Source organism: Apodemus sylvaticus, chromosome 17 (assembly GCF_947179515.1).
Source record: "Apodemus sylvaticus chromosome 17, mApoSyl1.1, whole genome shotgun sequence".
NCBI lineage: Eukaryota > Metazoa > Chordata > Mammalia > Rodentia > Muridae > Apodemus > Apodemus sylvaticus.
Genome location: NC_067488.1, coordinates 56,124,135 through 56,412,492, shown reverse-complemented (window position 1 = coordinate 56,412,492; position 288,358 = coordinate 56,124,135). Strand labels below are relative to the sequence as shown.

The following is a 288,358-nucleotide window of genomic DNA, read 5'->3' as shown; positions in this document are numbered from 1 at the left end:
CTCCTCGCTAGCTGATGGGTGTATACCTGGGTTCCTGCACCAATTGGAGATGGCACGCTGTGGCTGAGGGTCCCTATTCAGAGGCAGAAACCAGAAGGCTCTTGCTGGAGGCCTCCAGACTGGATCCTCCAATCTGCAGGGCTGGTCTCACCTGTGTCTCAAATCCTATTTTTAATGGTGGTTCTTAAATACTTTAACTTTTCTTGTAGCCTACCACCAACCAGAGGTAGCGGAAAAGAAAGGTTATAAGATGGAGAAAGTGGACTTGTTTAGAAAGGTTCTTTGGAGCAATTTCCATCTGTGTTATCTGGAAATCAGCAATTCATTTCACAGGTCAGGAGGCAGTGGCAGCTCGATCCACTTGCAAACACTTCACGGATACAGCAGTAGTCTAGTTTGGTAGAGTCAGGTTAGCAACAGTGGTGATATGACCCAGCAGAGACAGCCAAGCCTCAGCCTCAACAAGAGTCAGTCCATAGGAGGGACCAACAGGAACAGCAGAAGTTCTCAGCTGTGCCTCTCTCAGGGAAGTGAAGATCAGTGAAGACTTGAGACCTACAGCATTGCACAGATAGCTGTACCAGCGAGCCAAGCTCTGTCTCCATCACTGTCTAGTCCTATCTATACCCTCCAAACTTCAGCGCCCTCCACGCGTCTTGTCTTAGCACATGTCTTGCCTCAGCATGTGCATCCAATCAACTCAGGTACTTGGAAGCAGCAACAAACTGCAGTACATCACCAGAAGTTTTTTGGTGCATTTCTCTCTATGGCGTCCCAACAAAAGCAACTCAACTGTGCAATGTAAGGTAGACCAATACATGCGTGTCATTGCCAAAGAATCCTTCATCACGTGTCCTTTCACGTGTTTGCTTTAGCCAACCATCATTTCTCCCGTGTCTGCTTCAGTGAAACGTTCCTTCATGAGTTTGCCTTTGCCTTTTATACCTACGTCCACTTTAACTCGAAACACCATCCAACCGACCTTCCAAAGAACCCTTACGTTTCCATTTCAACTTTTTATTCTCATGAGCACTTGACAACCTCAGAACTTTCTCACCATAGGCCCTAGAAAAGAAGCAACCTAGGATGACACGGCGGTTGTGTTCTTGCCTAACCCTTCAAGGCACATGTGAATGAAACTAGTGATTACAAACCAGACTTTTTTTTTAACAGTCTCCACCCCTCCCTGACAATACTTTTAACAAAACTATCTAACTGATCATTCCCGTCACTGGGGACATGGGCATTAGGATCTCATGAACCTTTGGGAACTGCAGATGGCATGATGAAGGCTCATTTCCACCAGGAGTTGCTTCCACTCACGTGAGTCCTCCTCAGAAGCAGGAAGGATCAAGGAGCGGTGTCAAACCCAAGAGAGCTCTGAGCCCCAGTCTTCACTCGGCCACAAGAGACTGTGAGAGGAGAAGATGGAGGGCTCAGATGGTCAAAGCTCTGATGGTGTCAAATGTCCCCAAAAGGTGGCTTCTTAGAGAACAGACACCTGTCTCTTGGGAGAGAGTCTACCTGAAGCAGACACTGGAGAAATGATGGTTGGCTAAAGCAAACACGTGAAAGGACACATGATGAAGGATTCTTTGCCAATGACACGCATGTATTGGTCTACCTTACATTGCACAGTTGAGTTGCTTTTGTTGGGACACCATAGAGAGAAATGCACCAAGGCCGAGAACATGATAGGAAAGGATAGAGGAAGCTAAGCAGATGTTTTAGGAGTGGCTGCACCATGAGATGATACGAGGCTGGGAGGCTCCCTGACCCTCTGCCTACCACACCAGGCATTGTCTCTGAAGCCCAGGATCATGGGCATCACTGAAAAGTAAGCAATAAAAAACATGGTTAGCAACTGTTGGAAACAGCCCTAGTGAAAGCAAACAGGCAAGGCTCAGGGATCCAGCTATGTGGGCATGCAATAGATACACTGGCCTGAACAGATGTGCCAGTGTGACCACAGGCTAGATCACAGCGGCTGAGCGAACACGAAGCGAGCCTTAAGGCCATTGGTGAGCTGAAGGAAGCCAGAGGGGTCTCAGACCCCTGAGAAGCAGAGGGTAGAAAAGCCAGGAAACGAGCCAGTGAGGCAGGGAGCAAGCAGCAGCAGAGAATGACTAACAGCTCGCAAGATAGTTTTCCGAGCACCGTTTAGAAATGACAGGCCAGCGAGAGAAAATGGACAGAGATCAATCAGATACGTGGGCGAAAAGAGAGAAAATGGAGACAATTTTAACAGAGAGTATAGAGAAATGGGTAGCCAGAGAGCTGAAGCAAAGAAGATGTAAGGTGGTTTGAGTGGGTCCCCTCCCCCCTCAGGGCAAAGGGGTGAAACACAACTCACAGTGCTTACAATGAAAGACGTGACCTGCAAGGAGGGGCTGGCATGCCCAGATCTGAGGCACAGAAGGAGCAGTATTGCATGCAGCTGTGGATTGTAAGGATAAGGTCTGCTGGGGCAATAAGGCTAAAGGGTCAAGTGTATCTGTCTGCAGGAACATCTGAGAAATGATAGAGGTTGTTTGCATGTGTCTCACTGTGTGGACCACATGCTAAACAGATGACAGACAGTGCACTCCTGAAAAATGACAACATGATCATCGCAGGGCTGATTATCAGCAAAACCTTGCATCAGAAGACAATGGAGCCTCAACAAAACAGAACACGAGCCCAGAGATTTGTAATCACATGTCTTGGACTATCAAGGCCACAGAAGAATAGTGCTAAACACATGTGATCACAAGCCTGTAATCACAGGTCCTTCTTGGGACCAGCACCGGGCAGGTCTGCTGAGATCAGCCAGGGACCCTGGGGAGAAACAAACACTAGTGTGTGCAAATGTGTCATGGATGTGCATATGCTGGTGTATATGTGTATGTGTGTGTATGTATGTTCATGTGTATGTGTATATGTGTATATGTGTATGTGTATGTGTATATGTATGTATGTATGTATGTATGTATATGTAGAGACTAGCGGTCCTTGTCAGTTTTGCTCTACCACTCTTTTTTATTTTTGAGGAGTTAAAACTTTGCTGAACTTGGAGCTTACCAATCGGCTGGTTTGGCCAGCAAATTATAAGAATCCATCTTCATCCACACTACTTCCCGATCAGCTCTGAGGTTGTAAGTAAGAGAATACGGATGCCGGCTGTCATCTGCTCAGCCCGGCTTTCTGCATAGATGCTGGAGATCAAACTCAGGTCCTCATGCTTGCAAAGCAAGCACCTCACCTACTAAGCCATTTCCCAGCCTGAATGTACTAGATTTAACTATAGAATCTTGCTGACAGGAGCCCGATATGGCTGTCTCCTGAGAGGCCCTACCAGAACCTTACAAATACAGAGGCAGATGTTTACAGCCAACAGTTGGACTGAGTGCAGGGTCCCCAATAGAGGAATTAGAGAAAGGACTAAAGGAGATGAAGGGGTTTGCAACCTCATAGGAAGAACATCAATATCAACCAACCAGAGCCCCCAGAGCTCCCAGGGACTAAGTTATCAACCAAGGGGTACACATGACTCCAGCTGCATGTGTAGCAGAGGATTACCTTGTCAGCCATCAATGGGATTACCTTGGTCCTATGAAGACTCAATAGATACCCCAGTGTAGGGGAATCAGGGCAGGGAGGTAGGAGTGGACACTCTCATAGAAGCAGGGGGAGGGAGGATGGATAGGGGCTTTCTGGGAGGGGAGAGAACTGGGAAAGGGGATAACATTTGAAAGGTAAATAAAGAATATATCCAATAAAAAGGAAGGAATCCTAAAACAAACAAACAAACCAAAAGAATCACACTATGTGGCAGGTTTGTAGTTGGCATCTATCAACGTGCTAAGGCAAAATAATGACAAGTAACTGGTTTTAGGCACAGTCAGACTACAGAGGAAGTGGGTGGCCACACAATGCTAGGGCAGGACTTGTTAAATGCTTGCAAAAGGGTAGAAAGAAAAAAGAGCTTGTCGTTGATTCTTTACGTGTTCGTTACAGAGTTTGAGACATAACTCTGAAGGCAATCCTGGCAGAATGAAGAAAAGTCTTCTCAGACACCAGACAGAAGTGATAAAAATCAAGATTTTTTTAAAAGGGGGGATTATAATAAAGGTATACATGGCAGTGAAGATGTATAGCCCATGCGTACTGCTATGAACTCTTCCACCCCCTCCTATGCAGCCAAGGTTAGCCAAGAGAAAATGAAAGTATCCTAGGCACATGAGGTGTGTCCGAGACAGGGAAAGTTGTATAAACCAAACCAGGGGCTGAGGGCCTAAGAGAACCTATGAAGAGGAGTCAAGGAACACCCGCACTGACCCACAGACACAAGATAATTCAACCCAAAACATTGGGCAAAACCAGAGGTCATGATAAGAGTATAGCATTATAGATATTAGTGTGTGAGAGCACATAAAATTGATAAAGAGAAGCTGTAACTCACACATAAGTGGCTTGAGCCTGCAACTTTGACTATGTAGTTATTATGGGTCAGAGAGAGAGGAGAGAGAGAGAGTCAAAACAAAATCATACTTCACAAATAACAAGGAAGAGAAACAGCTTTCTAGATGTTTGGACACAGTTGTGCTCTGAAGAAGGTGCACAGTAGTGTTTCATCAAATGAGTGAAAGACTTAGTTCGATAAGCAGCAACATAACCATCAAACACCTGTAGAAAAACAATAGTGTGCCATCAATAAAGAGAAAATAGTTGCAGACTGCAGTAAAAATGCAAAATGACTGTGTGACCCTCAGGTGTCACGGGATTGCCCTGGACCTCCTTGTTTAAAAGACATGTCCTTTCCCATTCTCTCCCCTGCAGCTCTCTGCATCCCGTCTTTCCCTGACACCTCATCTGATAAAGAATGTAGACCCTTCCTCTGTTGCTGCACCCTGGAAATCAGTAAAGAGATCTTGATGTTAATCACAGTTTTTAAAAAGGAAATAAAACCAATGAATCTATGAAGTAGGAGATAATAGAAGCAACACTTGCCAAAACAGAGGAAAATTCAATATTAAGAATGAGGACAGGGCTGGATGCTCAAGAGGGTAAAGGGCTTGCCTTGCAATCATGAAGACCCAGCTTCGGATCCCCAAGACACATGTTAAAAGCCAGGTGTGGAGTGTGTGTCTAACCCTAGAGCTGGTAATGCAGAGGCAGGAGGATGCCTAGACTGTACTGACCAGTTAGTCTAGCCATTTGGTGACTTCCAGATTCAGTGAGAAATACTATCTCAAAAAAAAAAATAAAGTAGCAAGTATCTAAGGAAGATACTTGATGTCAACTATAGCACTCCACACACATGTTGCACACATGTATATGCATGTGCAGATATACACACAGATAACAGAACAAGTTATTTCTATGAAAATAAAATTTAAGACTGAATTAAAATAGAAAATATGCAAGAAATTGCATTTACCAGTAATTAATTCAAGCCAAATGTTGGCAGTCTAGGAGGGCCAAATTTCTATTAGAAATAAAATGGAGTTCAATATTCTCAGGCATCAGCGAAAGGAATATTAAAACTCCTTTGAGATCCCATCTCATCAAAGGCAGAATGGCTCACATGAAGAAAGCTGAAGATAAAATGTGAGGAGGAGGATGTGGAGAAAGAGGAGGACCACTCACTGCTGGCGGGTTGTAGCTGGCATGGCCATTATGGAAATCAGTATATAAGCTTCTCAGAAAGCCACAAATAGTCCTGCAATATGACCCAGCTATACCATCTTCAGTGGGCACCTAAAGGAATTCAAGTCGTACTACAGAGATATTACCACAGTAATATTCATTACTGTGCTTATTTACAACAGTCAGGAAATGGAACCAGACTTGATGTTCACCAACAGATGAATGGGTGAAGAAACTGTGATTTACACACACACACTCACTCACACACACACACACACACACACACACACACAGAGAGAGAGAGAGAGGGGGGGAGAGGGGGAGAGGAGGGAGAGGCACTGTATCCCCTCTCAAATACTATTCAACTATAAAGAAAAATGAAATAATAAAATTTTCATGACATTGCATGATACTGGCAATAATTATCTTGAACAAAGTATCCCAGACTTGAGAAGATAAATACAATGTTTTCTGTCTATGTGAATCTTAGATTTTAATATTCATAGGGGGCCATAGATCATGAACTACAAAGGAACCATCAGAGGGGGAAAGTTGATCTTATGAATAGAAAGAAAGCAAAAATGAATTTAAAAGAAGACAACTATCCAAATTTCACTTCTGTTGCTGTGATAAAATGTTCTGACCAAAGGCAGAGAGGGAAGAAAGGCTTTATTTTAGCTCACGATTCCAGTTTATGATTCATCATAGAGCAGACAGCAAGATGATACTTGAAGCAGGTAGTCACAGGTACAGTTAAGAACAGGGAGAAAGGAATGGATGCATGAGCAGTTGTGCTCAGCCCATCCCCTGCCCCTAACCAGGATCCCCGGCATAGGGAATGATGCCACCCACAGTGGACTGGGTCTTCTCACATCAATTATGATGATAAAGACAATCCCCACAGATAAACCCACAGGTCTAACTGATCTAAGCAGTTCCTTACTGACATTCTCTTCCCTGGAGATTCTAAGCTGTGTCCTGTGTTGACAATTAAAGCTCACCAGGATAGTAACAGAATACTCATGAAAACAACTGGGGGTGTCTGAGATGGGAGGCAGCGATAGGGAGTGGGGAATGGGGAAAATCAGAGCAAGAAGATCAGCAAAAGCAAAGTATTATGAAAACTTTGTAAAGAAACTAGTGACTTTGTATATTTAAATTTTATAAAACTAACATGAAGGAAAGAACGAAAACTATAAAGATTTTTTTCCTGTAAAACAACCCCAAACGCTCACATGATATTAAGAGAGAATTTCACTAAATCTCTTCCTCTAAAAAAAAATCTCATTATTCATGTTTAATTAATTTCCAAACTCTCTTTCCACAGCAAGGTTATCTGATATTTTAATACTAATATTTGAAAATTATTCACAATAAAAAGGCAAATTAATGACAACTTGTGCATATTACTTCAAAATGTCAAATACAATATTTGAGAATGTGCAAACAATATGACAGATGGTTTGTAAGCAGCATCTGACTCACACAAAATTAACTATGACATGACAACTGGGGTTCATCCTGGGAGCACAGGTGTCAGTCAGCATTAAGAGGAACCTTCAGTGATTTATCATCATAATAAGTGACAGAGCAGAAAAAGTTCATATGGCCACCTCTACAAAATTCAAGAGATCCTGTGAAAGAATTCAACACTCATTCCCTTTTCTAGGTAATATTCAGTATCAAAACAAGTCGATATATTTTTTTAGGCTGTTACAGCCTAGCCAGCACAAAGCAGGGCATCCCAGTTTATCATAGGAACACCAGAAGCAGGTGCCTGAAGACATCAAGACAAGAACAGCCACACTTTCCACCACTGCCCATCACTATTGCACAAGTAACAATCAAAACAATTAGACAAAAGAATCCATCTTTAATATCAGTGGCTAAAAAGGAAAAAAATTGAGTGTTTTTTCAGTTCACAGAGGTTGTAACAACATGCTCAGAAACCAAGCTGGTTTTAAGATAACGATAGCTTTGTAGTATAACTTGAAATCTGGGATGGTGATATCTGCAGCGAGTTTTTGTAGTTCAGGATTGTTTTTAATATCCTGAGTATTTTTATTTGTCAATGAAATTTAAGATTGCCTTTTCAATTTCTGTGAAGAATCACAGACATGGGATTTTGATGGGCATTACATTGCTTTTGGTAGGATGGCCATTTTCACACTATTAATCCTACCCAATCATGAACATGGCGGTGGCGGAGGGGGCAGGGGGGGTGTCTTTCTATCTTTTGGTGTCTTCTACAATTTCCTTTGTAAGTGTCTTAAGGTTTGCATTGTACATATCTTTCACTTCCTTGGTTAGATTTTTTTTTTGAAGCGATTATGTATGGTACTGTTTCCATGGTTCCCTTCTCAGGATGTCTGTCATCTGTATACAGGAAGGCTACTGTCTGTCATGTGTTGAGTTTGTATCCTTCTTTTATGTTCATTGGCTGTAGTTTTTTGTGCAGTGTTTGGTTAGCATGTCACTGGCACATGAGGTTACTTTGACTTTTCCCCTTCTGGTCTGTACTCCCTGTTGCTCCTTCCCTTGTCCTGTTGCTCTAGCTAAGACTTCAGAGTTGGGGTGGGAGAGGGAGGAAGAGGTTTAGAAGGAGTTGAGGAGAGCTGATTACAATGATCAAATATATTATACAAAACTCTTCAAGAACTAATAAAAATGAGAGAGAAAGGAAAACACAGAAAAAGGAAATGACTGACAAACAAAACAGTGGGCTATAGGCAAGTATCAAGAGCCACCATGCCACTACATTCCAAGGCATAAAAGGACACAAGCAAGCCTCTCTGCACCTGGCATTTCTTTCACTAGCAAATCTCACTGTGGGAAGACCAGTAATAGGGACTTCTAAAATAGATGATGAGGATAGCACTCAATTTTCTGTGGCTATAACAAAGAAACTGATGCTAGGAGACTGTAAAGGAAAAAAAAGGCTATTTAATTCACAGTTCTGGGGGCCCTAAAGTATGCTACCAGCTCTGCTCATCTCTGAGGGCTCCAGGATGTACGTCATAGGAATATGAAAGCACATACGATAAAGAAGTCTTCTAGTATGACAAGGAATCAGTGAGGCATTCAGAGTTTAAGTTTGTTCTTTCATGGCAATTTGTGAACTAACCAAGAGAACCACAGCAATCCTTTTGTCTCCACCCATTAAAGGAGCCACTATCTTTTAGTAGTTTCAAGCTAGGCACTGAGCTTCCAGCACATAAATCTAGGGGCACAACTGTAGCACCCACAATGAGATGCTGCGTGCCAGTAGATGTAGCTGCATACTCTGGCACACAAGTAAAGTGAACAAGACGCACGTCTTGTAGCTCTGTCATGGTTCTCATTCATGCAAATGAAAATATTAACCAACATCCATGGTAGAACAGAACTTCCTCATCAGCGACCTCTCCACAGCTCCTGGTAACAATCAGCACTCATTCCTAGATCAATTCTGTCAACTGATCTTTAAATTACACATACAAGCTGGCTACAGGTCTAAGTATTTTGTCCAAACCCACAGAAATATTCTATGAGAATTGTCCCTGTGAACAGAAAAAGCAATATTGTACACTCTATTATCATCTAAAGAACTGTGTGACAACTATGGTATTAGATAGATGGATGGATGAATGAATGCATCAATGGATGGATAAAAGATAGATAATAGATACACAGGCAAATAGATGGGTAGATGACAGATGATATTAATAGATAAATGATAGATGATAGATAGATAGGTAGACAGACAGACCATAGATAGATAGGTAGATAGACCATAGATAAATAGAATATATATATATATATATATATATATATATATATATATATATATATATACACCATAGATAGATAGATAAATAGATAGATAGATAGATAGATAGATAGATAGATAGATAGATAGATGATAGATAGATAGATAGATATGATTGATAGGTACATAGATAGTAGATAGGTAGGTAGATAGATAGATAGGTAGATAGATAGATAGATAGATAGATAGATAGATAGATAGATAGATAGATAGATGATAAATAGGTAGATGATAGAAACGGATTCTGGATAGTAATAAAGTGGTGTGACAGGCGAATCTTGGTTTCTGCACATCATTATTCTTAAATAAGCCAGACTCTGAGTCATTCTAGTGATGATAATTTTTATGCAAGTGAGAAGACAGCACAAATATATGTTCCAATATGTTTGTGTTTCTTGAAAGAAGTAATGTCACCATAAACAGAAACAGAGAGGGGATTGATGAATGAGTTTCTATGTCCTAAGCTGTGACTCTAACACTGTTTAAGTGTTGTGTGGACTAACAACTAAATCAAAAGGAAAAATAGCCCTAAAGGCTGGGATGTAAGCTGAAAACTCTGAACCTAACTTTCTAACAAATAAACAAGCACAAGGTATCAGCTGGACTGAGTTCACAGGAGGAAAGCACAATGTTTTGAAAACAGGTCCTCACAGAGGCCAAGTGAAGAAGACAGGCAGAAATAACTTGATATAAAATGATACATTTGTCTGGCCAGTACTACAGCTGTGATTTGCAAATGTGCACACTGTGCAAAGGCCAAGTATGATCTGATGGAGCAGAAAGGATGTCAGGATGCTCATAGGACCTGGTGGGAATCAGGAGCACAAACTCAGGGAATTCCTCAGAATTGCAAGGGGCGATGGCATGTTTGTGCTGTCTTCTCATTTGCTTAAAAGTTAGCACCATGGATATATGACTCTGAGTCTAGTTTTATTACATATATAATAAAAAGCTCAAATTAAGATTCCATCATTGGCCCAGTTTCCTTTATTACTATGCAAAATATTGATCTGTTTGTCCATGTTAGTGTATAGGCATGTAGGCATACATGTATCTATTTATAATCTGTCTGTCTATCTGTTGGTCTGTCTGTCTGTCTTAGGATTTGTATTCCTGCACAAAACACCATGGTCAAGAAGCAAGTTGGGGGAGAAAGGATTTATTCAGCTTACACTTCCACATTGATGTTCATTACCAGAGGAAGTCAGGATAGGAACTCACAAAGGTCAGGAACTTGAAGGCAGGAGCTGATGCAGAGGCCATGGAGGGATGCTGCTTACTGGCTTGATTCCCCTGGCTTGCTCAGCTTGCTTTCTTATAGAACCCAGGACTACCAGGCCAGGGATGGCCCCACCCACAATAGGCCCTCCACCTTGAATAATTGCCTTACAACTGGATCTCATGGAGGCATTTTCTCAAGGAAGGTTCCTTTTTTTATGATAACTCCAGCATGTGTCAAGTTGACACACAAAACCAGTCAGTACACCAGCTATCTGTCCATCTGTCCGTCTATCTATCTATCTATCTATCTATCTATCTATCTATCTAGGCAGTGAGAGACACCCAGTACCCATCCATCCATCCCTGAAGTTTCTTCCTTCCCAAGGGCTTGGTGCTGTATGCAGAGACTGCACACTGTGGCAAAAGAAGGCAGAACTGGAACATTGGAAAACAGGAGGCTGTATTATACCAGTGTGACTATATCAACACACAGAGTCCCAAGACTCCTGCCTTGTCTGTTGTTTGTTTGTTTTGTGTTTTTTAGACATATACAGCCCGTGTACATAAAGTCTATGAGTTCCTGATGTGACTTAAAAATGGTGAGTCCACAGTCATCATTAGAAGCTGCGTGGGCAACCAACCGCCCATTCATATAAAATACCAGGAAAAGGAAGACTGCAAAGGCTTCTGGACACTTTCTTCACAGATTTGTATTCCAGACCCTGAATAGAGGAGATCATTCCAGCATTCCTAGACTCTCTCTAAAGCTCCAGTCCAGGTGACATGCATGACACACTCAAAGACCTACAGTCACCCAGTTGAAATGAGATGCCCTTCATTTCAACACACACCCTAGTGAGCAATACCACCAAACCAAAGGAACAAGTCTTCCACTTCCTGTCCAGTCCTAGAGAGCATCTAGGTGCTGAAAGACCTGTCACACTGGTCCATATACCTCCCCGTGCTCCGGGCCAGGATGGAGAGATGAGCTTACCATGTGGGAGCTCAAGCTAAGTAAGGCCCAGTCCCTCTATAAGGTGAGGTCTCAGCCTTCCTTCATATTGCTCCTATGACACCCCCTGAGCCCTTCTGTTGCCCTTCACCTCAGCCCCTTTCCAAACAAAAACACTGCAACATTCTCCCAACTCAGAGTAGAAAAACGATTCCTTGAATGCAGTAAGTGTTCAATAAATGCCTGTGGCTTGAATGAACTTGTAAGATGAGTCTAGACCTGCTTTTTCAGCTTGCTAAAGAGAGGCTGAGGCCCTTGGCAACCCTTCCAGCATGGATTCATCTACAGTTATCTGTGTTGAGTTCCACAGAGACGTCCCCAGCCATACCCAGAATTGACAATGGGCCTCTTATCATGTTCCTCTTTCCCTTTCCAGAATGTTCCCGTGGTGATCTATCCCTTTGGTCTCCAGCTTCTTTCAGGAAAGATCTCAGGAGGTCTTCTCCCACTAGGGACAGAGTACCCAGCCAGTGTGGCTGAAGCAGAGGTGGAAAGACACACCCTACTGAAGGTTAGGAAGTCATGGAGGCATCTCTAAACAGGCCAAAAAGCTGTGGCCAGAGGGGGAAGGGGAGCAACTGACCTGTGCGCTCATTCTTGGTTTCCTAGTGTGCAGACTCTCCCCTCCCGGGTGTTTCCGCATTCAAAGTCTCCCCTCTCAGATGTCCCAATGTGAAAAACCTTCCCTGCAAGGTGTTCCACTGTGCAGTCTCCTCTCCCAGGCTGTCCTAGTGTGTGAGTCTCCCCTCTCGGATGTCCCAGTGCACAGAGCTTCCCCTCCAGGCATCCCAGGGTCTGCACTTGCTTTGTACCAAGGCCATTGAGACCTCTCTGTCTGGCCTGATGTGCAAGCGTGAACCTCGCTTTTACACTTTTGTCAGCAGCAAGATTGTTCCCTGCTGGAGGCCAAGGTGGCAAGCACACAGGATGCTAATGGGCATTCTGAGTAGAAGATAATCTTTTAATGTTTTCCAAGAGGCCTCTGTGGGCATGATGCTTTGTGAGCACACCTGAGGAGCCAAATCCCAGCTTATCCCCTTGATTGGGCAGCTTTGTGGAGGCCACCAGGGGAAGCCCTGCAGGGCCAAATCCAACTCTTCATGGGAGAAGACAAGGTAGGCTGGACTTGGGAGCACATCTGCAGCTTAGAACGCTGCTGGGTCTCCAGCAGCTATGATGTGGCCCAGCTGCAGGGCAGGGAAGGAGTCCTTGATCCTGAGCAGGCCTCTGAACAAAGGAAGGGGCGGGCCTGTCTGAGGAATTGTGCCCCTGTATCCCAAGCAGAGTGGGTGAGACTGTGGGGGCCTCCAGAAAAGAGCAAAGTGGTGTCAGCATGCTCTGTTACTGCCAATAAGCTGCTGGTTGGGCCCTGTAACCTGGTGATATCCTGTTTGCCCAGCTCCCAAGGGTCACATAGAATGGAGATCTCAGCCTCCATGCTGAGCTGCAAGCAGGGGTGACTCTGAGATGTGCATATACCAGGAAGCCCCAGCTACCCAGAGAGTGGGGTGGATGGGGGCAGATGTCAGACTTATTCTTTCCTTTTTCTACGTCCATGTGTTTGTGTGGTGTACATGCATATTTGCATGCCTGCATATGTGTGTGCATGTCCGTGTGTGTCAGGGTGGGGTGGAGTGGGACCAAGGTTGATATCTCGAATCTCTATCAATTGCTCTTACATCTTATCCATAGAAGCAGAGTCACTCAATCAAACCCAGAGCTCAGTGATGTGGCTAGTCTTGTTTTGCCCTGGAGATGCCCTGGATCTGCCTTCCTGTGCTGAAACTATTGCTACAACATCAAACCCTCTGGGCATCTGCTTGGGATCTCAGGATCTGAACTTTAGCCCCCACATTTGAGTGACAAGTGCCTTAACCACAGGGTTCTCCCAGAGTTGCCCTTATCTTGTATCTCCCATAACAGAGAGCCCAGAGTCCCATTTAGTGGATGCCAGGTGTGGCTGGGGAGTCATCTGGTCTCACATACTCAGCTCAGAGTGTAGTGCTCCATCTACAATGAGGATAGCAGTGCCCATTTGTCCCAGGGGTGGCTCTGACTTTGTTCACATCTTCCCCAGAGTGTCTGGTGCAAAATTCCAGACTTTAGAAAGTCAGGCAGCAAACAGTGCTGAAGGAGGCACCAGTATGGAGCAGGTCGGTATCATTACCTGCCCATCAAACCCTGCTACCTTGCCTTGTTGTGGGATCTATTCCTTTCTCTCCTTCTAATCACAGGGAAGCTCTGTCCTACAATGTTCCAAGCCTCCCACAGGGTCAAAGTCTGTAGGCTCAGCAGGAGGCTGCCCTCCTCTGGGTTTTGTGCATTCTGCCCTGTCTTGACAAAGAATACAGCTCCTTCTGCCCTGCCCACGAAGCACATTGAGAACAGTGGGCTGGCCATCTATCTCCTAATGAGTTCATTTGTCACTCCAAGTGTCACTGTTGGCCTGGCCGGTTGAATGGACCAGCTCTGGCATAAACAAAAGCAAGCCAGACCAAGCTGATTGGAGGTCACCCACAGGCTGGCCAGGGGATTCCATGAGGCAGTGGTTGGGTCCAATATACTGTTCAGAGTCCTTGCTCGTTGTGTACTTTAACATTTCTGAAGTTGACCCAGGTAGAGATCAGAGCCCATTTGCCCCTAAACAATATGGTTCAATTACAGATCTGTTTCTTGCTCTCAGAAGAGGGTCATGTTCCATCTTCCCTGCTATGTCTATTTACATCTGCCCTGGCTCATGGACACTCATCAACTTGCCTAGACCAAAGGAGATAGCCGCCTCTGTGCCTAAACAAGAATGTGCCATAGACCAAGCTACATCCCAACCAAGGGCAGGGCAGGGCTCAAGAGAGTATTCTCAACTCCACCATACTACTTTATACTGAGCCATTTTGTAAATGTCACTACTTCTTTAGCTCTTAGGATGCAGGGCAGTGTCTGCCTCTCATGCCAATGGTGTCACATCAAGGCAAACTGTTAGCTGCTCATCTGGACACTGAGCTCTACAAGGCATGTCAAGTTGTGTCCTCTTATGAACTATGAGAAACCCCAGGTAAATGGCAGGGGCTCAAAGTGCAGACCCTGTAGATGGTTCCTGGGTATGATGCCAAGTGGAGGCTGTCCATTGCTGTTTGGTCATCTGCTGTTGGCACAGGAGACATGGAAGCATCATTGGTTTAGGATTCAGGCAGTCTCAGCTTCATATCGTGAAACCCTACAGAGGGTCTATACTCCAGACTCTGGGGCATATGAACTTTGTTGATTATAAAGTAGAGGTCACTGCCAGCCCCACCTCCACCAATCAAATTACAGATGCTAAGTCATCAACAGCCAGTCATAGGCTTCTTTCAAGGAAAGTCAATGACTGGATCCTAGATATCTATCAGTCTCCTGAGAAGCGGTGTGTGCTGTTGCTTCCTCTTATTGCAACGACAAGTTCAGTGACATTTTTCTAAACAAGATGATCAGGCAGGCCGAAAGGACAGCAGAGAGAGAGATGCTGGAGGGGAATTTGGCACTAAACATAGTTGACTGTGGGGTTGGGGACATTCAACCAGAGAAAGGATTGAAAGGACATGTCCACAATTGTGAGGAACATGGGTGAGAGGAGAGGAGGGACATGTCTACAGAATGGATACCAGGCATCTGAATACTGTAAATCCCACCCATATTTTAGGACATTTCACATGAAGGGATTCATCTCTACTGGGTCCCTACATGATACATGATACCTAGAACCATAAAGTTCTTTTGCTGTTACTTAACTATAATTTTACTACTGTTATAAACTATAATGTAAACATTTAATATGCAGAATATCATATGTATGGCCCACAAAGAGGTTGACACACAAAGGTTGAGGAGCTCTTGAGTGCCGAATGGGCCCTTTGGCCTGGATATATAAGGCCAGTTTTGTAAGAAACCTGGGAACCACACAGATTAGCCTAACAAGACCAACCCAGCCAATGTGTAAGGAAGTAAGAAATAGAGGAGTCCTGTTACACTCAGCTCAGCCCCAAGGTCCCTGGATCATTGTAGAACTCAGGTTCAAGGCTCTGGGTAAAGAATCATCTTCACCCAGGTCTTCTCTGTAGGAACGTGGTGAGTAACACCAGGTGGAATCTTCCCGGGGGGTGGGGGGGCGGGTGTAGACTCATGTCTGCAGAAATAGACAGTGGCAGGTCTTCCAGGGGTGCTGGGGTTGTCTGAATACTCCAGCCAGCTGGCCTAGCCTGGTGTAGACTCCATGATGGTTCCCTGTGGTCCCCATGAAGAGAGTGGGAAGAGCATGCCTAGTAGGACTAGATGCGCTGCTTTGGCTAATGATGCAATTGTGAACCCTGCAATGGGACTTTGGAGAAAGCTAGAAAGTGAGAAGAATCCTTGTCCCTGCAGCGATTTTGAGAGATCATGGCCTACTGCAATTGGCCGTGCCCAGATCATCATGTGAGCAGCTGAGGCTCCCAGAGCCACTGAAGGATCATTAGTCATGAGAGGACCATGGGACTCAGTCCTGGGTTTCCTAGAGAAAAAAATAAACATTTGCCCTACTTCATGAAACATGCACATGATGACAACATCTGATGAGCAGCTCCTCACCAGGAAGTACTTCGATGAGTCAATTCTATTCAATAGTCTCTTGTGGATATCAGAGGCAGAGCGTCCCTCACCCTGTGTCCCATTCACTCTCTGGGTGGCACCAGAGATGGACCAGAAACTCTGCTTCATTCCTGTTCTTGTCCTGCCTATGGGCCAGTCATCTCCTGCCCTTAGTGCCACTGGGTTTGGGTTTGTCCAAGATCATGTCTTCTTCCCCTTGCTCCTTTCCCAGTCCTCTATGAAGGTCAGGTCACCTCTGTGCCAACACCTCCCAATTCCTGCCCGGTCCCCATTTCCACCTTAAGGAAGAGAACGTGGTATCAGGGAAGCTGCAAGATGGGGGTTTATCACAGAACCTTGCCTGCCACCCCCAGGACTACAGAACCTACGGAACATCTGTCTGAGACTCCTGGTATCAAATGAATCCTGCTGAGAATCTCACTCTGATTTCCAGTGTCAGGAGTGGAATTGCCCCTGTCTCACTGTCCAGGTCTTACGATCCTCATCCACAGGACCTCCTTTGTGACTCCCCTTTTCCAAGCCCAGAAAGTCATCCAGTCTTAGGGGACTGCTACCTTAATAGCAAGATTCCCCAACACTCCTTGTGTAACTTTGCTTAGAAACAAAGCTGTGCAGATATCCTTCACTATCATGTTGGTTCAGGGTGGGTGGGACCCAGTCCCAAAGGGGCTAAAGGCAAAGGGTGGCGGGGTAGAGATTGGGCTCACACATACAAAGAAAACCCCATCAGCCAATTCTGAAGCAAAGGAGAACCTGAGCTACTCTTCCTCCCCAGACCTAAGCCAGTAACTTGCCTGGGACTTAGAACAATCCAGAGCTGCATGAAATTAAACTCCTGTGGTGACACCGTTCTTCTTAGGCACTTGTAGGAGAGCTGGGGAGATGACAAAGCCTTACTGCTCAGCTCAGACTGGCCTGGGAGCATATTATTTGACTATGTAGCTAAACTGGCCTTGAACTCGTGGTACCCCTCCTGCCTCAGCCTTCCAAGTGCTGGGATTACAGTCAGGTGCTGCCACCATGCCTTGTATTGTCTGTGGTGCTTCTTAAGGCAGACACAAGAAGCCAATCGGTAAAAATCTCTGCAGACAGCAGAAGGGCATCTGGTATGCTGCTCACATTGTTGTGGAGGGTGCTGTCCTCGAAAGGTCAAATCTCCCAGCAATGCGAAGCATCATAGTCCCTCTTCTTAAAGTACCAGCACTGGGTGCAGTTGGGTGTGCAGAGCCACAAAGGCCATAAAAAATAACTCCAGCCACCCATGCGACTTGTGTTACCCATTCATTCATTCATACATTCATTCATTCACTTCCCAAAAGCCTCTGGGCACCTGGACAAAGGAACAAATTCCAGGATGATGGTGAGTGCCCATTGAAGCAGAGAAGTAAAGAGGTAGGACAGATACAGATAGATGAAGATGGAGGAGAGTTTCAGATAGAAGATAGATGGAGAGAGAGTGGTGATAGATATGCAAAGAGATGGATGATAAAGATACATTGATGATAAATAAACAGATGATTGATGATAGATACACAAAAGTCAATAGAGAAATGAATAATATGTAATATAGATTATATACATATATACATATATACGATAGATAAATACCCAAATAGATGATAGATATTTAGATAATCAATAACAGACAAAATGGACAATAAGTAGAATTAAAGAGACAAAATAATCAAAATAGAGTATGCTAATAAAAACACTAATGTAGCTTTCTATTCCAGACTCTGTAAACTTCCTCAGGAGATCCAGCTGCCAGGAACCCTCAGAAATTTCCACCAGGAGTGTATCTCCTCCCTGCCACTCTTCCTGGAGTCTGAGCCTGAGTCTGGCATCCAGGCCAAGGGCCTGCATTGCTCAGAAGAGCTGCCATGACTCTGATGACACTGGGGACATGACAAAGCCCAGGTGCCTTTGTAAAGTGGAGAAGATGCAGGTGGAGGGGGAGCACTCCACTCCTCTGCTCTAGCCTCCTTTTGGGTGAAGACTCTTAAATATGCTGCTGCCCCCTCCTCCTGAGAGCAGTGCTCCCCAGACTGTGCTCCTGAAAGTGATCGTGGGGTGAAACTTCATGACCCATGAAAGATGCAGCAGAGTCACACTCCAGTGGCCTCAAAGGAACCTTGGTGTGGCCAGAGCATGTAGATTGCCTCAACAAAGACATCAAGGTTTCACATGTACACATACATGAAAACACACATACATGTGCATACACACACATGCATAAAATATATATACTCACATGTGCACACATACACATATGCACACATATATACATGCATGAAACACCACACACACACACACACACACACACACACACACACTAAGGAAGGTGTATGAAAGGGGAAGGGGAGGTAACTAAGAGAGATCTTAATGCCAGAGCTAGAATTATTTGAATTGTGAGATGAAGTTCATATAAAACTAACAGAAAGCATAAAATAAATACCCATGAGTCTGTGTTGCTATGAATAAATACTAGAATTAAAAAAAAGAATGGGGGGGTGAATAGAGAGATCTGTGCAGAGCAATTACCAGGTGATTTTTGTAACTATCCCACCCACCTCAGGTGAAATAGAATGCCATCTCAGCCCTAAAGCCTGTGCCACAGACTGCCACTCCATGACAAAGAATACGGAGCAGGGGGACCAGGCAATCTACTCCTAAGAGGTGAGGAGGGGCCACACCCCTGTAATGCTTCAAGTTGAATTTTTCTCCTGCGCATAATGTTATAGAAAGTCCTCTCTCAAATGCAGCAAAGTATACCAGGAAATGCCAAGTGAATCCCAGTCAGGGAAGGCCCACAACATAGCGTCCAACAACCCTCAGAACAGACCAGTGCAGATGAGAAACCTGAGCAGCTACAACAGTCAGACAGATCTAAAGATGCTATAACCATCAAATGTCTGCCCATCCCTGAACAGAGACACAGACCAAAGCAATAGAACAGCAGGCACTAGGGTGAGTGACATGTGGTTGTAGTCTTTCCCCATCAACCATAACCAGACAGGGAAATGGTGTGGGGCAGCAGAATTCTCAATGCCATCTTTTAGAGAGCTTTGCAACTCTAAAGCTGTTCAAATATTTTTTTAAACTACTTTTAAGAATCGAGGCAATGGCCCCACACAACAACAGTCTATCAAATCTTAAATTCATCCCTGGGATCTACAGGGTGACTTAGTCCGCCCTTCTGGTTTCTCAGTTCGAATGTTCCCGAACTTCCAATCTCCTGTTGTCAGGGTTGTCCAGGGAATGAGCCTCTCCTGCTGTGCCCAGTCTGGAATGTTAAGCAGAGGACAAGGATAGCAGCAGGTTCAGAGCTGGGCTGCCAAACCCTAAGGGCCAGATGACACCAGAAACCTTGCTCCCTGTCTTACTCACAGCCATACTTCTCTTAGGGGGCATCCAATTCCAGAGCCACCGCCCATCCAGAGGAAGAGTCCATCCACCCTTGGGTTTTTTTTCCTCTTCAAACCTGTGTCTGCCCTAGCCCAGGCTGTGTCCATACCTTTTGACTGGCTCCCTGCCTCCTTCCAGCTGGCTTCTCACGGCTCCCTGCTCAGTCAGTGTCTGAAGGTAATGAACAAGTCACCCTGGGTTGCTCCTTCATGGCACAGAGCAAGGAGCGTCATGACTGTCGGAATGAGTTCTCTAGCTCCTCCATCTCTGTCAGGGCTAGAAGGGCCTGTTGCTTCACCCAAGGCCTCCTGCAGGGCACCATCTTGCATAGCCACCAGTCACCAGACCCCAGGATTCCAGAAAGCTAGCAGCATCTTATCCCGGGAGTCAGGCTCCACAACAGAGTGGGGCTGGAGGCTGATTCTTCTCCCTTGGCTGGATCTTCAGGGTCAAGTTACTACTTCCAGGCTTATTGGTACCCACCCACCTTCATGATCTCCTGTTGCTTGTTTCAGTGTGCTAATCAGCCCTTCCATAAGGCATGTGAAGCTGTTAAGAACCGCTCATTTACATTATCTGTTAGTTGAACCAAGAGGTGGGGTGGCAAAAGAGGAATCCTCTTCGCGAGCCACACTCTGGGGCTAAGACCCCATGCCCTCCTGGCTACCAGGCTACTCTCCTAGAAATGGCTCACCTTCAGCTGCCTTCAGGAGGCAAGGCCTACCAACTTTCAATTATGGGAAATCCATATCTAGCGCTTTTGTTCAGGAAGACAGTATCTCCTATGTTTGTAAGGAATTAGCTAGACTAGCTCCTACCATAATTAGCCCAGGCTATGCTTCCCAGCCCTTAGCTGCAAATCTCCACCTTCTCTCTTGGGCAGAATTTTGGAGCTAGCAGCTCAACAAGGGCTGCCTCCTACTCTGGAGAGCAGCGCCCCTACCCACTGAGGAGGCTTCTGGCCTGGCTGGATCCCAACCTTGCCCTGCCATTGGTCCTGAAGGAGGGGCTGGGAACATCAGAAAGAAGCTGCCTTTCCCCACGGCTTTGTCCCTAGCACCATGGGTCTTCAGCCTTAGGAAAGGATGAAGAGCTCTCCTGCTTGCCTTCTGCTTTAGTCTTTGCTCATGATCTAGGAAAAGCAAACTAGGTGAGCAGAACCCACACCCCGTGAAGCCGTTCTTGCTCTTCATCACCAGAACAGTAGGAACGATGGATTCTGGACCAGATGGGAGTCAGCAGGAGGGGATGGGCCCTGAAGAAAGCTGAAGACTCACGTTCATAAGTTAGGGTGTGTCTTCAGCCATCCTGGAATGGCCAGTCCCATAATTCCAAAAAAATGCACAGATGCGCAGAGGACCCAAGTTCATTCCACCTGCGTCTCTCTCTGTTCCCCTACATGTACATGGGGTTCAGGCCTGCTCCGGGAGGCAAAGCATCTTTGTTTCCTGGCACAGATCAGGCTCGGCATTCAATCTACTTCCTACTACTATACGCACTGCTGTGACTGGGTGTCAAAAACCCTCACTTCCTAGGAGAAAAACAAGCAATATTTCCAAGGTTGCAAGGCGAACCGAGCCACCCAGCTGTAAGGATGCGTGTTCTAGTCCAGCTCATGGCAGCAGAGGCTTCACTGAGTGACACAGGCTGGAGTCATCACAGAAAAAGGCGCTTCAGATGAGGAAGTGCCTCCATGAGATCCAGCTGTAAGATATTTTCTCAATTGGTGATCAATGGGGGAAAACCCCTTGTGGGTGGTGCCATCCCTAGGCTGGTAGTCTTGGGTTCTATAAGAAAGCAAGCTGAGCAAGCCAGGGGAAGCAAGCCAGTAAGGAACATCCCTCCATGGCCTCTGCATCAGCTCCTGCTTCCTGACCTGCTTGAGTTCCAGTCCTGACTTCCTTTAGTGATAAACTGCAATGCAGAAGTGTAAGCTGAATAAACCCTTTCCTCCCCAACTTGCTTCTTGGTCTTGATGTTTGTGCAGGAATAGAAACCCTGACTAAGACACTGAGTGTCTTTGGGTTTTACTGCTATGAACAGACACCATGACCAAGGCAAGTATTATAAGAACATCTAATGCTGGCTTACAGGTTCAGAGATTCACTCTAGTTTCATTAAAGCAGGGACATGGCAGCATCCAGGCAGGCATGGTACAGAAGGAGCTGAGAGTTCTACATCTTCATCTGAAGACTACTAGCACAATACTGGCTTCCAGGCAGCTAGGATGAGGATCTTAAGGTCCACACCCACAGTGACACACCTACTCCAACAGGGCCATACCTCTTAATCATGCCACTTCCTGGACTGAGCATATATAACCCATGACACTGAGAGTGTACATACTTGATCTACCATGTGGACATGGAGGAGTGGGGCAACCTAGAGGCTTTCCAAGCACCAGGACCTGTAGAGAACTATGTAGGAATTGGGCAGCAGGGGGTGGAGGTAGGAGGCAGTGGGTCATCACTGCTTAATAGAAGATGGCCACCTCCATTGATAGATCATCCCAGAGGAAACCCTGAATGGACTCTTCTCTCTGTCTATAGCAGCACCTGATCTGGTGGTTGCTGAGAAACAGCCTCTCTGTTTCAGGCACACAGCTTGCTTCATTTGAGGACCCGCCTGATGTGCTGCTGCACTGGGGTGGCCAAGAGCGTCTCTGGGGATCCTCTGCTGGGCCATAAACTCTATTCTCAAACACTTGATGAGGCTTATAATCAGATACTTTTCATCACCAAGATGATTCTTTTTTTTAAAGTTTGAAATTAATAATCCAAGATTCCACTACATATTTTATGAAAAACCATATCTTCCATTTAATGAACTCTGAGACTGATCAGAAAATAAAGTATATAAAGTGGGGCACGGGCTTGTAGAATGAGGAGGGGAGGAGACAGCATGTGTTTGGCTGGAGCTAGCCTTGGAGATGGCTGAAGATGGGGGTCAGTGCAAGCCAGGCTATGAGGAAGGTGAGAAAGGAGCCTGTGACAGACCGTGACCAGCTGTGGTCAGAGGTGCAGGTCATCTCACTTTGGCTTGAACAGAGTTTCCGGTTGAAATGCAAATTTTCTAGAGTGAAGCCTTGTCAGGCCACCCTGCTGGGTTTTGAACCCTGTGTTCCTGAGAGAGATCCCAAGCCTGCCTGCAACACAGAGGGAGAGGGGCTGGTGGTAAGAGGCTACAGAGCAGTCAGTGATCTGAACCCTCTCTCTAAATTGGCCCCGGGCCCTGGGCTGGTTACCTCTGACTACAGCAGATTGCTTGGCTTTATGGTGTTATAAATGTTTGCGTGTACTTGTATAAGTGGCCAATAGATGCATGATAAGGCGTTCAAACTCAATAGTGATCAAAGGCGTGCGGGTTAGAGCCACAGAGAATCGGATAACTTTCCTGTTTTGTAAACTGGCAAAGATTAAGAAGAGTAATAATCCCCAATCCAGCATCAAGTGAAGAGTGGGTACCCTCCTGCCCGCTGTTTGGCTGGCGGGTGGGTCAGAGTGTCTCTCTTCCTGGAGGGCGATTTGACAGCACACAGCTGGTTTTAGAACACACAGGCTTTTTCATGCCTTTCTGCCCAGTGATGCCACTGCCAAAAGTTTTCCGTTACAAAATTATTAAGTGAGGGTAAAGGACTAAGATGCTGCCATGCTTGTCTCACAACAAACGAAGGAGCCATAAATACAAATGAGAAGGCGTGGCTCACGTGGGATGGGCCCTTTCCTCCATTTCAAAGAGTGAGATGACCTTCACTCATCGACACAGAACAACATTGCAATAACAGAAACGTATATGAAGATGGTGGAGTGCCAGCAGGGTACATGGTACATACACGGTCATCACAGAGATACTAATGGAGCATCTGTCATGTGCCAGAATATTCCAGGCTCACAGGAAACATTCAGGTTCTCTCCCACGAGATGCAAAAATACAATTTGTTTTTCCCCAAGGGACGCTGTCACAGCCTCCACTCCCCAGGAAAGCCAGACTGGCTTCTCACCAGCTGCACAGGGTGTTTAGAATTCATATAAATCATCATATAGAGGCTCAGATGCAGGCTTCTGACCATGGCTTCACTCCCCAGGTTTCAGTTAACTGCAGCCAACCTTTATCCCACAAGACAAATGGGGAGGCCGGAGAAATAAATAATTCACACTTTTAATTCTCTTTCATTACAAGATATTATCAGAGTTATTCTACCTCATTATTGGCAACTGTCACTATTTCCTGTGCCTGAACTCTGAACAAGTGTGCTCAGGAACAAACTGACCCAGAGTCCAGCACTGTCTGGAGACCTTCTTCATGGATAAGGCAGTAGTCATGATTGCAGTGTTTTAAACTAAAGTAATAAGAAGGAGGGGTAAGGGGTGCATCTCAGCCCCTCCTCACATCCAAGGAAGGGATAGATGACTGAGATGCTGGAAAGATGGCTCAGCAGCTAAGAGCAGCTACTCCTCTTGTAGAGGAGCCAGGCTGGGCTCCCAGTGACCACATGATGGCTCACAACAGCCAGTGACTTCAGTTCCAGGGGATCCAATGCTATTTTCTGGTCTCCATGGGTACCCATACACAAATATACATGAAGGCAAAACATCATACAGATAAAAAACATTTTTTAAAAAAAAAAGTGATTTTCCCTTCCTTTTTGTGAGACCAGGGCTCTCTATGTAGTTTAGTCTATGTTGTCCTGAAACTCCTGGCTGAAGTAATGCTCCTGCCTTAGCTTCCAGGTATCTAGACTGGAGGCATATGCCCCAGTGTCTGGCATTCATATTTCCTTCTTTTTCCTTCTCAAATCTCAGCTGGTCTCTGTAGCCCACTGGTCACCGATGACCATGTGAAGGTTTTCAGAGAGCTCTTAGTCCTTAGGATGGAGGTTTGAGATGCTCCTGTATAAGAAACACTCATCAAAGCAAGAAGACCTGTCCCCATGACACACTGCTTGTTGAAGGTTCACACTGCTGCAGACTTTCCCCCCTGCCTTGGCATCTTTGGCCTTGAGAGTAGCTTGCTTTCAAGGGTTGAAACAAAATACACTTTCAGGGCTGGGAAGAGGGATCAGTTGATAAAGGGCTTGCCTATCCACCTCACCCATCTGGAGATGCTGTGTACCTGTAATCCAAGTACTGGGAAGTTGAAGACAAGGGATGAATCAAGGGACTGTCAGTCAATCCAGGAAACTGGTAAATTTCAGCTTCAGTGAGTATGCTGCCAAATTTTATGTCAACTTGATATAACCTATAGTTGTCTGAGAAGGGGGAGCCTCAATTGGGAAAATGCCTTCATGAGATGGGTTGCAGGTAAGTCTGTAGAGCATTTTCTTATTTACTGATATGAGAGATCATGGACCACTGTGGGTGTTGCCACAGTTGACTGGTAGTCCTAGGTTGTATAAGAGAGCAGACTGAGCAAGTCAGTAAGGAGCATCCTTCCATGGCCTCTGCATAAAGTCCTGCCTCTAGATTCCTGCCCTGCTTGAGTTCCTGTTCTGATTTCCTTCAGTGATGACCAATGATATGGAAGTGAAAGCCAAATACAACTTTTTTCCTCCCTAAGTTGTTTTTAATATGGTGTTTCATCACAGCAATAGTAACCTTAATTAGGAGAGAGGGAGGGAAGAAGAAGAAGAAGAAGAAGAAGAAGAAGAAGAAGAAGAAGAAGAAGAAGAAGAAGAAGAAGAAGAAGAAGAAGAAGAGAGAGAGAGAGAGAGAGAGAGAGAGAGAGAGAGAGAGAGAGAGAGAGAGAGAGAGAGAGAGAGAGAGACCCTGTGTTAAGAATATAAGGTAGGGAGTGAATGAGAAAGACACCCGATGCCAATCTCTGACCTTCACACACAGGTACACAAATATGCCTAGGTGTCCACAAATATGTGTACATACATAAATGCATACAAACACAAAGTTTAACTTTACCTCACTACTGCCTTGCTGGACAAAGGTCTCCTCTGGCTTCTTAGGAGCAAGAGAGGAAGCTCGCAGGCAGGACTGCCCCAGTCCCTCCAGGCTTTACCCTGGCAGGATCCACAGCTGCATCTCAGGGGTGGGAAGAGCCAAGACCAAACCAGACTCTCGGGTCAGTGAAACCTGTCGAGCTGGGCACTTTGCTGATGCTCAGTTAAATTTCAAGCATGTTGCTCAGAGTTTTGCAATGTCCAAGGTTACAGGAAAATAAAGGCAAATGGTCCATTTTATAGTTTGACATCAGCTACCATCTACGGATAAGTGGGCATCTTAGCATGGAAATGGGTGGGTTAATCTCCCCCAGCATCCCCTGCTTTCCTTCTGCAGGGAGCAGAACCCACTGCTTCTCCTGGGCTCTTTTCTCTAGGACATAGGGCACACTGGTCACAAGAGCAAGAGACTCTTCTAGGGGACAGTCTCCCTGAGCATTTGACAAGTGCATCAGCACAGACAGCCCATGATTCTGCCCTGATTCTATTCAGGTTATCTAAAACTTGCCTTAGTTCTTCCACTAGTCAAAGCCAACCCCCTCCACTTAGCCAATGGGAGCTGTGACTCTTACTAAGAACATACCACTGCTCTGACAAGTCTCATGGTGAATGCCCCGCCTCTCAATGACAGACGGAGTTCTCAGTGACCCTCAGTCCTCCAGGGTTTCATATTCCATCACTACAACACCTCACCTACAGCTTCTACTTTACCCTTAACCTCCCTGAATATCCTAATGTCCCTGCTCTGCTAGGTCAGGAGAAACACACACACAAGCCCATCGCTTCCAGCCCACTTCCCTCCTCCCTCTGCTGAGGAGTGTCAGTTTCATGTTGCTACAGTGACAAGTGTTGTGCAACAAAAATTTTCCTGGGAAGATGCAACACACATGACTACTCAGCCCAGACAGGGAACCTAAAATAGACCAAAGTACAGATACCACAAAAGCCCAACTTGGTGAACCAGGACTTTTATTGGGATTATTGACAGGAATATGGGTAAGGTGTTACTTACAGGACCAGAAACAACTCAAAGGCAGCTATATCACCAAAGCCCATCCACGATGAGTGACAGGTAACAAAATTGGGGACCTGAAGCACACTTTACAGCCTGCACTGGTTGGAGACTGTCCTTCCCAAGTGACTCAGTTGGTCTAAACGTCTTCCAGGTAGCTCAGCTAGTTTCTGCTTCTTCCAGGCAGCTGGTCTTCTCTCAGAGTCTTCTTTGCAGTTTGGCTTTGCTCTTCTGAGAGGGAGACTCTCAGGTTTTCTTGTTTATTCTGGCAGGGAGGAGCCTAGGGAGTCTGGTTGGTTTCAGGGATTTGCTGAAGCCAATCATGGAGGAAACTGTTACATAACAACATGCCAGAAAGAAGGAAAGCAAAGAATGTCTGCTTAGGTCAGCTTCAGAAGCTGAAACTCAGGGTTGTCCACATCAGTTCTACTGTAAAAAATGAGAAACAACAGATCCACTGGAATCCTGGCTGTAGCAAATGTCACAACGTGAGTCATAAGGTGAGGAGTAGAAATAGCCTATCAATCCTTTTGAGGGCATACCCTATGACTCATGACAAAAGTACTTCCCACAAATACATGTCCCCAAAGCTTCACTGTGTTCCCAGAGCACCATGAAAGCCAGAGCAAGTTTAGGGACCATTCTCCCTAGTGCCTGAATTAGTCTCTGGGGAGTGAAGCCCCAGAAATTCCAACATGCATGAGTCAACACACCACCATCAATGATCAACACACCACCATTCATCATCAACATACTACCATCCATGGTCAACATACCACCACCCATGATCAATATACCACCAATCATGATCAATATACCACCATTCATGATCAACCCATTCTTCAGCACCCATTCTTCACCACCACCCACACCCCGGTGCCAAGAACCTTTACTTATTCTTTTACCCCTATAGTATCTTCTGCTTCTAACACACCGAGCAATGGTAGAACTCTGAGTGTTTACTTGATGACCTATCTTCCATACCCAGAACAACTGCCAAAAGAACACCATTTGTTCTCACCTGTAAACCCTGGGTTCCATGAGGCCTTAGAAGCAGAGACCACACCCCAAATGGGATTTGCAGTTTGATTTCACTCCATTTATCCCTGAGTGGCTATGTAAAGGAAAAGGAGGGTGAGGAAGTAGAAACCATAGCCTGCCACAAGATTGGGCACAAGTGGCATTCGATCTTCAATACAGTTACAAAATCAAAACACAGAGAGGGCACAATTAACAAGGCATGGTACCCTAGGCTCTCTCTGCAGGCTCAAGGAAGGTGAGGAACTTGATGTGTCTCCTCAAGAGGCATAGCATTCTGATTCTTTTCCTGTGGATAGTATGGGAGAACATGTTTCCATAGATTTCCTAAGACCATGCATATTGAAAGAGGAATGGATGAGACAGAAAGTCTGATACTTCAACAAGGACAGCTAGTCCTCAATTAGGGACCCAGAAGGGCTATGGAAGACTTTCAGACCTGGAAGTGCTGATAACAGGTATGAAGGCCAAGTGCAGGTAGAACTCAGACCATATACCAATGTGTACCTGCCCGGACACACACATACACACACACACACAGAGATGTGTATATATAGACACACGTATGCAAGCAGACACATAGGTGCATATATCTCTATCTCTATCTTTATCTCTATCTCTATATCTATATGCAGAGAGAGAGAGACAGACAGACACACAGGTACAGAGACACAGACATACAGAAAACACACACACACACATTCTTACACACGGTCTGACTCAGACAGGACTGTGAGTCAGAGAGAGAAGGTGAGACAGTAGCTAAGAATTAACTTTAGGCTCTTTTACTACCCTGTCTTTATGAACATCTGGACTGAAAGTATCTCTTCTCATCCAAACAAAAATAGAGATAACGAGAAAAAACCCAGAAATAATGTAGAAGAGGAAATTAACCATCTACCACAGAGATGTTTGACCTGAGATCAGATTGAAAAACATTAGGAGGAGACATCTCATCACATGAAAGTAAAAAGACTAGCTTTATTTTTAAGTTATAATGAGTTAGGAAATTGAGGCCTTAAAAAACAAAACACCAGAGGCCCTGAAAGCAGTAACAAAGGAGACAGAAATTAGCTGTGACAGGAGGGGAAAGGCACAACAGGCATGGCAGAGGAAGTCATCCTAGATGCATTCTATGGGTGCATGGGCACAGTACTGAACTGAACTGAAGCAGGTAAGAATCATATGATAGCTTCAAAAGAAAAAGACATTTTCTAAATGATTATATGTCTTTATATTTGTATGCAGGGATATATATATTCCCACATATGTTTGTAATTACATTTTATAGGCACAATTATATAACATGTAATATACAATTTAACTGTTAATCATAAAAGAAGTTATTAGAAGTGAGAGATAAATATTCTTGCAGGAATTCACTGCCCAAACATGTAGTCAATATAGAGGACAATATTGAGCTGTCTTTGGGATTTTCTGTAGGCTCTTTCAGTGTCAAAAGAGTGTGGAACTACATTCATAAAGGCTTCAGTGGAATAAAAATGGCACTCAATAATTTTATATCCAGCTAAGCTATCACCCAGGTAGATAGTGAAGCAATAGCTTGTCCATCAAACACAAAAGTACCCATAAGCTTTAAAGACAAAAATGAAAGAGGTTATCCAGATAAGAGCTCAATAAAGAATATGCAGCAAACAAATATATAGTGAGTTTGTTATGAAGTCTTATCAATCAGCATTAAGGTTCAAAGCATAGAACTATTGACAGGGGTGGGCTGGGCAGTTAGTATGCTGAGTGATAGTTCAGCAAAAACAGCAATGGGACACAGTGGGTGGCTAGAAGAACAAGTGAGGGTGGATGACAATGTCAGAGGCCCAATGCCACTGTCAGCTTAGGTCAGTAGACATTGCTTAAGGCTCATGAATCAAACAACAAAGGCAGGGCTCTATTATTTAGTGTTAACGTGAACAGGAAAATAAATAAAAATAACCATACCAGTAATGATGGAAGCCTTTTTACACGCCTTGCATTTTCTCCCAGCTTAAGGTGATTTTTTACCTAATAGAGACTCAGCAAGTGATATGAGAGAGAAGACATGGGATGGGCACAGACCTCTCCCCTCATTGAGTCCCTCTTTGAACTACTGGTCCTTTGGCTGAAGTCACTGCTACCCAGAATCCACCACATATACCTCCCAGTTTCCAGTGACCGCTTTCTGTAAAAACTTCTAGGCTTGGTTCCAATTCTTCCTAAATGAAACACAGAGGGATTTGCTTTTCAGAGGAAGCAAGAAATGAGGGAAAATAGAGCATTCAGACACAGGGAACAGAATCACCTACCATGAAGTTGCACATGCAACGCAAACCAATTCTAGCAAAGCCAGAAGTGTTTTTACAAAGTAGGCATAAGCCCAATATCGAAAGCATGCCTATTATGTAAGACAACAAACTTTGAAAGAAAAGAGAAGGATAGAACCCTGGAAATCCGTGAGAGAAATGAGCCATCCTTGTGGCATTAAATTAAAAACAAAATGAAAATTCCAGCAGGGAGGAAGTGGAAAACACAAACCCGCTGGAGGAAAGGTTGTATTTGTCTGGCGCATCTAAAAAAAGTACAAGCAACTTAAACATATAAAAAGGTTTGAAAACATTACAAACAGAATGTATAGGAATCCAGACCATACACCATCCGATGCTGATACTCTGTCAAAATCGCAGGCGCTTGTGTCTAAGTGTACGTGCGAGAGTCATGAAGGTCATCGATAAGAGCCCATCAGACCTCAGCACAGTGTGAAGCAAATGAAAAACTAAGGTGTGATAGAGAATATAGTCTGTGAGCACGACATCATTGCAAAACACAGAAAAGACCGAGACACAGTGCTGCAGCGTGAGCTGTGCTGTGTCTACACCATGGGCTGTCGTGACCGAGCTGTCTACACGGGGCTGAGCAGCGTGAGCACGTCATGTTTCATGCTTCCTCAAATTGCCCACACACAACTTTGAATGCATGATACAGTTCACAGAAGCACATTGAAGTTAAGATAATTCTACAAACAGATTTTTTCCCCACCTGGTAAATGTGAAAACTTAAACTTATTCCCAGAAAATGATAATCTCAAAGAAAAACATGACCTCAAAAGAAATAGCAAGCCTAGGTAGACCAATAATAGCCCTTAATTGAAAGGAACAATTTTGTTTATAAAACCATCTATGCCACATATTTATTTTTTACTTTATTTTTTAAAAAAGGCACGAGTGGTTTTACGGATGGCATCGAACAAGTAGTCAAAGAATAGATATTCAAATTCATAAAGGATTTTCCAGACAATAAAAATACGACTGAACTTACTTTATGACATGAATCAAATCTTGATCCTTAGCCAGGCAAGGGCATCTTAGAATGGAAATCACGGGTCAATATAATTAATGGGCATACACTTTTAAATACCATTCAAAATATTAACAATCCAAGTGCAGTAACCCATTGAGAAATGACTCATGAGCAAATTGGATTTTCTGAGGGGTAAAAGACTGTGCTAACCCCTCCTGTTATGGCTCCCCACATAAAACCTACACAGTTATTGCAATAGGTGCGTGGTGGCGCGTTTAAAACTCTGGTCCCACCTTTATTCAGAAGATACGACTGAGACATGCACAGGAGAGAGTGTCCCTCTCCTAATGCAGGCTCTCTGTGATCTTGGCCACCAGCACACTTCTTCCAGAGATTTTCTTTTTAACATTTGCAGCTAGTTAAGGACACTCCAATCCAGCAAAGTAAGACAAGAAAATTAGGCAAAGTATAACAGGATAATTACTTTACTGAACTGAAATTGTTCAAATTAATGAAACACTCCATAGATTCTCCGCATCTAAACAAAAGAAATAAAACCCTAAGGTGTAAGTCTATTGATGGGGGAAATCATAAATGTCCCTGAAGGATAAACAGATAGCTTAAATAATAACAAGGTACAGGAAATGTGATCAAATCAATAATATATATGAAACCCCAGGGAGCTAGAGAGATGGCCTAGCAGTTAAGAGCTTCTCTTAACTGTGTTCTCTTGAAGAAGACCTAAGTTCAGTTCCCAGAACTGACATTAGGCCATTCACCAGAGCCTGTGGCTCCAGCTTCAGGGGATCTACCACCTTCTTCTAGACTCTACAAGCAAGCACTTAATATACATGTATACAACACACACACACACACACACACACACACACACACACACACACACACACACACAATTCAAAACCTATTTTACCAAAAGAATAAAATTTAGGTCAGAAAACTACAATAAAGGAACCATAAGTGACTGGATGGAAAGAGATGACAGAAGAAATCCTCAAGACAAATAAAAATTAAGAAGATAAAACATGATTAAAAATAACATTTTTAAGTTAAAAGAGTAATCAGGACAGAACGGGATTTTAATCTTCAGAAACCACAATTCATAAATTTGGTGAAATAAATGAATTTATAGATGCAAGAACTCCAGAAAGGCCGGGCAGTGGTGGCGCATGCCTTTAATCCCAGCACTTGGGAGGCAGAAGCAGGCAGATTTTTGAGTTCGAGGCCAACCTGGTCTACAGAGTGACAGCCTGGGCTATACAGAGAAACCCTGTCTCGAAAACACCAAATCCACAAAACCAAAAAAAAAACCCCAAAAATTAAATAAATAAAAAAGAAAGAAAGAAAAAAGAAAAGAAAGAAAAAAGGAAAATAAAGAAAATAAAAGAACATGTAGGTGTCGTCATCCCAAATGAAATTTTGGGCGAGCGAAGCTGTTGAGGTTAACTAGAAACAAATGGCATGTCGGAGCAGGAGAGAGGAATTCAGTAGACACACCTTCCTTTTGAGAGGAGCAGAGTCTGGAAATATGTCCCAGCATCCTTAGAGTGCTTTGCGAGAGGAAGGGGAGAGAAACACAACAAGCAACAAACCCATCTAGATCTAACAATCCTTCAGGAACAAAGGCAAGGCATCCTCGTTTTCTGAAGAAGGAAAACAGGAGCATTTGTTGCCAGGAGACCTCCAGGAGAAAAGCAGCGAGGGGCTCAGGGGCCTCCTCTGGGCCATGAGGATCCTGCCGGATGAGAACTCAGAGTCCCCTGAAGCCAGCGAAGACCAATGGAACAGATGACTAGTTGGGTAAACAGAAGTAGCCTGTTCTCCTTTGAAATGAATATATCTAACGAGATAAAGCGAAGATGATTGCATTGTACTAGGGGCGTTTCAGCGTTGGAAGAAGTCCATGTAAGGATAGATTAAAATACCCCTCTGAAATGGGAGGGGCTTTTTAGATTTCCCGTGATGCACAGTGTCCACCCAGAGCCGACTGAGACATTGCATATGCACCCTGGCTCAGAGAACAGCAGCTAAAGTACAGGGCAGGGATGCAGGGATCCAAGCCGGAGGATAAAAATGTATGCTTCAAATAGTTATAGAAAGGAAAGAGCAGAGCAATGCAGAGGCAGGTACAAAGGCAAAGCAAGCAACGGCCAAGGATTCCAATGGCAGATCTAAAAACAGGCACGGAGCTGGGAGACAGACTGAGCTCGCAGCCCCTGTAGAGAACCCGAGTTCAAATCCCGCACCCACCTCTGGTCACTCATAACTGCCATTAACTCCAGTTCTAGGTGGTCTGGTGCTCTTTTCTCAGCTGATAAGGCACCTGCACACATGTGTGCACACACACATATATGAAGTAAGTATAAAACTAAATGTCAAAAAGGTCTAAACTTTATAGATGGAGAATATTAATAAAATAAAACCTTTCTACCAGCAATAAAGGGAACTTGGGGTATGTGGTACAGACACTGGGAAACTATAATAAGATACATCCCCGCAAACTTGGAAGTTTTCATGTCTGCTTGATGATTTATATCTCAACAGGGGATGAAGAAAAACATGAAGAATTTAAAAGAGCAATTTAATGTGTAGCTATTTATAAGCATTCAGGAAAACTATAGAAGGTGCATAGAAATGGTCATTGTCACACTCAGTACATTTAGACATCTTTGAGCAATTTATAGAGGAACTGGACAGAGGCTTCCTAAGGAGAGAACACCTTTAAACAGCCCTCAAGTCTTTCCTCAAAGTGTTACATACAAAGCACTACACCTCACACTACGATGTACACATTTGCCTAAATGTATTCCATATTTATCACATTTACTTATAGATTTTATTTTGTGTGGGGGTGTGTAGGTGGGGGGTTTGTGCCTTATACACAGGAAAGCACCCCTAATAGAAAAGACTCCACCAGTACCTTCTTTTGGACCGTTAGCCCCACAGAACAAGGAGGAACTGGTGCTTAACCTGCCCAGTCTGTGTGATGCCATTGAGACAGCTACAATAGACTGGGACAGGGAAGGTTCTAGGATGTGACTATATGTTAATTAACAGTCTTGTGTATTAAATATGAGCTGCTAACCATCTATTTGTTATACCCCAAAAGAGCCACATTTAAAAGCAGGGGTTGGTTTTACCACCCTTATGTATGTATCCATATATGTATCCATGTTCTGTTTGATCATTTGTACACGGTCTGTGCTTTTTTACTGTGCAGTTCTTCTACCTGTTTTTTCCCACTAGGAGCACTGCACTAGGCACACAGCACAGGGTGTGCTGCGTAATGCTTTTCAGATCCTGTTTCTTTGAGTTTTATTGTAGTCACGTGTCACAGTCACACATGCTAGTGAGGCATGTATACCCAGAACACGTGTATGCTGCCTGTAAAAATCAAGTCAGGGTACCTAGTATTCTCTTGTCTTCCAGAGGCCTCTTGTCTTCTCTTTGTTAAAGGCTTTGAGCTCCCGAGAAGACATAGAACAGGTGCCAGGAAACTGTATTCTACTGGAAGCTGCAATGTAGCTTTTGTCATTTGGTTTCTTTCCTAGTAAGCTTTCTGTTGCTGTGATAAACACCTTGACAAAAGTAGTTTGGGAAGGAAAGGATGTATTACAGATTATACTCTGTCCTTGAGGGAAGCCAGGATAGGAACCAAAACTGGTCAGGAAGTGAAGCAGAGGTCATGAAGGAACACAGCTGATTGACTTGTTCTCCATGGCTTGCTCAGTTTGCTGTTTAAGACAACCCAGGTTCATGCCCAGGGATAACACTGCCCAGTGGACTGGGACTTTTCACATCAATAAGGAGTCAAGAAATTTCTCCATAGACATACTGACAGGCCAATCTGAGGGAGGCAATTCCTTATTTGAGGTTCCTTCTTCCCAGGAAGGTCAAGTTGACCCCCAAGATTCGCTGTCACAATTCCCATAATCTAAACTCCCAGTGTCCCCTCCTTGACCCTTCCTGGCCTCTCCTATTTTCTGAACTCGCTTGTATCTGCCAACAGCATATTTGGGTTCCCCTTTCTCCATACACTTGACCTCCATTTCCTTTTCTCCTGGGGTCTTTTCGATACCGGCCGGCCGTTCAGCCTCAGGCTCTGATTTGCATTTCTCCACGACTAATAATTCTCAGTTTCTTTCCTATTTGTTTGTTCATTTTCCTTACTTTAAGAGATGTCTGTTCAGAAGCTCTTTAAGCATTCCTTACAGATTTTGCATATTAATTGATTATTGGATGAAATATTTGCAAACCTTTATATCCAAACTTTAACCTGTAACTCTAGTGCCAGCAGAGCCAACGCCCTCTTCTGGCCTCTTTGGGCACTGCGTGCATGTCCTACACAGGGATACATGTAGGCATAACCCCATGCATATAAAAATAAAACTAAATAAAACATAAAAATTAAAGAGGAAGTATTGTCTCCGATGCATGATTTGGGACTTTGGTAATGCAGTAGGTTCATGGGTTTAGTCCTTGGCTTTCCATTCAGTCCATTGATTTGCATGTCTCTTTGTGCCTGTACATTGCTGTTTACTCTGTAGTAAATCTTGATGTCTATAGCTTTATAGTTTTTTAGTACAATACTGTTATTGATTCTTTGAGACTTTCATACATACCTACCATGTATTTTGACTGTATTTACCCCCTGTAAATTTACCTTTACCTCCAATCCCTCCTAGATCCAAACCCTACCTCCCCAGACCCTCCAATTCCAAGTCCTTTTCTTCAAATAACTCACCGACATTTGTACTGCCCATGTACTCATGGGTGAGGGGCCATTTCCTGGCACTCTATTATTTTGCTCAAGATTGCCTTAGCTATTCAGAATCTTTTGTACTGCCATATGAATTTTAAGATTGCTTTTTACAGTTCTGTGAAGACTGTTATTGCTATTTCAATGGTAGTTTTAAAGACTCTCTAAGTCACTTTGAGTAGTCTGAGCATTTTAACAGGATTTTTTTCCCATCCATGAACAGGGCACATCTTTTTTTTTTTTTTTTTTTTTTTTTTTTTTTTTTTTTTTTTTGATGGGTCTTCCTTTTGGTTTCCTTTAATTGACGTTTGCTAGCTAGCATTGAAGAGAACATCTATTCCTTTAATTAAATGTATTCCTAGGTATTTTCTTTTTCTATTAAACTATTAAGGATTTGTTTCATATTTTTTTTTACCAGTAAGTTCATTACACATGTCACTGATATTTGAATGTTGAATCTGCAACTCCCAGCTTTCCTGAACTTATTTGCTAATTCTGTTGGCCATATTTAAATGGAGTCTTTAGGTTTGTTATATATGGAATCCTAGCATCTGCAAGCAAGGTCTAATTTGACTTCCTTCCTTCTATTTGCATGCCTTTGGCTTATCCACTTGCCCAGTTGCTCTGGATTAGACTTAGCACTCTGCTGGGTAAGTGCACTGCTGGTAGACTGCCTCATCATGGGTCCAGCTTTGGATGAATGCTCTCAGGTTCCGATATGATGTTGATGACCATTTGTTTGACACATCTAGCCTTCATCATTAAGACACAATACTTTAGTACCTATAATTTGTCCAGTTGCTTTTAAGTCATGAAGGGACACTGACTTTTGTCAAATGCTCTTTTTAAAGGCATTGAGATGATAATACGATTTGGATCATCCATTCTGTTGGTGTGATGAATCATATTCATTAGCTTGCACATGTTGAGCCATCCTTGCATCTCCAGGGTAAATCTAGTGGGATCATGGTGGATGATCTTTCTGGTGTGCTGTTCCACTTGTTCTGCTCATATTTACATGTATGGGTATCAGGGATGCTGTATATAGCTCTCCTTTTGTTGGGTGATTCTGCTTTCCATACTAAGGTAATGCTGACATTATAGAATGGGTTTCAACACATTCTGTTACTTCCACTTTTTCTTTCAGAAAAATCTTTAAAGATAACGGTGTATGTGTATGGTAGTTTGGTAAATTCTGGGCATCAAAGCAAGGAGGATTACTGTAAGTTAAGACCTGTTTGGGGTACACAGCTTATCCTAAATCTGAACTACAGAGTGAGAACCTATCTCAAACAACCAACAGATCCGTCAACCAACCCTCCCAACAAATGAGCAACAACAGATTAAAAAAAAGAGTTAGCAAAATTTGGCAATGAAGATTTCTAGCCTTTTTTTTTTTGAGAGAGAGAATTTGTTATTGTTTTGACTTTATTGCTTATTACTGTTCTGTTTAGTTTTTTTGAATCTTCATGGCTCAATTTTTTTGTAGGTTGCATGTGTACAGAATTCGATCCCATTCTTATATATTTTTAATTTATTGATGTGTAGGTTCCTAATACCTGGTGATACTTTGTATCTCTTTTAGTCCCCTTTTGCCACTGTGTCAAAATGTGTGTGAGACAAATGTGAAAGGTCTATTTTGTCTCAGGGTATCAGGGCTTTTATTCCATAATACCTATGACTGTGGGCTTGAAGTGGAGCAGGAAGTCATGGTGGTGGAAATATGTACAGCAGAAGGCTGCTCACCTCATGAGGGGGAGGGAGGAGATAGCAGAAAGAGGGAGAGAGCAAGGGGCCAGGGGCCAGACAAAACCTTCAGAGATGTGCCCACAGGGGTCTCTCCTCCCACAGGGCCCCATTTCTTACTATTCCATCTTCCACGAACCCACCCACAGGTGAAATAATCCACAGTTGAGGTTAATGCCCTGGTTTGTCATGAGAATTTTGGTTTCTTTAAAAATACAGCTATGTTATGTAAATATGCTTTGCTTTAATCCCAGATGTGGGATACAGGGCTGCTTCAGATTGCACACATCAGCTAGCTGTGATTTGCCTCGTGCTCTGGCAGGGGTGTGATCTTGCCAGCTGAAGAGAGTTTATGTTTGAAATTCTGGGGACTTTGGGGAGGGTATGAAGATGCCAGAGTTCTTAGAGAGGTGATAGCAGCTGCTGCTACCCCATGCTGCCCCTGCTGCTGCTGCCATTGCCCCTGCTGTGGCTGTTCCTGCTATTGCTAGATTTCATTTGTTTGGTTTGCTGTTTGATGATTGGAGATATCCTCACAACAAAGATTGGACTCAAGTTCAGGAAAACTCAAGCCCCTAACCAGCAGGAAGTTCTCTAATATAGTCCTTTTCCCCTCTAACCTTATTTCCCTCCTACCTAGTGTTCGGGGTTGAAAGGAATGGGGTGGAGAAGGGTGGGAAGCAAAAGAAGCCAATACAGTAGTCAAAAATGTAGTTACATTGTTTCACTTACCTTGCAACAGTGTCCTTGGCTAGGGGAGCCAGTCTTCAACATGAGACTGTGTAGAACACTTCCTATCCCAAGGATGATGGTTTTCCTTGGGCATCAATCAGTTAGCAATCTCCTGTTCTCATCTCTTCCCCTCCCCTCCCCTATCTTGTCAGGGAAGCACAAATTGTTACATTTCCAAAAAAAGAATCCCTCCAGTTATTTTGGGGGTAATTTTGCTTTCCGTTTATTTCTGCTCTGCTCTTCATCATTTCTTCCCCCTGACTAATTTAGAGTTCTGTTTATTCTAACTTGTCTAGGTCCTTGCAGTGAATGATGAGATTATTTGAAACCTTCCCGCGTTTAGAGGCAGGTGTTCATTGCTACCCTCTTCTGGGTTCTGATTTGATTGTATCCCATACATTTTGGAATGCTCTCTCCATTTTTCACATGTTTTGGGAGCTATTTAATTTCCCTTGGATTCAGCCCATGACCCAGAGGTCATTCAATGACTTTTGTATGCCTACCTCTGTGTAATTCCCAAACTGTCTCAAGTTGTTTGTTTTGTATTTATTCCAATGTTGTCAAAAATGATACAAGATATGATATTTATTTTCTTGAATTTTGAGGCTTGTTCTATGACTTAATATCTGGTTTATCATAGAAGGACTGTTTCACCTGCTCCTGAAAAGAGTGCACTCTGTGGTCATTGGCTGCAGAGTCTTGTACATGCACGATAGGTCCATTGATAGACAATCAATTCAGCTTTGATGGGTTTTGGTTAAACCATCCATCGATGAGAGTGGAGTACAGGAGATCCCATTGTTGCCATCTTAGAGCTGTTTGGTCCTTCTAGCTCTGACAAGATTGATGCTCCTGTCTTGGGTACCTTCACAGCTGTTAGATCTTCTCACTCAGTGGATCCCTTCATCATTGTGGGGTGACCGTTGTCCTGTTTTATAGTTTTTGCTTTGAAGTCTGCTTTTCTGATACAGGAATTGCCATCCCTAGCCACTTTCCATTTTCAATTTCGTGAAATCTCTTTTCTTCCTTTCTTTCATTTTCATGCATAGATTTTAACAAATTATGCTTTTTCACTTAAATGCAAATATTTTAATGCATTTACTATATAAAACATAAGCCTCTTTTTCCTCTTTAAAAAATTGTATGTAATTCGTTACAATACATTTTAAGACATTTTATTTTTTATACTTTGAAAGCTTCATACATTTATGTTAATATCTGTTGATCCTGTCTATCCACCATCATCCCCTCCACCTTCCCATGGTGTCTCCCCAGCTTCATGTCCTTTTTATTTTTTATCATAATACTATCCTTAGTTATAAATTATATGTCATTAATATGAGATAGCTATATGTTTATGGGTGTGTGGTCATCTACTAAGGCATGAGCAGCTTACTGGGGATTATATATCCCCAAAGCAGATTGACCCCCCCCTTCCCTCATCAACTAGCAGTCAACTGACATCAGTTCTCTATTGAGAGCCTCTCCCCTCTCCACACCACAACTGGCTTTATCCTGTGCAGGACTTTTGCAGGTAACTACAGCTGCTGTGAGTTCCTAAGTGCAGCATCCATGTCATTTCCCAAAGTCAACACTTTCTGCTCCTCTTCACATTCTTCACACACTTAGATTCTTTCTGCCCCTTCTTCTTCTACAAGGTCCCCTGTGCCTTGGGTAATAAGAGGTGGAGACAGCTAACCCATACACAGCTGGGCACTTAGAGTCATCTATCCTCAGCCCTGTGACCAGTTATAAATCTCCACTTTAGTCACTACCCATGGTAAAAAGATCTCCTCTGACCAAAGCAACACAAGTCTGAGGGTGCAAACATAAACGTTTAGAATGCACTCTGACAGCATGATGGTGTCTAATAGTGAACTAATAACAGCCTGTTCCCCTACAATTCCTTATGGCCTACGATCTCCACAGTCATAAGCTTTTGACCAGGCTTACATTCCCAAGCATGAAATCTCTCCTGTGGAGCAGGCTTTGTATTCAATCAGAAAGTGGTTGGTTATCCCTGTAGCCATCATGCCACTATTGCATGACTATGCACGTCCTGTTAGCAGGGCAGTACTATAGCATGCAAGGTGTAGTACCGGGTAAGACATTGATGTCTTTCCTCCATAGCAACCTGCAAAACACCTTCTGGAACTATGTGAGAGAGCCAGGAGGGAGAAAGTTTCCCAGCCTATAGAGATCAATTTTCTATGCCCTGCATCCAAACAAAGACAGTGGTGTCTGGAGTAATGGGGTCTTACTATCTAGTTGTGGTGGGCAACCATGAGTGATGGGAATAACCTGTGTTGTTTGTGGGGCCTCTGGGGTCTTTCTAATCAATGAGTCATAGGGATTTATCCTCTGCTGGACATTGATATTTTCATTTAATAACCTGTGGTTTCTGGGAGCAGCACTGCTCTCTCTCAATCCCCCTTTTCTTCCCAACATATGTATGTATATAATATTTTTAATTACCTTACACATTAGTAGACTTCCATAGAGCATCTCCATGTATTCTTAGTCATAAATAACCCACTTGCTACCCTTCCCTCACCCCAGTCCCCCCCAATTTCCACCCACACCTTTAATCTTGTGTCTATCCCTCACCTTTTATGCCTCTCCTGTATTAATGTCCCCTCTAATTAGATTTTTTTTCTCCTTAGGTGAAGAATGTAGGTCCCCACTTAGCTTTTTCAGGCTCCCTGTGTTTTTATATTGGATGTACGAGTTTATTAGTCACTTGGACATATGTGTCCATCCATTTCTTTCATACTGTACCAAGCCTTTCCTCTTGCCTTATTCTTTTCCGTCTTCCCCTATGGTCATAAAACATTTTAAGCATGTTACTTCAATTCCATTGTCAAACAAAATTAAGCGTGTTACTTCAATTCTGTTGTCAAACAAAACTTTTGGAATTATTTTCTGGTGCCACAGATCACAATATGTCACCCCAGTCTAAGCTTAAAATTAAGTTATTTTCTGAAAATCATAAAAGTTTAATACAATATGTTTATATTTTCATCACCTATGTATGTATGTATGTATGTATGTATGTATGTGTATAATTTCAAAACACTTTAAACCCAAGAATATAATAATGTGATTTTTACTTTAAATGGCCATGAATATTCTAAATAAATTATGAGATTATACACACACAGGCATGAATATTTAATATTTCAGCAACTCTTGCAGTAGGGACGGACCCTCTAGCCATGATTTTATCAGCTTTGTTTGCCTGGAAAAGCTTTGTTTCATCTCTATTTTTGAAGATTAATTTTTCTGGATATGCTTTTTGGCTGGCAGGTATTTTTCTCTGTCAACACCCTCACTAAGTCTTGGTGTCTCTGGCCTCCTGTACTTTGGATGTGGAACCATTAATCTCACCATTGCCCATCTATGAAACCTGTCATTTTTTTCCTTGCTATTTTCAAGAATTTATCTTCATCACCGTCTTCGAAGCTTATTTCTCCTACCTGGCTTGGTTTTCTGATTTTTCCCCCCTTCTTTGGGAGTGGCTCAGAATAGATAGATCTGTTTGTTACTCTCTTGCCTAAGGCTGAAGGATTTAAGCTGTAATTTCTTTAAATCGTTTTCCCCCCATACCACATTTTCTGGATCTCTGATTACAGGTTAGACTTCTTGGTGTGGGCCCAAAGGTCTCTGAAGCTTTCTATGTTTTCTTCAATCATTTTTCTATCAGTTTCTCAGATGAAGCCATTTTTATTGATCTGTCTTAGGTTCACTGGTCCCCTTTCTGTTCCCTTCAATCTGCTGTTGAGCCATCTGGTAATTATTTTCATTTCTTTTCTGATATTGTATTTTTCACCTCTAGAACAATGATCTCATTCATACACACACACACACACACACACACACACATATACTTCCCCCCTCTGTGAAATTCCACAAACTCACTCATCAACAATGCCTTCTCCTTTAACCAGTTGGACTTATTTATAATATCTATACATAGCAAAATCTATACTGTCACAACTCAGAAACCTTTGCCAAAGCCAACACAAGGGTATCTCTTGTTAGTTTCTATGCTTGCTTCCTTTCCTAATAGTCAGCCAGTTTCCTTTTCAATTTTAATGTGTGCCTACATGTTTTTGTAATTGCATACACATGTGTGCAAACAGAGGCCAGATGCTGATGTGGGGCATCTTCTCAGTTGAGTCCCACCGTCATTTTTGAGACAAGTTCCCTTACTGACTTGGCTAGAACGGTTGGCCAGAAAGTCAGGTATTCCCCTGCCTCTGCCTGCTCACCACTAGGATTACAGGCATGTGTTGCTTCACCTAGCTTTTGTACATGGGTACCAAGTCTAAACTTGGGTCCTCATGATGGTGTGGCAGGCTTGTTGCCATTTGAGCCATCTACCCAGCTCTCCAGTTTGCTGTGTCTTTGCATGCCTAATTGATGCTGGCAGGAAGCTCACCATTGTAAGTCACATGCCATGGGTGCTCTGACATATCTCTGACTTTACTGAGTGCATTTTGTCAGTGTTCATACTTAAATCTGAGGTTCACTCACCCTCCAGATGCTTGCTTCTGAGGTTGCCTTTTTAGCTGCTGCTTTCTTCTTCAGGATGGAAGCGTCCTCCTTCAACTTGAGGACTGCATAGGTGGGAGGGCAAGCTCGGCCAGGGACACAGGCCTCTGTGCAAGTATAACCAATCATATCCAGTGCTCTTTCTGCCTTCCTCTGCATGCATGCTATTAGAAATCAGCAAGGGATGTGGGCAGAGTGTCTCTTGGCTTGCACATCTCAGCCCATTTGTGCTCGGAGCTTACACATGCCCACCTTGCTTTTCCAGCTGTTCTGTTGCTCAGAGCTGTTGCCACATCTGCTGGCAGGGCTGTGGCTTTCAATGTAGGTGGGGTAGCAAGGAACTGCCCTCAGGCACTCAGCTGCAAAGCTGTGGTCCTCACCAGACGCAAAGGCTTCCCTTCAGAGCTGTTCTGCTCAATTTTTGCCTTTTTTTCCCTTTCAAGTATCTTTCATGCATAGCTGTGTTTGGATTCTCCATTGCCTGCAGGAATAATCTTCATCTTCCCTCTGTGTCTTCGTGGTCAGCTGATACTTCTTCATTCCCCAGGCTCCATAATTCTGGGGTCAAAGGATATCTTTGGATGCACCATCCTTTCGGGTTTCCTGAGGTGAGCATCTGGGGGTCGTACAGTTTCTTCATCTATAAATATCTCCAGTTCACAGTCATTTAAAGATGTATCTTTATCAGATATAGCGATACCAGTTGGGAAGTGTTGATTTTTCTCCTTATCAGAACTTTCAAGGTATGCCGCTGTTCTCTGGGCCTGGAATGTCGGTACCATTGGTACCACACACACAGAAGGCCCTGGGTCGGCACATTGAACATGGATGGACTTGGCTGGTATCTCATGACCTTGGTTGTCTGGATCTGGGGATTGGAGGCTTTTTCATCTGTTCCTTCCTTCTCTTGTAGCATTGTGCAGTTGGGCCCCCAGGGTTGTCCTTTGAAGGTATTATAGTGGGCAGACATTCACAGCCAGATGTTCTTACGTCACAGCAGCAGCAAACTCACAGCTGTCGACTCAGCCAGAAGTCTTGGGGTGAAACTCAGATGCAGTGTGGGTTGCAAAGGGAGGTGTGGACTGATGCACTTGGCTTTAACAATCCAACATGCCAGAGCCCCTTGCGGAGAGTGCATGAAATTGCGTCTGAGGGCCTGCCTTTTCTCCTAGTGGGCCTGATTAGTTGCATGCTACTAGTGTCCAGGATGGTGCTATACTGACACACAACTAATGCTTAGTTGCCTTATGATACATGCTCTGTGGAACCTTCCAAAAAACAGGCTGAACATAAACTAACCCACATTGCACATAGGAGAAGCCCTTCTTCACCCAGAGCCTCAAGGTGGACAGTTGAACCCTGTCCCTTGAAGCCCAAAACAAGGTTTTAGGGCACAAAACAGGATTCCCCATAATGTTTTGTACATACTTTTCTGGGGATCTCACACATCATCATCTATACATATACACATACACATACGCATATACACATATATATCTTTTTCTGCAGCAATTCTGTTTTCTAACACACACATAAACAGATGATTAGCAGCTCTAGACTGCTAATCTGTCTGCACAGTGAAGACAATTACTTTAAGTTCTTGTAGGAACCTTCTTTCTTGTTAAGGGAGAAAGATGAGGAGGGACCCAGGTTCTGCAGCTGTGGAGGAGAGAAAGAAAATAGGGAGTTTGGGGTACACCATCCTTCAAATGGCCAAGTATGAATTTAAATTTACAGAGTGAGTGGGATCTAGACCACAGCAGGGAGCACTGGGGTTGTGGCAGGCAGAAAGGGGTTCATGCGAGACAGTGACTGTCTGGGTGCAGTGGTGGGGACACCTATCCTGTGCGGGGGTTCTGTCCTGCTCTCTGCTCTGGGTGCCTCCCTTCCCTTGGGTTATGGTAGCTTCTCTGTGACTTGTAAGATGTTTTGTCCATACATGAGATCTACAGCAAAGGGTACTTAGTGTGACTACTAAAGTCTGACAAATCAACACACCCATTGCCACTGACAGCATCTACTGTGTGTGTATGTGTGTGTGAGGGCATTCACATGCATGTATGTGTATATATGTGAATGGTGTGTATGTGTGTCCACATGTATTTGTGTGTATGTGTGGTCGTGACAGCTGAGAACTGAGCTTTCATTCAGTGTTCAAGACCTCACAAAATACCACAAACCAGAGTCTGCTGCTGCTGCTTATACAAGGGTGACTCACGTAGGCTTTTGGCTTCTACTTGCCTACATTCAGTAGAAGGACCCTGGATCCTCAGCATTATGGGGGCCAAGGCCACCCAGACCTATACCATTCGATCTGCAACCCTGCCTATGACTTTGATTGGCCTGTGTCAGGGGACAAGGGACCTTCTCTTTGAGCCCTCTCCTGGCAAAACAACATTCGGCATGTGGAGTCAGGAAATGGGTGCAAGAACCTGGAGGTGTGGCTTTGAAATTTTCCTTCTATTCGGTCCAAACCACCCCTAGCTATCTCCACGAGTCTTTGATAAGGTGTTGCATAGCAAGGATGCACACCTCACATATAGAGCATGGGCCCATTTATCACATAGGAGTTGGGGTGGGGGGCAAGCCAACCATTGAATGATTCACTCTTGGGAAAATGATGCTAGACTTCTTGATGATAGGCCTGACTGTCCTTAGCCCACGCTTTTGAGGAGATCTCTGTAGAACAATGATGATGTACTGTCTTGTAGTGATGGTATATTGTCAAATAGATGATTTTAAAATTCTTAATGATGGTCCTATATGAATTTCTAAAATTATATTAGTAATTGTTAGGTTCTTTTATAATAGGACTGCTATTAAGTCCTTTCTGATGTCAAAACTGCAGTGAGAACTCTGCCAGCATTCAGGTGTCATGAGTTAATTGCTTCTGAGATAGTAAGTAAGCATCTACAACTTAGAGCACAGTCCAAAAGGTGGTAAAACAATTAACCAAACACCATAAAAAGGGAACTGAAGATTTACTATAGGTGCAAGGACAGAAGATAAAATATTGGGTTTATCTATATAAAACTTCAATGATAACTTAGTTATGATCTTTAACTCTCCATGAACCTATAAAGCTAGTGACAGATGATGAGTGGGTTAGCCAGATAATTACTCTTAATGGATATACATGTAAACATTCACTGCTGTAAACTTCTTATTCAATTTATGGTTTGAGTTTATGTGTAAACTTGTGATTAACATTTTACCATGTAATCATGTATTCTGAAAGATATATAAGAGCCTAGGACATATATGTAAAGATATATTTGAGCAGAGACTGGCTCTTTTCCCCTTTTTTCGTAGAGAACTTACATAGGAAACTTTTTAGAACTTAGAAATAAAGGCTAAAAGTCACTTTTCAAAGTGTCCCTTTTTCTTCCTGCCACTTCAACTAGCAGGCTGGGAGTTAGAGTCTTGTAGTTCCTGCAGAGACAGAACAAAGGCTATATTACTTAATCCCCTGAGTTTAGGCTACAGGTATTAATTCCCTAAGCCAATGGTTTTTAACTATCAGAATGAGCAAGAAACTTTTTAGGATGTTTTAGAATTTATCAACAAGCAGTCAGTATAGGTGGAGAGCTAGAACACCCAGAGGCTATCAGTCTTTAAAGCTACATCCTAGTCTGACTCTGTCTCCTTTCAACCCTGGCTGGGAGGCCCCCAGCACCCTCTCCTGCTGGATTCTTTTGAAGGTCACCAGTTTCTAGAGGCAGAAAGAGAAGAGGACATTTACACAGCATCTCCAACCAGTTCCAAGTTTTCCAAGTTAGCCTTGAAATAGTTATTTGGCAGTGAAGCAAGCGTCTGCCTATGCATGTGCCTGAGTTGTCAATCTATCCTTTAGCCACAGGCTGGAAGCTTTGGTAGCTCTTGCTTCCTGGAGCACTTCTTCCACACTGGGCCAATGAGTTTTATCCCCCAAACAGCACAGGCTGGAGCTGGTAGTGCCAGGGTGGCCTATGTCATCTTACTAGAGAGTCTGCCTGTTATGTTTTTGCCAACTTGACAAACTAGAGTCACATAGGCAGGCAGCTTCCCAGAGTGCCCTTCTCCATCTCTTTCCAAAGGACCTCTGTGCACTGTGAAACACAGATTGGTATCACTTAGGATCTCTGTGACTTCCTCATGTCACACGAATCCCCTAACTTCTCAGAACACTCTTCATTCCTCAGGATGGTGAATGTGGAACTGTTGGAAAATCTATGGCTATGTCCAAAGAAGACTCTTGACTAAGACCACACCTTGATCATGCTTTTCTTAGACTAGGGGCCTCCTCTTGTCTACGGTATGTCCATATCCTAGCATCCAGAGCCCTGTGCAACGGGGGACCCCACACGTCTCACCAAGTTTTGCACCCTGTGGCATGGGTATCCCCTGCCTTCCACAGATCTCTGCTATTCACATGCTGTTCATATGCTCTTTCCATGCCCCATGTCGTCTTCATTCTGCTTAGCCCCCAATTCTGCTTAGTGGCTGGAAGCCCGTGCCATCTGCTGTGAGTAAAATTTAGCTGAGATTCTCAACCCCTTGTCTCTGGTCTTGGCTCCTGGCACCAGGATCTTGAATAAACACTTCCTTTCTTGTCTTGATTAATGGGAATCCAAAAAAATATTTTCTTTAATACTCACTTCTGAAGCTCAGGGTCATTTTCCTCCTTACATTTTTTTTTTTGAAGCAGGACTGTGCCCAAAACAGAGATTGGATTGTCTGATTGCTTTTGTCCCAGAAGAGAGTCTCCTCAGAGAAAAGCTTAAGGAAGAGAGGCAGGAACTTCAGCTGAGCCACCAAAGGCTGCCCCAGCATCATGGGGGCCAGTGGCTACCACAGCCAGTGTCGGAGACAAATTCTCTCCCTGAAGCATTGGTGGAAGGAATACATGAATGATATTCTTAAAAGCAGAAAACAAATGTAGTTATTATTTCAGAGTAATTCTATGACCGCAGGCACAAACAAAGAAATGAAATATATTTAGGATGCAGCATGTCCCTAGAGGCGTTAACTTCTCGATGAAGGCATGTGGGGCCACACAGTGAGATCAGCTCTTACTGCATGGAGCCAGTACACAGGAGCCCTCAGGACACAAAACCATGATAGTTGCTCTAGGTTTGAGGGAGTACCAACACCAATGCTAAGTAGAGAGGAGTCCACTAGGTGGTTGAGGCTGGCATAATGCTTTGTCTCTATGGCAGGTACCTGGCCAAGAGTCACGAGGGACCGGATCCTATACCTCCTTCAATATTTGTGTTGCTGGGGAGTTGACTGCTATGCAGGCTGCTCTTGGTAAGAAAACAGGGACAGGAACTGAATCAAGAGATCTGAAATGGGGATGGCTGGATAGATATCAGGTACGATAGGCCACTGCCCTGAGATGGTGAGGTACTGGTACTGGTTTTCCTGTGGAGCACAGACACCCCTCTAATCTGGTCCTTCATCTCTGCAAGATGGTACATTACCACTCCACTTTAAGCCCAGTCTACTCTTCCCTACCTTCTCCCAGTTGCTGCTTACCCCATGGCTGACTCTGCTGGGGAATATACACCATCACCTCAGACAGGTAGGAGGGAAGAACCTATGGATGAGCCTGCCAAGAGAAGTACAGAAGCCTATCTCTTTCCATTGGGTGGAGTCCTAGGTCTCCAAGATCTGGGGTCTCTATGCTAGGGACAATTTTATGAGGATCAAAACCTGCATGCCTACCCACCTCTCAGGCTGAGGGGCAGCTCAGGACAAGGTCTCCATATGGTTTTCCTTTGGATGTGAGAGTGTCTAGCAAGAGGCAGGGAAGACTCAGACAATGTAGGGAAAGAGGGCCAAGGCTCTCTCTTGGTGACAGTGGTTGTCACTTTGGGATGGTTTATCTCTGCCATCCCCTACCTTCAATGAACATCTCTGTTCACAAGCTTCCCCTGTCATGAGATGTCATCCTTGCTGGGTAGGTTTTTGGTGATGCAATTGCCTTCTCGTTGACTATATATTAGTTGGTAACCCCTCACCCATCTTCTGTAATACCAATAAACTTATTGATACATAAAGCAGGACTCTAGTGGTATTACTTTGGTCTATTGCCAGTTCTCTATCTGGGGTGAATAGACATCTCCCTAGAAATCACGCCATACAGCATGTGATTAGAGGATGGGGGAGGGGCCCTGATCTTAGTTCCAATGTCCCACACTTGACAATGATGCTCTGACTGCCACACTCCAGGGCAACTTACCACAGTATACTTTCGTGAGGGAGCCTTAAGGTAGGGACTCTAGGCTGGCACTTCTCAGCATGGGTACCCAGACCCCACCCAAGAAGGGATGGGGAGGATTCTTGAGGCTAATGCAAGCGAGCTGCCTTGTGCTTCCTTCTCAGCCACAGTACAATCCTTAAAGACAGGCTGGTCTTGTCTACCTGCCGCTGTGGCTTTCAAGCTCAATGGAGTCTCTTTGGAACAAGGCACAAACTATCATTCACAGCTCGGCCAACAGCCACACCTACCTGTCTGTGGTTAGTAAAGAGGAGCTGGCAAATGGCCTTGAGTAGTGATTCTGGACCTCTTCTCCAAGGGCTGCTCTTTGGAGGTCTAGGATTTCTGTGAAAGGGAGAAAGGATCCTTTGGGAGTGCCTGGACCTTTGAGCTGGACTCTGTGTCCTGAACATTATAGCCCACAAGGACTGGGGAGACAGGCAAATCCATATGACAATCCATCTTCCCTTGGGCCACTTGGATGTCTCTGGCCCACAGGGGTGAAGTAAAGTAGATTATGTCTTTAATAAGCAGGGAGTCCTGCTCTTGCCTCTGGGGGATGGACAGGGACTCATGCCAGGGGTGCCGAGCATATAATGGGCAGGCCTATAATATAGTACAGAAACCCTGGGTACATACTACGGATGGCTTCAGAGCCTATTGGTGAAAGCCCATGAAATCCTTGGCACTCAACTCCGAGATGGTGCTGCAAGAAGGAGCTGGTGATGGTGTCAGCCTCAGGTGTTGTGACCAGGAAGGACCCAGTGCATGGTGCCCACTACTGTCCCCACCAGCCACACAAACTATTCCCCTCTCCCAGGACACCACGGCCAGGGAACAAAAGCCATAATTATCAAAGGACTTTTTTTCTTTATTTTCATAATTTAGCTGAATCAACACAAAATTGGATACTGTAAAACAAGGGGGAAATATGCTGTAACATCTGAAATCTCCTGGTCTCTGTCCTCGGAGGTCTTTATGCTAGCTTTCAAAAGAAACAGTCAAGGGGAGGTGGTGCGGATGCTGAGGTTCAGTGGTGAAATGAGACCTCCTGCCCTGTTGACCTCCTGCCCTGCTGACCTTCTGCCCTGCTGAACCCCTGCAACACAGGCCACTGGAGCTTGACACTTCGGGGACAGTGGCCTTGCTTGACCACCTCCTCTGACGAGAACCCCTCACACCAGCTTCATCTCCCTGCCCAGGATACTAATCCCTCTGCGTGAGTGAAGGGAGGACACATGGATACTGGAATGGGTCTCACAGAAATGGACTTTCTTTCCTATCTTTAGCCTATGGTTGCTGGAACGGCATCTATATACTGGAGTTAAATACATTTTTTAAATGTTTTTCTTTAGTAGTATATTACTAGCATGAAAGTCATGTTAATTGGACGTGTAGGTAGTATACTTTTAGCAGAACTCAGGAAAATGAATGGGGACTGTGTCTGTCCCTTATCTGATAGCGTCTGACCCCACAGTGTAGGGAAATCAAGGACAGTGACTCTGTTCCCCTGCTCCTCCACCCCCTCCATCCCTGCTGTCTCTGCCTCTCAATGTGGAGAACAAGGACCTTTGAGAACGAAGGGGGCTATTCATCTGGGAAGGGCAAGTTGGCCGTACATGGACTCAAGATCTATGGATGGAAAAGGGGGTTAAGAGAGGGACCAAAATCCATGACCAAAATATTGTATACGCAATGTTTACCAACACACAGACTCACAGGGGGATGTGAGCTATCAGACCAAACCAAAGCAAAGAGAGACAGAGCTTCCCAGAATGAGCAGGGTCCTCTGCACCTCCCCCACAGCTCTGCCCATCCATGTCTGCTCTGAGGTCCTCCATGACCACCCCAGAGACTCCAGGATCACAGGGGGTCTGGCCACAACTCTCAGGATAGTCAGACCTGCCGTCAAATGTTAAATAGGATTTTCTACAAATATACAACATATAAAAACTGTTAAATATATAACTTTAGGCTTTTGCAAAATACATTTAATGATTTCTTTCAAACAGGGTTACTTCAGTTTTCTTTAATTTGCTTTCTGGAGCTAAATGGTGTATCAGATGAGATAGCAGTCACAGGAGACCCAGCATGCTCTTGGCAAATGGTGGATTATCCAACTATCAAAAATGGAGCTGTGGAAGAGGCATGTCTAACTGGTTAAAACAGAAAGTGATTTTAGTACGACAGACTTGGTCTAAGCACGGGGGCAAAGGGTCTGTGTCCGGGGCCCTTGCTGTCCGCTGGGGCCCGTCGCCAGCCACGCCCCTGCTGGGTCCTGCAGGTGCACCACGGTGGTGTCCTTCTGGGCAAAGCCATCCTCCTAGGGCACGCTGCAGTGTTCGTGGGGCGGGGGTCTCAGCCTCGGATGCCCTCTCCATGCTGCCTGGGCCACCAGCATGTCTGCCACTGTGCCCTCCCCCGCCCCACAATCAAACCCGGGGAACTCTTGGCAGCAGGGATGTGTCCACGTTAAAATAGATTTGCTCTTTGGTCTATTGAGTATACTGAAAGTATAAGAAAATAAAAGCGATTCAGACAGTCTGGGACAGAGGAGGTGGTGGCTTCTGCACCTGACAGTCCCCGGACCTTGCACTTGCGTCGTCGTGGCACAGCTGGCTCGGCCGCAGTTTCCTTGTTCTGGTCCTCCAACTCCAGGGAGCAAGCGGCTAGTGAGGATGAATGCAGCCAGGCTCCACACAGGTATTGCTGATTCCCGGCACCACCCTTGACATGTGTGTCTGAGTCCCGGCCTCCTGGCTTCAGCTGGACAGACTTGAGCTCAGAGTTCCGAGGAATTGGGCTGTCTTTGTTAGGCCTCTGGGAAACAGTGGGTGGATGGGGGAGAATGGGCGGTGTCCACATAGGATGGAGGACAGTGGCTGAGGTGTAGAATCTCCAGGGAGCCACAGCCACACCCAGGGGGCACCGCAGGGGCTGCGATTGTCAGGAGACCTGAGGAGCAAAGACAGAGAGCTGTCAGCCTCATACTGAAGCCATCCAGAGTCACGTTCCTGACACACACACATTCTCTCTTGCCCATCAGGGGCAAGTTTAACATCTTCTGGACCAAGACTGTAGACCTGGATGGCTGGGAAGAAGGGCACTCTGCATAGATTAAGCCCCAGAAGCACCACTCTGCCTGTGTCCCAGGAGAGGCTGCCCTCTGCTGGGGACCCAGAGGAACCTCTGTATACTCTCTAGCCTATGGTGGCCAGAGCTGGTCTAGCTCCTTTTGGTTTCCTAAGGGTGCCTGGCACAAACTGGCATACTTAGCATGAGTCCCACCCTGGCATATGGGCCAGGCACTTCACACCTGACCCGCTAGTATATCTGGCAGGAGGGAAGATACCTCACTCCCACCCTTCAGCAATCAGACCCTAGAGAGTTAAAACATCTGCAGGAGTCCCAAGGGACAGAAGGGAAAAGTAGAATGATGGCACCAGGAGAAGCTTGTCTCCCAGGAAGAACACTCACCCAATTCTGACCACTTAGCATATCACCTTGCAGGAGAGACTTGAGCTGAGACAGTGATAGGTTAACAGTGGGAGGGACCATATATTGACCATGACAGTTTGGTTATACATATACCTCCTGCCCTCTACACCTAAACCTCATTCAGTATCCCACAGACGTAGGAATCACTAGACCCCTGATTCCACCTCCCAGCATATCCATGCTGAATGAATAAATCTGCTTTCTCCCGTTTTTTTTTTTTTAAACCATTGCTGGTTGCTGTTGTATTAGGATGGACGATGGGCCTTGTTTGTTGGGGCTGCCGGGTCTCAAGCTGTGACTCTAACATCACCAGTAACAACGCAGCTCTGCCACCCTGATGAGGTGCCCTGGGACTCAGACACCACAATTCCAGAACATGGAATACTTCCAACATGGACACCCCCTCCCCCAGGGTATGTACTCATAGATTAAGTTCCAGCTGCTGAGTGGCCTCTCTAAGCCACGTGCTGTGGTAGGGGCTTCAGGGAGACTGACCACAGGTTAACGGAGGCAGCTATATTCCACTGGCCTGGCAAACTCATAGGTGTGGTCAGTCCTTGTATCTTCATGTACTTACCAAACACATGGGGAAAATTGCACCTGAAAAGCTCAGGTTGTTCATATCAGTATCACTTGACAGCTTATGTAAGCCCAGCATTCACTTGTCGTCGTCGTCATCGGAGGCTAACACCGCCCCACCCTGCCTGCCTTCATGGCTTGGCAATCTTGGAGTGGGCTTCAGGGGTGCTCACCCCTCTCCCACTGCTGTTATACTGAGCTGGGATGGGATCTGTGGTCTGTGCCCGCAGCACATTTTGGAAGGTGATTGTTAGATACGATAGGATGATGGGGGCTGTCTGCAAACATGGGAAAACCAACAGCTGCAACCATACACATTTGTTATTCGGTGACATCTCCTTGGAAGAAAAACATATTGTTGAATTATCAAAAATCCACTCTTCCTAGATGTGTTCTGGGGGCTGCTCTCCCACCACCGTTCCATAGCAACAGCCTCTGCTCTTTCTAGAAAGGAACAATGAGGAAGGTCTTAACATTACTCCATCTGTGCTGTAGGACGGGATCCCCTCCCCCCACCCATCCCAGCTGGGCGTCTGTTCTCGTTCATCTTATTCCGTGATAAGCCCTTTCCATGCTCCCAGCACCAGGGAGATTCTTCACGGTGAGAGATCAAGCAGGCCATGCTTAGCACTGTGTGATCTCCCTTCCTGCATCCCCAACCTTCTGCCCGGTAGGGCATGGCTGGCTGTAGTAACCCTTTTCAGAAGCACAGACATTCTTGGTTGTTCCCTCTGGTCCCAGGTGCCAGAGTCACAGAACAGGATTCACCAGGCCAGGGCACTCACAGGTTAGTGGGGTTGTCCCTGAGCATAGCTCATGAGCTGTCTCACACCCACCCTGAGGGCTATCCCTGCTGGTTACTCCACACAACCGTTTTGTTTCTGTGCTCGCGTGGGTCTGTATGAGGGGCTGCATATGCTATGGGCATCATGGTTATACATGATGGTTATACATGAATAACTCAAATAACAGCAGCTCCACAGCTCATAGTCTTGGGGCTGGAGTTTGAGAGCAGCTGGGCAGGGTTGGCTCCAACTGCAGGGAATTGTACAGGTCTTCTTGAGGCTGGTTGTTACAGTCTGAGCCTCATGCTGGCAGGACCCTGTCTCTGCCTCTCCTTCACAGCTCAAGTTAAGGACAGTTGCCACTGGACATGCTAGACATGGAAGTACACTTTGCCTGGGTTCCATCACATATGCACAGATCTGTTGTCACAGGTTCTGAGTGGACATTCTCTTGGGATCCCTGGAGTCCTTTCTTCATTGGCTCCCTAGCCAGCCTGTGTTGTGCGATTTATTCTGAGTCAGCTGCTGATCTTGGCTGCTGACGGTGAGCTCAAGTCTCTTTAACTCCCACCCTCCCAGGCTCTGCTGTTCCCTGAATCCAGTACTCTGTAATGCCTCTTGCCCCTGGTCTTGTTGTGAGGCTCATAATGTGGGACAGCTCTACCTACTGCCAGGGAGCCACTGCTTTGGCCTACCACAGAATATCACATAACAGTGTGAGCAGTCATGGCCCCCACTTCCTGGTGCCCCAGCCATGGGTTTGATTATATATATATATGTGTATATATACACACACACACACACACACACACACACACACACACACATACACACACACACATACATGTATATGTGTGTGTGTGTGTGTGTGTGTGTGTGTGTGTGTGTGTGTTTGTTGAACACAGGTCCAGGTTTAGAAGGAATGTCTTCCTGCTATTTGAACCAGCCTGGCAGGGTTAAAGATATTTCAGAGATGTTGGCTGCTCTCACTTTGGCTGTCGTACTAGTCAAACACTGGTCACGGAGAATCCGGAATCCTCTCCCAACAATCTCATGCTGGGCAAAGAGAAAGTTTAAAGCCTGAGACAGAGAGAGGGAGCACTTCTTCACATCTGAGATTTACAACTTGTCAGGCCACCTTACAGAAGAGACGGTGATGGGTCAAGGTTGAGTGGGCCCGCACATTGACCAACACTGCTTAGCTATGTATAATGCTGCTCTCTACTTAGACCTTAACCTCACTTCAGGACCCTGAGGATGGATCTGAGGAGGTCATCACATCTCTTTTCTCAATGTAGTCACATTGAATAAATCAATCTTTTCTTTCCTCCTCTGCTCTTATTACAATTAATTAGACTGTTTAAATTGGCCTATTGAGTTTAGGTATCTGAGCCTGGCTTCCTGGGTACAGGCTGTGACCCTAAGTCTGGTGACCATTGTAGAGCAAGACAGGAGCATGTTTCATTGTGATCACAAGTTCTGTGATGGATATGGGGATGGAGCTTCTTTGGATCTACTGTGGTCTCCTTCCTGCATCCCAAATGTGACACCTGCTTTTTTGTTCCCTATCATTAGGGTAATAGCCACACACGCCCTGGTACCACAGGTTCCAACTCATAGGTCTGGTCTACACACAAGCCCATCCCACCCCAATGCACACTGCTATGATCAAAATCTTTAGTTTTATTCTTCCACATGTAAATATCCAGTTTTTTCCCAGTGCTCTTTGTTGGAAAAAGGTTGTCTTCTTTCTAATGTATACTTTTGGTACCTTTTGTTTAAAATCAGGTTGTGTAGCTGGGTGGGTTTATTCCTGGGCCCTCTATTCTATCCAAGTCTGTATCCTGTCTCATCTCTATGGTTCTGAAGTATAACTAAGGTCAGGTCTTGTGATATCCCCAGGGTGGTTCTTTCTGTTCAGGATGGCTTGAGCTGTCATGGATTGGGCCTCCATATGAACTGTAGACTTCTGTTTCTCCATTTTTTGGGACAATTGCCATTGGAATTTTAATGGATACTGCACTATATCTGTGGGTTGATTGTGGTCATATGGCCATTTACACAATAAACTAGAAAACAAACAAACATGGACCATTTATTTATCCATGATGGAGCTTGAGAAGACTCTCCATCTTCTAGTGTCTTAAATGTTCTTCAGCATTGTGATGTTACTATTGCAACACTCTTCCACATCCTTGATTAGTTTTATTATAGCACATTTTTGAAGCTATTGTGGAAGTGAATGCTTTCCTGATTTTTTTTTTTTTTATAGAAAGACCACTGAACTTTGTATGCTGGTTTTGTATCTTACTTGGCTGAAAAGTGTTATCAGAACTAAAAATTTCCTGGTTATCTGAACCTATCACACAAAGAGTCATGTTCTCTGCAAACAGGATTGATTTTGCTTCCTGTGTCCTGTTTTGCCTTGATGAAGCCTTCTCTTCTTTTGCTCTTAGTGCTGTTTAGGTTTTTTTGCAGTGTGACACAAGTTGGAATCATCTGGGAAGATGAAACTGGAATTGAGAAAATACTCCCATGCTACTGGTCTGTGGCGGGCATTTTCTTGATTAATGACTGATGTGGGGATGTCCAGTCTATTCTGGGTGGTCAGGCCTGGGCAGGTGGGTCCTGGGTTGTATAAGAAAGCAGGCTATGCAAAACATGGGAAGCAAGCAGTGTTTCTCCATGGCTTCTGCTTCTGTTTCTGCCCCTGACTTCCATCAGTGATGAACTGTGACCAGGGCTTGAACTGTAAGCAAGCCCTTTCCTCTTTTGATTTTAGTCAATGTTCAAACACAGCCATAGAAGGTAGTTGTTGGTGTTCGGTTCTAGTACTTCATTTTATTTTGGCTCCCAAAAAAGCCTCACTTCCAGACCTGACAGTCCCTGTCCCAAGCAGATTTCAACTGATAATAAAGAATTGCCATATAGCTAATGACTGGGCAGAAAGAGACAGGATTTTTAGATTGCAAGAGCAAGGGGGAGCGGGGAGAGGAGATAGAGAATTACTATGACTCAGAGAGAGAAGGATCAAGATGTAAGAGCTGCAGGAAAGAAGGCAACCAGCCACGTATGCATTCAGGATAATGGCCCCAGTGGCCACTTCCCTGATTGGGTCTTGGTAGCAGAGAGGAAATGTTGATTTAGCAAGTTGACTCAGGAAAGGTGGAGGGGAGAATGTACATTAGCCTCGGGGAGGATTAGAAATGCCCAATCATTGAGCTAGTCAAGGCATATCAGAATTGGCATACATGTGCCTTTCATTCGAGAATCCAGAGAACTCATGCAACCTACCAGGAGCCAACGTGTTTTAACAAATTCACTGTGACACTAGCTAATACACTGTTGTAGCCAAGGTGCCACGCACTACATTGAAAAGAGACCCTTGTCCCTTGCTCTCTGTTGTCCCACTTAATGTGATACTGCTGCATTCCTGCCATCTACTGCCTTTACTGTGCTGAGGTATGTGAAGTCCTTCTCTTGACTTCCCTCATCACTTTAATCACGACACTGTCAAAACCCCTTTCTGTGTCTACTGAGATGATCATATGCTTCTGTCCTTGAATCTATTTGTGTACTGGATTATACTTGTTGATTTGTGGTGACTGAACCATATCCACACCCATGGGATGCAATTAGTTTTGTCATGGTATTATGTTTCTTGAATTCAGTTTGCAAGTATTGTATTAAGAATGTTTGCTGTGGGTGGTGCACAACTTTAATCCCAGCACTCAGCCCTCAGAGGCAGGCAGATCTCTGAGTTTGATGCTAGCCTGGTCTACTGAGTAAATTCTAAGATAGCCAAGGCTACACAGAGAAACCCTGTCTCTCTGTTCTTCTATAGGACCTGGGTTCAATACCCAGCACAGCACCTACATGACAGCTCACAACTCTATGTAAGTCCAGCTCCAGGGGATCCAACACCCTCACACATATATCCACACAGGTAAAAGCGCCAATTCACATAAAATAAAAGTAAAGAAATCATTAAAATTATTTTAAAAGGAATAATGTTTGCATCTATGTTCATCAGGGATATTGGTCCATAATTTCCTTTTTTTTCTTTAATGCTATCTTCACTTGATTTTGTTATCAGGAAAATGATGGCTTCAGAGAATGAGTTTAGAAGTATCCCTTCCATTTTTTTGGGACCGTTTAATAAGTGTTGGTATTTTTTTCTTCATGGTTTGTAGAATTTGGCAGAATCCACCTGGTACTGGATCTTGATATATATGGAGATTTATTGTTGCTTTGATATCATTGCTTGTGATAGAACCTTATAAGTTGTTTATATCTTTCTGACTTAACTTTGTTAGGTCATCTTTGAAGATATTTATCCATTTCTTCTAGACTTTACAGGTTTATTGGAATATAATTTCAAAATTGTCCCATCATGGTCCTCTGAATTTCACTGGTCTCTACTTTTATTAATTTGGGTTCCATTTCAGTGTAGAAAGTCCTTTGTCAATCCCGTTTAACTTTTTAAAGAAACAACTTTAAAGAAACAACTTTTGTTGGGTTGATTTTGGGTTGTCCACTCAGTCTCTACTCCATGAACAGTTGGAACGAGGGAACTAGATCCATCTCTCTCACCTTGAACACAATCCATGAAGAACGGATCAGAGACCTCAGCTGACCTGAAACTTCCAAATGGCTAGAGGAAAACACAGAAAAACCCTTGATGATGTGGACACAGTGCCTTTCTGAAAGACTGGGATTCTGCAGTGAGTGAACAAGCTGGCTTAAAACCCTGCACAGCAAGGGAAATGGGCAGCAGGGTGAAGAGGCAGGATGCAGAAAGGAAAGAAAGTTTCACCAACCGTGCATCAGACAGATCAACATCTAGAACACATAAAAAACTGAAAAGAAAAAAAAAACCAAACAACAAACGAAGGGGCTAATGAGATAAGAAGACAGATTGAGTGTGCTGGATAGTTTTGTGTTAACGTGACGTGAGCTAAAGTCATCAGAGAGGAGGGAACCTCATTGAAGAAAACGCCCCCATAAGATCTAGCTATAGGCAAGTCTGTAGGGCATTTTAATTAGTGATTGATGGGGGAGGGCCCAGCCCATTGTAGGTGGTGCATTTGCTGGGCTGATGGTTCTGGGCCTATGAGACAGCAGGCCAGTAAGCACCATCTCTCCATGGCCTCTGCATCAGCTCTTGCCCCCAGGTTCTTGCCCTGTTTGAGTTCCTGTCCTGATTTCCTTTAATGATGAACACTGAATGGCAGTGTAAGCCAAACAAACCCTTCCCCACCACAACCTGCTTTGGTTACGGTGTGTCATCATTGAAATAGTAACCCTAAGCAAGACATGCAGTCTTCAAAGGAAGAGACAAAAGTGACCAATGTAGCCACCAGGGAAATGCAAATGAAAGCTAGTATGGGATCCCATCTCACCCCAGTCTGAACAGCTGCTCTTAAGGAGACAAAGAACCACAAGTGCTGGAGAGGGTGCTGGAGAGAAACACTTCAACACTGCAGGTGAGCGTGAAAAGTACTGCAGCCACTGTGGAAGTCAGGGTAGCGGTTCCATTAAAATATCAAGAACAGAATTGTCATATGACCAGAAATACTACTCTTGGGTATTTTCCCAATGGACTCCAAGTCAACACACCTCAGAGGTGCTTTGCTCCTGTCCACAGTTAAGGCAGCACTAGTCATAACTATTAGGAAATGGAACTATGACTATCAGAAGTTACGCACGCACGCGCACACACACACACACACACACACACACACACACACACACACCACACAAACCTCTCACAAAACTTTATTCATCCATAAAGAAAAATAAACCAATCAACCAAACAGAATACAGAGATGAATCTGTGTATGTTTTCAAACATAAATATAAACAAAACACACTGTATGAAATGCTTGAAGGACAAATAAAAAATGTACAAACATAAACTGCAGAGACGGCTGAGTGGTTAAGAGCACCCACATGGCAGCTCACAGCACTCTGAAAGTCAAGTTCCAGGGGACTGACGCCCTCTTCTGGCCTTCATGGACACGGCACACACATGGTGGTAGACAAATTTATCAACAGACACTCAGGAACATTAAGTAAATTTTAAAAATAAGAGAGAAATATATCAACCCAAGCAGCAGACAGAAAGACCTGGATGATGTATAAGATCAAACGCTCCTGCTTCCTGAGCCAGTGGGGGAGGGGACGAAGAGATCAGCATTAATAGTATAAAAGTGTTCTGTGCTCATTCAGTGTGCCTGGTATCCTGTGCTGATGCTTGGTTGTACAGAGCCATAGGAGCAAATACTCTGCTCTTGCTGCTCAACGTCCAGTGCTTTTATTAATTAAATGAAGTGAGGGTCCACATTTCATGACACAAGGCAGCATTTTGTCTGGATTCCTCCCCCAACCCTTCTTGGTGGTCGATGGTAATAATTTGCTGAAAATGTTTTCAGGTCACTAGGTGAGCTGATCTTTCATGGTTGTCTGCTACTCAACTACTGAATCTCCTTTTTCCTTACTGGATCTGTGTCTCCCCAGAACAGTTACTATAGGCCAATGGTCCAAGATCTTTTGCTTTTGTTTATATCACATTAGATAAAGGGAAGGCACTTTCTCTTCCTTCATTTGTTTCTCGAGACAGGGTACTGAGATCCACAGTCCAGGTTGTATCACCCAACCCAACTTCTGAGGGTTGAGTTCTGGAATTTATCCTGTGGGCTGCTGTGTCCTCTGAGATGTCTTCCTGTGCACTTCTTCCAGTAAGTATTTGCTCTGGAGACTGCTTTCAGCAGTAGCTTCTTCACCACTCAGCTCTGGAATCTTCTGTAATATCCAGTCACCAAAATCAGGCATTGTGGATCCCATCGCCCTTTCCAGGCCTAGAGGAGCCGCAGGTACAATAAGGGGAAGCCAATGACCTCTGGAGAGGGTGTGGGGCTGGCTTGTAAATTCTTTAGGGAGGTTACTGTCATTTTGACAAGGGTCCTCACATACATATTAGATATAGAGGGACACTGAATGCTCCTTCCCAGTGACCACTGGATGAAGCCAATTGTGCTTCATGGTTCATGGTGTCTCCAGCTTGGATATCATTGCTGCAGCTGCCCACAAATTACAGAGGCAGCATGACAAAGATTCAAGGTCCATTTCCACATTTGACCTAGTGTTATAGGATGGCCACAGTAGGGCCTGACCTCCAAGGCCAGGACCTTTGGAATGGGACTCTGCTTAGCTACCCCAAACCATTCTGGGACTGAATAGAAGGCAGGGGGGCTGGCAAGGTTCTGAGAGAGCACCATAGTCTGCACTACATCTGACTATAGGGACATCTGACAAAGAAGGACCTGCAAGGCTTTCTGGGCTCATGTAGTGGGGGCTATGATGAGTTTTCAATGACAGACTTTGATGTAAGAGGCCAGCCAGAGGGTCTAAGAGCCAAAGATTTATGGCTGGCTGAGACCCTGCTCCCATAGTTCCAAGTGTCTGTGACTCATATGTCACTGACTGTCACGGTTGTCATCTCAGTAATATGCCTTCTGTGTTCCACATGTATGCCCATTATATCTGACTTGTAACTAGGCATGCCCAGAACTGGTTATAAATCTCACCCTCTAGGGCCTTAGAATTTTAGCTATATCAGAACTCACTTTTCCACTCATCCTAACCTCATATCCCTCTTCCCAGTTATCCAGCTGAACACCGGCTCTTCCAGTGTTGGATGTCCCCAGGTACATGATGAGTACCTACAACCCCTGTCTATTGGGCTAGCACAGTCCAAGGTCTGACTTTTCAGTTGGACCTGAGACCAAATGTCCTGCATACACAGGGGCACAGAAACTTGCTGCAGAGCCAAAACTGTGTGGGGACAAGCAGGTGGCAGCCCAGCGCCCTTCTGCTTGGTATGGACAGAGCCACCAGGAGGCTGGCCTGTAGTCAACGCTGGATTGACAGTCTTCAGGCAACAATATAACCAATACTCTCATGAATGTCAGACACTTTATGAGGATTATGATGTCTCCAGAGGCTGCACTCAAGAGCAAAGTGAGGACAGGCCATAGAAAGAAGACAGGTATATGGCAAAGCTTAGTGTTTCCAAACAGTAACGTGTGGTCACCTGATGACCCAATTATAGTGACCAGTGACTGCTCACTAGTCCCCCTGGCCATTTCAGGTATAACCCAGGCCTTCAATGCTATAGCTCTAAGATACAACAAGGTCTAGAGAGGACTTGATAATGGCAGAGTCCACAGGGACTCAGAAGTGTCTGCAGTTTAAGGACCTTGTGACTGGGACAGTGTGACACATGGCTTCTTCCATGGCCAGGAAGAGTTCTGGCATTGTCTTGCTCATGGTTGCAGCATCAAAGTACCTTGTCCAAAAAGAGGTAAGTGGTGGGGTCACCTCCATACCCCAGCCCTGGGACAGTGCCATGTGGAGACACATTTCCACCTCCACACTTTCCTTGTTCTATCCCTTAGGAACTACCATGTCATGGTGTTCTAAGGATGGCCAGCCAGACCTCAGGGATATGCAGGAAGCCTTCCTGGCTCCACAGGGCATGCTTCTCCATTTACCTGAGCACAACATGCTGGGTTTGGGCCATGACAAATACTAACTTCTCACCCTGCTTACAGGGGACACGAGACCTTTTAGAGTCTCCAGGCTTATTGGGAACCTGCTGGATATCCCGTAAGGTTCAAGTTGACCTGCACCTGTCCTTTGAGTATCAGGCATGACTTGGGGCTGTCCATCTGCTCTTCATAGTCATCAATTTGGTTCTACCCTACCTGGCCCCACTGTCTGCTCTATCTTCAAGAAGGGTGCTAAAGAGGCCTTTTAACCCAGATATCTACGCCCGACAATTGCTGAAGCAGTCCCAACAAGGTCTTTAAGCGCAACTTGGGGCGGGGTGGGGGCGGTTGGTGGCGGCGAGGGTCCTGGCAAGCATGTCTGAGGACCTCAGTCTACCTTGACATCATAGGTACCTGCTCACTATGACTACAATGCCCTCTTTCTTGGAGGTCTGACCTGACACTATATCAGTGGTGGTGCTGAGTATCTCCCTGACCCTGTGGGAATACTCTAGACAGGGAGGTCATCTCCGTGCCCATAGCCTAAGCTCCACTATGTGCTGACTGCAGTTCACAGGAGGCTGTGGCTGTTGCCCTGTTGGGGTTGTCAGCTAGTGCCAGAAAGGAACTGAACTCAACTTAGAGGTAAAACATCCTGTGCTAGCTGACAAAAGCCCTGTCCTAATCTAATTTCTGTTGTTATCATAAAATATCAGGATGAAATACAATATCGGGGGGAGAGGCACTCTTTCAGATTACAATTCCAGGTCACAGTTCACCACTGTAGATAAGTCAAGATAGGAACTTAGGGCAGTGGGTCACGTCATATCCACAGTGAATAGCAAAGTGAAATGAGTACCCGATGCCCAATTACTTGTACTTTGCTCAATTTCCACTCTTAGAGAGTTCAGAACTCTGTGCCTAGGGAATAGTGCTGCCCACAGTAGACAGGGTCTTTCCACAGCAGCTACCTTTTTTAAAAATATAATCCCCTATAGACACAGCCATAAGCAAACCCAATATAGATGACCTTTCACTGAAACTCCTCAGATGATCCTAGGTTGTGTCAAGTTGACAAGACCAATAGGCACAAACCTAGACATTAGGCCTTCTTAATGAGGAGCACTATGGGACTCCTGTGACCGGCACTGCTGTCCTACACCATGTCACCAGATTTAGGCCACTCTCCTGGCATCATTTATAAGAGTCCCAGGTTCAAGATTCATGCCATTTCCCTCTATAACCAGCCTCAGCAGAATGGTGGTCCCATGTTCCCACCTGAGAACATTCTGGTTTAGAGATAAGCATCTCAAGGGTGTGGGCTGCTGCAGTCTTACTGGTGTGGAGCTGTTCTGGCTTTTTAGAACTGAATGCTGGCCATATGGCTTCAAGAACAATCCCAGTGAATTGTGAGGCTGTTGGTTTGGAATGCCATGCAGGATGGAGCGGGCAGCTCCATTCTGAGTGGTGATAACAGTATGGCGAGGTGTGGACATGGCTTATATCAAAGGACAAGACTTGGGCACTTCTATGGCCTCAGGGCTGGCGATGCTGCTGCTGCTGCTGCTGCTCATCCTCTCTAAGGCAGACAACAAGATTTGCTTTCCATCTGGATGCAGCAAAAGTACTAAGCAAAAGCAAGCTTTCTGCTCTGCCATGGGTGTGGCTTGTGCTATCCTCATTAAGAGTTTCATGTGAAGGAGTGGCCCCTGGTTCTGGAAAGGCTCAGTGCAGAAGTGTAGGGGAATACCAGAACAGGGAAGTGGGAAGGGGTAGATGGGGGAGCAGGGGGAGGGAAGAGGGCTTATGGGACTTTTGGGGAGAGGATATCCAGGAAAGGGGAAATCATTTGAAATGTAAATAAAGAATATATCGAATTAAAAAAAAAGAGCTTCACGTGACACTGGTGGTAAGGGTGTGTCAGTGTCATGGAGGAGCACATGGCTCTGAGAAGAAGACCCGCCCCCCACAGAAAGTTCCTATAAAATCGGGAAGGCACAAAGAATGGCATTCAACAGCAGCCTGTTTCCAGCAATCTTATTTCTTTTCTGGATTGTTCCATCTCCTGAAGGAAAACAGAACTCATAAGGAGCCAGGGTTTGATACCTGACAAGCCTCAGATCCACAGAGAACTGACAGAGTTTGTGGTTCAATTTCAAATCATAAAACATGGGCTGATTAGAAACAATGAATTCATGAAATTCTTAGGCAAATGGATGGAGCTAGAGAACATCATACTAAGTGAGGTAACCCAGACTCAAAAGGTGAAGCATGGTATGCACTCACTAATAAGTGGATATTAACCTAGAAAACTGGAATACCCAAAACATAATCCACACATCAAATGAGGTACAAGAAGAAGGGAGGAGTGGCCCCTGGTTCTGGAAAGACTCAGTGAAACAGTATTCGGCAAAACCAGAACAGGGAAGTGGGAAGGGGTGGGTGGGAGGACAGGGGGAGAGAAGGGGGCTTATGGGACTTTCGGGGAGTGGGGGGGCTAGAAAAGGGGAAATCATTTGAAATGTAAATAAATTATATCGAATAAAAAAATTAAAAAAAAAACATGGGCTGGGTGTGGTGGCACATGCTTTTAATCCCACTAATCATAAAACACCAGAAAGGTAGACCATGGTGGGTTTGTTCCAGACATCCAGTGAATGCTCTGGAGAGTGGGGTTCAGGGTGCACAGGACCCTGACCAGCTCAGGCCTTTGGTTTATGTCTGGGTGTTAGAAGCACATCTGGCCATGGCTGAGAGCAACAGAGAGCCTTCTCCATTGGTGTTGAGTTCTGCTGGTGTCCACCCATGCCTTGTCTAGCCTCAGCCCAACTCACAGTTTATTTGATTCTAAGGCGGCAATTCTCAACCTGTGGGTCTTGAACCCTTGGTGGTGGGGTCACATATCAGATAAGTACAATGAAAATATTTTTATGGTTGGAGGTCACCACAACATGACAGACTGTACTAAAGGGCTGCAGTATTAGGAAAGTTGAGAACCACAGGTCTAAGGCATCAAGGCCCAATACCATGATGACCACTAGGCTTCAGAGATGAGAACCAGCATCTCTGGTTCTTTTATGACCTTCCTAGTCTGTTCTGGGTTCCTCTTATTTTGTTCTTCATGAGCTGAACTGCCTTGCCACACAGGGGCCAAGGCCAGGGCAGAGTGTACCTTCCAGGCCCAGTGCTATGCTGCAGATTGCTTTTTGGCCACTTTTTTTTTAACCTCAGTTTCCCCAGGTCCAAACTTATCTACATCATGAGTTACTAAAGAACATATATGAGAGCCAGCAGAAGGTGGTAGCCCACATTGAAAAAGACAGTAGTTGATGTTCTGAAATGTTTCTGCCCCTTCTGACATTCTGTGGTATCTCTGCTTCACCTGATGTTTTGGGGTGTCTCTTCTCTGGCTAACTTGTGGTCTTGAGGCAGTTAGTAGGGAGTCCAGCCTTCAAACCTTCATGGCCAAGTAGATCCACTTTAGGCTTGCTAGCATGCTATTAACATCTGGGATAGAGCAATTGCCAATTGGAACAAGACCATTGTCTCCAGAATAGACGTCTGCCTACCTCCAGAAGGTACCATGTTCTGATGGGATACCAAGCAGAGAGTTCTACACCCAACACTGTGACTCAGCTCCTGAGAACACACACTGGGCCACAAGGGATGCTTTCGTGGGATGAGGACAAGAAAGGGAGCCTGAAACCTGTCCTGATCATTTGACCCAGGGGGGAAAACCAAAAGTGAGAAGCCACCAGAAGCAAGCAGCTGTCAGGTGGCACTTCACCAGTCACAGTTTGACTGTGGGCTCAAGGCAACAGAGCCACTGAGCAGTCATGAGGTCACTTTGAAATCTTGTAGACGCCAGCTCAGCACTCACAATGACTGTAGTGGACTTGAAGGGCTCATGACAACAAGGACTGCTTTACCTCAAAATAACGGGCTGACAATGGAAACAGGGTTCATTCAAAAGCTCTGGGTCATTTCTGCAGTCAACACACAGGGCTGAGCTCGGAGAATATGGGGTACCATGAGCACTTTGATAGCATGCCAGCAATTGGATGAAGGGCCTGATAGGTCACTGTACAAAGCAAAGATATTTTTAGAATAGCGAACCCTACAGTGACAGAGCTGGGTATAGAGTCACTTGTACTTAAGATTCAAGGCATCCAGGACACCATCTCTGGCTGATGGTGGTTTTAGGAACACCAAGTTACTTCCTGCCTCTCCAGGCTGGTCGAGGATGCAGCAGGATACTCAGGGTTTGTGGGCAAGTGAGATCAGAGCTGTGCTTTCAAACAGGTGTTTAAGAAAGTTAGCTTAAATAAGCTGGGCTCTGTTTGCAGAGGAGACTTTGCTTAGGGCTACCTAAATAGGAATTCTCCAACATAAGGTAGCAGAAGCAACTGCAGGTTTCAGGAAAGGCACTAGGCTTAGGGAAGGCACTGCCTCCCACTCCCTGGACTGCTACCCGATCTCCAAAGGTGGAGCTACACTACAATTGTTCTTGCTTTGAGTCCAATGGAGACACACAGTAAGCAGCACCACCCTGCCACCAGAGGGCCAGCACCCACCTGCAGGACACAAAGCTCCTTTCTCAGGAAATGCCTGTGACTGAGGGTTACCTCAGAATAGCCCTTCTCAATAGCCAAAGACAAGTGCTCTGGAGACTGGTCAAAACCCAGTGCTACCACACTGTGTAGGCAGAGTTCAGTACAGGTCTTCAGCCTCGAACTGCCCATGGCAAACAACAGCCATGATAAAATTAGCAAGTAACATCTCCACAAGCTTATAAAAATGGGGTGTGATCACTGAAGCAGTACTGGGCCTACCGGGACCCAGAGCTATGTTCAGGAATCGTAGGAGGCCCAGAGGAAGGCCTTGGGCTTGCTCGAGGAATCTGCCCACAGTTATTCATCCTTCCATCAAATATTTATTGACCTTCCATAAACAAACTCCTTAATAAGGAGGGAACCAGAGACAAGGGGAGGTGGATTCTCTTCTCAGGGAGAGGGCTCTGCATACGCAGCTGGTCTTGGAGATAAGCTGAGGTTGTGTGGATGCCAGGATGTCACTTGGGCCCTCATGCCTCCATGACTGTGCACAGAGACTGCACCAGACTACTCTTGGTACCCTCTGGAGGGATGACCTGTCTACACTGATCTTGTCGATTCTAGCAGATGTAATCAAGGCTAGACATAGCTCCACAGGATTATGGAGGAACTAATCTAATGACTGGTGTTGTTACAAGGGTAGAATTCAAGGCTTGAACACAGATACAGACGGGGCAGTTAGAATCAGCTATATAAAGCCAGAGGCAGCGAGTGAAATGGTGCAATCATGAGCCAAGGAATGTTATGGCCACCAGAGACTGGGCAAGATGGGAAGGGTCTTCCTCCTCAGAGGTACTAAGGGAGCTGGCTCTGTGCCCATCCTCATCTCAGAGTTTTGCATTTAGAGCTGTTACAAGATAAGTTTTGGTTGTTAGAAACCTTCCATCCATCTGTGTTAAAGGGGTCTCCCACACTGTCACCATACGAATCCCACAAAACCAGGCAGGACCCAAGTGCTACTGGCCCTTGCATCTGAAATGAGTTGGAGTGTCACTGCTAGATTAAATTATCATCGACCACCTCAGGGTCTCTATGTAGTATCTTGACTATGGGTCAAGGGTTGTGCTGTTTTGTGGAATAATTTGAGGAGCATTGGTATTAGCTCTTCTTTGAAAGTCTGGTGGAATTCTGTGCTAAATCCATCTGGCCCAGATTGTTAAATTCACTTTATGAGGTCACAGTCACCTGTTCCCCAAACCACACAAAGACTCAACAAAGAAAAAGAATTACAGACCGATTTCCCTTATGGACATCAATGCAAGAATACCCAATAAAATTCCCACAAACTGAATGCAAGATCACATCAAAAAGATCATCCACCATGATCAAGTAGGCTACATCCCAGGGATACAGGGATGGCTTAGCATATGGAAATCTGTCAATATAACTCACCACATGAACAAACCAAAAGGAAAAAAAAAGGATAATCTCATTAGATGCTGAAAAAGCCTTTAACAAAATCCAACTCCTTGTCATTGAGAGATCAGGGATACAAGGAACACACTTAAACATAGTAAAGGCAACATACATCAAGCCTATAGACAACATCATAAAATTAAATGGAGAGAAACTTAAAGCAATTACATTAAAATTAGGAATAAGACAAGGTTCTTTCCATATGTACTCAGTAAAGAACTTGAAGTTTCTAGCTAGAGCAATAAGACAACTAAAGAAGATAAAGGGATAGAGTTGCAAAGAAAGAAGTCAAAGTATCACTATTAGCAGGTGATATTATAGTGTACATAAGTGACCTCGAAAGTTTGACCAGGGAACATCTAGAGCTGATAAACACCTTTAGCAAAGTGGCTGAATGCAAGATTAACTAAAAACAAAACAAAAAACCCAAACCTGAACCAAACCAAACTAAAAACAACAACAACAAAAACTAGAACCAAACCAACCAGCCAACAAACCAACCAACCAATCAACCAACAAAAAAATAGTAGCAGATTCGATGGAAAAATAGTTGCATTTTGTGTGTGTGTGTGTGTGTGTGTGTGTGTGTGTGTGTGAATGTACCTGTGAATAAAAACAGGCATGATGCATGCGTGTGCACATATAGGAGTGATATGTACATATATGTAATTGCAAGTATGATACATATGGGTATGTTTCATGTGTGTATGCAGTCCATGTGCCTGTGTGTACACATATAACTGAAATAGTACACATACATGCATTTGAGGTATGGATATGAATGTATATGTGTTGGGGGTGGCATATATCTGTATGCATACAGCTATAGTATATAGCAGCTAGAGAAGCCAGCTGGCAGTGGGACCCCATGACCACAGAGGCATGCTGAGAAGAGTTGTTAAGTCTATGGATTTGTTACGCAGTAATAGAGAACTAATCCCCCTATCTCATGAGGAGCCAACTTCTTAAATTTTAAATTGGAACAATGATGTTATGTGTGAGCATACTAAGCTGTCACACCCCTAGCTTTAGCCTCCTTTCCCACTTAACTGACAGTCTGCACTGAGGAGGCACCTGGTGAGGTTTGTGGGGTGACATCTTTCCTCACAGGATCCACAGCAAAGGATCTTGGAAGGACAGAGGTAGAAGCAGAAGCACTCTGGAGACTTCCAGGGGTATAGACCCTCATGGGAGCTGAGACAGGGGTTCAAGGGCAGGTATCTGGTTCATCTTTGCTATCTTGGCTCTTGAACCACAGGTTCAAGGATAAAAGCTTCCAAACCAGCGGTGAGTCTGGATACGAAGGGTGAGAAATGTCTTCTGATATCTGTGGCCCAATGAGTTTGCTGAGCCCACAGTCCACAGAGCTGTATAGCTGGGGTCTATGTATTTCACTGAGAAAGCTAGACCTCAATCTACAGAGGAGCCAGACAACTGTGGTACCCTGTTTCTCTAAGAGTTGAGTTGACAGTAAGCACTATGTCCCAGGCGTAAAGTGTAGCCCTCACATATCTTCCTAAATGACAACCCCTGTCTCTGTAAGACTCCAGAAGGGAATTCAGTTTCCCCAGTAGGCAGAGCTGGTAGCTTTGAGTTATCATGCCACTTTTAGACCCACTGTGACCCACGTATTGTCCCTCCTATTAGCCTCACCTTCACTGAATCTTGGGTACTGGAGAAGCAGGTTTCTTCTCTGATTCAAGATGGGTGGATACCATAAGCAGGCCCTTCACGGTGATGTGGGTCTTGGTCACTCTAGGCTGAGAACATTTTCCCTACCACTTACTCTTACACACATGCCCACCTTGACTTTGGAGTGAGGCTCCAGCCTCAGTAGTAACCATAGAGTGGGGGGATGGGGCAGTGCTTTCCCTGACTTGCATGTGATCTACTGCTGTACCTGCAGTGATCTCCAGACTCATCTCCATTTTATCCCTCAAGTAATCCGCCATGCCCTGGACTGGGCTAGCTTTCAACCTCCCTGAACCTTGATACCTTTGGGGATGGCACAAGGAGCCTTGACATATGAAGGACAATGTGTCATGACTTGGCCTCTTAGCCTTCAGTCTGCAGCCATGATGTAACTCTTCCCCTCCAGTCTCTGCTGGAACAGAGCCTGCCTAATGCCTAGTCCCTGTCAGTCCTGAAAACAAGACTCAGCCAACATCACTAAGGACTATTGAGGCTGCTCAGCTGTTAGCTGGCCACAGACTTATGAACCCTAAGAACTACAGTGACAGAATTAGAATGGGATGTGCAGCTTGGTGCCCGCCACTGTGGCCAAGTCCTCCTCAGTTACATAGCCATTGTGCTTCTGTAGTCTACCATCAACAAGACCACCTTCCAAGGTTCCTTCTCATGTCCCTTTCTACTTAGGACAGCCATTAGGGTTGGTGTGGCCATCTCTTTGTGGCCAGATTCCAGGGCTCTGAGCAGAACACAAGGCAGAAGAGAGATGCTATGATCCCACCAAGCTGGTCTCCACCACACCGCAGTGTATCTGGTGATGTGATGCAGGGCGAATTTCCATGGATGGAAGATATAACATCTGTATGTCCACTGTAGTTGTTTCTCTGAGACTGTGTTAAGTATCTCACGATATTTAATCATGAATCCTGTTAAACTGATGGATTTTATTATAGTCACAGGGCCGGGCAATCACACCATAGTTTGATGTAGCTTAATTTTGTCTCCTCAGTGAGACAGCACACCATCAGTCATCACCCATTTTCTTATCTTTGTGGTCTGCTCAGACTGGACATTTTATAGAGGCAGAGGCATTCAGTAGTATGTCTTAGTTAGGGTTTCATTGATGTGAAGAGACACCATGACCAAGGCAACTCTTATAAAGGAAAACATTTCATCGGAGCTAGCTTACAGGTTCAGAGGTTCTGTCCATTATCATGGCGGGAAGCATGGCAGAGTGCAGGCAGATAAGGTGCAGATGGAGCTGAGAGTTCTGCATCTGAAGGGCACAGTGGTTCTCTTCCTCAGTGGGTGGAACTTGAGCATGGGACCTCAAAGCCCACCCCCACAGTGATGCACTTCTAACAAGGCCACACTCACTCTGACAAGGCCATACCTCCTAATAGTGCCACTTCCCATGGGCCAAGACTATTCAAACCACCACACAGTGCTCAGTGTGTGAGGTGTACCACATGGCAGCAAGCATCAGCACTCAGACTTCTTCACAGTTGAAGGAAGTGTTGCAGTTACTTACCCACCAGCCACTGATGGTCACATGACCATCTCCATCTGCTGGCTCTGTCAACAATGTCATGAAGGATAGGTGTGCATGTGTGTGGACAGGTATTCCTCTTTTGTGAATAGAAAGACTTAAGAAGGGTCCTGTGCCAACTTTAGGCTCATCTTTCTGAGCAAAGACTACACTGAGTTCCAAGTGCCTTAACCACTTGTGATTATCCAGATGGATGCTGTCCGTATGCCTTCCAAAAGACTGATGGACTTATATACACTAGTATCTTCCAGAAGGTCATAGAGGTAGCGGGAAGGAAATAAAACCAACCATAATTTCTCTGATGACTGAAAACTAATTTGTCTTTTTTATCAGCTATTGTCTGAGAAGAATCTCCACACTTCGTGTGCATTCCTGCTTTGTACTGTGGGAATTCACTATTCATATACCTTACCCCTTTTCCTCTGGGGCACTGCCTTTGCACCACACTATAAGTCTCCTTGCCAACTGTTCCAACCCATCTCCAGATTACTATGGCTCTACCTGTGATTTTTTTTTTTAAGTTTTATGATGCGCTACAGACGAAATGTTTTCAGTAGAACATATATAAAGCACACTGATTTTTTGAGGAGGGGAGGGAAGAGTGAGTTAAACCAAGGTTGCTATACATTGTAGCTATATGATCTGCCATGGGCCTTCCACCCACAGGCTGTAGGTTTGTGGTATTTGCAATGCTTGGCTGCGGTGTGTAAGCCATGCCACAGAGCCAGGCTGCAGGAGAGGTCAGGTGCATTCATGCATCTGCTGCTTTCAGTGCTTCACGTATTCATAGAGAACACTGCTCTGCTCGTGGTCTCAGGGAGTATGAGCTGGGAGTATGGATTTCGTAGGCTGGGTTTGAACTTGCAGCCTTCTTCCTTCCCCTGAACTTAGTTCAGTGCTCATCCGTGCTTTGCCTTCACCTCCTCTGTTTCATCCCATTCTGCAGTCCCTAGGGAATTTCATCTGGAGCACAGCGTGTGGTAAGGATCCAATCTGACTTTTCCCAGAAATACTAAGCCAACGCTTCCAGCACTTGCTGATGTTCTGAGCCCCTGGTGTGTCTCAAATGCAATTCTTAGGAACCCATAGCTCCATTTAGGGACATATGGTCTGTTCCAAATGTCAGATGACAGTAGTAACAGACACTAACCATTACCAGGCTTTAATCAAGAGCCTAGGACTTTGTCCACATGATTTTCACCCCATCTTATGAGGTCCAGCTGCAGAAGCAAGGGCGGCTCACGTCTGGCTAGAGTCTCAAGCTGAGAACCAGGTGCCCACATATGACCTTTGAAGTCACATGCCTGCTGCAGCATGTTAAGGACATGTACACCCCTCTGATTGAGTTACAGGGATAAAATGTAAAACCCTCTGTAAAGTCACAAAGGATTTCCTTGGAAACTTAATGGGAATGACAGCATCAGACGTGTGAGTGAACACGAGTGATCCCTTCCATGGCTTTCTCTACAACCAGAGCAGCTGGGTCTGGTTTAAGGGTCGCTGCTTGTCAAACACTATAGGGTGTATATGGGCACATAGCCCTCCAAATTGAATACACTGGTAGCAGGTCCAATCTATTACTTCTGAGGCACTGACTTTCTGAGACTCATGAAGGTTTCATTTCTCATCTCAGATATTCACATCCCTGGGTCTGGTTTTCAAGAATGTCCGATGAGTGACCAGAGGCGGCGGCCTAAGCTCCTGAATGGCCTCCCTCCAGGCCTGTTCCTGCCTGCAGGACATCTATGCCTCTGGCTTCACATGGAGACAGCACAAGGCAAGGAGCACCAGGCCCACGGTGTTAGGCTAAGGTCTGAGGCTGCTTGTGCTGTTCAGCTGAGTTTCACTCTTTACCAGTGTAATTATTTTGTGCCTACTGCCTTTCAGGCGCATTGGCTATAGAAGAAACTCCATTTTGGGGTGGTGGTGGGGGTGGTATACATCTTATCATGGTCTCTCATAATACGTGACTTTGGAATATTAAAGTATAACTTCATTCCTTATATAAATCCTACTCTTTGGCTACTGGCTTTGTCTTATTTTTCAAGGACTATGGAGTCCAGGATAGGGTGGTTTCCTGTAGGTGCCACTGGCAAAGGCTGCGGCCAGAAACCCAGATGTGTCTGCAGCGCCTCCGACAGCTGCGGGCTCAGGCCCCAAGCGTACTCAGCTGGGTGAGTCCTAGGTCCAGCAGACTGTGGGTCACCAGCCTCAGACTTCACAGACATGAGCACTGCTGCCTTTCCGTTCTCTGGGATACACCTGCAATCAGGACTTCAAAGGCTCCCAGTTTCTCATGTGTCTCCGTATTTCAGTGGAAGAATCCTGCATGCTAAACGTGCCCATCAAATTCCCTCAGACTAGAAAGTTTACAGGAGATTAACATTTTTCCCCTTCTGTGATACATTCAGAAATTTTCTGCACAGAAAAAAAAAATCATGCATGCAGCCAAAGCACCGGGATCCTGATGAACATGGCGGCAGTTCCTGAGTGTATAAACGGTCTAAGTGCCAGACTGACAGACATCCTCTTCCTAAATTTACTTTTTGGCCTTAAAAATGTGGGCTAAAAGCTCGGCGTGGTGGCGCACACCTGAAATCCCAGCACTTGGGAGGCAGAGGCAGGCAGATTTCTGAGTTCGAGGCCAGCTTGGTCTACAGAGTGAGGACAGCCAGGGCTACACAGAGAAACCCTGTCAAAAACCAAATAAAAAAAAAAGGCGGGGGGGCTTAGTGGAGGTTTAAAAAAAAATCACATCTTTATAAGATTATCAAAGATACAGAAACCAATTCCAGGTGTTTCTTTTTAAGCTAATTAATAATTTTGATGCTAATTTTCTTCTCTTTGGAGGGTGGTTTTTTATTTATTTTAAATTAATTAGTTAATTATTTTTTTTACTCTCATTGTTTCTGATGTGTAACAATCCCCCCCCCCCACACACACACACACAACAAGAGCACTGTTCACTGGACACACTGAGTTCTTTCTACTTCTTCTTAAATGGGACGCTAATTCCATGCGTATGTCCAGCATACTCTGCCCTGCTCAGCCATCACATCAGGTAATGGTTCACTGTGGCAGCAAGCCCGGAGGCGGCATTTCTCGTGTTTTGTATGCACACAGATGAAGGCCCCGCTGAGACAGCCTGGGAAACTGCTGCATGGTAACTCGGCTTCAACTCTCTGCGGCCTTAAGGAAGAAGCAGAGCTCCGGATTTAGTTCGGAAGGAAGGCCGGCGCACCTCTTCTGTCTAGGATGATATTTTTGTGGGGATTTTGAAAATAATAACACATTAGCAACATCCTGGCTGGTAACACCAGTTTCCATAGGTAATTGCAAAAGCATCTGTGGGCAGGTGCATTTCCCAGGACCTATGGCTGCTTCTTCCGACTCCAGCTCTTGGTGGCTGACCTGAGAGATGCACGCAGCTCTCAGATCCAAACTCCATGTTACCGCAACTTCAATTCCATTCATTTCATCTGCAATTACGTTTTCCTCATCTGTGTCCCCGGCATGCTTGTCATCTGTGGAGGTCCCAGACAGTACTCTCTATTTTCATTTCACTGAAGTACAATGTACAAACAAATATATGTCAAGCAGTAACTGTACTGATAAATGACATCATAATGTTCCTATATATTATATCTCACTTTGTTTTCCTTTCATTTCCATCACTTAGCATAACTTTTTTTTTAAAAAAAGGTTTATTTATTTATTATATCTAAGTACACTATTGCTGTCTTCAGACACACCAGAAGAGGGCGTCAGATCTCATTACGGATGGTTGAGCCACCACGTGGGTGTTGGGATTTGAACACAGGACCTTTGGGAGAGCAGTCAGTGCTCTTAGCACTGAGCCATCTCTCCAGTCCCTTACCATAACTTTCTTTATCTTCACCTTAAATCTTTCCTGAGTTGCTTAGAGTGCCTTTAGACACCTCTGAAACATTGCTATCTTGAGCAACTGACCTGAAAGTCTTCTTTGCTGTTTTAAATAGAGACAGCTGGTCCACTTATATTTATTGTTTTCAGGTCCTGTCACACATGATGGTCTTTCCTGGCTTCTGGATAGTCTTCTCTCCTGGATCTACTCATTCTGCACAGCTCCTCTGGTCCTTTTTGCTCTTTTGTTCATGGTGCTTTAGCAAAAAGCAGGCTTAGTTTCCCTGGTAGTTTTTAATGCCAATCAAATCAGAGAGTCCATTTCCCAAAGGACAGAAGCCATCCTGGAAACCTTTGACCACAAAGGTTTCCTGCACTGAGGATGGGTGGGAATGACTCTCTCCACACCGCTGCTGGTTTTTCTCTGGCCATCCTTAACAATCCACAAGTGACACTAGAGCGTCATTTACATAAGGAGAGCTTTGTATAAGTCAGAGAAAATCAACGAACAAGGCTGGGAGTTTGCATGCAATTGTGGAGCCATAGCAACGGGCTGACTTCAGACTGGAGATCTTCCTGCCTTGGCCTCCTTAGAGCTGGGGTTTTAGGTCTGCGTTTATCAGGGCCTGCGATCAGTGTCAGTGTGACATCAGTGGACATCAGTCTTCCCTCACATGAACTTTATTATCTCCTGATTTCTGAGTGTTGCTTTATTCATCTGAGTGTATCTGTTTACTCACCTTTGTGGGAACACTATGTGGGGTTATACTTGGAAAATGCTCCAAGTTACTACCGTTGTCCAAAGCAATTAGATAGAAGGCTGAATCCACAAGAGAGATTGTGTCTTCGTCTATCTTGTTGAAAGTCCTCTCATCTTCTGGCTTCAGGTTTCCCTGGGCTCACAAGACTGTGTCTACATTGGTTCTGTGAATCATATTCTTCCATCTTTCCTTTTCTTCAGTGTCATCTACATGGCTGTCACACAGGTTTCCTTCACTCATTAAAGCCAGGCATATCCTGTGACGTCAGATCCAGTCAGGTTCCTTCCCTAGTTGGGACTTTCCTTCCTCCTGGGAGGACGTGAGTGTTTCTCTCTAACACCTTACTTTAGCCATAAGTTCATCTTTTCACTTCCCGACGCCAGGGCTCTAGGCAGCACCCTGGCTGGCTCTCAGGCTCTACGCCCCTTCTCTGGCCTCCAAAACTGCCTCCTCCTCCCTTCGTTCCACTTTGATGTTTCCTGGTTTTAATATTCCTCTCACGACGTAGTTTCCATTTTCTGTGGCGACAATTCTATTATTTGTAGCTTCCGATACACATTTGAATTCTGCTCTAAGGTCCTCAGTGGTTTTGCATGCACTGCGCGTCTCTGTGGGGAAGCACAAGGGCCTAGCCTTTAGTCCAGGCTCTTCTCTGCCATACTATCCTGGAATAACAGACATGGCCATGTTCAGCTCTGGAGTATCCAGGCAACACCTCTGAGGCGGCCAGGTGCGAGCCCAGTGGGCTTCTCCAGGGTTACCCAGGCATCTCTTCAGCTCACACTTCTCACAGACAGAGCTCACTTCCCTGAGCTCCAGTCTATGGCCTGAGTCTACCAGGCAGACCAAAGCTGCCCTACATTCCAAGAAGGCTTGGCTGCCAAGTCTTCAGCTCCCTCTGCTCCCCTGGATATGGGTTGCTCCGTACTCTTCCAGGCTGGACCTGGGTGCATGGTGGTAAATGTAAAGAAATACTTCTTTTCATGTGGCCACCAACAGGTTCTCACCAGTCAGAGGTGGCCTCAGGGTAGGGTTCTTGCTATTACAAGTTCTGCCTCAGCTTGGTAGTTTCACTGACTTCCGAGGTCAGAGGGCAGATAGGATGACCACAGGCTCCAAACTCTCTTCGTTTCTGCTCCATACAGGAGGCTCTGCCCACCACATAAGTTTTGCCAGCCAGCTCTCTCAAGTCCACCATTACTCCACGCCTTCTGCCCTTCCTGCCATCTCCATCCTCACATGTCCCAATGCTAAGCCAACTACGAAGAAGATGTCCTAGGGTTCTTTTGCACTGTGACTAATAGTCAAAGCATGGTTCAGACATGACATGGGCTGTTTACTCTTCTGAGGAGCCCAAGGACATCTTACATGGGGAATCTCTTCTTCCTCTGAAGGCTTGATGATATTGAGAGTTCTTATTTCAAACCTCCTTGCTAACTGGAAGCTGGGCAGAAGATGGAGCCTGTGTGTTGAGTCCAACCACTATATTAATTTACAAATGGTGGATGTACCTCCAAGGGCTTGGGATTCCTCTCCCACTAGTTACTAAGAAGTCCTATTTCTCCCATAGTGAAAAAAAAAAATACCACGCTCTCTCACCTCATCTTTGGAAACTTACCTACCAGTTGGCCTCACAGCCTTTGAGATGGCCATGCATACATATAGCAGAACTAAACAGCATGCTGGCAAGATACAGGCACGCAAATATAGAGTCCTGACCATTCCCAAAGCATGAATGCTATCACATCAAGAGAAGGCTTCCCAGAAGAGGCTCCTTCATCCTACACTGCCATTGGGATGGGAGCATCCCAGAATATGTAGGGTGTAAAAGGATAATCACCTTCCCTACAGAGACTCCTCATGTCTCAGAAACCTTTTCCCTCCACCCTTTCTTTTTCATCCCAGTAACCTGAGAGGACAGCTGAGGGAAGCCTCCTGCCTTCTCCAAAGAAGAAACCAAAGCTTAGGAAGCCCAACTGTCATTGTCACCTGGCCAGGAACATAGAAGTGTCAGTTCTCCAGGCTATGGATGTCTGAGTCTGACCTAGAAGGCTCATCAGTCCCAGAATAGGGCTCTTCTCTCAAAATGTGCCTCGGTGTTATTGTGCATGCTGCAGGCTAAGGCTGAGATTTATGTCCCAGTGCAGGGGATGGGGCATTTATGGGGACCTGGTGGCAGATCTGCAGAGTCATCTATGCTACTGCTGGGGCTCGGGCAGAGGCTGTCCTAGGACTTGATGTACCTGCTGAGTGTCTGACTTACCAGAGTTGACATTTAAAGCAATGTGGATAGAGACTTACAAATCCCTCAATCTCATTTTTTAAAGATGTATCACAAACACTATTGGTGATAATATTATTGAGTTTTATGTCAAGCCAGAGTAATCTGAAAGGAGGGAACCTCAATTGAGAAAATGCCTTCATAAGATCAGGCTGAAGGGCATTTTATTAGTGATTGATGAGGGAGGACTCGGCCCATTGTGGGAGGTGCCACCCCTGGGAAGGTGATCCTGGGTTCTATAAGAAAGCAGACTGAACACGCCCTGGGTGCAAGCCAGTAAGCAGTGCCATTCCATGGCCTCTGCATCAGTTCCTTGCTCTAGGTTCCTGCCATGCTTGAGTTCCTTGTCCTGACTTCCTTCAATAATGTGATGACTATTGTTGGTTGTCAACTATATCTAGAATGAACTATGATTCAGAAATGAAGGGCATGCCCGTGATCCGGATCTTAAGGCAGGAAGCCATATGCCTTTAATCCAGATCTTGAGGTGGGAAGACACACCTTTAATCTGGGCCATATCTCTTGGAAGCCTATATAACCACAACAAAAGAAGGAAGGTTTTGTTCTTTGTTATCTTGCCCCACCCGCCTTGCTAGCATATCTATTCCTTCACTGGCATTGGAGCCTACTTCTTCAAGATTCCAGCATATACAGAAGACCGGCTGGGACACCCAGCCTTGTGGGATTGAGCAACTACTAGATTCTTAAACTTTCTGCTCATAGCTAGCTATTGTTAAATTAACTGGCCTGGCCTGCAGCCTGTAAGCCAAGCCATACACACACAGACACACACACACACACACACACACACACACACACACACACAGAGAGAGAGAGAGAGAGAGAGAGAGAGAGAGAGAGAGAGAGAGAGAGAATCATTCCATTAAGTTTTATGACTAGAGAATCCTGACTAATAATAATAATATTAATAATAATAATAATAATAATAACATTGAAGACATTGAAGTATAAGACAAATAAATGCTTCCCCCCCAACTTGATTTCCACGTTTTGCCACAGCAATAGAAACCCTAATAGACAAACACCTATGCCGAAGGCTCATATTTCATTACCTCTGTAGCATACAGAGGCCACTGCAAAGCATCTGCCACTCCTGTTTACTTAGCCCACAGAACTGGCTAAGCACAGGGAGTCAAATCTGCATATCTTAACAATGAGGACCAACTCAGGAAGCCTGGGACTGAGGGCAGCCTGGCTCAGGGTCAGAGCACAGGAAGGTGTTAGAAGGCAGGGCCCCAGCAGCTTCCATGATGAAGACCCAGATGCTAACTTATCTTCCAACTTTATACTCAATATCCTGCTATATCTGATATAGCCGAGACCTGCCTTTACTTCTGGCCTTAATGAAAACACCATTTCTACCCAAGAGAGTCTAAGGACAACATAAGACACAGAGAAACACTTGGAGCACTTGACCAGCATTACCTGTCAAGATGGAGTTTGGCCCCTTCCTGGGAAAGCAAGGACACCTGTCAGGGATGCATGCCTGGCCCAATAGGTGGCAGTGGTCTGGAATGCCACATCCTAGGGTGGTCAACTGGGTATCAACTTCACTGTGTACAGGGCTGCCTATTAGAGTTGACCATACTGGGTTCTACTTAAGAGATGACTTTAGAGTCTTTTCACAGGTCTCTAACACAATTTTCTGGAACATTCCATAGCCTGCTTTCCATGGGCAGCTTTCCTCAAATCTGTAGAGTATCCAGGACAGAGAAGAAGGTTGCTCAGGACATGGGGCCCTACGAAGGTGCTTCACCATTTCCATGGTTATAGTAAGTGCTCAGACTTGTGGAAGGATGAGGTCTGGTGGGGGACACTTCTGAAAGAACAAGATCTCCTCTCTGGTGGCGACTCTATTCCCAGCTTCCATGGGTGAAGGACATTCAAGTTAGGAGGCCCCTGCCTCCATCAGCTGTGTCTGTGTGACAGAAGTACCACAGCACTGGGGACAAGCATTATCTTAGCTATGTTTTGGGCAGTGCAGTAGGTACCAAGATAATCACGCATATTCACTGAGCACCAAAGAGTCCTCTAGAGACCTGTGATGGTTTCAACACCTTAACATAGGGGACCATATGCTGAATCAGCCTTAGCTTCCAACATACAACCAATGCACCTGGGAGAAAGGGGACGGACAGGGAGACAGGGCTGGGGAGACAGGAACAGGCCGAACATGTGGCCCAGTTACACAGGGGCAGAAACTAGATTTCCCTGGCTCTACTCTTGGTCTTGGAACACCATTCTTAAACAGAACCTGACCCCTCATCTTCAATCTTACTGGAACCTTTAGCCATCCTGGTACCACCCTTAGGTGTGCTCAGTGCTGGCCCACCTGCTGGTCACCTCCACTATCATGAGAAGTATCCTTCTTGTGACAGTGAGCTCACGCCACACCCACCTGTCTTATATGCCAGGCTCTGTGTTCTACTCTGCACTGAGCCAGTTCCCTCCCCCCCCCATTCCAACCATTTGCCATTTATGCATTTTAAACAATTCAACGAACAACTGCTTTAAGGAAAATTGAGATGAATGCAGACCCAATTATGGAAAAGAGGGGCCAGCTGTAATGCCTCTCCTTCTGAAAAATGCCAACAGAAATAACATAGCTTTGTCAAGCCAATCCCTTTTGTTTGTTTGTTTTTGTTTCCAGGTTCATATCCGCCAGGAGCATGAAGGATGCCTCTGCTTACAATACTACTTGAGGCAGCACCACCATATACATTTTTGTTTGCGCACGGAATCCATTAAAACGTCCAGCTATTACCGTGGTGATGAACAGGGTGACTCAGACGAGCAGAGAATGGACCGCGCACTGATCCAAGTAATGACTGTGGTCTTTCATCACTTGTGCTGAACAAAGCTGGGTTAGGGCACCGGCACCGGGCTCCTGCAGACTGAGTCTGCACGGGCCGCCTCAGTGCTCACACCGCTTCTTAATCCGGTCTGCTTTGTCCTTGTGAGGACGTCACGTCCAGAAAGTATCTAAATCGATCCGAGGTGCAGGGCTGCTGGGCAAGAGGCCATCTCTGCTCCGGGGTCGCAGGCAGGATTTTCTCCTCCTCCTGTTCTGTGACGTTCCTTTTTGGCAGTCTGCCCGTGGGAAGTATTTCTTCGTGTGTGGCGGTTCTCTTTTACCCTAGCATGTCTGGCTCTTCCTCTACCCACGCTCCTGGTATGTCTGGTTCTTCTTTTCTACCAGCAAGATGTCATAGGGACCCACTGATCATACTGGAGGTGGGGGCCACAGCCTCTGAACTTTGGCCTAGGTTCCTCCCTGCCAGTGAGTTCCATGGTAGACAAGAGAGCCAATCTGTTTCCCAAGGGTTGTTTGTTGGGGTCTTCACAGTACTAGGCCTGTGGCATGGGACTAGGAGAGTGTTAGGAGCCAAGCAGGTTTAAGAAAAGAATGTCAATGCAGTCCGCTTAGGTCAGCTACGTGGAAGGTGACTCATTGATTCCCTCTCCATGTGGGATTCAAACAGAGAATCCCCACAAGAACAGCCAGTGTCCACTGAAGGAAACCCATCACCATGACCCACACTCCTTGCCACTGTGAGATGCAGTGGGATCACATGGGTGCTGTGGAGCCACTAAGTCAGGCTGTCAAGGGGGAGCACTGTTCTTTGAGACGAGCTCACATGACACCTCCTTTCCAGTCGTGTTCCCCTTGTGTTCAGAGGGAGAATTCTAAATCCTTGGCCTGGCCTTCTTGGCCTCACAGATTTGGCTGCTCCCTTGGGGATCTGCCTCACCTCAGCTAAGGAAGTCTCCTAAAGGCCTGTTTTCCCAGGTAGAGACCATGTCACAGAGGGTCCCACTTGTTCCTTTGATTACTAGATAGACACAGCCCACATATGACTCTTGACACAGTCTTTCTAGCAAGGTGGCTTCTCGAGACCAAGTGCCATTGGGAATCAGGGCCAGCTCAGGGGACATCTAGAATCAAAGTTGTAAATGTCATGGGGAGTGGCTTAGTGGTGGTAGGAGCAGGTAATGTGTGTGTGTGTGTGTGTGTGTGTTATAACCTTGTGCTCCCCAGTCTCATCTGTGTGCAATTAACTACCTGGGAGAAGGAAGGATATTAAATCAAGAAAAGACACCCTGCATGCCATGTCCCCAAAGTCTGGGTGTTTCAGAACTAGAGAGTTGTCTGCATGTACAGATAAGATATAAGCTGCAGAGATGCCCAGCATCAGACAGAGGGAGGAGGACCATATGGGACAGCAAGCAGAACTGGGGACAATGGAACTTTCTTGCATATCTACTATAAGGAGTAAGATAGCCATAGGGTCCCAGATGCTGGGTGACTAGGGCTCCCTAGGGTGGTTAAGCTGGAATCCCCCTTGCTGCTTACATGTGATTAGCTACTTGGAAACCAAGGATCTCCCTGCCAGGACACTTCTTCACCTTCTTCTGTATGAAGGGAACTTCGTACAAAGCTAGGTATCCCACTAGGCAGGCTGGCCTTGTCCTCAAGGAGGCTGGGCTCTGACAGCAGCTGCTACAGTGCTTACTGCTTGCTGTGTGGGGCTGGAAAGTGACTTTAGGTGTCCCCAGGAGCAGGCAGGTCATAATCCACTCCACATTCATCCTGGTAATTCCTTATGTCACTTCATGGTGACACAGGGCATTTGCATGCAGTACTCTGCGTGCCTTCCTTGCTCCTTCTGTGATCAAGGTTGCTTCATTGACCGTACTGTGGCTGTGGAGGTGAACTGTTTAGCTCTCAGGTGGCCTCCAGCACGGCTCCTGTGCACTGCCTAAACCTCCTTGCTGGGGCCTCATTCACTCTAGGAGATAGCCTTCCTGGCCACCTGTAAAGCCAGCCAGCCATCCTGGGAACTGGGTAAGGGGCCGGATCCAAGGTGGACATGCTTCCCAGCCTGTGCGCTGCCTGACCGAACTCAGCCGTCACTCCTTAGAAGTCATGCTGAATGCACACATGAGGTTTCTCGTGGCAAGCTAGTGGACCTCTCAAGATGGAGTGGCAGCGCCTGTCTACGGTGGGCAGGACTCGTACGCAGATGGGGAATGAAGTCGGGCTAAAGCAGCTGCATTACTCCCTTCCCTAGCGATTCATTTTTCCCATTTGACTTCTTAGAAAAGCATCCCATTCTCTTCTTCCTTTGGAAATTTATCCAGATTTCTACCGCAAGTGTAACCCAGGAGCCTGTTCATGGCTCCGGCTTCTGGAGGATGTCCACCAGGTTCGAGTCCCTTCACCCTCCACCTTCACATGGGTAGGGGTGTAGAGCCAATGGTGTGGGCTCTTCGAGCAAGGTTTGTTCTCCCCCCACACTGGTAGACCATTCTAGCAACCAGGGAACTACGGGTCAGGAGCCACATCTGGTCTCTAGCACCTGCGTTCTGGAACACCTGGGCTGGGGACACCTGGATGCCCATCTCTGCTTGAACAGCTCCTTCTGAGGTCTGCATTTGTGTGTGTGTGTGTGTGTGTGTGTGTGTGTGTGTGTGTGTATGTGTGTGTGTGTGTGTGTGTGTGTGTGTGTGTGTGTGTGAGAGAGAGAGAGAGAGAGAGAGAGAGAGAGAGAGAGAGAGCCTCTCTCTCTGTGAGTATCTTAGGGTTTGCATCATAGAAGAAAACCAGAGCAGGAACTGATGCAGAAGTCATTGTTCCCCATGACTTGCTCAGCCTGCTTACTTAAAGCATTCAGGAACATCCGTCATCTTACTAGGGGTAGCACAGCCCATGATGGGCTGGACCCTCTCACGTCAATCACTAATTAGGAAAACACTACAAACTTATGAATGTGTTTTCTCAAGTGACAATCCCTTTTAGACCCAAATATCTCTATCTTGGGTCAAGGCAGAACAGTGTGGGACTGATTTTGTCCTGAAGTTTAGACTCCACCTCCCCTCCCCCCCCATCTCATTCTGGAAGCTTCGTGATGACCCAAGGCTCTGGTGGGAACCTAGGCACACCTCGGTGTTGCCACCAAGCTGGCTACAGTCAGGGCTCTATGTTGATTTTTTTTTTAAAATATGGCCACACATAACCTTCAGAATCCTATGAAGCAGACCTTTAGGCTGACCCCTAGTTGTCAGGAAGCTGCCGAGGCAGAGTCCCGAGTGGAATGCGTACATCCCACTGAACAGCTGCCTGTCCATCAGAAGAGAGCAGGGTCCTCCCTGCTCAGGGACAGCTCTCCTAAAGCCTGGCTGAGGTGGACAGATGCTCGGCACTGCAGAAGATGCTGTCAGGACAGCTAATGAGCAGGCCATCTGCACGTGTGCTCTTTCATGACATGATTGTTCTCAGCGCTCTTGACCTCCTGAGGACCCAGTGGGTCGGGGGATGGACTGACCAGCCCAAGTCAGCAGCCAGATCCAGGCAAGCTGAGAGGAACCACTGCTCAGATGGACTCCACGTCTGCCTCTAACAGAGGCCCCAAAACACTGGGTGCAGGTTGGACGCTTATGTCCACATGTGTCCCTGCAGCTGGCATCTGGGCATATTTGGATCTATGTTCTCTAGGGTATACGTATCTGTGCAGTACTAGCTCTTGAGCGGGACCCCTGAGAAGCCCTCCCCAAACCTCCCTAACCCTGCAACTGCCTGTTTCTACACACAGAATTAAAACATGGTGCTTAATAGCTAATTGGAAAAATGGATTCCAATCCAGCTGGTTTATTCTGATTTAGGGAGCGGTATAGCTTACCGTTGAGCATCTTGCAATGCATAAACATTACAGAAGTGCAGAGTAAACACTGATTAGAATATCCGTGAAAGCCACTAACATGTGTGCGGTGCAGCCGTAGCCAGCCAACATCTGCTTAGAGATCCATTCCTGGCCAGCCATGAGGGACCAGAATCCCCATCCAGGATCCTCCTGATCTTTTCATTTAGGTCCTCTGCTGCCAGGGCTGGTAGAAACCAGGAGCCCAGGAGCTGCAGAAGAGGTAGGGAATCCCACTCTTTGCCCTATCTCTAAAACTGATGCATCACAGGTGGGTGCAGGAGAGTACTGCTTCCACATCCAAGAAGAACCTTTAGCAGTCTCACTAGTCATCTGGCTCAGTTCAGATGGATGCTCACAAGGCAAAGTGTAAGGGGCCACTTCAGAGACAGCAATTAACAAGGCTAGCCCACAGCCTCGTTCGTCTATCGAGTCCTCCGGGCCATGGACTTCCAGCTTCCCAGTATCTGAGCATCTTGCACAGCGCTCACTGAGCTTGTGGCGAGATAGGTGGCGTTCATCCCAGTGACCTGAGAAGCACGCTGGTATTTTTATGACCCTTCCTCCCCCTTTTACATGCTGATCATGAGCCAGTAAATTAATTTCACGACCCACTAATGGGGTGGTGACCCCCACTTGTGAGAAGCAGTGATTGCGGAAATGCGAACATCAGCATGTGCCTGGGGTCTGCATTGGGCTAATCAATGGATCCATTTATCACACATACTTAGAAGGCCCCAGGAGGGGACAGGCTACAGGATCCCCTAGGCTCAGATCATCCCCTGAGCAGCCCCCACTCAGCAGGTGACACTGTGGGACTTGGATACAGAGTTGATATAGCTGAGGTGCAGGCTGGAGAGGGGTCTTGGCTAGAGGAAAGTCCAATCTGGAACGAGTGACGCTGGAGAGGAATTAGCAGCCACCACATGGCCACCAGGCCTCTTACAGAAAAGTGGACCACAAGACCATCTGAGAAACAACTTAAGGTGGCATGTGAAACCTATGGTATTAATTTACTATATATGAGGCCATGATGTCATCATGCACATTAGGCACTTTAAATTGTGGTTTCTTAAGATCTCCTTTGAGAACCAATATTGAGATACCTTAAAAACACATCACCTCAGGCCAGAGGTTCTAGCAGGATTTGGGCCTCATTTTTCTAGACAGAAGGATGCAGGGTAGACTAGATTGCAGAGCTGTAGATTTCCCTTCTTGTTCCTGTAAGGGGCTCTCAGGGGGACCTCACACTGCCCCGTCTACTTTGGTATGCAGATGCAAATACACACTGCCTTAACTTGCCCATCTCTTCTAAGTGTTATACAGAAAGCGGTGAACCCACAGTGCCTAGCGCTTAGAACCCCTGGTTCTAAGGAGGACATAGGCCTGGGAATTCAGAGCCTCTGGCCTTGTCATGACTCTGGTCTGAATCACAGAGGGCCATGGCTATGTGACTTCCTTCTTGGCATCAGTTTTCAGCATTATGGCCCTCATCTAGGTGGCTAAACAGCCTGGGGTGTGGTCAGGAAGGCTTAGCCGTATCCCCGAGGCTACCATGTGGCACTGGGGCATGCCTTCAGCAGCCCTCTGCGTGGGTCTGGGTGATGGGGCTCATCACTGTGTATCATTCCCCTCAGACCCAACTGTGGTCCCTGCCAGGGGGGTCTTGGGAGTTTAGATGTTCAACTGGCTATGGTCTGCACAGGGCAGAGGCAGACATAGAGCTTCCTAGACCTGTGGCTTCCCTATACCATACATCACTCCAGGTTCCTCAGAGCCTTAGGCTCTTCGAAGTGTGCTTGCTTCTGGGTCCACTCAGCAGCCCAATAGACCCCCACACTGACCCTGAAAAGGTCTCAGCCTTTACATCATTCTCAAAGAAGCCAATGCTAAGTGCAGTCACTAGCCCAGATGATGAGGTTGAGGCTTACCTATCTTGCTTAAAACCCTTCATCTCTTAGTTGTATTTTATCACAGAGGATAATTTAGTTGTCTACAGTGTCTAGGCAGTGTGTGGTGCCACTACCTCAGAAACAACAACAAATTATAAAAGGACACCCTCAAGTCCTCTGTACTCACTGCCTGTAGGAGGAGCAGTCCTGGGGAGCAGGTTGACTGGGGCCTCCAGAAAGAACTCATTGTGCCCTGCTCAGTGGGATGAGGTGGGTAAGGTACTGGAGCTCTTGGGTTCTGTTAGCAGCCACTACACCATATCTGGGGCAGCAGCAGAACCATTTGCAGTGCCCTGCAGGCCTGAATTTTCATGGTCCCCTTGGTCTCAGGAGAGGTAAAAAAAATCTTGCTCTCAGGTTTGGATGGTACCTGATGTACCTCTACATCTCCCCCCACAAAGCCAAGCAGCTTTGGCACCAGCAATATGCACTGTCTCAGCTTCACTTCAGTTCTGTCCCTGTGTGTCCAAAGACCAACCGATTTGGAACAGGCTCTCTGGGACTTATCCCCAGAGAGTAAGGAGAAGCTGTGACAGGGACAGAGACACCAGATGCCACCTGTCTCTGGTTCCCAGAGTCTATCTACATCCATCGTGGGATTTTGTGTTTGCTTAAATCTCCCCACCATGCCCACCAAAAAAGGAAAGAGGCCACATACCGTGGTGGTCTTTATCCGCCCTCCGGGCTGTGTGCAAGTCCAGCCTGATCGGTTGATTAACAAGTCACAGCCTTCCCCCTCCAGGCAAGGAAGCATGTCACACCACTGCTTTGTCTTGATAATTCGAGCTGTGGGAGAGAGGAGAGAGAGAGAGTTGTTCAGTGTGCCACTTCCAACCTGTGGGCCACTGAGTAGAGTGCTGCATCCTAAACTAGGGCCTGGCCCCTGACATCACGGTGGGAAGCCACATAAATAGGGACCATGCCATTTGGAGGCATTCCCAATGGATGCTGGACATATACTGCCTCTCCTTGGTGTAGCACCATTGGTCCCCAACTATCAATAGTCACAAAGGGCGTTAGAACATTTTCAAAACAACATCATTCCCCTTCCTGAGGATCAAAAACCTCACTTTTTGATTTGTCAGAAATGGATAGATGTACTGAGGTGACTGTCCACTGGACAGCTTGGGTAGGACCAGGGTTCAATAAGTTAGCAATTCAATAGTGGCCATGACCCCTATCACCCCCATCTACAGACACTGTCTTGACTCAAGGCTCTGAGACTGGCAAACTCTAGTTTCTGTCTTACTCCTTGAAGCATACAGGGTAGGGGTCTAGTGGAGAGCTGAGAGTGGGAAGGTGGTCCTAGAGTTCAGGAAAGAGTTTCATCCAAAGAGTTTCATGCAAAGGCTACACAGATGAAAGCCACCTTTCTTCTTCCTTGGAAATGCATCTAGGTTTGGTGGTTTGCCCTGATAGTCAGGAAGGCTCTGTGAGAAACTTATGAGGAAGAAGACCACAATGAAGTTGAGTTTTCTTATTATCAGAATCTTCTATGACTGGCTAAGACAATTCTTCCTGTTGCATCTGCATTCAAGAGACCCATACACAAGGCTAGTAAAAGGCTGTCTGTGAGATAGCCAATCATACTCAATGTGATGTAGCTTCTGATCACCTAGGAGACTGTGGAACATAACCATGAGCGTCTATAAGGGCTTTCCAGAGAGAACTGGGCAAAGGGGATTACCTACCCTGTTCATGGGCAGCACAACTGGCTACCTGGGTACCTGGGCAGAGCAAAGAACAAGGGCAAAGCCAGGATAATATGAGTGTTTCCTGTTTGCTGCTCAAAGGCCCACGAAGTGATAAGCTTTCTTTCCCACTTCTGTCTCGAGTTCTGTCTAAATGCATGGAGCCAGGCAAGCAGGAACTGAGTCTCCTGAAGTAAACTTTTCATTCTGTTTCTTCCAGGTACTTTATCACAGCAGTGAGAGAGTAAAACACTGAGGTGGTCAGAAGGGACACCAGCACCCCCTGGGCACTGTTTGAAGGCTCAGTAACACAGGATTTTAACTTTAACCTCAACATCCGAGACTGGAAGACACTTAGAATCTTTCATGAAAAGGAAACCAAATAGAACCACAAAACCCTTTGGGGTCTAGGGTCACAAAAGACCCAGCAAAGAGTAAGGTTATGCCTGTTACATTCCTGTTAGTGTGACCTCCATGCCTGACATACCTCTCCCCATGCAGGAAGGACCTAGCATGGATTCTGCACTGCTTACCCACTTAGAGTTCACTGCCTCATGGGTGGGGCTTGAGTTCCTTTCTTTTTGGCATCAGGGTCTTCAGTATTAGGAACCATCACCTTTTTCAGTTGGGCTCCTCCTTCCTAAAGCAGCACTACATTTTGATTGGCCCCATAGCTCAGTAGGCACAAGGAGCTGGTGACTGAGCTGCAGAATTGACCAACTCTAGTTGAGAGAAGTGAGTCCCTCTCTGTCACCCTCACATGACAACAGCTATAGACTTTTCTATTCTAGACAAGAATGGACTACATCCTCTAACCAATTCAGATCCACCCTGAGTCCCACACACAACCTCTCCAACTCCTGGGCTTTCTCCCTTTCTCCCTTCTCTTTGGCCTTCTTTTCAATTTTACTGTTCTCTCTCTCTCTCTCTCTTTCTCTCTCTCTCTCTCTCTCTCTCTCTCTCTCTCTCTCTCTCTCTCTCTCACACACACACACACACACAAATACATACACAATGTACAAATATGTACACACATGCACAAATATGTACATATATGTACAGGCATGTATATATATATGCACAGTACTCCAGGCTGGCTTAAACTAGAGGTACAATGCTATAGGATGTTTGTACTACAGTTTCTCTGCAATTTGATAGCTGGCATGTAAACAACTCTTCCAACACATATGAACTTTGGTGGAGTGTGCTCAGACATAGTTCTTCCCCTGCTGTGTAATCAGTAGATTTCATTGCCATGAGATAGCATGTGCCATGACCAGGCATCTGGTCATGGTGGAGCTAGATTGGGTAGGGGATGTAATCCCTTCTTGTCTAGAATAGAAAAGTCTGTAGCTGTTGTCATCTGAGGTGACAGAGGGGGACTCACTTCTCTCGACCAGAAGGGTACAACTGCCAGTGTTAAGCTCCCTGCTAGTTGATATCTTGGTTTTGAACTAGCAGTCCTACAGTTACCCTTTGCATAGGACCAGAGGAGTGACCCAGGAGGCAGTGATTGCCCTGAACAAAGTTGAGTAATGGATGACAAAGACACAAATAGAGCTCCCACAGCAATGGCTGGGCTCCAGGGAAACTACCATGAGGGTGGGTCAGGAGGGCCTACGATAGTATGGAAGACATGAAGGTGGGCCTCCCAGCTAGAGGGATGGCCATTCCTTGTTAGGCATGACACAGATGGAAGGGCTCCATGATGAAGTGCATAATAGGAGTCTTGGAATTGATTAGTTATGCCTGCCACAGGCACAGCAGAGAATGCCTCACCCCATCCCAGTGTCTACATTGGTTGCCAACAAGGAGGACTGTCCAATAGCCAGGATCCTAGGCTAGCTCTTTTCAGGCTACCATTACAGACACAATATAAATTTGTGTGCTGAAGCTCCCGACTCTTGTATTTAGAAATAGGACCACAGGGAAGTAACTGAATTCAATTACAAGGATGGATACTTGATCTGGCAGGGTTAGTAGTCTTATAAGAGACCCCAAAAGCACTTCCAATCCCTGCAACCCATCAGCTGTGAGGGCACAGCAAGAAGGAAGACATCAATAATCCAGAAACTGGCCATGCCATCACAGCAGCCTTGAACTCCCAGCCCCTGGAGCTGACATTAAGCCACTAAGCAGCTCGACTGTGGAACTACGCTATGGAACCCTGAGCTGATGGAGTGAGGACTGTCCTTATCCGACATCAGCTGTGTAGTTCCTGTGAAGAAGAGACAGTGAAGGCAGCAGCTCCCTCAGGGTCTGGCTTCCTGGGAAATAGCTTTAAGAACAATGGCTGCCCCAGCTGTGGCCTCCCCAGGGCATGGGTATCCCTATGCTGAAGACATTGCACAGATCCAGGCACCAGGCCCAAGCCACTCTCCTGGGCTTACACTAATCACAGCACAGGTGGCTGGTGGGTAAGTGACGCTGGTTTGTGTCACACATCTGTCCCTGGCTGTTCATTATTTGTGCAAAGTCATCAGCAGCTGCTTCTTCCAACCCTGATGTGTCATTTTTGGTGACAGCAAAATATGGTATGAAAACTGTCTCAGTTACCAACAAATACAAGCCTGGAAACCTCAAATCACCGGCACCAGGATCCAGCTCCCAAACTCGAGAACTTTCTCAACAAGTTGAAGATATTGTCTCTCATTCTTTCATTCTCTCATTCTCTCGCTCTCTTTCTCTCTCTCTCTCTGTGTGTGTGTGGGTGTCTCCCCTCTGCCTTAAGCTGCACCATGAGAAGTTTTCCTGTATACACAAACCTGTCCCCCAGTAAACTGTCAGAAAGGGTTGTTAGCAGGTCAGTGAACCACACGCTGCCATTCACACAGTCTCTGCCCACCTAACAAGGAAAGAACAGGATTGGATTGTGAATGAAGGAGGAGCCTACAGCTGCTAGAAAGACATCAAGTCCTGAGGTAACTCAGTATAGACTGACTAGGTAGGGTGTCAGCACCAGAAGCCAGCCCCAGCATGCCTGCCTGCAGGACACACAGACAATGGATGGGCTTTGGAAGCTGAGAATGGTTGGTAGACTAAAGGTTTGGCTCTCATCCTATTCTGTATTAAGGCCGCCTTCCCTGCAACACACACATGGGGTTCCTGAGCCTCCTCCACCAAGTAACACTAAGAAGTGGGATAAAGCATGCAGCCTGCTGTTGTTGGGCACAGCCCACACACAGTGAGATGACATACACAGATGTGCACAGATCCAGGTCCTAATGGCCTTAGGTTATGGGAAGGACAAAGATCCTGCCCAAGTCACATGTCATACACATCTTCATGAATATACAGGTATGCAGACGTGGGTGTGCATATATAATACATGAACACAAACACATATCTCACATGGTGTAAGCACAGTAGCATATAATATAGATCAACCTCTGTGAATACATATGCAAGCAGAGCACACATTCACACACATACAGAATCATGTGTATAAATCTAGGACACCTATCTACATGTGCCTGTACCACAAATACATATTCATATACTGTGCACACATGAATAAATTCTCACATGCATATACCACAAACACACATGCACACAATAACATACACATTCACACAGGTGCATATATAGCACATACACACATATGTATACCCAGCAAACTATACACGTATACATATACTATTAGCAACTGCACACATGGACACATATGTGCTTAAACACACACTCATTGCACATACATAAGCACTCACACTGATATATGGATCATGCATATCATACATGTGCACATATACATATGCATATGTAATTAACAGATGCAGACACTACTAGACATGTACACTGTACATATATACACATACTCAGACACCACACATCTGAGTCTGACAGGATTGCACATGTCACATATACATATACCCACACATATGTATGCACTCTATGCATACCATGCATATACATATCCACACATATGCCTACTTACACATGTGCATTCAAGGACAGAGCACGAATAGCCAGGCAGTGTTGTGGGCTGGTCTCTAGCAGCACACAGACAAGCAGAGTCTGGGCATGCCCAGGGACCAAGCCTCTGAGGACACTGGAGCAGCACTGGATACACAGGTCCGTTTGTTTGCCTGCAGGAGCTCAGCTCACGCAGCCCTGCCCACTTCCTGCTGGAGGCGGTGGGAGACACAGTGCCGGGCCAGCACTGGGCTACCACATCCTAAAGACAAAGGGCCCTTTCATGCCTCCACTTCACGACTTCATCTCACCCAGGGCATGGGCTGAGGAGGTCTGACTCTGGCCCTGTTGGCAGTGTTCTCAGCACAGGGAAGGACATCCTAAGAGCTGATGGATGCTCCTGAGGAGTATGAGTGAACGAGGTCAGTGGCCTGGGTTTGGGCAGACAGCTGCCACAGCTTGCAACATATGATGACCACCAGGGTTCTCTGGCCTGTGGCAGTCAGGAGATCAGGTCTCAAATATCCCAGGTTCCTGGAAGAAAATAGCTACTCTAGACAGATGGGGAGGGAGTGCAAGCATGTGTCTTCCAGGCTGGGTAGAAGAAGGGGCTGCACCTGAGAGGAAGAAGAATGCTCTAGAGTCTAAGCCTTCCATAGGGCTGCAGAGCGCAACCCAGAGACCCTGCCATCTGATTCCACATATATGCTTCTCCAAAGGTAGCACAGTGGCCTACAAGTAGTTTCTCTATAGTTATTGTCTATATCACACACATGTGTGTTTGTATAGTCATCATATCTATCCACATATCACACATATATGACAGCATCCAAACCATAGGGCTGCACACACATACACTACAAACAGGTGTCTGCTGGCATACCACACATATCTATATCACACACACACACACACACACACACACACACACACACACACCACTCATATGTGCATCTTAAGCCGAGTACAAAACCTCACATCTATTCCCCCTCCCCAGTTCCACACAGACCCTACACCAATGTCCACAGCGTGCATCCTTGGTGCCATGATACTAACCTGATAGTCCCATACTGCCAGGGTCTCAGGAATTGTCCTGAGGACAGTGGAACAGCTTTCTCCCCTCACTAGCCTCTCTCTTTTGTGGACACATTGACTCATACGAGCTAGAAGCTTGTCCCAGATGTGCCAAGGCCCAGTAGGAAGCAGCTGCTATGTTAGACCCTTCTCTAACAGGTAAAGAATAAGTATCTTGTAGGCTCAATACAGTAAACCATGCAAGGATGCAGGGGCCTGAGGCCTTTTAGAACTAGGAATAGGTCACAGGCTCCTGGGCAATTTGCCACAACCAGGCGACTAAAAATTGAGTTGAAAGCAGCTGTTTAGTTGGTAGAGGTTCAGACAGAGGGTAGAATCTAGACAAAGGATCGCAATGTCAGGGAGAGAGACAGATTGGTGGGAATGAACACTTTTCACAAGGGTAGTGGTAAGAGAAAGAAGGCCTTGTGAGCCAGAGGGCTCTGGCTCTCTGGTGGCCAGTAGGCAGGCCTGGGGGTAGGGAGGATTGGCCTCGGAGTGGCAGAAGGCTTTGTTACCTGTGCAAAGCACAGCTATGTTTCTGTCTGTCCCAATCTGTGGATGTTCTTGGCAGGTTTGTCATATGCCACCATACTGCCACCAGTGGCAGCCAGTCACCTTGGTTCACTTTACTAGAAAATGATTTTATGTTCTGTTTGCTAAAATAAGCCCAAATCCCTCTAGTACCACTCACTTCCCTGGCAGAATTCTTTGTCGTGCCAGCTCAGGGACACCTTGGATGCTCCCAGGGGGAGGCGGCTGGTGAGTCCACTCCTGGGAGCAGTGAGGGCACTACACAACTTCCCCTAAACACAGGAGCTTGTGATGACATGCTGTGCTTGGGACATCATGCCATGAGTAGACCTTGTTTCCTGCACTCCAGACAAGGCGTGGCCAGGAATGTTACAGCCCCAACCCTGGGGTTAGTTCTCAATGGCATGGCAGCCACACCCCAACCCCATGAACAGCCCTTGGTAACTGCCCAGCTGTGAGACTATGAGACCTGTTGTTGTACTCCTGAACCCATGACCGAGAGCAAGAGAAAGAGTGTGAGAGAGCAAGAGAGAGCAAGCAAGAGAGGGAAAAGGGATAGAACGAGTGAGAGAGAGATGGACAGATAGAATGAGGGAGGGAGAGAGAGGGGAATACAATGGGGGAGGGAGAGAGTAAGGGGGGATAGACTGAGAGAGGGAGAGAAAGAGAAACAGAGAAACAGAGAGAGACAGAGACAGACACTGACTACTGGGGTCCACTTGAAACAGCCACCAGGGGAGCAAAGCCCCACACCAGGAGTCACAAGTGTTCTGTGGACTTCTCTGCATCTGGGTCCTTGGAGGAGATGCCTCAGTTCTGCCTATTCTCATCATGGGCAGAGAAGGAGGGCCATAGGAACTGTGGGCTTTCTCCCCAGTGTCCCTAGTCAGAAAACTCAGACCAGGACGCAGGAGATGAGCCTTCTCTCACCTGCCTTTTCCCAGTGTATGTCTTATCAACAGGGATTCAGGACTAGAATATACGCAGTACATCCTGGGTGGTCTGCAGGGGGACATTTCAGCTCTATGATGGCTGGCTGACACTGACTGTCTACTTGATGGGATTTATAGTCACCAGAGAGACAAGCCTGTGGGAATGCCTGTGACGGATTATCTAGAGTGTAATAAGTGAGGAAGTTCTGCCCTGAATGTGTGTGGCACCATTTGCAGGCTAGGGCTGGGGCTGTAATAAAAAAATAAAACACAAAACAAAACAAAAAGAAAGAAAACAAGCTGCGTACCAAGACTCAGCGCTGCTCCCCGACATTGGGGGCAAGAAAACCAGCTGCTTAGCCCTGCCACCCTGCCTTCCTGCCCGTGCTAGGCCGCACCCTCAAACTGTGAGTCGAAATGAATCCTTCTTCCTTAGCTTGCCTCTTATCAGGAATGTTTGCAGCAATGGGTACAGTCACTAACAGGACCCACCCAGTACTCGCATGAGCACGTGTGGTGTGTGTTCACACATTCAAATGTAGCAGAGGCTCCCCTATAAATTCCACAGGAAGGGCAGTGGGGCACAGCTCCGGGGAAGGCTGATGCCAGCCTGCGGCGGCGGCAATGCCAGCCTGCAGCGGCAACACCTACTGCCGTGGGCTGCTGGTTCTCTGCTTCCCACTCCCTGCCTTGCAGCAGTTCATTGGCACTAAGCGCGGGCAGTAAATAAGCCGTGAAGATTCTGTTCCTGGGCCCTGCAGTAATTGGATTATTCCCATTTAAAGCAGCGCCCTGTCAGACTGCAAGGCAGAGCTCTTGGCATGGGAAGGAGACAGCTTAAACGAGTTATCAAGAACCCGCTATTAAACATGCCTTCTGGGATGGCTCTGGGTTAAATGGAAGGTGTGATCACAACAAAACAAAGCCACTGTCATTAGCGCAGTTCGGGCGGCTGCCCTCACGTATGTGTGAACTGGCATCCCCTGAATGAACACGGAAGCCATTTGAGTACCGGCAGGTAGTTTGTTCCACCCCGGAGTCTACTCCCTGAGCTGCGGCTCTGGGAAACACCTGCCCTGTAAAATTAATGCTGCAAATTTCAGTTTTATTGGTTTTGCAGTTTTGTTTGTGTTTAATTGTAAATGGGCTTTGGTTTATTCCTGCTGTACAGTCTGGGAGGGCTTAGCTTGGCTTGGGCTCATATTCCCATAACATTATAATAAAAACGGTACGACTCAGCAGCAGCTGTGGGGGAGCCGCCCTTCCAAGGGCATCCTACATCGTTTGAGTCTGAGGAATGCTCCTGACTGCCCATTTCTAGGCCACAGAGAGATGGTCAGTGGAACAGGAGGTACAGCTGAGGTGAGGCCTATCTAGAGAGAAGCCTGACCTGACCCAGGGGAGGGCCAAAGGGGTCCCCCAGCCGTGGGGACACAGCTCTATCACATACTTGCCTTTAGGATCTCAGACAAGTATTTTGGCTTAGAAGGGGCTTTGGGCGGTGCTCACACTGGACCCAGAGAGCTCTGGGGAGGCGAATCTTCAGTCCCCAGACAGAGGGTTATTGCTTTCCTCCTACAGTTCTGGCTGCATCCTACTGGGATTCTAGCACAGACACATAATGGATGCAGACCCTGGACACAACAATGAGATGATGGATAGAATCAAGGACCAGCCTTATGCCCCATGGTCAGGGGTCCATGCTGGACCACAAGGATATTGACAGATGTGTGGCTGTTTTAATCCCTCTGGAGTAACAGAGCATCCTGTCACCTGCCACCTCATATGGTAATCAGATACTGGTCCCAGGTAATCAAGGCAGAGAACTCGATTGAGCGTTGATTTTATTCTGCTCACAGCTGGGCCTGGTCATCTGTCTCTTCTTTATCTAAGCAGGTCTGGGAAGAGATATGCACAAGGGTGCCATGTGGTGTTGAGTGTGGAGCCCTTCCAGAACTTATTACTAAGGTCTCAAAGCCTAGGAATCAGGCTGCACAGTCTCCTCTACTGCCAAGAACTCTATCCTACAAGTCCAGGGAGACAGCTCCTGCTGCAAGAGGCATTGACCCACAGCCACCTGCTGATGCCATCACTATTACCACCACCACCATCAACATCACCACCACCACCACCACCACCATTAGGACCACCACCATTAGGACCACCACCACCATCACCACCACCACCACCATTAGGACCACCACCACCACCACCACCACCATTAGCACCACCACCACCACCATCACCACCACCATTAGGACCACCACCACCACCACCACCACCAAGATCGTCACCACTACCACCATTAAGGTCATCAACACTACTACCACCATTAAGATTATCACCACTACCACTACCACCACCAAGATGGTCAGCAGCAGCAGCAGCACCACCACCACCACCACCAACAACAACACCAACACCAACAACATCATCATCATCATCACTGTCATACCTCTATTTTCAGCAGCATCATCCACCATTGCCATGATTCTCAGAATTATCACTATCATTACCACTGTTATCATCATCACCATGTCTACCACCACAACCAATACCAGCACCACTGCCATCTTTATCATCATGGGCTGCATCATCACTGTAATTATCACTGCCACTATGATCATCACCATCATAATCACTATCATCACCATGACTACCACCACTATCTCCAGCATCACCATGCTCACTATGAGAATGACCACCATCCCCATCACCACCATGACCATCCCTATCACTTTCATGACAGACTGTGGAGACAGATCTAGGGTTTAGAGGAGTATGAAGTGAGGTCTAAGGTCTCCTTGAATCTAGAGCTTCCTGTTGTTATCTTAGGCCCTAGGCGTTTTTTGGTTATGCTGAGCTGTCAGTAACAAGCTGGGACTAAGCAGGACAACCCTGTACACAAACAGCTTACACTGATGCTGTAGAGGGTTTGAGCTCAGAGATGGAGGACTGGACTGTCTAGGAGAGTGAAGAGGCAGTGGTGAGTGGTAACAGTGAGGAGAAGGATGGATAGTTTTAGAGATGAAGGGGTATCAGGCACTCAGGTACACTCAGTACCAGATGCCTGGATTCAAGGGGCTATACAGTCTCTCTTGGGCCACCCTTTGTGATTGGTTGAGCCCTGACCTGCAGTAGAACAACTACGACCATCCAGTTCCTTCTGGGAGACACATCAGGACCAACAGCTAAGTTCACTACAATACTTGGGCCAGACCATCCTGGGATCCTAATGGGGTAGGGAACAGTGGGCAAATGGAGAGAGGAGGAAGAGAGGGGAGGGGAGAGCCCAGAGTTACAATGCCATCCTTACCTCTTCTCTGGGCTGTGCCTGCCTCCCTCTTTCCATCCCAGGAAGATCCTGTGAGGCTCCTGTCCATGGTCAGGCCCAAAGCCTGGAACCTGAGATTTGCCAGTTTAGAAATGATGGCCACAAGATATGGGCTGACCAAAGGTCATGGGCATGAAGACAAGTGCATGCCCAGGATACTTAGCCAGCCATGTCCTGCTGCCCTAGATGGACGTGCCTCTTCTCTCTATGCTGGTCACCTTTCTTCTTCAAGTGTCATAGGGAGGCCATGCAGCCAGGTCACCTGCAGGGGCTATCTCAGCCTTCCAGAATCCTCTCTGTTCCTCTACTGGCACTGGTGTGAGGTATGCCCTCTCCTGATGTACCCATAGTCTGAGTCTCACTACCACAATGGCCAGTGGAAGGCCCTGTGCTGATGTATGTGGTGCTGATGTGTGTGGTGCTGATGTGTGTGGTGCTGATGTGTGTGGTGCTGATGTGTGTGGTGTCCATGTGTGTGGTGTCCATGTGTGTGGTGCTCATGTGTTGTACTCATGTGTGTGGTCCCCATGTGTGTGGTGCCATGTGTGTGGTCCCCATGTGTGTGGTGCCATGTGTGTGGTGCCCATGTATGTGGTGCTCATGTGTGTGGTACCATGTGTGTGGTGCTCATGTGTATGATGCTCATGTGTTGTACTGATGTGTGTGGTGCTGATGTGTGTGGTGCTCATATGTGTGGTCCCCATGCATGTGGTGCCATGTGTGTGGTGCCATGTATGTGGTGCCCATATATGTGGTGCTCATATGTGTGGTGCTCATGTGTGTGGTGCCATGTGTGTGGTGCTCTTGTGTGTGATGCTCGTGTGTTGTGCTGATGTGTGTGGTGCTGATGTGTGTGGTGCTGATGTATGTGGTGCTGATGTGTGTGGTGCTGATGTGTGTGATGCTCGTGTGTTGTACTGATGTGTGTGGTTCTGATGTGTGTGGTGCTCATGTGTGTGGTTCCCATGTGTGTGGTGCCATGTGTGTGGTGCCATGTTTGTGGTGCCCATATATGTGGTGCTCATATGTGTGGTGCTCATGTGTGTGGTTCCATGTGTGTGGTGCTCATGTGTGTGGTGCTCATGTGTGTGATGCTCGTGTGTTGTGCTAATGTGTGTGGTGCTGATGTATGTGGTGCTGATGTGTGTGGTGCTCATGTGTGTGATGCTCGTGTGTTGTGCTGATGTGTGTGGTGCTGATGTGTGTGGTGCTCATGCATGTGGTGCCCATGTGTGTGATGCTCATGTGTGTGGTGCTCATGCGTGTGGTACTCATGTGTGTGGTGCCATGTGTGTGGTGCACACACATGTGGTGCTCATGTGTGTAGTGCTCATGTGTTTGATGCTCAGGTGTGGCTGTTCCTTTTCTCATACAGGCCCATGTTCTCTGCTGACCTCTGACCCTCTGTGAGAATGGGCTGACACCAAAACATACATATTCCACTGAAGAAATTAATGAACATGTGTCTCCACAGCTCTGAAGCCTCATTCCTCCAGGTCCACAGAAACATCTAAGACAGAGGTCTGCAGGGCTTCACAAATTGGAGGATCCAGCCATACTTCTCTGGCAGGCCTTGGAGGACCCTACTCTTTGGGTGGGCTAGGTTAGCCTTCCACACACCCCTACCCTAACACCCATGAAAGTGCAGCTTCCTGCTTCTAGCTTTGTCATTGGTCTCCTTGGGGCTGACTCAGCACTACCAACCATGAGTAAACATTGCTTGCAAGCTTGCTGGAGCCTTCTCAGATGCCTTGGACACACCTGACTGAGCTTAGAAGGTACCAATCCCCCCTCCCCAGTGTTGCTCAGGGCCCAAGTACCCATAGTGCAGGCAGGGCAGGAGCCCCAGCCTTGTACCCAGAACCTGTGCTGAGGGGGTTCACTTTGTGCCTCCGGTACAGAGGTGGTCAGAGGCATTGATTCAGGCTGTCCCAACCACATGACCTAGGGCATTCCCAGCTCAGGTGGATACAGGCCTATCCTTAGGACTGTTCTGAACACACCAATCTGAGTGTACGGCACTACATAAGGGAGCACCATACAGAACTCACAAGGCAGTGGGGGATCTAAGGCTGCCCCTGCAGGAGTGCTTCCAGAAAGATCTGAGCCTTGAAGGATGAGATGACCATATCACGTGTGTAGTTTGGCCACTTCAAGATGGTGGAAGTGATGCAGGAAGATACAGAGGCCTGCGCTAACAAGTATCACTCTGAGCCTAGGGTATGTGGCCAGTCTCTTGCCATAGTAACAACAGGAGATAGACCAGAGTTTGCTAGCCCAGGAGCTATGAGCCATAGATACATCCCTGCCCCATGATCATCTGAGAGGAAGAGGGTACCAACCAAAGTGGGTCCTCAGTGGGCCCCAGTGTAGTGCCATTTGGTCAAAGAGTGCTCATAAGTGGAGAAGGGAGGACTACAGTGACAGCATGGAGCCCGTTGTTCTAGTGGCCTCTGTCACCAGCCTTGGCATAGGACCAGAGATGTGGAGGGAGGCAGTGCACGAGGCTAGAAGGACATCACACCCAGGACACTTCACAACCCAGTAAACAAGTATTCCATGGCAGCACACACAAAAGGTTCTGTTTCTTCTTAAAAGCAAGACACTGTGTCCAGAGGAGGGGAATTCTGCCTTCAGCTCCACCCCTGAAGAGAGTACATAGTCTCATGGGAGGAACATCAACCGACTTTAGAGCAGGCTGAGTGCTCTGGGGTCATTCACGGTGCAGTTGCCAGATGGTCCAGCTCCGTTGCAGGAGTCCAGGAGGTCTGGGGGAGTGAGGGCACTAAACCAGAGGAGGATAGCCTTCCTTAGTACTTCACCGTAAATCTTTTCATCACGGGAAGGAACTACGGGTGAGACCCGGATTGCATCTTGAAATGACAAGTTCCTTCCCACAGCTTTTAGACAACATAATTTAGGGATTTATGGCCTCGATAATGATTTTGTCTTTAAATAGTTGCAGTAGAATGGATTAATTTTCAAGATGGCTCTCTGATTACAGAGATTCATTAGTTGCTGAGAACTGTCCCCCAGCCCTCAAGAATAGGGAGCCCCGTTTTATGATTAGCATGTCACGCCACTCTAGTACAAAACACTCCAGATTCGGGTAATCAAATTAGATTGAGAGAGGAGGGAGAAAGCACAGCCCACAGTTGTCATGGGGTGCCCGTTTCATTATTTCATTAGTATCAAGACAGGTAAAAAGAAAAAAAAAAACTACTCCAATCATTTTGCATGGGCAAACGCTACTGAATTGACAGGGGCTGTTTAAGAGAGAAGACAGGAGGCAGCGGGCTTTAATTTTCTGTGTGGAATGCAAGTATTTATTTTCTGCTCCCAGGCCTGGGGTAGCTTGCTAGGGGAGCAGAGCCTGGGAACATGAGGAATCTGGGAACATTGCTTTTACTAGCTGGGAAAGCCACATGTCCCGCACTCAGGGGACATTCCTTTACTTCAGGAGCTACACTGGCGACTGCAGAGCGGTCCTCACAGGACTGGTGTGTGTGTGTGGTGGGGGGACAGAGGGTAGCCCTGCCTACAGGTGAACGGCATTGCCTCTGTTGAGGCACTGGCCATGGCAAATGGGTAGAGGATAATACTGCTGGTAGCCTCTTTGGGGGAGCCCTCACTAGGGCTGAGACACCTCAGGACTTACAGGGAGCATCTCTGGCAAGTCCCTTGATTATTTATTTTCAAAATCTGTCAATCTGTTCATCCATCTACTCTTCTATCATTCTAAGTGTCCATCCATCTGCCCATCTGTTTATATATCATCTATCTATCCACCTATTTATTATTAGTATGAACCATTCATCCCGCCATCATTTTTCCTCCATGTATGCATCCATCATCCTACATACTACCTACTCATACCTCGGCATCTGCCTATAACTGATCCAGTTACCCATTATACATCTCTTCATCATCTATACACTATCCATCAATTATCTACCATCCAACAATCCATTTATTCACCGACCAGTTGCTTCCATGTACCTACATCTTTAAACATTCACTTATCATCCATTGATATCCTATCATACACACAGCACCTATTCATTCTATTCATTTGTATATCCATTGAGCCATCCATCCACCCACCCATCTACCCACCCATCCATCCATATGTCCATCCATCCATCCATCCATCCATCCATCCATCCATCCATCCATATGTCCATCCATTCATCTATCCATCTATCCACCCACCCACCCATCCATTTACCCACCCACTCACCCATTCAATCATTCAGATACCTGGATACTAGTGTGCTATGACTCAAATGAAGCCATCAGTCCCTGGTAGAAAGCTTTCTTCTACTCAGGTTGTCTGGTTGATCTCATGAGCAGCCCCCTGAATCTTTGAGATCTAGCCCCAATCTATGCAGAATGAAACATTCTTGCTCATGAATCCACTGTTACTAAGGACTGAACTAACTGGGCCATGAGTCAGCCATAGACTTGCCTTTCTTCCCACAGAAGTCAGAAGCCGTGGATAGCCTTAGACACTATCCTGCCAGCTGGGGAGGGCTGTGTGCCCTCTGTCTAGGAAGCCATCTTTTGCATTCTAGTAAACTTTACAAGAGGGCAGAAGAGAGATGGCACTGCGCTTGTTTTGACCCATGTGGCCTCTGCATGAATATACTATGAGCACCTCTGAAACTTTCCTAGAGGCTACAAGGAAAGTTGGAGATGGCAGAGATGGCAGGAGGAGGGGTCTCTGCTGCAGCTGGAGACAATGGCATATACATAGCAGGCAGTAGTCCCATTGCTCCTGAAGGACTTGTAGCACCAGTCTGTCCTAACTGCTGAGATACCTGCCTATTATTATGGCCACAACTCACTAGTTATAGCAAAATTAACCATCCCTGGGTCTTGGCTTTCTGCTCTAGAACCTCCTCATTTCCACTGTTTTGCATTGTGGGTGGGATGTGGCCCTGGTTCTGGATGCCAGAGTAATGCTGCACAGGAACCACTTGGCAACCGACATACCAGTGTCAGAGGCATCTGGGTTTTGCCTGTCTCCACAACCCTCTCTGACTGTGTCCACCCCAGGAAATTGCAGGTCATTGTCTTCCAGGGCACTGCACCTTTTCTGCAGAGAACAAAAAAGACCCAGAGAAAAACTGAGATTCCTGGCTCTAAGATATAACAAGAACAGTTTGGGAATGCAAGATCACTCCAAAGGAATTTTGAGATGTATGATATGGCTGATGGGTGATAGCCTGGCCAGGAAGCCACCCAAAGTCCTGGCATGGACACTGCAAAGAGGGGGCAGAGAGAGAGAGGGGGGGGGCATGGTGTGAGTCAGAGGCTTGGCCACCCAGCTGTGACTCCCATCTTGTCACTTTGGCAAGCTGAGGCCTGCGTCCTCTTTTAGAAACAAGGCTTTGAACAGCATCTATCTGCACACAGCAATGGAATATAGAATATTGTGATGGTGAGAGCAGGGTTACTATTCTGGCTGGCGGGGCTTGTGACATGTGTCTTCTGTCAGTGACCTCTCCTTTGCCCAGGAGGAAACCATCAGCCTGTACTCTTGCCTCCCATGTCAGAGCTGGCAAGATGTCCCGGCATCCAGCACTACAGTCCACTACAGTCACATCTATAGTCTACCCTAGGCTCTAGTGACTTCAGCACAAAATGTGTTCAGTCAAGAAGTGGTGTGTCTTCCCTAGGCTGGAGGGGCCTGTGGCAGTGGACCATGACCACTGCTGAATGAGTGAATTGCAAAGAAATGTGAGGCATTGCTCCCACAAAAAGCAAACAAAAACAAAACAAAACAAACAACAAAAACAAACAAAACCCCTGCACCATTAGGAGAAGACGTGAGAGTGAACTCATAGCAAGCAACTGTGCATCCAAGATGGCCACATGGTGGTGGTGTCTACAATGGTGGGAGTGGTAGCATGAAATGGTGGGGATGGGGGGGGTGTCATTCAGGAAGGAACCTGGCACTCACATCCAGGATGACCACATGGTGGTGGTTGTGGCGATGTCAGTAGTGATGGTGCTGATGGGGAAGTGAGACTTAGCCCTCAGTGCTCCTCTTCAGAGTCAAGGCAACAAATGCTTTAATTGTTCACTTGCGAGCTAGCCAGGTTTAGAACACATCCACAGAAGCACAAGCCACAGGTTGAACCCCGAAGAGCACTCCTCCACACACCCACTCCTGTCAGGATGCTGGCAATGGCTATGGGCTTCCACAGCAGGAAAGCACGAGCTGGAGTACAGACACCTTGCACACTCTCTGATCTCAGCAACTTGTGGGGTCAGAACATCAAGGCTTGAGGGATGAGAAGGCCTTTGCCTAGAAGGCCACAGCTTCCTCTTCTATTCTGTCAGGAGCAAAGGAATGGAATGAGTGAAATGGAAGGTTCAGGGAACACAAGTATAGATACAAATTAGTAGCCACCACGACAGAGAGGTGATGTGTTACAATACTGCCCTTCCTGGTCCATCCTATCCCCATTCCCCAACGTTAGGATCAAATGCTTTATATCAAGTAGCACCTACTAAAGATGCCCTCTCTGTAGCCAGAAACAACAATGCAGCCTGACCAATGGCTGGGAAGATACTATAGTAACAAGGAAAGTGAACAGGACTGTATGGAGCCCACGACACTCTCCCTGGACCCCTGACTCCAGGACAGGGTGCTGCTATTTGGTTACACCATCAGGGAGAAGCTATGTTTGGATAACAAACAAGGATCTAACCTGTTACAGAAAAGATAGACTACTTTATGATAAGATTGCTACACCTGAATACAATCTCAGAATAAGAGTGAGCTATCTCCACTGGCCTTCATTGTGGGCTTTTGAAAGACTCACATGGAGGAGGGCTCTGCATGATGGGGTGGGCTGGGGTGGGGTGGGATGGGGGAGATCTGAAGACATGTGCTGCTCATCTTCCCTCTCAGCTTGCTGTCTGCTGTCTCTTGAGCATCCCGAAACTGGAGGAACTCATACTGGGATATGGTTTTCTGAATGATGGCTGAGACCAGCAGCAGAGATAACTTGTCACTCAGGGTAGTTAGTCCTTCTGGAAAATGGAATGTCATTGGGAGCTAGAGCTCCTGTGTCATACACTTGTTCCCAGCTGCACTGCCACAAGAGCTTGACCAAGCTTTAGAGCACAACTTTGTGGCCCTGTGAGCACTCCACAGTGCCAGCCTCTCTGGAGTCCTACAGCCTGGTATTCCCATAGCTGCTGCAAAGGATTCCAGGGGAACTGCCTTCTCTTCACTGTGCTGACCTCCCCAAGTGAGAGTTTCTTCCTCGTGTGCCAGAGCAGTCTGGTATACATAAGACTCCCTGCCAACCAACCCACTGCCAGTGGTTCTAGAAGATGCCTGTTGGATGGCCCTGTGGTGTGGAGACCCTGGCCTCTCCAGATCCTATTCTACCCCATGCTCTGTACCTGATTCCCCCTTTCCTCTTCTGGTGAGTCCTACAGGGTACCCTCCCTATCACACATTAGTCTGTGGCTTTCTCCCCTTCCAGTCATTTCCCGTGGCTGTTGTTTTGAGCATCCAGTATAGCTGACATTGCCCTTGACAGTGGGACAAGCAATCTCTTGCCTATATTGATGTAGTCCGTGCATCTATTATTTGTAGTGGTGTCTCTACTAGTATCAGGAGTCCAGTAGGACCTGGGACCTTACGGTAAACAGGTGGAGTTTCAATATCAAACACTATGTCCATCCTCCCATGGGGCAGCAGGACTCTCACTACCATCCACATTCACCATGGCTACAGTAGCTACAGTAGCTGCAGGAGGCCTCAGAAGGCTTCTGCAAATCCTAGAGACACCTACCCTTTGAAAGAGGAGAAACAGAGGCTCAGGAAGCCTGCCCAGGGCTGTCAGAGAGAACGAAAAGGCTCGACATGGACCCAAGAGTTCCTGGCACACAGGTTCTAGTTGATCACCACTACACTGTAAAAACAGTGGAGATCCTTTAAATGTCATGGACAGGTGGAAAACATAAGCTTTCTTCAAAAGGCGGCCCATCCATCATGTGTTCCAGAACCCATGGCGGAGGAGGGCCCTGTGCTCATTTGTCTAGGTTTATATCCTAAAGTCACTGTAACTTGAAAGGGTGTCCCTGGCGGGTTTACTTTTCCTCTCGCCGCTGCTGTGTGATTACTTGCTCAGGGAGACACTTATCTCCAGCTCCATCAAATGAGCATTGAGTTTTCCTACTGGGGTGGGAAGCCCTGCTATGTATAGACTAGAATCTGCTCAGCTCAGCCAGCCCCATAGCCTCGCACCAACATCTCAAGACTCCATCATGAGTCTTGAGAATTCTAAGGATTCATGGGAATTCTAAGGATTCCCAGGACCACAGGCTTAGCATACTGATGGTACTTCCGCCCCTTCCAACATGGCTGCTAACATGTGGTTTTGAAGTCTTGGACAGCACTAAAAGATCTAGTTTATGATGTAGAGCTGAGCCTGTGATCTTTGTAGCTTAAATCCCCCCACACTCCTGCTGGGTCCTTTGCACAGAGGAATCCAGTATTTGCCAGAACACTAATGGTTCCTATTATGACCCCATATTCATTTTGCTCATTTGTCCTTCTTAGCTGTTCCCTGGTCTCCTCCCTGCTGCACCAACTCAGCATCTCCAATCATCCCCACAAACACACTGGGATAAGGGAGGCATAGCAGGATCATGGAATCAAAACCGTGCCACCGAAAGACCAGCATAGCCCTGCTCCCTGACTTACTAGTGAGTAAAGAATCGGTCTTGCCCATTCCCTTTATCCCCCAAGCAGGATATGAAAATTTTCAGATCCATTGACATTCCTGCAGGAAGTAGGAGGCAGATGCATTCACCTGCTAACTGTATGTTTTTGCCAGGACACAGGGCATCAGAATACTTAATGAGAGTGTCTCCCCAGGTAGTTGTGCAGCTCAGACACTCACTGTACCATGGTATGGCCTGTTATATAGATGCCAAAGGATGTGGCAAGTGTCTTAGTGAAATATTGGCTGGGCCATCCACATCAAAACATGTGCAGCTAACCAAGCAAGACCACAGCCCATGAAGATTTGTTGGGTAGGCAAGAAGTTCCTTCCCATAGCACTGCTACCAACAGGGAGGATTTGTCAAGGACCAGGTGCCTGGCTCTTTCCATAGCTCCACTGGTCTGGGAACTGGGGTGGGTCAAGGACAAGAGACATACAGAGCTGAGTCAGTGTAAGAAGGTTATGGAAATCTTGCACTCCAATTCTGGTGCTCAGCAGCTAGGAGGTAACTTGAGTAGCTGGGTGCCTGATTCTCCTTCCTACCCAGTACCACTCACTGCTGAACCCCAGATGAAATGCAGAGGGAGTTTTGAAATCTGATACTTATGCTCTTGTCCTGGATCTCTGGAGCCTAGTTTGGAGGGTGTGAATCAGCTAATAGAGCTCCATCATACAGGGATCAGATACACAGAGACCCATCTTCCTGAAGCTATACATTCCCCCAAGCCCCTGGGGTTCTCGCTTGTCAGGCCCCTTGGCAGGGTGTCCTGTCACTCCTGTAGGACAGTAATTAAGGCCAAAATGGAGCATCTACTCATGCTGATATTGATTAGCTCAGAGTCAATACCCAGACAGAAGCATGTTTTGCAAACTCTGCAATGTCACCGATAAAGCTAAGGCTGGCCTGTCGTAGCAGGGGGGATCTCAAGGAGGATTGAGGCAGTCTAGCAAGCATGCTGAGAAGCACCAGTCTAGCAAGCGTGCTGAGAAGCACCGTGCGGGAGATGTCCTTCCCTCTTCCTGCTCTAAGAGCCACACATGCTACTTGGGTAAGGGAGCAGACAACACCTGTGTCTGTACAATGGATGGTGTCCTTGCAGTTCTGTTGCAGATAACATCGCTCAGCTGGGGTAAAGATCAAGGAGTAGGAGAGGTGAAAACCTGAGTCCTGATCCATGTGGGAAGCCTGAGGAGGGGTAGAGATGCTTTCCACCACCCCAGTAGGCAGAGCTAGGAGTCTGCCCTCAGAATACAGGGCCAGCACAGTCCTATCAGAGGCTCAAGCTGTGACAACCACAAAGGCCAGGAGCATGAGGAATGAGCCTTCACATAGCCTAGGGATTGTAAAGGGAAGCTAATGCCCAACACTCCCCCTAAAGGAATCATCAAATGTACATGTACACCTACACATAACCTTGAATGTACCATAGATGTACATAACCATGCATGCATCCATAGATGTATATACTCTTTCGTACCCATTCACATGCAAACAGCTGTGCATACACTACATATGCACACATGTATACACACACATACTCGCACTTACCCACACTGTTACAAACATGGGACAGAAGTCCATCTCCAGCATGCAAAGTCTTCTCAATCCAGTAGCAGTGGGCAAGTCCCACTTGTCACAGTACTGATCTCCCTGCTGCAAGGGCAGTGCATCCTGAGTCTCCTGGCATCTTCCTAAGTTTCTCTCATTGAGAAATAAGAGAGATAGCCAGGAACTGAGCATGAGGATAGACAAGCTGACTCCAGCAAGATCTGAGCCTTTCAAAGAAGGTCCCCAAAAATTCATGGGTGCCAGGAGCAGGGCTCCTTGTATAAGTAAGGAAAGTGAGGGGCCAGATATGATGGAAAGGGGAAGAACCCTGTGGTTTTCCCTGAAACTTCTTCTGTAGATGATATGAGTCTCAGCACGTGAGTTGTAGAATGACAAACTGGTGACACCTTGCAGACATGCCAGGACTTGGCAACCTTGGTTCAGAGCCAAGGTTGAACCATGGGCCCTGAGCACTCTGGCCCACACAGCAATTAATCACTCACACATGCTCCAGTGTTGAGGCCTGTGCCCACTGACAACAACTTCCCTACAGGTCTTTCAAGAATGGCAGTTACAGGGGGAAGAAAGCAATCAGAGATATCAGGCGAAAATCCATTAGTCCAATTAAAACTTCCATTCCCAAAGAGGCAACCCAGTGGTACTACTAAATCAGTCCCTCAGAAGAATGGTGCACAAGTTCTGGAGGACATGGGGATACTTGAAATATCATACCACACCTGGACGAGCAACCATGGAGTAGCTGTGAGAGGGAAGTACCATCTTTCCAGATCAGCAAGAAAATCAGTCATTCTATACCCAGCTAAAATATCACACTCAGCAAAACAGGTCTGGGGAAATGTCTGACAATTGGTAGGTTCTTCAATCTTACAGTCTTTGTTCCATGATAAATTTAAGTAGTGCTCACGACACTTAAGCAATCAACAGCCCTCTCTTTGGGGTGATAAAATTTATTTACATTTTCTTCTCTATACCTTACTTTTCCTTCTGTCTCAATATTCAACACTGGATGGCTATTGTTATTAAAGTGGATACTATTGCAGCAGAGAAGATATATGTATTAAGCAGGACAATTTCTCATAAGCTCTCTTCCCCAGACAGGATGAACATCCAGGAACCCAAACAGAGAAGGCTTTAGCAGGAGGTTTTAGTCAAGGTTCAAAGGGCACCTGTGCATGTTGGCTGATCTTAGGAAACATGAGGTGATAGTGTCAGCTGTTTCCTGACCTTCCCTCACTGATGCTACCCCTTGACCTTAGTTGCAGTATCCTCTCCACTTGATCAAAGAGTGAGGTCAGACCTAAGGTGAAGGGATTACTTCAAAGGCATGGAGCTCTAAGTATAAGACTTGGGATCAGAATGCAAGTGGTCTTCCTCACAGCCTTTCATCAGATATAATTTGGGTCAAGGCGGGAGGCACTGTCTTATCTCCCTTGTAGATCTGGAACTAGGTCAGGCAATTGAGCTAATGATGCTCTGACTGCTGGGTGGAACCAGAACTAAGACGGCTTGGGAGACTATGTATAGGATGCAAGCAATGTCCTGTCTGTCCAGGTTGGGAGGTGCCTGAAGTTTTCACAGGTCTCAGAGGCCAAGGTATACCCAAGAGCAGTCCATCTGCTGGTGAATGAGTTAAGGGTAGATTTGCTGACATCTGGGAGATTCCTCTGCCAAACAGCTCCCTTCAGACAGTGGTGTCTTTGAGGCATCTCTGTTATGGGTAGAGACAGTAGGGTGAACCACAAAACCCATTAACCAGAGTGAAGGGCACTCCAGGTCTACAGCTGTGCAGCCAAACCTTGCAATTAGACATGAACACTAAGTAAGGAGTTGGAAACACCCATCAGAGGACAGAAGGTCATGCTCCACATGGTCCTAAAGGGCACCAGGACTCAGGATCTACTTCTCATCGGTTGTTGCTTCTGATGCTTGGGAGCCTGGCAAAAAGAGGACAGTTTTCCCATCTGTGCTACTGGAACATTCAAGGTATGATTTAATGGGAATGCTCTGCTCCTCCAGGCTTACGTGTCTCTGGCATACAGGCACTTTGCCAGTGTTTTCTGATAAATACCTGTGTGCAATGGTCCCCCCGGCCTCCTAATTTATGGGTAATGAGCAATGACAGTTTGACTCAACAAAGCTTAAGATTTTCATTCAAACAGATAAGTTAGCACCACCCGTCCTGCCCTTTGGAAATGGTGTTTCCTTGCCTTATTTATTATCCCAAGCGGGGTCACCAGGGGCACATAAAGCCGGCTACAAAGAAGTCCTGGCTCATAATGGTCTCCATGATGGAAAATCACTCTCATACAACCGGGGAGGTGCTTCATGGCCATCAGGGCCATGACAAAATGCCAGGACCCAGAGTTTTTACATTCACAGATGAAATGGCAGAAGCGCCACTGCAGTACAGATGGCTCCTAAATCCTCCCAATGCTGCCAAACACTTGACCTGGGCCTCCATCTAACTGGGCCTTACTGGTTGCCCTCTTAGCCCCATCCACAGACACCCTCCTATTGCTGAGCTGTGTGGCCTCAAATTGGGACTGCTGCAGCCAACGGGCTGACCCAGGGCAGAGCATCTCCTGAGTAAGAGCTCACAGCACACAGGCTTCAGGCTCTGACAAGCAGACTGATGAGGGTGCAGAGATCAAGTGTCCCCAAACCTGCCTGCCTCAGCCTTTTAAGGGGTCTGTATTTGAAGTGTCCCTCCAGCAAGAACCTTTGTTAAAAGAACATTCCACATCCTCTGTGTAAACCAAATCATAATAACCTCTTCCGAGGAAAACTGCCCTAGATAAAGGAGCTGTAACTAACACTGCACTTATTTTCCATAAAAGCCGCTATTAAGGATGGCAGGCCGGCAAATGCACACAGTGATTAGTGGCCAATTACAAGATTATGGGTGGGCAGAGCTAGGGCAGAGCATGTTAGCAGCCTAGAGCAGTCATGTGGGTGAGACTGAGCCACCCTAAGAAGCTGTAGACAACATATCAATCCCAGGGTTCACACCTCCTGCCTCTCACTATGGTTAACCCCTCCCAACGTTATAGGATGAGCTTCCCCGGGTCTGGACAGTCAAACTGGGCAAGCTGCTTCTAAGCTGAGGTCATTAGCAGCATGGCCTGGGGATACACAGAGGGACTAACCAGAGGCTGCCTGGCTTTCAAATATGTGAAATGATGTTGGATCAGCAGCTCAGCTTTGCAACAGCCTTCAAGGTGACCAGCAGGCACTGGGCATGTAAAACAGGAGATCTGGAAGAGGGCGCATTCGGCAGATACCCTGTTTGCCGTACTATCTCCATGCCAAAGGCACTTCGAGCCTTTCTGAGCCATGTAAGATATCCTATTCAGGGATACTGAAACCCTTCTGGGAGGAAAGAAAAAGTAAAGACCATACAACCTATTTGAGAACCCAAAGGCAGGGTGAAAATCTGCCTGTGAACTCCCTGGAAACGGGGTGGTGCACTGGGAACTGAATTCCACCACCATGATGAAGCCACACAGGCTGGGGACACCAGGTTACGGGGACAGTGGGTATCTGCCCCTGCCACAGATACAGAAGATCGACTGGCAGGTAGATGGGGAAGTGAGGTTCTACTTTTTGAAGTCCAGAGCTATGTAGGCTTCAAAGGAAGGCATGCTGGGAAGTGGGGGCACACTAGTACCCTGGGTGGATTCTGTTTCCCCACAGATGGAAGTCCACATGCTGATCTAGCCCACAGCTGCATCTTCTTTCCTAAGAATCTGGAGAGGAAGCGACGACAGCTTACTCTGTCTTCCAGGAGATAGTATCATATGCTGGGCACCTTGCAAACAACACATGTTCTCCATAATCTCAGAGGCTGGAGGTGCAGGTTATGGCATCATCAGATTTGCCTTGTGGTAAGGATTTGCCTTGATTTCCTAGTTCATCAGTCAAAGTGCTCTCTGAGGTTTTTCTCTCATGAGGACACAGAATCTATGACCTAATTGCTGGGTCAAAGACCCTACTTCCTGACCACATCACGTGGAGAGGGATTAAGATTTAGATCTTAGGATAGGGGGAGCACAGATATTAAGACCAGGGCCTGCCTGTTGGGTGACTTGATTTTCCTTTTTCATCTCCACAGACAAAGCAGATCAGCATCAGGTGCCCAGCCCGAGAACTCAGCCTCACCCTCTGCCCTGGGGCTTGCTCTACTAAAGACCCCAGTATCTACAGGTGAAAGTCTGTAGCCTCGGCAGTGGGAAGCCAATGGCTCGTGTCAGGAGTCAGAATGGAGGAGGAATTGAATTAAGCGGGCAGCAGCTATAATGCAGTGCGGAGCACCAGGGAGCATCAATATTCAAGCATAGCCCACAAGATAAATAAACATCATCGGGAGAGAGCAGGCGCAGACGCGGAGGAGCGCTGACGTGGACGACTCCAAGCACCCAGTATGCAATTCCCGTGTCAGAACCCATAAGGCTGCAAATACATCAAGCTCACGGTTACACTATTTCAGGAAATGTAATTCTATTAGAAGTTTTCCAATCTTTCCTCTCCTCTTCCCAGCTTGTCTCCCAGTGCTGGCTGTGGCCCCTCCTAGTACAACACGCACCAGCTCCCAGCAAGCTGGACAAGACGGGTGGATAATCATGCAATTAGATGATAGTGACTAGGCTGGGTAGATTCAGGACTGGCTCTTAGCAGATATTCTCTGTGACACCAGATGCCTTGCCAACTATGGGCATGCAGCCGTACAGGGGCCAACAGTTGTCCCTCCCCTGCATGGTAGGCACACCCTACAAACAGCTTCCCTGGTAATATACTCAACTTGGCCACACAGGATCCAGTTTCCAGTACACAGTCTACATGATGAGAACCTTTGGCTGACTGCAGGGTTGGTGGCTCCTATGCTTGTCCTACTTCTTTTCCTGAAGATCCCAGCCATTAGCCATTTGGTGGCAGGGCAGGCTGGGGCCAGGCCATTTGAAGAAGCCTCCATCTTAAGAGGATCCGTGGAGCATCTTCCATATAGTGTTTCTAGAGCTAGAGCGTGAGCAGCCCCTGTTCAGTTTCTCACCAAGGTAGCCAGGGAGCCATCCTGCTATCCGCAAGATTGGTCCAGGTTTAGGGCTGAGGAGCTATGCCTTGTGATGCTGTAATGGTGACGTATGACAGAGCTCAGAGCCCATGACATCACATGGGCTAAAGGGAATATGCAAACAATGGTATTAACAAGTGTAACAGTAGGCTCCAAGAGATTAATCTCTAGTGTAAGGAAACATGTGTTGGGCTGGGAGACCTCTTGTGCTTTCTACTCTCTTTTTCTATACACCTAAAACTTCCCTATAGAAAGCCTGTAATTAAAACTAAATGCGCTGGTCCCACCCAGACACAAGGGAACACGCCAGGTGGCTTACAGTTTGTCTTTTAGCTAAAGTTCAGCATCTTCCTCTGGAAGGCAGGATGGGGCCCAGGAGACTTGGGGCCTCATCCTGCTGCACTTTCCATAGGAGAAAGACAGAAGCTTCCTATAGGGCCAAGCTCCTTTTTAGACGGAAAGTCCCCCAGACAGGTACACTGTGGTCCCCACAGTTGCTCCTGTGAACACACAAGAAAAGCAAAGGCCTTTTCAAGGCAGGCTGCACGTCAGTACGCTGTGGCACCCACTGCCTGTTCTCATGGACTGGGCCTAGGAGGGTGGTGTGGAGGGGGAGGGGAAGGACCTGCTATCCCTGCATTGCCAGCTCCGCTCGGGACATTTATAGAGGCAGAAGGAAAAAAAGGGAAACAGAAATGAGTTTGTTAGCATTCCATGGGAGGGGGGGACAAAATACACACGGTGATCTGAGTGATGACAGCCTCTGCTTGCTACTGATTAGACAGTACAAGATGATTAGCTAATTAGACATAATATAATCAGAGACAAGGCCCCCATCTCCTCTATTCCACCTCAAAAAAAAAGTGTTTTCAGAACGTTACGCAAAATCATCATCTCAAGAAAAATGCTGGAACTTTCCAACGAGTGACACCAGATCTGTCAGGTATTCCAGTGGCAGAGAGGTGAAACTTGAGCTCTGCCAAATACCACAGAGGATAAAGATCAGAGAGGAACAGGGCCTGAGTGTGGAACCCAGGCACAGGGACTGTAGAGCACGCAAGGCCGGACATTGGCTGTAAAGCCAGACAGAGCTTGACGCTTCGAACATGACGATTTCTCTTTACCAAAGTGTCCTATTAGGTAAAAGGCAAAGCCAGCCACCTATCAAGTAAGTGTATAGGTAGTGGACTCATAACACAGAAGGCAGAGGGCCTCCTGAAATACATCTAACAAAGAACCAGAAGCCAGCCATGGACAGGGCCTATATAAAGGAGCAGGAGCCAGCAGTGGGGAGGGGCAGGTAGACAGTCTGTGGCGGTAGCCATTTAACTCTTCAATAGGGCACCAGACGATTTTTTTTTTTTTTTTTTTTTTTTTTTAGTGTTAGCGCTAAACACAGGTAAATTTAATAAAGAGAGTCAAGTTATCACTGCCAGGAAATTCCACGTGCTTCCAAGAGGGTGGCTAAAATTAAAGACTGAGGATGGCAAAGGCTGGCAAGAACTCAGACCAAATGGCAGGTCCGGGGCTGTGGTGCCACATTCAACAGTGCACCAGCTTGGAGAATCCCTGGGCGCTGTTGATACTCACTGCCTCAGCCCACGACACACAGGCATTCCTACAGGAAGAGATGCACACATGGTTACCGCAAAAGACGCACATTTGTGTTTATAGTGGTTTTGCTCCATGATGACTTAGAATTCAGAGAAACCCATGCAGAGTAGACAAACAGAACAGTGTCGTCACAGGACAAAACTGTGCACGGGAAAAGATTTGGAGACGCTGCCACACAAGGTGTGAATGGCTCCCACAGATGACATGTTGTGACACCAGAAGCAGAGGGCTTGTTTCAGTTCAGCTGTGGAGTCCAGGAAAGCAGACAAGCAGAGATTCTGTTAGAAGGTCAGAGTTCAACATCATAGCACACACACACACACACACACACACACACACACACACGTGCCCACTGTATGTCTCAGCAATGTTTCTTACAGGACAATCACTTATTTGGATCTGTAGTTTTATGTGGTAGCAGTTTTTTTCTTTAAACTGTCTCCACGGGTATATTTGTAAGCCTGTGTAATGGTGTAGATGCTGCCCCATAAAGACCATCTGAGGATGTGGTAACACAGCTCTGATGAAGCAGTGTCCTCCCAGGTAAAACCTTCCACCATGCTGGAAAGCTTACTAAGATAAGGATGATCTAAAGGGAGGTTGTCTTAATCAGGGTTTCTGTTCCTGTACAAACATCATGACCAAGAAGTAAGTTGCAGAAGAAAGGGTTTATTCAGCTTACACTTTGACATTGCTGTTCATCACCAAAGGAAGTCAGGACTGAAACTTAAGCAGGTCAGGAAGCAGGAGCTGATGCAGAGGCCATGGAGGGATGTTTCTTACTGGCTTGCTTCCCCTGGCTTGCTCAGCTTGCTTTCTTATAGAACTAAGGACCACCAGCCCAGAGATGGCACCACCCACAATGGCCCTCCCCTTTTGATCACTAAGTGAGAAAGTGCCTTATAGCTGGATCTCATGGAGGCATTTCCTCAACGGAAGCTCTTCTCTCTGTGATAACTCCAGCTTGTGTCAAGTTGACACACAAAACCAGCCAGTACAGAGGTGAAACATTCTATTCTGAGGGGAAGCACCCCAAATTCAGGGAGCCAACAACTCAGAATTCTTTAGGAACTCTCTAAAAACATATCAGATTCATGATCCCAAGCACTATAAAAGCAAAAAAGGACTTCGAAGAGATAATCCTAAGACATGCCAAGTTGCCTGGAAGAAGCCCTCCACAGCCTGTCTTGATGACTCAGTGTTGTATAATGAGCTACGTTTCCCCAGACTCTGTGAGTTATTACCTATGTTGGGGTGAGGTTTGGGGATACAACTGTCTTGGATGTCTGCTCCTGTAAGTAATCCCTCACCCAAAATGCTGTACGAGTACCCAGTAAACTCCAGTTCACCAAGATGGACTTCGGTAGTACCTTTTTTTCCAGTTTTCCAAATCCCCGGTGAGTAGATGTTCATTCATGATTCACCAGGAATCACCACATAAGAGGGAAACCAGGTCCCAGAGGATGGTATGCTTGGGGACATTTCAATACGTTAGTCACTGAGGATCTCAGCATCACTCAAAGGAGACCCGGTTGTCCCTCAGTACCCTCAAATACTCCTAAATCCCCAGATGATCAAAATCTTTACATTAAAAAGTGTAATGTTGGCAGAAAGATCTATGAACATCAATGGCTAAGCTTCCAATCACTCGTGGATTATTTATAATACCTAACACAAAGTCAACACCACATAACTAGCTGTTATTCTGTAATGTGTAGGGAATAATGACATGGAAATTGCCAGTGCACGTTCAGGATGTTTAAAAAGAGCACCTTAACCCTGCCTTATGCTGCATTCACAGAAATGGAGGCCTGGGAGATTGGCTGACCCTCCTTCATCCTGTTATTCAGGTAGGTAGTCCATGAACATGACAGATGTCTTGATCAGGAGTCCCCACTTCCAGCTATGATGTCAGCTACACAGCTGCCTACCCTGAGCTAAACAGTCCAGCATAGGCATTCCAGGCTAAAAGGCTGGAGAGCATTACATCAGGAGAAGAAAAGGCCTCTAGAGGAAAAGGAGGTGATGGACGTCTTGAGTTGTTACCCGATTATAGTCCATCCAGGCATGATAGATGCATCTGGTGTTCTTCACAGCAAACTGTTCCCATCCCACAAAAATCATAAAATTAATGCCAGAGTTAGACCCCAACTCTGGGGTGTTCAGGGACAAATTGGGCTCAAGGTCTCGGGGTCACTTTCAACCACTCTGGAGTGCTCCACAGAGGTACTTGGTATGGTGGAGTCCTGGAGGAGTAGTGGGTGTGTAGAAGGTCATTCTCCCTCAGTGCTCAGAGGACAATCAACACCAGAGCCAGCTTTTGCAGCCACCGCTGAAAGAATGCCCAATCCCAGGAATGCAAAGCCAGGCTCATGTCCGAGGTGACTGGAAGCATCCAACCCCTCCATCAATCACAGGAAAGAGACAGGCCTGTCCCTATCCTCCACGCAGCCCTATCACATGATCAAAGTGGATTGGAATATCAAAATGAAAGGCTGCCCGACTTTCATCTGTTCTTCAGCAAATGGTTTAATTTGGTCTGAAACCTCAGCTGCCATCAAAGATACCAGCAGGGTTCAAAGAAGGGTCATGCTGAGCCTTGAGCCAGCCAGGGGCCGGGGAGCGGGATGGCGACGGGTCAGCTGTGGTAGGCAGGTCACTGCCATCAGTTACCTGCACACAGACCTGTGGGACACGCCATCCTAGGAATAACACTAATCTCACCCCATGGCTCAAAGCACAGTAGGGATGTAAGCCTCCTCCTCCAGGAAGCCATCCTGTCTTGCCACCTTTTCACTTACCCTATGAATCTGGAATATGGGTGTATGAATGAGGATGGAACTCATGAAGTCAGTGATCTAGTATCCTACCCCAGACTCAGCTTCTGGTAGGCCTGTGGGGTGGAGCTGAACTCTCTCCATTAAACCATTCCCTAAGATCCCTGGGTCCTGTGACCTAGTGTCCACAGGGAAATGTTCTACTGGCCTAAAGCTGATGATATTCTATGACACTGGGGACAGTGTATGTGTGTAGGTAGGTGGGGGAGCTGGGGCATAGTCCCTGTGAAGCCGGACACCTTTCTCACCTCGCTCAGAGTCTGGAAGGTACTGCTCCCGGAACTGGGCCTCAGGCTTGCCCTGGATGGACCAACTAATGGCCAGTGTTGTCAAATTGTCTAGATGCATTGTCTGCAGATGTAATCTGTTCCTTAGGAGACCTGGCATGGGTGCCACCGCCTCCAGGAAGCTCTCCACTGGTGCTTCAGTCTCAGTCTGCTCTTAACTCATCATGGTGCATGCCACAGGGCAGACTCTATTTCCTGACACCTCACTCTCTGCTTTCTGTACCCCACTGTCTCAGGCCCGGGCAGCTCAGGTGCTTCTATGGAAGAATAGACATTCCATTTGGCCTTATTCCCCAACTGTGTGCATTGAGCCAATTCTACCTTGCATGAGCCTCAGTTTCCCAGTTTGTAACCTAGAGCCCCTCCAAAATACTGGCAGGGTTTTTCTGGGTGGATTTTCTAAAACTGTATGAAAATGGGTCATGCAAGACCTCTGGTGAACTGGAGGGAATTGGGAGTCAGGTTCCGTCCACACTGGCTACGGCTAGAATGTAACTGTATAAAGAGCCCTGCTGCCCAGTTTGGGTGTAGCTGGGGTCTGGGGTTCCTGGACATCACCCACATTTACATCCCATTCTGAGAGTCAGGAGAGCTGGACACTGTGCAAGCCACCTGCCCAGGCTGACGCTCCTGCAGACACGAACACAGTAGGAACCAGGGGACACAAACCTGCCACTTGAGGGTGGCTTGCCTGCTTCCGTCCTTTTCAGATCACCAAGCATTACGTGGACATCATCAAACACAGTGTCGGCAGATTGCCTGCAGTCCAGGGAGGAGTGGCTTGCAGTTCTGTGGCCTCCTGCAGGCCTCCTGTACCCTTCCTTCTCCAGGAAGTGTCAGAGTGTCCCCCACCGATGGCCATAATCAGAGCATGGCAGGCTGTCACCCCATGCTGGGCCCATCAGCTCTGGGTTTCCTGGAGAGAATTTCCTCAAAGACTTTTCAAAGCTATGTCTTCCTGTACATGCTGATTATTCCCACACACTGATTAAACCATGAAGACTGAGCGTCAGTATCGGCACGGTGTGTCCTGAGCACATTAAACATCAAGGACGGGCAAGCCGCACTGCCACCCCAGAACAGCAGGAACCCCACATTCCCGGCTGGGGCCCTGCAGGTTCATTGGCCTTGCTCGTGACCAAGCTGCTTAGGATCCAACCCCGACCGGGTAGCACAGAGATCTTAGGTGGACTGCACAACACCAATAGAGCAAGTTCAGACCCAGGAGACAGGCTCTGTGCAGGGGACGCTGAGTGAAGGAGACAGTTCCTTCGGGAGGGATGGAATACAAGGCTGCAGAGAGAAGAGATGCCAAGGATGAAGTGTTTTATGAAATTTGACAGAGTAACAGAGAACCTAACCTGAGTAGGACAGAGCTCCTAAGCCAACCTCGGTCTCAACTGGTATAAAAGATCACTTCCTGGCAAACCGATTATCTATTTGCTACTTTATTTCTTTCTCCAGACTAGATCTTTTGTAGCCAAGACTGTCTATAAATCCCTAAGAAGTCTCTCTTCAAAGTGCTAGAGTCACAGGCATAAGCCACTATACCTTGGCGTGTTACAGTTATTGCTGAGTGCCCTATTCTTGACAATACTATGCACGGGGTTTATTTTTTACAGCCAAGTCTATGCATATTTGCAAAAAGGTGACACCCTCAGGAGCCATCAACCTGCTTTTTGAGACAAGGTCTCTCAGTGGGACCTGGAACCTGTCTAGTAGTTTAGACTGGGTGCTCAGCAGCTCCACAGGTTCCTTTGCCTCTACCTGCCCAACATTGGAACTACACATACATGCTACCACTCTTACTTTTTAAAAGGTGGGGGATGGGAACCAGGCCCTTACACTTCTATGGCAAGTACTTTCTTAACAGAGCCATCCCCCAAGTCCTTAGCTAATCAGCTCTGGGTTTCCCAGAGCGAATTTTACCATTTGATGTCATTGCAGAGAACACACAAAATCTATGTACTTTGTGCCCCAAACTTTTATTGAGTACTATTTAACTTGTGTGTGTGTGTGTGTGTGTGTGTGTGTGTACATCATGCATGGGTTCAGCTTTTTCTTAGCACAGGTCATCTATGAGCAAGGATTTTACGTTGCCCATTTTCCAATTGGGATGTCGCCTTCACCCTCCTTTCTTCATCCTCCTGCTCCTCCTCCTCACCAACTTCCTGCCTAACTGGTCCAGTCGCACCCTCCCATGCACATTTCATGGAGTACAGAGAGAGCACACTGTCTTGTTTCTGACATGAAGCACAGCATCCTGTCTCTCTCCCTACATCCAGCATGGCACTGGGAGCAGGCGTTTAAGAGACAGCCCCGCACTGCTTAAGATTAACCTCTTTCTTAGGATGTCCAGTATCTTTATTGTAAAAGTTTCAAGGTTTCACTAGAAAGCATTCTCTGCATGTATTGACACCACTGTGTATAAGTGTATGACTGTGGCTGTCTGTTATATCTTGAGCCAACCTTGCATTCCTGAGAGGAATTCCATGGGGATGCGGTGCCTAGTCCTTCTAACTGAATGTGGTTTCAGAATGTGGTTTCAGGAATATGTCATGAAGGGCCGTTGTGGTCAGACGTCTAAGGCCTACAATTTTACTTGAAATGTCTTTGCTGATTCTTCGACCACCAGGATGATACCTGAATCACAGATGTGGTGGTTAATACTGTTATCCTCCAGGAACGCCCATGCAAGATTATGTAAGCTTAGCTTATCCTCTGGCCATGCCTGAGACAAGTCTCGTGATTATGTTAATTGAAATAGGAAGGCCCATTCTGAAGGTGGGAGTGTCTTTCTTTAATGATTCAGGTAGTAGAAAGGATGAAAAAAATTCATGCTTGTTTTGTTTTGTTTTAAATCTGCTTGTTGATAGCTGCTGCTGTTGCTGCCACCACTACCAGCCACTGCTTCTGGCCCCTTTTGATGACATCACAACCAGCTTTCTTGGCCTTCCGATGTTGACTGAAGACTAGTGGCTCTCCACAATCTCCCTCCAGATGCCAATTGGGACTCCTGAGGTGCCCTGCCTTGTGGACTGAGCAATTAGAGGGCTCTCTTCAGCCTCTTTGGTGTGAAGACAGTCATTGTTAGACCACCCAGACCACAGTGTGTAAGCCAAATCTAATGAATACTATTGAATACATCTTTATTTTATTGGTTTGGTTCCTCTAGAGAACTCTGGCTGAGACAGAGCGAGGTAAAAAAGCGGTTTCAACATGTCGCTGTTCCCCAAGGGTTTGAGGACAATTGGTTCCAATTCTCTGAAGCTTTCAGTGATTTACCAGAGAAATCTTGGCCTGGGGATTTCTTGTCAGGAGAGCCTGTGCTCATCGGTTATGATTCTTCTTGTCACACTTCAACTGGACTATGTCTTGAGTTAGTGCTGTTTGTGCCTTTCTATGGGTGTCTGTGCCCTTCTCCCTGAAGTCATCGTACACATTTTCAGACAGTCATCTGCAGTGTTCTCTTTGACCCTCTTGATTTCTGTAAGTTGGGCAGACCCATCCTCTGTTCCTATGTGATAGTCTGAGTCTTCTGCCTCTTCTCTCTCTTGCTTCCTCCCTGCTTTCTATCTAGTTACCAAATTCAGGCTAGCCAACTTCAATCATTGTCAAATTCCATGCTCTCCTTTTCAGACCATTATTGCTTTCTCAGTTCCGCTTAATTTGGATGTTACCTGCCCTTCTTTTCCTAGCAGGGTTAGAAGGCTACTGTGGTTTGGATAGCTAAATTAAAGAGGAGTTTATAAACAAAAATAATAATGGCTGTGTGTACCAGTCAACTCGGCAAACCTGAAATCTTCATGTGTGGTTCTCACACGTGTGTAGTGTGAGCCAACTGCAGACCCTCACCCTAGGGCAGATCTAGGCTTCAGGGAAGCAGAGAGGCCAGACACAAAAGGGGTACCAGGCTGCAGGAAGGCTTCACACACAGCTTTCTAGTGCTTCTCTGCCCACAACTCAGGGGACCAGTCTGCAGCTGCACAGTTGCATTAAGAGCTTACACTCTTCCTAAATGCCACCGTCTCTCAGTGTTCACGCTGAAAGCTTAACAGCATGTTGAGCCATAGAGGTCTGCACTCTCACCAACAGGTCTACGCCAGCAGTCAAGCATCGTGAAGAGAGAGTTTGCCCATGTGAGGACATGGTGACCTTGGCTGACCCTGCACAGGCAACACTGGAATTGGCCTTCCCAGCCTCTGAAACACAGAGAAAGTAATTTCTGTTCTTTATAAGTTGCCCAGTTACAGGGATGCTCCTTGAGTAGGAGAGTGGCCTAATGGAAACAAGGAAGGAAAAGCATCTTCTCCTGAGAAAGAGACCCTGCTGCCCACCGTGTTCTCTGATGCCCTGAATGGCTGGCTCTCAGCTCTCAGGGTGCAGCAAGGGGCACTGCTGGCATGTGACCACGTGCCAATGGAGAGAGCACAGGTGGAAGGTCCCCCAAGGTGACAGCCCAGCAGGATGCCTTCCTACAACACAACACCAAAGAACCCAGCTCCCACAGGTCCTTCACACTTGGCTCTGCCCAACTCTCCCTTTGCCTGACCCAGTGCTGCCCATGATGGCTTCTTTCATCCCAGTGCTTTTGCTACATTGTGAGGTGAGGCAGGGGACTGACTCCTTACATCTACGTTGAACCATGTCTGATCTCTGCTCCTGCCAGGACCTCCTGCCTATTGTAAGGCTGCAAGGCTAGCTGGTAGACCAGCCAGATTCACACAGCTACTCCTCAAGTACTCCCCCTCCCCTTTCCTCACACCACTTAGTTACTTTATTAAAATAAGATTTTAACCAGTTTCCAACATCAGTATTGGAAATACTACATCTCTGCCAAATTTCTGGAGCTATTGGGATAAGGACATCAACATAGAGTCCCTTCATAAGGACGAGGGACTAAAGAATGAATTGGTCTGACACCATCAGGCCTGCTCAAAGCCCGGCATCTCTCTGCCCCCAGGTGATGCGCAGAATCACAGATCAGGGACTGCCTACCCTATCTGGATTCTCTAGCTTCATCCTCTGGGCAAATGAACCTCATGACCATCAGCTAGCTGCCCTCACTGAAGCCTAACGTAGAGCGGGCTTTGTAGAGCTGTGACAGCAGCAGGTGTGTGCTCCTGGACACCACAAACTCCAGCATGGCTCAGCACACATAGCTGACCCACTTTCATGGCAAGTTCCACATCAAGGGCTTGAGAAATCGGTGGACACGGGGAAAATCTTCCAGACCACAGAGGAGCAATGTGGGCTGCTCAAATTCCAACTTGGCCCGAGGCAGGACAGAAAGACAAGAAAGATCCTAGGGACATGGAGAAGGAAAAGGAGCCCCTTGCCCTAGAGTCTGGCTGAAGTTTCTTGACAACTATGAATCCAGACTTCTAATACAACTAATATTTGCTGTGAAGGTTAGCAGGATAGAGAGAATATTCCTTTTTATTTTTCTTTCCAATATATCATTAATAAAGCATTGCAATATTTCTAGAGTTGTTCATATATATGTACATATATTCTTTCATATATATGTATATGCATAATACATATATATGTGTGTCTATAACACACACACACACACACACACACACACACACACATGCACACCTAAATAAGAATGTCAGAAGAGCCATGTTTGAAGCCTGACCTTGTATGGACCTTACTCTTTTCCCCAGATTTATTTCCTGAGACTGTCAGAAACAAGACAAATTCTGTTTAGTGTAAAAGCACCGTTATTCCCTGTAGCCTTTGTGATCGAGGGTATCACCAGCTGTCCAATGAACCAAAGGAGCCTCCCTATGGCCTCATTTAAACTCCTTAGCCGCCTTGTGTTGTGTCATTTGTCTGCATGGCTACTGAAGAGACACTTGGGCACCTGTCTGTCACTTTCCTGTGGCACCCATACCCGCACTTGTGTGTCTTACCCTTCCTTACTTCTGCTGTTCTACTAACCTCCTCTCTAAATCTGAGTCGTCTCTTCTTAATGAGCTCCAACTCCACTTCCTGTCATGTTGTCCTGAACCTCTTCTCTGCAGCAGTCACTCCGGAGTGGAGGTCTCTGAGCAGAGCTCCTTGGAAGAGCACAGGCGGCAGTGTGGATGGCACTGCCTCCCCAGTCAGTCCCACCCCACTCCCACTGCCAAACGCATAGTGTAACACTTCGCCCTGGGGAGCCTCTGGGAAAAGACATAGATGACACAGGAATCCTGTTCTCAAACATTCTATCAGGAAAGGAAGGAACTTGGACAAGGAGACTGTCTGCCTGTCCCTTGTTCCGTGGTTGCCAGGCAACCACGTCTGGAGTCACCATGTTGAAAATTAAGCATGCTCATCCCCGCACTCGCAGCAGTCCATCGACCTACTTAGTGCACAGAAAGGCAGCAATTTCCCAGTAGCTCAAGCTGCTTTCAGGAGGCACAGGCTAAGACCCTCTCCATTCTGAAGCTTCTTTTCCTTCATCTAGATCAGGGCACCCTAGAACCAGGGCAGGGCCTTCTGTATTAGGCATACCCAGGGGAGCCCAAGTCTTAAGCAGGAGCCCCGAGGAGGATCCTCTCAACTACACGCACGCCATCAACTTCTCAACTCAGCACGCTCATCAGACAGCTGCTAGGTTGCTATGTTTCTGAGACACAGAACAATAAGATCTGAAAGGACCCAAGGGATACTGTGCCCAAACGATGCTCTGTAATTTGGCACTAGACTGTAAGGAAGCATACAGGCTATCAACGAAGTGACCGTCAAACCCCATGGCCATGGCTGAAGCTGGACAAACTTCTAGACTATGCTGCCATAGAGATGCCTCCTTGGTGGTCCTGATGCAAGTTGGTAACCCGGGGAACCAAGGCCCTTCTTCCTTGGCCATCCTTCCAGATGCCATCCATGGCTTGCTCAGGGATGACCAGGGGCTGAAGTGGAAGCTACACGTAGATCAGGATGATCTTCAAGCATGATGGCTATACTTGGGAAAGGTAAAGTGTAGCAAACACCTCCTAAGTGTCTCTCAGCTTCCAGGAGCTTACAGAACTGCCTACATCAGGTATGGCTGGGTGTCACTGGATTGAGCCATTGACTGCTATACCTGACAAACCAAGGATAGCTCCTAGGATTCTCACGTTGGCAACCAAAACTCACACTATGAAGAAGAGGTCCAGACCCGCAGGCTGGCCGAAGGCTGTGAGAACAGTTCTGAGAAAACCTCAGAGTTGCCAAATGAAACCACATCAGGAATCTGGTTGTGTCTCCCCAGAAAGGAGATGCAAGGTAGTAAGTAAGGCCCTTCCACAACCTGTCCTGGCAGGGCTCCTGCAGGCATGCTGAAGGGGATTGCTGAGCCTGGCTGATCTTGTTATCCAAGGAAAATGCCGCTCTCCAGTTGGACCACTAGGAATCTTTCTCTGAACTTCTGCAGGACATTCTGCAGCAACGGGCTCAGCGTGTGGCCTCTGGGGCATGGTGTTCTTCTGCCAGCATCACAACATCAAGTCTCACACATGGCCCCGCCTGGCTAGCCAATGTGGATGGTCAGACTTCATATTCCTTGGGGCCATGAGAGACACTCTGCTGTGTCCAATTTCCAGCTATTCTTATTCCTAAGGCTCTAGAAACTGTCTGCATGCCTGTCTTCCATTTGCAACCCTGGTTTCTTGTGGGTATAAGTCTTACATTCATGCCACGACTCTGTTAAGCGTTTAAGGAACCCGTGGGTTCTATTTTCTCACATTCATGAGAGCATGATTTCTCTCCTTCTGCATCTGGGGCCTGAGGATTACACTCTGGCTGTCAGTCTTAGTGTGTGCCTGCTGCTGTCACATCTCTGGCCTTTTCTCTTAAAAGTTCTTTTTTTCTATTTTTTTTTTTAAGTTGTATCCATGCAGCTATTTGTGTATGTGTGGGAGAGTACACTATGGTGTGTGTGTGTATGGAGGTCAGAGGACAAGGTTGAGAGTTGCTTCTCTCCTTACACCTTGTGGGTCCTGCAGGCCGGACTCTGTCAGGCTTAGTGATGACAAGAGCCTTTAACCTTTGAGTCATTTCATGAGCAAAATTTTTATTTTCTTGATGGGATACTTAGAAACAAAGGAGTCTATGCTTTCCTAAAGTCCGATTTCTTTCCTTCTCTTTTTTGCTGTTGTTTTGATGGCTACACCTAAGAACTGTTGGTCAAAGCCAAGACCCGTGGAGATTTACTGATCTTCTGAGGGTTAGTCTCCACTCTACACACTGACTGTGATGTCTGTGCAGGAGGGTGTGAGGTACCGCTCTGATGTTACTCTTCAGCATGGGGATATATAGTTGTCCTTGTGACATGTGTTCCTCTCTGAGGACTCTCTGGGAACCTAGTGGGTGATCAGCCAACTGCAACTGAGGGTGGAGTCTGCATTCTTAGCCCCTTGTATCCTATCCTAAGATATCCTTATCTTTTCTGGATCAGCTCCCAAGATAAAGGGCCCCAGTCCTAATCCAGAAACAAGGACCAGTACTAAAAACACATTCCCCTTTCCCTTTTCTCCTGCAGAGTCCCCCTGGCCACACCTGATATATGGAAGTCTTAGGTGTTACCGAGAGAAGAACAACTGTGCCCAGATGGTATCACAGAACACTTGGTGTCTTTGGCTGCTCTCAAGGCTTGAGACAGACTGCTGTTGTCCCCATCTGTGCAGGAAGACATGGGCTTTTGCTCATGAACGCTGGATGGTGAGCAGTCATGAAGATGAAACCTTGGGTCAGAACCTTGGACCTGCTTTGCCTCCCGACCCACATTCTACCAGGAAGTGCAGACTGCCATTCACCCAGGAAGCTAACAGCCATCAACATCAGCCAAGCAGGGGCCTTGAAAGCCTCCTAAGGGGGATGACATGGGGTACACACAGAAGATGGAGCAGAAGACAACTACGGGGCTCCTGTCTGTACTTGAGGGAATGCTTCTCATGCAAGGACTGCTTGCACCCCCAACCCAGCCTTCCCTCCTGCAAAGCTCTCACAGGAGCCCCCTCAGCTCTAGATAGGACATCCATGGATACCACTCTTCATTAAACTCCAGTGCCCCGGAGCATCTCTCCGACAAAGGCAAGCAAGGATCTCATGTCCCCCCCCCTCAACCCCCCATTGTCACCTTGAAGCCATGCTTTCTTTATTCGGATTTCCTTCCAAAGGAATTTCATGAGAACTCATCAAAAAAGGAGACAGCCCATCTACGCTTTGGCTAGGGGAAGAGTGTACACGGTTTTCTGCCGAGAGCCCAGCAAGGTTCTCAGTCCAGGGCACACCCTCAAGGGGCACGTGGGGTAACCTGGAGCATCAGTACACACAGCGTGTGCTGCAGAGACTTGCTCTGCCCTCGCTAAGCACAGTTCCAAGGTTAGGTCTGCTTGCTGATATTTGTGATAAAAAGAGAAGAACTAGAGCAGGCGACCAGGTTGCTTTCGGGTCTCTTTTCTTGTGGCTTTCTGTAGAGTGGATCAGGTCTATAAAGCGGTGGAGAAGGTCACAGTGCTGGAGACTGCTTTCTGCAGAATTGCCTCAGTTCAGACCCAAGGCCAGGAAAGAACACACTACGAAGTCATTCTCACTGGCGGCTCCCTCTTTCCGCAGAGGGAAGTTTTCTAGGGATCTCTTCATCCCTCAGGACCCAGCTCAAATTCTCCTTCAGCAGTGATGTACTCTTGCCCAGATGAGGCACCCCAGTTCTCACAGCACTGTGGTGTGGGGGGGGGTCCTATCAGGTGTTTTGAGACTTAATCTCCCTTATACTTGCCTATTCTTGATCCATCCCATTTGGATGAATTATTGACAAAGTGAATGATTGAACAAATGAATGAATGAATGAATGAGCAAGCAAATTTACCAACAGCTACAAAGTCGGCCAGCAAGAGAACCCATGACAACAGCAGGAGCAGTGGGTTACCACTTTTGCTCCTGAATCCAGGGTCAGCGCAGACCACTCCAGGCTAAACATCATTGGCGTTCGATGTCATCTGGGCCACCACGGCCCAGACTGTCTTCAGCAGACACAATGGCACACAAGGAAACTTATTATGCACACAGAGCAAGAAAACAGCAAAAGCAAAAAATTAAATTAGAGGGCAGCCTAGAAAATGCCCACTGTGCAGAAAGCTCGAGCAAACTAATTTGTTTGGCCTCCCTTGAAAATGGTGAGGTTTTAATTTGGGTCTCTGGGACCAGGCTCCTCAGGCACCAGGAGGCTGCTGGGGGGAGGGACAGGGATTTGGTTTCAGATGGGCAGATCCAGATTCAATTAGCACTCAGTCCAGACCCTGTCTCCCTGAGGCTGGTGGAATGAGGGAGAGAAGGCAAAGTGCTGTGGCTGTCAGTTTCCCATCAACCCAGCGTGGTCCCAGAAAACCAGTCTGTTTACCAAGAGGCTGCTTCCACCCCGCCCACAGGGATCAAGATGCTGAGCCCTTGGAGACTAGGCTACAGAGACCCAGGCAGCCTCTGGTTCCTCTACCACCCCCTGCTCTGGTCAGCACGCTCACCCTCATTCTATACTATCTTGTCTGCTACAGTCTTCAAGCCCTTCCACAATGGCAGCAGGAGCGTGGGGCGCCCACAGCTCTAGGGGGTCTATGGAAGACACTGAGGGAGGTCAGGGTTCAGTAAGCTTAGGAGCCTCCTTTACCTCACCACTGGGCCTCCAGCTGAGGGCAAGATCCCAGTCGGAGTTGACTCTAAACCCCAAGCTACACAGAGAAGCCAAGGCCTGAAAGAACCTCTTGCCTTGGTCTTGGGTAAAGTAGACCCTGGCCAGATCTCAGATCCACAGTGGGGACCATCTGGGATCTAGTTCAGGATCTTGTCAGCTCTGTTTCTGACCACGCCTCAGATCCTGCTAATCCTTTTCACAAGAACCTTCCTGATTTTGGGGGACAATTATCACACTGTGGTCCAGGTTGTTATAATGAACATCTTAGTGGGTTGAGCACAGGAACCACATCTGGGTGGAGACTTCGAGTCTTTGACACTTGGAATCATGTAGTCAGTGGCCACCCCTATGTGTATATAACATGATTCATGGATACAATCATGCTAGATCTACCAGCTTAATGAACAACTGCCCAGAGGCCTGACTCCAGGGATATACCTCAGAGTCTTGGCCTCAGAGCTTTCTGGAGAAGGCTCCTTTAGAGTGATGCCTGCTCACACAGAAGCCCTAGAAGACTGGGCTCAGTACCCTGAAGTGTTACCAGAAGGCCGGGAGCTCTTACCGTCCACACAAGCAGGCCGGGCTCGCGTGGTGCCTGCTATCTGCCCCTTTCTGCATGCACAGCGTGCTGTCTGCCGGGCGATCGTCCTCCTTGGCTGGCTGCTGTCCCGGTCTAGGGTCACAATCTCACAGGTTCCAGCGGCCAGCTGACCTGCAAGGAAGAAACAGCCACAAGCTAAGTGGCCACAGCCTGGAGACCCACAGCCTGACACCCACCCAGCACCCACCTAGAGTGAGGTTCACCACAGCTAGCTCAGCCAAAGCGATGTGGAGAGAGCTCTCTGTGACAGCCAGCAAACCATCTCCTGTATGCTCTGCCAGGGATTCCAGTCAGCCCCATCCCAATAGACAGGAAATTAAATGTGGCCATCTCCTCTACCACACACGGAAATGAAATCTCAGAATTGCAGAGGAAGGTGCTGCCTTCCCCTCCTCCTCGACAAACTAGGATTTCTAATCAAGCCAAGGCAGGCAGCCTCCATCCCAGTGTACTAGGACACTGCTCAAGATGTGTTACCTTGGAGCCACAAAATGGGGCAACCAACAGTATATATATGGGCTACCATATTGCAAGGAGGAACCATCATTCCCACATGAGCATAGATACCAAGATGGCCAGAGACCAAGTTATATATCCTTGAAGGCCTGCCCACACAATACACATGAATGTGTATAAGAGGTACACACCAAAACACATGGCAAATATGTTACATGCCCAGGTCTGGCTGGCGGACATGGGGAAGACTATACAGATATACAGAGGAGGTACTCAAGTAATAGCATAAGTTCTATATGGGCACAGACTTGCAGGGGTACACGTGCTGTGAGACACATATGCACAGGAACATACATGTTCACACATGTAAACCGGTACCTAGGTGCACATATGGATGTGCTCATGTGCATACCCAGGCTCAAACAAGAACATTCAGCTCTACTCAGGTGCACACAGGCTACACAGGTATGCCTGTAGACACACAAAGTCACATAGGTACACTCATCTACACTCAGGCACATATAGGTTACACTGATATGCCCATGTAAGTATGCATGTACACAGGGGCACACTCAGCTAGATGCATGCTTCATGTATGTGCTTGGGTAAATACACAAGGTACATTCAGCTGTACTCAGAGATGTACACAGGCTACATGGAAGCTCCCATGTAGACACACAGGTACACATGGGCACACTCAGCTGTACATGTTCCAGGTATTGTTCTGTGTGGACACACAGGTACACATGAGCCTGTGCCCTCATCTGTACACAGGCACATATGACCCTAGACTGGTTCTAGAAGAAGGAACACAATTCTTCAAAGCCTCAACCTCATCTCAGGAGAGGGAACCCAGTGGGAAATAACCCCCTGCAGTTTAAGCTGTCACTGTGTGGCCAATACCAGTAAGTGCTAAAGAACAATACTGTCTAATAAAGATAGCGTGATATTCATAGCAGACCATAAAAATGAAAAAGGAGAACAGAGGGCATCCGTCAGCCTGGGATGCCACCCCAGCATCCCAGCACAGTGAGCCCAAGGTCCCTCCATCATTGCTGCTTCACAGCTTCATTAGGAACCAGACCACAGAAACCCTGAGGTATGTCCCACACTTGTCTTCAGAATCTTCTATCCACTCAGCACGCAGTAGGTGCCTACTGTGAAAGCCTGGAGTAGTTGTTGCCCCCTGTGGGTACCCAGAGACCTCAAGACACATGACATCCTGCTTCTCACGGTGTCCTGGTTACAGGACATACCACAGAGATGCTGGATGTCAGAATCCCACCTCTGGATGAGTGCCACACAGATGTCAGCTAGAAATAGCCCAGAGTCAGACAGACAGACACTGGAAACGAAGTTAGATATGCCCACAAGAGAGTGACCATCTGATTTGCAACCATGGCGGTAGCTCTCAGGGATTCTCAGAGGTGGCTCCTTCAACTCAGGATGTCCTTCCGTCCCACACGGACCCTTCTGTGGATGCCACACAAACACCTTTTCTCCAAGCAACAGGATCCTGCACTGTATCAGCCAAGCTGCTTGGATTCCTTAGCCCAATCAGAAGCTGGTGAGCGCAGGTATCACACACATTAGCAGAAATTATGGACAGGGTGGCTCAGCCCAGTCATGTCCAGGCCACTGGGAACTCGGGGCATGTCCTGTCTGGATGTGATCAGGGACAGAGGGGGCGGTATTTCCAAAAGCCAGGCCTCTTTGGCAAGTCAGAGCTAGGAGGAGCTGTCCAAGGTGACTACATTCAGCTGCTCAGAACCCTGAAGGATGCTGACAGATCCCGACTTGTGTGCCAAGTTCATGATGGGAGAATGGATCAGACATATTCAGAGGAAGGATGGGGCATCATGGGCCTCTCTGAGGACCACTCCTTCTGCAAATGCCCGTGCCTACTCCAGCAGGAAGCAAGAGCCCAGCTAGAGCTGCCCTCCTCGGGGTGCCTGTTTTGACCCATTCTACCCGGTCACACCGTGAAATACATGTCATTGTTAAGAAGCAGGCACAAACAAACAGATGCATAGACAAGGAGATGGGCGGGGCAAGAGGAGGACGAGAAAACCCAATCAGCTCAGGGACTGGACCCAGAACCACAGCGCCAGGTCTGATGGGAGCCGAAAGGCAAACCTGCAGGAAACAGACAGCATCTGGGGCTTGCCACTGCAATGTGGGGATGGGCAGCCACGCGGCCACCACCCCAAGTTCCTATTTTAAGGTCTGCAGATTGTCTCCAGCCACTTTGCTATTTCTGTCAAATATGACCTCCACACTGTGGTCAAGGTTTATAGTATCTGCCACCTTAGTGCAGATGGCTTCTCTGGCCGAGGCTTGGACACTTGTCTAGAGCTGTCCCAACAAGGTAGGGTGATGCTACCAAGCGAATGACATCATACAGCTGTAGTGGCCCCTGGACACTGGGAACATCTGTGTAACATCAGCATTGCACCACCCTGGTCCCCATTTTCAGTTCCCTATCAGCGGGAGCTCCAAGGTCATGTGGGATGACCAAGAGACCATGTGCATACACCTGTGACTGCAAAGAGCAGGATGGGGAGGGGCAATAAATTGTCACTGAAGAAAAATGCAGCATAGCTAGGCATGTTTCAAATGACCAGGAAGCATCCCTTCATCCTCCAAGGATGAGCCCAATCCCAGTACCAGACCAGGATCTATTTCCATTCAGGTGCACATAACTGTGACAGGAACTTCTTTCCATAACTAGCTGACCTCTCATTTAACATGTCCCTAAGTCACCTCTTCCATATAGGCACCATGACTTTCCACAGCTCTTGATTCTGACTGCCCATATAATGCCACCTGCAACCTTTCACACTGTCTTGCATGGGCTTTGCAGGGTAATATCACTATCCCAGCGTCTGATGGATGGACACCTCACAATTACATCATTTCTCCCTGTGTCTGTGCTGTGTAAGAAAGAAGAGCTCCACCTTGTTCCCTCCTAGTGGGTAGGTGGAGAATCTGGGCTTAGAGGAGTTGTGATTTACAGAGTCACAGACCTGAGACATTTGCAGCAGGGGTAGGGTGTGTACACTAAAAAATCCATCTGTCTCTTTAAGAAAACACCCTGGGCATAGGCCTTTCTCTACTTGGGCTCAGCTTGTTCTGTTTGCCCTGTATGTTCCCTGACAAGAGGAAGGCTCAGGATCTTAGATAAATCTTAGGCAGGGGTGTGCCCCTGTTAGCCAGTGTTATGAGCAAACTTGACTGTTGAGTGAATTGAGCTTTCAGTGCCTGGCCTTCAGGTGCAAGAGGTTTCTGCAGGGCTAGGCACAGACCAAAGCTCATGCATGCCTTTGAACAGCATGCAGAGGGAGTAAGTATGGGTGTGTCTCAGTGGCTGCTCAGAAGTCAGCTCTGCCTGCCAGCACTGGGATTAGGCCTTGGCGCAGATCTATGGTAAACACACATGCTCTCTGCTCCACTGAGTGAGGGCGACGACTGAATCAAATCCTGGGACTTCCCCAAGGCGAGAGTTGACACTGTATAGTGGCCTACCAGAACCAGACACTGCTCCGTATGCTGGGACCCCAGCATTGGTCCCACACCACACAGGCTGTGATCTGAATCTTGTTCTACTTTGCAGAGGTTAAGATCAGAAGTTCACCCAACACTGAATGGGGCCAAGTGGAGACACTGGGCATCAATGGTTACACTTTCTCTGGGCATCCAAACCAGACCCACTCTGTCCTTCTTCCTCTATATCCATAGGTCCTGAAGAAACACTTCTTTCAGGTCATGTCATACACAGGCGTGGCACCAATACTGCGGACAAGACAAATGCCATAGTGGATACATCTACACAAAGAGATTCCCAGAGCCACTTTCAGCCTCTGACCTCCTGGGTGTCTAGGACTCTAGTGACCACAGGCAGGAAGAACAATGAATACCCAATAGGTATTTATCAACACCATCTATTTCCTGTTTCCTGAGATAGACACGATTTGTCCAGAAGATAGAAACAGGTCCATGGAACAGCAAACTAGAGAATACAGCACAAAACAGGTCTCATTAAAATGCCCAGCCAGCCTCAGAACAGCATGTTAGGGCCAGGCCTTTGCTCATCCTGTCCCAAATGCTGGGTGGCGAAGGCAGGCCAGTTTCCAAAATCTATGCAAGATTTCATGTAAACATAGCCAAAGTCAATGGCTCAAGCAGGGTGCTAAGGCTAGCCCTCAGCAGCTAGTGTACAAGGTTTCCAGAGGGCAGGAAGCCCTGGGGGTGAGGGTCTGGAAGGAACAAGGTCCCAGGTTCTCTCCTGCATGCTCTTCTACTAGAGGTACACATTGATGAGCTGTTTATCCCAACATGGCTGTGACATACATCTGAGAAGATAAAGGATATGATGGATGTCAGAATAAAGACTCGAAGTGACTTTGACAGGAATGGAGCGAGAGGGTGGCATTTAACAATCAGAAATGTCAGCTCCGTGTTTGGATTACAATGAAAACCAGGTGGAGAGTCAGGAGGCCAGCCAAGCCTTTGTTAGGTTGCTTTAGCTGGCCATGGGACTCAGCATCATTTAGAAGATGGAGAATTGGGTGGGACCAGTAAGGAGACACACAGTAAGGAGAGGCAGGGCACCCATGACCGTTTTGGAGTTCCCAGGTCAGCCCATGGTTCACAATTTAGCTAAGTGACAGAGGCCTCTCTGGTCCTTGGGTCATAGTATCCTGGGCATGACTGCTGCCCCAGCTCAGATCTACTCCAAAATATAGAGGCAGTACCGTGAGACTCGAGGGTGGTTTAAACAGCAAAGTGGACACAGAGGCCATGGGTCTGGGAAGACCAGTAGGGAGGAACACAGGGCTGCAGGGCGACCACTTCATACCTTCTTCATCTGTGACAAGGGAGAGCTTGGGGCCAAATGGCTTGAGAAAGGCCTGCCTATAGGTTCATCAGGAGTGTCTGTGGCCCAGGCTAGTAGTGGGCCTGCTGGGCCCCCAGGAATCCTGGGGGGTGGTGATAGTTTTTGGTTACAGGGAAGCAAACTCCCATTAATGGACTCAGGCCCCCACATCATTACAACTAGCAACACGTGCTTAGGGGTTCTCTAGACTGAGGTGGAACAGGTGCTGGAGGTAAGGGCAGGCTCCTTAGTGGAGGAAGTCAGCCAAGACCACCACAGAGCATCAGGCTTAGGCCTGGGGGAGGGGAGTAATGGCTGAGTTCCAGGCTTTCCGCATGTTGCGACCTGCTCACCTCTGGGCGGTCCAGGGAGACCATGGAAGAAGCTCACATCTGGGAATCACGTGCGTGCTATGCAGTATCCTTCTAAATCTGCATCTCAGGAGTATAATGACAGGTTTGCACACAAGGAACACGCCCTGAGATAGCATTTCTCATGGCTCCTAAAAAGCCTGCAAACCTTGTATGGGCATTTCCAGTATTCCATCTCAGCAGCTAGAACCAGGACAGGGGCCCCAGGGGGCCACAACTGGATGAACTAAGACTCTGAGGATACAAGAAATGAATCATGCAGTCATGCTCACCTGGGTGCCAGGGAAGGCCCTATGTGCCTACGATATGTACAGACTGCTTCTATACAGCCATGACCAAACTCCAGATTTGGTGACATGAGCCCACATGGCGCCCCACTAGAGGAACCTCCATACGCATCCTTTCCTGGTCCCCTTGTCACTGATCTGTGTCAGTTTTCATGAGTGACATGCACCAGAAGTGAGATGCTATTTTAGGCTCGAACTGTCACATGTCTTGGCCTGCCAGACTGCAGATAGGGTTCATCTCTGGGCTGTCTCTGAAACGGTGAAGTGTTTATCTGCTCAAAATCACACAAAGGGCTATTGATCTCACTTAACTATCCCGATAACTACCCATGTCACAAGGTTGGGGATCTGGACAGGCCCAAGAGTCCTGCCTGTGCCCCCTTGCCCCCTGTCCTGCAGCAGATGATCCTCAGCCAGAACCTTTTCTTTCTTGTCACTCCTGGAAGGTGTGACAACTTCTGCTGTGCTGGGTGCCACCTAAACCCTTGGGTCCCTGACCCATCAGGGCAGGCTGTACACTCACCCACTTGGAAGTCCACATAACCTGATCGTGTTTCAAGTTTGGATGTGGTCAGAGCCCTGACCTTCATGGGACTGGGGCCAGACACTATGTAAGATATCTCCATTTCCCTATCCTGCACAAGACCTAGACTTCAGACTGAAGACAACTAAACCATCAGTCCTGCCCAGGGCTCACAAGTGAAGCTACTAATGTTTAGTTTTATCCCCAATTCTATAGACACACAGTACAAAGATTAAAATGTTCAGGAAAAGAATGTTCTTAAGATCCGATGGAGAAGCTATCTCGGTGTTTGAGATGGAATGAAACCAAGCCTCAATTAAATCCCAGGATCAAATTCTCGCTCACACTCCAACTACTACTGAGTCAATTAAGTGTGTGCCACAGATCACAAAACCCAATTCTGTAGACCAGCTGAGGATTATCCCTGCATGGTAAGTGTGAGGGGAGGGATTTTAAGACAGAGCAAGATGGGCCATGCTGGTCTGCCACCTGCCTAGCTATGTAACTGGAGGATGACAGACTGGACTGTTTGGACCCTCCCAGAACCCATGTCAAAGTATCCAGTTAAGTTCCTTCCACTGGCATTAAGTAACTTCCCTGGCATTGCCATGCTGTGGTGCTCCCCCATGGCCATGCCACAGATGCCACCAAGAGAAAGCTCAGCAGACATAGAGCCTGCTCATAGACATAGCAACTTCCCTGATTAATGATAAGTTTAGTTTCAGGCTGAGGTCACTGTACATCTCCAGGGACCAAGGCACAAACAAGGCAGTGAGGCAGAAACAGGATTCAATTTATCCAGAGCACTGAGAAGCTCTTATAGGCAACACCTATGAAGACAGAGCCTCTAGTAGGGCATGGGGTAGGTTCTGGAAGGTTCTGGGTCCATGAGTATATGGTTGATGCAGGGTCATGGAAGGTAGCCATAGGTTGGAAAGGAAACTCCATGTCTTCTACCAGGCAAGCTCTAGAACCCCAGGCCTTCCTAGCTCTGCAGCCTGCTGATTCTGCCTGTGCCTGCTGCCCTCCTGCCCCAGCGCCTCAGCTAACCTCTTATTCCATCCCTCCTATTCTGGTGGCTGTCTGCTCAGATATTCAGCTTTGTCCGAAGCATCCCAGGTCAGGGCCTCGTCCCTTGCACACTGGCAGGAAAACACTGCAGCTGCCCCCCCCCAACCCCCAAGTATGTCAGCCTACAGAAATACACACCTCAGCCTGGTGCCTGTCTGCAGGCCAGGTACAGGTACAGGGCTGGCCGAGCAGCACTGGCTTAGGATCCTAGGACCCTGTATTATCCAGTTCAGGCAAATGGCTCTTCTAGGGCCTTGCCCTAGGTCAAGTCAGACTCGCAGCCCTTCTTTGATAAGGAAACATGCACCAAGTTCTGCCCAAATGTCCAGGCCAGCCACCAGCATCTAGAACTGCTGCGTCTGATGAGCACACCAGGGAGGTGGCGGCCATACCTGTGACCCATGCCTCTTAAGTTTTCAGCAGCATTGCCTCAATATTCAGGATTTCTAGGGTCTCCTGACTGCCACACTATTCAAAAGTCATGCAAATGAACTCTCACAGGGCAAGGCCACTGAATAGTCAGGTCCACCACTTCCCTTTCCATCCTAGGCAAGGACATCATAGCAGACTAAGTAGCCACTGCTCTCTAGGAGTATGTATGTATGTATGTATGTATGTATGTATGTCATAAGGGAGGGAATGAGGAAGGAAGAGGGAAAAGTAGAAGTAGAGGCAGAGAAACATTGATAAAGAGACAAAGAGATAGAGAGACAACAAGCCAGGAGACAGAGATCTCTGTCTCTGTGAGAACAGAGATCTCTGAAGTCAGGGTAATGAGAGCAGGTGGTAGCCCTGTCTCCCCTCATCTGGGAAAGACAGCGTACTTCCACACAGGAGCTACAGTCATGGGATCTCTACGGTGCGACAGCAAAATGATGGTTCAGACAAGTGAATAATAAACAATTCCCCCATGCAGAAGGCTGGAAATGGCAGTAGATGCTCCTGTTAGTCTGAAGACACCTCCCTCAGGACATGAGGGCATGTCTGCACAACCAGAGAGTGAGAAGTGTGACTTGGGTGACAGTTTCCATGGAAATTACCCTGGGACCCCCAAGGGATTCCAAGGGCCCACTTCAAGCGATGGGTTCTGGAAACAGTCAGGCTGATGGCTGAATTGGATGGTCAGAGGCCCAGGAGCTTTGTACTTGAAGACTAGCAAAGACAATCAGATCTTCTTTCAGGAATGAAGGAGTCTGACAAACTATAACAGACCCAAGACCCTGTGAGAGGAATTTGACTACACTGTCAAAACCCCAAGCACGTGGCAACCAACTGGGTTGAGGGCTTTCAGATGGGGGCCTCTGCAGTTCCCACATCCCTGAGCTCTGACACCCAAGGGCAGCCTAGAGCAGGCCTGGTCACTTTGGAAGGTGGGAGACGGTACCTGGCACAGATGGAGAAATGGGTTCAGGAGAGTCAGCCTTCATACATGCTGAGCTGGAAGAGGGCCCAGGCTGGTAAAGGCAGGATGAGAGGGTGGGCTGAACGGGGTGGGGGATCCTTAGGAGGCTGCCAGGGCTGTACCTATCACCAGAGGAGGTCCTATTGGACTTCACCTCTCCTGTTTCCGGAGACACTGCCCAGCCAAGCCCCTCCCCCAGATGCTCCAGACTCATTCCCAGGTCATAGATGACCACCAAGACAAGTTCAGCTCTAAGTCCAGATTCTATGTCACTATCCAGCTACAGGGAAGCTCAACCTGGGTAAAGAGGCATGGTGCTATCGTTCTAAGGGTTTTTCTGATGGTGTGGTCTAAACAGACTCAGAACACCCATGATGTTCTGCTGTATAGCACAAGTGCACTGCAAAGAGCAGATCCCAACACCTCATGACTCTTGGGCTGCAGTGCACACCGGGCAACCTGGTGTTGTGAGAATATCTTCCTCGGGGGAACATAAACAACATCTGTTCCCTCCTTATAAGGCCCCAAGGACAAATCAAAGTACAATTTCACTAGAGTTCACCCTGGTGAACCAATGAGTTGATTGGGCTTACTAACAGAGTGATGACAGGGGTTGCTTACAAGAGTCTGCCTGGGTAAACCCAAATTAGCCATATACCCAGCTGTACTGGCTGGTTTTGTGTCAACTTGACACAAGCTGGAGTTATCACAGAGAAAGGAGCTTCAGTTGAGGAATGCCTCCATGAGATGCAGCTGTGGGGCATTTTCTCAGTTAGTGATCAAGGGGGGAGGGCCCCTTGTGGGTGGTGCCATCCCTGGGCTGGTAGTCTTGGGTTCTATAAGAAAGCAAGCTGAGCAAGGCAGGGGAAGCAAGCCAGTAAGTTAACATCCCTCCATGGCCTCTACATCAGCTCCTGCTTCCTGAACTGCTTGAGTTCCAGTCCTGACTTCCTTTAGTGATGAACAGCAATGTGGAAATGTAGCCTGAATAAACTGTTTCCTTCCCAACTTGCTTCTTGGACATGATGTTTGTGCAGGAATAGAAACCCTGACTAAGACACCAACATAAAAGATGACATCTCCATGGTTGCATAGATGGAGTCTCCCTTCAGTTAGCTTCCCACAGTCTATATTACAAAATTTTCCGAAACTACAAGGCCATGTACAACTAGGGCAGAATTACATATAACTATCGAGGAGGTGCGAGAGGGATCAACCAGAATGTCAGGGGATTGACTTTCCCAATTCCTATGAAGAACTATCAACAGGAAGAAGCCCATTTCAGGGCATCCTCCAGGAAGTCACACTTTTCTGATAAATGCAATGGCTGTGATGCTGCAGACTGTGCTCTATGACACAGAAGGGCCCTCCCCTCAGGGTCCCAGTAGAGCCAGCTGCCCAGGGATCTCCTTTTCTCCCAAAGGAATCTGCCATCAGTGTTCCCCAGAAATAGAAAATTGCTGCATGTCCAGTCTGGATCCACACAAGGCACTCAATATGCAAAGGAGGCCACTAGGAATGGATTACAGGGGATAAGCTCCCAAGAGGGGCTTCAAGGCCCTGGAGGCTGGTGAGCTCTGTAGATCTCCCAGCAGGCCCCTGGTCATCCTGGCACTCATACTTAGCAGCTTAGCACTACAGGCCATTGAGATTGCTCATTGTGACAGATGGAATCCTCACCTGGTCTATGAGCTGCTCCCTCTGGGAGGGCAGAGTTGGGGAGTGGGTCTAGATCCTTCAAGAGTGGGCCTCACCTCTATCTCAAACCACAGACTGGGAGACTCTAGAGTCCCCTGCTGTTCCTGCTGCCTTTTTTCTCTAGGTATAGTGAATATACACCCCCTCATGTGCAGTCTGCACCTCAGCAGGCAGGCCATTCTCTTGAATTAATTATCAGAGTAAAATAGGAGCTTAGGGCTTCCTTTGGAGCTTGTCCCCAGAGCATAGTTAGAAGAAAAGAGTATACCCCAAGTCACCACCCACACAGGAACCTAAACTCCCTGCCTCTCTTAGCACTGTCACTTCAGTGACTTGTGGCCTAGGATGGGTTGTGAGTGCCCAAGAGCCCACTTTGCTGATTTCAGTCAGACTCTGGTAGAGAGCAGCAGAGGGACTGGGACACACTTGCTGTCTTCTGTTTTTCACACGCTGAGGCTGAGGCTGCCCCAAGGCCCAGAGAGAAGTCCACAGGGAAGCGCCTGGCCAGCTGGCCCCCATTCAATTATCCCCTTAATGTGTATATTAATGAGGTGCTGCTGCCTGCCTTGGCAGGTCCAGCACAGGGCCCAAGACTGATCCTGAGATGGTTTTGGAAAGCTGTTGCTACAACATCATAAACACAGCAATTATGGCCCAGTTTACAACTTCACCAAGGTCAGTAAAAGACAGGCTGCAGGCTACCAGTGAGCAATCCCATGATAACCAGTAGGGACCAAAGACCAGGGAGGCCTAGGCATCTGACCTGAGGCAGCAGGGTACTTCCTTGGTCTTGATGCCATGGGAACAGGACTTTCCTAGAATGCCTTCTTCCCACTAGCAAGTGAATGGTGCTAGACAGCACAAGCCATGGACAATGATATTGGGTACAAATGATGGAGTCACCCACAAATACCCTTCTAGATAAAAAGTGTCAAATGCATCCTGCAATCCAAGTTGCTTCTTTAGAAAATATAGGCATATACATAGCCTGCTCAACCCCCACCCTCCAATCCATCTCTAGTCAAGTAAGCTCTGGATATGGTTGTCTTCAAGGCCCCTTCTATGCATAGTGCAGAGAGATTCCTGGTTGTCTGGGTACCCTGGCATCCTCACAGGCTAGAAGGGACAGTGGCTTTAAGCAGAGGCAAAAGCGCATCTCCCCAGGTGCCCAGCTTCCTCTACCAGGAGCGGAAGGTCACAGGGTGAGGAGAGGGATGGAGCCTGGGATCCTCCTCTTTCACATTCAAGGTGCTCTATCTGGGAGCCCTCAATGAGCAGGGCACAAAGAGACACCAGCCAAGGCCAAGTGGCAGAAAAAGCAAAGCCAATGCCCTCTTCTGAAACCACAGTGAAGGCAAGGGGCCGGTGTGTGCTCACAACATTCATTTGCCAATTTTACACAGCAGCATAGGACAGCGAGAGCAACCAAACCAATGCTCAATAAAACCATTCGGTTCTTCAGTAAATGTCTTTCAAACATTTCTGGGCAACAATGATACTTAAGCAAACATGCTCACCACAAGAGGTGGTAGCCAGGGTCAAGGCCTAGGAAGCTTCATGCTTGCAAGGTGATAAAGAGGGTGAACTGTGTACAAGAACATGAGTAGGAGGATCCAGGTTGGGACAGAGGTAGAAATGCAAGGTGGGAAGGTCAGCACATGTCCCCTACATCACTAGGTCCTTTTGAGTTTGACCATGCTGACAGGAAGGGCTCCTAACTTTCCTTGAAGCTGTCAGTTTAACTTTGGCTGTTAAAAGGTTTGGATGTTTTGCCTGCACGTGTGGCTGTATACCACTGGCATGGCATGTCTGTTGCCAGTGGAGGCCAGAAGAGGGTATTTGGCGCCCCTAAAACTGAAGCTAAATTTTTTTGAGCTACCATGTGGGTGCTAGAAATCAAACCTGGGCTCCCTGAAAGAGCAACAAATGTCCTTTAGTCACTGAGCCATCTTACCAGCCTCTGCTGCAAGCTTTCTTCAAACCCTCCATGGTTTCAGGTTATTTGGCTATCAGAGGAAGGCATTACCTGGTCCACCAGACACCTGTTCCTCGGTAATACAGTGTCCCCACCAGCTGCCTCTGTCTAGTTAACTTAGAACCCTCAACCCTGCACACACAGAACATACACAACACTGCAAAACCACTAATGTGACTGACGGTTCGTGAAGATGCCAGGCCCAGTGAGGCTGTTTCCAGACTTTGCTATCTGTTTGAGAAATCTGTGCCTTGCTGATGAACTAACCATCATTCCTGTCTCTGGCTCTGGTTCTGGCTCCAGGAAGGGACCAGAGTTCCTCTCCTGTATGTTTGACAAGTCAGCTGAGAACAGTTCATCCAATGTCACTTTCTAGCTGTTGGGCAATGGAAGGTGCTGTGGCTTTCCACTTTCAGTGATGGCATCCCATAACCACACACAGGCAGTAGGTGAAGCAGGTGCCCCTGAGCAGGAGACAGTTGGCCCAAGGCAGACTGAGCGGGACACAGGATCCCAGTAGAGGACAAGTGAGGGCCACTCTTTGTAGGCAGGGGATAAAGATCCAGACATCTGAATATCTAGAGCTGGTATGGAAAGGCATCCAAATGGACAGACTGCTGACATCATACTTGCCTAGGCATCCCCACACCACGAGGAGTCTTGCCTAGACCACTGTAAAAGCTAACATGATAACATATACCTACAGTTGTCGCACCACTCTCCTCTGCACTGAACGTCACTTCTCAAGTGGGCCTTGGTCCTGAGAACCCCTCAAAGGCCTTGAGGCCAGATACAGTGGGGCCTATTCTGTTATCCACTGCCATCTGTTCTCTGCCAGTATAGGCTGCAAGGACAGGGACAGCAAATTTTAGCTTGGCTGGCATCACAACTGCCACGGTAGCTGAGGCACCTCCCATTTGGAAGCCTCAGTTTCCCAGCCGATGCAGTGGAAGGAGGAAGGCAAGCCCACACACCTGGCAGCCTGTGGCATAGGTGCCAGCTCGGACTCTGGGCTGACATGTCTGCACCCAGGCTTGACATGGCTAAGGGGCAGCAGCAGCAGACAATCCCCTCTATTTTCCAGGCCTCTGTGCTAAGTTACACACCCTGCAGGGATGCTTGTGGACTCTAGCTCAGTTCTAGACCAGAGTGCTGCATGTTACCCCATACTGGATAAGCATAGGGAGGAAGGTGGGGGTAGTAGCCTTGAGGTCCCGGGTCACAGCGAAGTCTTACTTCCACTCCTACTCTATTTCAATGCTGCTCTGCCGGCTGCCTCCTCTTCTCAGAGCACCACAATAGGAGTGTGTCATCTTCAGGGTTGAGACAAGGGGTTTGGGGAATCTACTGGTCCCCCTGGCAGGGGACACTCAGAGCCAAGTAACTGTCCATCTTCTATCCTGTTTCTGGGGACACACCTACTCAAATATTCTGCTGGTGGGATCACCTCTGTACCTGGAACCAACAGCTGCTCATCAAGAACAGTCAGGGGCTATCAGCTCATCAAGAACAGTCAGGGCATCTAGCCTGCCGCAAACCCCATCTGAGGAGGCCACACCTGTAGGAGGCTTGGATGGGTCAGGCAAACTGAACCACTATCAGACACTTTGGTGAACTTTCTTCAGATGTTCCTGGTGGCATGAATGCTTAGGTGGTAGAAAAACCTAATCTTCTAGCCCACATGTGTCCTGCAGATGAAAGAAACAGAATCTGCAGGATCATTGCCTAGGAAGGGAGGTCAGATGGCTCCGCTCACAGTGACGAACCCTGCAGTCAGTCTCCTTGGAAAAGGTCTTCCACCGAGGTGCAAGAGCAAGCCCACGAGAAAACACCGAATCTAGACACAGTCCTTATACTTCTCACAGAGTAATTCAGAATGCATAAGAAACCTAAATATAAAACACACTAACACTAACGTGAAACTTCCAGAAGCAACACAGGAAGAAAAAAAAAATCTATGCAAGATTGGATTTAGTGACAAGTTTTTAGATAAAACACCGAATTCAAAATCCTTGAAAGAAGAAAATGTGACAAATTAGACTTTGCTAACACAGAAACATCTGCTCTGCAGAGATGCTGCAAGGAGGACTGAAAAGACCAGCAGAGACAGGGGGATGATATCTGTAAGCTACGAAGCCAGATGATGAGAGTCCAAGACTTCCCGAGAAAGCAATTAAAACGGCAGAGTGAGAGAGACAGATCAAAGACATCAGACAAAGATGGCAACAGACACCTTGTCCCAAGTGGTAAACAAGCTACCAGGGAAACACCCAACCCCTGCACACCGATGACAATGGAAAAATGCCAAGTCCTCCCCAAATACCAAATGTCAGCCAGGGTGTGGAGCAAAGGAGTCCTCAGCCACAGCTACTGGCAACCCAGAGTAGTACAGCCACTTGGAAGAAGGTTGGCACCTTTAACAAAGCAAGAGTCTCCCACCAGATAAGACCACCACGCCCCTAGGGACTTAGCCAATGGATGTGGAAAGTTCTGAGTGCATACACACAGAAGCGCATGCATACACACACACACACACACACACACACACACACACTTCATATAAACATTTAAAGCAGATCTACCCACCATTTCCCACACTGGAATCATGGAGATGGATCTCAGGGAGTATGCACAAAACCCCTGAGGCTCACTCCTCTTGAGGACCATTGTTTAATAGTAAAAGGGGCCGACTCACAGGAGGGCACAGGGGAGAGCAAGGAGTATCTGTCTCTAAGTGAGGTGGACCGTGAGGACGGAGATACAGACCACAGGGGTCTAACTGTATGATGTCCTGCAAAGAGCACAACCACAGAAAAGTGGTCATCACAGACTTGGGAGACAGAAGGACGGAGGAAGAGATGGGATCCACTGGGTGGGCTGCTCTGGCATAGCACTGCAATCAGGACACACGATACTGGGGATGTGGCCCAGCATCATTTGGTAAGCTGAGGAGGAGGAGGAGGGCAGGACTCAGGTGGTGCACAGAGCTACGTCCATGGCGAGGCAACCAACACTGGAAGCCGCAGAACCCGTGAGACTGAGGGCAGATGGGCTGGCCTAGAGCACGGTGCTCTGGGTAACAGAACTGTTTCCATGGGGACTCGCTATGGGTCTGACACCCCGAGTGTGCATACTTGAAGGAAGACACGATTGGCCAAGCCAGTGGCTGTGGTGGGAGGCAGCCTTCAGCACAGGAGTGGGAGGTTGCAGATAGGCAAGAGGAAGGGAAACAACGATCCTGGCGGTGACAGGCTAGAATCAGAGTCCAGTCTATGGCCATATTTGTGTGATACGGATACAGACACACACACACGTATGCATATGGGTTCCTTCCTGTGGCAGCTGACAGTACTGAGAGACTATGACACTCTATCAGCAATATATAGGCTCCTAACCCACTGATTTTAACACCTAACAAAGGAATCTGAATCTTGTGCTTAGGACAAGGCCAGAAAAAGTGGAAGAGAAACTCAGAGACCTGGTTGTTCCCAAAGGAGACAGAGCAGAGTTACAGTGAATGTGTCACAGAACAGACTCCCAAGACCAAAGCTAATGGGGAAACTACTGGGTTATAACTCAGAGATCTAAGGTGCACGATGCCACACTGCTCTATGTAGTCAATCAATCAACACAGGGAGGGGGGGAATAAAGTCTTCTGTGCAGAAATCCATATCCTCTGTGGACACTCACCCTTGCCAGTCTAGCATCACCATTAGTGGGATTGTATGTGGTGACTTCCTCACAAAGAGCATACTATGGAATGAGAAAGAACAACATTCCCTGGAGAAGCCGGGAAACAGGATCTCAGGCAGGAAGTCAAGTCAAATAACTCAAACTGACAGCGGGAACAGACTGAATGCTGGACCAACCATCTTCTTGTCAAAACCCAGGAACCGGGCTCCAACCACAGCGGGAGAGCACTAGATGTGGGTTGATCATGGAAGACTTTACCAAAGCTCTGACAGGCACAGCTTACAACAACTTGTCAAGGTCACAGTCTTTAGGAGGTTTTGGAGGCTCACAGTTCCCAGGAGCCAACAGGACAGGATGTTAAAACACCGTGTGGTGGTTTCAGTGAGATCTAAACCCACAAGGACACCAGATAAAGAATGAGGACTCAGAACTTAGAAACTTACAGCATGCTGGTGTTCCTTCTGCAGGAATAAATGCCACACGAAGGTCAGGGCATTACACTGTTGACTATGGTACTGGCCAGGGAACCAGTACGGGGCACACGGGGATTTTTGAATTATCTCTAAAATCTCTATATAAACCTCAAACTTTTCCGAAGAAGGAATTTGCTCTATGGAAAAATCCATGAAGACATGAGAGATGATGGCCTCTGTGGCGCACATGCTGGGGAGCCCAGTGGATGCCTTGTGGGGCCTGCGCCAGCATCCGATGCGGTTAAATGGGGCGTGCATGGGCCCGCTGGCCTGTTCCTTCTTCACACCTGTCTCTGGCTTTCCAGGAAATATGCTGAGCCCTGGGAATTTCACATCAGCCTTGTGCTTAGCAACAAACGGCCCATTTCCCTTCTCCTAGGCACCAGGAGTCCTGGCTGAGATATCTCTGCTCAAAAGGCAGGGCCAATTATAGCCGTATCTGGTGGGTTGCTGCCGATGGCTAACGTATATCGGACCTTGCAGCCCCATGCATGCAACAGGCACCCAGGGAACTAATGAGGTTTTGTAAAACACACACAGACACACACAAATATATAAAAACAAGAAACCTTCCCTGTACTACCTGAGCTTCTTTCAAGGTCAAAGGTGACAGCTGCAGTTTGAGTTCAACTTGGCCACCCCACATAGCTTCCAGAGCACGTTTCCATGGAGCTGGGCTCACCTTCTGCTGTGGTAATTAGGGAGACACTGGGAGGGCAGTCTGGAAATGACACCTTCTGTTAATGAGCAGAGAGTGCGGCGGTACTCAGAGGCACCGTCTGCACCTGTTGCTAGGATTAATGTAAGGCAGCCAAACTCCAGCTCAGACCATTGTCCACAGTCCAGTTTAAGACATATCTGCCCAGAAGCTGCCCACCTCAGCCTGGTGATGGCCAGGTAGGTCACAGGATGAAGCTAGCAGTGCCCTATAGATAAGCCATCCGTAGATCAGTGGTTCTCAACCTGTGGGTCACAATCCCTTTGGTGGAACAACCCTTGCACAGGGATTGCATATTGTATATCTGCATATCAAATATTTACATTAAGATTCATAACAGTAACAAAATTATAGATATGAAGTAGCAATGAAACAATTTCAAGGTTGGGGGTCACTAAGACACAAGGAACTATATTAAAGGGTCATAGCACTAGGAAGGTTGGGAATCATTTCTCTAGCCACAACTGCAGAAAGCCACAGCCTCACAGCATCAAGCTCTGACTGGGCTCCTGGCACTTCCTTAACAAGGCCTCAGCCTCAGCCTGCCAGGCTCAGTGTCAGCATAGCACCCCACTGTGCCTAGACTAGGTGTGCTCTGTTCTACAAGTGCTCCTGGGTTGGAAACTGGATTGCCAATGTGGTGGTTTTGAAGCAGAGTTCTTTAGGAGGTAGCTGTGCATAGTGGGAAGTGGTTAGGTCATGGGGGAGAGACCCTTGAAGGGGACTAAGGCAGTTTCCATGGAACTCCAGCTACTGTACACAAAAGTGAGTTGATACAGAGCAGTGGGAGACAGGGCCTCCAATCCCTCCCTGGTTCCATGTGTCATTCTAAGATCTACTGCATGTGTCTGCACCACAATGCAATGCCATGAGGGTCATCAGAGGGCAGCCATCTTTGTATTTTCAGTGTCTGGGATTGTGAGATGAATCAGGTAGCCCCTTTTGAACACACACTGGATCTTAAGGATTTTGTGTTAGCAACGGACACTGGATGAACACACCCATTTCATGCACACACCCCCCTTGTCTCTGATGCCCATCAAAACTGCCTTCACCCACCCAGTGTTCTCTCAGAGTCCAGGTGCTCTCATGTTCTGTAAATGCTACTTGTCACTAGATTAAGTTAAGCCCCACTTCTTACAGAGTGGTGATCAGAGCCTTCCTTATTTTCTTTTTAACAAGAGTTCTATGATGTTCAACTTGACTGGACATTAGTAAACCGAACCTGATGGGTCTATGAGGACATTCCCAAGAGACAGGTGACATGTGAGTAAGCACCTGGGAGAGAGACTGTCCTATAGGATGCGATCTGGGAGACACAAGAGTGGAAAACCAGGGAAGCCAGCAAAGGGCTTGCATGTGTCACCACTGTCTGTGGACATCAGACTCTGTCTTCTTTACCTCTTGAGCATGAACTCAACAATTCCTGGGAGGGCGAAGCTTTCCAGCTTTGGAAGCTATACAATTTACTGAGGTTTAAAGCTTCTTGAACAAAACAACTACAAAGTTCTCTGAGTCTTGGTATGCACACGGCCACGTGGGGCTTTCACACCTTCAGTCATTGAAGATAATCCAATGGCCACCTGTATGAGGGGTGTTCCTTTAGTGCACCAAAAGTAATCCAAGTGTGGTATATTTTTAGAACACAAAACTGACAGGACACCATCACGGTCGGTGTCCAGGTCTTAACCCCACATGCAGCTACTAATCACTGCAACCATTTGAAATGCAATGCAACCATCTCCTCATTTCTGGACCAGTGAGACATGAAGATGGGAGGAAAGGCCTTTTGAGCAGAACAGACAGTGGGGGTTCAGAATTTTCTAATCCTAAAAGCCATCATCATTCGGTTTCAAAGTCATCCTGTCATGAAGGAGGGCGTGACAGCCAGCCTCAGGAACCACTGCTCTCAGCAGCTGTCATCAATGGGACATACAAACTAAAGGTGTGCATGGGATTCATGGGTGAATGACACATGGATGGGTGTGTGGGTAAAGGGATGGATGGATGGACACACAGATAGAAGGGTGGACAGTCGAATGAAGAGATGGATGGGTGAGTGAATGATGGATGGATGAATAAATGGATGAATGGATGGATTAATAGATAGCCAGGAAGGTAGATTGATGGATATGTGGATAAGGGGTCGATCGATGGGTAGGAAGGATGGATAAATCAGTAGATGGATGGATGGATGGTTGGGTTGATGGTTCAGTAAATCAGTTGATGGATGAATGCGAGGGTAGACAAACAGAAGGATGGGAAGATGAGTGGATAGATGTGTGGACAAGTGGGTTGATGGAAGAAGATGGAAGAAGGATAGAGAGACAATGGGTAGATGAAGGTATTGGTTGGTAGGTAAAAGGAAGAAGCTGAATAAGTAAGCTGAATAAGAAGTTGAATGAGTAAATGTGAATGGACGAGGAGATAAATTTATAAATGGGTAGCAGATATCTGGATAAGTGAATGAATCGGTGGAAAATGGATGGATGGATAGGTGGATAGATTTATACAGTTCAGTGGTTATATGGGAAGGATAAGTAGATAAAGAGGAAAGTTTTCCGAGGGCTTATGGGCACTCTGAGACACAGATGGAAGAATGGTGGAGGATGGACAGACAACAGCGGCTGACCACCGAACACACAAGCATAGAGACCATTCCATATTTACCTCCACACTTCCTGAAGTTGGACCTGACATGGTCTTACTGTCCCTCAAATAGAAGCTGAATAAAGAACCCTATGGGGGGACGGACAGGATTCCCTCCCTGCAGGATCCAAGACAGCCATGGGCTTGAACCTTGCGCCTAGAGACCAAGCAGGCGTCCCTTGCACTTTGGTCTCACAGAGGAGCTGAGAACACTCAGCAGAAAGCAAGCACAGCCCTTGCAACTCACATTTGGAGATCAGATTAAATTGTTCTCAGCAAAAAATAACAAAAACAGGGGAATAAGGGAAAGTGTTCCCTTCCCTCTCTGAGGAGGCGGCTGCTGCAGAGCTAACTGATCACAAACCACCTTCCAGATTCCATGAGGATCAGAGAAGTCCAACTCCAAACTGGGCCATTTTGAGATAATGAAGTCAAAATATGTGCATTGATTTGCATACATGTGGGAAGGAAAGGAAGGCTCCAGGCAAGACAGAGCTATGATGATGTGGGGCTCACAGAGACACAGGGATGAGGCCTGGATCCGTGGAGAGAAGATGGCGGGGCTGTGGACCACGGGATAACATCACAGTGAGATCACCAGAAAGACTGACAAGGTGGGAACAAGCACTGACTGGGAACTTCCGTGAGTGAGAGTAAAGGAGATGGGCTGTGTACCCATGGACCTGTGAAGACACAGAGATGCAGCTCACTGCTGCCTGCTCCTCAAAGCCCAGGGTCACCCATCAAAGAAGAAAAGGAAAAATGTTCCCCACTGGTCAGGGGCATGACTAAACTGTAGGCCCCTTCCAGATGGATGACTTCTCCTCAGCAGAGGCTGCTGGATTAAGGAGCAATTGTATTTTTTGCCCAACAACAGTTCATTCCTTCTAACACTTCCTAAAGCCTAGACGAGAATGTTCAGAGGCACCAACAACCCAAATCACCTCCTACACAGCATGTAGTTCAGCTCCTAGCAAGAAGCTGGGCTCTAAGGTTCCCTGCACTAAACAGCGAGAAGGGTAGAGGGTGGTCAACCTGAGATAGAACGAATGTGGTAAAGTCCAGTGGTATGTGGTGTGGAGCCTGGAGGGATGTTCTGGATCTATTTAGACAGAAAGTTCTAAAACCTTTCCTTCCTTCCCCCATGTTTGGCTTCAGAAACAACTGGGTTATGTGTAGGCCAAAATCCAAACTACTGCATGTAGCCTGGGGACAGGAGCAAGAGAAAAGGAACACTGTGCAAATGATAGTAAAGGCAGGAGTGACCTGGAGGTAGGAAGGGACAGAATGACCTTTGGCTTTCTTCCTCCTAATTAGTCTGTCCTTGACCTCAAGTATGGGATTTACCTCAGCTCCATCCTACAGGTGCTAAACATCCCCTTATGGCACCCCCAGGACCAAGTTGGCTCAGATCCTGGACCACTGGGACAGCTGGAGATCCCTGGCTACATCTATAAAGAGAAGGGACTACACTGCCATCTCAGAAATCCATGCTCTTAAAAATCAACAAAGAGATGACACTTTTACCCTTTTACCCTTGGTTAGTCATTGCAGTCTGTGGGGTTGGGGGATGGGGGAATCAAGGCAGAAAGAAGGGAAGGAGATAGAGATCATCAGAGGCTTCCTTTCAGCCATCCAATGCCCTCCACTTATTCCCTGCTGGCCAGATCTGTGAGACACCCTGCAGAGCAGGAAGAGCCCTTCCACAAGGGCCTCTGAGCTCACTAGGCTGTCAGGTGTTGAGCTGCCTGATTAGGAATGAGGAGCATTAAGCCCTGCCAGCCTGTTCCCTGACGCCAGGCAGAGCTCTCCAGGCTAACTTTATGAGCAACTAAATCCTACGCTCATTCCAATAAAGCATTTACGAGGTTTCTTGTTTCAAAACTGTGTACACAGCCTGTTTCTAGCTCATCCATCCCTCAAAGGTAATGATGACGTCTTGAATTAGCTGTGCGTGCATAGAGCACGTCTGCCTGCACAGATGGATTTTGATCCTGGAAAGATGGCTCTGCCTGGAATAGGAACCCAACAGAAAGGAATCATGGAAGGCCTGCCTGGGATAGGAACCCAACAGAAAGGCATCTGGACACCACGCTCATCCTCCCGCTTCTGTGGATGGACACACCAGCCCTGCTGTATCTGCAACCCTGAAAAAATGCATGGAGTGCCTCTTCAAAGATACAGTGTCCAGTGCTGCTTCCCTTTGCACAGAACTTGGTGGTTCACCAGGCAACAGGATACTCTTCGGATGTTGCTTGCCAGCTGCCATTGATGGCCTAGCTGAGAAGTAGGTATAGGTCACAGCACTGGGCAAGGCTCTGTATACGGATGGATGCTGGAGGGCCCACAAAGGATGTTCAGCAGGGAACATGCATGAGGATGCAATGGCCCCAAAGACCTGAGCCTCCAATCATTCTGTGAGATGGAGGAGGCCCTGACCCCCTGTAGGCCCTATAGGCACATTGACCGCTCAGCACTCCTAGACAAGTCACCGTAACCCAGATCTAAGTCTCCAGGTTCCCATGAAACAGTATCAGAAACCACAGCTGCTACATTAGTTGTTCTTTGGGCAGCCTGCTTCCCACTGAAGTTTTGTGGTTGGCTCACTAGTCCCTGGACCAGCATGAGGGTGACACTGACAGGTCACTGGGCTAAAAGAACCTGTGAGAGACTTCCTGGAGCCTCCTCTACATTGTGAGTTGCACCTTTTATAGCCATCTAGAAAGCAGCTATACCTGGGGCCTGTGGGACAGAGCATGTCCTTCCCTTGTAAATCTAAAGTTACTGAATTTGCAGTGAGCATCTCCAGACTTAGGCTAAGGTGTTGAGGCTGGATCTTTCAGGAAGGTCCAAGAAAAAAATCTGTGTCCTGATCTTCCTAGCTCTGACAGACACACAGGGCTGCTGCTTCCTCACCCAAACCAGTCCTTGCCTTCCTTCCTGTCTTATCTCCTTGGTCTTCCCCACATCCCTTTGACAACAGAACTCACGACTGTACTTAGGACCACCCATATAACTCCCCCCTCAAGAGTCACTCTGAAAACTCCTGACACTATGTGTGGTAGTTTGAATATGTTTGGCCCATGGGAAGTGACACTATTAGGAGGTGTGGCCTTATTGAAGAAAGTGTAGCCTTATTGGAGGAAGGGTGTCACTGCGAATACAGGCTTTTGAAATCTCCTCTTATGCTCAGGCAGAAGACAGTCTCTCCTGGTTGCCTTCTGATCAAGATGCAGAACTCTCAGTTCCTTCTCCAGCACCAAGTCTGCCTGGATGCTGTCAGGCTTCCTGCCATGATGATAATGGACTGAACCTCTGAAACTGTAAGCCAGCCCCCATTAAATGTTGTCCCTTGGTCATGGTGTCTCTTCATAGCAAGAGAAACCGTAACTAAGACACTAGGTGAGATTATATCCAAAGGAGATCAGGGGTGAGGATATAGGATTATTATTCAGGGGAGTGTATCACTTCACTGACCACACTCTGGATCTACGGAAGAGCCAGGAAGTGACCACAACAAGCAAACCTTCTAGGATATTATAACTTTTGTTTCTTGGCCAAGTAAACAGCCACTTTCCTACAGATGAAGAAGAGATACGAGTGTCTCCAGGATGTCTGACATCCATGGATGCTCCCTGCCAAACAAGATGCTCCCTCCTGCTTGTACCAGAGGCCCTTGGAGTTCCTTCTGATCTTCATGGAGCCTGGTAATTAACTCTGGGACCCTGACCTTTAGCTCCCTGTTCCTGGATCTACTGCATTGGCTGACCTTGTACCAGTCTCTGAGCAAACAGATGGACCGGAGGAAGGTCTGGATCCTCTGAAGGGTAACTCTACCAGGACACACACATCCCCTCAACACTGAAACCTATGCCACCCAAGTCCACTGTCTGCAGGGGCCTTCCCAGGGTCACCTGGCAAAGGGAACATCCCAAGCACCCAGGGACAATGGAGATTGCCCAGGGACATTGACACAACAAATAAGCATCCCTGAAAACTGTCTGTTGCTGTGGTTTATATGTGAAATGTCACCCCCAGGCTCATGTATTTGAATATTCCAGCTACTGTGCTGTTTGCAAAGGCCATGGAATCTTTACGAGCTGAAGCCTTCCTAGAAGAAGTGACCCACCGAGGGCCATCATTTCTGTTCACACTGCTTCCTGAGTGCAGATGTCATGTGACCACCTGGCCTCGTTATCACCACACCGTCCCCACCTACTGTCATGTGTCTCTCACCATGACAGAGACTGAATCACTCTGGAACTGTGAGTCAAGCGAAACCTGAAGCTGCTTTTGTCAGAGTGTTCTATCACAGAAAGGGAGATGGGGATGCCCTTCACAGATGACCAGAAGTGTATGTAAACAAAAATTACAATGGCAGTGCTGACCTTCGTGCCCAGGGCCAGCAGTCCTCTCCTCTTGCCCTGCTCGCTGCCCCAGACAACAGGATACTCCTTCTAGGCATGTCTGCACATGTTGCTCTTGAGCAGATCCAGCTCTCCATGCCCAGTGATTCCCAGCTACCTGTCCGTCTGTCCCAGGCCTGTCTCTAGGGTCCAAATGATGAATGGGGGAGGAGGTTTACAGGACGGAGGCATGCCTGACTCTGTGCTTGAAGTTCCTACACTGAGCTCAAGAGTGACTCTCAGAAATGTGTCCTAGGGTGTCCTGCAGGAGAAAAGCGTCCCAGAGCAGCCTGTCCTGTCCTTATAAACAGAGGGTAGGTACATCACTGCACGACTAACAGGATTCATGTATAACTACACTGAGTAAACCAGAAAGGGACACAGTCATGGAAGCCACTCATGAGGTCAACAAGGCCAGTGAAGCGCCCCTCAGTGCCAACCTCGATAAGCAGGGCAGCTACCCTCCTCAGTGCCTGCAGGCGCTCCTGCGGGCAGGCATGTCATCCTATCCTCCTCCTCCCACAAGTCAAACCAAAGGAATGTCCATGTTAGCATCAGCCACAGGGTGCAGGGTGAAGACCTGGCAACTCTAGGCTCTAATCACCATCCCCATCTACCTTGAGGCAGTTCTGTCACCTGGGGGAACACACACACACACACACACACATCACACACACCACACTCACACACACACATACACAACACACATACACACACACCACACACACATACACACACACCACACACACAAAACACACATACACACACACAAACACACACATACACACACACAACACCCCCCCACACATGCACGCACAACACACATATACACACACACCACACACACAAAACATACACAAACAAACACACACACACACACACACACACACACACATACACACCTGTCTACCCCACGCAACACAGCCTGGTTTGAGAAGCAGCAGGGCCTTTAACTGCAGGGGCCATCCAGGAGACACATGGTTTTTAATCGAAACTTCCCAGAATTGCGTTGGTGGTTTTGCTTGTAAGCCAGAAGATGAATATTTAAAATTCTGTGATTCCCCCAGGTTAGGGAGGCATGCATATATCTTCTTTACAAAGATATGCCTTCACCCACAGGGTGCTCATCTATGTACAGTACCTGCCTTCTCCGTGAGGCTATCCCTTCACCCAGTCGGTATCTATCCATAGACATCCCTGCCTTCCTCATGAGGCTGGCTGTGGTAACCACAGGATCCTGCATTCCTACATCTGCCGCATCCCACACACTGGGTGCATCCTCAGGCACTGAGGCCTCCGGTGAATACAACTAACTCACTCAACCCTGCTGTACAGAGGTAGCACTTATTTGCAGAAAGACAGAGACAGCCCACCCTTGGAAGACTGGTAGACACACAGAGCATGCAGGATCTCAGGCATGTTCACCTAAAGCATAGCTGCAACTGAGTGGGCTCCTGTAACACAGGGGCAGATGGAAGCCTCAGGGTTCCATCTTGCCAGATTTCCCTTGGCATGGCTGAGGGACCAGAGGACCTAGACGCCTCTGTTCTGCCCAGGGCTCAACAGGTGCCACTGGGGATATTGGGTTTTGATACTAAGGTTCTCCAGCATATGGGGGTAAGTGGGTCTCCTCAATATGGCTAGTTCTGGAGAATGTGTAACTGTATGTAGACATGTATAAATGCACACATGTATACCAACACCCTTATCAGTGTGTTGAAAGCAAGCAAATCTAGCAATGGTTCAAAAGCTGTGGAACTCCTCCATGAGGTCATTGTATATGGGCAGGCACATGTGGGGGATGCTACTTTCTCAATGACTGTGTTCTCCTTAAGGATTTGTAAGTGTGGAAGACTTGTAAGAGCCAGCAGAATTAGGAATTAGGCTGTAAGATAGTCTCTTCTACATATGACAGAGAAGTTGCAATGTTTACATCTCAACAATATGTTTGCCCAAACAGGACCTGCACATTGGCAATACAACTTAACATGACAATGTAGATGCGAGAAATCTCCCAAGGCCCCACCCCTAGATGAAGACTATAAGCAAATAATGGCTGCTAGGAGGGAAATCAATTTTCTCCAGGGATAAGCAATCAGTCCTAAATACACACACGTTGGCGCAAAACTAAATAGCCTCAGCAGGTTGTATTTATATATACATATGTATATATTTATGCATAACAATAATATGAGAAAAGGTCATGAATTTGAGAGGGAACGGGGGACATGCCAGGATTTCAGGGGAGAGGAAGGGATAGAATATATTCACATATGAAATCCTCAAAAATAACTTTCAAAAGATTTTCATAGTGGAAAGCTGGACCTGGTTGCATAAAGCCACGATCTCACTTTGAGCTCATTCTGACCACACACTGTTCATTAACATGGCTGTAAGAGCTAAGTAGGCACTTCCAAGTCTTGGAGCGCATAGATCAGGGACCTTAGCCTGTATGCCTGAAAACAACAGGAGATGCTGTGTCCAGGAGAAGCTCTCGGGGCAGGAGGGCTGTCAGTCAGGGATGCAGACAGAAGGGACTGGCAGACACAAGGGATGATACCTGCCTGCAGGGTAACAGCTGTCTGAGATCTGTTCCAACAGCCTACTGCCCACGAGGATTGGGAGGTGGCTGCCCATGCTTGGGACTTGGATAGTAGCAAAACTGCAGGTGACATCCTGTGATGGAGGACAGACTGGAACTGCCAGTACTGGCTGGAAGGCAGTATGCGATTTAATCCCCTTCAAGTTTCCCAAGATTTACGCGGACTGTAAAACATGATTGGCCTGCCGTGAATTTTATACTCTTGCTTTTGATTACACATTAAGATGCAAATAAGCAGCAATATGCTCATGTGAGAGTGCACTGTAAGTCAAGCCTGTTTTCGGCCCGGGAAATTTGTTCCCATAAAGATTACAAATCGTTAGTGCAAGGGGCAAACAGATGCCCGATGCTCAGCTGGCCTGGCCTCCACAGTGGGAGGTAGGAAGCAGCCTCTTCTATGAGGCACTGGGGCCACCTCCTTTCCTCACCTCACCCTGGATGCCAGCACAGGCAGTTCCCATAGCATCCCCCCAAAACCAAATAAATAAAAACCATGCCTGATCAGTGCCAAATGTGGCTACCTATAAAGGACTATAAGTTACACAATAGGAATGGGACCGGCAAGGCTCTAATGAAGCTCAGACCTTCTATTTTCCAAGACAGGTTGCTGAGGAGTCCTCACAATAGACACAAGGACTTAAAAAACTGACATGTTGGTGACAGTTTTCTTTCTTTCTTTCTCTCTCTCTCTCTCTCTCTCTCTCTCTCTCTCTCTCTCTCTCTCTTTCTTTCTTTCGTTCTTTCGTTCTTCCTTCCTTTTTTTAAAAGATTTATTTATTTATTATATGTAAGTACACTTTAACTGTCTTCAGACACTCCAGAAGAAGGAGTCAGATTTTGTTAGCCACCATGTGGTTGCTGGGATTTGAACTCAGGGCATTCAGAAGAGCAGTCGGTGCTCTTAACCGCTGAGCCATCTCTCCAGCCCCCAGGCAGGGCTACTTTTCAAAGCTTGAACAGCTCCAGCAAATGGAGGAAGGCTGGAAGCCAGAGTTCCCTGGGCTGCCCCAGTATCCAGCCCAACCCCAATTCGCTGTGGGAGGAAGGAAACACTTTATTTCCTTTAAGTGGAAGAATTGAGCCTCAGAGAGGATGAAGCCACGGACAGGCGGCCTGATTTCCAGCATAGCTTCTGATACCCAGCCTCCCTACGCCTCACCAGTCTAGCAGCCCAAGAGAGGTAAGCAAAGCAGCTTGACTTCAAACCTTAGTGGCTCTTAAGATGGTAAACTTGGAATCTTAGCCCCATGACCTACATAGTGCCCAATGGTCTCAGGGGAGACGCCGGTGCTGGAGCCCATCCGCTCTTGTATATGGTCCTCACTCAGCCACTGTGAGGCTTTTCAATTGGGCAGGCCAAGCTGCGTGAGAGCCTGGCTCTTCCCATTCCTCTCTGGATCTGCAGAGGGAGCCGCCTGTTCGGATCTTCCCTTTGCTGCTCTTGGTCTAAGTTGCTACAAGGCAGTGTTCAGGAGTGGGAGCATCCCACACATCCACGCATCTCACAGCCTGCAAGGAGCAGGGGCTGCATGGAGGCCGCTGCACCCAGCAGCTGGCTTATATACAGAGGCCCCCTCTGATGGCCTGTGCCCAGAGGCTCAATTCACACATAGATGTCACCACACAAAGGCCCACTCCACATGTCCTAAGTCCTGTGTACAGAGGCCTGCTCCATCCCCTCAGCAGGCAGCAGCCATAGGAAGTGGGTATGACAGACAAAGGTGATCCCAGAGAGCAGCCAGTACAGACAGGCCAGAGTGAACCAGAGCTCAAAGAGCAGAGGTGGAGCAAGGAAGGTCAGATGAGACTCCACACAGGGACAAGCCAGGCCTCATCTTCCTCTTTACAACACATGAGTCTTGACAAGTGTGTGTGTGTGTGTGGGTGGGAGGTGAACCAAGTTTACATATTGCCTTTCACACAAATAAACAGGGGTTCCACATCCCCAAGCGTAGCTCTGTTGATGGCTCAGCAAAAGCAGACAAGTGGTCTATGATCAGAGCAAAGGCAGCACAAAGGCAGGCTTTCTCACACACAAGATCTGGAAAAGACCCTCTATAGCAGGGAATCTCTACCGGAACTGACTGGTAGAGATGCTTTCACAATCCCCGGACCTACGGCACAACCATGCAACAGACAGGAAAAATTTCAAAGCTTACAATTGTGGCATGTTCAAGGCATGCAGGTCTTGGACTGGAATCTCAAGACGCCTTGAACAAGAACCAGCTCAGAAACAGCCCAGAGCTACCTGCACCTGGGACATCCTCAGACACTACTCAGTAAGGGCATGGTGGGTAGGCCCGTGACAAGTGCATCACACTTAGCAGTGATAGGTTTGTTAGCCTCTGTGGCTCCCAGCCTCCCTGCCTTTCCAAACTTTCTTCTAATCACAGCAGGCATACAGAGACGCACAGTTCCATTTACTCCCATCAAGGGTGACCTCTTCCATCAGGGCTTTGATGACACATCCCCCACAGTGGCAGGAGGTGGCGACCCTCTGACCACAGGTGCCTGCCTCGGTCCACAGTCTTGCTCTGATTCACACAGCTTTAATTACTGCTCTGTGCTGGGCAGAGCAATCCATGTGATTAACTCTACCAGAGTGATTCACTGTGCTGGGGACACCATACAGTGACTCAGAGTCCCAGGTCTCCAGGGCAGATAAGGCTGATGGCCGAGACCCACAGCTCGCAGTCTCCTGGAGAAACAAACCAACCGTTTCAGGAGCAAGCTTCAGGCTATGCACTGTGGGTCTTAGCTTTTTCAGTTCCCTCTGTCCTGCACCCTCACAGAGTAATCTCTTACTCATCAGCTCCCACATAGTGGCAGCTACTCTGCCTTGTTCTAGGGTGAGGAACTTTCCACCTTTAATTGTACCTAACGCCTGGAATGTGTCCACCCATGGAAGACACTTTGTAGATGGTTTACTGGCGAGTGAGTCAGAAGAGGGGAAGAAGAGAAGAGAGAGAGGAGGGGTGAGGAGGGCTCCCAATATTCTCTACCAGTAAACCCAAGAGGTCTGTCCCACATTGACATAATCAGGACACCATACAAATGGTATCTCTGACAGTCCCAGGGAACATAGGACAGGCGTAGTAGGCCACACAGCACAGCCTCCTGTGAGCCTTAAAATGGAAGAAGATGAGTGTGTAGGAGGCTTCTGACCTACAAGACCAGAGGCAAATGCCCACTACAAATTCTGCCCAGCTGGGCATATCATCACAGAATAAATTCCATGCCAAACAAAACAAAACAACAAACAAACAAACAAACAAGACAAAACACCAAAGAATTCCAGATGCTGCAGTGTCTATCTGAACTGAACTGGAGCTGAGCGCTACCTTCTCACAATACTCAATGGAGAGATTCTGATAAAGTGGCAGCGGAAAGTCTGAGTGCGAGAGCTGTGCACAGGAAGGAGAAAGGACTGGGGAAAACATGCTAGGACCCAGCCAGAAGCAGTTAGTGGCACTTCACTTATGTACACGGAAACACCCAAACCCAGAAGCCAAGAGCTGACCCCAGCCTTGCCAGCTGGGAGGGGAGTGGGGGTGCAAATCAGGAAGGTTTGTCCCTTCATTCCCCTGCCATCTTCACAAAGCACTTGCTGGTGAATGTCACCAGCAGGCGGGACTTGGGCTGAGTGTTGACCCCAACTGCAAACCCATTCATTCCTCTATGACCCAAGATCCCCGTAGGGCCCACCCCACTGTAGGCCTGCCTACCCTTGGCCCTGGTGGGATGCTAATTTGATTACCTTGAGGTTCACCTACTCATCTGCACTTGCTGGTACACTGCTATGGTCTGAGAATGGGATCAATTTCAGGATTGGACTCTATCAAAAGGCAAGCAGAAAGCTCGGGATCCAAAAGGACAAAAGAAAGTCAGGAAGGAGTACACTGCTGCAGAAGAAGCCTCTAGCTTCATTTTAGGGTCTCCTCAAGAGCCCTCCTCTCCAGGAGAGTTGGGAGGCCCACGTAGCCGCCAACCATGGTCTGCTAGGCAGGCTTCTCTGTTTAAACTCAGTTGATCCCCAGTCCAACCTCTGATGCTCCACCCTAACCGAAGAGTCCCCTCCCCTCCGAGGCATGGGTTGGATTGTGCATACCCTCCCCCAATCTATATACTGATGTCCCAACACAGCAGATCACAGCAAGTTCAGATGAGGCCTATGAAAGATCTTAATCTAGTGTCATTGGTAACCTTATATAGAACACAGCAACAGAGGGAACACGGCTTTGCATGAATGGAGACAGGAGATGGACTGAGAGATATCTAGAGCCACCAAAAGCAGGAGTGAAACCTGAATGGAGCTCCTTCAGAAGGGGTCATGTCAGAGCCACTGACCAGTCTGGTCACAGGAAGGGGCATGAGTCAGCCTCACCCTATAAAAGGAACATAGATGGGCCTCATGTTATGGGGACTCATGGGGACTCATGGGGACGGTTTAGCTGTGTTTTGTACCGACTAGTAGGGAAAGCCAACAGTAGAACTGTATTCTAGCACAGCATTCACCTTCACAGATACTCAGAGAAAGAAGAACGGAAGCAAGAGGGACCCAGTCAAGGGACCTATGCCCACCCCTACAACAATGTGTATGGGTGACTTCCTGGAGGACACAGTCTTCTGAGAAGTTTCTGGATTTTGCAAAGTCATAGTGACTTTTACTGATTTTAGAGCAGAAAAAGAAAAATCAGCCACAGTGGTAGACAAGAGTTCTTGAAGATAATGTAGGTCTTCTAGCCTAGGGCAGTAAGCGAGACCTTCTACCCACTGGAAACAGTCTCTGGAAAATCCTAGCCATGGACTGCCCAGCTATGGCAAGTCCTTCTCTGTACTACCCAACCCAGGTCCCTTGGGGCCTAGGGAGCACTCTTTCTAAGGTTTTGTCTAAGGGTCCTCCATAAGGGAAGTCTGGAGTGGTCATAAAGGGGCACAAATGAAACACAACAAGGTTTTCTTTTTCCTATTAATAAGAACTGATGTTTTCTTTTCTTCTGCATGAAACACAGATCATATAGGAGTCGGGGAAAGGCACCTCATTCTGTACCCTGAGTAATTTCTAGGCTTAATACCATGCTGCATCTGCAATTAGTAATAGGGCGGAACCTCACCTCCAGGGCTAGACAAAGGACCATAGAGTCTGGGGACACGGCTCCCTCCTCATGACCCAGAGCCTGGGCTGGATCCACTCCAGGACACTAAGATGTGACTCTCAGTACTCCTGGATGAGGGGAGAGCTGATCCAAAGAGCATCAGCCAATATGCCTCTTAATGATGTGCTATCACAGCTGGTAGCCAATTGGGTTCCCTATACAAAGAAGAGCCCCAAAGAAGAAAGGAAGCAAGCAGTTCCACAATGCCCCCACCCTGACAGTCACCCCACCATGAGTCTCATGTCACGCACCGAGCATCTCTTCTTCATGGGTCTCAATCTGAATGTCCCTGTACACATAGTCAACACACCCAGAGAGGCAACAGCCCACCATGTGCAGAGCAAACACACTTCCTTCTGTCCTTAACACACCAGCAATCTTCCCAGATTCTCAGATGTTCTAGGAACCTGGGGTAAGGTCTTGGATGGACCCCGAGATCGACTCAAGCTGCACCTGGACTACTCATAATCTCCAGCAGTCCCACTGTCCTTCCTGAAGCACATGTCTCTATCTATCCTGCTCTCTCTCTGTCCCAAGAAGATAGTTCTCAAGTTGGGGGTTCACAGTGTTCTCAAATGTTTCAGTATGGGAGCACTCAAGTACCTTCTAGAAAGTAGAACAGAAAGGAAACTTTGCAGCTGACATGGTGGTTCCCAAGGAGGGCTTGCCTGCTGTCTGACAAGAAACCAGAGTCCTTCGGGTCTGACCTTGAGCTGACTCATCAGGCGCTCTGTGCTGAGTCATCCCTACAGTTACTACCCACTCCTTCCACCACACCCCCTCCCCTTACCCTAAGTTTGCAAAGCCCATGTTCCACCAGGGAGAAAGGAGAAAGGGCTTCCCTCCATCCGGGAACACTGTAATTGGAGAATCCTCGCAGATCCTGGGCTCCTCACGTCTGATCTCATAAGCACTTACGTTCCCCAATTAACACCACCACTCCTGGTGCCCAGGCAGATAACAGACCTAACCCTATGTGATGTTGGGTGAGAAAGATGGTACCCTGATTTTGAAAGTAGTCATTTTTTTTCTTTTGAAGAAGCTCAAACATGAGGGCGTGTCATCTTCTGGTTTTGGACTTGGAGCAAGTTACATTGCTTTAGCCTCAAACATCTCATGGGTAAAATGTTCCAGCCTGGCATTGTTCTTAGGCATAGAGGAGAAGGGGATAATGGATGAGAAGAAGCTCCTCTCCACTCGCACACCACCATTACCATAATTATCTTCACTAACACCATCAAATCACCATCACCTGTATTATCATTGCCAGGGACACTGCCATCATGATAATCATTATTATCACCATAATCTACCCTATCGATATCATCGCCATTATCACCAGTGTCCCCACCATTACTACCATTACCCACACTATCATTACCATCACCACCACTGCCATCAACAACGTGATTATTATTATGATAGCCATCACCCATACTATCACCACCATCGCTATCATCATCTGATTATATCACCACCATCAACACCAGCATTCCAACTATAATCACCATCACCGTGAGGACCACCACTATCATCGTCAAAAATGAAATAATCACTATGATTTTTTCATCATAATCTCTTTCATCAACATCACCCTCAGGATAACCATCATCACCATCAATATCACCGCTGCCACCATTATCAACATCATCACCATCACTAATATGATCACCACCACAACCATATAATCATTGTCATGATATTTCACCATGACCAACATCATTGTGACACATGGACTAACAGGAAAACACTCTATAAGCCAGTGGTTTTCCACCTTCCTAAGGCTGTCAGTCACATTTTAATACAGTTCCTGACGTTGTGGTGACCCTCCCAAGCATAAAATTATTCAGTTGCTACTTCATAACTATAACTTTGCTGTTATGAATGATAATATAAATATCTGATATGCAGGATATATTATATGTGACCCCTGTAAGCAGACCTTTCTACCCCCAAAAGGGATTGTGACCCTCAAGTTGAGAACTACTGACTAAGACAACTTCAGATACCTCTTCCACTCCAAACAAATGTATTTCCTATCCATCTCAGCCATAGGGACTCCCAGCCTGCCTGGGGCCCTCAGCCTTCCCCAGATTCTCTTCCTTGGAGAGATTTAGAAGAGAGGAAAGAGAGCATCCTAAGGCTATCGACAAGGCCAAATAAAGAACAATCTGCCCAGGGATTCTCATAACTCCCAGATTCACAGTAGGAATCAGAGACAACAAAGGCATGGGCCCTGACCCAAGGTCAACCTGGTATTGAGTGGCGGCATTAGAACCCAGGAGTACAGTCAGATATCTACTTGGAACACTCCATGTGGTACTAGGTAGCCTGGATGAGGAAGTAGGACCAGGCTGAGGACCATCTATACAAACTAAGTGGGGAGGGCTCACCTCTTTGTCATCCCCCACCACTGCTAATCCAGATCCACAACAAGTCTATGTACACAGACTACACCCAGAACTGCAACAACATTCATAGGTCTGTAAAAGTTGGCATGACCCCATGTAAGGACTTCATCAACCTCTGACCTCCATGTTAATGCTCACATATTCAACTGCGCATTTGTGCACACACACAAAAGCACAGATACAGGGGATATCTCAAACAAAGGTCATGGCCCTTGACCCAGCTCAGTGGGGTTGCAGTTACTCTCTGATATCATTTGTTGGGGTCCATCTGAGAAGGCAGGACTCAGGGCTGAGTGGCCAGTTCCCAGTAAGGCATTGTGGGAATAACAGCTTCTAGGCATTCAGTTCCTACTGCTGGGGAACATGTTGGCGATATGGGAAGCAGATAGAGACAGTGCATGCATAGACTGTCAGGCTCAGTGTACCATGCAGGCTTTTGCAGCACTGGCCAGGGTCTCTGAGTCCAGGTGTGTCTTTTATGAAGGGCATTCTGCCATTCCAAGCATGGAGACAGGCTAAGCAGCCCACAGAGTTCACTGTGGCACACCCACAAGGCTGGTGGCTAGAGAAGACACACATATCCCTGGAAGGCAACTAACTGGTCCTGAATAAGGACAACCAGGCGTTGGGGTATTTCCATGACATGTTACTGGGAATCTCTTGAACTGTGTAACAGTAAAGGTGTCACCTATTCTAGGTGTGAAACCTGTTCAAACACAGGCATGCAAACACAAATATGTGTCAAGAAGCCTTAAAAGACTGTATGCCTGTCCTCTGTGTACATGTACACATGTACATAGTAAACTAATATATATACTTACATGTACAGATGCTCATACATATGTATACTAATACCTATGTATGCTTCAAATACTGAAAACAGAGTCTGGGCAAACAGCTCAGTCAGTAAAGTGCTAGCCACACACTTAAAGGAACCTCAGTTTGGACCCCCAGCACATAAAAAACTGGGTGTGGCAATGGTCACCTATAATCTGTCCTGGGGAAGTGGAAACAGGTAGATTCCAGAGGCTTGCTAGCCTTCTCAGCAGATCTGCAAGCCTCAGGTCCCAGTGAAAGACATCTCTCAAAACACATGGTAGAGGGTCATTGAAGAAGACAGCCAACATCAACCTCTGACCTCCTTGTTAATGCTCACATATGCAACTGCACATTTGTGCACACACACAAAAGCACATCTATACATGTGCACACACACACACACACATATACACTCACGGAGGGGGTTAATTTGAGGACACATCTACAATGGAAGTAGTGTGTCTACTGTAGCTGCTTTTAGTTAGGCGGGGACTGTTTTGTCCCTCCCACTGGTGACATCATGTTTGGCATCACTGTTGCTTTGGGTTTCACATGGTATGTAGTCTGTGGGAGAAGCCTACTGTGACAAATAGCAGCACAGAGTACACGATGCCCAAGAGTCTCAGGGGATGCCAACCTCCTCCCCACCCCCCACTCCCCCCCACCCCCCCCCCCCCGCCCCAGTCCATTCATTCTCTGCTTCTTCCTTTTCAGTGAAATCACAAACACTGGTGCAAATGGGGAGACAAAACAGGACCTCTACTCCCAAATAAGGAAAATCAAGTGGCAGAAAATAAGCCACAAGCAGAGGCCAGAAGCGCATGCCGGCAGAAGGTCCCATCTGGACGGCAGCTGGTGGTCTGTATGCTGGGTCATGGTATCTCTTTCCTCAGCTGCACAGTGGCTGGTGACTCACAAACTGATCGTGGCACCTCCTCTCTCTCATGTGGGAGCCTTAGGAGTTGTGGTGGTGTCTAAAAATAGGGTGACTGCCTCTTCTCAGGGCAGGCTGCTCCTTGGGCGGCTGAGGCAGAGGAAGGGATGCAACTGCATCCCCACGAAGCCCACAATAGCCATATTAAAGAATGTTCCTGCCTCATGTATATATAGACAGCATCAAGGGTGAGCGAGCCTGCTGAGAGACAGAGAGATCCAAGGCCTCTCCGGTGGATATGGAAGTCCTACAGGGGATGTGGGGTACAGAGCCATAGCCTCAACCCAAGTCTACTCAAGGGTCAAGAACACTGACCCCTCCCTGGCTGTGGATCTCATGAAAGCCCACATCCAATCTGACCAATGTCTGCTGAGTGTCCAGGCTAGCCTGTCCACAATGCATGTCCACAGGCTCAGGATGCCTTCATGATCCTTGAGATAAGACAGCCAACAAATACTCAATGCCCTGTTCCTCACCCACATCTCCTCTGCATGCCAGAGAAGAGGAAGGTGACTAGGAGCAGAGGACCCCAGAACAGGGCTGGTGAGGAGAGATCAAAATAGGCAAGAGATGGAATTCCAACCGCCAAGGTGGCTCAGCCCCAAGGAATCAGGAGGTAAGCCTCAGGTATTGATGATCACCATGACAACACTTAACCACATCCTGACCTTTGACCCACATAAGATGCCTGAAAGCAAGGTTCCAGGAGCTTTAGGTGGGAGAATCACAGTTCTAAAGGGGGACATCCAAAGAGGGCTCAGGGTTCCACACTTTGTTTTACCACCATTTGCACACTTGGCAGGTCTGAGTTCATCTTTTATAATAAATGTGTCTCTAGTTTCCCAGACATTCAAATATGGAGCCAGACGGAGGTATGGAGCCCCTGGTTCCTACAAGCCAATCTAGAGATGGAGGTCAGGATGGGATTCAAGTCTGCAGCATGGTAGTGTGTGCACAGAGCCCTAGTCTTACCTGGCCTTGCTCTCCACGTTACAGAGAAATATGCCAGTGAGTGGCTTGATATCTGAAGAGTTGGCAGGTGTGAGAAACCCATGCTGGGAGCGTGGGACCTGTCACCCTGGATCCCAACAGCTCAGGACATCCTGTTATCCTGAGTGACATATCACACAGCTGTCTGCGAACAAGGCCACTTACCGGGCTCCAGCATAGCCAGTCTCCCAGTAAGCTCCATGCCTCCATGCTTTGACATCGGGGTTTTAACACTGTTAGCACATCACTGCTGGCCTCTTGAAACAGTAGGAACAGTCTCCCTCTCCATCAGCCAAGCCATAGTGCTCAGGTATTTGCTTATTGTTCTGATGGGTTTGTGTGGATGCTTTATGAATGAGACTCACATTCAAATTAGTCAACTCCACACAGGCAAGGCAGATGGCCCTCCATAATGTGGGTGGGCCTCAGCCAGGCAGAACCAAGGCCAGGCCCACTGAGCCAGGGGAGTTTGGCCAGCAGAGGCCTTCACTGGACCCAGGCCTGCCATCACCTGCCCCACAAAGTTCCATGTGTACCCTGCACATCACAGGGGCCAATCACTCATATAGCTAGCTAGCTAGCTCTCTCTCTCTCTCTCTCTCTCTCTCTCTCTCTCTCTCTCTCTCTCTGTATCTCTCTCCCTCTCCCTCTCTCTCCCTCTCCCTCCCTCCCTCCCTCTCTCTCTCCCTGTCCCTCCCTCCCTCTCTCTCTCTCTCTCTCTCTCTCTCTCCCTCCCTCCCTCCCTCCCTCCCTCTCCCTCCCTCCCTCTTCCTCTCCCTGTCCCTCTCTCCCTCCCTCCGTCCCTCCCCCCCTCTCTCTCTCCCCACCCAATCATGAATGATCCCTAATCCAAGGAAGGCCAGGAACTCCTACATCTGCTCCACTGCTGCCCTAGCCAAGTGATCTGTCCTCAGTCTTTTCAGTCTTACATATCTGGACAGCCAAGATCCCTTTTCCTGAGTGCTCCCTAGGGGACCAATGCTGAGATGCTCTCCAGTCTGTGCAGCCTCACCTCCTCCATGGCAGGCTCTACACTCTCAGAGTGTGTAACTTGGCCTGCATACCACACCTCGTTTGCAGCCAGTCTCTGGGAAGTTTCCCCACCCACAAAGGATTTTTTTGGGGGGGGGAAGATGGGGACAGGGCAATAGTTGAAACAAAGCAGAGAGGAACCATATACGGGGGCTATCCTTCACCCATCCCCCATATACGGGGGCTATCCTTCACCCATCCCCCATGAGTCAGTGGAGGAATGAGAGCAAAGTCTCAGGGAGAACATATGGAGCAAAGGGAAGTCTCAGGGCGAGGACCTGGGACACAGGCAGCTCCTAGAATAAGGATGACTCTGCAAAAAAAAAAATGGTCACGGTGTCCACACTCAGAGAACATGCCTCATCAGGAGAGCACCTCAACAGAACCACAGCTTTGTGAACTGTGAGTGGACACAGGCATATCAACCTTAACAAATAAACCAATCCTTGCTTAAGGTAACTTGCCCAAGGGAAACTGATGGGCAGCACAAAGGGGGGTTGCATGAGACTTAAGGAGCAGGAGCGTATAGGTTAACAAATGCCAACAAGGGAAGCTTACGGCCATCATCCTTCCTGTATCCCAGAGGCCCAGATCCCCGGTGTCAGGAGAGCCATAAGAAACAGTGGGACCTTGGCCTTCAGAACAGCATCTAATTCCCCTTGTCTCCTGCTCCATGATACAAACCCATCTCTCTGACTCTTAAGAAAGCAACCTATTTTTTAATTAAAACAAAATTACTGGTAGAGCAGGCACTGTTTCTCCAGATGATCCCAGCTTTGAAACCCTCCCGCTCTCTCTCTCTCTTTAAACCTGTGAGATCCAGGCACAGCTTTCAGCGACGGTTCAAAGCTTTGGAACACGCCTGTGTAACACAAAAGTTAAGATTTAAACAGTAATACCACTAATTCCCCTGTAACAGAGCTTAGACAGAGCCGAGTGAGAGATAATGAACGTCCTGCTACAAATCACGCCCAAAGATGCATTATCATACTTAACGATTTTTTTGCATAATCTCACCACTTAATAAGGCTACAAGATCTCATGTATGAGAAGTTTTAATTTATTCAGCTTGTAACTCAACCGTATTTGAGAAACATCTCAGTTATGAAAGGATTAGAGCGGAGTAATGTGAGCATGGCCCTGCGTAGGCACTAATTAAACTGCGTGTGGGGACCGCCACAGCTGGTGGGAACCAGCCTCTAGAGGAACCTGGCCCCCCTACAGAACAGGTACGAAGCTTCACACAGAGCTGCTGTCGTATACTCATGTTTGTGGTTGCTATTCTTCCATTTCTTCGGTCTTCTCAATCCCTGACCAGTTTCTGCAGCACCTAAAGCCCTGTATAATTCCTGGGACACTGCAGCTATAGGCTCTGTCCAGACTAGGCTGGGTCCAGAAAGATGCTAGGTAAGACTCTCCCAGCTGCTAGGAGAGTGTGACAACAGATCCAACATGCAGACTTACTTCTTCAGACTTCTCCAGCCCAGCTACTAGCAGATGCATCTGCTTCTAGACCACTCTAGGGGGTGCATGGGCTGGGATGACACTCACCCAGGGGATGGAGGGGAAAAGGTATAAGGTGTCACCACTGGTGTCAGAGCCACGGCAGATAGATGTGGCAGAGCTTCCCGAGTTCCTGTAGCTACAGCACAGTGAGAAGATGAAAAGACCTTCCTCCCACTCCAGCCTCCACTGGACCATGAGTGAACAGGACAAAGGTTCAGTCATGTTCAGAATAACTCCAAAGTAAAACTTGGGGCTCTCAAGCCTCATGAGACTGGTGGAAATGCTGATTCCCAGAGTCATCCAATGGGGGTTGTGCTTACCACTGTAGGCCAGTAACAAAAATATATTATAAAGAACTTCAGATGAGACAGCCTACTAGAGTGTTCATGCATGAGAGAGGGGAACCATAAGGGCTTTACAGGGCAGATGCAAGGCAAATGTGGAGAGAGGCATGATCCACTCTACCTGTGAACTATCTCTCAGGTCTCAGAGGCAAGACAGAATATAGGAGCATGGCAGCCACAGCTCTGCACTGAGGATTCCATCCCCAAACCCATCCTCACATTGATCCACCCACCCACCCGCCCTTTCACCTATCAACCCATCCACCCACCCACTCACTTATCTATTTACACACCCATTCACTCATTTTACAATTACCCAAAAAAACATGGTATCCATCCTTTCATCCACCCAACCACCACCCATTCATTCATCTATCCACCAACCCATCTAGCTGCCTACCCATCCATCCATCCATCCATCCACCCATCCACCATTCTATTTATCCACTTATTCATTTATCCATCCACTATCCACTCATCCATTCATCCATCTATCTACCCACCCACCATCCATCATCTATCCACCCATTCATCCATCCATCTACCCACCCACCATCCATCCATCATCTATCCACCCACCCATCCACCCATCCATCCATCCATCCATCCATTGGTCCATTTATCCACTCATCCATTTATACATCCACCACTCACTTACTCATCTATTCAACTCAACCATCCAATCTTCATTCATCCAACTAAACACTTGCCCATCCTTCTGTCACCCTGAGGCAGATAATGGAGGAAAAAAACCTGTCAAGTTCCACCATCTTCACAGCCATCCATCCTACCACCCTCTGCAGATGACTCTGGATACTACAAAAAGGCTGCAGAGTGGGCTAGCTGCAGGTACAGGGCAGCTGATCAAGTAGGAGAGCTGACTATCCAAGGGCACCAGCTTTGTTGTGTGTGTCTGTGGGGGAGGTAGTGGGAGTCCACCTTCACATGACAACCAATCCTTAGCAGAACAGCAGCTGTTAGCTGGGAATCAGGGTCCTAAAAACTCTCCTCCAGGGAAACAGCCTCCAAAGGCATGTGTACATATATGTAATCACTTATGTGCCAGTTTACATGTATATACTTAATGCTATGAACATATCAAGAGGATTCCCAATATGGATATAATCCAAGGCTCCTCTTGACCTCAACTCTCATACTAACTGCTTTGATAAAACAGATACCAAGAGGCCAGGCAGGGTTTGTTGGACAGTTAACTCCTGGTCTATAGACAAGGATGGGTCAGCTCTGTGCAGCTCTTTGATATCAAACACTACCCCAGCATAGGAGCATTCCTACATTTCTCTATAGGCAGAAAGAGCACAGCTCAGAGGCCTGGCACCATGCAGGGAGGCTTTTGTTTTCTATCATTTTCAAATGGCCTCTCAGGAAACAATAGACATTAAAAGGAAGACTTGGATAGACTTGAAAAATAATACCACAATCAACTAGTAGCAGCCAGTATGGGCCAGGAACAGAAAATGTTAAAGAGACCCTTAGACGACAATGGCCCATTATGATGTTCATGTGCAGGGGAGTCAATAGGACTGATCCAAGCAATTAAAATAATGTGCATGAGTCTGTGTGTGTGCCCTCAAGTGTGTGTGTGTGTGTATGCGCATATGCGCGTGTGTATGTGTGTATGTATGTGTATGTGTGTGTGTAATAGTGGTGGTGATGACAGCAGCAAGTTCCAAAACCAACTAGAGTGTAGCACGGGCATGGGCATGGGCATGGGATGGATGTTATGAGATGCAGGCACTGCCCACTAGGCAACCACCACTGTCTACATGACCTAATGGCTATAAATAGTCATTCTGAAAGTCTCAGCCAACGCAATAAGCCAGGAAAAGGAAATACCATTTCAGGAGCATTTTACTTCACCTGACAAAAACTAAGGGTCACAGGATTCCAGGACACAGCTGAGCAGGATCCCAATCAGTCAACCAGAGTTACTCCACCAGTTCACTGCTCAGCTCTTGCAGAGGAAAGTGCCCAAGAGGGGCTAGAACCCAAAGACGCAGTTTTAACTAACTAGTACCTACCGTCACTTGATGTACTAGTGTACTGGGTGAGATGAATATCTCTGAAACAACATTCACCAGGCTCAGCTGTGCAGACTCTGGTCTAATCCAGCCATCTTCTCAGTCATCATCACATGGGCCCCAACACCTCAGCCCAAACAGCTCACCTACGTCAGTCATTTCCTCCTTACATCCCCTGACACCATCAACTTGGGAACCTATGTGACCTGGGCAAGCTACTCTGTCCCCTGTAATCATCTGTGAAACTAGTGGCTTTGGGCCATAACCGCCGTCCTTCAGTCTGTATACTTTATTCAATATCATGGGATACCCAGGTCCACAGCCGTACCTTACATACTACAGGGCCACCAGTGATGTGAATCAGATACCTAGGCTGCAATCTAGCAAGGAGACCAGTCAGGGAGAGGATGACAGACAGTGTCCATACAACATTTATTGTGGACATACTCAGGCATCCACTGCATTGGTGCTGCTTGTCATTTCTACCTACATTTCACAGGGACACCATAATTCCCACAGCTACAGGTGCAGCTCTGTGAACTATCCCCTCCACTATAGCCAGCTTTGAGGATGCTCAGGTCCAGTATCCAGCAGTAAATATCCCAATGGATAGGATACTCCATTGCCTGTGTCTCCTGATAACAGTTTGAGATAACAGTACTAGCAGAGTCCTCATTGAGAGATGTTCTTTACTCTACAACTCAGTCTTCCACCACTCAGCAAACCCTGAAGGTTAAATGCAGACTAAAGTGATGGGCTTTTAACTGACAACTTAAAACAATCTAAAATCACCTGGGGGGGGGAAGCCCCTCTGGGACTGATTATCTTAAAGATATTAATTGGTGCATGAAGACCCATCCACTGTGGGCAGCACTATTCCCTAGGCTTGAGGATCTCGGACTGTAAGTGTAGAGGGGGTGTTGAACACAGGCATGTACACATTCATTCTCTGCTCACTTTGAGTGTAATGGACTGTGACTTGGAGCTGGGGGCTGAATAAACCTTCTCTTCTTCCTTTAAATTGCTTTTTCAGACTATTTTATCACTGCCACAGGAAAAGAAACTAGGAGATACAGAAGGAGGAATGGGGGATCCATGACTAGGATGGGCAGATCAGGGTAGGGTTCAGAACCCTAGGTACTACCCACTACATCCAGAGCCTTGATGGATGGCAGGAATCACTCTGGAACAGCCGCCATGGACTGACTGCAGGAGCCACCCCCTCCTTCCTCAGTCACGAACCTTCCTGAGAGGATGGGAAATAACCCAGACACAACCAAATGCTTTGTTCTCACTGCCAGGCTGCCGGCTTAATGGAAAAGAGGACTATCTCACTTTCAATTAATGAGAATTAATGAATGAGGAATAAATCACAAATAAAGAGAATAAGCATTAGGAATACTTTTTTAATAACACACCGAGTAAGCCCTAAATTGGACACAGTCTCGTCCAAATGGAATCAGAAATGCCTGTGGGGAAGCTGGGTACAAATGTCAGGCTGCTTTCTTCTGCAATTGGATTTGAAAAATAAAAAGAAAACAAGAAATGGAAAAATAAGCTTCCAAAATAGAGAGGGGCTCCCCAGCTCCCCAGATCTGCAGCTCCCCAGCTCCTCAGCTCTCACAGGCACTGTCCTGGGCCCATGCATAGCCTAGTCAGTCAGTCCGGGAGGCCCAGAGAGCACAGAAATGGCCTAGTCAGTGGCCAGAGAGTGGCAGAAGACCTGAGGGCAGGATTCAGACTTAGAGGACTTTAGGGCCAAAAAGGCATGTGCATGTTGAAGTCCCCACCTGACCTCATATGACAGCCTTGAATCTCTCATGTTGAAAAGTGGCCACGTATGTTCCTGGGACCGCAGAGCAGATAGATGGTGGCCAGAGCAGCAAGCACGACTTCTCCATATTCCCACATGATGATGGGCTGAAGAGCAGCCCTAAGGAAGAGGCCCCACTGTCCATCGAACCCTGGCACCCAGCACTATTGGTAATACAGTATAGCATGTAGAGATGAGACCGATATAGGTGGAGTGGATTGGAAGAGCCATAACTGATGCCCTTCCTGTGGAAATCAAGATCTGAGATTGTAGCAGTGCAGCACGAGCTAGGAAGAGGTGTGGCTGCCAGCAGCTGCCAGAAGCCAGGAAAGAGCCCACAACAGCTTTGCACTGGATCCCCTAGAAGGGCCCTCTCTGCTGACACTTCAATGTCAGACGTCTGACCTCTAACCTGCAAGAGAAGAAACTCTTAGAATAGTCTCTAAAGCTGCCTAGTTTGGGGTCACTTGTCACCACAGTCCTAGGACATGGCCACCATTTTATAATGAAAGGTTCTTGTAGACTCCTCCATCAGTCTTCCCTGGTATGCTGTCTTTGGCATCAGGTCTCCTTGCAAGCTTGCTATGGCTGGAGCAAACCTCCTCATGGTCCATGTTAGCCTCCACATACCTATCCAATCCAGAACTTTCCAGTATCCCTACAGCTGAAGACCTGCTTCCTACCACATGAAAGCATGGCGCCTCTGTTCGGTCCACCTTGGCTCAACCAATTCTGAGTGCAGGCATTTAGCAGGCGCTGAATGAACACATTCTTCCGAAAGTCCCACCTACCCTGTGACCAGGGACTTCAGCATGTCCACGCATCACTTTACTATGAAAAAGACACTTTCCATCACCCTGTAAATAGAGCCAGCGCCATTCCATAAATAGAAGGCAGTCATAAAAGTAAACTCATGCCATTAAGATGAAAAATGCCATCCACATCCCTGTAAAACCCTCTCGCAGGCCAACAACGGCATGTGCCCTTGATCTGAGAGGATGCTGAATTTGTGTGTGGAGAGATGTTAGGATTTCTCTGGGTCTCACATACCAACCCAACTTCACAGAAACACCAGCTTCTGTCTGAAGCCCCAACTCAAGAGGCCATTGCTGTGGGATCCCATCTCCCTAAGAGGAAGTTACACCTTCACCTTCATGAAGACAAAGCATCTGCCCCTCCCCCAGGACTTCCAGGTGTGGAAAAGGAGGTGAATCAGGTCCTGACTGGACCAGAAGCCATCTGCCCAGAGCATGCATATGAACACACACGGAATACAGAATATACCACACACACATACACACAGATATATATATATACATATATATATATATATTACACATACATACACACCATATACATACACCACAAACATACACACAAATGTACACATGAACACTTATTCATACACCACACACACATATCATACATCATGTCATCATGTATACATACCACACAATATATATGCATACCTGTGCCCCTCACCAAACATTCATACTACATACCCCCCACACACATACACACCACCACTATCACACCACCACCACACAGATACATACACAATACATATACTATACACACACTGTTCACACACACATATACATACTCACACGCCGCACCCCCATACCACATACAAACACAACACATCACAAACCCTCATACACAGACTATACACACATACACCAGATAGTATACACACATACATGCAAACACACCACACACACACATATACATTACACATATACACACAGACCACACAGACCACATATATACCCACACATCACATACACGCATTCCATACATACCATATATCCACCCCCTAAATACACATTATCCACACACCCCCCCCACACACACACTATACACAAAGGGGTAAGCTCAAACTCCAGGCTCTTAGGACCCCTCCATTATTTGTGTATGTTGCCACTGTTTCTTGAAACTAGCCCACAATTTCCCACAAACTCATTGAGTAAAACATGGCATTTTTGCCTTGGACAACTAAGGCCTGATGTGAGATCAAGGTATAGGCTGAGACATGGTCGCCCACAGGCTCTAGGGGAGGGTGTTCCCTGCAGCATGTCTACAGACACTACTTCCAGCTTCACATGTCACTTCCAATACCTGGTGTTATGTGCATTTGGTGGTGGTGGTGGTGGTGGTGGTGGTGGTGGTGGTGGTGGTGGTGGTGTGTGTGGGGGTGTGTGTGTGTGTAAGGTGGGGAGCATGTCTCTTCTATACAAGAGCTTTTTCTTTGATTTCAGACACATCAATAGTATCCCCAAATCCTATCTGTGAAGAGCTTTAGCCTGAGAAAGGAACACTGAGTTCCTGGGTCACCTGTTTGGGAACCAACCAAGCAATGACCCCTTGAAACATCGGCTTCTCAAAGTGCATGGATTCCATCCCTGCACCATCCTTCCACGGGGATCCCAGGGAACCCTGACCAGTCACCCCCACTGCACTGCCTTCCCCCAGCACACATACCCTGAGCCTGCATCCAGTAAGCGCTCACTACCTGCACACTAAAAGGAATCTGGCATGTCTATTAAGGTTGTCCTCCCGGCAACAGGCAGAAGAACAAGAAGCTGTCATTGTGTGGGTGTTCCCTGGGGACAGGAGGTATGAAGATGCATTCTGTGTCTCTGTGAAAGCTGGGGCTATTTAGAAGGAGGACTCAGGCTCTATCAGCGAGGTGAATCAGAGGGCCTGCTTCTCTGCCTCTGTGCTCCTCAGAAGGGAGGGGATTGGCTAATAAAATCCGCCTTCTCCAAGGCAGAAGCTAGCTTTGGAAAGTGTATATTTTAAAGGCTGCATGACCTCTTCTAAATATATTCAGAAGGATCACATGGGCCCAGGAGGCTCCACACGGGACAGGCCTGGAGGACTAGTCTGCCGACAGCTCCTGAAGCTTCTTCTGGGTCTTGAGAAGCAGTTCTCAACGTGTTGGTCATGACCCCTTTAGGGGTTGCATATCAGATATCTTACATATCAGATATGTATATTATGAATCATAATAAAATTATATGTATATATATGTATATATAGATATATAATAACAGACATGTATATTACGATTCATAACAGTAGCAAAATTCAGTTATGAAGCCAGAACGAGAAGGTTTATGGTTGGGGGTTACCTCAACATGAGGAACTACATTAAGGAGTCACAGCATTAGGAAGGTTGGGAACCACTGTCCTAGGCCATAGCTTGTTTTCCCAAGTGCAGAGCTTCTAGATGTAGCAGGCTCTGTGCTGCCTGAAATGAGACAAGGCCACACAAAGAAACAGCCAGGGCTGTCCTTGGTGTCAGAACCAGGGACCATTAGCTAGAAGCCACCCTCAGCACCAGAAGTCAATCTGCTGCAGCCCACAATAACTCAGTTTGAACCTGACCTAGGGGATGGTCAAGGAGTCAGAATGTAGGTGGTCTCTTATCCTCTTGAAACTTCTGACAAACCTGTGACTTGGGGGTACACCCCCCAGGTAACCTTCCGGGGCACATAGCTGTGGTCTTCCTCCCTGGAAGCAGGTCTAGAAACGGTCCTGGAATGGTTACCTGGCTTTCAAGTTCATACCTCTGGAGCTGTAGCCAAGATTCTGTGACTCTGTCCTTGAGTTTCCTCAAGGACAGTCTTGAAACAGTCACTCTCCTTAAAGGTGGGTTGAGGATTAAATGAGGTGACAGCTAAGAGCTGTCACTTTGGTCACCTGCCAGGCCCATGTGCATGCTCAGCACCCCCAGATCTATGCCTTGTCTCTGTCACTGCAGAGATGACCCCATCTTTACTTCAAGGTAAATGCTGATCCTGCAGCCTACTAATTTCCACAATGAGATCCAGTATCCCTCTGGGGTTCCCAGTGAGTAGAGAGAGCTAGCTTAGGGAGACCCCGCCCCCAGTAGTCCAGCCTATCAGCCTCCCTCCTAGAGCCAAACAACTGAGGAAGGGGTGGGACCTGAGGCCTCCTTACAATCCACAAAAGGCTCTGCTAGGAAGCAGGGTCCACATTTGAGCAACTCAAGCGGTCGGGAAGCAGGCAGGCTATAGACTACTCTGTATATCCTGGCTCCAGAGAATCATAAATCCCAGCTCAGTCTATAAAAACACAAATATGACGAGAGTGGGCCGGGGTCTGAGGGCATCCCTGAAGCAGGATTGCCATCTGACTATCCAGAGATGCCCCATGAAAAAGGAGACCAACTACCTCTGTGGCCACTCTTGCTGACACTACTTACTCCAGGCCTCCAGGGTCCATGCTATCTATGGATTTGGAGTCCCCAACGCTCAGCTTAAGTCGACAGGAGCCACTGTCCTGAGACCTAAGGTGGTAGCTCTCCAATATGTTGAGGTCCACACCTGCATGGCCCACCCAGGTTGTCCCTGCTGCTTGGGATCATGTTTTGGTTAACGTGGTCAGCAAGACAATTTTCCCTTCTGCACCCGAGCCCCGGGGCTGCATGAGAAAACAGGGCCTGCTGGGTCCTCTGTCCACACAGAAGGCATATGACAGACAGGTGCAGCCTCGATGTAGGCTCCTGGAATAGCCAACTGGCAGCTCTCAAAGCCAGGCCATGGCTGGAACCATTCAGGCTTTCAACAGAATGTGCTGAACCAGACTGGGGGTGGGGTGGGTGCGCCCCGTCAACAGAGGCTATTTTCCCACAGACTCATGTTCTACATTCTCGGAAGAATTACACACAGCAAAGAAATAATGTACGAAGCAAGAGAAGCAACTAGAGAGGAAGCACACACTCACGGTCCAAGACGCTGCTAGTCTTAAAGTGGGCTTCCAGTGTTGTGATATAATGTCGTGACCATAAAACAATTTGGGGACAGAAGGGTTTATCTCATCTTATAATTCCCAGGTCTCATCCTATCACGATGGGACATCAGAGCAGGAAAAGAGAGGTAAAGACTGAAGCAGAAGCCATGGAGGAATGCTGCTGACTAGCTTGCTCAGACTACTTCCTCATAGCATCTAAGAACACCAGCCATGACTCACAGTGTGCGGGACCTCCCCTAACAATCATCAATCAAGAAACTATACCACAGGCTTGCCCGCAGGCTACTCTGGTACAGTGGGCGGGGGAAGGAACAGCGTATTTTCTCAACTAAAGTTCCCTCTTTCAAAAATAACTCTAGCTTGTGTCATGTTAACATGAAACCAGCCATCATCGTAGGCCCCTTGTCAGCTTGGCACACAAATGTCACTGTTAAAACGTAACCATCCTCAACATCCCTTATTAATATTAATATCATCGAGCAAAACATTCAAACTTTTACAAGTCTGAGAATCTTTAAAAACTGAAATGCTTTAATAAGAGTTCAGTCTCATTGAAATGCCCAGTCTCTTCCGATGCTCAAAGTTTCTCTAAAATATCTACATTTTCCCTTAAAGTTCTAAAATCTTGTAACTGGGGGCTTCTGTAAGATCAGACTTTAATGACTTACTTTCTTACTCTAAGGGGGGGAAGGGCAGCCAGAGCACAGTCACAATCAAGTTAAAGCAAAGCAAATGCCCAACAGTATAAAAGGGGCAGGGTAAGACATCTTCTGGGCCACTTCCCCAATTCTGTCTTCCACAACCTATGTAGCTTCTCTCTTAGGTCAAGGATAGTTCCGCTCCATGGCTGCTGCTGTCCTTGGCTGTCATCCCATGGTACTGGCATGTCCAAAATGCTGGAGGCTCTGCATCTGGGACACAGCGTCATCATCAGCAATTCCATTCCTGGTCTCTCTTCAGGAACTCGCCCTTACACATGGCACCCGGCCTCAACTTCTATTCATGACCCTGTTAATGCTGGGCTTCCGCTGCAATTACTAACAGCCTGTCCTGGCCACTCACGATGTGTGGCTCTAGAGAACCCTGACTAAAACAAAGCCTCCGCTTGAGCTCTCTATGACCTCTTCAAAGCCAGCTCCACCTGGGAGACTCTGGCATGGCCGACTTTGGCTGTCAACTTGAGGTATAACTGACTACTTCAGGGCCACACCCACTGTGTGCTGCTGGACTCTGAAGAATAGACTTCCCAGAAGACTCTGCCTCAATGGTGCTAATCTCTTCTTAGTCATGAGCTAATTTTCCAGCCCCAGATGACCAGAACCACGTATTCTTAGTTCAAAATATCACACAAATGGCCCTGGTAGAGTCTCTGCTTCCCTAAGAAACTTTAGGAGGCAGGCCTCTATCATCTAAACTATTCTCAGCATTATCTTCCAAGTTCCTATAATTTCTCACCAAGCGCTGAGAACCCAATGAGTTTTCTAGGCTGAAGTTCAAAAATCCTCCCACAGATCTCCCCAAAAGATGGTTGAGTCCATCACAGCCATACCCTAATCCTGGAACCAATTTCCACCTAAGTTATGATTTTTATGGCTATGATAACACACCATGTCCATAAACAACTTGTGAAAGAAAGAGTTTATTTTATCTTAGAACTATAAGGTCACAGTCCTTCACTGAGGGAAGTCAGAACAGGAACTCAAGGTAGGAACCTGGAGGCAGGAGCTGATACAGAGGCCACAGGAGCGCTGCTTACAGGCTTGCCCCTCATGGCTTGTTCAGCCTGTTTTTTTATCACCAAGGACCAGCAGCCCAGAGATAGTACTGACTACAGTGAGCTAGGTTCTCACATATTAATCACCAATCAAGAAGATGCATTACAGGATTGCCACAGGCCAATCTAGTAGGGGCATTTTCTCAACCAAGGCTCGCTCTTCTCAAATGACTCTAACTTCTGTAGAATTGGCATAAAACTAGCAGCACATGGCTGGTGCATCATCATCCCAGAGAACTGCCTGGAGTCATCCTCATATGGGTGGACTTGGATAGTTTCAAAGTTCTGTCCTGTTATCCAAGCTAGGCCCAGGTCTGCATGTGTCCTGTCCTTGGGAGCAGAAAACGAATCAGTAGAGAGCTGAAAGCGGCCAGGAATGTCTCTCTTTTGTCCTTCCAGTCACACTAACTCCAAGGTCTCCTTTGTCTTTCTGGTCACACTAATGTCACATGCATAGAGTAGCCAGCCTGATCTCACTCATTGGGAAACGTTCCCTAAAAGCTGGGGCCCTTGGAGCCTGTGTGTGGCTGTGAATCCAGATGCCTATGAGATGGGGCTGGGGATGTGTACAGTGAGTCTAGCTTCCACTTCCTGCCATGCTGTTCCAATGAAATGCCTGTTTGCTGAAGAAAAGGCCTAAGATCACTTGGGCATTGTGAGGGTTACCAGCTGTGAACAGTGGAGTCTAGACAGCGCTTCAAGGACGAATCCAATGAGGCCAGGGCCAGCGACTAGGAGTTGAACAGGATTCAGGCACCATTCACAGAAGCCAGGCCTTCCTGAGGGACGCCACTTCCTCCAGACTGCCAATATTTGCCCATCCTTCTCTGTGGAAGCTGACATTGCTTCAGGTTTTGTCAGTTCCAGGGAGGCACAGTGAGATTGCAGACAGGGCCTACTCTTGAGGTGAGCACACACTAGAGCTGGGGGTAGGGAACTACAGGGCAGAGGCTGTCCAGGACAGGTGGCTGAACCACCCCTCCCTCACCACCTATCCACACTGCATGACCCTGGTAGCACTCCCCATACAGATGTGACCCTGACTATTCTCTTGGCTCTTAGTAATCAGGACACCAGCCTTCTGGAAAATGTCTTCACCCAACTCACTGAGTGCACTCCTGGATGAACCCTCCATGAGAGCTGTAGTAACAGGGTATCCTCATCCGGCCAGTGCTGACATCTGTTCTAGTTCCTTTGTGTGCCCTAGACCCCAGGTTTGGCTATGGTCCTGAAGTGGACCAGTGTGAGAGTGAGCCTGTGTGACCACTCCCAGCCACCTGGCCCCTCACACTGGCCTGTGTTTCACTTTCTTCAGAACAAACCCCTATCTCAGATTGTGGAGGCCTGTCAATTTTACAGGACCCTCCTCCCCTTACCACTACCACCAGCACTACCAGCACTACCAGCACCACCACTATCATCATCACCACCACCACCACCACCACCAGAACAGTGAGGTCACAGGACACAGCCAGGCAATCACAGAGCTAAGAGGACACGGAGTCAAGATCAAGCCTTCCCATAAACTCTCTAACATTCACCCAACGTGGAGAAAGCAGGAGAGAAAGGGCCCCAGGCAGAACAGTGGGAGGCAGGACCACTGTGTCACGGTTACTCAATGATGTGCTGAGGCCCTGCTGCTCTAAACAGGGCATGCGCTAGTCAACTTCAGGCACCACCTATCTGCCATGCTGCCAAGAGGCCATGGAGTTTGTCTTCTTCTATTGACCTCTTGGCCCTAGCCTCAGAAACCCAAAGCCTGCCCTTAGTTCTCACTAGGCCACACCTCTTTCTTCATCTGTGAAAATGCACTGTCTTCCCTTCCTCTGGACACTCCCTGCCCTCTGTGGTATTCTGAATGCTCTGAGAGGCCTGGCTCCTAGGTACCAGATACAGGATGATTAGCAACAAAAGCAGAGAACAGGCCTGAGCTGGATCCAGCCTCCACCGTTCTTGTTGCGGATGAGAAGACTGTGGAGGTAGGGTGCATGGTGTCTGCAAGGGTGATGTGTTTTGTGTGGATATATACATGTATATATGTTGGGGGGCATACATTTTTGTGTGGGATGTGTGTGCACTGTATGTCTGTAGGTGTGGTATGGGTTTGTGTGAGATATATGTGTGGTATATGTTTTCACGTGCAACAAGCTTGTATATGGTGTGTATGTGGGGGGTATGTGTTATGTTGGTTACGAATGGAATGTGGTATGTATCTGAGAAGTAATGTGGTATGGTAGTATGTGTGGCACATGGAATGTATGTGCTGTACGTGGATATATCTATAGTGGATAATTTTTGAGTGTCCTGTCTGTAGGAAGTGTGTACAGATGTTGTTTGTATAGTATCTGTGTGATAAAATGTGAAGCATGCACACATGATTGTAGTGTACATGGACAACATATATAGAATATGTATGTATTCAGAGTGTGATATGTTTATGTATCTTATGTTATACATGTATATTCAATGTATATGATATATACATGTGATGTGCATAGTGTGTTTGGTGTTTATGTGTTGTGCTTATAGGTATACATTATATGTATATATTCTATGTGTGTGGTTTATATGTGTGGTTTATATGTGTGGCAAGTGTGTCTCTGTAATATGGGGGTATTAGAAGTATATAAGGTGTTAATATATTGTGTGTATTGTGGGATATTTGTGCATGAAATGTTAATATATTATACATACACATGGGCTACATGTGCATGAGGTATTAATAAGCCACAAATATACGAAGATATGTGTAATGAGGTGCCAATGTACATGTTGGTTACATGTACATATGTTGTACATTTATTTATATGTGTTGTGCTTATTTGGTCTATAGTGTATATGTAGGTGTGGTATGTATTTATATGTAGAATACTTGTACATCATGAATACGTATGTTGTGTATGGGTAGTGTGATTGCATGTGGTGTTAATATGGGATATACATATGTATGGCTCGTATGTGTATGTGATGTGATTGTATAAACTATGTGTATATGGAATGTATTTATGTGGTATATGTGATGTGTTGTGGTATGCACAAGCTGTGTATATATGTTGCATGTACCTTGTTTGTACAATGAGGTGTGTGCGATGCCTGTGCATACTCAAGAGCTACAGTGCCATGCCTCATAGACAAGGGTGAGTAAAACCACAGATGATGTCCAAGTGAAAGAAAAAGAAAAAGAGAAGCCTTGTGGGGAAGGAATGCAATACAGGCAGGATGGGGCCTCTCCTGTGGATGGAGGACAGAAACCAGAGAGGCAGACTTACCCCACGTAGTAAAGAACATGCATGCTGGCATCCATGTGCCACAGGCACACTTGTAGTCCTATGAGTCACAGTGAGGATTTCATGTATGCTCGGGCCACAGGAGGCTATAGGCATTCACACAACACCCATGGATCCACTCGTATAGAAACAAGGAGAGGGAGCAGCCCCCACCATCACCCTCATTACACAGCTGTATTTCTAATCAAGTTTGTAATACATGCTCATGAATTTATAAGCTTATGCAAATTACGTACGATATAAACATCTCAGTATTTAATTAATATATAATCATATTCATGAACACAAACACCTTACTTACAAAAAGGTCAGCAGTGGACATCCTAAGACTGTCCCCTCTGACACCCTGTATATTAACAAATATTAATACCACCTATCTGCACATTCTACATACTACATGGGCTGAACAAGCAGTCAATACATCAGAATCAAGGACTGAGCCTGGCTTTCAAATACTGAATTTATGTCAAGACAAAATAGAAGACTGAGTTTCCCAAGATGCACAGGGAAGACCAGCTCTGTAACTATGTACAGCCTTTCCCAAGTGGACAGTCTGTTTAGATACCCTAGCACAGCACAGCCCTACTGCTACCTGTCTCTCAAGGGTCTTCCCTCTGGCTCTGTGCTGGAGAGCTGGAAAATCGCGGCTTCTGGCAAGCCACGGTGAGCCGTGTGCAGTCACTTCCATCACCAACCCCTTCATGTTTTAACTTTTACAGTTGTCAGACATTCAGCAGATGAGAATCCTATTATGGCGAATGTAGGTTTTATTTAGATTCTGTGTCACACAGGAAGTGATAGTAAATGATGATAAAGGAGCTGGTTATTTCGAAGCTTTTCCAATGCCAACTCTCTCTAGCAAGCTGTTCGCTTGCTTACCTGGCCTCTCGGTAAAGTCTACAGGAAAGCCAGGGAGAAGCAGATGTTGGTCACGGGGAAGGCAGATGCCCTGCCTTCTCACATACCTCGTGAAGCTCTGCATCCTGATAAAGACGGAGAAGACAGCACTGCGGAGCTCTGGCATCCATGGGCAGAGCTGGGACCCTCTATAAGCAGCCCTGAGCTATGTTGGAGAGGGTGTGAGATCCAGACTGACTCAGGGAACTGAGGACACAGGTCTGCAAAAAGCCCTTTCCTTAAACGCCTCAGTGCATCGTGGGATGGATCTAAGCTGGAGCCAAGCACGGCTCAGCCTCTACCAAGAACAGTCAGGCTGAACCCCCATGGGCTCCACCGGTCCCCACCCACTGCCATAGCCTATCCAGAGAAACAAGAACTTATGACAGGAATGATATACTTTTTAAATTCAATAATTTTGTAAAAAAACTTTATTATTTTTCTTATATTAATATTTTTTGCCTGAACGTGTATCTGTTTGCCCTGTGGTGTGTGTCTGGTCCCCATGGAGGTCAGAAGAGGGTATTAGATCCTCTGGAAGTGAGTTACAGGTCTTACGATCTCAGCAAAAACAGCCAGTGCTCTTAACTGCAGAGCCATCTCTCCAGCCCCACCAAGCATTTTTTTTTTTTAAATAATAATTTCTTAGGACTAGTAACTGGTATGTTGTTCAAGTTCTTTGTCTGTTTTTGCTTGTTTTGCTTTTTTGTTTGTATTTTATTATTTTATTTTATAACACGGTTTCTCTGTCTAACAACAGTCCTGGATGTCCTAGAATTCGCTCTGTAGATCAGGCTGGCCTCAAACTCACAGACGCCTGCCTGCCTCTGCCTCCTGAGTACTGGGATTGAAGGCGTGTGCCACCATGCCGGGCTAATTGGTAAAGTGTTTGCCAGTGGGCTGAGAGTCTGACTCGGATCCACAGAAACCATGAAATAAATTAACAAACAAACAAACAAACAAACCTATTTAAAACCCGGTCTTGGAACTGTAGCCTATAATTCTAATCTTGAAGAGGCAGACAGGTAGGGCCCTGGGGCTCACTGCCCAGTCAGCCTAGCGTGTCAGTGAGTTCCAAAGCAGAGAAAGACCCTGTCTTAGGAGCTTTCTGGGGCACAGCATCTAAAGCATGACATCCAACGTTGACCTCTGGCTTCTACATATGCAGGCACAACCTCTACAGACACACGTACAGACGAGCATATACACACATGCAAACACACACAAAAAATCCCTAAAAGTAAAAATAAATGAACTGTCCAATGTCAGAGATATACAAGTGTCCTGGCTTTGGTGTAGGTCTTGAATGAATGCTGTCACTTAGTGATTTCTACTGAGATACAACTTAGTACCCGTGCATGCCTGCCTAGGGTTAAGTGTGTCCCTTTCAGCATGGCCACACAGGCTCACAGAATACACTTGACTTCCGAAGTAGGGAGCTAACTAAATAAATTAAAGTTGAATCCTATTTGCTCAATCAACAGTCAGCTCAGGGAACAGCCGAGGAAGATAACGCTGGGTGAAGCGAGTGTAAGTTCCCGAGAATTAAGACGCTGGGGGAGCCGGACACACACACTCATCTCCCCCACAAGCACTCAGTATTAACCCAAGAAAGAGGATTTTCAATAGCGCCCTTGGCTCATGCAACACTCCTGCCTAGCCATCGATGGGATTTACAAGGACAGAGAGTTAAACCTCAAATCCACCCGAATGGGGACACGCAGGGATGTCTCTGCCAGACAAAAGGGTTGGGGGGTTAAATCTTGGTCCTGTCTCCTTTGGGCCCCACGGGTCAGAAAAGCCTGGACCGCTATGGACAGCCAGGGCTGGGCTGCGAGTCTCACTGTATGGTATTTGTTATCTCACAGAGGTTAAGTATCCAAACAAGACCTTGTGCTGCCCTGCCCCGGCTCAGATGCTTCAAAGATTTCAAGAATGTTCATAATCCCAGCTGTCACCCTAACTCCATGTCCCAAGTCCCACATAATTAAAAAAAAAAAAAAACTGTGGGCATAGCCTCCTGCTCCCTCCTCCTTCCGTCCTCCACCCACCCTGCCTTGTTCTCCTAAGGCAGGGCTCCTGACACATCACCCTTGTTCTGACCTGTCCTAGCTCGGAGAAGCTGGAGTCCGTACAAACCCTGCACAAACAAGCAAGGCTGGTAATATCCCAGCAGGGTCGTTAGGGCACCCCACTGATGCCAGAACCCTGTGGTTTAGCTATGGTCACCTGCCCCCAGCCCTCTGGCTACCTCCACTGAGTAGGCACGGTGAGCAAGACCTGTTCTAACAGAAACTGGACAGGCCCGGGCTGCAATTAGGACCATAATTCTCCTCTCTCTAGGTTCACAGCCCTATTCATCTTTGCAATCGCTGCAAGACAGGCCAGCCAGAGTGGGATAGATTAGCCACGGGGTAGCCTGCATCTCCACACAAAAGAGAAAAGTGTGGAAAAAATGGCTCCCTGGGTCCCCCATTCTTCACCCCCCTCGGGGAGAAAAACCAGATTCATGGAAATGGCTATTTATACAGCGCTTTCTCAATCCATCCCCAGGCACAATTGTCCAAGTTGCTTAGCTCCCTCTCTCCTGGCAGATTCCAGTCTGCAACCCAAGCCTCCCAGAAGGGCCCTGAGACTCCCCTGGGAACCACCCTGGGAACCACCGTTCTTAGCCTCTCACTGCACACCCTAAGGCCTATCCTGAGGCTCCTGCTTCTAATACCAGAGACTGAAAGAGACAAACAAACAAACAAGTCAGCAAGCAAACAAGTACAGGGATCCCATCCCTGACCTTTTGAACAGATGGCAACAGCAAAAGGGCACTGGGCCCCAGGGCCCCAGAAACAAACAAGTCAGAGTGGACAACAGGGCTCTCAAGCTCCCACCAGAAAGGCAGGGTAACCACTGGGCTTTTCCTCAAGAGCAGCCTCCAAGACACTGCTTTCATGTCCTATGTCCCCATGGCCAGCATGTCCTACCTCCTTGCCTTACTCTACCATCTGCCATAGCATGCATATGTCTGTCCACACCAAATGCCCAGGCTGCCTGCAAATCCACCCTTAGGGGACATTCCCCTCCATTCCAGAACACAGGTGCCAAAGGCATACTGCCTTTGTGACCTCACACCTGGCCACCATGGACACAAGAACTTCCCTCTTGACCAAAGGACCAAATCTAAGAGCTTAGAAGACTTTGGGACTGCTTTGTCCCCACCAGTCCCAGCCAGAAGGAACCCATCCACTGGCTCGCAAGTCTCCAAATGACCAGCATCTCTTTGTGGCCACATAGGACTGCTCACTACAACACAACTCAAGCAGGCTGGATGAACTCAAAGAAGCCCCGACACCTTAAGACCCATGTTTTTCCCTCAGGTGAATACCCCAGACAACAAAGAAGCAGTGGAAAGGGTAGAGAATGTGGACCCCAAACAAGGTCTCAAAGTATAAGGACCCCACGTCCTGGGGCTTGTGGCACACCATGTCACCATGTGGTCTTCTACACACACACACACACACACACACACACATACACACACAGAACTGCCTAGCAGATGATACCAACTTGAGGACCGCCCTGGGGGAGAGGGTAGGGGCTGAAGGAAATGACTCATGTTTGCAGGAAAGAGTTATCTCACTAGCAGGGACCCCCAGCCCGTGGCAGAACTGCCCACTCATGAAGTAAATCACCTAAGGTTGAAGGAAGACCAGCCTCCAACCCCAAGACGCGCCTGTAAGTTCCAGCGGAGGAGCTCATCCACCTACGGCAAAACCAGCTACTTTCTCCAAAGTAGCACCTGAAATCAAGGGAGAACTATCTAACAATGTATAGCAGGCTAGAATGCTTCCAGGATCCAGGTAGCTCACTAATTAGGCAGGGAAGCTATAGAATACTTCCAGTCTTTCATCCTTAGAAACCTGGAGCTAGTGAGAAGAGCTGTAGGAATCTGTACCTGTACTTTCCAGGGCTCAGTATTTCCCACTGGCGTAGGGGAGGGCTGGGCAGCACAGGTATAGGCTGGGCAGCACAGGTATAGCATGTGCAAGGGCTCTAGCGACCACCTACAGTGGGTGCCCACCAGAGCAGGCTGACTCCAGCGACACCAAGACTAAAGAGCAAGAAGTTTCCAACACAGTGCCCACTATTTGCTGCCTACCAGTGCACACCAAACAAGCCAATGGAAAGAATCCCAAAGGGCCGCTGTGACCACGGAATACAATGTGAACCGCACAATAACAGTCTCAAGAACTGGATGGGACAATCCTGCAATCTAGAAGGGACCAGGAGGGCAAAGGAACCCAGAACGTGAGCGTTCTCGAGTTGTAGGCATTTTGACGATGAAGAATTCTGTCCACCTAGCCTGAGTCTGGTGGGTACCCGACCGATCTGTAAAGCAGCACAGCAAGGGACATGGGTGCAGTTTCCCCAGTCCTCACCCCTTAACAGCCTTTTCTTCCCCAGCCCCCAATCCATTCAGTCCTGGCCTGCTCAGCACTGGCTTCAGCCAGGCTACCAAAGTGGAGCGCTGGTGCCACCTACCGAGGGTCGGTGGCATGCGGGTAGGCGCAACTGCCACCGAGCCTTGCGGGGCAGGGGATGGCAACCGCAGCCTGGGCTTTAGCCTGGGCTCCAGGACCACACAGGAGCTAGCCAGGCCCCAGCACATCCGGGCTCGCACCTAATCCGCGCCGACCATGAGCCCAGAGGCACCGAGGAGCGGCAGATCCAGCGCTGGGCTCTGGGAAGGCTCGCGCCATCGGCCACTCTGGCCCCGCAGAGCCTCGGCCCACCTCGCTGGCAGCGCTGGAAGGTGCTGGAAACAGTATCACGCGCAGGGGCCGCCGCGAGCAGTGTAGGGTACCGCGCGCGCCGGGGACAATTACCTTCTTTGAGGAACTGCGCGTGAATCACCAGGACGAGGAAGCAGCAGAGCGCGGCCCCTGCGAGTGCCCAGAGCGCCTTCAGGAGCTGCATCGCGGAGTGCCAACTCGGCCGACGCCCCCGAAGTCGCGCAGCGAAGGTCCAGGAGCCGCATCAGCGCCCCGCTGGGTGCAGCCGCTTTGGCCGCCCGATCGCGCCCTCCATCCGCCGCCAACGCCGCGCTCCGCCGCGACTGGAGGCGCCACTCCGGGAGGCGATCTGTGTCTTTTGGGCAGGGGGAGGGGACGGCGCGGGGGAGGGCGCCGGGGAGGGGGCGGGCGGGGGCGGGGAGGTTAGCAGAAAGTCTCGGGCCGCGGCGGCCGCCGCTCCGGCCACTCGGCCACCATCGCGCGCTGCGGGGCGCCGGGGGCCCGGGAGCGGGGGACTGGCCGCCGCGGCCCCATGAATCAGCCCCGCCGCCGCCCCCGGAGCCGCGCCGCCAACAGGGCCCAGACCGGCCGCGGATTGCGCAACGGCCCGGCGGGTTGGGGGTCCGGCGCGGCCCCGGCTCTGGTCTCCTGTCGCCCCGCGCCAGAGATCGGCGTTGCCTTCCTCCACTGCTCTGTTGCCGCTGCCGCCGCCGCCGCCTTCTCGGGCTCCGCCGCCGCCGCTGCCCGCTCTCGCTCCGGCGGGGGGCTTAGGGGGCCGCTCCGCCGCCGCTGCCACCGCCGCGCAGAGGCAGCTTCAGGGCCGGGGCTGCGCGCCGTTCGTAGAGCCGCAGCACCATCGCTGCCGCCGGGCCCCGAGCGGCCCTGCCGAGTCCGCCGCAGTCCAACTTGCACGGCCCGGAGCCGCCGGGCCGGTCCCCTTGCCCGGGACGGTGCGGGCCTCCCTCAGTGCCCAGCCGGGAGAGCGCGCCTCCGCCGCCGCCGCAGCCCGGACGAGGCCGGGCCCAGCGCTGCCGCGAGCCGCCCGCGCTGGTTGGGGACGCCGGGGGCGACGCTGAGGGTGGCCGCGCCGACAGGTGGGGCCGGAGACGCTGCGCGCCTCGCCGCCCGCGGGACGCTGCTGCTCCGGTGCTGGTGGCGCGCGCCCGCCGCTCGCCTCGGCGTCTTTGCGAGCTGCGGCGGGAACGGGAGCGCGGCGTGGGTCTCTGTCGGCCCAGGCGGCCAGGCCGCGCTGCCTCGGACTCTGGCCCGCGCCTGCCGCCGTCTGTGCAGCGCCCGGGCCGCCGAGCTGCCTGCCGATGCGCACTGGGCCGCGGAGGGGACCCGGGGGACCTGGCCGCCCTGCAGCGCCCCCGTCTGGCGTGCCGGCGGGTCAGGTGGGGCTGGTCCAGCTGAAAACTGCGGGTCGGGCTCCACCTAGGTGCGCTGGGGCCTCACTGCAGAGCGGCCGGGTTGGCGCCGCTAGTCGGGGAAGAGAGCCCAGCCCCCAACTGGCTTCTACCCCGGGTCCTGGGAAGAATGCAGAACCACAAGGAGGACCAGCGGGCTGACGTGCTGCTAGACAGGTTCAGGGCAGGCTGCTCTCTGTAGGCGGTTTCGAGGGGTTTGAAAATAGCACAGTCGACCAGAAACACACAGTCGTCCCCACCACCACATTGCATCCTGGGCCTCCTGTGTGCCCGCCTCCAGCCAGCTGCGGGACACCCAATGGCACAGGCGGTGGATGCCCACAACCAGCCCCAGAGGAAGCCAGCAGGCATTTCCCCGCCGCTGCCTCCATTCTTCCGCAAGGAAGAGCCGGCATTTGTGTCTGGAGGCACAGAGCTAAAGGCAGTGCTGGCCTTTTTAGAGGGTCCCTCCATGCTAACAGCACTGGGACCAGCACGGGAGGCCTGAAGGCACCTTTGCCTGAATTGAATTTCAAATGCTCAGCTCAGAGCTTTGGGTAGGAACCAGGGACCTATGCTTAGCCTGTATGGCATGCCAGGATGGGCGTTGTCTGGGGTCTGAGGCTCATCTGCTTCACGTGTCATGCAAGAAAAGAGGGCAAGTTCTGAAGGGCTCTTGGAGGTCAGAAAGATCAAACTTCTTAGGGTGCACTTGGGGGAAACTGAGGTCTGTAGAAGCAGGATGACCAATACCATTAAAGCTAGAGCCAACTGGCCAACCAAACTTGATGTTGTCTGCCTGACCAGACTTTACTATGCCCACACCTGGGCAGAAGAGGGGCTGTTTGAAAGCAGTATGTCTCTGTGGCTGCCACCACCCCTCTCTAACCCCTGAAGAAACAAGTGTTAGTCGGAACTCCCACCCCAACCCAGAAGAACCTTGTAACAGCTAACCAACTAAACAATTCAGAATCTACCATGGGAGGAGCTTGGCATTCTCTTGAGCAGTTTCATGAAATGACTGCCCCCACCCTACCTAGTCTTAAGTACTCCTACAAACCTTCCAGCAAAGCCTTCTCTGCGGCAGCCTCTGGATCCTGCCCTGTCCATCTTGAAATGTCTGACCTCCGCCAAGGTCGCTGGCCTACACACCTCACTTGGAACAATGTGTTCCACTTCGAAGGACCAGGGTTTGGCGGGTGCTCATCACATGTACCCAGATTTGGTCCCAAAGAGACTGCAATCTGAGAAGGGCCACCCCTGGCATTTGCTTTGTCCCCAATCTGATCACTATCTGAAAAGAACTAGCTGTTCGAGGAATCTTTCTGAAAATTGAATTTATACAAGACAAAGAAAGATCCTACAGAAATTCATGGCCCACCAATTAATCCATTCCCACTGAATAGCGTGTGTGTTATCTCCACTTTTAAGGACCCAAAGGATCCTCCCCTGGGTGCCAAGCCCTCCTACTGGGCTGGCAGGCAGTGGTGCTGGTGGTGCCCTTCACAGAAACTACAGGTAAAAAGCCAAGAACCTGAGTCTGGCACCCAGAGAAGCAGGTGAACTGTGCAAACTGAGGAGCCCACTGGACTTAAGACAACTGCACATTCACCTGACTAGTGGAAGCCACCACCGGCTTCAGGAGGGGATAGCAGAGGCTGTGGACACAAAGGAAAAGATTTTTTTTAAAAAACAAAACAAAAAAAAACAAGTCATTAGACTGTGGCAGAATGAAGAAGTGCATGAGCTGGCAGGCCAAGGGAAGTCTGGTGCTGAGAGCTGGTGGAAGAGAAGCCACCTCAAGAGAGCCCTTTCCCTATCCGTGCCAGAGTTGGCACCGTTTGAGCGGTCCATCGAACCTGCTGCTGGAAGGGTACTTAGCCAAAGAGCTGCCTCACCAAAGATGCAGGTGACAGAACCCCTATACCTGTCCTGTGCTATTGCCAGGAAAGTTACCTGAAGAAGCCATGATGTGCTGCCCAAAGAGGGACAGTCCCCTCATGCCACATACCTGAGACATGGGGATCCAGACGGAAGGGGAGGGCGCCGTCTATTTGACATCTCTCTGGGTAGGAGTGAACACTGCTGTCAATTAGGCATGCAAGCAATAAACACAATAGTTCAGCTGTGACTGTGACTTTGTCACCAACAGAAATCACAGGTATTTTCATATCAAGTTACAGATCTATGGCTATCACAACACATTGCTTATGTTCACCATTATTTCAAATTACAGTCATTCCACAGCCGAGCTTTTCATGCAATGCTTTAATAAAGACGCAAACAGACCCTTGATTCAAAATGCGCTTTATTATTTTTTTTAACATTTGATAACTACATTTAATATAATTGGCTTTCTTAGGGATCTCGTGTATGTTTATATTATTCTAAGGCAGGTTCCACAGACTTCAGCAGTTAGCCAATTATGCCCATGACCCCTGCCCTTGTGGGAAACTCAGGGCTGCATACATAACTGCTGTTGTGTGGGGTGGAATGGAAGGAGGGCCTCCATGCAACACAGCCTAAATGTCTGGATACTACAGATACGATATTTACCAGCCCAGCCCATTCTGGGTTGGGGCCTGGGGGGGTGGCTGCTGGACCCTAGGCTCTAAGCTCACTTCCAAAGAGGCTTATGTGCGTGTGTGTGTGTGTGTGTGTGTGTGTGTGTGTGTGTGCGCACACAATATTTTCAGAGAACACAAGCAGTATACCAGAGAGTAATTGCCCACAGCATCCCCTGGCCAGTCACTGCCTACTGACCCCTCACTGTGCACTGACAAATTCTACACTCTGGTCATTGCTGGTTCTGTCCCTTTAAAGATCTTAACCAATCACTGCACACTGACCATTTATCGTATGTTGACAAGTTACAATACCCAAACCACTTACTGTATTCTGACTGTTTCCTGAACACTGACCAGTTACTGCTCTCTGCCTATAGACCTCCAGCTTCTCCCCCATGCAACAGAGCCTGACAGACAGAGCTACTAGGTATCTACAGAAAGCCAAGCACAGAGAAGGGAGGCCGAAGACATACATTCCACAGTTAACTCTGAGAAGACAGAAATGAGTCAGGGACAAAGAAAGGAACCATCATAATCCTAAATTCTATCATCATGCTAAAAAATACAAGGAAACACCATAGTGACCACACAAAACCAGGAGATGAAAGAGGCTTAAGATGAAAATAGTGTTCAGGTCTTAAGATGCAGGATTATGTTGTGTGGCAAAAAAAGGCCGGGTATAGAGAGTAGTCAGCAAAACCTACAGTGTGGAGCCCACAGAAGGGGAACACAGGAAAGGCCTAGGGGCGTTACAATGTGGTGAGAAGATCTCAGATGTTCAAGTCTCCTATTAGAAATTCTGAAGGCAGAAAAGATAAAAGAGGAAGATGTGGTAAGAAAAACGGAAGGGCTTGCCACCCAGAGCCAAGCAGCCCTGAAAGCCTGTAAAACCAAGTAAAGTCACTTCTGACCCATGGAATCTGAGGAGAAGTGACAATGGGCTTTTGTTCAGCAATGCTGCCTTCCTCTTCAGAGCAGAGCAGTGTCCTCTCCAGCTGGTGGGAAAAGACACTGTACCAAGGGTGCTGGCCAGCTCCTCTGTCCGCAGAGGGCATCATACCACTGAGGGCAGCTGGAGGAACCTTCCCACCCACACACTGCTCAGAAAGCTGACAGAGGTTCCAGCAGAGAAAGGAATCACATGGAAGAATAGATAGCCAGGAGATATTTGAGGTGCAGTGGTGTGGTGCAGAAGACATGCGAAGATGCACAAAGATGCACAAAGATTCACTGGGCCCTGAAATTGGGAAGAATTTCCATCAACAGGCGAGATCTTTACAGTGAAATACCATGTCTCTCTCTTTCTCTCCGTGGTTCTAGTCACTGGTCTCCTCTGTGGGATGCTACATGGTCGGAATGGTCCAGGGAACACTCTGTTTCTACACAAGTCTTAAAACAAGCTCACAGACAAATCTCAGGGAAAAAAAAATTCCAGCAGCTAGCTAAAACACAGAGTCCTAAACTTCGATCATTAAAGATACACGTGCATGGGCTGTGGGGGACGGCTCAGTGGGTAACAGCGTTTGCTCTACAAGCAATCTGCAGCATGTTTGGAAGCACGGAAAGGTAGATTCTGAGAGCTTCCTGTTCACTGAGAAACCCTTTCTCCAGGTGGAGAAGGTTAGAGGAGGATACCTACTCTGGTCTTGAGCATGTACATGGGTATGCACATCTGCACACTTACATGTATGCCCCATACATATACCACACAATATGCATACAACATAACACATTCGCACACATGAATGAATGAATGAATGAATGAATGAATGAATGAATGAATGAAACAGTGGGTATGACTTGAACACCAACTTGGACAGAGAGTCAGGGAAAGGTGGGCTGAGAAGAGAAGGGGTCTACACTGGCTCTGGGACGTGCCCATGGACACAGGCCATATAATTTGGTGATATGGGAAAGTTGTGGAAGGTAGTCTTCAGCAGGGCACTACCCTTAGTGAGCAGGGTCTGAGAGGGAAAAGACATGCACCTAGGTCTCTAGCAAGTGGCACAGCCTGGGAAGTGGAAAGGATACATCATCTTTGCTACTCTGTAGCATAGACTGAGTCTCTCAGAGATCCAGGCCCTGTACAGATGAGGGACCAATGAAGACCTCCAGATGCATGTAAGCTGGAGCATGAGAAAGAGAGTTTGAGCTGTTCCTGCTTTGCAGGCCATTCAGGTTGATATGGAAGCTTGCATCTATCTATCTATCTATCTATCTATCTATCTATCTATCTATCTATCATCTAGCATCTATCTATCATCTGTCTATCTCTATCATCTGTCTATCTATCTCTATCATCTGTCTGTCTATCTATCTATCTATCTATCTATCTATCTATCTATCTATCTATCTATCATCTGTCTGACTGTCTCTATCTATTATCTATCATCTATATATCATCTATCTATTATCTATCTATCTATCGATCGATCGATCATCTGTCTGTCTATCTATCTACCCATCTATCTCCATTCACAAGTTTCTGTGCATGCTCACATGTATACATGTGTACTGATGCACATATATTTAATGTAGTGCTCATATATGCACATCTTTCTAGGTACATTCCTATGTGCACAGTTGTGGCTACTGTTTGTGTTAGGGAGAAGTCTGTGTGCATCCCTATTGTGTCTGTGCATGTGTGTTCGAACATACTTTCTCCAGAAAGCCACTCAGACATTTTCCAGGGCACATTCCCTGGAGTTTTCCCTGTGACCTTGTCTCAACCATAATATGTTAGCATCAATGGAATGAACAGTCTGTGTACCTTCCCTATCCACCCACCCATTCCTGGTTTCTTCAGCACTAGAGGGAGTGGGGATCTTACTCAGACTTAGGGGGCAGTTAAGCATGCAGAAATCAGGAAAGTCTTTGGTCTATTGCCCATTGTTGGTCCTAAACAAAGAGTCCAGGGACATTTCTGCACCCTTCTTTCAGCCAAAATGTTCTAGTGACATGGTATCTCAACAGCCATGATGGGCAGGGTGGGTGGGGAGGAAATCGTGCTACCTGTTACCCCCAAGATCATTCTACCACTGGTGTGCACAGGCAAGAACACCAATCCCCATCACCAGAAGCCTGCCTTAGACAACTATCCACCATGACTGTTTCCCATCTATGGTATCTAGGTCCACCTTCAGGCCAGACAAGCCTTAAAAGCAGCTTTGGGGAGGATGAGGGGGGCACAGTTCAGTCCTTGTAGTTTAAATTTTATCTCAGGACTGTGCGTTAGTAGAGACATTGTAAAGCCCTCTATGGGGAAAAAAATTTCAAATAACTGAATAGTTATCTTCTGTAGGATACAGCTGTCCCACTTCAGAGTCCATATCCTAAGGAAAGACATCAGCTGATCAAGGAGGTGTCAATACACCTATGTGTATGAAGCCCTGTTCACAAAATCTGAGATTCAGAGTTAGCCTCAGAGATCACAGACTCATGAATGGATTAAGGAATCAAGGGATAATGAAGTGTGTGTGTGTGCGCGCGCGCGCGTGCGTGTGTGCGTGTATGTGTGTGTGTGTGTGTATGTGTGTAAGCATACACACGTGTGCCAGAGCTGGTTACTATTGTACATATATTAGTGTGTTCTTACATATATAAACATTGATAGAAGTAATAGAATACTACTCATCTTTGAAAAAGCCCCTGACATTTGGAACACAACGAATGAGGCTTTGGGGCAATATACTAAGGGACATCACCTGGGCTCAGAGAAAAGCATTGGTTTGTCACCAATTTTTTTGAGTAGAATAAAGCTGACCTCACAGAAACATGCTAGTGAAGTGTGCTCACCAGTGGCTTGAGGAAGCAGAGATGGGGTGGAGGAAGGCTAGGTATAAAACCACAGACAGAAGCAGGGAGCTCAGATGAGCAGATATAACAAGGTGATACAACAGTGAGATTGGTGTCCTGTTTCAAAACAGGGTTTCCCAGCACAAAGAAATAGCAGTATCTGGGATACTAGGTAAGACAACCCCCTGACTGGATCCATATGCTGCCACACCTGATATACTATCACAGGCATACATGACCAATCAAAATCAAACACTGCTTTGTTGAAAAGGTCTTCCTAGATGTCTCTGAACTTAAGCCAATGTCTTGTTTTTGCTTATTATCCTATCAAACAGTAGAATGAAAGACAGGTCTAAAATACACCATTTTGACAGCTTGATGGGACTTCCTCTGAGATCTCAATCTTCTCCTGTTAAGGGTTAATTTGGTCAACTAGGCTAAGATCACATAGGAGATTTAAAACTCTGGGCATGTGTTCCTGAGAGGCTTAAATGAGGGGAAAAGACCCATTCTGAACATGGGCTGAGGTCTTGCACTGAACGGCAAGGGGAAGATAGGAAACCAGCTCTTCCCCCTCTCAGCTTCCTGACTGCAGACAGACATGGTATGACCAGATACCTCACACCCCATCCATATGCTTCCCTGCTTATGATGGACAATACCCTTGAACTATCCGTCAAAATAAACACTTTCTTCCTTCAGCTGTTTTTGTCAGGAATTTTGTTACAATGAGGAATGAAGGGCTACACAGCCCTACACAGAAAGGCTGGAGTCAGAAATGACTGGTGGGGCCGTCCAGGGCCTACTGAGCAAATGACATGAGGTGAGGGAGGCACCTTGTCTGCTCCCTACCCTGCAGCAACAGTTCCCACACAGCACAGTCAGATGTTAGCCAGCCCTCGCCACCTGCCCAAGCCAATGCCCAAAGCCCCCTGCCCCATATTCCCTGGAGATTCTCTTTCCAGAAGCCTCTTTGGTCATGTTGCTAGTGTTGGGAGGAAAGGAAGGCAACATCCTCTCTCCAGTGTGCACCCAGTTTGGTATTCAGGTCTCCTGTCACTGAGTTGGCAGGCATGTAGCAAGACTCAGCATCTCCTTCAGAGAAGAGATAGGGATGTCACACCAGGTTGGTCTCAGCAAGGCTCCCAGGCCACCCTTTCCCTGAGCATTGAACCCTCAGCCCAGGGTTATTCTCCATTCAGCCTCCAGGTCTTATGTGGTGAATCCTCCAGGTCTCACCATGCCTGGTAGGGAATAGTACCCCACCCTGGTTGAGCCGAGTTCTCTTCACTTCCAAACCTAGGCTATGGTTGCCTTTTTTTTTCTGCCCGAGATAGAAGCCCCACCTCACTTTGTCCCAGCTCCTTTTTTAAAGCCATGGCCCAAGTGGTGATGCCTAGACCTGAGAGGGTCTGACAGACCTTACACAGCTGGCTGGCTAAAAAACGAGAAGCCTTGTCACATGGCATATGCCAATGTTCAAGTCAAGTGGTGGGAACAGCCAGTAATGCCTCCAGCTAACCCAGAGGTACCTGTATTTGGGTACACAGCATACTCCTCAAGAGGATGCAGAAGTTCTGGTGACAGCTGGAACACTCCTCCAGCTGTTGCTACAAACACAGATGTGAGCCGCAGTTAGCCCACATAGTATTTAAAATCACTTTTTCCAGGTTTCTTGGTACTGACTCGTTCTTCTGCCACTCTATACACCATTCCCAACCAAGCCTGCGAGAGGCCTTCCAATTCCAGTAACTTACTGTTACATGTCCCCAGAAGCCCCTCAGGATCAGGAGTCTGAGCCCCAATGCAAGGTCTACATGTCTGCGGTATTCCACCTCAGAGACCCCTCTGAAGTCATTTCTGCTTTCCAGAGTTCTCAGTAGCCCACTTGAGGGTGCATATAGTGAGCACCCTAAGATGGATATATCTGTCACTATGTCTGGTAAAGACTCAAGGGGACAGCCTCCAGCCCAAGCTACTCTTTGGCTCTGTTCACCTTTATGGTTATCTCTTGAGTTCAGAATAGACTGTGTCTCATGGGCTCTGCCCACGAGAGCAGAAGGATGCCCTCCACCTACCTGCCCTTTACCACCCAGATAGAAAAGGAGAGTGGTTTCCTTTCTGCTCAGCTGGAGAGGTATTGGGAGAGCAATGACATCACAAATGTCTGACCCGGCACTGGGAAGGTCCCTCTTTAGCCACCTCAGTCCTACATAAGACTCATCACTGCGATCCTGGCTACTGCAGAAAGAGACCACAGCATACTGCCAGCTTCAAAGTGTGTTTTTATCCTTTCTTTCCATTTTGCACAAGTATAAGAGGCAGAGTCCCATCCCAAGAGAGATCTCTGGGGCCCCGCTGTTAATTAGGATCTAAAGTATATCCCAGGCAGAAATTTTGTAGTCACCCAACCTTTATCTGAGCTCATGTTCCTTCTGCATAAGGATATAGTCTCTAGCAGGCCTTGCTCTGAGCTGTGATCAGCCCTTGATATCACAGGGTAAATTCCAGGATCCCCAGGCAGTACAGAAGAGAGGAATAGGGGAGAGAAAAAGACAACAGTTGGAGAAGAGAGAGGAGAAGTCTATGGTTGGGGGAGCTGTGGAGAGAGGAGAGGTTATATTACTTCTCATGCTGGTCAGCTGCTAGCTGCTACCCACCAGCCTATGGGCTTCACCCACAGCTGAGGGCAGCTGCCTGCTGGCAAAAGCTTGGCCCATACACTCCTCCTTTTCTTTTTCCGCAGCCCCTCTTATAGCCTCAGAAAATGGAAGTATGGCTGCCCATGATGGACTGGGGCATCTTAGCCTTTGAAAGGAAGCTCTGGTGGCTGAATTCTACCCCAGTCTCTGCTCATGCCTCAACCTGTCGCTGTTTAAGTGGGCTCTCTGATCAACACTCCTTCTGAGACTCCAGAGCCATTGCATGTGGCATACCTACACCCAAATGCAGATCTGGGTTGCCCTCAGCTCTAACTGCCCGTGGAGCATTTTGTCCAAGAGAGGCCATCAACCAGGGAGGACAGAGAGTATGAAGCAAGAGGAGGGTGTGGGAGGAGGTATTGTGGAAATCAGACGTGCCCTCCTCTCCTTAGGCTGCTGGCTTTTCTCTATCTCCAGCCAGCCTATCACAGCAGCGTTGGTGGTGCTTTTAGCCCAGACTCATAGATGCTACCAACTTGCTCTCCTTGGGATGCTTATCTTCTCTCTGCACAAAAGCTCACACTTCATCCCAACCCAATAGATCCCCTCTGACCAAAGTAAGGATTGTTTATTTCAAAGCTTTTTTTCTTTTCCTTTTTTTTTCTTTATTTCTGGTGACTCTGGACCTCAGAACAGATGTGTGTGCATGGGGATCTCTTCTCAGAATTTGAGGAACAGATAGACAGAAAATGAGACACTTGGCCCAAGTTATGGTTCAACTTACTTTTTTAATAATTTTTTTCCATTCAAATGTCTCAAGGAATTGTAACACAACTGAAGATGTCTAAACAGTGCATATGGAAGCTGTGGGGCCCAAAGGAAAATCTTCTCCACACAGACAGCAAACCTCTGAAAACAACATGGTGCTCTTTCACAGGGAAGGTTGGGAACAGGGCGGTGTGAAAAATGTATGCTCAGTAGCAGAATAAACTTGGCTCATCCATACCAGCAAGCATGAGTCTCTGGATCGCAGTGAGTAGAACACGGACTTCAGAGCTACAGGGCTGCAGAAACCCAGACAAGATACACCAGATTGTGGAGGGAAGAGAGGAACTCATAATCTGGGCATAAGATTCACACACTTCCCCCAACAGGGTCTCAGTGCAACCTCCTGTTGCCAAGGGTCCCCTCATTCTGAGGAAACTTGGACTTGAGAGCTCAGAACCTGTTTAAAGTTGAACAAGAGGATGGAGCTGGTCATGGTGGCACACACTGGGAATCCCAGCACTTAGGAGGGAGAGTCAGACAAAACTCTGTGATCTCAAAGCCAGCCTGGTCTAGATGAGGAGTTTCTGGCCAGCCAGGGAGAGAAAAGCAGAAAAGGCTAGGACAAAGCTGAGTCTATTGGGAAGATTAAGGTCCTCTTAGAAGGAGTCGAAACATTTCCATAGGCTTTTACAGGTTTCTACTCACTTACCTTTCCATTCATCTACCTGTCCACCTACCAATCATGTATTCACTGATCCATTCATCTATCTATCTACTCACCAATAATCCACCTACTAACCATGAATTCATTGATCAATCCATCCATCCATGTGTGCACTCAACCAGCATCCATCTACCATCTGAACTATGCATCCATCCAGTACCTATCTATTATCTATCCATCTACCTGTTCATTCATCATCTATACATCCTATGCACAAATCCCACTAATCTATTTACCCTCCATAATCCAACTGTCCATCTACCAATCCATTGATTCATCCAACCACACATCCACTTATTGTACATCCATCATCCATCCATCCATCTTCCAACTTATTAATCCATCTAGCATCCTTCAGCCCAATTGTTCACCACAAGTCTGTCTATCTATCCACCACTTACTATCCATCCATCTACCAATCTATTAATCATCTGCTATCTTTCAACATAACTATTCAACTACCAGTCTGTCTGCCTGTCTGTCTGTCTATCTATCTACCTACCTACCTATCTATCCACCAGTCTGTAAATCCATCCACCCACCCATCCATCCATCCATCATCCATCCATCATCCATCCATCTATCCATTATCCATCCATCTATCCATCCATCCATCCATCCATTCATCCATCCATCCATCCATTTACTCACTTAGTTGTGTGGCTTATTTTTTCCATGTGAATTGATTCATTCCCTCCTGGAGGGAGATGGAAGATCCATAAAGCCCAGGAAGCTAAGGAAAGTTGGGAGGATCAGGAAGTGCAGAAAGTTACAAGTCTCACAAGGCCCTTCCCCAAAGATTTTGTAAACAGCAAACAATTCTAGAGAAAAGGAGACTCTGCCTGCAAGTTGGGCAGGTATCTCTAGGGGTGTAGGTTTCATGGGCTTTACCTGAATTGGAGTGATATGGAAACTTTTGAATTACCCATTCTCCTGTAAGTAACACCAGGAAATTCGCTGGTTCAACAAGCTAGACTTGAGTGAAATTGTTTCTTTTATGGACTATGGTTGGTAACCTATAAGGGGTGATTACCTGTTTGCTCCTATCTCTCTAGAAATCTCTATATCTTTACCTATCAACCCCCCACTCACCTTTCCAGACTTTGCCTACCAAAGGGCACTCTGGAAGTAAAACCTAGACCTGCTAAACTAAGACTGTAACTTGAAGTGGACAGTGGTTGGGACAATTTTGTCTTTTCAGGGCAAGCTCTGAAGTAAGAGTATGCAGTAACCTAAGGGTTGATAATGGTGCTAGGTGTGACCAAGCTCTGGGGACCCCTGAGAAGCTAGGAGAGGCAGAGCTCTAAGGTGGCAGATGAGTGCTCTGGAGCAAGGACCTGGGAGTGGTCAAGCATCTCTGCAGATGACTAAAAGCAACCTCTGAAGGGGAAGTCAGTAGATTGTTCCCAAAGTAGGTGCAAGACAGGTAGGTGTAGCTAAGCAGAGGGATAAGGACCAGTGGCTTCGGGTTTTAAACAATCCTTTCTTTAAGGGTCACAAGGAAATGAGCTTTATCCACTCTTGAAACTGGAAGAGCAGCATCGCCTGATGCACTGCTGCCTGAAAGAGCATTGATGTCCTGTATGCTAGTACCTAGGCCCTGGGACATCCATGAACAACTGAGAGAGTCACCTGTACTGTGACAGTCAGGGCATATGAGAGGCATCCCATGAGGCTCTGCAGAAAGGCCAGGATATGTAGACACAGAAGTAGCAGGACAGTCACCATGCCCTTGAAATTGAAAGGGCAGTGGCCACTGGTGCTCCTGAAACCCCAACACCCCATTTCGTTAACTGAACATAAGGAATATACTTATTTGGGAAAGGCAGCCAGCCATTCCTTCCAGAGGAAATGCAGTTCTTGCAGGCCTTAGGGACAGCCCGTAAGACCAAGACTCTAGCATCTGGAGCTCCAGGAGCCCGATGTCTCGGACACCCTTGCCACCATGCAAAAGCAAGAACCTGTCCCAACAGACAGGCACTAACTTTCTTTGAGGACTAACACCTAGCTTTTAGGAACAGTGAGGACATCATCTCCATCTCACATGTGAGATCCGCAGGCCCAGCCACAGCCAGCTTCTCATAATTCCTGGTGGATACATTGCTGATCTCCGAGCTGCCAGGCAGGCAGAGCCTACTTTTCCTTCCAGTGTAAATGCCTACTGTTGTCCACATGGGGGAAAACATGACGAACCGACGGGTGGTAGTAGTGGGCTACCTTCCTGTAGGACCCACTACATGTACCGGGACTTCTAGGCATTCCCACCTGGAGAAAGGGATAGCCTAAGCTAAGGGAAAGGAGATCAAAGCAACAAAGGTCACAAGGTCCAGAAGCATCTCCTATGTTTGAAAGGATGTCCTTTGTAGCTGGTAGGTCTGTCCAAGTAAAGCAGAGTAGGGGACCAGGTCCCAATTACCCTCACCTGACTTAACCAGGCCCTGTGGCTGACCAGGTGGCTCTCTGAAAGCCTTGGGAAAGCATGCAGGGACACGGGCTCTATAAGTAGAATCTAGAGGGTCCTGTCATTGGCTTGCTCAATGTAATGGAATCCTGGCATTTCTTCCCAAGATGTAGGTCTACTGGAAAGGCAGTCCTCTCTGTGTTACAGGCTGCTGTCCCAGATCTGTGGATCTGATCACCAGTCACACTGTGGCTCCCTTCCCTAGGTAGTCTGGAGTCAGCAGGAATGGTGGTCTGGATAGTTGACATCTTGTAGGGCTCACTACATGACAGGAGCAAGTAGGGGACACAGCACACGTGACCAGTCCACACCTTAGATTCACTCTCAGAAAAAGAAATCGAGGCACAGAGAGCTCGAGTCCTCAAGCTTGGGCTCGACACAGGAGCTATGGGTCAAGTCACTACCCTCTGCCCACCACCCCTCATTACCACACAGCAACAGATGGTAACGACTCTGGCCTGTGTTACTTTTTCCCCAGAATGAGGGCAACTTGTTCAGTCCTGGGCTTCAGCGAGAACATCCACTTCCCAAGGAGGTCGAAGCTCAAGTCTGCCATGCACCTCCGTCCTGAACGTCAGAAATAGCTTATTGATTTTCAAGTCCATGGGGGATCTCAGCTTGCGAAAGTAATTCACTCCTGCCCGCTGGCATCCAGAACTTTCTAACAGGGATGTGGTCTGTGGGTTGCAATCACACCCCATCGGTGAAAGGGTCAATCATCTCAGTCCTGACACTAGGGAACTGCTGCGGGGAGAGGACGAGAGGGTAAGGGGAAATGGTTAGGACACTGCCAAGTGTGCTAGCCCCAAGAGAGTGGAAGAGATCAGTTAGGACCAACAGGCCTGAGTTCCTCTTTAGCCACTAATGTGGCTAGAAACATCTGGCTACCAACTAGTTGGAAAGTTACTGAGACTCCCCACAGCCCTATGCCAGCAGCTTGCATCCTTCTGGGACAGCTTCCATCCCTGGGAGTGGTCTCAGAATATCACAAACTGCGAAGGTACAAGGAGCAAGGAGGAGAGGGGGTCACAGGGATGAGGAGACCGTCTCGGCTCATATGCAGGAAAAGCTTTCTGTTCGTGTGTTGAGTTGGATCTGTCATGGGCTGAGTGAGTTTCTCTTTAAAACAGAAGAGATGTTATAGACAGGCGTGCCATGAACCAACCCCAGAAACACGGAAAAGAAAGAAGGACCCACGCATGTGATGTCATTAGCCAAGCAACCCTCTCAATCGGGTGGCCTGTTGGCTTTCCTGATGGGACAGGTGATGTGGTTTCTGCCACTGAAGCCTCAGGGCTTCCCATATTATTCTTTGTGGTTCCCTGCTTCTCATTGCACAAACTCATCTCATTGCACAAAGCTGCCATGCCAGAAATGGAGGACTCTGAAGAACATGAAGGTAAGAGGAGGTCTGTATCTACCATAGTTAAGTCCATGTCTATAGCTGAGATCCGGACCAGAAGAGGCGATCTAGTGATTATGCAGGCCCCAGTTGCCCTGGGAGAGAAAGGCCTTGGATCACAAGCTGATGGATGGCCTCTTCGGGAGTTTTCACACTTGTAGGTCCATGTCACAGCCACCTCTCAAATTGCCACAACATCTGAGCTCCGTTGTCTTGGCCCAAGTGAGGCAGCAGGAGTGCCCACTGCCCATGTCAGCTTGAATGCGCTGGCCAGGCCACAAATAGTCCTGATGGTCTAAAACACAACATTAAGATCCTGGCCAGGGCCCTGTGAAGGCTCTCTGCTTGGGTTCCAGAAGGGTTCCTGTCACTGTGTGTTCGCATGGGGAACTAAGAGAGTCCAGAAGTCCTTCGGGTCTCACTTTTAGGGTGCTGGCCCCACCATTTTGGCCTGCCGCATGACCTAAATCACCTCTCAAGGCTCACCTCTTGAGTACAATACTTTTCTAGTTTAGGGTTTCTGCAGATGAATTTGGTAGGGATGTGACTCTGTCAATGGTGCCTACTCCAGGTGTCCGCTGGGATCCTGGTAGATGAGTGGCCAACTGAGCACAGAAGGCCAATACTCCTCAATCAGACACGGTATGCACTTGTGTGTTTCTGGCCCAGGAACCACGTAGCCTCCCATTTTCTGTGTGCCAGTTCCTGGCCCCTCCATGTCCTGGCTCACTCTCAGCCATGGCCCTATCACCTGCTAACACTGTGTCCTGCGGCTGCCTAAGGGTACCCCATGGGGAAGACCACGAAGACACATTCAGTTGTAAGTGGAATGAATACATAAGGCAGTGAACAAAGGAAGGACTCTTTCTGACACCACCCTCCAAAGAGCAGGGGCAGGGGAGAGAGACAGCGCTGCCCTGCATAGACCTCGCTCCATTCACTGGCTTCATTACCAGCATGGAGGACATGTCCCTGTAAGTAATGTGCCGCTTGAAAATGCAGATGATCGCGAGCCCCAAGCCCCGAGAGGTGCGACGGCTATTAAAACGCATTATGTCAGTTCTGGAGAGGGACGCATTCAAAAAACAAGATTTAATTTGTCTATGTGTAAAACCTAGACTTTAAGAAACACCTAGGGCACACGGCAAATGAGTGTGTGCTGAGAAAAAGCAGACGACGATTTGCTGGCTCCCAGCAAATTGAACATAAGCTCGCATTATAATGCGGCTACAGAAAGCGAAACCGCAATAATGACTATATTGGGATGTTGCGACCACGGTGCTGAATGAGAACGAATCGGCACAGGCCGGGTCCTTATCCATCTGGGAGTTCCCGTCACCTTCCCTGCTCCGGAGAGTCTGAACTTATCTTCCTGATGTGCAGAATCCAGTGGAGGGAAATGGAGGTCACCCTTCCCATCAGTAACAAGGACTTCTAAGAAAAGTCCTCCCTAGAGGGGGAACCCCGGGGACTAGACCCCGTTATGGATTTGGAGGTGACCATCTGTTTGAGAGCAGCCATGATGCCTGGCATCTGTGAGTGACTATGAATGATCATGACCTTGGGAGTTTGCAATGGAGGGCTGGGTGAAGCTGGGTGACAGGCACTAGTTCAGGAGACCTCCAGGAACTAAAGATCCCTGATCAGCCCCCTCGTGGCTTCTTCCTTGCATGGATTTTGGCTATGGTGAAATGTCAGAGAAGGGACATTGAAGCTGTACAGAGATTTCTCCTCCTCTGTCAGACATCCCAGAGCAAGGAGTGAGCCAGGCTGGCCAGGAGAGGCCTCTCTGCCTGGCTCTTCTTGTGTCCTACCAAGATCATCTCCCACGGGACCCGTTCTGTGTTCTGGTCCCCTCATCTTACAAGGCATTACAGACATCCTGGGTTAGTGTCTGTACTAATGACCTCATTGTACCCTGATCACCACGGTAGGGCCCCTCTTCAGATACACTCACAGCCGTAAGTACTAGGACGCAAGACTTTGGCACGTGCCTTTGACAGGGAGGTAAAACTGGCCCATAATTCACTCTAAGTATTGGTGACCTTGTGAGGCATGAGTCCCCAGGCCCAGTGCTCCCATCCCGCCTCCTGGGGTTCTCCTCCTGTGGGATCTGCCGAATGCATACACACACAGCAGTTACGCTGGGCTTTATCAGAGACAATTTTCCTCTGTTCATGAATAATCTCTGTTGTTTTCCTGCTTTAATTCAAGAGCCAAGCAGGGAGGGATGTGGGTAAAGCCAGGAGTCCACAAGCCGTCCTTCAGTGGGCTGCAGAGCTGGTAGTGTCACCTTCCCTGGGGAGCCTGTGGGATGGCCAGCAGTAGATGCCTGGAGATGCCTGGTGAGACTGCATAGGCTCTGAAGAGGAATCTCTGTAGCCCCACTAAACATCCCTGTTTCTGCCTTAGGCTGGGTCTTGGGAGTCTCCCTATCCCCGGCATTCACCCCCAAAGGCTCTGACTATGCTTGGAGCTGGCTCCTCTATGGCATCCAAGAGAAAGAACTGCCCCTATCCACAATGGGCCCTAGGATCTTATCCCTTCAAACCACAGCCAAGAGTGGATGAAAAGATTTACCCGAAAGGCAGGCCTAGCTGTCTCCATAGGCTATGTCTGTAGGGATAGCGAAAGGCTCGTAGTTCACTCCTGCTTTTTAAAGTCCATGCCAAGGGGACAAGGAAATGGCCCAACTCCACCCTGGCCACCTTCAGGCACTGGACCCAACCCTGGGTGGTGTCGTGTGCCGTGAGGAACAACCATGAGGATGACCGCATGTAGCCGCTGCTGAACGAGGGGGCTATGCAGCCACGGCAACAGCAAAAGATAGACGCTGCCTTCTCCACCCACTGCGGAGGGCCCAGTTCCTCTGGCAACCTTGGCAGGGAGGAGTGGAGCATGCTCGTCAATTTTCACAGGAGAGCCTGAGCCTGGGCCGCAGTTCTGTCTGAGATGAAGACATCTTCCTGAGACACTGTGACAATCATGTAGCTGCCCCCCAACTGCAGGTGCTGGGGTGGGGGTGGGGTAGCCATAATCCCCTTTACCTAGACACTCCAAATCTTCCAGAACGTGGGAGTCAAGCGAGACTAGAACCCACATCGTTCCTCCTTCTCCATGTTGTTCATACGTTATCTTCACATTTACGAAACCCACAGTGGTTGCAGGCTCTGTGAGGGAGGAACTCAATTTCAGCCTGGGAGCGAATGGCGGGGGAGGGGGCTCCGGTGGAAGCACCTTGTCTCCGGTTCTTTCAGTTCACTCTGAGGGGCCTTGCAAGTGATGACAGAGGACAGCGCCAAAGTCCAGGAGGACTCTGAGCTGTGACCTTGCACTCGTTGAAAGAACTCCTTAGTGTTCTTCCAAACAGAGACTTCACTCACATCTAGGATCTGTCACAGAGACATAGCTGTTGTACCCCACCCCCGCCCGCCCTCTCCAAGTACAAGGATGGAGCTGGGACGGCAGTGGCACATCCTAAAACCACTAACTCTTCTCTGCCAGGATGCAATTCAGCCATACCCCATCCCCACCACAGAGCCACCTCCCTCTCAGAAGGATGACTACTCCCAGTCATCTAACTGGCATCCAAATGACAGTGACTTGGGTCCTCTTGCTCCCACCCCTCCACCCCTCCCTCCCCCTACACCCCTTACCTCCCCCTCCACCAGTTACCTTCCCCTCCACCCACTATGTCCCCCTCCAGCCCCTACCTCCTGCTTCACTCCAGATTCAGCACCAGGAAGTGTCTTCACAATCTGAGAGCAGGGCAGGGGTGTGTATTGGTCAGAAAATCACAGCCTGGCTGTCTCATCCTAAAGGCAGAGTCCCAAAGGTTGCACAGGGCCAGGGCCACTGGCCTCAGAACTGATGTAAAAAGACAAGAGCACCTTGCCTCTCTTATGTCTGCCTGTGGGGGTCCCTGGAGCACCCTGTGCGTGTCCATGGCTCTATCTGTCCCATTCCCACCCCAGGTCTCCCTGTAGGAACTCTCCTTTGGTATCTCCAGTCACACCTGTTGGGCGCCATATCCTGAAGCTTACCATCCCCCCACTCCCCTCTGGACTCCCAGCTTCTCTCAGAAGGCTGAGGTGTTTTAACGTGGGCTGGCCTGAGAAGCAAGCACTCCTCCTTGCTGAATACAGATGGCGGAGGCTGATTTAAATAAATCTATTAATTATCTGCAGCTTAGCACGCTTCGTGTGTGTGTGTGTGTGTGTGTGTGTGTGTGTGTGTGCACAGCACCTAAATAATGCAATTTTGGAAGCCTCAGCATCTATTACATTTAATTACTTTTCCCTGTGGTGTGGAAGATACAGTAACAGTGATAATGACACAGTCCTGAGAGCCTGGCGAGCCCCAGAGGGATGGCACAGTGGGAGAGGCTGGCATGGGAGGGCAGGAGATGAGTGCTTTCTTACAGACAGGTTCTTACCTCTCCTGCTCCCACCATCCCCATTCTCCTTAACAAACCTCATTCCCCTAGGCCATAAGCCCACAGTAAGGTCCCACTCAAAGTGCTTGCTAAAACCATTCATTTCTCTTATCTGCCAGGAGGACTGGACCTCAGAGTCTCAGGCAGGTCCATGGAGTCCATTTTCCACCTGTGAATAGCCATATTCTAAAACAAGGATACCCCTGCCAGGGAAGGATGGAAGGGGAGGGCGGTGATTCTTAGCCCTCCCTCCTGATGTGTATGTGCCCATCTATCTACTGGGGCTTTTGTTGGGAGCCACTACTCCTAAGATGTTCTAGGTATGTGTGTAACCTCTGGCCAGGCCAAAGCATACCCATCTCCTAGATGCCCTTGAGGAACTGAGGAAGTGGCTTATTAATCCCAATATTAATACCAGCATCAGCCATCCTAAATTCTTAGGCCTTGGAGATAAGGATGGGCACAGCCTGGCTGCAGAAGGCCTCAAACCCCAGGCTGCTGGCATTGTGGAAGGCACACTCTAGCCAACAGCGGGGTGTCTGTCTAATGTGAAGTTTCCTCTCTCCTCCTGTAATGATCTTCATGTCTAAAGATACATTCCCACTTGATCCACTGCATAGAGGTGAAGGATGATTGAGAAAAGCCAGAAAGGGATCTCCCTAGGGTATCAGCATCTCTGCATCCAAAGTCCCCCAGCAGAAGGTCTGCATCCCTGCTAGGCACCGGAGGAAGCACAATAGCATCCCTGCTGTGCTGGGAGAGAGGCAGAGCTTGCTTTGAATCCAAGGCCATGGGATGAGAATGACTCTGCCACATAGCTGCAGGTGCAGACAGTCACCTTGCACCAGCCCCCATGGTGGTGTTAACTGTTTCCTCTGAGGCTCACAGGACTGTGTAGCCATTTCAGCCCTGAATTCCAGCCTCTTTGACAACCTGCAGGAGACCCTCGTGAGATCAAATAATGTTCCCTCGCAGAGTCTCAGGAGACTCACAAGGGGACCACAAGGTGTTCAGGAGTCTGTCCTAAGACTCCATTCCTGCTTGAGGATATTTGAAAGAGAAGGGATTAATTGGTTTGGGGACTTTTAAGTGTGGTAGTTGTCTTTAAGCCTCTCATATACCTGTAAATAACCCTATTACACCCACTGGCTCAGCAGGCAGAATGCGGACAGAATCCTTCCTTTGGTCTCTTTTTTGTATGGGGTGACTTGATGCTTCTTCTTGTCACCCCAGGAAAGTCAGGGGACATGCACTGACTTAACCCTCCCCCCCCCCCAGTAGGCACCACAAAGCCTGCAGTATGCCAGCCCTGGGCTGTCATAGAACGACAGAAGTAAGTTTGACAGGAACAGACCAAGACTCAGTGGATCTGTGGCAGCAGGCCCTGTCTCCTTTGCTCCTGCGGATGCTAATGGTGATTTTAGCATTCTCCTTCTGCTCCCACCTCCTCACTGGCTGTGCTGATAAAGTGGGGCATTATTAAGACATTCCTGAGGACACAGAACAGCTGCTCCCCTGAGAGGCCATCAGGGTACCTCTGGGGGCCTTCTCCAGGGTAGACAGACCTGGGCCCAGTGTCAAAGTCTGTAGAGATGATCCTGCAGTTGATATCTGGGGACAGAGATGCCAACATCTTTCTAGGGCTAACTCCCCTGGAGAGAAGCCTGCAGGTCTGAAGAGAATCCCAACATTAATAATTCTTAAATTATATTCAGGCACCTGGGAAATTTTGGAATAATAATAATTTGGAGGTCTAATCTGTTAAAACAATAGCTTTCAATATTCATTTGTTACTGGCAATAAATGACCACAGTAATTTGATGATTAAGCTGCTGTGACCTTCAATGAACCTTAAAGATCCTCATTTGCATTCTCATTAAAATGACAGCTTCTGTCTCATTCTTTGAAATCCTGAAATGCCCTCCTTTCCAGAACTTTCAGGGCCTCCCTAAAGAGTAATTAACTCATGTGATTAAAAATGTAATATGTTGGGAACATTTTTTACTTTACAAAGGTACCAGGTTAAAAGTTTTAATATGTACTGTATTAATCATAACTCGTTTTTGATTTTTTCCAAGAAAAAAAAAAAACCCTCACAGAGTGAGGGGAAAATGGGCAAGCTTGTCTGCCAGTGCTGGGTTGCGCTCATGTCTTTCCTATCCCAAGTTTCATTAATGGGAAGAGAATGATGGAATAAGGTAATCAAACTGCTTCACCTTCAAAGCACACCCCAGGCCCCAAGGAGCACCCCCAAGAAACTGCTTTGCTGGGCCTCCTCCCCAACTCTTCAAAGCTGCTCTGCTCCCTGGGAGCCCAGGTGGGAGTGAACCCCTCTGAGAGGCTGTGAGAATACATTCCAGGAGCTGAGGCTAGATAAAAAGCCAGCTGAGGTTTGACACTTTGGAGGAATTTCCATATATGCTTTGATGCTTACTTCGGGGAGGACATACAGGACCATGTGGGAGCAAGCAGGATGTTCCACACTGGGCAGAGATGGGACCCCAAGGCTGGGCGTGGGCCATGTGTTCCCTGGAGGAGCACCTTTGGGTGACACCGTCTCTGACCTCTACATGCCCCCTGGAGAAGAGAAGCCTGAAGCTGATTAGATGAAGGATGGGAGAACCAGGACCATGCTGCAGTCAATGTTAGGGAGATGTGGGTTGACAACACACACCTGGGTTGAGCACCTGACTTTGCCTGGACAGCCTTAGGAAGCCTCTAGAGGAATGGATCATGCCCAGGGAAAGGGAGACAAGCAGGTACAGGGTGTAGTCACATGAGGGCCTTGGGACAGGACGGCAAAGCCCACTTCAGTATCAAACACAAGTGTCTATGAATCCTGTATTCCTGTCCACTGGCCTGCTCTTACAACCCTTCCCAGCAGTTCTCCCAGAAGTACACCAGGATTGATCCTCTGACCTCTCCCCAGACCCATATCTGCCTCTCTTCATCAGTATGCCTCCTTCCAGCAGAGCAGTTCCCAAGCCAGGAGCTCCAACCCCTGAGCCGTTCCCGGTCTGCACCCTACCACACCCATGCATGAGCCACCCCGCCCTGCCCCTACCAGGATGCCTTTCCATGTCTTCTCAAGCCATGTTACTGGCTCAACCCTTAGACATACAGCTTCCATAAAATCCAAACCTCTTTGCTAGATGTCCTAGGTATGCTGAGGAGGGAAGCCAGTCTGTTCCTCTCACTCTCTCTCCCAATCTCTTGGGCCTTCCAGGAACCTTATAAGTAACTGTTAAGCCTTGAGCAAGGTTCTGTGACATTGTGGACTTCTCAGTCCAGCCAGGGCACGGAGGACATGCACCAGCCAGAGTTTCAAGCCTCATTGGGCAGGTCGGCACCATATAAACACATGAAGCCAGGTAGGAAGGTGGTGACCATTGTGGGGTTGCAGGATATATCACCAGCCAAGAGTATGAATAGGAAGGAATGTTCTGATGAAAGCAACTCTGGACAAGCAGATGGATGGAGGAAGCCAGAGAATAGGTTTGGGAAAGGGTAGGTGGTCCCAAGGAGAGATGGTTTGTGAGAAGGTCTGAGTGGGAAGAAATGTAGGAAAAGAGTAAAGAATCCTCCAGATCATGTAGATAACCAGTCTTGAGTACCGTAGGCCAGCTAGGGTAGGGGCAGTGCTGGGCGGAAGTGGGATGCAAGGTGACCAGGGTGCTTATCAAGCAGTGGTAATGATGACCCAGGAGGCAGAAACGGGCCTGCATTTGTTGTCGAAGTCTGTCCTGCCAGACAGATGGACCTGCAGTTTCTAGGTTGAGGTTTCCCCCTGGGTTACATGATAGATTCCTTTGTACCCCAATAGAGCAAGGGTGGAGACTTGTGGGTAGAGAGGGTATGAATGTAAAAGAAGAACAAGAAAGGAGGGACAGAGAGAGGGAGGGAAGGAGGGAAGAAAGAAGGAAAGAGGAAGGGAGGGAAGAAGAAAGGCTGGGAGCGTAGGTAAATGAACAAGCCAACAATACTTCCTTTGCATTGTCCCAAGCAGGCCTTAGTCTAGGATTCTGGACAGGAGACCCCACCAAAGGTGAACACCACAGCCATCCCAGATCTCACCCAGCGTGGAACATAGTTGCTGCTTGGTATGATCAGCCAGCAAGAATTCCAGTGGAACTGCCTACTCGCTCTCTGGGAGCCAGGTCCCTCTGAGAATGATAAATATTTATTTAAGGTTTTTCCAGATGTCAGCATGATGAACGGACCCTTGACAAAATCAATGACTCAAGTAAGCTCAGTTAATCTATGGGGGACCCTCATAGGGGATGTCCCCATCTGTCTGGGACTCAAGAACCCCTTGAGGGGTTTTTGGATGATTGATCCAATTAGGCTGGAGCAGCAAAGAGGGCGTCTGGCTCTAACCTGGGAAGGTAGTGTTCTCTGTCTGAACAGAGGAGGCCATAATCTCGCTGGCCCTTGGGGATCTCAGAACAGGCATGTCTTTATGTGTATACGCATGGTGAGCTCAAGGTGGACCTGGAGCTCAGCGACTAACTAAACCTTAAGGGTTTATTTGTAAAAAGACCACTCTGCAGAATTCCTAAAGGCATCTTGGCCCTCCTTAAAATGGGTTCCCAGATCCGCATTGCCCCAACAATGACCTGCCAGGCTGGCAGGTAGGGGCAGCATCATTAGTGAAGGCCTTGCCCTACTGATTGAGTAGCAAGAGGCCCATTGTAGCCAGGATCCATGAGGTATGTGTGTGTGTGTGTGGGGGGGGTTCTCTTCTGTCCCTGAAAGGATTGCCTGGGAAGCTCACAGCCTTGCAGAGATGGAATGGAGCCGGAGAAAGAGAACAGAATATAGGTAGAAAAGAGCCGGAGCCCAGGCCTCTGTAGGAAGTGATAGCTCCCCTGCTATGCCTGTGCCAGATGTGGGTTTCCATGGGCCCTCTGTTCCCCCTCTTGGACTTGGCAACACTGCTGCCAACATGCCACCATGTTGCCGTACCACCCCCAAGAAGCCTAGGGGAGAAGGGATATCAGACCAGTTCCCACAGGACAAGGCTCTTCAGAAAGGGGAGCATGCACAGGAAGCATTACTGTCTCATGCAGCTCCCTTCTGCACTTCATTCCAGAGATGGCAGAACACAAAGAAGTTGTCCAAACCCTGCCTGTCCTGGACCAGGCCACGCACATCCATAGCCAAGGGAAAACAGAGCACCAGGCCCGAGAATCTCCACTTCAGTATCCAGGAGCTGTCTGTCCCTCCATTTTGAGCAAGGAAAACTAGTAAGCTCCAACCCTGGAAACCAATTCCATTCACCCATCCCTTCAACAGGCTGAGGAGACAATAGAGCCTGGCACTGAGACTACCCAGCCAAGGCCAGGCTTTTGGGGAGCAGGATGCTTAACTGTCATCTCATGTGGCCACCTTCTCAGATTCATTTGTGATCAATGTCTCTGCTTGCTGGAATACCCAGGGAACAGTCCCCTCTAGGCCAAATCAGCCACTGACCATAGGGGGATGAAGGACCAGTCAGCGGTGTGGCTAGGGCAGCAAATGCCACAGTTCCGCCTGCCACACCTGCTTTGCAGACACCACGGATTAGAACTAATGCTGTTCCTAGAGGGTGCTAGGGAATGAGCAAATGGATGGTGCTGTCCTGGGGTGGGGAGTTGTGTGGTCCACAGAGAAGCCCAGGGATGGAAGGGCTCCACAGCAACCAACCTCATGACTGTTGAAACAGATATAGGTTGGGACTCAAGAAAGTGTCTACCATGACAGCTTGCTCTGTGTCACCTTTGGTGACACAGCAGTGGTTGAACAACACCGTTCTGGGCACATGATGCATTGGCGGTCCTTGAGGCACCTGGTCCAGAAGCAAGACTCTGGTTGACCAAAACAGAGATCAGTTAGATGAAGGAGTTCCAGCCCAGGGCTTACCACGCCCAGGTGCCACACCCTGCTTGCTGGATGGTCCTAGGAAAACCATTACATACCTCTGAGTCACGGGTTTGACATGCAAAGAGATCCTAGGCAATGAGCCTGTGAGGCGATAGGAACCGTGGGCTGGGTGGGACAGGGCGCATGCTTTGACTAGGCCTGGAAGTCTTACAGCTGATCTCCATGTTACTCCCATAATCCCTATGTATTCCATCTCCCATCCAGCCTCCTCCTCCTTATCTTGCTTTCAGGGAGTTGGCAAGGGCTGGGTTTATCCACCCACTCTGTAACCAATGCCCCCTGCACATGCCTCTAACCAGTAACAAAGCAGGTATTCCTAATTAATCAGGCTCCTACTTCCCCAAGGCACAGATGAGGCTTCAGATCTTTCTCCTGTGATGCCAATGGTGAGCAGCAGCCACAGGAACAGGCATAGTTGACAATCCCTTGCTATTCTGGAAGCCCCAGCCCACACCCCAGCCTCTGCCTGCCTTGGTCCCAATGGTGGCCTATGTGGAACCAGCCTCTCTCCATGCCCACACCTTATCTCAGCTAGACATGCTGTGGTCCATGCCATGCCACTGGCCTGACTGGTCACTGGCCTGGCTGATGGCTCACTCCCCTTGCCTCCCAGCCCTGCCTCATCTCCATGGCAGGACCAAAGAATCTTCTGTGGGCACATCAAGACGAGGATTGAGGTCAGGCTTTCAACATGTTTGTCAAACTTAAAAACACACCGACTTGCCAACAGTCCTCATTTTAGGTGCCCTGGAAAGAGGGTAGCTGGAAGGTACACCTGGCATTGTAATGGGTTGATTGGAAACGCCTCTTGGTTTGGAGACTCTTACATATGCTTCTTTCCAATTTCCTGCTTCTGTATTGGCTAGTTTTGTGTCAATTTGACACACCACATTAGAGTCATTTTAGAAGAAGAAGAGGAAGAGGGGGAGGAGGAGGAAGAAGAGGAGGAGGAAGAAAGAAGAAGAAGAAGAAGAAGAAGAAGAAGAAGAAGAGGAGGAGGAGGAGGAGGAGGAGGAGGAGGAGGAGGAGGAGGAGGAGGAGGAGGAGGAGGAGGAGGAGGAGGAGGAGGAGGAGGACGAGGACGAGGAGGACGAGGAGGACGAGGAGGAGGAGGAGGAGGAGGAGGAGGAGGAGGAGGAGGAGGAGGAGGAGGAGGAGGAGGAGGAGGAGAAGAAGAAGAAGAAGAAGAAGAAGAAGAAGAAGAAGAAGAAGAAGAAGAAGAAGAAGAAGAAGAAAGTTCATTTGAGAAAACTGTTCCCACCAGACAGCTCTGCAGTGCATCTTCTTGATGATAATTGATGTGGGAGAGCCCAGCTCACTGCGGATGGTGCACCCCAGGCCAGGTAGTCTATCAGACTGAACTAGCTATGAGGAACAATCCAGTAAGCAGCACTCTTCCGTAAGCCCCTGTATCAGCTGTACTCTATGTTCCTGCCTTCCTGCTGTTATTCCCCTAAGTAGTAGACTGTAGATGAAATAAATCCTTTCCTGCCCAAGTTGCTTTAGGTCACCTGAGCAAAAGACATAAAATACCTCCCCTTTCTCTATCTCCTCTCCTAATGTGTATCTGTTATGATGTCCCAAAGGCTGAAAGCCAGTTCAGCATTCCCTCTAACTCAACCTGATCTATGCATGGACACACTGGACTCTGGCCAGTTCACAAATAACAGTTTGGGGCACTGGGAGCCAGTGCCCTGCCCAGTATTTAAGCATGCTATAGGAATCTGTAGGAGAAAGGGGCACTTAGCCATGACTTTCCACATCTAGGAGACCTCGGTGTGAACACACTGCCTTCATAAGCAAGGGTTCCTGGCTACCTACCAACAAGGCCTGGGCAGCCGCCTTCAACTCCTCTGGGTCCTGTGAGCCCTGCTCTGAGCTGGTCTGCAGCTCATCTCCCTGGGACCCATTCATAGGGCTAAACCAGTGCTCCAGTCTTCTTGGATGGAGCCTGTTCTGCATTCCAAGGCCATTGACATTCTTCTATCATTTTTTAGGGCGTTGTCCAATCCTGAGGCCTCAGGAGACCTGTGGAGAAATCTCTGTCCCTGCCTTCCTTTACTCACCCAGTGCTCACTGAACAGCTACTGAATGTCAGGTTCTTGGGATGTCACAAAGTGACTCTACCATCACACAGCCCACGTTTAAGGCAGGGAACAAGTAGCACCACTATCCCTGTCCCCTGGGCTCTCCATCCCCCTCGTATCTGGTTTGGGAGAGGGCCCTAACTCTAAGAGCATCTGGTTCCCAGTAGGCTGTACATGGTGACAGAGTAGGCCCGCTGGGGTAAGGAATAACTGTACAGAGAAGGAACAGAAGTGGGTGAGTACCTGGTGAGTACCCAGCAGGCAACCCCAAGGCACAGAAACCAAGGTGCCAGCTTCCGTCACATGCTGGTCATTTCACGTGCTCAATTGTTTAATGATCTGTGACTCAGCTCCTGCTTGGAAAGAGGGGCCACGGTGGCACCTGATTGGAGGGGTTGTAGGGGGGTTGTGAAAGGATGAGTCACTGTGTACAAATCACATGGATCCATGCCCAGGGCAGAGTGGGTTGTCAGTGAACACCAACTACGAAAGCAAGTCCTTGAGAGTGTGTGCCACTGTCGTAGGGTCCTGGCTCTGTGAAATGTCACTGTGAGCAGTCCACACACCTAGGCAGGACCAGTGACTTGCCTTAGTATGCATTCAGGTGTATATCTGACCAATGCTCAAAGCCTCTATGGTTAGGGTGCAGATGACTGTCAACCTAGGTTGTCTGAGCCCCAAAACCTAAAGCTCAGCAGTGGCCTGGCCACACCCCTGTCAGAGGGATGGATGGATGCACAGGTTGGCCAAGAGCACTGGAACCCCAAGAAGCACCTGTACTTGCCCCCGCATCTGTCAGAGTTTCTGCATTCAGTTTGGCGTTGCCATCCTATCCCCTCCTCCAAATGCCACCACATGAATAGATGAATGGTATTTAAATTCCAATCAGGGCCACTTCTGAAATGTATGCAGAATCACTCCCTAAACCAAAGTTCAGATTAGCATGGATCTGGAATAGGGCACACCTCCTCCTTTGCCAGTGAGTCTCAGGGTCTCTCAAATCCAGGTCACTCCTGGCATTTGATGAGGGTCCGTGTTATTCAAACACATTGATGTGGGGGAAGGGTAAAGCATCAGGCCAGAGCTGGTTCATCTACGAGTGGCAGACAACACAACCTTGATCCTCCTCGTTGGAATGAAAAGAACAGAGACAAAGAAAAGGATTGGGGAGGGTGGCAGCCAGCTGGAAGAATCAGGCCGGATCCCGTTGAGGAAGTGGAGTGTTTGCTTGCAGTGTTTCTGTTTAGGAGACGACTATGTCACTTCCGGCCAAGAAATCTGTACTTCACATTTGAAAGCCCTTCCACAAAGATTCTCTGACTGGGCGGCTCGCCTCATTACCACACGGATATAGCAGCCCCAAGTCCTCCCATTTCAGAAAGGCGAAGAATTTAGTGAAAACAATCTGAGTTGGTTCAACAAAGAGACAAGCATTTATCAAGCTCCTGCTGTTTGCCCAGTGCTGTGGGAAATGGAGGAAAGAGGCACAGAGAGGAAAAGAGGTACTGGTGCTGGCTGTATGATGCAAAGATGCTTAGCTCCTGCTCACAAATGGTGGCTCTGGTACCTTGAATGATAAATACTCCCGTAGGCTAAGATATTTGAACTCTTGGTCCCCAGTTGGTGCCACAGCTTGGGGAGGTTATGAGTCTTCTTGGATATGGTTTAGGAAGCATGCCTCTGGGGCAGGCTTTGAGGATGAATAGCCCTGCTTTCAGTTTGTTCTCTCTGTCCCTTGCTTATGGCTGCAGACAGGCTATGTAAGCTTCTTGCTCCCCTCACCTGTTGCCATCCCTTCCTTTCCATGACAGACCCTAAGCCATAATAAGCCATAAGCCAAGATAAACTCTCTCTTGTAAGTTGCTCTTAGTCATGGTATTTTATTACAGCAATAGAACATAACTAATACAAAAGCCTGGTACACGGCCAGTTGCAGCCAGTAGGACTTTTAGTGTCGTGTAGAAATGTGGAAGTGGTGGCATCCGAGGCTACACCTGCTCTGTAAGGAACAGTCACGAACCCACTTCACAGTCTGTACCCAGTGTACCCCACATTCGTGCCCTGAAACCTAGAGTGTAGACTGGAGCTAACTCTTCCATTGCTGATTCAGAGATACTCAACCAAGACCATCCAACTGATCCTGGCCACAGATGGCTTCCTGGTGTGTGACCCAGCGTGCCCTGGAGACAGCTGTAATAAGTAACTTAAAGCATGGACAGACTGGGGAAGAGTCCAAGCTAGCTCATGACAATGTAAGCCCAGCATGTCATGTTCAAGGTCATGGCCCATGTTGCTAGAAATGCCAGGGGAGTTTTGAAGAGCATGATAGCACGGGGAACTTTAAGCCATCTTCTTGGTCATTATCAGACTTGGCAATAAGAGTCAGAGGTCAAAATTCCAAGTGTTACTAGGTCATAGAAAAGTTTTAGGGACTTTATGAAGAGGCACAGGCTATACCCAACACACTCATACCTTCTGACCTGGTCTACTAGTATTGAAGGGTCACTGCTCCCACTACTCAGACATTAGAATGTGCAGAAGAGATGAACATACATGCATGTATGAGCATGTGCACAACAAACACATATAAATCACAGACCTACCATTTTATATATATACACGTGTGTGTATGTGTGTGTGTATATATACATACACACATATACCATACATATGTAAACACATAAACATACACACATACATTCATACTCACATGTACACATACATACATGCACTTACACACACACATACACACACACACACACACACACACACACACACACACACGCCATTCCTTCCATTGCTAAAATGGCCACAGAATGTAAGGCTACTTCCTGTATCAATTCTCCACTGTGAACTTGGAAACAGAATGGGGGATGCTCCATCCTCTATCTCAGAGCAGTACTTTGCTAACTAGAACATTCAATAGAACCACAGAGGAAGACAAGGGAGCCTGAGCCTTCAGCTCTGAATCCACAGGCCTAGGAACATCAGAGAACATGACTCTTAACCATGTCTCTAGGTGACCCTGATGTACTGGAGCTGGTCCTGAGCACTGCTGGCTCAGAGGCTGTGCTGAAAATTAAGTCACTCAGCATTAGTCAAGTGCAACCATTCCGGAGCCTTCAAGGCTGCAGCCTGTGAGGCCCAGGCCTGACTGAGCTGCCAGTGCTGTGCCCTGGTCTCAGCATGGCTATTCCAGTGCTCCTTGCAGGCCAAGCCCTGTGCCAAGCACACACCCTCTCCCATGCTTCTCACTCAGAACAGTGGCTCCAAGCTCAACATTAAGCAACCATTGTGGGTAAAGACTCCATCACTCCCTTCAAAGAATGGGCTTGGTGACAGGGGGTGGTTCTTAGCATTCCCGGGAATCCTCTGGCAGCTCCAATCCCCAGAGCCCAATAGACCCCGGAGCAACTCAGAGACACCATTGATCTTTGATGGACACATCACCATCATCACCATTGTCTATGAAGAGTGACCTACAAAATCTGCCAGAGGAGGAGGTGGGCTCCAGCCTGCTTTCCACCTGCCCTGGGAGAGGAGGTCAGCTGCTAGGCTCACGGATCTCCCCGACTGGTTCCGCTGCAAGCTGCCTCTGCCTTTTCATTGGAAAATATAGATACCATCAGACATTTTGATCATTTCTATTTTTGTTTCTACACTTCAATTTTGGCAGTACTCTCTTGGGAGCTGGGAGGGGGAACACATTTTTCTCTACCATTTTTAATCTTCTTTTATTTATCAAACTTAGCTCCTCTTTGGGTGGATTAAAGCAGACTTGGACAGAGTCTGGAAAAACAAACCCTTCAAACGAGACGAAGACTGAGTCTGGCCAACTGGCGACTTTCAATCCTTGTTGAATCGAGTCAGGGCAGCCTACAGGAGCAACCTACTGTCATGAGAGCCTGCATTTCATAGCATATGGTGGGGCCTTTCTGCATATTCAGTTGGAGTTAGAGGTTTTCAGAACTTATTATTAAGAAGCAGGCATCACCGTTGGGTCTCCTGAGACTTCCTGGTGGACCTCTGACTGTTGGTCATGTGTGATGGGTGTATGCACAAGGTTGACTACAGAATGAGGACTTGATTTTAGACTAACTGTAACATCAATGACTTGTTCCATAACCAACACTGCCTATGCCTCCCTGGTACTGTGAAGGTTAGGTGTGATGGTAAATTCGTAAGACAAGGAATCTAATTCCCTCCTTCTTGGCTCCTTGGGGCAAAGCAGCATTCCCAAGATCACCAACAGATCTCCAGATAATCCTGTATCTAGAATGTGTTTGCTAGGAACATGTGCTTACATGGGTAAGCCTGATTCAAGCTTGCTGACCCTGCATGCCTAGTCACAGAGAGTGAACAAGCTGTTCAGAGGAAGCCAGGAGCACCAAGGGAGAAAGTTGCAGATGCTCAGCAAGGACTTCCTGTGAGGACTTCAAGAGGGTGGGGCTTTAAGAGGAGCGAGCACTGCCCAGGTTAGGCTCCATGGGGGTTCACCTTACCCCGGGCAACTGAGGGTCTTCCATTCACTCTGCAGGCTGTTTCTCACTATCTATCCCACAGGGTTAGAGCAATAGAGGCCTCCAACTGCTGTTCCACACTGCCTACCTGGAATTCCATTGATGATGAGAGGCTCAGCCATTGATATCTCAAGTCAAGCTAGGCTCTGTATCTCTACCCCTTGCTTGATCCAGCTACCAGGAACCTCAGAAAAATCTGCTGGAGAAGTCCTCCTGGTAGGTTAGACTGTGGAGCACAAGGACTTTAAGTGGGGAATCTGGCCAGCACACAGTGTGAAGCATGCACTCATGCAATACTCTCTCTCTCTCTCTCTCTCTCTCTCTCTCTCTCTCTCTCTCTCTCTCTCTCTCTCTCTCTCTCTCTCTCTCTGATTCACTCACTCATAGTTACTGGGTGCTTCTGTCCTATTAGACTTGAGGGTGCCTGCTGACAAAGCACCTGTGAAAGGGATAGACTCTGGAGTTGGTTTCCTTTTATTCTTTTCTTGGAGTGTCATAAGGCTCTCAGATCATCTTTCTCCACCCTCGTTCTCTGCTGAAGTTCCTGAGCACAGCCCTATGCTCCCAGAAATAAGGTGCAGACTCAACATATATTACAAATACCTTGGCCATATAGCTAGGCTCTTCACTGACTAGATCATAACTTCAATTAACCCATTTATTCGGATCAACATTCTGCCATGGGGCTAGTTACCTGTACTAAGGTACCATGTGCTGTAGCTGTATTGGGTCTGCCTTGTCATACCTTCCCTGAGGAAATCTCCCTTGCTTGGCTCTATCCCAGAATTCATTCTGCCTCACGGATGTCCCACCTTCTACTCTACCCTTTCCTATAGGCTGCAGGATTTTTAATTGACAGGTGATGCATCCATATAATACACAAGATATTCTCTCTACAACCCTCCAGATGGCCCTGACCTGCCCTACAGGCACAAAAAAATGTAGAACAAGGGAATCTAGGAAACTTAATCTCACCCACCATCAACATGGGGTACTACACTGTACCCAACTTCATCCCACAAAGACTGTTGAATCTTAAGTAGCCACATACCTATCCAGTGACACTTGCAGCCCCTGCTGAGGCTGAGAGGCCACCAAATATTTGGACATGTCTATCAAGAAATTCATAGAGAAGCAATCAGAGCCCCCGGACATTAGGCAAAATGAATGTTGTGGTTATAGTTGGGAAGGTGGGTTTAGCAGGCAGAGGGGAAAGGCTGGTAAGAAGGGGGCATGTGAAGGTAGAGTTTACAAGCACAATCTCCTTGGAACCTGAAGTACAGCATCACTTGGAGGTGTATTTAGAGGTGGCTGCATTAATTTCTTTGAAAATTCTTCCTTCCATTGACAAAACTCTGGGACTAGACAGGCTGATGCTTCCACTGAGGAAGTATTGCATGCTTCTTGCCCCGTGTGAGAGAGAAGGCCCTGGGAGCTTCACCTCACTTCTGACCATTCACGGCCAAGCTCTTCTAACCAGATTGGGATACAGAACCCTAAACTTACCTTCTTTGCAGACTCCACCTAGGCTGAGATGTGTCATACTGGCCCTTAAGGACAGTAAAAATAGGTAAGTCAGAAAGTTCTCAGGTCAGGTAGGTCTCTGAATGACCTAGATGGGGGACTGAGATGCACACAGGTTCTCATCCACAGATGTCACAGGACCTGGCGAGTCCTCAAAGCTATTGCTTAGTGTGCATCAGGACATTCAAAAAGTGCATACAAAATGCAAGCCACCTCACACAGCTGGCGCCTGCTCCTCCCCAGCCCCAGGAGAAAGCTGGCATGGCGCTAATGTAATTAACACTATTCCCACCCTCTCGGTGCTACTGCTCATTTGAATAAAGCCCAAATTAGTATTCGGTACAGAGGTCTGCATATTTCAATAATGCAAAGCCTTGTCAGATGTCTGCTTGACTGAGATCTAATGGAAGCCCTGACAAGCCTAGAATTGGTCTGGGCTTGAGGAAAGGATCCTGGGACAGTCCCCAGGCGACACATCGGTTCGGTCACCTTTACATAAAATGGACAAATAACTTGGAATGAACGATGCTCTAGGTTCACTCCAGTGAAAAGACAGAACAGGGCGCTGTGATCTCAGCCAGTGATGGGAGGCCTCAGTTCATTGGGACTGGAGAATCCTGCAATGTCCTGTGGTCATGTAGATAGATCAAAGGAGCTGGGGAGGGCTGTTGGGTCCAGGGACTGTTGTTCTTAGACAGTGGAGGGCATCAAGGTATCATAGAAAGCCAGGTGATCCACTGGGAGAATGATAGCCCTGGAGTTCCCAACCTGGAGGCTTCCACACACCCTGGATGATGGAGCTGCTGGGCTCTGGAGACCACCCCAGTCCCACCTCCTGCAGGTCTTATGAAAAAACCCAGAAGAGGGTGGTGCTGACCACATAGCCATTAGCAGACACTAGTATGAATGAGTCTGGGTGGCAGTGCTCAGCTCTGTAGGGCCCCTGCTCCATTTCCTGCACCTCCAAATCTTCTAGCAGGCTATAATGGCGTGAATACCACCACACCCTGCTCAGTTTGGCCTGTATGCAGACCAAAGAGTCCGACTGGTGGAGCTACAAGAGTTTCTCCAGCTCTCCTCATCCAGACCACCCATGTTCAGTAAAGCCCTGCTCCAGGCGCATGGGGAAGGGCACCACTTAGCTCCTGCAAACAGTTCTTTCTCAGGAGGGTGGCTGACAGCCCAGGAGGAAGCTGCCCCAGGATGGAAGCTCTCGTAGCTCACTCTTCTGGGTGACATTTCCTCCAGAGAATGGCCTGAAAGGTCACCTCTCCTCCACTCCGGCCAGTTTCATAGTCATGATTATATTTTATGATCTTTTTATGAAGGTTTTTGTCTTTGCGTCCCACAAATGTTATTACAAAAATTGACTGGGACCCAACCTCTGCCCTGGGAAAGGATGCATTTGGCTGGTGGATTAGCAATAAACACGGATGCTTCTTGGGTCCTGGTTTTCAGGGGAAGTCCATGCAGGAAACGGGATCTGAGAGCATCTCAGGACAGATTTTATATATGTAAGTGCTTGTGGGGTGGTCCTGAGGCTGTGTGTGTGTGTGTGCACGCGCGCGCGCGCGTGTGTGTGAGGTCTCAGACCTCACTACTCTCCTCACTGTGTGCCCCTGGTTAGCTCACCCCACTGCCCTCTCACTACAGTTTGCTTCTGAAGAACAGGCATGGACAGGAGTCTTAGGAGCCTTGAGATGGATGTCCCTGTAGACACAACCCCAGGGAAACAGTGTCTTGGGATCACTGGGCCCCTTCCTACAGGTCCTTTGGTCACAGGAGTCCTGGAGTGGTAAGGGTTGCATAGAGGACTGCAGTTTGGGCTCAAGTTCCAGAGCCTCTTCTATATCAAGCATTCCTGGGAATCTCCCATGCTCTGCGCCTCTGTATCCCTTTTGTGAGCATCACCGCACATGGGTGTGCAGAGCCCCCCTCAGGACAGGAGCTACCTGGCTGGTTTCTGGTAAACAGCTGCTTTGTTCACTGAGGTTGGAAAGGGCCCGACAGGCCATCTTCCAGACTTTGGAAGCCAAGCCTCAGGCCACCGGTTCTCGTGGATCATTGGTGAGCAAGTTCTGAACTGCACCATGGGGAGACAGAATTGTTTGTAGTGAGGACTGGACAAAGTGTCAAGACCAAGTGATTGCTGAGCGCTCAGCTCTAAAAGAGATACCTGTATCTCACCCACACACAGGTCAAAGGTCAAGGTCAGGGAGCGTGGCTGAGGAGGTGGTGGGAAGAGGGAGAGAACGAGAAGGAAGGCTGTAAAACACTGTATTCCAAATATGACAGAAACTGTTGTACCCCCAGTCTTTGCAAAAGATCCATTCCCTCATCTCCCCATTCGGGATAAGGAGTGTCACTCACAAGGTCCCTCTCCTCCCTGAGGAGCTAAGTTAGAATTTGATAGGGGAGGAGGAAGGCATTTTGTTCAGTGACGTAGTTGCTGGTAAGATGCCTTATCCAAGAATATAAGCCCTCCCATCCTCATGTAGGCAATTACATGAGTAATTACATGCAGTGAGACGCGAAAGACATGAAAGCAAGTGGGGGGTGGGCTTTTTCCGGAAAGAGGGGTTCAGTGGGAGGCAGATGAGAGGCTAACGGGGGACTGTGATCAAAGTACATTGCAAATAAGTATTAAACCGTGAAAGTTCAAATATGGTTTTCAAAAGAAGTTTCAGCCATTGACTTTATGATAAAGGATTTTAGCACAGCATCTTGAGGAGAAAGGCCAGAAAAGAGGGTAGCCAGCTGGGGTTCAGGACAGCACAGAGAGGGCATCTGATGTGACAAAAACGCAAGCCCTGGAGTGGTGCTCCTCACTATGCCGGGACTCTCCTGGCTGCGACTGTAGGAGACCTGTAGGTCAAGAGTGTAGGGGTCTCATTCAGACAAAGGGGATTCCAGGGGGCAGAGGGTTTGGGCGTTGGCTGACTTTCTCTACGGAGTGAAGTCTCTAGAACCCAAGTGACCTGAAACAATTGTCCTATGCAGACAGTCTCCCAAACCTGACAGCTCTGTCCCAGGTCCCCTGATACTTGCCAGGCTTTCTAGTTTAGCAACTACATTTCCTCAATTCCCAACCTACGGCAGCCATGGTGTGGGGTTCTGCTGTTGTTTCTTGTCACAAGGACAAAAGGTCACCTTTAAGACATATACTGCTTCAGCCAGAAGCACCTCAGCCTCCACAGCCAGGCCATGACTCAGGGCTGTCTCCAGTGCAGACAGGGAGAACACAGACAGTCTGGCACAGGCAGGCGAATGGGTATAGAGAAGAGGCCAGCCCAGGAGGGGCATGACAGAACAGGGGCTGGGCCAGAGGCTGGCAGTCCACCCAGCTCTGAACGCTTCTCTCCATGACTGAGCCAAGGGACCACCTCTTCATTGCTAAATGAGATTGACTCAAGCTGTCAATCAAAACAGAATCTCTCAGGTGCCATGAATCCCTGGTGCTCAGGGAGGCCAGGCTGGGCTTGAGAAGACCCACAGGCACAATTCAATACATCCAAGGTCACCTAGAGGGTGAGCGAGCCTGTTTCTTCTCTAATAGAATCAGCTGAAATCTAGAGGACTTGAGATCTAGGTTCCAGGCACCACCCTGCCTCTATCCCCCAACCTGCTCTGACCCAAACTTGTCTGGTCGTAGCTCTCTCCTTCTTGTAGTTTAGGCTCAACTAAAATGTCATTTCCCAGAAATGACATTTCGGACTGACTGATCCCCAAAGTCAGACCGTTGCACCAGCCCCTACTGTAATCCCAGGATGGCAGCTGGTTGCAGAGGCCTGTGGCTCCTCACAGACTTGTTCACCATTTCCTCTGCCATGGGCAGGTGCTCTCTAGGCAAGGGGGTCATGAGGCTGCAGGACCCCCAAGCTGCTATCCTCCCTGCAAATACGTCCATAGCCTTCCTGAGAGTCACTCGACACATGTAAGCCTCTCGTCAGCTCTGCCTGCTTCAGCATGCATCCAGATGGGGGAAAAAAAAGCCAAGCTGATAAACTCCACTCATGTAAAGGTAACTTTCGTCTTAGGAAAAGTCAACACAGTAATTCTCTTTGTTTCATTCCAGGTGCCAAGAGGGAAATCAGAGAGCTTTTTCTGCCCAAGAATCGGTCTTGGGAGCAAGCGTAGACCATGCTCCCCGGACAGAACTGAGGTCTACAAAGGAGCCCATGTCCTATTACAGAGTCTTCTCCGTCTCCGATTATCTGGCAAATAAACCAATTTGGGAGCCCACCAGGGTCTTTCTGGCCTCCTCTCCAGGGCCCTGGCTGAACTGACCTTATCTTCATTTCCATACAGCCCGCATCCTCCGTGAGATGAGAAATGTCATTATTTACCGAGAAAGCAAGGTCTGAAAATGGCAATTACTCAGCAGGTCAGCAGAAGGCCCTGGGGTATTTCTCTCAGTAGAATCCAGTGCGGCTGGATTGGAGCTGAGAAAGAAACAAACCAATGTCTCCAGCCTAGAGGTCTTCAAACCCACACACTTGTCTTCTTTCTCCCCGACTGTGGTGTGTGTGTGTGTGTGTGTGTGCATGCGCACACATGTATATGTGTGTTTATATAAATAAATATATGTGTGTTGGAAAAATCAATGTACATTTGTGTATAATTTATTCACATTTAAAACATAAACACACATATATATGCACACACATTTTATACACATATATAGATATAGCGATATAGATATATAGATATAGATATAACATTTAAAATAAACCCACTGAAGATTTAATGAGACACAAATAAAACAGATATTAGAAAGGAGTGGGAGAAGGTATGACAGCTGACAGCTAACACATGCTGGCCTCCATGCTCCAAGATGTGGATTCTATGACTCTTCATCCCATCCCATCCCTCCCTACTGGTCTGTCTTGCACACGCCATGAGAGGACATGCATCCCCAGCCCCTGTGATGCTGGTTAGCCCGACATCTTGCCCTCACAAAGGATGTGTGGCGGGTGAGAGTCCTTCAGGCACTCTGACTGAGCCTGGGGCGTTTCCACTTTGTGTCTTCTATGCCAGGAATGCACCATGACAAGCCCATCCAGGAGGATATGAATGAAAAGAAGCTAGAGACACACAGAGAACACCCAAGCCAACTGCCCAGCCTTAAGGAGTCCAGCTCTGCAAACCTTTAGATCTACGAGTGAGGTTATCAATGCTTCTATGGTAGGCCACCGAAGGATGTTTGTCAGATAGTCTGTGTGGCTGTGACTGGCTATCACAGTCACTTAGGGCCATGGTTCTATCTTTGGTCACAATACTTCACTAACACTACTAGGATTTCAGAGTTCAATGGAGGGCGATTCTATGAACCAGGCTCTAACTGTCCCAAATCACATAGATCTGGAAACTTGGCCTCTGAACTCCCAGTTTGAGTTCCTGGCCTAACCCTCAGCCCATAGACCCTTGGCCAAGTGTGGATGTTTGAATGACAATGGCCCCTGTAGGCTTATTGTGAGGGGTACTGTCTTAGTCAGGGTTTCTATTCCTGCACAAACATCATGACCAAGAAGCAAGTTGGGAAGGAAAGGGTTTATTCGGCTTACAGTTTCAAATTGTTGTTTATCACCAAAGGAGGTCAGGACTGGAATTCAAGCAGGTCAGGAAGCAGGAGCTGATGCAGAGGCCATGGAGGGATGTTTCTTACTGGCTTGCTCCCTCTGGGTTGCTCAGCCTACTTTCTTATGGAACCCAGGGCTACCAGCCCAGGGATGGCTCCACCCACAACGGGCTAAGCCCTCCCCTCTTGATCACTAATTGAGAAAATGCCCCTCAGCTGGATCTCATGGAGGCATTTTCCCAAATGAAGCTCCTTTCTCTGTGATAACTTCAGTCTGTGTCAAGTTGACACACAAAACCAGCCATTATAGGCACTATTAGGAGGTATGGCCTTTTGGAGTAGGTGTGGTCTTGTTGGAGGAAGTGTGTCACTTGGGGTGGGCTGTAAGCTTTCAGAAGCTCGAGCCAGGCCCAGTGTGTCTCTTCCTGCTTTCTTCAGAGACAGATGTAGAAATCTCAGTTACTTCTCCAGCACCATGTCTGCCTGCGTGCTGTCATGCTTAATACCATGATGACAATGGACTAAACCTCTGAACTGTAAGCCAGCCCCCTCTTAAATGTTTTTCCTTGTACGAGTTGCTGTGGCCATAGTGTCTCCTCACAGCAATAGACACGATAACTGAGACACCAAGGTTGCTCTATTCTAGAGCTTTCCTATTCTGGATCCCATTTCTGCCTTCCTTCCTATGGAGGGCCTGAAAATCATGGTTCTGGCTTTGAAGGCAACACAACCTCCTTGGTGGCAAGATTACAAAACACTTTCTTCAAAAACTAACACTCCAGACATAGGGCCTGCAGGTCATATATGATTGTCTGGAATGTTGAAGTCAGAAAGGAGAAGCACTATCATGCAGCTGGTAGGACCCTGTCTTCTCCAGTCTTAGATTGCTGTATCCAGACCTGCCAGTGACCCAGCAGAGAGGGAAGGACAAATATGTCAGTTACCCTCTCATCTGATCCCTGACTCCATCCACCCTTCGGTTTTCAGAGCACACACCCACCACCATGTCCTTAACCTTCTCCAAGCTCGTCCAGAAATCTTCTCCCCTCAGGGGCCATGGTCAGTGTTTAAGCGTTTAGCAGTTTGCAGCCTGGGATCCATCCCAGTAGTAAGCTTAGTCTCAGGGTAACCTAATAGGTAAGGGGTCTCTGTCTGCAGGGACTAGGGTGTGACACCAGCCCTCAGCAACGAAGAGGTTGTGACATCAATTTCAGGCACATAAAGGGCCACACACTGCCCAGTCCTCACAGAAGCCCTGGGAGAACTTCTCAGACCAATGCCTGGAACCCAGAAGTGCCAGGCTGGCTTAGGGCCTGCTCTGAATAGAAATGTAGATGAATTGGAGCCCTCATCCTCCCCCCCCCACTGCCTGCCATCTGTCTCCCACCCACCAGACACACCTCTGTTTCGTTCCACTCTTACCTAGAAGTGTTCTGAGGCTAAAGGGATCCTCAACTTCTCAGGTCCCCAGGATTGGGCCAATAGCAACCTTCCTTTACAATCGTAACATTCAACATCAGGAAAACAAAACAAAACAAAACAAAACACAACACAACACAACACAACACAACACAACAGCCAGGGACCTATAGCAGACACAGCATCCCTACCTCAAGCCACTTGGTTCCAGTCTTTAGGACTCTTGGATCCTGTCAGAAAGGAGGCCAGCTAGGTGCCTCTGGGGTGGCATCTCCCTGGCCATCACCAACACCAACTTTCCTCAGAAGAGAAAGACAGACCTAGTGGGTGCTCTGTCCATTGCCCAGGCCTGTCCTGGCACAGCCAGCACCCCTGGTCTGCATCTCCATTTCCAGACAACCTTCCACGGCCTCCTTTCATAGGAAACCCCACTATGCACAGGACAAGCCATCCCAGACCCTGCAGTCAGGGATGGTGAGCATGTGCACACTGCAGCGTGTGGCCCTCAGCTGCCAACACACAAAGACACTCTGTCCTCTCCATGGCGAAGGGACACCCAGGCCGGAAGCCAGGCAGCAGATGAAGCCAGACACACAGTTGACATGGAAACCCAATAGTTAAAAAACCCTCAGGCTATTTTGAAATGTCAGATTTTTGATAAGCAGGCTGGAGTCCGTGTTCCTCCACAGCGCAGCATTTGGCAAAACAAGCTCTACCATGAATTCCTGACAGTACGTCAGGGGCAGCATGCAGCCGTATGTCTGCCTTGGCCCGGCGGTGTTCACTCATTACCAGCACTGCTCGGCGCTGACACACTGCTCACCCCAAGGACCATGCTGCTGCGGGTGCACCTCTCTTACAAACATAGAACTTGTGGGCGAACAAAGGAGATCCACTTGTTTCCTGGTCTGGCAGAGGGAAAGCCCTCTGACAGACAATTCTCCCTCTGTGGTTGCACAAATTCCAGTGCTGCTGGCGTTCACCCAGAGCCAGTGATGGTAGGGTTCCAATCCACGTCTAATTAACTGGAATGTGTATGTGTGTGCATGCACCAGTGCACGAGCGAGTACCTCTGTGGGGGGATTGCGGGGGACACACCGAGAATCAGTCCCACACCTACATATGGACGGCTGCCTCTGCCAAGTTAGTTTCAGAAGAAAACTTACTTGATGTTGAGAAATACCGCCGGTGACTGCTAAAATGAATGTCTCTGCCCCATACTCCGCTGGGGAGACATGAATATCTCTCCTCCATGCCTGCCTTCTAAGGTTCTAATGGCAATTCAAAGTCTGATTTCACCAGAGGTCATCATGGAGAAACACCATGATGAGTTTATAGGGCTTACAGAGTATAGGTGAGGGATTTCTGACCAGAATATGATGACCCCAAAGCAGCCATACTGGTAAGTTTTCACCCAGGATAGATGGGGGCTTCTTTATAGCCACCATTGTTTCCCTCAGAGTAAATACTCTAGCTAAGAGCCCAAAAAGCCCAGGGCAAACCTGGATACAAGTGGCAGGGAAAAGTGGGCAGAGCTCTTATAAAGAGTTTGAGAGGGAGTGTCAACCGTTTATAGGCAAGACCATAATAGACTCTAGCAAGACGGCATAGCTGACCTCAAGAAGACAGTAGCTTACACGGCTTGGAAGACAGACTTGTGAGGCAGCCTGGATCAGAGAGCAACAGATCATTCTAAGTGGTGGTTTTTCCAGGGACTGTGGAAGAGGAGGAACAAGAGGCACAGGATGTCCTTGTGTGTATGTAAGTATGTAAGTGTATGCAATGTGTGAGTGTTTGTGTGTGAGGTGATTGTCCACATGCATGCATGCATCAGCACAGGCTTTGTGTGTATGTGTGTGTGTGTGTGTGCGCGTGCGCTCACACACTTATCATGCCCCACCCTGAGATAGTTATACCCATGGAATATGAAAATCTGACATCATTCCTTAACTGACAAAGGCCCACCAGTCCTTTTTAATCTGTTATGCACCTGTCAGGGATAAGAGAGTGTGAGGCTCCATGGGTTAGCAGTGTGCATGCATTTCGCCGTGTGATACACAAGAAATATTCTGATGCCTCACACACATATGGAGTGGACCCCAACTCTTTTTTCCCAAACCTTAAAAATATGCCTACTTCTGGGCCGGCTTTACATACAAAGTCAAAACATTCCCACAGGGAAGAGAGTCCAGCTGTGGTATTTGTCTGGAGCACGTCGGATTGCTGGACCCGTAGTGTCAGAGATCCACAGGACACAGAGCTTCACTCTCCAGAAAAGTACAGTCCAAGGTGAGGAGGGTAAGCCAGAGCTGGAACAAGGCAGGGCTTTCACAGTACCCTAGAGGGACCCTCCTGGCTCTGTCACATTGGCTGGAGTAATGGAGCTGGCCAAAGGCTGGTACCTAGCCTCTGGTGACCAGCCAATAGACGAACCCATACTTACCTTTCCTCTGCTTCCTCTCCAAGGAGGCACCCAATGAGGTCATTCACTTTCTTCTCCCTGACTTCTGTCAAGCCCAGCCAACCTATGTTGACCTTGGCAGAGGGTTTCTGGGGAACCTATTTCCAAAATGTGAGCTTTGTGCAAAGAACTGGGGACCGGGGAGCAGGGGTGACAGGCACCCTCCAGCAGCTGTTAGGGCTGCTGAAAAAGTACAGAGTAAATAAAAGAGAGTAAATACTGCAAAGATTAGACTCCTGTCCCTGTAATCTCTACAGAGCTCTTAGCCGGCAGCCCCAAGAATTCACAGACATTTGCATAATCTCTGTAGAGAAATCCTCCAAAGGAGGATTCATCTGCTAAGAAGACAAGGAAACTCCCTCCTGCAGCTACCAGGAGGCTAGGGAATTCTTGGCAGGAGGGGATGGGGAACTCAGGAGGGAGATATCCTCTGCTGTTCTTGCCTAGTACTGAGGCACACTGAAGACAAGCTTTAGGCTTGTAGCTTCAAAAAATAGAAGCATATTTACATGGGCCAGTCTGGTCCCATACCTATCTGCCTATCCAACCAATCATCTATCCACCCATTCATTCATCCACCCATCTATTCATCCATCTATCCATCCATCCCTTCATCCATCTATCTACCCATATCCATCATCCATTCATCCATCCCTTCATCCATTTATCTATCATCCATCCATCCATCCATCCATCCATCCATCCATCCATCCATACATACATACATACATACATTCAAACATACATCTATACATACATACATACATACATACATCTATACATACATACATACATACATACATACATACATACATACACCCATACACCTACCCACTGATCCACCACGACATGAATTCTCTGTGCTGCCAGCCACATCGGGGTCACGTCTCCCACACTGCCCTCTAGGGGCATGGCAGAGTCATCGCACTGTCCCAGATAGCTCACTGATTCATCCTTCTTTACCTCTCCCTTCCCCCAGTGCCTATGGTTTGTGAGTTCCAGGCCCTCAGGGGACACTGTCCACTTCACCTGCAGGTGTGAAGATGTAGAGTCTGGGCTTCCATCTAGCATATACATAGTTAGATGAGTTATAGGCCAGTCAAGTCCACTCTGCCCTGTATATCCAACCCAGAGTGTGTGCCACCTGCATTTCTAGCACACGGACATCTCAGGGACCACAGCACTCAGATCCCATATCAGTGGAGACTGGCTGCAGAAACCTAAGATTTAACAGGAAAAAATTTGCTTTCCAGTGTGAACTTCAAGTAGGGGGAGAGAGAGCAAGTGCTCTAGTTTTCCCTCTGCCCCAGACTCTCTCTCTTCACATCCAACGTGGAGCCACCAATGTACCTAACCACCATGTTCAGGATGTCTGTGTGTGGTCTTGGGCCTCTAGAACTACAAATATTACTTCTAGGAAAGCCATAGGGCCGCAGAGGGCAGACACTGGCTCACAGGAAACCATATCCTTGGGCTGCAAACCCTGCATCACCCTACACACTGTAGCCACTCAAGTCACACTGTGGCTGACTTCCTGAGAGGACCAGCCAGCCGCTGGGCACAATCATCGCACCATGACACCTGGGCCATTTTAACCAGGAACCTCAGGAATCATGTCTCCATGGTTTGTGTAATCTTATATCCAGGGTCAAGGAAAGGGGTGCTCCGCATTTGGCCAAGGCTATTTCTGGGGGCACTGCTTGGCTAGGGACATTCAAGTCTGACCTTTGGCAGGCTGAACAAGAAAACCCTGGCACCTAACCCAAACAGCAGGTCTCAGTGGTAAAAAAGAACCCAACTGGATGGTAAGGATGGGGACCACCACCAGTGGGGCTCAGGAAGAAGTTAGGACAGCGGCACATCTGGGGCAGTATAGGGTTTCCTTCCCTCCTACTTTAAGCAGGAGAGAAAATGGACAATACCCTGCAATCTCAAGACTGGCCTCAGTTTCTCTCTGTGTGTGAAACAGAAACAGGACGCACTACTAGGCGTTGGCCCCCCAGCTCCTCTGGTTATTAGAGAACTGAGAACAATCTCTTGCAGAATGTCCCTCCTAGGGGGGGTGTTCTAGTTCCCAGCTCGGGATTTCTTGCTGGGGTTCTGCTTTGTCCCAGGCTCTGCTGTCTAGGCCCAGCTGGCTGTGGAGGCTTCCTCAGCCCCACATTTCCTCAGGAAGACTGCAGCACGAGGCAGAGGCACAAAGCCACTTGATTGCCCTATTTGTCAGAAGATGTGTGTAGATGTCACAGGAGCAAGGAGACTTAGGCTAAATTTGTTCTGCAGGCAAAAATGTAGATGGAACCCTGCCTCCCACCTCCTTCTCATGTCACCATGGTGACCAAGCAGGCTGTTCAGGTCATCAGCCCGGGAGAGGAAGTCAGACTATTTATTCCTGCCTGATAGAGTCCACTAGGTCCAGGATACCCACCCAGAAAATCAGATGTTGTCACTTGGTCTAAGAGGAGCCAGCCTCTTGACAGTATCTAGAATCATCCATGAGACAGGCCTGTAAGCATGTCATATCTGTGAGAGTTAGGCATTAGGTTAGTTGAGGCAGGAAGATTCATTTTGCATGTCGGTATCAACATTCCATAGGTTGTGGTCCTGGACTGAATTAAAAGAAGAATGCAAGCTGAGAGCTAATATTCATCTACTCTACTCCCTGTCTCTGCATGTGATATGACAAGCTGTCACATGACTCCTGCCACAACTTCCTTCTTAACATGGCAGACAATCTCCGGCACTGCCAGCCAAAATAAGCCCTCTCTCTCCACTTGCTTCTTGCCAGATATTTGGGTCACAGCAAAGAGACAAGTAACTAGTATCGTCTCCTTGGGCATCTTGTCTCTTAGATGGACATAACTTTTCAGACCCTTCACCTGCTGGCTCTCCTCTCTCCTAGATAAGTAACTTGTCTTCAGCCCCTATACATGGTGACCCAGTTCTCTTAGCTGTATACTTCATCTTCTGCATGGTCACCTCACCTCCTAATCCCTGAACATCCTCTGAGCATGAAAGTGCAGGTAACCTGTAGGTGTGTGTCTGCAACAGTAGACTGGTGAGCTCTTAGTCTGATCGTGAAGTCCAATCTTAGCCCAGAGAGCTCCTGAAGACCTTGACTCTATGGCAGGTGCCAACTTGCAGAGGGGCTGACTCACAATAAGACACAGAATGCACTGGTATTGACCCAAAGCATCACAAATTACCAGTTATGTAACCACCATAGGTAACCACCTCAGGAGCACTGATACAGCCTTGGGCTCTGAACTGTCCCAACACTACGATGAGACCAGCAGTGGTTTAAACAGGACCTCTGAAGATGATGAATGTGCAGTTGAGGGCAACCACAGTTCCACAGGGTACACAGATTAAACGCATAGGCTGAGCCCCACTCCTTGTAGTATCCCTAATGTCTGCCCTAAGCTCTATAGGCAACCAGGGTGGGGTGGGGCTACCCTCAAACACTCAGAGAACTGAGGAAGGGTCTCTTTGAGAATGTTCAGCTGCTCACAGCAAGATAGTTGTGAGCCATAGAGTCAGGAATTCAGAATATCCTCTTCTGTCCTGTGGACTCATCTTACCTTAGTACATTTCCAATGAAATCCTGTGCTGTCATCAGCCAGAGGGGAAACAGGCTGTTTGCCTTGCTGGTTCTAAGCATTTTTAATTTAATGTTCTCATCAGTACACATCCTCACAGAGTCCTTAGAGCTCATTCAAGGTCATAGCAAGGAGGGAGGGACATGCAGTTCGATGGGGCCAGCATGTGCTACCTCTCCTCTGTTCTGTCATCCTAGGACTCAAGGGATAGCTAGCTGTCTTCCAGTCTCACCTCAGCTCTATACTACAGAGCAATCAGAAGCCCAGAACTGTGGTCCAAAAAGATTATGACTTGTCTGTCAGAAAATGCAGACAGTGCCCAGCAGATGCCAGGGCAGATCAGAGAAGTTTACCCACATGGCACCAACCACACCTGTACTCAGAGCTGCACACATTCCAGAACAAAAGATTAGAGAGAGGTCTGAGTTGAGCAGAAGAGGCATCCTCCCTCCATAGGCTGCTATCCCAATTCAGGCAGAGCACCGCATGCCCAGCTCCCAAGGTTAAGATCTGATGCCGCCTGCTCCTGAGGCCACGGCCATAGTGATGGTTAAAAAAAAAAAAAAAAGTCAAATGAACCCAGATAGGCCAGGCTGAGCTTCCCCAAGATCTTCAGAGATGACAGCGGTAGAGCAGAGATGGGGGACAGGTGGCTATAAAGGGATAGCATTAGGGATCAGGAGGTGGGGCACAGGGAGGGGAGGAAGTAGAGGCTCTGGAAGAACTGCATCTTCTTAAATCCCATCTTTCCTGTGGCCAATTTCCATAAGGAAAACCAATTATTTTCCCCCACATTCTTCCTCTCTCTGTGTCTTTTCATAGCAGAGGCAGCAGCCACACGCAGAGTGTTCTCAGCCTGCAAGGGCCGAGGAACAGAGGCGGAAGGCTGCTAGGGCAAGCAGGTGTGGAGTCTTGACAAGATGGAGCCAAGCAAAATGGTGCCTATGCTCAAGGCCTCTCCACACTCACACTCAGGACACACAGCAATCCGAACGGGCACATGCACAAAGGAACACAGGCTTACAAATGTGAGCGTACACACGTACCTCCCCTGTACACACACCACTCGCACAGGCACACAGATGTGCTTATGAATGTGTGTTCCTCTGTATGCTGTGACTGTCATGCAATGGTGTGCCTCTGCCCCTTGCATGTGTAGGGGCTGCTGTGGGTCTATGCATAGCTGTGCTTATGAGTACATGCTTACCTATAGTGTGTGTTCATGTAAGCATGCATTTGTGAACCTTGACGAGCATACATTTGTGAACCTTGACGGTGTAGCATGGGTGAGAGTGTGTCTAGATTAGTGTGCATATCTGCATGACCATATGTAAGCACTGTCACACACATGTACACATACACTCATAGGCACACACACCTTATGCCACAACCAGAATCCTCTGACTCCCGCCACAGATATAAAGGGAAGCCTCACATGGAGACCCAGGAAGTGGCCAAAGGTCTACACCCAAGCGTGAACCAGTCCCCCAAGTTGGTAGCCCACTTAGCATAGGCCTGTAGTGTCAGTGGAGAAGGCATCAGCAGTGTGCTGTCCTCTGGGTAGCAGACCACAGATCCCTGAACTGGGCCTTCAAGGTTGCCCAAACCAAAATGGTGAATGATGGCTCACCAACCAACCACCTTGAAGACCTTGCGAGACACCACCCGGTCAGGGTCTGAGCCAGACAGGACAGATAGGCCTTCCCCAGAGGGTCATCACGACAGCCACTGAGGGCAGGACAGAGCTACCTAGTTAGGCACATAGAGACCTAATTCCTCATATTTCCTCACTGCCTCTGAACCCTGTGCCCCACGCTGCTTCAGAATCCTCAGAGGGCAGGAAGTCCTGAGCAGCAGGCTTCTGAGGATAGATTCTCTGGAAAGACAGCACTGCTTGCTCTTGGGGAAAAGAACCCAACTACAGCCAAACCAGTTTCTATGGGACAATGAGAAGGCCAGGGACTCTGCTGAGGAGCTCTCGGGGCTGGGCTACCACACTATAACCCTGATACCAGATTTCTTCAAGTACAGGCCTCTGACTTTCACAAAAAAAGAAACAACTGAAGTTAAGATGGGCCTAGTAAAGTGAGAGATAATACTTAAAAGCAAAGAAACCATATATATTTTTAAGATCACAAGGACAACTTCACATCTCCCCCCTTTCAGAGGACTGTAGCCCCATCTCACAGTCGATGTCATTGTTAATTTTTTCTAATGACACATTCAAGAAACAAAGCAAAACAAAAGAACCATCAACTCAGCATTTAGAACAACATATTTTGACAGCATATTTTTAAACTAATTCCCCTCTTCCAATGAAAGTGCCATCTTGCAATCTTTTTAAGTCTATTCAGTATATACCAACATGATTATCTCATTCTTCTCACGATAAAAACGCCCAGATACACAATGACAGCGTGATCAACATGCAGATGTATTCAGGGGACATTGTCTCTCCTGTAAGGACCAGGAAGGAAGGAACAATGAAGATGTGCCCACAGGAGCTCCTGGCAGGATGGACCATAGGAGGCAGTGGGCAGGGTCAGAGGTGAGCAGGAGACCCCCAAACACACGTGCTGGCTGTGCCCTGGTCTAGCAGGAGACCGCCCCCCACACGTGCTGACTGTGTCCTGGTCTAGCAGGAGACCCCCAAACACACGTGCTGGCTGTGTCCTGGTCTAGCAGGAGACCCCCAAACACACGTGCTGGCTGTGTCCTGGTCTAGCAGGAGACCCCCCCCCCCACACACGTGCTGGCTGTGTCCTGGTCTAGCAGGAGACCCCCAAACACACATGCTGGCTGTGTCCTGGTCTAGCAGGAGACCCCCAAACACACATGCTGGCTGTGTCCTGGTCTAGCAGGAGACCCCCCCACACGTGCTGACTGTGTCCTGGTCTAGCAGGAGACCCCAAAACACACGTGCTGGCTGTGTCCTGGTCTAGCAGGAGACCCCCCACACATGCTGGCTGTGTCCTGGTCTAGCAGGAGACCCCCACACACACATGCTGGCTGTGTCCTGGTCTAGCAGGAGACCCCCCCCACGTGCTGACTGTGTCCTGGTCTAGCAGGAGACCCCCCCACACGTGCTGACTGTGTCCTGGTCTAGCAGGAGACCCCCCCACACGTGCTGACTGTGTCCTGGTCTAGCAGGAGACCCCCAAACACACATGCTGGCTGTGTCCTGGTCTAGCAGGAGACCCCCACACACATGCTGGCTGTGTCCTGGTCTAGCAGGAGACCCTCCCCCCACGTGCTGGCTGTGTCCTGGTCTAGCAGGAGACCCCCCACACACACGTGCTGACTGTGTCCTGGTCTCCAAGGGTGCAGGCCTTGGCACTGAGCACAGGGTTTTAAGGTGCCACCTGATCCTACTTTGTCTTCCACACAAAAGCATTTTGGAGTCAGCTGATGATACAGGATGTGGGTCCCCTGGCAACGGGCGCAGAAAAACAACCAAAGGCATAGACGGCACAGCTCTGGAGTGGGACTCGCTGGAAGGAAAGCAACGTGGTAGGAAAGGGAGACAGATCCGAATCCAGTCAGACAAAGCTACTGCCATCCTGCCAGAAGTTCCTACCTGGGGGAAGTCACACAGGAGATAACCCCCTCGGGCTCCTTGACTGTGGAATAATCAAAGTGAGGCAGGGGGACAGCAACTATCACTGGCCAACAAGAGGACACAGAAGGAGCAGAAGTCCATCAAACCTGCAGTGCCAGAACCTGAGTGTGTGTTTTCTATGGCTGTAACCACACCCTCCCAGTCAGTCCCCCTTTCCTCCCAACCATTACCAGGAGTGGGAATCCTCTAGGGACCTTGCCCATCAGAGCAGAGCAAAGGAAAAGCAGCGGGAATCACCTCAGAGGCTGAGATGTGTTGAGGGGAGGGGAGAGAGGAAGAAAGAAGCTGTTCTGTTGACTTTAGAGATGAGGAAGAAGCCAGGAACCCAGGAGCACAGGCTCTAGAAAAGTCACTTCCTTGTCCAAAGAGAAAGTCTTTACTTCAGCTCAGAGAGGAACGTGGCCATCTTCTCTGAGACTGCTGGACAGTCCCTGTGATTGCACCAGGCACCGACTGTGAGCTCCATACCTCAGCAGACACAGGAGGAGCCAGTGTTCTGGGCTCAGGAGCTACATTTCATCCTTTGTCACTCAAGGGCAATAGAGACAGGTGTCTGTCAGTTGCAGGAGTGGCCTGGGGCTGGGCTCCAACACGTCCTAGAGTCTTACTGACCATCTCCAACACTTCTACAATGATTGAGGCTGAGCTAGATAGATGGTAGAGCCCAGGCTGTGCTCACATGTTGTGAAGTTGTGCTTCCCAAGGCAGGCAGAAACCTCTAGATCGACCTTCCGAATAAGAGCCCAGGTTCCAGGCTGTTGCCTATTTGACAGAAAGAATACGATAGTGCCATGTACCACCAGCCAGGAAGAATCAAAACCTAAGTGCCAAGTACAATCCGTACTGAACGCGTGTCACTTTTATACCATGGTAAGGTCAGATCATTGCAAAGTGTGTGACCATATGTGTTCCTGAAAAGGTCACAGTGCGAGCCTGTGACAACCCCTCCCGGAAGCACAGCGCACTGGCTGTTGTACCATCTGTGGCCATATTCTCACTACACAGCAGGAGTGAGTAGCTGCCACAGAGAACATGGACGCACAATGCTCATGGGTACACGCTGCCTCTCAATAGAACCACTTAGCTGACCTCCTGATGGAGAGAGGATGCTGGCAGACAAACTCCACAGAGGAAGAGTACCAGGCTGTGAGAGTCATACTCCTGGGAAGGAGGCAGCAATGTGTGGCAGGGTTGCTGGCCTCCGGGTAAGACAGTCAGGACATGTCATCTGTGGGTAGAAAAATGGTGGACTAGGCACCCCGAGGCTGGAGAGAAGGGAGGAGGCTGCTGGGACAGGAAGTCGTGGGGATGCACAGAAGCCTGAACTATTTCCGCTCTTAGCTCTGATCTGGTTGTTTGTCCCAAACTGAATACTACAAGGACTATAGATCAAGGTTCTAGATCTTCTGATGTGTGTGTGTGTGTGTGTGTATGGGTGGGGGGTGAGAGAGAAATGTCTCTAGAGCAGATTCTAAACTGATGTCATGGGAGACCCTAAGGCCCAGTATAATCTAGCTCTGCCTAGGGTTACCTCTGAGCTGCCCAGAGTATATCTGTTCATTTCAGAACATTTTCAGAATCTAACTAGTCACGTTGTAAAACCGAAGTCTGGCCCTCCCACAAGGTAGGCTCTACAGTACTCAGATTATAGATACAGCCCAGTAGGAGGAATGCTTTGCAGCAGCAACAGGCTGCTACAGTACAGCTTGCCACCCTGACCTCATGCCTCAGGGGTAGGCTCTCCTATAAACCCTAGAGTAGCCTGGTCATCACAGGAGAACTTCATGAGTTCTTATCTAAATATACCCAATAGTGTGAATAGGTATGCAGATTCCAATAAGTACAATCCTATCTACACTGGATCTGCTCCCAGGGGCAGCAGCCTTGTCCCTGAAGACCTGGTGCTCTGGAAGGTTGAGCAACCGACTCTCCCACCCCCCAGGAATTACAGTGATACCTTCTCCAATTTGCACACAGGTACAAATAAACATTTTCTGCAAGAGACTGGTTCTCACCGCCCACAGAGCACCTTGTGACTGCACTGGGCTATTGATTTCATACACACACATACATACACACACACACACACACACACACACACACATATATATACATGAATATATATTCATATATAATTATATATGTGTGTATATACATACATATATATATATACATATATATACAAATCCCTGGGGAAATGGAAGCTTATATTCTCACAAAAACACATACACAAGTGTTTACAGCAGCTTTACCTATAATCACCCCACACTAGAAGCATCACAGATGTCCTCTGACAGCAGGATAGATAAAAAGTCTGCACCAGCCTGAGAAAGGAAGAGGCATGGGCTCAGGCAACATCTGGTCAACCTCGGATGTTTTGGGCAGAGAAACAGAAGCAGAATCCATGACCCAAAAATGGGTCCCTAGATATGATGTCTACCTAGACAAAGCAGTGGCTACCTAGGCCTGGCATGGGGTGTGACTACAGAGGCACAGTGGAGGGTCAGTTTGGATGTTGAGGCAAGGTGCTGTGTCTCTCTCACGGAGGCCTGAGAATTTGGGGAATTCCTTTTCTTTGTTATGGAAAGAACACTTCCTATAGAACTGGGTTGACAATAGCTAAGGGTCATGGCCCTTAGCTTGGAAAAAGCTGGGTAAGGTGAAACTTAAGAGACTTTTAGAAGAGTAGAGGGCCTAGATCTGGACTCTACCTGCGTCCTCTATTCCCTGGATTATGGGAGTGAGCACTTCATATACTCAGATGATGGTGAAGATGAAGATGATGGTGGTGATGGCAAAGAAGATGTTGGTCATGATTGAAATAATTACAATCATGAGGCGAATTAAGAGGTTGATAGAGATATTGAAAATGGTGGTGATGGCAGTGAAGCAAAGAGTGGTAGTGAAGACAATGTCTGTGATGAAACAATGAGAGATGACAAGGAAGATGAGGATAATGGTGGAGGTGATGATGTTGAAGATGATGATAGTGATGATGATAATGATGATATGGATGACGATGATAATAGTGATGATACCGATGATAGCAGTGATGGCGAATATGGTGGTTATAATGATAATGATGACGAAGATGATGATGTTAAGGATGTTGAGGATTATAATGATGAAGCAGACAGTGAGGGTGATGCTACAGGTGGCAATGATGAGGAGGTTGGAGATGACAAGATGACAGTTGTGAAGGTGTTGGTGATGAAGAGGAGAATGGTGATAATGGTGATGGTGTCAATGACAGTGTTCATGAAGATGATGCTCGTATGGAAAGAGCTGTTTTCCTGGCTCTCAAACGGGTCCTGGGGAGGAAGAAACACTGCCAGGGCTTTTCCTGGTGGTCATAGAACACGTGAGCCCATGTTCTGGTGTCCAGAATCTGAGTCTGTCACTTAGCACACACACTCCTCCTCTGGGCCTAAGAGGGGGACAAAGGGCCTCTTATGGCTTTGTTCCAATGGAGTTAGGTCCATCCTGATCTGCCAGGGCTCTCAGGAGCCCCATGCCACTCTGTTCTCTGACACTAAACCGTTCAACCAAATGATCCATGGACTCCGTCCCATGGACTCCCTCCGGACACCTACTGTCATGGAAGGCTCACTCTGAGTCTGCGGGAATGCTACTTTCCATATGTTCCTCCAACTGTCACAATCAGGCATGGGACCCAAAGCCATGAGCAGGAAAAAGAGAATATAGACCTTCCCCAAGCAGAGAAGGCTGCGGCGGGCATAGGATATGTAGCTATCTCCAAGAAGAGTAGGCTTCTACTTACAAATCTCACTAACAGTAAGCAAGTGTCCACTCAGAGCTGGGTGATAGCTCAGGCCAGCACAAACCTGGACTATTGATGCCCCTACATGCTTCCACTCAAGAAAGCATCAAGACCTGGAATGAAGCAGGCACACCTACCCTACCTCCCACACTGCTGGGGAAGAATCAAGTCAAGGGAACGGTCTGGAGGCCTGGTGCATGCAAGGAGTCATGTGAATGGGTAGCTCTTCAGGACCACTGTGCAAAGAGGCGGGGCTGGATCCATCTTCAACTGCAGGAAGTTCAGGATGAATGAGAATTTCTGCAGACCCCTGGATGGGAAAGTGTGAACCTTCTTCAGGTGCCACACTCCAGGAAAACAGGCCCCTGGTCTCTGCCAGCAGAACATCTCTCTTTATCTTTATTTTTCCTAAATTCCAATCTGGCCCAGGTCAGATACAATGAGCCTAGAAGGCTTCTGGAAGGGAGGAACTCCTGTGCTCTACCTGATGGTATATGCATAACTTTCTTCCTCCTCCTCCTTTGCCTCTTCCCTCTCCTTCCAAATTGTTGTTACGAAGACAAGGAAACCTAGAATCCTCAAGGAATAGGTACACAGAGGCCTGGTCCTTGGCATGGTGCATAGGTGTGCAGCCCACTCACCCTCTTGGGTAAGGATGCTTGGGTTGCCATAGCAGAAACCTGCTCTAAGACCCACAGTGAAATAAGGCAGATTCATCTTATCTGGGTAGACTGTGGACCAGGCTGAGTCTCTCTGTAGGATTTGCCACCGGACACCAGGTATTGCTTTTCTGACCCTGGGGTAACTGGGTTCAAGCACAGGTGCTGTGGCAGGAAGACATGGGTTCCAACTACCCTCTGCAGTTGATACTCATAAGATGTAGATTCAAGAGCAACAAGGATGCAGAGGGCATTCTGTTTCAATCCTCAGATATCCATAGGGCATGCCCAGGCTTCCAGATGGCAGAGGATGCTGAGATAACGTAGCCACCATCCAGGGACATCTTCATCAACTCCCAATGGGCACACAGAGCTCCGGAGGACTACATTTACAGCTGAGTTTCCTCTCTACTCAAAGTGACAGTGGTTCCACCTAGCTGGATCCCCATCACCTCAAGATGCTGTATCCATACAAGCCTTAGAGACAACACAGTGCAAATATTAATGTTCATACCTCACTGCCAGAAGTAGCTGGTCTATCTGCTGGGAGAGAGAAGCGGGCGTCATGGAGGGGCATAGTGAGATTCCAGGAAAAGCAGCCAGTGTGGACTAAAATAACACAGCGACAATGAAAATGGCTCACACGGCCTCGCATCATCTTCCCATTCACTCACCCAACACACATCAAAGGCTGCCTGGCCGGGAGGAGCAGGTGGGGAATGCTTGTGGGCTGGGGAGCTGCAGGCCCAATGCCTAGTAGCTAGGGTTATCATCAAAGGCAGTGCCAAGGCTTAGCCCATCAGTCCTCCCACGCATGGACCTGAATGCATGCCCTCCCTGGCCTTGCCTACAACCCTGCTTTGTTTTCAACTACTGGGGACAGGTCCTCTAAATCACCTTGATAGTAGGATGGGATTAGCTAATAATGGGGACAGGAAACAATCTGTCTCTTGGACCCTTTGGCCAGTGAGCAAACTAGGGGCAGGTGAGTCAAGACTTAGGGTGTATTCCTGGATGGAGTTTGAATGAATGCAGAACTTGGTTCTAGGAGCCCTGGAACCTCAGGAATGAAAGAAGTTGAGGCATTTGGCTACTAATGCCAGCCCCCTCTCCTCCTGTTCCTGCTCCTGGAGCAGCAGGTAACCAGGTAAGCAGCAGAGCCCAGTGCAGAGCTTTGAACTGCACTGGGCTCTTCCAATAGGATCTAGCAGAGTCCAATCCTGCCCAAGAATCCTCTAGGAAGCGTGTCAAGGAACTCTGCCTTGATAGACTGCAGCCTAGCCTCCTCGCCCACCAATCATCTAGAAATGAATACGATGGTTTAAACAACAAAACCAAAAAAGACTGAGCCACTACCCATGGTGATTGGACCCCACACGGTCACGTTGGGTGCCTAATGGATAGGCCTGTTCACCGCAGCACGCCTCCTTTGTCTGGGTGCCGCTGGCTGTGATGGATGCCTCGAACCCACATTTGTAATAAACACCATTCATTGCAGACACAACGCCCATCCTGGAAAAACGAGTTTCAGGTTCTCTTCTTGTTGTTTTGTTTCTATCACTGGCTTAATGATGACTAATGCCTGGGTGATTATCTTGTGCTTTTTCCGTGTGGCACTGGGAAGAAACAATATCATCAGCACTGCAGAAAGCTGGAGGAAAACGAGATGGGGCTGGTGGAAGGGAGATTGGAAAGCCAGAGAAGCCAGCTTTACTATGCCTGGCAAGAGTGTGTCTACATAGGGAAGCCCAAGGGCCTCTGGGCTGTGATCTGGAACCTTCCGTTCCTTACTGTTTGATGCTGTGAAATAAAATAAGCCCAAAATCAGAGGGAAGGACTCCCTGCGGGTGTGGGCGTTGTTCTTTAAAAGTGCCCAGATGTGCATTTAAGAGCAACACACTGCTGGGTAAGTTAAACCAGAGGCAGGAGTAGGGAGAAGAAGGCAGCAGCAGACACACAGAGGAAACTCTGTAGCTAGCTCCTCAGGTGCCCGGATCCAACACTCTTAGGGCTGGGCCGGAGAGAGGTGCCCCGGCAATTAATTTCAAAAGAAATTTCCACCCACGTGCTCATGCATGCACCTCCACACAGACATTTCTGGGAAATAACACTCCTTGGCTCCACCCAACCCCAGTTCTAGATCCTCCCCACTCCCAGGCAGGGGTATGTGCTAGAGAGCAGAGTCTGAAAGCAATGCTCACTGTATTTGGGGGAGTCACTCCAGATATAAGATCCTGGAGCCACGGGAAACCTGTGCCATCATGTTCTGGGAATAGGAAGGAACTCTATCTACATCCCTCGGCCTCGCCCAGGCTCTCGGCATGTGCTCTGGTTCCCGCACATCACCAGCTTGCCTACCTCTCCCTGGCCAAGTAAGACAGCTCCCTAGTCTGCCTCTGAAGACTCCCTCTGACATGCTGCCCTCTCACAAATGTGGCCTCTCTATCTCCCCTGGGCTGGAGAGAGGTGCCCCAGCAATTAATTTCAAAAGAAATTAATTTCAGAAGATCAGAGGTCAGAGGCCCGCTGAATGTGATGATGTTTCTGGGGTATCATTATTCTACGGGAGAAGCTAAATGCTAACATCTTTCCCTCTGCTGTGTGCTATAACAAGAGCCCTTCCCAAATGTCCTCTCACGGACCCTATCATAGCAGAACACAGGACACCACATCCTCTTCTTTTGCTTTTCTTTTCTTTTTCTTTCTTTTTTTTTTTTTTTTGCTCTCTTTTGTTTTGACGAGCATTTTAAAACTGTTTGTACCTGTGTTAAGTGTATCACATTAGAGCACATGCCAAGGCACACGTGAAGACTTCAAAGGATAACATAGGGAAGTCAGTTCTCTCCTTCTGCCATGTGAGATCCAGGAACTGAACACAGGTTAACAGGCCTAGAAGCAAACACCTTTTCCCACCAGGCCTTCTCAAAAGCCCCACTCTGCTTTGTCCCCCTCTTCACATGGAAGGACGCATTCCCTTCTAGGACCATGGAGGAGATGGGCTTGCCAGCAAATGTGTCCGTCCAGCACTGGGGTCACCTCAGAGACAAGACCCATGGAGTCTGCTCCCTGGGAGCAAGCCCCTCTTCACTACTGTATAATAAATAGATTAGGGTATTAGGCACCGGAGTTATTAAAAGTGAAAGATGCTCAAAGAGACGGCGAGGGATTCTTGGAGCCTCCATCTCTTACAAATATGTAATGAAATTTAAATTGAATCTGGTTTAAAATCATTTACCTTTTGACATCATGTATCAGTATACTAAGCATCGGTTGAGAAAGCAAATAACCTCTCAAGCAGAATGAAAAATTACTCTGTCTCTTTTGATTCCATGTTAATTTTCAAATTTAAACTTCCCTATGGCTCCCTGCTTGGGGTCAGCCACTGGAGGCTGCTGCCTGCAGAGGGTCCAGGAGGACTGGGTAGAGGGTTGGCCTGCCTTTCGGAACACGGGTCCCACCTCTGCAGGGAAGCAGACACTTAGTCATACTGAGAAAACTCTGCGTTCTTATCCGTCCTGCTTGTGGGTATGCCCAGCTTCCTGGAGGTTGAAAACTGGAGGGTGAAGAGCATCTGTCTGTCCAAGCATGTCTGTGCCCTTTTAGCCTGGGAAAGTGGATCAGAGGCCAGAGGTCAGAGGTCAGAGGTCAGAGGCCCCCTGAATGTGATGATGTTTCTGGGGTATCCTTTTTCTACGGGAGAAGCTAGTGTTTTCCATCAGGAGCTCCAGTGATGATCAGGAGCCCAGCTCTAGAAGAGACAGCTATGCCCTGTGATACAGACTTGGGTATATCTAGCCATGGGGGAGCATATGACAGGAACTAAGCATCATGACTACAGGACTGTATGTGCAACTTGATATACAGAAGATATCAGAACACCCCATCCCATTCCCTGAGGGGTGACTTGCCAGATGGGGGAGGGTGGAGTGGGGATAAGTATCCAAGTGGAGGCAGAGGTTCTGAGTACAACACAGTGCCCTATGACATGAGCAGTGAGAGCCCAGAAGCTACTGCTCCCAAGTATGTAGCTACTCCCAGGCCCTCTTCCCTTCCCCCTCCCACGCTTCTGAGTCTTCTGAGTCTGATCGTCTGGGTCTGGATGTGAGAAGATTTCCCACAAGCCAACTCTGGCTAGACTCAGCCCGGGAATATGACCAGTGCTGACCAGGAAGTTTGTGTCTGCTCTGTCTAACACACACATACCACACACACACACACATACACACACACACACACACACAGGGATAGGCCATGAGTTAATATGTATGGTCTAAGACCCAGACTGAGCCACAGCCTGGGAAGCACACAGACCTGTATTGTAACCTTCTTGATAGTCAGTCCCCAGAATTGTTATTTCACACCCTGAGCTCCCAAGAGTCAAAATGCACTGAATTCAGGATGTACTGCACACCAAGGGGGCATATACTGGGGCTGGGGTCTTCCATGAAGTTCACAACTAGCTGTGCTGCTAGCTCTAGGACCAGAGCTGGCATCCAGAGAGGACTCGGGCCCAGCTCCCTTGAGGCCTGCTGCTATTTCTTAATTAGTGAGAAGAGACAAAGGGGCTTTTCATGGGACTGCCTCGTACTGTCACATGCCAGCGTCAGTGGACTGGAAAACAGGGTAGGCCTTTGCCAGCAAGCGCCCCCATCTCGATTGCCCAGGAGGACAGCAGGGGGGGGGAGATGCACAGAAGGAAGGGATGGGGGTGGATAGTAGGCCTCTTGGGCAGCCAAGCAGAGAGCCTGGCCCTGGAAATCACGCCATCTGGCTTTATCATAGCCTCTGGACCCAGGGACAGGGAGTCAGCAGCAGGACAGGGCAGCACAAATTAGACTAAGTTCTGCAGTTTCCAAGTACAGGCCTGATTTCCTCCCAGGACACAGTTCAAGTCCTGTAGTGGCTCAGAGCCAAGACAGTGGTCAGTAGCCCCAGATGTATGTGTGTGTGTGTGTGGTATGTGTGTGTTAGACAGAGCAGACACAAACTTCCTGGTCAGCACTGGGCATACTCCCGGGCTGAGCCTAGCCAGAGTTGGCTTGTGGGAAATCTTCTCACATCCAGACCCAGACGATCAGACTCAGAAGACTCAGAAGCGTGGGAGGGGGAAGGGAAGAGGGCCTGGGAGTAGGTGAGTAAATATTTTCCATTAGCAGCTGCCACTGGCAACACAGCATACTTGCCCTGCAGCCTGAGGTCTGAGGCTCCTGCCTCCACTCAGCACCCGCTAGTGTGAGCAACATACGTATGGATGCCCTGTCAACTAGGCAGGAAGCCTGAATCTGAGAGAGACTTGTAGGCCTGGAAGATGGAGCCACCTTGGGAGGCCATTGCCTAAAACTAAAGCCTCCCCCCAACACACACACACACACGCGCGCGCGCGCGCGCGCGCGCCAGAGACCAGCTGGTTCACCTGCTGTAGACAGGGATAGGCCATGAGGTAAAAATTCCACATGCCAGATTTAGGGGGGTCTCTCTCAAAAACACTTGTAATCTCTGGAGTTTCTAGTGCCTAGGGACAGAGCAGTGACCAACTCACAGCCAAGTTTTCTTCTGGGATAGGGAGGACATTTGAGGACTTTGTTAGAAGCTGTGATCACACAAGAGGGTGGCTAGACCAAAGGCCTCTGGAAAGCACTTGACAGTCGTAAATTACTCTAAGAGAATTTCATCTCTAATGAACCCAGCCCTGTAAGGCTTTGGGGACAGCTGGATCCCTCTGTGGGAATGGGGGTCCCATCTTGTGGGGTGAGCAGGCCTAGACAGACAACCACACTTTCCCAGAGCTGGGAGGTGTACTCTGCCTGGAAAGTAAATTCCAACATGGGCCCAGCAGCCAAAACATAGGAAGTCTTCCACCTCACATTGGAGGCTCCATGAGTTTCAGCACTGCTCTGACCCTAGCCCCTGACCTCAGACATAAGAACAAGCCCGAGACACAGGACTATCGCAGAGGCGTAGAGCCAGTGGGCTTCCCTCTGCAAAGCCACAGTGTCCCATCAACACAGATATGGTCTTTTCTGGTGGCATCCCCAGCACTGACAAAAATTGGACTGGGGAGACTGGTTTCCAGTCTGCTCAGCGGTTAACAACCCCAGGATGCTTTGAGAATGTCTGTGGAGAATATTCTACTTGCTTAAATTACACCACAACCACGTGGGGGCTGGGTGACAGGGACAGGAAGACGTGAGTGTAGAGTGCCAGGGGCCTAGGCTGTGCTGAGCTCTCCAGGAAGGGTATTAAGCGCGGCCGTTAATATGTAGTTAAAAAATTCTCAATCTCCACCAGCATATGCTGTTCTACCTAATTTTGATCAACTTAAATGTAAAAGTGTCTCTGCATCTCCACTCGGGTTTTACCGCCATCTGGTTTAATTAGTCCTCGGGTATCGCGTCATAAAGTTAACGGCGGGAACGTCGAGAGGCCAATCAGAAGGCAGGTTGCAAAGCCCTATGTCACTGGGTTTCTTTCTCCTAGACTGATGAGAGGTCAAGGCTGGAGGTTGCTGAGCAGTGATGATGCACTGCAATGGCTCTGGGTAGGTCTAGGGCCGGACGGTAGCCTCCTGGCTTTCGTCCGACCTAGTAGACAGGAGCCTATATGTTGAACACACCTGGAGGAGGGAGGGACACTTGTCCACAAAGACCAAAGGGCGTCCAGATGGCTTGTTGATGCAAGGAGCCCACAGAGTCCCCCATCTGCTTGGAATGGCAGCTTTTGTCAGAACTGTGGCTCAAAACGTCCCCTCCCCTGCTGGGATCTGTATGCCGGCTACCCCATGCCTCCTGTCATCCACAGAGATACCTGAGGGCTTTGTATCAGGGTGCCCTGCCTCTGTGCTGATTCCCAGGCCAGACTCCCAGTCCTCCAGAGATGGAAGCACCCACTGAACCAGGGAGGTGGTGCTCAGTGACCGATTTAAGAGAGGGCATTCTGGAAGTGTGGGCAGTCCTCGCCAAGCCATGAGTATGCATCCTTGGCATTCTGGCCTGAGGCAGGGAGACACCTGGAGAAACCTTAGAGCTGGAAGGGGCAAGGCCCTACACATAGGCCTTGGAAATGGCCGATGAAATGTCAGAGGTGATTTGAGAAGTCCCATGGTAAAGGAGGATCAGGATGGAACAGAGGTGAGCCAGGGGAGGCTGGAACAGGTGGAAGGGGTGAGCCTAGGTTTAGAGTCAAGATGAGGGGCAGAGTGGACATGGCCAACAGGGCAGGGCAAGAAAGACTCAAGGCAGGAATCCACAGTAGCTGGCCTTTGTTGGGACCAGCCTAACACCACAGTTGCATGATGGCTACTTAATTCTGCACAGCATGCTGGAACCTCCATCTCTTACTACAGAAGCATCCCTAACAGAGGTTGGCCTGGCCGGGAGGACCATGGCTCACCCAACATTGGGCCATGATGGTTTTAGCATATGGCGATGCCAGCATAAGCCTTGCAGTTTTTGAGATTAGAGATGAACTACACAGAGGGCCACCCAGAGGGTCAGCCCAGAGTGGCAGCCTTGTGACTGTGGCTTCAACAATCTAGGACACCGAGCCATGAAAAGAGCATGAGCGTCATGGGACGAGTGGCCATTTTCTTTTCTGCTTTGTCTTCCAAGGGACTCAACACAGCAGAAAACCTCAAGGAAACCTCAAGCAGGAAACACTCCATGTCACCACAGGACACCCAAGACCATGTGTACTGGAACAGAGTACAGTATTCTCCCTGATCAAATTCTCCCTGCACTTGGGCAGGTCCCAAGGAGAGACTGTGGCCACTACACAGGATGTGAAACCCATGAGGATGCCCCACACAGAGCGTCAAGACTCAAAGGTCACAGCAAAGTCACCCCCCAAAGACTAAAATTAAATTTATTAGGAGTTAACTGTTCTTCGGTGAATTTATTAATCAATTTGACAACGCCTGGGGATTGTAATATAAAAATAATCAGTTGGCCTTCTCACCAACGTGAGGTGCCAAGAAGGTGTCATCTAATTTTCCAGTGCCCACTGCCTCAGCCTGAAAAAACTTATTGTTACATTAATTGAGATGAAAATTTCTCAGTGTGGCATTTCAAGGGAGCATGTGTGCATTTCATCTGTTTTGCACACAGGAATGGGTGGCAGCTGGTGGCCAGCACTAGATTCCCATGCCCTATCGGGATTGGGAGTTACAGACAGACAGACAGACAGACAGACAGACAGACAGACAGATATATGGTATCTTTTCACAGAAATGCATGATAATCTCTAAAATCAAAACAAAAACAAACAAATAAACAAAAAAGAGGTCCAGCCCTTTCTTTTCTTACTCTATTAGGCAACTGGGAAATCTCACCCAAGCTGGAGCCATTGCATCATGAACCTCTATAAATAGTCCCAACATCATCTTAGCAGGCAACTCTGGTCCCAAGAATGAAATGGCCCAACTAGACTTCACCTAAATGTCATCGGCACCACTGAAGTACCACACCTGGAGCACGTGTGAGCTTCCTAGGAACAAGCAATGCACAGGACCCTCTTTCTGTACTTTGTCCATGCCAGGGCAGCAGGACGTACAGCAGACATGAGTCATACCAACTCAGGGATGTAGCCTCCAGCAGAATGAAGCACCCAGTCTCGGGAAATTCACAGTGGCTCTGGCCATGCTGTGGGAAAGATGGGTGTGTCACACCCTCTTGATACCACTGTTTCTATGTTCCATAGCTGATGTTGGATGCTGCCCGGGAGGAAACCCATCCCTGCAACTGAAAACACAACTTGAACCAAAGGAACATGGTCTCACGCTGCAAGTATGTTGCTAGGCAGAAGCTGACCCTGAGGGGACCCAGGTCTAATACGGCTTCCTCTCCAGGAAGGCCCCTGTGTATGGCTAGCACTCTGCTAGGGGAGCACACTTGCTGTGAGTCACTGTGCTGGCTCCGCAGCAAACCTGAGCATAGGCTGGTCCCTGGCCTACCTTCTGTTCTCCCTGCCAGTCTGTGCCTAGGGAGTCTTAGTTTCTGATTTTTATTTGCCTTTAGTTCTACTTAAAAATCTCTTGGAAATTACCATTTGTCTGTACGCACAGTGAAAGGCATTATTCTGTACTGCAGTGTGGCCAAGACACTAGAGAATCAGGCTAGGCATACTTTCAACACACATTATCCACACCAAGGTACTTGTCCCACAGGGCACCTACCTAGACAAAGCTCAGAGCATCTTGTTGCCTGGGTCTACCAGATGTCCCTGGGCTGCACAAATACAGACATACAGGCCCTATAGTTTGTGGGGGTCACTTTCTCCAAGCCATATCCTAGGTTTTGGTCTCCTTCCTAGGTATTACCTTCTTGCATCCCTCCTGGATTCTTTGTCCTGGGGTCCAGAGAGATGCTTATGAGCTTTTCCCCCTCTGAGATGATTCAGCACCTGTCAAGTGCCCCTTATCCATGGAGACCTGACTTCACTTGAATTTGGGAGATGTACCACCCACATGTCTGTCTCCTCCTCTTGGGCCAGCCCTGGCTCCCTGAGGCAGAAAGAGCCTCCTCATCACAAGATCTGAAGTGCAAGCAAAGTTTCCTTTCCTCAGCTTGGCAGGGTGCAAGGGCCTTGCCACAAGGTTTCTGGGTCTGTTTGCAAAAGCTTGCCTGGCAGAACCAGAGAAGGGGAGGCTGTCAAATAGCATGCAGAGACACTCTGCAGCCTGGGGATAGGGTGTTGTCTGAGGGCTTTTAGAAACTATCCTTACTTTTATAAACTTCCCCCTCTACTCTGTGAGGAGCCACACCCTGTGGGATACAGGGTGCAATTGAGGGTTTGACTATGAAATGTTCGCATAGGCTCATGTGCTGAGGATGCGGCAACCAGCTGATGGGCTTTGGGAAGCAGTTGGATCCTGAGGTCACTGTCATAGACAATGGACCACTTCTGTGATGGGGCCATCACATGAGGGCATTATTGGGAGATGGAAGTAGGTCATTGAAAGCATACCCATGAAGATTATACCTGATCCCTCATGTCTGTCTGTCTGTCTTTCTCCCTCTCCCTCTCCCTCTCCCTCTCCCTCTCCCTCCCTCCCTCCCTCCCTCCCTCCCTCCCTCCCTCCCTCCCTCTCTCTCTCTCTCTCTCTCTCTCTCTCTCTCTCTCTCTCCCTGATCCCCTCCTCCCTCCCCCACTCCCTCTCCCCTCCCCCCTCTGCTTCCTGTCCACCATGAGGTATGAAACTTCTGACACACTTCTATTAGCCATGACATACAACTCTGTCTCAAAAGACAGACATCACAAGCCTGGAACCATTGAAACCATGGGCAGGGAGAGATCTCTCCTTAAATATATTGCCCTGTTTTTTATCACAGCAATGCAAAAGCTAACAGAGTCTTCAGTCCAGGCATGGATGGCGAAGAGCAGAAGACCTAGGGACAAGAGGTGTCAGTGCTGTCACAGATTCCCACCTGGGAAGCAGAGACTTTCCCAGTCTCATATGGCAAGAGACAAACGAAATCAGGCCACCAAAGGTAGACCTGTGGTCTGGTAGGCCAGGCTGGACTCTCTGCCTGGAATTATAGGAAACAACTGGACACTGGTGGGTAAGTGGTAGGTTTCACAGTTTCGTGACAAAGTATACCATAAGCCCTATGGTCATCCTGGTAAGGACTTGTCATCAAATATGACTGAGTTCTAGGCCATGCAAGAACTGTGTTTTTGGCCAATCTTCATTCTGCTTGGTATTAGCGGGCAGATTTTCCTTATGTAAAATGTTCACGTGGGCCAGAAACCCCTAGGAGCACACACATCAAGGGAGGAAGGAGGAATGAGTGTGGCCAAAATTTTGAATGCCTTCTTTAAGCTTAAGTGCCTTGGAGGTTGGAAGGACAGGTGCCAATCTACAAGTCACACTTAGTCTGACATCTTCAGGACAACTCTCAGCAGCACCCAGATCTTCTTCGATTGCTTCCACAAACAGCAAACTCCCATTTTGTAATCAGTGGGGAATCCAGGAACTTTTCTTCCTCACTTCACAAATTGTGTGCTGACACACCCAGAGACAGCCAGTCTACATCCCTATAACATAGTAGGGCAGATTCCCAGGTTTCTGCTGTCTCTACTCTAGAATATAAACACTGTAACCAAAGCCTGTGTTACTATGATGGGTTCCCACTGAACTCCAAGCTACAATCACTAGTGATGACATTGTTTCTAGAAGCAACTATTCCTGAACTTCTAGGGAACAATGATAGAGCTGGTGCTGAAGCAGCAGCTAAACAGGGTGACAGCTCACCCGGCCCTTAAAGAACTCTAGGAGTCCCAACACCTACCTGTTGACCCAGAGACTGCATACCTTCCAATGGCCCAACTTCTTGCACTCAATGTTGTCTACTCAGTCTCCTCCCCTGGGCATACTCTCCCCCACTTCTGGTCCAGGCTAAGAGCTGTGAACTAGAGTATCCTCAGTGTAGTCTCTAGGCGAGGCAGCCCTACTGTCTAGCCAGGCCCTCATTTAAGGCCTGGCTGAACATAAGAAGCATCTACCTCTCCAGCTTCCATTTCCTTGTCTATAATGGCATGATGACATTGCTGATCACCTAGCATTCTGAGTAATATAGACAGGAACTGGGGAGAGATGGGCTGAGATTTGGAGCATCAGGATGGTCTGGGGCTCAGGGTCAGGGTTCCAGGGCCAATACACAATGCTTCTGCATTAAAGGCTATATACTGTCTTACAGTGAGGACCTCAGGCTGGTAGGAAGGCCCTGTCACAGCTCTCAGCTACCACAGATAAGGCCAGAGCTAAAGCCTGCCCCTAATCCCAGAATCCAAGCCCTAAGAAAGAGGAGTCCCACTCAACCATGAAGTGCCTGGAGGTTGGGGGTCAGAGAGGCATAAGGTAGTTAAGGATCTCTGCCCCATCTTAACACACCCTGCTCCTCCTGAGGCTGCCCAGTTCACACTGAAGTCAACGCAGTTCATTATGACAGCACTCCTGATCCAATCTGAGAGTCACCACCCCATTCTACTATCAAGACACAACCTACTCACCTTTGGAGAACTACAGTCCAGCCCTCAAAGATAAGAGCATCATTAGAGGTGAGGATTCTGAGGCTAGACCATACTTAAGATCCCACTGATACCTGGGAAACATACAGGGTCAAAGAGGGCTACACCTACTCCAGTAGGCTTGTTGGGACTTTCTCTTAAAAGGACTTTCTGTCCATGGCTAACGCCACTACATTTCAACACTCCCGTAGAGTTCCTTAGTGTGGCACTAACTAGCCCCAGGAAGGGGCAACAGAGAACATTCGAGAAGAGCCAGATCTATACCTCACTATCTTTCCAAGTAATCCATTTAGGGCCTTGGCAGCCACACCCAGTTGACCAGCCACCTCTCATCTCTACCCTCATCCTGCCCCATAGATACCCTGTTCTGGACAGCATACCTGCCCTAGTGCCGAGCCTATTCCAGGTGGGCACAGATCTCTACCCTGGCAAACACAGCTAAAGAGATGTGATAGTGGAGTTCTCTCCATGCCACCTAGCACCAAGAGCCTCAAATCACTCACTGAAGCAATCTAGAGCAGTGACCACCCAGCTCGATACACCACCGGCAGGGGACAATTCACATCTAATGGCCTGACACGGAGGAGCTAGAGTTCTGTGTGTTCAAACCCCAACCATTTCACATTGAGGCAAAAAGCACACCACAGTAGTTTTCTATGACCCTCTGCTTCTCTGTGTATAAGAAGAAGATTCATGATTTTAGCCTCGCATGGGAGGGTCACTGTAGTGAAATATGTCCAGAGACTGGGACCATCTGTTTGCAAGAAGAAATGGCTTAAAAGGTATGTACTTGCTGAAAATGGAGGATTCTGGTGAGGACAGGTAGGTTCCTGGGTATTAAGGTATTGTCAAAGCAGTGTAGCTGGTTCTATCCAGTAACATGTCTGAGCATGGTACCTGTCCCAGGCAACTGTAACAATGTCAGACAGGGTGTTTCCTGGTACAACACATGGGATTAGAGGTCAAGCATGTCCTAAGACTGCAAAAAGCCCAACAAGGTCCTCAGGAAAAATGCAGCAGCAAACGGGTGGAACTTCTATAGTGGTCTTCCACTCAGGAACTGCAGGTACCTGTCAGCCAGCAATGCTGATGTGTCTTGCTAAGCCACACTGCCCACCTAGAGGAGACATGGTGGTCCCTCGGCCAACTCCAGGCACTGGCATGCTACACTGTGAGCTGGGGAGACTCTTGTGTTTTCTGAGCAAGAAAAGCACTGAGGATTCTTAGCTTGCTGTGTGATGTGGAACATCCCATACCATCTACTGCAAACCAACGTTTTATGGTTAAGAAAACAAAAGAAAGGATCAAGTGAATGGGAGGTCTTCCTGGGCTGTGGGGTCTCCCAGGAGGAAGCTTCAGTAAGCAAGGGCCTCCCAGAGAGTGTCGCTGAGGCACAGTGACCTCAGAGGCTCACAAGCCCCACCTCACAGCACACACCCCTGCACAGCTCTGTCCTTCTCTCAAGGTCTTTGCTCCCCAGACCTGTCCACCATTAGAGAAAATCAGACTACCCTCTTGACCCTCTCTACTGCTCCTCAAATCCTACCTCATCCTCCGCCATCAGGCGACAGCCACCACTTCTTCCAAGAGGTTCTCCACATGCCAATGGTCTCTTTGGCTGCTGTAGTGGTTTTAAGTGAGGAGCACATTCAGATCCCACAGCCTCATCTTGCACTTACTGGGTTAAAATTCACAGAAAGCTTCCCTCAAAGGCCCTAGACCAGGGGTTCTGAACCTATGGGTTGAGACCCCTTTGGAGATGAATGACCCTTTCGTAGGGGTCACATATCAGATTATCCTGCATATTAGATATTTACACTGAGATTCATAACAGTAGCCAGTCACAGCTATGACATAGCAATGGAAATAATTTCATGGTTGGGGGCAGGTCACCACAACATGAGGAACTGCAGCATGAAGAAAGTTGAGAACCAATGTCCTAGACAGAGGCTTCAGAGTCCAAGATGACAACGGAGAGTCACATTACATACAAGCCATGCAGAAAGCTAGGTGAGGACATAGCAGAAAGCAAGTCTAGCTTCCACAGCGAGTGTGGAGATGGTGCTGGCAGGTGAAAAGCAGGGAAGCCCCCGAGTCACAGCCCCAGAGCAGTTGGACGCTGCCAGGCACCCAGGGGCTCCTTTATAAGAGCTCAGGATTTTCAGCTTAACTCGTGTTTGTTGAGTTATCACATACCCTTCATGTGGAAAGAGTAGAGAAGGCATGCGCAAGCTGGCTCCTCCCACCTGCACCCCTACTCTGCACAGGCCAGGACCGGCCAGCCCTGGATTTGACTCCAGAGTGGCTGTCCCACGTGCTCAAGGTCACCCGACACAGGCATATTGAGAGGAGTGACACTCATCTCCCAGAGTGCCCTGGCTACTTCTGGATTTGAAAGAAACCCATGGCCACCTGAGGAGAGGTTAGTGACTAAGAGCTGTTCGGCAGACACTGTGATGACTGCCCCTTAGGTGTCCTGACACACTCTGAAGAATCTGAGGCTTTCAGAATGGCTTTAAAAATAGCTTCTGCTCCATTCTGGAATATCAGGGCATAAATGGAAGCGAGGGAGTATGCTGCTGTGCTAGGAAAGAGCATGGGTTTAGACCAAAATGTGGTCTCCTCAGAGACACTCCACCTCTCTATGGGACCGTAGTTTGTGTCTTGAAATAGGGACAATACCGGAGGCACTGAGCCAGCTGGCGACACCATTCCAAAGCCCTCAGTTGCTTTGGTGATTTCCTTTGTCCAGGGAGCTCGCGACTCCAAGCCCTGGCCTTCAGAAATGTCTCCAAGTTCATTGTCTCCAACAGCTCCAGGAGCCAAGTCTCCCATTCAGAATCAATCCCAGAGCCTGTGACTGAAGTTTCCACACATTTGGCTTCATGTGGAGTTTCAGACTCAGTTTTCTCATGATGATAGAGTCCTACATATCATCTCCCAGATGTGTAGGACTTTGCCCAGGCTAACGTCTGCCTCATCTCAGGAAGGCTTTGCCCAGACCAAACCCCAACCCCCAAAACTTCACCCTGTTCAAGTCCCAGCCCCATCCTGCCCCTCACAGATGGAGAAGATCTGTAGGAACCAGAGGAAGCTTCCTGATCATCTGTCCACACCGAGCCAGCAGCTCCTTCCCGGAAATGAACCCACAGAGGAGAAGGTCAGGAGCAGCTATGCAGCAGGCCCCAGAGGACTCTGTCTGGCTCCTTCAGCCACTGTAGCACAGGAGCTGAGAAGCATAAATTAGCACCAATTAATGAACCCATTTCACTTTATTTAGGACATGCCATCATGCAGCAAAATGCTACAGGAGAGAAGTAATTTGAACCAGGGTAAAAGTATATTTCTGGATGGAAGGCCACTAGCACGTGGCCACACAGCATTTAATAGTACTTTGGAGCAGTTAGCATTTTATCTGATAAAAAATAATAACATAGCAAGGAGCCCCTGGAGACCTGCAGAGCCACCCAGGTTCAGGCTCCAGGTTCTGAGGTTTCTCTAAACTGGCTTGCTCAGGTGTTCAATAAAGTCAAATGCATAGCAGACACAAGACCAGCCCCCCATTCCTTTTGGACTCAGTCTGGATGTTTCATAGCAGCCGAGGACATTAATAGGACTTTAAAAATCTGTTCACAGGTCAGCCAGGCCAGAAAAAAAAAAAAACTCCTTCTGTTGTCTTGTTACCCAGTGGCTTTTGAAATGAATAAAGGAATTCATGGACAAAACATGGACATGGGCTTTCCTAGCCATCAGAAGGGAGAAAGCTTTTGGGTCATGGCTGTCACTGATGCGACAGGGAGAAGCCTCAACGGGGTTGACAGCCCCTCCCACTTGAAGCTCAAGATCTAAAATATATTTCAGGTGAGTCTACTGGGTGGAATTAACAGGGTGTCCGAAGCACCCCCTCCCCCAACCTACATCTGCACAGCCTCTATTTTATCTGTTTCTCGAGAAATCCCTCTGAAGCACTCTACCAGCTTGGATCTGGGGCACAGGAGACAGGTATGCTGGCTGGGATGCTTAGAAGGTGAGCAGAAAAAATTAAGAAAACTTAATAACTGTTTCGTGTGTGTGTGTGTGTGTGTGTGTGTGTGTGTGTGTGTGTCTCACACACACACAGCCTCTTAGGATAGAACAAATGCCCTTGTAGGCTCCTTGATGAATTTGCCATCACCCCACTGAAACAGATGTTCTTTGAGTTTTTGGGGCTCCTGGGGAAAGGTTGGAAGCACCTTCCACATTGTTTATCTACATTTCAGATGAGTAGCCAGTTCAGCCCCATCCATGACATCACCCTGAGGCTAATGGAGGAGAAGGGCTCAACTGCTACCAGACACACACTGTGTCTCTAAGACAAGTCAATGGCAGGGGCACAACAGTGGAATCAGCAGATCTTACCCTAAAAGCCATTCTGCCTTTAGCACCCTCTCCTCTCTGCCCCAAAGCCTGTGCTGGTTGGTGTTAAGCTTCCTGAAAACCGAAGTTTCCTGAGGGCAGCAGACATGTCTGTCCTCCTATCATCAGGTGCTGGGTCTGGTACAAAGGTGGAAAGAACAGAGAAAGAGAGAGAGAAAGAAGGAACTGGAAACCCTGTGCTACACAGACCTTGGGTTTAGATGCAGGAGGCTGGGGCCAGACCTCTGAGGGTTAAGACTGGTCATACCCAGAACAGAAAACCTCCTTTAGCTCAACCTAGGCACCTGAAAGATACAAACATTAGCGAGCCCTGTGGCCACAGGAAGGAGGGGTTGAGCAGAGAAGGGTAGCATCTTAGGCGGGGCCGAGGCCACACCTGTCCAAGGCATCTAGAGAGCTGGATAAAGGACAAGAGTGAGAGGAGTGTGTGGACCAGCTGTTCAGACACGCTGGGATGGTCCACTTGTGGCTCTGAGGGAATGGCCAAGTCAGGGGACAGAGCCACTAAGGGCAAGTGTCATCTTTTAACCAAGTAACCATGAGACCGACTTTCAGGGTAGTGTCTCCAGCATGACCTTAAGGATCTGTCACTCCAGTAATCCTCACTGACTCTTTCCAGAAAAACTTCAAGTGTTCCAGGCACCGGACACATCTCAGCCTCTACATACATACAAGCTCAGGTTTCTGGATCCCCACAGTCCCAATACCATGAGGAAGCCCCTAGGTGGATTCTGAGGTGTGACGTTGTATACTGTTGCCAAACAGGTGGCTCAGGGTAGAGAGGAACCAGCTGAGAATTCTGTGACTCCTGTCCCAATCACCGCAGGCACGGGGCTCACGATCCAGCCAGTCACCATCAGCCTTCCAACCTCACCCACCTCAGCCTCACCCACCTCAGCCTCGCCAACCTTAGAGATTAGTGTGTGCCTAGGGCCTGGGACACCTGCCATGTCTTCTAAATGATCAAGGTGAAAACAGCAGAGATGCTCACTGGGGTATGCCTCAGTTTTGCAGAGTGGGTGATAGGTACATTTCCATAGGGTAGACAGCTAAAGCCAAAGGAAGCAGAGGATGTCACTACAGCCTCCTGCTAGTCAGCCACAAGGAATGTCAAGAGTCCACAGGCGCTTGTAGCTGCATTCTGTAACCTTGCAGTTTGGTTCTGAGGCTGCAGTAGGCATCTCCAATCCACTCAGGGGAAATCTCAACCCTGGAGGTCAGTCACCAGTATCCATTTCAAGCAGGCAAATCAGGACCCAAAGAGGGAAGACAGGCACTTGCTTGAGGTGTGGTGTGCATGAAGGACACACAAGTAGCAGGAAGTGACACTGACCATGGAAGGCAAGGCATCAAGAGCCCAGGAGTCGCTCTCATTGTCCCCTCTTTTGGGCCACCTACATTTCCTTGGCTTACTGGGTGAAGGACAGATGAATGAGTGAGCCTTGGGGAATCTTTAAGAGCAGTCTAGCCTTTACCGCCCCTTGTTCTATATCAACTTGGGGTCTCCAGAGACTCATGAGGTTGGAGGCCCGGATGGCAGATTTTGTTTAACACATACAATCAAGGAAGAAAAGCCACAGATGCGCAGTTCCCTCAGATGATCTAGGGGGCAGCTACAGCTGACCGTGAGTGAGAGCCCATAAGAGTGCGCATTCACACATGTGCGTGTATGCGTGCGTGCATGCGTATAGTGCTGGTCACTACTGCAGAACACACTTCTCAGTTCTCCTGTGGGGCACAAGATCTGGAGATAAGCAGTCCCAGATAATCTGCAGGTAACCAAGAGATAGAGATAAAGATAAGAGATAGAGATAGAGATAGAGAGAGAGATAGAGAGAGAAGTGCTTGCCCCCACACCAGAACACACTTTTCAGTTCTCTGTGGACCACGTGAGCCAGAAATGTGCAGTTCTGGTAAATAATCTGGGAACTGCAGGTGGTCATGAGTATGTAAGGAAGTGGGTTTGAGTGTGTGTGCATGTGTGTGTGTTCGCACACACATATATACGTGTGTAGTGCTGGCCCCCACATCAGAACACACACATCAGTTCTCCCATGGGGCACATGTAGCCATCCCACAGATAGCAGGAAACCAGAGAGGACCATGTTGGTCTTTGAGAGGCAGAAATACAGAGATCTCGGCTCAAGAGCCCACCGGATACAAGCATATTCGTAGAGAGCAGTTACACGGTTATGAATGGATCTGAATGCTTGCAGAGCATCTGAGGAAACCTACACTTAACCAGGGCACAGTGACCAAGGCCCGGGGAAGGGGCAAACTGGAACGGAACCAACCGCACATGCTCTCCACCCCCAGAACATACAGTCTCAGGCCACAGCTTCCTGCATGCTGAGGCAGCCAACCTGCTGAGAGCAGGGGCCGAACTCCCCACAGAGGAAAGGAAAGGCTCTAGGCACCCCGGAACACTCTGAAATCACACGTGGGAACTGGGCTGCCTCCGAGAGAGGCAAGCATAATTAAGCAAGTGGGTGGATGAAGAGAGGTTGATGGGCTTCTCTGTTGCTATGCTGGACCGGGGATGTTTGATTGCCTCTAAATGGCTTCATCACCATCAGCAGAACAGTTCCAAGTGTGATAGATACAGAAAATGAAGACTCGGAGAGGAGGCTGCAAGCAACCTTCAAAACGTGCTGGTCCCAGCTCTGGAAAACAGCAGCTGAGGGAACGTGTGGAGACACCTTCCCTGCAGCAGAAAGCGCTTCCAACAGTACAGGCAGCCAGGAGGCAGTTCACAGCAGCCTCAAAGCCCACGCAGGCTCTCTGGGTAGGGAAAAGCCCTGCTGGGCCCTCGCAGGGAGACACCCTTTGATCCCACATAGGCTACATCAGAAGGGTTTCCCCATCTCACCTTTTTCCAGAAGCCCAAAGTCTCAATCCCACAAGCTGGGAGATACCAGTACATTCCTGTCCAGCATGAAAAATACAAGCAGCTTCTTACAGTCTACCTGGAAGGTTGGCTTCTTTGTGCTTTGGAGTTTTTCTTTGCAGTGGATAGATAGAAACCAAAGCCTTGCTTATGGTAAGCACTCTTCCACCACTGTGCATCCGTAGCTGTCTTTCCCTTTTGATTCTGAGTCAGGATATCACTAAGTTGCCTGGGCTGACCTTGAACTTGGAATGAGCTTCTCCCTTTCTCAACAGGAGTACCAGCTGAGCATTCTGTGTTTCATTTCATTTACTCATTCGGAGAACAGCGCTCCTGTTTCGGGGCCATGATCAGCCTAGTTCATCATTCTGGATAGCCTATTCCTTGTGACAATCTTCTTGACATCAGGGACCCTGAGGGCTGCACTGTCCCATCTGCTTGTCATAGCTCCTCTCCCTCCTCCCCCCAACCCCCTGTCTCTTACTCTGCAAACAATGCCCGAACAAGCAGGCAGGCTGTAAGGGGCCACTGGCTACCTCCAACATGGATGGAGCAGCATCTCTGCGCCCAGTGCAAGGAGGGTGGGGAGGGAGACTGCCCAAGGACCCTAGAGAATACAGTATTCCATACAGATTGCCAGTCCTCACTCTCTCCAGTCTTTCCTTTGTGCGAACTGTCTTCCCACTGTGATATCAGCTCTAGGACAGCAATCATTTTGTCCATCTTTGTGCTCCACAGCCTGGCACGGGGATGACGCTCCCCCAACACACACTGAAGGCACATGACAGAGGCTCCATCACCAGCTTCATGAATCCCTGAGAAGCTTGGGAGGTGAGCCCAGAGCCAGCCCTTTGCAAAGGAGAGACCATTCACAGCGAGTCAAGGGAGTCCTGCCATTTACCATTCTCCAGGGCAGAGTGTGAGAGGTTGAGACTCAGCTTCCCAGGCGGTTAGAGGAATAGATCCCAAAGAAGCCCCACTTAGTGGCAGAGGGGAGTATCCTCTTTTCCCATGACAGCCATTTTAAGAAGTGAACATTAGAAAGTACCCAACACGTGTGCTTTGTATACCATGTGTACCATACATTCACTATGCTCTCTGCAATGACAGAGGACCCAGCATAGTCACTCAGACCCTCTGCTAATGCTAAGAATGTCTCTGGATAGCCTAGCTGCAGGACGGTGCACACCAGCTGCCTTTTCCTTTGGAGCACTCTTGAACAGAGGCAAGTGAACGGAGGAGGAGTCAGTGACATTCAGCGGCTGCCAGTGACCTGCATAGAAACCCCACCTTATAGAAATCTCTGGGGCAGCTCAGAGGTACTGGTAAATACAATGGCTCTTTGGAAAGGAATGAGTAGCCTCAACTGGTTCTGCTCCTGCCCCTCACAGGACTTGAGCCAGTGGCTGGTGACACACAGAAGCAGCAGAAAGCCCTCATCTGCCATATTAGATTCTAGGCAAGGTGCTGCCTGTCCACTCTTTCTCTGATTGAGGGGGTTGGGCTGCACTGTAGCCCTGGGTGACAGGTGGCAATCTGTAGAGGTCATTAACTCCAGCACACCACCACGTTTTAATGCAAAAATGAGCCCTTCTAAAGAGGCAGCTGCCGAGCTATATAAAGAAATGGGGATTTTAATGTTTTGCTTTTTTTCTCTCTTCTACTGCGGCATTATCATAACATATCCCCATAATTACGCCCATAAAGTCACCTGAAAGTACTTCACGCCACAAAAGTTGCTCTACATATTTCAGACCCTGGGTGTAGAGGCAGGGCCAGAGCTGGAAATTCAGCAGGGAGGAGCCTTGTCTAGTCATGCTCTTTTTCTGGTCCTAACTGCCTGTGGCTTCAGTGGGGTCTGGATAGCTCACAGTAATGGGAACAAGAAGCCATCCCAGCGTGGAAGTGGAGAGTGGGCAGTAGACTCTGATAAGGGCAGGGGCAGTATAGACGCTCTGTCCTGGAGCAGTCCTCAGAGGGCAAGGGATAGTCAAGTCCAAGTTGATTCCTGCCGGTTTCTAAACAGAAAACCCCCCAGAGGATGCAAAATGCCTGTCTCCATGGGCCCTGGGCTCTGAGTGCAGCTACGGAAAACAGCCTATAGTACCTTATGTGGCTGAAAGAAACAATGTATCCCCCGGCTAGCTGTTCATCAAATAAAAACCTAGGGCATAGGAGGCAGGGAGAGAAGCGGAGTGGTGCTTCCTGAAAGACATAGCTTTGTGAAGCCTCTGGTATTTTCAATTTTACCTCTTTGAGAATTTCAGAAATCACATTTGATCAGCAGGAGTACAGCACACTGCCATCCTCACTAAGTATGCCACAAATTGTATTTGTAAAGGAAATGCGTGTTGGGGACCATCAAAGTGCCTACGCTCCGTTAGTATTCTAATGGATTAAAAACAATTCAAAACTTGTTTGTAATTTCTTCTATTCGCAGCTGCGGACATGAGATTTAACTGAACAGCACAGTTCAATTTTAACAGGATTTATTTGAGGGAAAAAAAAAAAACTCTTATGTTAAAGAAGTGGCCCCAGTGTCTCTCCTCCACTGGACTCTCCGGTGCTCTGAAATGAGGCCGTCCTTGGGACATTTACATGACAGGAGCATCGGTCCACCAAGCAGCTTTGAAGACGGAACTTGCCATCTATGCTATCAAGAACAGACTCCTTCATTCCTGAATTAAACACTGCTTGCAAGAATCAAAGTCAAGGCTTGGGGGTGGGGGTGGGGGTGGGGGCGGGGGTGGTGTCGCAAAGCTCATCTTTTCCCCCTCATTTTTCCTTGCTGCTATAATCTCCAATGTGCTACAAACCAGTGTGGAAAGACAAACTCTTCAGTGCTACAACACACAGCCCGCCAGCCCCAGGTCCTACCTCATTCAACAAGGGCGTCTGGCCAGCTGACCTCCCTGCTCTACACACTGGAACGATTCAAATACATCAGCTCCTTCTAAGCCGGTCTGAGGAGTTTCCTCGGCCCAGAATAAAGCAAGTTCTCTCTTCTCACCCCAAGCATCATCTAACTTTACCCACAGACCTTAGTAAGCAGCTGGGTGCTTGCTTATGAAGCGGACATCACAAGTAACATTTAGCAAACGTGAAATAGAGCACCCATTTTAAAGGCAGCCTCATAGCCCCCTCCTCTTCCCCCCCCCCCCTCTTTTCCTGGCAATTCTTCCCCAATCCCTGAAAATGACAAGGCTGCGTCACCATAGCAACCAGCCTAATTGGTGGACTGCAGATCTTTCACTAGCCAGAGGGTGGAGCCCACCTCCTTAATATGACTCTCAAGCACAGAGCAAAGAAGAGCATCCAATGGGCAAGAGCTGTTGAATGCCCCCAACAGAAACCAGGCCAGGAAATAATCCAGTTTCCTCCACTTAGCGCCAGGAAGTGAGCTCCCTGTGTGTTACAGAGAAACATATGCACCATAGGGCAGCACTCCTAAGTCCTAAAAGATGGACACTGGCTCCCCAAGTGTATCTGCTCAGTAGCAGGAAGACACTTAGGGTAATACAAGTCCTTACTGAAACATCTTGCACACAAAGATGCTAACAATCCTTCATCCCAGATATGTTGAAAGAAAGGCTGGAAATCACAGGAACTATCTAATTATCATTTTCTACGCATTATCAATTCTAAGGGGGAAGAAACAGAAAAAGAAATCTCCTTTTCTCTAGGATTTCAATTCCCAGCTATAAATTATGATGATGTTATTTTTGTATTTTAGAGAAATGCTTTAATTTCTCCAACTGCATTTCTGGTGTAATGGGGTGTGTCTGAAAAAAACGTTAGCTTATTGTCAATTATTCCATTACGTGGGGATGGAAACAGCTATCAAAATGTGGCTGTTCAGAAGCTTCATCATTAAGGACTTCTGCTCTTCTGGATAAGACGTTCTTGCCAATTGCCCTTGTAGCAGAGGACCAACTTGCAGGATGGTGGGGCTGTCCTTTTCTCTGAGTGTATGTGTCTCCTTCCCTATAGTCAGATCAAGGGGGGCAAGCCAACAGGATGGAGTGAGGCCGAAGCCAGGAAACCAGGGGCAGAGGCTATACTAGCTGGGAGTGGACCCAAGGCGCAGCATGGTGGCACCCCGAAGAGCAGAGTGCTGAGGTCAAGGGCTGCGTTGGCCTGCCATTAGTAGCACTGGATGCTTGTCCTTTTTCCACTTGCAGAGTTGCCTCTATTAACCCAGTCTATAAAGCGCTGAGCTCTCGAGCTGACCCAAAGACAGTGGTACCCCGAATCTGCCTAGGAAGAGCAGCCAGATCCAGGTTTCTGGCACCCCGTGCCCCTCCCCCACTGCTGAATGTGCCACTCCTGGGATAGCACCAGGAAGTGCATTCCATCCTGGCATCACCTGCCCATCTCTGGAGTTTACCCATCTTCAACCCTCCCTGTATCGTTAAGGAATCTAGGCTCAAAGGGGGCCTGGGAAAGCCCCGAAAGAAGCCAGCAGGCTGCAGAAGGCCAAGCAGTGAGCAACCTCCTGTGGTGAAGGCCACTGTACTCCTTTCCCTATTCTAGGGCAGCCAGGTTACAACACTGTCAGCAGCCAGTCTCTTGCTTGATGAACCTCAGTGGAAGATGCCACAGCCACACAGGGATATGCAGAATGGGCAGTTCCCCTGGGCCCACTAGCATTTCTCTTAAGATGCCTCGATGATGCTGGGGGCTGAGCTATCCCCATTCAGAGTTGTCCCAGGACTCTGATGATATATTCGGCCTCGACTTGAGTCTCCAGACTGCTGCAATTTCATCTCAGAGCTGGGATCGGGAGCTAGGAGGCCCCAGGCTCAAGCGATGGCCAGAGAAAAGGGAGGCGGGGGAATGAGAGGAATCACTTGGTGATGGCCTTTTATTTAATTCTGTAAAGAATCCATATTTTGTTACCACCTCCCTTGCCTGTGGCATTTTTTTTTTTCATGACAGGTGTTCATTGGCACTAGTTTTTCTTCCCGCAGAGACGGGAAGGCAGAAACAGTAAGGCAGAAACAGTAACCAGGCAAGCGCCCATCTCTTATAGAGCCTATGCCAAGGACTCTAACCAGCCTCTAACCACCCCTCCAGCTACCAACAGTCAGCAGACAGCAGACAGGACGATGCCTGCTCACCCTACACCAGCCCCAAGACTGTACCAGGACTCAGATTATCGGTTCGCAGATGAGACCTACTGCCACCCATCGTCCTGCTCCCCAGCCCAAGGCCAGCTCCAGAGCCCCGTTCTAGGCACAGACCAGCCCGCGCCTCCCTCTGCAGCCCTTGTCTGACCCACTGGGTCATCAGTTCATTCCTTCGAACCACCCTTGCAGCGGTAGCGGGCCCTCCCCTCCAGTGGCATCCTTCCCCTTACTTCTCCTTTTACAGAAAGCATCTGGCGAGCCCGCTTCCTAGCAAGGCAGAAGCTCCGCCACGCGTCGGAGGAACCCAAGCCGCGCTCCTGCCCGAGGAGGAGTCCCGCTCGGGCTCGGTTGCTGCGCCCCCATAAGTCCCCGGAGGGAAGAGTGTCGCCGGCGGGAAGCTCCGGTCGGTCGCTAGTCTGGGCCGGAGCGGCGACCGCACGGCGGGCAGCGGGCACCACCGTAGAGGGACGCGCCGTGCCGGCCTGGGCCTGATGCCGGCCCTGCTGGCTAGTCCGCGGAAGCTCGCCCGGGCTGCTGCGCCCGGCCGCGGAGTGCCTGGAGCTCGGAGCCGCCTGCACCAAGCCCTCCCGGGCCAGCGGAACAGCGGCCAAGACCCGGGACCGCGCGCCACGCGCTCGCAACTCCGCACCGACGCGGGGCGCCCCGCCGGGGCTGGGGCTGGGGCCGCTCGGGGGACCCGAGGCCCTTATGGGGCCCGGGTGCAAGGTACTCACTGCAGTAGGCGATGAGCAGGCTGGCCAGGATCATGAATGCCCAAAAAGTTGAGGACATGCTGGGCAGGGCGGTCGCATCTTGCCGGCTGCTGGTCCTGGGCGATGGCGCCATTGAAGCCGCGGTGCCCGCGCGGGGGGGCAGCAGCGCGTCTCAGCAGCCGGCCCTGCCCGCGCCCCCCGCGCCGGCCTCCACGTGCGGGCCCCGCGCGTGCCATCCTCCTCCTCGTCCTCCTCCTCGTCTCCGTCCTCCTCCTCCTCCGCCGCCGCCGCCGCCGCCGCGCCCGGGCCCCGGCCCACTGCGCCCCGCGCCGCCCTCCCCGCGCCGCGCCCGCGCCGCCCGCGCCCGTGCTCGCCCGCCCGGGGACGCCAGCCCGCGGCTCTGGGCGTCGCTGCGCGCCCCGGCTCGGCGCGCCCCGTCACCAGTACGAGGGGCGCGCCTGGAGCGCGTGCCCGGCGTGGCGGGGCCTCGCACTGGCCCGGGACCGGCGAGGGAGCCGAGCAGAGGGGACGCCGCGGCCCAGGCGAGCCTCTGGATGGCGACAGAGACGGCCCAGCATCCCGGTAGCCTGGGCTCAAGACGCGTAGGACCCTCAGGGCCTGCGGGAAGTTAGTGGACTTGGGACCCTCCCAGCTCCCCGCCAGAGTCTTCCACCAACGACTTGTGAAGCTGGGGGGGGTCCCAGGCCTTGTTTGATATTGATCGAAAAAGTGAACTGAAAGTTTATTCAAAGCAAATAATGCCTTCAGCCTGTTTCCCCATATGTGCCCAGCATCAGGGCTCCAGATTGTGCCTTGCTGCTCTGAGCCCACCAGGGAGCATCTGAGTGCACCTGCCTTGCCTTGTCTCTAGAAGTTGCCATCCTGTGGACTCTGTGTTTACCCTAAGACGACATTCCTTTACATCTTCCTGATATACTTCCTGGGTTCCCGAGTGTACTCCAGCCTCTGCCCAGGCCGTGGTCTATGGTTCCTCCCTCTCCTCATCCATTTTCCATAGTGTGTACAGGGCAAAGTCCCTGGTCTGGTTTTCTGAGGACGGTAGCAGTGACTACAACTGTGATGTACATTTCTACCGTTGGACAACAGCTTTGCACCTGTAAACCAGCAAAATCGGGTCACTTTCACTTTCCCTTGTTATGCTCCCTGCATTCCAGGGAAGAAACTCCCCAAACTGGGTGTTTCCCCAGGTGGCCCTGTAGATACATGGTCATGAAGTTTGCTTCCCTTCCCTTCCTGTGCACCAGTGAACATGTTAATAGAAGGGCCAGTCTGGGTGCTTGTTGGTGTTTGTTCTGCATAGGAAGGAGTGGTACACCCACACAAGGTCTCATTAGAAATGGAGACTTTTCCCCACGAGTTACAAGGTGGACACCTTTCATAAGCCTTTCTTTCACCTTGCACCCTGGTCCAGTATGGCATTTAAAGAGACTAGGACGCAGAGAAATTTGCTGAGGGGCTGAAGGACGACAAGTACCCAGGTTGTATACATATGCAGACACATATGCACTCCATACTCTCTCTACATGCACACCAAGATCACATGTGCATGCACACATGCATACCACATAGCTGAACAAAGATACTCCGCACACACACTCCACTTGCATACATACATGCCACAAGCTTGTTTCTACACAATCTACATGTATATCACTTGTCTACATGCACACACTGCCCTACATATGTCCATGCACAAGGCACTGACATTCATATGCATTCTACATGGCCATACCTACCTCCACATATATGCATGAATATACATACATGCAGACACATAAATGCTATATATAGCACATATGTGCATGCACATATGCAAAAATATCCATGCACATACATGTATACCATATGACCACACTCCACATACATGAATGTGCACACACACGCATAAGCACACATACAACCCTAACCCTAACCCTAACCCTAACCCTAACCCTAACCCTAACCCTAACCCTAACCCCTAACCCTAACCCTAACCCTAACCCTAACCCTAACCCTAACCCTAACCCTAACCCTAACCCTAACCCTAACCCATTCATATGGCAACACCCACATGAATGCACATGCACACATATGTACATGTATATACACCATGTGCACATGCACACACGCATAGAATGCACAGGTATTCCCTCTCAGAAGCACATACACATCCAGAACAGTGCTAATGAAACTGAGGCAGGCTTCAAACTGCCCAGCCCCTAGTAATGTTCTCTCTGTAATATGAACACGCCCACCAAGGGTGTTTCCCACTAATTTCTGACTTCCAATTCCTGTTTAATTAAGATCTAGGTTTTTCTGGGTAACATCTTCTCCAAGCTTCCTTTCCTGAAGGGAGGACAGTCTGCAGAAACTAGACATCCTGATATTGTCAGGTGGGCAGGGTGGTAGCACCTCTTGTCTTGAGTATTCCAGATGGACAGCCCAGGGAGGGGGACCTTCAGCTGGATTCTACAAAGTTGACCATGACTGTCTGAAACTGCCATCATGTGCCTTCCTTTTCTCAAAGCCTTTTGACCTGCAAAAGGAATGAATCTCTAAACCCATTCCACTTCATCCTGCCTTTCCTGAAATCCTGATCAGAGACAGACATTCCTTCACACAACATGCTTTTATTGGGCATCTACTAGATGTCAGGCATGTGGGACCAGAAAAGCAATTATACTTAGATTTTTCTCTCACTGAGAAGTTCAGCTTTGAGGAATAACAAGGAAAATGCAATTGCATTCATGGGATGGGCATCATGGTGAGAAAGAGTCAAGATGATGCTGGAACCTTTGAGGGCTTCTTAAAAGACTTACTTATTTTTATTTATGAGTGTGGGGGGGCACTTGCATATATACAGTTTTATGCACTGTGTTCATGCTTCAGAGGCCAGTAGAGGGCATCAACCTTCTCCCCCCCTCCAACCCCCGCCCCAGAACTGGGGTCACAGGTAGTTGTGAGTCACTATGTGAGTACTGGAACCCAACTCTCTGGGAGAGCAAGGAGAGCTCTTAAGTACTGAGCCATCTCTCGGTCCCTCTGCAGCGATGTTCAACCCAAGGTTGAGTCCTGGGGTATTGTAAGAAATGTGCTGGGAGAGCTTTCATGAGATGCATCAACAGACAGATTTTGGTGCCATCTTTAGTGCACACCCACCCACCACCTCTGTCTCTGTCTCTGTCTGTCTCTTTCTCTCTCTCCCTTCCCCCACCTCTCTCTCTCTCTCTCTCTCTCTCTCTCTCTCTCTCTCTCTCTCTCTCTCTCTCTCTCTCTCACACACACACACACACACACACAGAGAGAGAGAGAGAGAGAGAGGGGGGGGGGAGAGAGAGAGAGAAAGAGCTGAAAGAAAAAACTTCACAAACTGCACTTGCCCACTTATCCTCTCTGGCATTTTCTGTTCTGTTCTAATTTGTTTCTTAAAATACTGGTAGGTTGACCACCAAATAATGGATGTTACAGTAATCATCTTTATTTGAAGTCTTTACAGGTGTACTCCTTGAATTGTGGAAGGATAAATTGAACCTTCTCTGTCCCAAGGACAGGTGGTGGTGACAGTGGTTGGGGCCAGGGCACACTGAGGTGTATAAGCTGGTTCTATTTTGTCTTGGGTGGGATTTTTGTGGCTGTGCTGTTAGGAAAAGTTTAAGGTATTGGAGTAGGGTTCATGTCAAGTGCTGACAATTCCCTCAGACAGGGATGTGGTGGACACATGGGTCTCGGGGTCCAGAATGGAGACAATTCTGAAGAAGCCCAGTCCTTCACCTCAGGCTGTGTGGTGCCAGGAGTTGTAGAAAGGATAAAAGAGATTAAAGAGCTACAAACGGAGCCTCCTGAATGTGGACCGCACCCTTGGCCTAAAGGTTAACACACAGCCTAGAAGACATAGGATCTTGTTGCAGCCAGGTCTTGTTTCGGAGCCTGGTAAGAAGACCCCGATGGAACTGAAGATGAGGTGTTGAGCACATGACTGAGTTCTGTTGCTAGGAGACAGAGGCTCAGTTCTAGATCCCAACATGTGCTACCAATTGACAATTTTTGTTGTTATTATTGATGGGCTGCCTTTGATCACCAGCTAGAATTTGCCGGACTTCAAAATGTAAAGGCCGAATATGTTTACTGGAGACTCACACCATTACCTTAACTCGAAGCCTAAAAGACAAGCAATGGTGACTGCTTGGCCAGAGCAGAGCCTCAGGTCTCACAGAACACCAATCCATAGTCAGAGCTCCAAGGGACCTGGCCAGGACAGGACCATCCAGCCTGGCTGCTTCTTACAACAGTCACACAGTATAACAGATAAGGTAGATTCCTAAAAGGGAAGGATGAACAGAGAGTGCACCCAGGAAATGCACTCTGCATCCAAGAGGAAAATCACAGTTAAGAGCACTTACTGCTCTTCAGAGGTCCTCAGTTCAATTCCCAGCAACCACATGGTGGTCACAACCATCTGTAATGGGATCTGATGCTCTCTTCTGGTGTGTCTCATGTGTACTCATATAAATAAACTAAATAATTCTTTAAAAAACTAATCTTAGCACCTCAAGGTGTGTTGTCATATTTCCCGCTGTTCTTGGTTGTATCTCAACTGTGCTTGGTTGAGCCACAGGCTGGTAAGTCTTTCCCGCCATCTCCATCTTCCAGAGTCTGTTTGATCCCAGGAGCACCTAGAGACTCTGAATTTAGGTCTTTGTGTATTGGCATGAAACATAATGTTGTCCCTACAGAGACAGTGGAGAGGGAAGCTGACTTCAAAAAGAGACAACCCTGTTTTTTGTTTTTTTAGGGTATCTTTATGGATCATGAGAAAGCAGGATGCTCAAGGTGTAGGTTGGGAGACCTGCCCCTAATCTGCTCTTCTGGCAGTAGCAACAAGCCCGTGTTCTACACAGACCTCATCTCTGCACAGCTCTGTTATGTACAGTTACAGAGAACTCCTCTATCTGCCAGGAAAGGACCAGCAGGAAAGGCTGGGTAATTGATTAAGAAGGTGAACAGGTCCAAGGGGGGAGAGTCTTCTTCCTCTCCCAACTGTGAACTTGGGAGACACGAATGAGCTTAGCAGCTTACAAGCTCAATAGTTTTGCAAGGATTTAGCCAGGACTGTAATGTCCTGTATGACTCCAAGCAACAAAGGCTATGAATTTGTTTTTCACGTTTGTTGGGATGGTTCCTGGCCATTTTCAAGGGACTGACTTCAAGCAGGGAAGGATCACCTTGCAACGAGACAAGACAAGGGCGCAGCACAGAGAAGAGGTACCACCAGGGCAGTAAACAGAAGCGAGGAAGCCTGCAGAAGATTCCAAACCTTATGAGGTCTCCCAGCCATCAGGTTCTGGAACCTAAACTGCCCTCCTGGAGTCAGCAGTGGAGATAAGCCCTCCCTCTAAACAATGTTACCATTTGTGCAGGCACTGGTACTAATGTGGGAAGTAGAGTTTTGATATCCCACTCTGTAGCTTCTTTCCCAGGATACCCCAGGCCTGTACCCCTTGGAATTGATGGTGCTTAGGAGAAAGGAGTTGGTGGAATTTCTCAAGGATTCAGAGCAGGAGGGTGGCAGCTGGGGTTAGAATCTATGCCTTCTGGCTTCTGAAAATGTTCTGATACCCCATGTTCCTTGGTCTCTCTTTCCTAGAGTGGGTTCATTTCTAAATGCTGCCACATGGAGAGGGATCTGAGAACACGCCCCTCACTTCTCCCACCCAGAGCTCCTACATTCTGTACTTTGCTGATATCTTTCTATCACATCCTTCTGTGATGTCCTATGATCCTCTTATGGATGGGGCGAACGCTATTTCAGGGTGTCTTTGCTTCTTTGAGCACCGTGCTGTGACATTGCTGTGGTGGCAATCCAAAGTTCTGTCACACATAAATACCACCATCTCCATTCACCAGTGTTTATTTTTGGACAGTTAGGCTATTTCTCACGTCTTTCTTGTTTGAACACTTCGGAAACGAACACTATTATACTAGATGTTTTCAGATAGCTGTGGCTATTTATAGATAGGGATTATAGAACCAGAATCATTAGGTCAGAGTAAGGACGTGTGCTTAGACCTCCCAACAGCATTAATATGAATGCTCATGTTCTTTCTCCCATGTGTGAGAGCATCCATTGCATACCAGCTCCTAGTGAGCTAGCAGACAGGAGTCTAGTGGACATCATCATAGGTGGCAAATGGTTTCCATGGTGGTTTTCTTTTTTTTTTTTATGTAAGAAGGGTGAACAGTTGTTATGAGCACATTAACGTCTGGGGTAATCATCTATTTTTATCCCTTTCCAAGTGGCTCTTGGGGTGTTTGTCTTTTCACTATTGACTGGAAGGGACTCTTTCAATTTCTAAAATTAATATTCTCAAGTTGAGTGGCATTTTAAAAATAGACATCAATGTAAAGAAGACATGAGCAGCACCGGTAGCATCTTGTCTGTTAAGGTCACTGTCTCTGCGGGCCTGGACTTGTACCAGTGTTTCCTGTTGGAGATGGTAATACAATGTCTGTGGAACTGTGGGTAGAGAATCCTCTTGGTTGTAGCTCCTAGTATTTGTAAAAGTAGATTGTCCAAAGAGAAAGAATCAAGAACCAACAGAAAGAGTGAGGTAGAAAGACAAAGGGGGCGGGGCAGGACTGAAAGTGCAATCTAGAACTAAGATATTGCGAAAGAGATTGAAGTAGACATTGAGATGAGAGATTCTTAAAAAAATAAATCTCAGCACCCCAAGGTGTGCTGTCAATATCTCCCACTGTGGTTGGTTGTATCTCAACTGTGCTTGGTTGAGATATTGTGAGAGACTGATAAAGATGAGGAGAGAGAGAACGTGATAGACTAAGAAAGTCACTGAGGGAGAGTTAGAGACAGAGAGCAGAGAATTCTGAGGTTTGGCTGACATTGTGGTCAGGCTGCAAGTTCAGGGCACACAGGGCAGACTGAGAATGGGTGGGCAACTGCTGAGGAGACAGCTCCAGTCTGATGTCATTTTCCAGTAGAATGCCCTCCTCTCCGGATGACCTCAGCCTTTCTCTCAGGGCTGTCACCTGATTGGATGGGGTCCCCCGCCCCCCCCCCCACATTATGAAGCCTAATTTGCTTTACTCAGAGTCAACTGACTTGAATGTTGATCTCATCTTTAAAAGGTCTTCCCAGCAACAGCTAGACTGGTGTTTGACACAAGAGCAGAGCACCATGGGGTATTAGGTAGGCCCAGTTCTTCCTCCAAGCTGCCATGCTCCTAGAAATAAGATTCAGACTCAAAATATATTTATAAATACCTTGGCCATATAGCTAGGCTCTTCTCTGACTAAAATAATAACATAAGATAAAGATTTATTTTAATCTACATTTTGCCACATGTCTAGTTACCTGTGTTCAGGTACCATGTCTCTGTCTCCCACATCTCCCTGGCTGATCTTCTAGCATTTAGCTCTATCCCAGAATTCTTTTTGCCTCACAGAAGTCCCATCTTCCATTCTACCCTTTCCTATAGGCCATAGATTGTTTAGTTGACAGGTGATGCATCCATACAATACACAAGATATTCTCTCTACATCTTGACCTGGTCAAATTGGTGCAACTAGCTTTGAAACACACCCACCTCATGTTTACAGTGTACTTTGTGCTAGGTTGTGGTGTGTGCATGTTTTCCCTTAGCATGGATGGTGGCAGTGACAGGCCTACAGCTGTTTTATGAACAGCAGTTGGATGACACTATCACACATTGGCACCTGTGTGTGGGTGGGTTCTGGATTTCCTTTAGCTTGCTGTGCTTTGAGCTACATAGCCAGTGGTTTTCTTTTTGTTTTTGTTTTAATTGAATATAATCTTCATTTATATTTCAAATGGTAAAACCTTTCCCAGTTTCCCTCCTCTCACACCCTGCCTCCAAGTTTATGCCCCTCTACCAGACCCACTCCTACCTCCCCCCCCCACCTCGATTTCCCTTTGTTGGGGCATCTTTTGAGTCTTCAGCTGACCAAGGACCACTCCTCCCACTGATGCCTGACAAGGAATCCTCTGCCACGTTTTTAGTGTACCCCTTGGTTGATGGTTTAGTCTCTGGGAGTCCTGGGGAGTCTGGGTGGGCAACATCATTGTTCTTTCCATAGGGCTGTAAACCCCTTCAGCTCCTCCAGACCACCCTCCAACTCCTCCACTGGGGATCCCATGCCTAGACCAGTGGTTGACTGATAGCATCTGCCTCTGTATGTGTAAGTCTCTGGCAGGGCCCCTCCGGAGACAACCATGACATGCTCCTTTTATAACCAGTGTTTTTGATCACCGTCCTCTGCAGTGTAATCTCCACTGTTAGCTTAACTGCATTTGGAATCACCCAAAAGACACACCAAGTAAGTCTGTGAAGGTGTTTCCGGTGTAATTAAAGGGGAAACACCTACCCTGAGTGTGGATGGTACCATCCCGTGGCTGGGGTCTACAACTATTGACCTAGAAGCAGAAGGCAGCTGAACACCAGCATCCTTCTCGTTCTGCTTCCTGAGAAAAGATGCAATGCCCCTATCTTATGAGGCTGCCTCAGGCTCCCGCTGGCCCGACTGGAGCAGGCTTCTAGCCATGCTCTCTCCATCACATCATACTGTATGATGCTCAACTATATGATGCTCAAAATAAACAGTGTCAGGCCTAGAGAGCAGCTTGCTTTCTGTTCTTCCAGAGAACCCAAGTTCAGTTTCCAAGTGCATTGAAAACCTTAAAGCATACATTACATCCCACACAATAATTGTGGGGGACTTAAACACCCCACTCTCTCCAATGGACAGATCAGGGAAACTCAAACTAAACAGAGTCACAGGGAAACTAACAGACGTTTTGGACCAAATGGACTTAATAGATATCTGTAGAACAGTTCATCCTAAATCAAAAGGATATACCTTCTTCTCAGCACCGCATGGTACCTTCTCCAAAACTGACCATATAATTGGTCACAAAACAGACCTCAACAGATATAAGATGATCAAACTAATTCCATGCCTCCTGTCAGATCACGATGGAATAAGGGTGGTCTTCAATAACAACAAAAACAACAGAAAGCCCACATACACATGGAAGCTTAACAATTCTCTACTCAATGATACCTTGGTCAAAGAAGAAATAAGGAAAGAAATCAAAGACTTTTTAGAACTTAATGAAAATGAAGACACAACATACATAAATTTATGGGACACAATGAAAGCAGTGCTAAGAGGAAAACTCATAGCTCTGAGTGCCTACAAAAAGAAGCTGGAGAGAGCATACACTAGCAGACTAGCAGAACACCTGAAAGCTTTAGAACAAAAAGAAGCTAATACACCCAAGAGAAGTAGAAGGCAGGAAATCATAAATTCAGGGCTGAAATCAACCAAGTTCAAACAAAAAGAACTATACAAAGAATCAACAAAAGTAGGAGCTGGTTCTTTGAGAAAATCAACAAGATAGACTAATCAGAGGGCACAGAGACAGTACCCAAATTAACAAAATCAGAAATGAAAAGGGTGATATAACAACAGAAACTGAGGAAATCCAAAAATTATTATATCTTACTACAAAAGCCTATACTCAAGAAAACTGGAAAATCTGGATGAAATGGACAATTTCCTAGACAGATATCAATTACCAAAATTTAATCAAGATCAGATAGACCATCTAAACTGACCCATAATCCCTAAAGAAATAGAAGTGGTCATTGACAATCTCCCAACAAAAAAAAGCACAGGACCAGATAGATGACTTTTGTGAAGAATTCTATCAGACATTCAAAGGAGACCTAATGCCAATATTCTTCAAACTATTCCACAAAATAGAAATAGAAAGAACTTTACCCAACTCGTTCTATGAAGCCACAATTTCGCTGATACCAAAACCATCCAAAGATCCAAGAAAATAAGAGAACCTTAGACGAATTTCCCTTATAAGTATCAATGCAAAAATCCTCAATAAAATTCTTGCCAACGGAATCCAAGAAAACACCAAAACAATCATTCACTATGATCAAGTAGGCTTCATCCCAGGGATGCAGGGATGGTTCAATATCTGGAAATCCATCAATGTAATCCACTACATAAACAAACTCAAAGAAAAAAACCACATGGTCATTTCATTAGATGCAGAAAAAGCATTTGATAAAATCCAGCATTCCTTTCATGTTAAAGGTCTTGGAAAGAACAGGAATTCAAGGCCCATACCACAACATAATAAAAGCAATATACAGCAAACCAGTAGTCAACATCAAACAAAATGGAGAGAAACTTGAAACAATCCCACTACAATTATGGACTACACAAGGCTGCCCTCTCTCTCCATATTTATTCAATATAGTACTTGAAGTTCTAGCTAGAGCAATTAGAAAACACAAGGAGGTCAAAGGGATACAAATTGGAAAATCAAACTATCACTATTTGCAGATGATATGATAGTTTACTTAAGTGACCCAAAAAACTCCACCAGAGAACTCCTACAGCTGATAAACAACTTCAGCAAAGTGGCTGGTTATAAAATTAGCCCAAGCAAATCAGTAGCCTTCCTATACTCAAAGGAAAAAAAAGGATGAGAAAGAAATTAGGGAAATGACACCCTTCATAACAGCCACAAACAATATAAAGTATCTTGGTGTGATTCTAACCAAACAAGGGAAAGATCTGTATGACAGGAACTTCAAGTCTTTGAAGAAAGAAATTGAAGAAGACCTCAGAAGATGGAAAAATCTTCCTTGCTCTTGGATTGGCAGGATTAATATAGTAAAAATGGCCATCTTACCAAAAGCAATCTACAGATTCAATGCAATCTCCATCAAAATCCCAACTCAATTCTTTATAGACTTAGAAAGAGCAATTCTCAAATTCATCTGGAATAACAAAAAACAAACAAACAAACAAACAAACAAACAAAAAACCAACCCAGGATAACTAAAATTGTTCTCAATAATAAAAGAACTTCTGGGGGAATCAGTATCCCCGACCTCAAGCAGTACTACAGAGCAATTGTGTTAAAAAACTGCATGGTATTGGTACAGTGACAGGCAAGTAGATCAATGGAATAGAATTGAAGATCCGGAAATGAACCCACAGAATTATGGTCACTTGATCTTTGATAAAGGAGCTACAACATCCAGTGGAAAAAAGATAGCCTCTTCAACAAATGGTGCTGGTTCAACTGGAGGTCAGCATGCAAAAGAATGCAAATTGATCCATTCTTATCTCCTTGTACTAAGTTCAATTCCAAGTGGATCAAGAACCTCAACATAAGACCAGTTTCACAAACTGAAACTAATAGAAAAGAAACTGGGGAAGGCCCATGAGGACATGGGCACAGGGGAAAATTTCCTCAACAGAACACCAATAGCTTATGCTCTAAGATCAAGAATTGACCTCATAAAACTTCAAAGTTTCTGTAAGGCAAAGGACATTGTCAAAAGGACAAAATGGCAACCAACAAATTGGGAAAAGATCTTTACCAACACTACAAATCGACAGAGGGCTTATATCCAAGATATACAAAGAACTCAAGAAGGTAGACTCCAGAGAGCCAAATGTCCTCCTTAAAACATGGGGTACAGAGCTAAACAAAGAATTTTCACCTGAGGAATATCGAATGGCTGATAAGCACCTAAAGAACTGTTCAACATCCTTAGTCATCAGGGAAGTGCAAATCAAAACAACCCTGAGATTTCACCTCACACCAGTCAGAATGGCTAAGATCAAAAAGTCAGGAGAAAAAAAGGTGCTGGCGAGGATATGGAGAAAGAGGAACACTCCTCCACTGCTGGTGGGGTTGCAAGCTGGTACTACCATTCTGGAAGTCAGTCTGGCGGTTCCTCAGAAAACTGGGAATGATATTTCCAGAGGACCCTGCTATACCACTCCTGGGCATATACCCAGAGGATACACCCCAGCATGTAATAAGAATACATGCTCCACTATGTTCATAGCAGCCCTATTTATAATAGCCAGAAGCTGGAAAGAACCCAGAAGTCCCTCAATACAGAAAATGTGGTATATATACACTGGAGTACTATTCAGCCACTAGAAACAATGAATTCATGAAATTCTTAGACAAATGGATGGAACTGGAGAACATCATCCTAAGTGAGGTAACCCAGTCTCAAAAGAACACTCATGGTATGCACTCACTGATAAATGGATATTAGCCTAGAAGCTTGGAATATCCAAGACACAATGCACATATCAAATGGTGCCCAAGAAGAAGAAAGGAGAGGCCCCTGGTCCTGAAAAAGCTCAGTGCACCCAGTGTAGGGGAATACCAGGACAGGGAAGTGGGAAGGGGTGGATTGGGGAACAGGGGGAGGGAAGAGGGCTTATGGGACTTTTGGGGAGGGGGGATCCAGGAAAGGGAAAATCACTTGAAATGTAAATAAAGAATATATCAAATAAAAAAATTCATCATGAAAAAAAAAAGAAAAAAAGAAAACCTCACGACCACTAGTAACCCCACTTACAGGGGATCCAACGCCCTCTTCTGGCCTATTTGGGCACTGGTCACACGCCATACACAGACATAGACACGTAAATAAAAATAAAATACATATTTAAAAAATTAGATTAAATACATTATAAACATGTGTTAAATTCTCAAAGAGTAAATAAAAAATGTATCAAAAATGAACAAAGCCCCAGTTTCCATTCTTTCTTCTAGTATTTACATTCTACTTAAGATACCTGTGACTAGTCAAAGTTGTTACAATTTTCATGTGTGTTTTCTTCCTGAACTTAAATAATTTCAGATGTCATATTTCAATAGATTGCATATATATCCATTCCACTATGGTTTGTTTGAAGTATAATTGTACCTTTATCAAAGCCCAGCTGCTGACATTAAGGTGTGTGTGTTTCTGGACTCTACTTTGTTCTATTGACCTGTTTTATTCATGTTTCCAGGGCTAGCATAGTTTCAAATGTCTTGAAATCAAGGAGTGAACAGCATGTATTCTTTCCCTTTAAAAAGCTTTTTCTTTCTTCTTGATCCTTTACATTTCTACCTGAATTTTAGAATAATTTGTGTGTGTGTGTCTGTGTGTGTGTGTGTGTGTGTGTGTCTGGTTGTGTCTATGTACAGGTCATTTGGTGCTATCTCAGGAACAAACTCGCTCACTGGGACCCAGCAGGGCATAGCAATTGGTTGGACTGAATGAGTGGTCATTGAATCCTAGTATCTATCTGTCTCTGGGATCACAGCCGCATGTCACCTTGACTGGATCTTTCTTACTTGGTTTCTGGGTAATCAAACTCAGGTCATCAACCTTGTGCAACAGACACATTACTGACTGAGGGCTCTCCAGCTCCGTGACCAAGTTCTATAAGTCTTCTGTGATTTCATATCTGAGCATTAAATATATGCACAAGTATTAATCAGCTTTTGTTGTCTTTGCCATTATCTTAGTGCTGTGCCTGTTACTGTAATTAAACACCCTGACAAAGAGCAACTTGGAGAAAGGGAGCTTTCTTCAGTGCACTGTTCTAGGTTGCAGTTCATCATGGTGGAGAGAGGTCAAGGTGGGAGTTCCAAACTTCAAGTGGTGCCACAGCATCCATAGTCAAGAGCAGAGAGATAAAGAATGCATTCATTTGCTTCCATAAGCTCAGCCCACTTACTTCAGGATCCCCCATCTAGGAAATGATGCCACCCAGAGTGACACCATTCATATCAATTAACTCAATCAATTATTCAATTGTCCACAGACAGGTCTGTGGGCCAACCTGATCTAGACAACCCCTCACTGAGACTCCTCTTCCAGGTCAATCAATCTCAACTATGTCATGCTGACACTCACAATTAACTATCACAGCCATAGTTTCTACTTTTAGAAATAGCATTTGGAGTTGCTTTGAATTTTTTCTCACAGTTTTTGTCTGTTTGCTCCCACTATATAGAACAAATATTAGCTCAGTTCCAGTTGAGTCAATTCCATTACCTTCTTACACATAAACTATCTTACTAATATCTCTAGGCAAAGACAATATCTTCTTTTCTAATGTAGATGAATGGCATTTTATTTTCTTGCTTGATCACATTGGCTACAATCTCTACCATAACGCTGAATGCAAATGGTAAGGAAGGACAGTGCTTCTAGTCTCTGAACTTACAAGGAGACTCTCAGTCCTTCACTGTTATTCACTACCTCAGTTGTTTGGAGATTTTTAAAACTCAGAATTGGAGGTTGAATTTTCCAAGTGCTTTCCCTGTATCTACTGAGATAAGCATATTGCTCCCCACTGCTTCTGTCATAGTCTTATTACCATTTAGTCTAAAATACCCCTTATACCTGTCTCTAGTGACTTCTTCAGTGGCCTGAGAGTCATTTAGAAGTGTATTATTCCATCTGGAGTGCTCTAAGGGTGTGTCTATTATTAATTTCTAAGTAATTCCCCATTGACCAAGAGCCTTCCTTGGATTTTTCCTGATGATACAGATCGATTTAAACCCACAGGGGTCTAAGCACTAGCATTTCAAACTCTTGGTGCAAGAGTGTGAGTACTGCAGTTAGGGTGAATTGGTTTTCCTTAAATTTCTATTTCATGGAGTTAGTGAATTATGTTGTCCATCATCCACACCCTCACTGGTCTCCCACTTACTTGTTCTGTCAATCGCCAAGAGAATGTAGTTCCACTCTTTGCCTATCATTGTGGGTTATCTACTTTCACGTGATATCAGTTTGTGCTCTTCTGTTATTAAGTGCAAGGTTGTTTGTAATTGTTACAGCCTTCCTAAACAGAGGCATCTACCTCTGTCTATATAACAGAGCCATCTCTATTCCTAATCGTTTGCTTTGAAATAAATCAACTCTGCAGAGCATCTCTTTAGCTTTTTCAGAGATATGTTCTCTGTAATATAGCCTGGTCTCAAGCTTACAGTCCTCCAGCTTCGGCTCTCTGAATGCTAGAGTTATGAGTGAACTGATATGCTTGCCTTGCTTGTCAGATTTTTTTAAATAATTAAGTTGGTGCATTTTAAAAAATGACTTTCATTTATTGTTGACAGTTTCTCACATGTGTGTAATGTGTTTAGACCACATGCTCCCCAGTTATCCTCTCGCATGGCCGCTAGTCCCTGGAACCCTTCTTCCCACAACATCCCCTTCTAACTTCATGGTTAGGTTTGATAAGCCTCTGGGTTTTAAACAGAGTTGCCAGCATAGGTGTGGGTTAGAGATTATTTACTGGAGTATAGGTTCCTTGGCAGTAGCCCTGCCCCTCTACCAGAAACCATTAGCTGCCAGTAGCTCCCCCAGCTGTGGGGGCCACCTCATGTGCCCTAGTCCTAGTTGGCTTTCTCTGGGTGTAATAAAACACTGACTAAAGACAACTGGAGGAGGACACGGTTTACTTCAGTTTATACTTGATATGATCAAGTGAAGCAAAGGCAGGAACCTAGAAGAACCTGGAAGCAATGGCCATGAGTGAAAGCTATTTACTGAGCTATTTACTGGCTTGCTCACTATTGTTTGCTCAATCTTGTTGTTGTTATTGTTATTGTTGTTGTTTACATGCCAGGAACACTTGCCCTGGGGTGGTCTCACCCACAGTGGACTGAGCCCGGTTATCATTCCATTCAATGTTCCCTCTTCCCAGACGACTCAAGTTGACACAAACTAAGCAGCACAGCGCCCCTCTCCCCTCTGTGCTAGAGGCCTTCCGGTCTTGTGTAGGTAACTGACATTTCACAGCCCTCCTCCCCCATGTCCAGCCTCTATGTCCTTCCTTGCCCCTCCTTTTTTCCCCTGAGCTTTGGAAAGGTGCGTAGATCATGTCCCGATCTACCCAATCTGTTTGACTTGTGTCATGCCTTCCTCAATATGACACTATTTCCTCTTGTTTTCAGTAGAAAACCAACTCTGGTTCTTGCATTTGTTCTCTTGTATGTAATATGTCCTTTCCCCAGCTATTTTAAGATGTATTTATTTCCTGCCTTGTTTCTTTTTTTTTTCTTATATTGATCAAAGTGTGGTGTTGAGGCACAGCAGCATGGCCAGAAGGCATGGAGAGGCAAGACTCTACACTCCAGTGGAATCCGGGAAGCAGAATAAGCCAGCCAGCCAGAGGTCAGGGACAGACTGCCTCCAAAGGCAAGCTGCTTCCTACCACAACTCCATTAATACCATCAAACTGTGAACTCATCAGCACAAAACTATTGCTGAAGTCGAATCCCTCAGAATCCAATCGGGTTCCCTTAACAGGATCCACCACTTTAAGTCCAAAACTTCAGCATAGTAGAATTTGGGGGAGACCTAATACAAAACCACTAAACAACATATGCTGTTGACGTTTGAAACATAATGAATGAGGGCCGTTAAAGGAAATAATTTAAAACTTGTTTAAAAATGAAAAAACAGAACCACCATATGACTGGCTCTCCTGTTGATGGGACTATGTCGGAAGGAAGTGAAATCATATACCAAAGAACCAAACTCCTATGTTCCTGGTCTCACTACTTAGCACATGGGAGATGGGGGTGGGGGCAGTCCAAGGATCTGCCTGTGGGTAAGGGGATAAAGACCAAGTGGCCTATCTGTACTGCAGAAGCTCTTCAGTATGAAAGAGGAACGTCCTGTCCCTTGTCACAGCGTGGAGTCTGAGGAAATTGACCAAGGGAACATGGCTCAGGAAGGTGGTTTCATTGCTGTTGGGCACAGCAAACTGACGTGTGGGGTGTACTTCTCTTGATGTCTCCTCTTGGGGTTCTTTTAGCTTCTCGTATTGTTGGCTTCACAGCATTCATCAAATTTCAAAGTATTCCCACCATGTTTTTTTTTTTTCAAATATCTTTTCTGCTCATCACATTTTGGAGGTATTTAAGAGCTCCATAGCATACTAATTGCTATTAAAACATTTACTATTAGCTCATATCACTATGAAAGTCTATAAATTCATTCATCTTCATTTTTTTCTAACATTTTATTTTGAAATTTTCTTGTGTGAGATACTGTATTTACATCATTTCGATCTCGTTCACCCCTCCCCTAACTCCTTCAGTGCCCCTTTATTCCTTCTTAAATAAAACTCCTTATTTTTTAATTTTAGTTGTTTTACACACACACACACACACACACACATGCCGCTTGTATTGAGTCCATTCAGTGTTGCTCCTATGTGTATGTGTTTTAAGGCTGACCACTGGAATTAGATAATCAGGGGACTCATCCCTAGAAAAAAATTGATTCTCCCCTGGTCTGGAGATAGCACCTGGTAAGACTTTCCCAACCGTGTTGGCATATGAGCTGGTATTGCTAATTGTTAGGGTCTTATTTAGATGGCAGCTTCTCTAGTCTATAGAAGACACACTCTAGCACAGATATCCTGGTTTTGCTGACTCTTGCAGTCTTCTTGCTCTTCTTTCATGATCTTCTCTGAGCTTTAGGTGAGAGGATTGTGTTGAAGGTGTACCAGCTGCAGCTGGACACTCTAAGGTCAGTAGTTTGCTGCTTTTTTACCAGTGGTAGCTTTCTGTAATGGCCTCTAATGAGTACAAAGAGAAACTTGCTTCAAGAATGGTGTCCAATGGTCATCTAATCAGCCTTCTCAAGAGGGGAGAATTTATGCCCAGTAGGCTAAACATAGACAACTACTCCAGGCCCAATGAGGACATGAACCCTAGAGGAAAGTCTACTGCTGTCACTTTGCAAGGCAGCATAGTTCGTAACTGCTTTCTAAATACCTACAGGTGAGCGTAGCATCCTCCGTTTCTAAATGCTGTCAACCACATTGGTGTTGCTTTTATCTCACTTGTAATTTCTACCCTCTAGAAATTCATAGAGGGCCGTCTGGTATCTTCCACATCTCTAGCTAGCGTTGTGAACATATGGATTCCTGTTTTAATGTCTTTTCAGGCATCTTTGCCTGCTGATTCGAACACTGTGT

At 47.8% G+C, this 288,358-nt stretch overlaps 1 protein-coding gene across 1 annotated transcript; it reads right to left on the bottom strand.

The window, feature by feature from the left end:
* Positions 1 to 49,917: 49,917 nt before the first annotated feature.
* Positions 49,918 to 191,267, bottom strand: Tafa5 (TAFA chemokine like family member 5). The gene is made up of 4 exons (XM_052161510.1): positions 190,046 to 191,267; positions 130,143 to 130,292; positions 87,970 to 88,097; positions 49,918 to 51,990 (listed from the first exon to the last, which is right to left on the bottom strand). The coding sequence occupies exons 1-4, from the start codon at positions 190,134 to 190,136 to the stop codon at positions 51,982 to 51,984; spliced, it is 378 nt and encodes a 125-aa protein (XP_052017470.1). The 5' UTR covers positions 190,137 to 191,267; the 3' UTR covers positions 49,918 to 51,981.
* Between the last annotated feature and the right edge of the window lie 97,091 nt (positions 191,268 to 288,358).

Excerpts from the sequence above, each read along its gene's own strand:
- Tafa5 (XM_052161510.1), bottom strand. The coding sequence starts at position 190,136 with ATGCAGCTCCTGAAGGCGCTCTGGGCACTCGCAGGGGCCGCGCTCTGC. Across the intron at positions 130,293-190,045 it reads CGCGCAGTTCCTCAAAGAAG|GTCAGCTGGCCGCTGGAACC; the intron begins GTAATTGTCCCC and ends TCTTCCTTGCAG. Across the intron at positions 88,098-130,142 it reads CCGGCCTGCTTGTGTGGACG|CTCGAATTATCAAGACAAAG; the intron begins GTAAGAGCTCCC and ends TCTCTCCCACAG.